The sequence below is a fragment of the Eubalaena glacialis genome, chromosome 12 (assembly GCF_028564815.1).
Source record: "Eubalaena glacialis isolate mEubGla1 chromosome 12, mEubGla1.1.hap2.+ XY, whole genome shotgun sequence".
Taxonomy (NCBI): domain Eukaryota; kingdom Metazoa; phylum Chordata; class Mammalia; order Artiodactyla; family Balaenidae; genus Eubalaena; species Eubalaena glacialis.
The window spans coordinates 42,981,121-43,268,300 of record NC_083727.1 but is presented as its reverse complement, the minus strand read 5'-3'; the positions used below and the strand labels follow the sequence as shown (position 1 = coordinate 43,268,300).

The window sequence follows — 287,180 nt, the reverse complement described above, 5'->3', positions numbered from 1 at the left end:
ATATAAGGATATGATATCACAATTGTAAATTATATCAGTAGATAATTATTATATCTAAGAAGATCAGCAAATAACTATTTCAACTGAGTAAAGAGTTCAGTAAAACAGCTAAATATAAAAAAATAGCTTTCCTTTATAATGGTAAAAATGAAATATTATATATATACATGGAAAAAAGACTCCATTCACAATAACTGTAACTAAAAAATACTAGAAATGCACCTTAATTATACATGTACAGGTCCTGTATGAAAAGAACTATAAAACATTTCACTATAAAACAAATCTATTCCCTACATGAAAAAATTTAAAGACAAATATGGCATAAAAAATTAGGGGAAAAAAGCTGAATTTTCCTTTATAAACAAAAACAAATAACCATCAGAGAAAGGAGTAATACAGTTTACTATATAAATGTTTTTAAACACCCAAAATGCCATAAACAAATATTAAATACAATAGCAAAAAAAGAAAACATTCGTAACTCATGTGATGGTTCATTGATATTTTCAGCAGAAATAGCTCTGATAAATCAAGCAATAACTGAAGAGAAAATTGGCAAACGACAAGAAAAAATATATACATGTACAAAAATATACGAAAAAAGATTAACCTTACTAAAACATAAAGAACTGAAAATTAGTATAGCAAAATGAATGCCATTTTCTTCTGTTAAATTGGCAAAATATTTGTTAATGAATGAAACAGTGAGTGAACCTTCATATACCTTCAGTGAGTGAAAATTTGCAAAAACTTTGTTGAAAGAAATTCAGCAATTTGATTTGAATCTTCAAATCAAATTCACTCCCTTTAACTAATAATTTTAGTACTAATACTATTTACTCAGGAAATTTGCTTTTTTTAAATAGACTCAACAATAATAAGCTAGACTCTAGCATGAGAGAAGAAAAATCAAGGGTAGTGTGAGGCGGCCACAAGAGTCAGTTGCTGGAGCAAAAGTTAGACACCTCCTGTGGAATTCAGGGACTATCTATGTAAGAAGAAGTGGAAGGGGAGGTGAAGGCCTGCTGAGGCCCAGACGTGGCTGGTGAGCCCCACCAGTGCCAAAGGAATGGACGGTTGGTGCCCAGGGGCACGGTCTCTGGGTATTCCACACTCCATGTCTTTATAAGCATTGCAGGCAGCTTACAAAGTAAAAGTTGTGAAAGTTTCTGCCTGGTATATATCTGTGTAAATTTGAACAGTAAACGTAACAAAATCTGAACTTTGAATAGTTGCTTATTAACAACTGGGAATTATCTGCAACAAGAAAGAAAGGCCAGTTGTCAGAATAGCATTGGATATAGACAAAGCCCTAAAGCCTTGAAAGGTTTGTTGACTTAGTCTAACGGAACTTTAAAAGTGATCTTTATTGGGCAATCATCCTATAATCTCTCTGCCTATGTTCCACTGGAATATCCAAAAGCATCTATCTGAGCCATCAAACCCTTGCTGCCATTCCTGATGACAAGCTGAGATTTTTTTAATTAAGCAAAAATAGAGTATAAGAAAAGAAACTTAACTATATATGGAAACCCCAGCTTAGACAATCTCTCACCGAGCCAGATAGAGAAATCTTAGATGAAAGTCAGTATACTATGTCACCCATTGCAAAAATTATTAATGTAAAGTTCTTAACACACTTGTGACAATTTTTTAACACACCTAAAATTGATAATCTCATGTGTAACAAACAAACACCCACTAAATGGCCTATAGATGCAGACCTCCAGTCTGGCTCTCGCTCAGCTTCATGCCTTTCTCATTTTTACTCATTATACGAGATCCACACTGGTCCCCTTTTAGTTCCTTGAATACATCAAGCTTATTCCTTCCTCAGGACTCGTGTGTGTGCTGATCCTACCTCCAGGAATGCTGTTCTCTGGAGGCCTTAGATACTTGTTAATCCTTCAGGTCTCAGACTAAATGAGGCCTTTCTTGACCTCTAAGTGAGTGGTCCCCAACATTTTTGGTAGCAGGGACTGGTTTCGTGGAAGACAATTTTTCCACAGACCAGGGTGGGTGGAGGGATGGTTTGGGATAATTCCAACGCATTACATTTATTGTGCACTTTATTTCTATTATTATTACATCAGCTCCACCTCAGATCATTAGGCATTAGATCCCGGGGGTTGGGGACCACTGTTTAGAGGACAGAGTTCAGGGCAATCACTGCCACTAAAATGTGAAGGGAGATAATGATAGAAAGTAGAGACCCAGAGGGGAAAAGCCACAAATTCTGTGTACAAACTTTTGTCCAAATCTCAGGCTAATCCCTGAACCAGGATGCATGGGTAGGACAGCCTGCAAGCAAACCAGCTAAAGATAAAAGGACTGAATGGAGATTTGAGTGGCTGCCAACAGTCAGAGTTTGAAGTTTAAGGCCAATATACTTAATTAGCAGTTAAAACAAAATTGTTAACATTCTTTAGAAGACTATGATAGAATCCAGAGTCTGCACAATATAACATTCACAATACCCAGGACGGAATCCAAAGTTACTCAGGCACAAAAGGACAAAAATTGTATGATTCTACTTACATGAGGTACCTGGAATAGGCAAATTCATAGAGATAGAAAATTGATTAGAGTTTACCAGGGGCTGGGGAGGAGGGGGTATGAAGAATTATTATTTAATGGGTACAAAATTTCTGTTGCAAAAATGAAAAATTCTGGAAATGTATAGTAGTGATGGTTGTACAACATTATGAATATACTAACGCCACTGTAATGCACACTTAAAAATGGTTAAAATGGTAAATTTTATGTTGTATTTTGCCACAAGGAAAAAAAAAAGAAACCTGATGTAACAAAAATGAAAAATGCCTTCTATGGGCTCATCAGTAGAGTGGAAATAACTGAGCAAAGAATCAGTGAGCTTGAAGATAAGTCATAGAAACTGAAAAACAAAGGGAAAAAAAGAATAAAAAAAAAAGAGAGAGAACAGAATATCCAAGAACTGTGGGACAATTACAAGCATGTAACATATATGTAATGGGAATACCAGAAAGAGAACAGAAGAAATGTCTGAAGTAACAATGGCTAAAAATTTTACAAAATTAATGACAGGCACCAAGGCATAGATCCAGGTAGCTCAGAGAACACCAAGCAGGAGAAATATGAAAAATCTACACCTAGGAATATTTTATTAAAAATGCAAAGAGAAAATTTTGAAAAAAATCCAGAGAATAAAAACAAGACTGTGGAGATTTTGGCCCAGCCTTTGAACACCTAAAATAGGGTATCAGGATGTCCTAAGGGCAGCTGATGTTTCCAGGGGGAACCTGAAGATATGAGATCTAGTTGGCCATATTTTTAAGAGGCTTCCCTAAAGAAGTCAAAACAAATCTGGTCATTTATGATGGAGTAAATAGACGGTGACCAGAGAGAAGGATTGCCAACGATCTTATTTGTAACATTCTTGCAGACGTAGCATTCTTCCTCAGATCCAAATGTGCTGAAAAAGGATTTCTTCAGAACACTGAGGGCATCTCACCACCAGAAAGTTTACCATTCAGGCAAGAACTTCTTCAAGCATCGGTTATAAATTTTGCTGTGCCATTTTGATACAAGATTTTTCTATCTTGTGTGTGTGTGTGCATGGTAAGAAAGTTTAACTTGAGATAGACTCCCTGCAAATTTTTCAGTGTATAATACAGTATTGTGACTATAGGCACTGAGTTGACAGCAGATCTCTAGAATTTATTCACCTCACATGACATCATATGCATTCACCTTACACCTGTTAGGATGACTATTACCTAAAAAAAAAAAAAAAAGATGTGTCGGTGAGGATTTGCAGAAATTGGAACCAATTGGTCCAATCACACATGGGACATTTGGAGTAGCTCTGCTAGGACCTAAAGCATGACTCTTGATGTTCTCAAAGAATCGTTGACTCTTGCAGCAGCCAATTTTGAGCAATACCTGGGAGTAATCTCCCTATAATCTTTAAATCCACATTTTCTTTTTATTTATATAGATCTGAAATGCTATAAGATCTGAAACGCTCAGATCTTAAGTGTACCACTGAAACAGTTATGACTAATCCATATGGAGACACAGAACATTTCTAGCACCCTAGAGAGTTCCTCTGTGCCCTTTCCCGGTCACCTCTCATTCCCACCACAAACAACTGCTGATATGATTTTTATTATCATGAGTTCATTTTGCCTAGAATTTCATTTAAATGGAATCACACTGCATGCACCCTTTTTGTGCATGCAGCATGCACAACACAACATAATAGTTCCTCTTTTACTCAGCATAATACTGGGGGGTGGGATTTGTCTATGTTTTTGCCTGTAAGAGTAGTTCATCTCTTTTTATTGCTAAGCTGTATTCCGTGGCATGAATGCACCACTATTTGCTTATCCATTTTTCTCTGGAAGGACATCTGGGCTGTTTCCAGGTTTTGTCTATTATAAATAAAGCTGCTAAGAACATTCCTATACAAGGATTTAAGTGGACATAAGTGTTCATTTTTCTTGGATAAATACCTAGGAGAGGAATTGTTGGGTAATAGGATAGATGTGAACTTAACTTTTTAAGAAACTTCCAAATAGTTTTTTAAAGTGATTATACTTTTTGAAATCCACTTTTAATTCCCTCAGACTGCACTGAGAACCTAATAGGCAGTCAAATATCTAGAGGTCATCCATAAGTGTGTATATAAATAATTGCTTATAGTATGAAGTGCAATAAGCCAGAGAGCTCCAAGGGAGGCTCCAATCCCCCGGGCCCCATAGAAGCCCTGCTCCATTGTCCCTTGGCACTTGGAGTAAGAGGGCACTATGGTCCACACCACCAGGGCAGAGGGAAGCCACTGTGCCCTTGGGTCAACTTAATCTTTTCCATCATGTGCTTCCTTAATGAGTAGAAAACTAGAACCCAACATTCTGTTTTGTGCTGAGTTTCCTGGCCCAGGGTCTTAAGCAGATAAAGAATGGCACATGCCCATGGCTATTTCAGGCTCTCAGAGAGATGTAGGAGGCTGTCCCTCAGAGAAAATGGGGCAACAACTCATGTATCATGCATATATTTGAGCTTCCAAGAGGAAGGTTTAATCTGAGGATGGATTTTCCCCTCATTAATAACCACTTTTTTAGACAGAGAGCTAAAGACAGTGTCATTTGTGTGGGGCGGGGGGTGGGGGGCACTCTTTAGGAACGTATTTCCCATCAAGATTGAATAGTTTTACCTGGTCAAGGCCTAAGAGGAAGTAAGCCTGATGTTCATAGACGTCTCTGGTCACCAACGTTCAGGCAGGGAACACTCTAACGTCTTCCAGAATCTACCCAGTTAGGCCTTTGGATGGCGTCAAACATTCTTTTTTTTTTTTTTTTTTTTCATGTTTTTCGTTGTTTTTTTTTTTTTTTTTAAACATCTTTATTGAAGTATAATTGCTTTACAATGGTGTGTTAGTTTCTGCTTTATAACAAAGTGAATCAGTTATACATATACATATGTTCCCATATCTCTTCCCTCTTGCATCTCCCTCCCCCCCGGCGTCAAACATTCTTGAAAGTATTCACCTTCTTGTGTGCTGGGAAGGGTCCAAGCACTGTGGCCCTCAATGACTAAGGTACAAGTCCCCCCAGAGGGAACAGCCAGGGAGACGGCGCCAGCATTACAGGCATCCAGTCCCCCCAGACCCGTGGAGTCCAATTCCCTTCTGGTCTTTCCAGGCATCTCTCATCCCCCAGCAGCCTTAAAACACACCCCCTGAAGTCATTTTGGGGAAGAGACTGAATTTCCCAAGAGCCAGAGGAGTCCTCAGAAACCAGAGAAGGCAGTGACCCCCTAGAACCTGCCTGATGCCGAAACAAGCCACCAGGATGACCGAAGGGCAGTCCCGTTTCTCACAGCATCCTCCAGCTTGGACCTGGGCTTCTCAACCTTCTCGGAGCTGGAGAAGACGCCAGGACTTTCCAACTCTGGGTCCTCATTTCCAGGGCTAGTGTATGTTCAAGGCAACCCAAAATAGGGATCATATTTGCTGGGAATGAGGTTTTCCTGTACAGTTGTGGTGAAATTTCCTGTCAGTGATGAATTTGTGGTTGAAGCCACCTGAAATCTTCTGACTGACTAGGTCTCTGGCCTCAGGTGCCTGAAGTATCAATTCCCACAGCTCTGGCCAGGAGTCAACTTGGTCTCTGAGGTCAGACGTAAGGGAATAATTGTATATCCCATTGTTCAGACCTAGGCCCAAGTACCCAACCAGGTTGTTAAACTGTTTTCACTCCCACCCTGGACTTTTCGTAACAAAGTTCACCTTAAAAACAGTGAACTACTGTATGTAAAACAGATAATCAACAAGGACCTACTGTCTAGCACAAGGAACTCTATTCAACATCCTGTAATAACCTATATTGGGAGAGAATCTGAAAAAGAATATATATATATATATATATATATATGTATAACTGATTCACTTTGCTGTGTACCGGAAACTAACACAACATTGTAAATCAACCATACTCCAACATAAAATAAAAATTAAACAAACAAAAAAAAAAACAGGTGAACTTGCTTTCTCAAGACACCTTTAAAAAGACTCTGAAAACAGGATAAATGTTATGTTTTCTTGATAAGACATTTATTCCGTCCTCTGAGTACCCACACTTTATAGGTCGGGAAAAAACCCAGATGCTGTTCTGGTTTGATATAAGTAGTTATCACATGCTATTTACAGAGTGTGTGGAAGGATTTCTTGGCTCCTACTGTCTTGGAATTCTGTTTCCAACAGGCTTTCAGCAGCCATAGCTCTGAGTCACCCACCTGGTGACCAGAAGCTGGGACCCTGCATCACGTGCTCCCCAGATACTGAGGTCAGATGTGCCAGACCCACTGGGAGCCTGCTAACTGACTATTAATGTCCCTAAGTGATAGGACTTTTGATTAAACCTCACATCACTGCCTGTTCCCCCTCTTGTCCCATCTAAAATTAGAGCTGGTATTTTGATAACCATGCACTTGCTTGAACTTTAGGATGGTTCAAGAATAGGGGAAAATCATGATGTCCCTAGACTATTACCTCCAAGGACAGGGTGTTTTCTGGGTCACAAAGCCTTAGACTTTAATTCAAGTCTTGCTGGACTTTTTCCCCTATGGAGTAAACTTAGATATATTTTTAAGCCAACAAGGTATAAAAGGAAGCATGAGATTTAGATTTAAGAAACTTGTGCTTGGCTTTTGAAATGCCAAGCTTCTGCTCCTAAACCAGATATGTAAACAAAGTCACTTTACTTCACTGTGTTTCATTTTTCATCTCTAAAAAGGAAAGAGTGCTACTTCCTGAACTATTCCTATTATCACATAGGATAATAGACAGGGATCCCTTTGTGAATAATAAAGGTAATATATGACTATGAGGTTTTAGTATCATGATTATTTTTCATGTTCCTAGGTTTTCTACTTTGTGGCTTTGAAAGCTGTAATCGCCAAAGTCAATTTGTCCCATTTTAATGTTGGAGTACAAGACGTAAAATATTATAAGAGAACTTGGAACTATCCTCTAAAGTACCCCTGGACCTAGGAAATGAAGATGTTCTAGAGACAACGGACAGCCCTAGATCTCCACGAAAGTGAGGAGAAGAAGGCCAAAGGCAGACTGATGTAAAACAGAGGACAATTGCAGTGAGACTGGATGGGGGGATGTCAGTACAATAGAGAGTGCCCTCAGTCATGTAGGAGAACAGGAAGATTTTCCTGCCGTAGGACAGAGTGTTCAAGGCATCCCGGGGGATTAGGTTAAAGTGAATGTGCAAAGAAAAAACTAGAAGTGGGGAGGTCCTTTCAGAGATACTGAAACAGTTCAGGTGGAAGGCGGGAGGATTTCGGACAAGGATTGGAGCACAGACTGAGGGAGGATAGAAAGTAAAGAATAAATCTGAACAAAGACTCATTAGACTGAGAGATAAAGTGAGGATGAGGCCGAGGTTCCAGACTCGTGTGAGGATCTCAATGAGGCTGCAAAGCAGGTGTGGTGGGCTTGAGGGAATGAGAGACCCGGGAGGAGAGTGAGATTTAGGAGCTGAAGATCTCGGAGGAGGGGGGGATTCTTACTGATGGGAATGGGTGTGCATGGGTGAGGGTGATGGAAATGGGAGGGGGGTGACAATCCCTGAAGTGGAGGAAGTCAAGCCTATAAAACCCCGTGTTCCCTGAGTCCCCACATTGTGAGGGGAGCCTCCCAGGATGAAGGTGGAACTTAAGGTTATGATGTGCACAGGAACCAAAACTTCCCGTCGATCTGGAGGACTGACCAAGACTTTAGAAGCTGAGAGTAACGAGGTCGAGAAGCGAATGGTTTAGCCCCATGACAGTGGCCCATACAGTGGAGAACACAAATAGTATTTGGAATGCCACCTCTCCTCTCACTTCTGATCTCTTCTTCCTCATTCCATTTTCAGACCCAAGCTCAGAAACAGGGAAGATGAAGATAGATGAGCAGCCTCCACGTGACCCTTGAAAAGACTACAGGTTTATGACTCTTGCTTCGCATAGTCAGGCATCAGTATGAAGGAAGTGGGAGGAATTGCTCTGTGAGGAGATGGAGGGACTCCTGATCCCCATCATCAGAGGACTCTGATGCCCATTCATCCGGTGCAAGAGGAGCCACGGAAAGAGCTGAGTGTGGGGACAGCCATGGAAGGAGGGAATGAGAGGCAGAGCATGAAGCCTGGGTGAACAGAGGGCTTGCATTGGGGGTTGCGTCTGAGTGACAAGGACGAGAAGCCTGGGTGGACTGAACTGACCCCGAGGTTCTGAGTGGACTCCAGGCAGGCGGAAACCTCAGGCCTTCTCAGAAACCCAGTGGCATCAGTCTTTTTATTATTATTATTATTATTATTATTATTATTATCGAGATACAGTTGATGTACATTATATAAGTTACTGGTGTACAACATAGTGATTCACTATTTTTAAAGGTTATACTCGATTTATAGTTATTACAAAGTATTGGCTGTATTCCTTGTGTTGTGCAATATATCCTTGTGGCTGATTTATTTTATACATAGTAGCTTATATCTCTTAATCCCCTTACCCTTCTTGCCCCTCCCCGCCTTCCCTCTCCCCACTGGTAACCACTAGTTTGCTCTCTATATCTCTCAGTCTGTTTGGCATCAGGATTCTTAACAAAACATCAGAGGGTATGCTGAGGTGGGAACTGGCCAAGGAGCCCTCCCACAGGTAAGCTCAGAAGTAGGGTCTTTTAGACGTTCTTCAGGGGACAATGAGTTTGAAGGTGCCACGGCTTCTTTTGCCTGCTTGAGTAGGACATAACTTCTGCACACCCATGGGGCAGTGACCTTCAGCCAGCTAGTGGGCCTGCCAGCATGACATCTAAAGTATAGTAGCCTGAGGTCAGCTCTCAGTTACCAAAGGTCTGACTGAACATGATCCTGTGTTTTGCCATTAGGTCTTAGATGATATAATGACGTGGACTGATTCTCTTCTTGCTCTTTACCCCTGCTTTCTTCTTCTCATATTTGCAACATTATTGGTAACCTTGAAAACTGGTGACAACCTAAATGCCCAACAATAGGAGAATGGTTAAATGAATTATAGTATATTTGTGCTTAGGAAGAGAAGAGAGTCAATTAAAGAAATGGGGCAAACTTGTACATGCTATTGTGCAAGGGTCTCTAAGATGACTGTTGGGTGAAAAAAAGGAAATGGCAGGATAATGACTAGTGTTAGATCAAATATTTGGAAAGAAAGTGAAGGAGGGAAGAGAGGGAGGGAGGGAGGAAAAGGAAGGAAGGAAGGAAGGGAGGGAGGGAGGAAAGAAGAATAGAAGGAAGGGAGGGAGGGAGGGAGGGAGGAAAAGGAAGGAAGGAAGGAAGGGAGAAAGGGAATTCATCTTTGTGTATACTGTGTGTGTATGAGTATGTGTTTTGGGGTGTTTGTGAATAGAGAAAAATTTCCCAAAGATCCTGAACTGATAACTGTAGTTACTCCAGACGTGAGCCTTGGGTTAGTGGGAAGGGGGAGAGGAAGAATTTTTACTACCTACACTATACATTTCTGCAGTTCTAGAATTTTTTGCGACTATTATTATGTATCACATCAGTAATTAAAAACATAAACAGTCTATAAGCCATTCTCTCTAGGTCTGGTCTTTACAAGCTCAAGTGCACACTCAAGTTATATTAACTTGGGGTTTGGGCGTGATAGAAGCAAGCAGTGAATGTTTACTCATGGAAGGCACGTTGTTTGGAGGGACTTGGAGCAGGGATGATGGCAGTAATTTGCAGAATCACTCAGCAGAAACTGGAGAGTGTTGTCAATGAGTTGGAAAATTGTTCTGAACAATTCGTGATGAGGGTTAGTGGCCGGGCTGAAGCTGAGAAACTTGAACTGCCTTGCTTTTGTATGCCATTTTCTATCTTCTGATTGCGAGTGAGAGCTGAAATTATTAAAGTTTAAAATTACATAAGCCGGCAATTTTCCCATTCTCAAATGATGAACTTAAGAGTCACACACAGGTAATTGCAGGTTATAAGGAGTTGCATCTGAAACCTACACAATACATATTTTGAAAAGTGAATTCAATTTAATTTTAAAATACTGAAAGGTGAAGTTTTTAAATAAACTTCCAATTTGATTTGTTTTCAGAATTTTACACCCAAAGGCTGGGTGAACCACCTTTACACCCAATCACTTAAAAACCTGTTAGAGTCGACAGCAATGACTTCATCTTATATTAGCTTCCTGTCTAAATATACCACTGAACAAATTACTGCAGACAACTTTGATGTTAAAACAGCTTTCGGTACAAACACAATCTCTCAAACAAGTGTGAATGAGCTGCACTTGAAATTTCATTCCTTGTCATTACTTTCCAAAGTCAAGGACACTTCACTAAGCCCCCTGTCCCAGATCTCAAGAGAGGAAAAGAGAACAGAGTGGCAGGGACAAGGTTTGTCCTCAGAATCAGTCTCTCACACTCTCTCCTCTGCCCCATTTGGCCCAGGAAGTTGGTTCCATCTCATTTGGGTCCACTCTCCCTCCCCACCCACCAGGCCTGAATTCTTCTCCCAGCATCTCTGAAGGTTTCTTCTGTGAAGTTAACTATAACATTTAAAAAATTTTTATTTTATATTGGAATATAGTTGATTAACAATGTTGTGTTAGTTTCAGGTGTACAGGAAAATGATTTAGTCATACATATACATGTATCTATTCTTTTTCAAGTTCTTTTCCCATTTAGGTTATTACAGAGTATTGAGCAGAGTTCCCTGTGCTATACAGTAGGTCCTTGTTGGTTATCTATTTTAAATATCGCAGTGTGTACATGTTGATCCCAAACTCCCAATCTGAAAGCCAGATCAAATAAAGAACTATCCAGGAAGAGCAAGTCTGTCCGTGTTTTGAGAAAGGGAAAGAGCTGAAGTTCACACAAAAATCATAGGCATTTTAAATTGCAAGAGATTATGAAAATCTTTGAATTCAGGGGCTTTCCTGTAGGTCCAGTGGTTAAGACTCTAGGCTTCCACTGCAGGGGGCACGGGTTTGATCCCTGGTTGGGAACTAAGATCCCGCATGCTGTGGAGCACGGCCAAAAAAAAAAAAAAATCTTTTAATTCAATTCCCTCCTTTAAAAGCTGAAAAAACCAACTCCTTGAGAGCTATGTGACTGACCACGACCACATGGCTATTTTGTAGGCAGGAAGAGATTATTTCGGTACCCAGATATTTCTGGAACATTTTGGTGATATTAAAAACATGAATATATCCAAAATGTGGTAAATTCATATTATATACCTTACTAGGTGATCAGACAGTAATAAATTGCAATGTCTTGGCATCTGTTTTTATACCAAGGTTTGAACATTAATTTATTCAATAGGCTAATATTTATTACCTACCTGTTCAGGTGCTGGGGGGAAAGCAGGGGACAAAAGGGCCATTGGAGAGTTTTGAGCAGACAAGGGATATGATACAATTTTGAAGGACCACTCTAGTCACTGTGTTGAAAATAGACTATGAGGCAGGGGTGGGATGTGGGCAAGGGTGAAGCATGAAAACCAGTTAGGAGGCTGTTGCAATGAAGGTGAGCATGCATGGTGGCTTGTACCAAGGTAGGAGTGGAATGACTGATGTTTTCAAGGAAGAGCCAACAGGATCAGCTAATGCAGTGATGTGAATGTAGAAGGAAGGAATGAGTCGGGGACAGCTCCAGAATATTTGGCTTCAGCAACTGAAAGAATGCAGTTGCCACTAACTAAAATGGGCAAAACCGCAAAGATGCGACTGAGGGATAAAATTTGTTTCGTTTGGGCATATTGTTTGAACACCCTAAAAGACAGTTAAGAGTGATATTAATAAGCAGGATTGGACCTAGGAATGTGGAGTTTAGAGGAAATACTGGGTTGGATATTTTCCAACTTTAATTTTGAAGTAAAGAGCTTAATTATAGCTCATTGTCACCCATAAAGGCTGTAAGAAAGCATTTCTCACTAGAGTGTTAGTAACTATTATATTTTATGGATTCGACCCATACTTACTTATTAAGCACCAGGCACCATTATAGGTTCTGGGGGATATAAAAATCATTATGGTCCTTACTCTAGGTAACTAAATCTAGAGAAGGAGACAAAAAAATAACAACAAAAACCTATGATACTAGAAATGCTGTAAGAGTTTGTTCACGGTGCTAATGAAAACACAGAAGCAGACATAATCAACTACAGCCAGGAAGGCCAGAGAGAGTGTTTGAGCTGAGTCCTTAGGGTTGAGTTTGAGTTTTGCAGACAGACAAGGGCATTTTAGGCAGAGGAAACATGCACAAATGCACAGGGGCAGGGAGGGCAGGGCTCATCCTGGGACCCACAGAGTCCAGGCCATGTAGGGGAAGGTGACTGTTAATAGCAGGATGAAGAGGAAATCGTGGGCGGAGTGTGTGGAAGGTATGATGTGCCAGTTGCTATGCTACCTCATAAAAGAAGAGAGAACAAACACAGGCAGCAGGAGTAAAGACACACACATCCGTGCCCCGTGGCCGCTGGGCTCTGCTGAGTTGCAGTTAATCTCCTGGCAGCAGAGGAAGTGACCCTGCTGGCAGGGAGGGACGGACAGGTGCCAGGAGCTGACCTGGGCTTGAAAGGGTGCCCTTCAGAGGGTTGTCTCCAGTTGCTCAGAACAGGACCAGCCGCTGCGGGGGCGGGCAGTGAAAGCCCAGGCACACCCGGGAAAGGACTTTGCCTCCATCTGAGAAGATGGAGAGCCACTAGCAAGGTTTCATTCAGAGAGGGGTCCATGGTGAGCTCTTCCTAGGGGGTTACTCCCCCCCAGGAGACTTGGACTGGGAATGATGCTTTAACTCAGAGAAATTCATCTCATTTGGTAGAAATGCATCAGGATCACAAGCCTGTGCAGAGCATTGGTCTGATCTCCTCCAGATCAGATCATGTGAAAGGCTAACTACTCCTTTTTTACTTAAGACCACCCTGAAAATGTGAGATTTCTGTCCAGGCTTAGCCTCCAAGAGTCACAAAAGAAATGCTTTTACTTTGGATATTTTAGAGCATCTGCAAATGTTTATTAAATTTTGTCAAAGTGTTAAGTTTTAAACAAACTGTATAAAGGATCATCTATTAAAACTTTGTTCATTGTGACGTGTGTGTGTGTGTGTGTGTATGTGTGTGTGTGTGTGTGTGTTGAAACTGAAGGGAAAGGGAAACACCTAGGGTTATCAAAGAGGATAATCTCCAGGAGGAGACCTTCAAGATGGCTGAAGAGTAAGACGTGGAGATCACCTTCCTCCCCACAAATATATCAAAAATACATCTACATGTGGAACAACTCCTACAGAACACCTACTGAACGCTGGCAGAAGACCTCAGACTTCCCAAAAGGCAAGAAACTCCCCATGTACCTGGGTAGGGCAAAAGAAAAAAGAAAAAACAGAGACAAAAGAATAGGGATGGGACCTGCACCAGTGGGAGGGAGCTGTGAAGGAGGAAAGGTTTCCACACACTAGGAAGCCCCTTCGCGGGCGGAGACTGTGGGTGGCGGAGGGGGGAAGCTTCGGAGCCACGGAGGAGAGCGCAGCCACAGGGGTGCGGAGGGCAAAGCGGAGAGACTCCCGCACAGAGGCTCGGCGCCGAGCAGCACTCACCAGCCCGAGAGGCTTGTCTGCTCACCCGCCGGGGCGGGCGGGGGCTGGGAGCTGAGACTCGGGCTTCAGAGGTCGGATCGCAGGGAGAGGACTGGGGTTGGCGGCGTGAACACAGCCTGAAGGGGGCTAGTGCGCCACGGCTAGCCGGGAGGGAGTCCGGGAAAAGGTCTGGAGCTGCTGAAGAGGCAAGAGACTTTTTCTTGCCTCTTTGTTTCCTGGTGCTCGAGGAGAGGGGATTCAGAGCACTGCTTAAAGGAGCTCCAGAGACGGGCGCGAGCCGCGGCTATCAGCGCGGACCCCAGAGGCGGGCATGAGACGCTAAGGCTGCTTTTGCCGCCACCAAGAAGCCTGTGTGCGAGCACAGGTCACTATCTACACCTCCCCTCCCGGGAGCCTGTGCAGCCCGCCACTGCCAGGGCCCCGTGATCCAGGGACAACTTCCCCGGGAGAACACACGGCGCGCCTCCGGCTGCTGCAACGTCACGCTGGCTTCTGCCGCCGCAGGCTCGCCCCGCACCCGTACCCCTCCCTCCCCGTGGCCTGAGTGAGCCAGAGCCCCCGAATCAGCTGCTCCTTTAACCCCGTCCTGTCTGAGTGAAGAACAGACGCCCTCAGGCGACCTACATGCAGAGGTGGGTCCAAATCCAAAGCTGAACCCCAGGAGCTGTGCGAACAAAGAAGAGAAAGGGAAGTCTCTCCCAGCAGCCTCAGAAGCAGCGGATTAAATCTCCACAATCAACTTGATGTACCCTGCATCTGTGGAATACCTGAATAGACAACGAATCATCCCAAATTGAGGAGGTGGACTTTGGGAGCAACTGTAGACTTGGGGTTTGCTGTATGCGATTGACTGGTTTCTGGTTTTATGTTTAACTTAGTTTAGTATTTAGAGTTTATTATCATTGGTAGATTTGTTTATTGATTTGGTTGCTCTCTTCCTTTTTTTTAATATATAGATGTATATATTTTTTTCCTTTTTCTCTTTTTGTGAGTGTGTATGTATATGCTTCTTTGTGTGATATTGTCTGTATAGTTTTGCTTTTACCATTTGTCCTAGGGTTCTGTCTGTTTTTTTTTTTTTTTTTTAGTATAGTTTTTAGCACTTCTTATCAAAGGTGGATTTGTTTTTTGATTGGTTGCTCTCTTCTTTCTTTCTTTCTTTTTTTTCTTTACGTTTTACATTTTTATTCTTAATATTCTTTTTATTTTAATAACTTTATTTTATTTTTTTTCTTTCTTTCTTTCTTTTTTTCTCCCTTTTCTTCTGAGCCATGTGGCTGACAGGGTCTTCATGCTCTGGCTGGGTGTCAAGCCTGTGTCTCTGATGTGGGAGAGCTGAGTTCAGGACATTGGACCACCAGAGACCTCCCAGCTCCAAGTAATATCAAATGGCAAAAGCCCTCCCAGAGATCACTAGCTCAACACTAAGACCCAGCTCCACTCAACGACCAGCAAGCTACAGTGCTGGACACCTTATGCCAAACAACTAGCAAGACAGGAATACAACCCCACTCATTAAAAGAGAGGCTGCCTAAAATCATAATAAGGTCACAGACACCCCAAAACACACCACTGGACGTAGTCCTGCCCACCAGAAAGACAAGATCCAGCCTCATCAACCAGAACACAGGCACCAGTCCACTCCAGAAGGAAGTGTACACAACCCACTGAACCAACCTTACCCACTGGGGACAGACACCAAAAACAACGGGAACTACGAACCTGCAGGCTGCGAAAAGGAGACCCCAAACACAGTAAGTTAAGCAAAATGAGAAGACAGAAAAACACACAGCAGATGAAGGAGCAATGTAAAAACCCACCAGACCAAACAAATGAAGAGGAAATAGGCAGTCTACCTGAAAAAGAATTCAGGGTAATCATAGTAAAGATGATCCAAAATCTTGGAAATAGAATGGGGAAAATACAAGAAACATTTAACAAGGACCTAGAAGAACTAAAGAGCAAACAAACAATGATGAACAACACAATAAGTGAAATTTAAAATTCTCTGAAAGGAATAAGTAGCAGAATAACTGAGGCAGAAGAACGGATAAGTGACCTGGAAGGTAAAGTAGTGGAAATAACTACTGCAGAGCAGAAGGAAAAAAAAAAGAATGAAAAGAATTGAGGACAGTCTCAGAGACTTTTGTGACAACATTAAATGCACCAACATTCAAATTATAGGGGTCCCAGAAGAAGAAGAGAAAAAGAAAGAAACTGAGAAAATATTTGAAGAGATTATACTTGAAAACTTCCCTAATATGGGAAAGGAAATAGTTAATCAAGTCCAGGAAGCACAGAGAGTCCCATAAAGGATAAATCCAAGGAGAAACACGCCAAGACACATATTAATCAAACTATCAAAAATTAAATACAAAGAAAAAATATTAAAAGCAGCAAGGGAAAAACAACAAATAACATACAAGGGAATTCCCATAAGGTTAACAGCTGATCTTTCAGCAGAAACTCTGCAAGCCAGAAGGAAGTGGCAGGACATATTTAAAGTGATGAAAGGGAAAAACCTACAACTAAGACTACTCTACCCAGCAAGGATCTCATTCAGATTCAACGGAGAAATTAAAACCTTTATTGACAAGCAAAAGCTAAGAGAATACAGCACCACCAAACCAGCTTTACAGCAAATGCTAAAGGAACTTCTCTAGGCAGGAAACACAAGAGAAGGAAAAGACCTACAATAACAAACCCAAAACAATTAAGAAAATGGTAATAGGAACAAACATATCGATAACTACCTTAAATGTAAATGGATTAAATGCTCCAACCAAAAGACATAGACTGGCTGAATGGATACAAAAACAAGATCCGTATATATGCTGTCTATAAGAGACCCACTTCAGACCTAGGGACACCTACAGACTGAAAGTGAGGGGATGGAAAAAGATAATCCATGCAAATGGAAATCAAAAGAAAGCTAGAGTAGCAATTCTCATATCAGACAAAATAGACTTTAAAATAAAGACTATTACAAGAGACAAAGAAGGACACTACATAATGATCAAGAGATCAATCTAAGAAGAAGACATAACGATTGTAAATATTTATGCACCCAACATAGGAGCACCTCAATACATAAGGCAAATGCTAACAGCTATAAAAGGGGAAAATGACAGTAGGAGATTTTAACACCCCACTTTCACCAATGGACAGATCATCCAAAATGAAAATAAATAAGGAAACACAAGCTTTAAATGACACATTAAACAAGATGGACTTAATTGATATTTATAGGACATTCCATCCAAAAACAACAGAATATAGTTTCTTCTCAAGTGCTCATGGAACGTTCTCCAGGATAGATCATACCTTGGGTCACAAATCAAGCCTTGGTAAATTTAAGAAAATTGAAATCGTATCAAGTATCTTTTCCGACCGCAACGCTATGAGACTAGATATCAATTACAGGAAAAAAAAATCTGTAAAAAATACAAACACATGGAGGCTAAACAATACACTAGTAAATAACCAAGAGATCACTGAAGAAATCAAAGAGGAAATCAAAAAATAGCTAGAAACAAATGACAATGAAAACATGATGACCCAAAACCTATGGGATGTAGCAGAAGCAGTTCTAAGATGGAAGTTTATAGCAATACAATCCTACCTCAAGAAACAAGAAACATCTCAAATAAACAACCTAACCTTACACCTAAAGCAATTAGAGAAAGAAGAACAAAAAATCCCCAAAGTTAGTAGAAGGAAAGAAATCATAAAGATTAGATCAGAAATAAATGAAAAAGAAATGAAGGAAACAATAGCAAAGATTAATAAAACTAAAAGCTGGTTCTTTGAGAAGATAAACAAAATTGATAAACCATTAGCCAGACTCATAAAGAAAAAAAAGGAGAAGACTCAAATCAATAGAATTAGAAATGAAAAAGGAGAAGTAACAACTGACACTGCAGAAATACAAAGGATCATGAGAGATTACTACAAGCAACTATATGCCAATAAAATGGACAACCTAGAAGAAATGAACAAATTTTTATTAAAGCACAACCTTCCGAGCCTGAACCAGGAAGAAATAGAAAATATAAACAGACCAATCACAAGCACTGAAATTGAGACTGTGATTAAAAATCTTCCAACAAACAAAAGCCCAGGACCAGATAGCTTCACAGGCGAATTCTATCAAACATTTAGAGAAGAGCTAACACCTATCCTTCTCAAACTCTTCCAAAATATAGCAGAGGGAGGAACACTCCCAAACTCATTCTACAAGACCACCATCACCCTGATACCAAAACCAGACAAAGATGTCACAAAGAAGGAAAACTACAGGCCAATATCACTGATGAACATAGATGCAAAATTCTTAACAAAATTCTAGCAAACAGAATCCAACAGCACATTAAAAAGATTATACACCATGATCAAGTGGGGTTTATTCCAGGAATGCAAGGATTCTTCAATATATGCAAATCAATCAATGTGATAAACCATATTAAAAAATTGAAGGAGAAAAACCATCTGATCATCTCAATAGATGCAGAAAAAGCTATTGACAAAATTCCACACCCATTTATGATAAAAACCCTCCAGAAAGTAGGCATAGGGGGAACTTACCTCAACATAATAAAGGCCATATATGACAAACTCACAGCCAACATTTTCCTCAATGGTGAAAAACTGAAACCATTTCCTCTAAGATCAGGAACAAGACAAGGTTGTCCACTCTCACCACTATTATTCAACATAGTTTTGGAAGTTTTAGCCACAGCAATCAGATGAGAAAAAGAAATAAAATGAATCCAAATTGGAAAAGAAGTAAAGCTGTCACTGTTTGCAGATGACATGATACTATACATAGAGAATCCTAAAGATGCTACCAGAAAACTACTAGAGCTAATCAATGAATTTGGTAAAGTAGCAGGATACAAAATTATTGCACAGAAATCTCTTGCATTCCTATACACTAATGATGAAAAATCTGAAAGAGAAATTAAGGAAACACTCCCATTTACCACTGCAACAGAAAGAATAAAATACCTAGGAATAAACCTACCTAAGGAGACAGAAGACCCGTATGCAGAAAACTATAAGACACTGGTGAAAGAAATTAAAGATGATGCAAACATATGGAGAGATATACCATGTTCTTGGATTGGAAGAATCAACATTGTGAAAATGACTGTACTACCCAAAGCAATCTACAGATTCATTGCAGTCCTTATCAAACTACCACTGGCATTTTTCACAGAACTAGAACAAAGAATTTCACAATTTGTGTGGAAACACAAAAGACCCCGAATAGCCAAAGCAATCTTGAGAAAGAAAAACAGAGCTAGAGGAATCAGGCTCCTGGACTTCAGACTATACTACAAAGCTACAGTAATCAAGATAGTATGGTACTGGCACAAAAACAGAAATATAGATCAATGGAACAGGATAGAAAGCCCAGAGATAAACCCATGCACATATGGTCACCTTATTTTTGATAAAGGAGGCAAAGATATACAATGGAGAAAAGATAGCCTCTTCCATAAGTGGTGCTGGGAAAACTGGGCAGCTACATGTAAAAGAATGAAATTAGAACACTCCCTAACACCATACACAAAAATAAACTCAAAATGGATTAAAGACCTAAATGTAAGGCCAGACACTATCAAACTCTTAGAGGAAAACATAGGAAGAACACTATGACATAAATCACAGCAAGATCCTTTTTGACCCACCTCCTAGAAAAATGGAAATAAAAACAAAAATAAACAAATGGGACCTAATGAAACTTAAAAGCTTTTGCACAGCAAAGGAAACCATAAAAAAGACGAAAAGACAACCCTCAGAATGGGAGAAAATATTTGCAAATGAAGCAACTGACAAAGGATTAATCTCCAAAATATACAAGCAGCTCATGCAGCCCAATATCAAAAAAACAAACAACCCAATCCAAAAATGGGCAGAAGACCTAAATAGACATTTCTCCAAAGAAGATATACAGATTGCCGACAAACACATGAAAGGATGCTCAACATCACTAATCATTAGAGAAATGCAAATCAAAACTACAATGAGGTATCACCTCACACCAGTCAGAATGGACATCATCAAAAAATCTACAAACAGTAAATGCTAGAGAGGGTGTGGAGAAAAGGGAACCCTCTTGCACTGTTGGTGAGAATGTAAATTGATTCAGCCACTATGGAGAACAGTATGGATGTTCCTTAAAAAAGTAAAAATAGAACTACCATACGACCCAGCAATCCCACTACTGGGCATATACCTTGAGAAAACCGTAATTCAAAAAGAGTCATGTACCACAATGTTCATTGCAGCTCTATTTACAATAGCCAGGACATGGAAGCAACCTAAGTGTCCATCGACAGATGAATGGATAAAAAAGACGTGGCATATATATACAATGGAATATTACTCAGCCATAAAAAGGAACAAAATTGAGTTATTTGTAGTGAGGTGCATGGACCTAGAGTTTGTCATACAGAGTGAAGTCAGTAAGAGAAAAACGAATACCATATGCTAACACATATATATGAAATCTAAAAAAAAAGGTTCTGAAGAATCTAGGGGCAGGACAGGAATAAAGACGCAGACGTAGAGAATGGACTTGAGGACATGGGGAGGGGGAAGGGTAAGCTGGGACGAAGTGACAGAGTGGCATGGACATATATACACTACCAAATGTTAAATAGATAGCTAGTGGGAAGCAGCCGCATAGCACAGGGAGATCAGCTCGGTGCTTTGTGACCACTTAGAGGGGTGGGATAGGGAGGGTGGGAGGGAGACAACAGAGGGAGGGGATATGGAGATATATGTATATGTATAGCTGATTCACTTTGTTATAAGGCAGAAACTAACACACCATTGTAAAGCAATTATACTCCAATAAAGATGTTTAAAAAAAAAAAGAGGATAATCTCCTCCATTTCCGATCATCAGGAACCCTTTTCATTGATAGATCGGGGCACCTGTGCCTCTCCATGAAGTGAGTTGCATGCTGTGGCTTACACTGTATATGACAGATACATACACTTGTAAGCATGGCAGGCCTTAAAAGAGTATCTTGGTTGATAATGTTGTGGTGATTTTCCAGGTAGAGAAAAGTCTTTTCCAGGGTGGCTTTCTGCTCCTGGCTTTTAGGGTGCGGGGCTGAATAAGGTAGCCTGTCATCACTCTTTCCTGTCTTTTCATTCCCACATCCTGTCCTCAAGAAAACAGCCAAACAACGTGTATTACTCTGGTACAAAGTTTCCAGAAATAACCAGCTGGAATTTTGACTTAGTTGTTTCATTATTTGGGGGGTAGGGTATCAAGAAACTAGTCTACATATAAAAAGCCTACATTACATACACAAACGCACACACTCTGGGGATGTGCATGTATTTTTAAAAAAAATATTTATTCTACATATGATGCTAGGCTCTTCTTGTGTTTGATCTACCCAATCAAATATCCTGACTCCATAATTTATGGAAAGTCCAATGCCCTTGTCAAGAGTGATCTGAATTTCTGAAGGTATTAGGTAAATACGGTCACTTCTTTATCTGATCTCCTGCTTCAGCTAGACTGTTTTGTTTACAGAGTCACTGCCCTGCATGTGAGGAATCTGGTCCACACCACGTGAAACCAGCCGTGGTTGCCTGCCACTTTCACAGAGTTGCCAAACAAACTACTCACCCAGAGTCTTTGGATGTGAAGGCAACTTTACTGAAGGTCTAGGGGAAATGATGGGAAGTTTCTATCACAGCAACTCATACAACTTTAAAGTTAAATAATCTTCATCTCTCTCCTTAGAAGTCCTTGGCCTCTCCATTTTATTGCTAAGCCATACTGTCTCTTTTCTTTCTCCTCTGTATCCTCCTTCCCACCCCTTTTTTTCTGATCAAAATAAGAGCCTTTATAGATGTCTCCAGAGAGATGGGGAGAGAAAAAAAGATAGGCTATAAATAACCATTATGTACAACTTCCAATGGAAAAATTCTCCCAGTCACCCCTTCCAGCTTGAACTCCAAACTCTCTGCAGCATTCACTCCATTTAATCATAGCTGCCTACCTTCCTTTTTATTTTTATTTTCTCAGGAAAGGGAAAATTGGACATTGAAAGGCAAATGGGAATTCCCTCTGAGAGTGCAAATGGGAGAAGTCAGGAGGAAGTTTTCAAAGTACATATTAGAGGCATATACTACTGAGGGACACCGCTGACAGCAAGAGTGGGTTTAACATGAGTTAAAAGGAATTTTCTACATAGGCCTGAAAATAGAAATTAAGTTGGAGCAGGAGAGGACTGGTTGTTGACAAGAGTGTGAAGGAGGGGGCAGATGTTAATTCAATCTGTTACCTGAGTGACCGAAAGGTGCAAAGTCCTGCAAAGAAAGAAACCTGCAGCCTCCGGGAGGTTTAATTCCCACATCTGGGAAGGCTTCCCTGCATCTATAGCTGTGATTTACAAGGAAGGAGACGGTACACCTGGGGACAAACTGATTTTCTGAAAGGGGATCAAATTCTGCATCCTTTTCTCACTGCCTGCTGACCTCTTGTTAGGACCCCGATGAAGACCAAGATATTATTGGAGATCTCACAAGGCAGGCAGGCGGAAGGAAGTCGATATCATCTTTGAAGATGACTTCAGACACAGCGGAGGCCAGTGACAACATTCTGCTTTCAATTACTGACCTTTTGAATAAAAACACTGGCTTGTATCAGCCCCAGGTTTTTGTTGGGAAACATATTCTAGCATTTCTTTCACATCTGTGTGTGTGTGTGTGTGTGTACACCCCGTGTACTTTCCAGTCACAAAGGGCCCTTTTGTTGTCACTAATGAAAACAGGAGAGACCATTACAGGACACGGACATCTCTGTGCCCAGGAAATTGCATCCTCATTTCAAGCCAGACAGTTCCAATGGACAGAGTGGCCTTAGCTACGCTCAACTGTTTATGTGTCCTTTGGAGCATCCGGACAAGGAAGTAACTTGTCAGTCAGAAGGAAAGCGCAAGTCAAAGCAGGATGAACAAGGCGAGTTTATGGGAATGGAAGATTGATGAAATTAAGCAAGAAGGCAGTCATTCTTCTCAGCCAATAGAGTCATAAGCCCTGTCCAATATTTTCAACTGCAGACATTGAACGGATAGTTTGGGGTGAGGTCAGCAGGGCAGTGAATCCAGTTCACTCTCTCCACTGTCTCACCTGTCCCCCCACCATCCTTCTCCATAAGGCGTCTCAGAGGTGTTTTGTGCTGACTACTCTCTATGTTAATATCCTATGTTTAAGTACCTCAGCACCTCATTGTACTTAGCAATCCTTTCAGGATAGGAATCAAGCAAGTGAGAACATCTCTGAGCTAACTGGGCCAGTCCGGGGACACATTTATATCAGATCACATTAAAGGTGTTTAAGTGAAGTGTTTAAAATTGGGAGACAACGAACAATTGGCTGAGTATTGGGCTGCCATGTTTCGGTGGGCACATCCCAGCTGTGGAGACGGGGGGCGAGGTGGGGGGTGATGTCCTGGTAAGGAGCTGCGTTTGCAAATTGATAGGGGAAAGGGCACCTGGCAGGTAAACAGGGTCCTGCTGAGGGTGGTGGGCTCCCCCTAGTGGTATTAGGGAAACAACGGAGCAGGGAAGTCATTGACTGCCTCCTTGGAAGGAGTGACTCTCTAGACCTTTCCAACCATTTGCTGCCTTTTCAACCCCTCACCACCTTCTCTCCTCACAGATCTCCGTGAAGCTTTCATTTCATACATGGGCACGCGGGGTCGTGTGCTCACCGTCCTTTACTCATTTCTTTCTCTCTTCAAGGGATCACCTGTAATATAAAGTCAGCTTCGATCCTGTGCTCCCCAAATACCTCCATTTCATCAGATTTTTCTGAGTCCGTTTAGACAGCAAGATTAAATCAGGGAGAGGACTGAACCAAAATTCTCTGAGGAGAATTTCTTGCATGGCTTTGCTCTCCCTGGCCTTAAAAGAAGCAGCAGAAGAAAAAAGTGATACTGAATGCCATACAATATAGCACATTTTAGGAGAGAGGTAGCTTTTAGTTTTAGTGATTATTTTGTGTTTACAAAACACAAACGCTTATATGCAAGCTCTGAAGAAGAGACCACTTGGTTGCCTTTAAGCTGTAGTCAAATATTGCAGGCTTGTTCTGAAGAAATGTACTGAAATTCTGCTTACTCCAAAGGAAAAAACTAGAAGAAATAGGAAAAAGATATTTTGACTCAACATAAAAAAAAGAGTTAACCTTTACTGCCTTGAAAAGTAGTGAACCTGCCAGCACTGAAAATCTTCGTGCAAAATGGTGATCTGGGTTGTATAAATTAGAGAAACCTAAGCTGAAATAACAAATACATCCAGAAGATTCAGTGACTTAAAGAACAACGTTTTGGGAATTCCCTGGTGGCCCAGTGATTAGGACTCCACGCTTCCACTGCAAGGGGGCACGGGTTCGATCCCTGGTCGGGCAACTAAGATCCTGCAAGCCACGCAGCACGGCCCAAAAGAAAAAAAAAAAGGTTTTTTCAGTGTGTTTTTTCTTTCCTCATGTAACAGTCCAGAGCAGGTATTCAGGGACTCAGGTTGATGACTATTCTAGTATTCCAGACTTGTCCTGAATGTCACCATCCAGTGTCCTGGAAAGGGGAAAGAGCATGAAGAACCACCCAGGGGAAGTCACCACTCTGCCCCCACTGCACTGGCCATAACTAACTGCAACGGAGGCTGAGAAGTATTCGCCCCAGATAGTTACAGGCTCACTTGGCACTTCTAATACCGTGAGTAGATAACAGGAGGAGTGGACTTGGGGTGAGTGCTGGGAAATCTCTGCCGTATGAATGGATGCGTTGCACTTGGACTCAGGCCAACAAAGTTTGAATCATGCGCAGCAATTCAATAGCTCTGGTACACTTAGGTGAATCATTTAACCTCTCTAAAGTGGTGTTTCCTCATCTGCAAAACAAGAGGAACCTTAGCAACATCGATCTTACTGATGTGAGAATAAAGGGAAAAGAAACAAGATATCCAAGAGCACTGGGGTTATTAGGCCAACTCTCCGTTGTTTCCATGGGCATCTTCAGTGTAGGCATACACAGTGGAGAGCATCCATAATGCACTCTACGTCTGGGAACAAATGACAAATGAAGCAGATTTCAAATGCAGAATGAGGGTTTTACGCTACAAGGGGAAACAGAACCACTTAAACGTGGCCATCAGAAATTAGACGTGAAGGAAGAATCTGGGGGGAAATGAGCTATTGAAGAGGACGATAGAGCTTCTTTGTCTAGATAACCTTAAAAGAAGGTGTGATTCTTATTTCCTGGGGGAGGGGGGTTGGAAAAAATTTTAGGACTAAAAAAATGTTTTTAGAGGACTGTACCAGGTGATTGTTTCTCCAAGTCCTTTCTAGAGCTGTTGCTCTTGGTCTGGCATCAGCCTGTACAGGCATCACCAAAAATAAGGCACAGTTGAGCATTTTTTCATAGAAAACTTAAGATTCCTCATTCTACTATAATATAATATACAGAGAAGGAAATAGATATTCTAAGCCGGAAAGCTGGAGACATTTGTAGACCATGCAAAACATTCATCTGCAATAACAAACCTATTGCATCAGTAGTACAGGAAAAGTACTTGAACAGAGCTGAAAGTTTGTGTTTGCTGCCTGCTCATTGCTATTTTTAACATGGCTTTCCAAAAAAAAATAATAATAATCAGAAGGCAGTAAATAAATGATTGACTTGCAAGTAGAAATTGAAGGAAATAGAAGTACAGAAATGTGTAGTTGCACATTCAATCATTTGTTTATTCCTTAAACAAATATGTCCCAGGAACTTGGAATACATCCATGAACTAAACACACAAAGAACTTATACTCCAGTTGGTGAGAAATACAATAAGCAATAAATGTAATAAGTAAATTATATAGGTTAGAGAATAGTAAGTGCTATGAAAACAAAACAGTGGCAGACAGGAAGACTGGGGGGCAGGGGTGTGAGCAGTTTGTGATTTTGCATAGGCTGGTCAGGTGGACCTTATGAGAAGACAATATTTGAGCAAAGAGCACTGAGGGTTGGGGAGTTGGATCCAGAATGTCTGGAGAAAGTGTGTTCCAGGCAGAGGAATCAGCAGGCAAGGACTTGAGATGAGGAAGGGCCTGCATCACACCCAGCGGGCTATTGGGAGGAGGGTCACTGGATGTGACACTCTTGGCAGTCTCCCAGTGGTCACCCTCCTCCCTTGGGGAAGAATGAGAACACGGTGGGAAAAGGAGCTAGCAGTTTTCCCCTGGAAACATAAAGAATGATGAATAAGATTTTTTTCCCTTAACAATCAAGATTATTAAACTGTACAAATAGGAATAGCTTTAATTTTAGACTAGAATAATTATTCATCACATATCTTTAAAAATCCCATTTTAGAGTGCATTGTATAACAGGAACTAGGTCATTATTATGCTCATAATATTCTTCCTTGCTTAGCCAATGTATTTCTCTGAGAGGCAACATAACGTTATAAAAGTAGCCTAGATTTGGGGGTCAGACTGAAATCAGTTCTAATCTTGACCCCTCCACCTACTAGCTGTGTGTTTAGGCTTCAGTTCCTGGCTGTAGGAGAGGAGCAGTGATATTGGATGAATGAGACAGCGTATGGAGGATAAATAGTATAGTATCCATCCCACAGACTGCGCCTAAAAAGGTTAGTGTCTCCTTAAAGCAGGAGACTCAGTGGCGATGTGGAATGCCTGCTTTCTGCTATACATGAGAAAAAAAAAGTTCTTCTCCCTGAAACACCAGCTCTTCTGTATGAAACGCAGTTTCTCAAAGTGGAAAGAGAAAAATGTGCTTTCCATTCAAACACCTTAGCTTCATTCTGGGGCTTCCTCTGATAGCATGGTGACCTCAAGCACCATACTTCTAATGAAGAACTGTCTGTGAGAATTCGGTACAATGATGAGAAGAATCGTCTTATGAAAGAAACTATTCTTGTGATGCCTTCAGCCCTAGCTCAAAGTCCTGTGGTTTCCAGTAGATCAAATAAAGCCGGGGGTAAAAATAAAACCTCTATGGAGATTTGTTCGTAGAAGCCAACTTGCTAGAAGGCAGCATTTCTCAATGATTTCGCAGTCTGGTATTTTCACTGATGATATTTCAGTTATATGCTGTCAATTGCAAATTTTTCTAACACCATAGTATTGGCTCAAAGCTCTTTCTAATTAAGAAAGATGCTGTGAAGAATCATGATAAGGGGATTTCAAATGCTTTGATTAAAATGACATTCACAGCACTGGCATTTAAATGACAAATCTGGTTCCTCTTCCATTCTATAAGTTCATCCTTACTTTTGTATTGTATATGGAAGGAGATCTGCAGAATTTCAGGAGCAAAGCCACCACCATCAGCAGCAGTCTCTTTATAAAACAAAATCTTTCCTGTTCAAAGAAAAAAATCCTGCTGCTATACAGACAGCTTTATTTTCAAAAGATATGAACATATTATTGGATTAAACTACTTCATAACATTCTTTGATATTCTTCAGCATTTCCCCACAGTAATTTATACCTTTGTCTAATGTAGGATAGCACAGAGAAGTGGATTTTGGAGTTTAAAATTTCTTTGTTTTATTCCCAGATCCACTGGTTGTTTGATCTTGGGCAAAAGAACCTCAGTTTTCTCAAATGTAATATAGGGATAGCTCGTAGGATTGTTCTGCAGATTTACCAAGAAAATTTTTTAGAAAACATCTAATATTGAGGTTGATGCCTACTAAGCAGTCAATAAGTGATAGCTATTATTTTCATGAACAGTCCTCATAGTACTTTTGTTCCTGTTTTTGAAACCTGGGTCAAATGACATACATTCTGGAGAGAGAGATTTATAGCTAGGAGAAAAATGAAGCAAAAGATAATAAAATAGCATTTTTTAAAACTACCTACCATTTTTGCATGGTTATTATGTGCCAGGCAATATAATGAGACATTTCTATAAGTTATCCCATTCAATACTCAAAATAACATTTTTTCTTTTTTAAAATTCACATGCCATAAACTCACCATTTTAAATTGTACAGTTCAGTTGTTTTTCGTATACTCACAGGTTATGCAACCATTATTTAATTCCAGAATTTTATCACCACAAAAAGAAACTCCACACCCATTAGCAGTCCTTCCCCATCCCTCTCTCCCCAGTCCCTGGTAACCACGAATCTACTTTCTGTCTCTATGGATTTGCCTACAAATGGAATCATACAATATGTGGCCTTTTGCGTCTGGCTTCTCTCTTTTTGCATAATGTTTTCAGGGTTCATCCATGTCATAGCATGTGTCAGTACTCCATTCATTTCTATGGCTGAATAATATTCCATTGTATGGATGCACCACATTGTGTTTATCCATTCATCAGTTGATGGCACAACAACATTTTACTGTTAAGGATACTGAGACTTAGAAAGTTTAAAGAAACTTGCCAGAGATTGTATAATTAATAAGTGCCAGGGCAAGGATTTGAACTCGGGCTTCTTTCTTTAAATCCAGAATTCATATTCTTAATCATTTTACCTTACTGTATCCAAATGTAAAAATAAGTTAGTATATAATGAGAAATAAAAGAAATATGCATCCACTTCTTTTGCTTATTTTTCTGTTTTTTATGTCCTTCTTAAAGGTCTACAGGTATTCTTAATATAAATATTATTTTGAGTTTAATCTTATATTGATGGTGTGTATTGTAAATACTTTCTTCCAGTTTGTAACTTGTCCTTTCACTGTCTTGAATGCGTCCTTCGATAAATAAAACTTCTCAACTTCAGTATGGTCAAATATATCAATATTCATATAGCTGTAATTTTTATGTCTTGCTTAGGAAGCCTTCCCCTACACCAAGGTCTAAAACATAATCACTTATATATTCTAACAAGAGCACAAAGTTTCCTTTTTTATATTTAAGTCCTTAATCAATCTGAAGTTGATTTTGTATATGAAATGTGGAAAGGTTCTAATTTCACCTTCTTCCAAACATCATTTCATCCATGCATTTCATAGAAGAGGAAACATGCATGGCAAATAAATACTTGAAATGATATTCAGCTGTATTAGTGACAGAGGAAACGCAAATTGAGAACAAGTTGTGATAGCATATTATATTCTTTCAAATAACAAAAAATGTTTAAAGTTTGACGATACCAAGTATTTTGGAGAATGTGATTCCACAAAATCTCTTATACATAGCTGAAGGGAATGAAAAGTGTTAAAACCATTTGGAAAACAGTTTCATATTATAAAGGTGAACACCGACACCCCCTGTGAACAGCAGTTCTAAGAGGAGAGATACTTAACACCATCGTTCATAATAACAAAACTTATGAACAACCCGAGAGCTCATGTCAGGAGATCAATGAATAAACATTGGTATGTTCACATCAAAGAGTATGATGCAGCAGCCAAAACGAATTACAGTCACACAATATTATGAGTGAATCTTAGCAATATGACATTAGGTGAAAAAAGTTAAGTCCTAGAAGATAACATACAATGTGATACTCATTTTGGTAAAGTTAAAAATAATTCTAATGAAAAAGAGAACAAGGGAAAAATGAACACTGATGCAGAATGGAGGTTACCTTATGCTGGGGGAGGCACAGCGGAGTGGTGGAGAAGGACCAATAAACATGCAGGTTATCATCTTAGTTGTAGGTTTCTTTGTTTTGTTTTGTTTTGTTTACTGAGTGGTATATTCATGAGTGACATTATTTTCTCCCAATTTTTTTGAGATGTAATTGACATACCATTGTATAAGTTTAAGGTGTACAGTGGAATGATTTGTTATATGCATATGTTGCAAAATGATCACCACTGTAAGTCTAGTTAACATCCATCACATTGCACAGTTACAATTTTTTCCTTGTGATGAGAACTTTTAAGATCTACTCTCTTAGCAACTTTCAAATGTACAACACAGTACTTTTAACTACAGTCACCATGCTGTACATTACTTCCCCAGGACTTACTTCTCTTATAACTAGAAATTTGTGTCTCTTGACCACCTTCACCCATTTCCCCCACCCCTACACCCTGCCCCTGGCAACCACCAATCGGTTCCTGGTCACTATAAATTTTTTCTTTTTTTAATTCCATATGTAAGTGAAATTATACAGTTTTTGTCATTCTCTGTATGACTTATTTCACTTAGCATAACGCCCTCAATGTCCTCCATGTTGTTGCAAATGGCAGGATGCTCTTCTTTCTCATGGCTGGGTAATATTTCATTATATATATAATGGCGCATTTAATTATACATATTATGGAATATATATATATATATATATATATGACATATTTTCTTTATCCATTCATCCATTGATGGATGTTTAGGTTGCTTCCATGTCTTGGCTATTGTAAATAATGTTGCAGTGAATATGAAGGTGCAGATATCTTTTGAAGTTAGTGTTTTCATTTTCCCAAGATAAATTCCCAGAAGTGGACTTGCTGGACCATGAGGTAGTTCCCTTTTTACTTTTCTGAGGAACCACCATGTTTTTTTCCGTAATGGCTGCACTGATTTACATTCCCACCGACACTGCACAGGGTTGCCTTTTCTCCACATCCTCACTAACATTTGTTATCTCTTGTCTTTTGCATAATAGACATTCTAACAGATGTGAGATGGTATCTCATTGTGGTTTTAATTTGTATTTCTCTGATTATTAGTGATGATAAGCACCTTTTCATATGCCTGTTGGCCATTTGAATGTCTTCTTTGGAAAAATGTCTATTTAGAAATTTGCCCGTATTTAAATTGGGTTTTTTGCTCTTGAGTTGTATGATATCTTTGTATAGTTTGGATATTAACCCCTTATCAGATATATGATTTACAAATATTTTCTTCCTTTCAGTAGGTTGCCTTTTCATTTCGTTGATCATTTCTTTTGCTGTGCAGAAGCTTTTAAATGTGATGATTATTAAATGTCACTTGCTGATGACATTATTAAAGGAATCCAACCAGCAAAGAAGTAAATAAAAGAGACCATTCATGGAGCAATGTTAAGAGTGTCATGAACCAAAAATGTGATTAATCCAATTCTGAGGAGCTATGGTCCAATACAAAAGAAAAAAAAAAGAAAAATAGCTAATAAATCCCTATTTTGAAAAGAAGTCCAGTAGCAGATCGATGAATTTTTATAATAAAGGAGAGGTTGCAAGTGACATGAGAAAGTGTCAGCTTTAGCTTGTTTGTGGAGACACTGTTCTAACTGCCTCATATAGCACTTGGCAGTTATTCGAGCAAGGATTCGGAGAACAGGTGGTGAAAGCAAAAGTGCCCAGGACATGGGCTCCCCTGAACACCCCAGCAGGAGAATGGTCCGCAGGAACAGGGTACTTATCATGGGCACCCAGGCCAGAGGTTGGACCATTGGACTATTCAGAGACATTCGTCTCTTCCCAGCTCCTGCACACACAAATTGTCTAACTAGGAGCATTTTTTCAAATTATCAAAATCCTATCACAGTCCTTCACTGGGCTGATAAGGTGTGAAGCACTGTACAGACAGAAATGCTCCTGAGCTGGCCTCAACCTGAGAAAGCTTGAGAGTGACCTCCAGAAGGGTCTGTGGTCACTTCAGTTTACTACCAGGCCAGCTATTTTATGTTTAGTATTCTCTTGCTCTTCTCGGTGGTTTTACCACAGGTACACGTATCCTTGAACAAAAAAATATTTTAATTGCTTACCTTTAAACTAGAATTATTTATTTTGTTTGTTGTCTCTCTCCCTCTGACAGATATAAGTTCTCAGAGGGCAGAGATTTCTGTCTGTTTTGTTTACTTCTGTATTTCTGGTGCCTGACACACAGCAGGTGTCACAAATATTTGTTAAATCTATGAATGAACTGATACAGGCGAGTGGGAGTGGTTCCTGATGTCACCCTCATCCCTCACTGAGGCCCACCTGTAGATCTGTATGAACTTCAGCATCTGTGGAGAAAGGACTTCATTAGGTCACAAGAGCCTAGCCCTTTTTGCTGCCAGTAGTCAAGGATTCACTCTATTAACTCATGAAAAATTCTTGCTGCATCATATGTATGCATTTTTGTTTCCCATTTATTGCTGTGTCATCAAGCCTATGGCAGGCATGACTAGAGTCAAAGCCCAATCCCATAGTGGTATCATACAGCACCCTTACTATGGTAATTTACAGTGTCTTAGTCCATCCATTCTAAAACCTCTACATATGGCCCCATCTTTGTGTCTTTTCTAAGTCAGAGGCAAACCCTAATCTTGTACAAATGGCCTCCGATATGCAGGGTCTCATTGCCCGATTCACGTGACCTAGAGGTCCAGGGGCCTCTGATAAGAGACTTCCCTAGACTGGCATCCTTAGCAAACCTGAGCAAGAAAGGAGAAGGAAGAAGGAAACCAGTCTACTTGACCACTGGTCTCTCTAACCTGGGGGAACAGAAAACAAGATTGCAGAGCTGAATTTGGGGATCTATCTTGGGTCACCTCCAAGCACTAATGCCTCTTCCCCAGCTTGACATCTCCCTACTTCCTCTACTCAGCTTAGATTTTCTTCCTTGCCCTTGAATTCATAGAGTATGAAGCTCCTCTATCAAATGACAGCCCTGCCCTCTTTCCTCATACGGCCCCACTTCATTCTTTGCTTTGTCCAGTCTGTACTCTTTTGATGCCCAGAAACTGCAAAGGCCAGTTCTGAGCTCATCAGAAAGTAAAACCCCTACTTAAAGTTGGCAAGAGGCATTCTTTCGGCAGCCTAGCAGTGTTTCCAGAACTGACATCTCACAGACTTCAGTGGAATTTTGTTCAGCAATACCTCACCCAGAGCCGAGAAATAAAAAATACCCCCTATTCAGATACACTCTTCTGAATGAGGATGCACTGGGATATACAAAGCTGATTTTTGGTCTCAGAAACAGTCTTTTTTTTTTCCTTTTTATAGAATTTAAATTTTTTACAGCGAACCATGGGGATTTTTAATATATATCGAGGGAGTTTACAGAGATGAGGTGTATTTATAACACATCATCTTGAATCAAATTCATTTGAACAAGGTAATTGTCCCCTTGTGATAAGGGGGCAGCTTGTTTATGGGGTTGCCATTGTTACCCATTTCTAAAAGGGCTTCTGCCTTTAAAAAGGACTTTCTAACTCATGAGCCACATATTCCTTTCCTCCTGTCTTGGGTGAAGTCACTGAGCTATCTTTATAATTTCATCATTATTTTCCGAGCAACACACTGAGCATCTATAAACGGAACATTAGGGAAATTCAAACCCACGCAACTGGTAGGGAAATTGGGTTAAACAATGGTCTACCATCATGGTCAAAAGTGACCACGGTGAAAATTAATTAAAGAGAAATATTTCTGTTGCCTTTGGCATCATTCTGCAGCTTAGAGAATAAATGTTCCAGATAACAACAACGACTCCCAAAGTGAGATGGTGATTTATACATTTTCTTCCTGAAGAAACTACTGGTTATGGACAGGGAGAAAAGCTCCCCACTTTCTAATTGGCCTGTGAAAATGATTTGGTGTAATTTGCAATTCATGTAGATGCAACTGGAATGTCAGAGGTGAGAATTCTCTTCTAGGACAGAGTTCTCTTTCACCTGGTGTCAGTTTCCCTGCCCACCCTTCATCCCAACACATGTTAGTCATAAATAACTCGCTTGGCAACACAGTCTCTTCTCTGAGTTCTGTCAGTGGCTCTCTGAGGGCTTCCAGCCTGTGCATTTGGGCCACAGCACCCGCAGAGCAAGTTATCTCAGAGCTGGTTCAAAACAAGAAATGAAATCTTCCTGACCTCTTTCTGGCCTCCTCCTTGGAAAAAGAATAGGAGTCGCTTGTTAGCAAGTCTTTGAACTTTTGAGTGATCTTTCCTTGAATTTCAAAGAGGAGTTCTGCAGCAACTGGCTTTGATTTTTCTTTAATTGACATTCTGATATCGAGTTCTTGGTTTTAACTGTTTTTTTTCCCTCTAAGACTGTATTTTATTCATTTAACGTGATGTAGTTTGTGTTTGATCTACTCTCGTGGAAATAGGTTTTGCGTGGATTTTTAAAGGTTTTTCTAAAAGAAGATAACTAAATGGTGAACAAATTTCTCTCCTACTTCAGTGTAACTAAGCTTACTGGTAGCCAAAGAAAATGAGTTGTTATGAGCTCAGAACACAGCTTTTACTTTGTATTTTAAAATAGAAAAGAGGGGGAAAGCACTTTGTTGTATCAAAAACCGAACTTGGAGAAGCAAGTTCTTGATGGGGGCCTTTTGAATCCAGACAGGTAAATACGTAAAATTTCCAAGGTAGGGTGTGACTGGTGAGTGTAGATTTGAAATCAGAAGAGTGAGGCAAAATGAGCGAGCAGATTAAAACCATTATAATATATATATATATAATATATATTATGTATAAATATAATATATATCTATGTATTACTGAATCACTTTGCTATACACCTGAAACTAACACAATATTGTAAATCAACTATACTTCAATAAAATAATTTTAAAACCTGTAAGATATAAACTTGCAATTAAATATATCAAAACCAAATGTAATAAATACTCAAACCCCATCACTTCCTACTTACATTACTACATTTGCTAGTATCTGTGGGCTTGAGGTAATTTACATGGATTGTATCTGTGTGGTAGAAATAGCACGTGATGGAGGCTTACTGCACATCTCTTCCCAGCTCCATGTGCAGTGATGTGAGATTGGTAGCTTGAAAAGAGCTTTGCTGGAGTATTTACACCATGACATTTGACAAATGGTACAAAGCAGGGCTTTTCACCAGACCTCCAGTTGTTTCAAACATTTACCAGCACTCTACTACCAAACAGCATAAGAATCTTGCTGCTTCAGAGCGTGAGTAGATCTGAAGGGCCTGTTCTGGACAGTTGATTGCTCTAAATGTGCTTTGTTTTTTACCATACAGCATTCTTTCCCTCTTCATCGTTTAGCATGATTCCTTTCTCCGTGGAGTTACCTCTTTCTTATTCCATGTAGTTGGGCCAAAGGGTGGAGACACAAAGACCCCAGCTCTCCCTGTCCTCAGGGGTGACTTGAGTCATAGTACTGCAAGGCACTGGCCACAGTGACTGGTTCAGGCATGAACACGTGAGCCAAACTGGAACAGAATCTTCCTTGAAATGTAATCGATGGATGCTGGCTGGGATTAAGAGCAGCATATGTAGGCTTGAAGCTACCATTAGCCATCTTTTCCACGTGTAATGATACACAAAGGGAAGCAGGACCCTGATGACATTATTTGAAATTTGTTTCAAGCCCGATGCCCCTTGGACTTCCCAGTTACCTGAGCCAATATATTCCCTTTCTTGCATGACCAATAGGCATTTTTTTATCTTGAGTAACTCTGATAAAATGCCATATAATACCGTACGGAGAACTCTCTTCTTGGGTTACAGGGACAGAGATGCATAGAGGGGATTGCAATTTGATCTATATTGTGACCAGATTTGTAGACCAATAAAATATTCTTTACACACAGTCTTTTTGTATTTATCAACCCGAATTTTGTGTAAATTTATGAGAGTCTATTTAAAATACTAAATATTGTATTTGCTTGATTCTTTGAAGTTGATGAAAGATAAGGACAATGCAAAGTCTATCATCACATCCCCAGGACTTATGCCAGCATCACATACAATATAATAAGAAATTACTCAGGAAATACTGGTTGAGAGAAAGCCTGTCTCCTGAAGACGCTGCATTCATCTGTACCATGATGCTGATTCAGCAGTTTTATGCAATACCCCACAGCTTTCTTTGCAGAAAGGCATATGGGCTACACTGTTTGATGTGAGGCAGAGTAAGCAGATTCTATAAATAAAGAAATTCGAGCTCATCAGTATGCTGTTTGACCTTGAGAGTTGAAGTTGTTTCTGTATAAGCCAGATTTCCCATTTCTGAGTCTCTGGGCTCAAGGGAACCAAGCAAGAGAAATACCCTACCCTGCTTTATAACAAGCAAGAAAAGGTTAATCCGTTGGCTATTCGCAAATTAGCAAATAGCTAATTTAAATTAAATTAGCTATTTTAAATTAAAAGTAATTTAAAGCTATAACTAAGCTTTCAAAATTTAAACATTTTTTCCTGGTATATCTCATACCCACCCACAGCAACATCCAACGAGAATGCTTTTGTCAGAATAGAACTCAGGTTGCCAAGGGGGAGGGAAGGATTGGAAGTTTGGGATTAGCATAGGCAAAATATAATATGTAGTATGGATAAATAACAAGGTCCTACTGTACAGCACAGGGAACTATATTCAATATCCTGTGACAAATCATAATGGAAAAGACTATGAAAAAATATATATATATAGCTAAGTCACTTTGTTGTAGAGAAGAAATTAACGCAACATTGTAAATCAACTATACTTCAATAAAATTTAAATAAATAAATACATGAAAAAGAATGCTCTTGTCAAAACAAGAGCAGTGTCTGCATCACAGTTAGAATCTTTTGGGGGAACACCTGCCTCCCCTTCTACGTTTCCACAGAGATGAAGGAGCAGTGTTGGAATGAATACTTCTGGATCTTCTCTTTGTCCCTTTACTCATTTTTCCTCATTAGAATAAAAACAGATCTGTCTGAAGAGACAGAGAATAATCTGGCACATATTTACCAAGCTGACCAGGGTGGGGATGAGGCACAGCATTGAAAGGCCAGCAGCACATCAGTCTCCCTTTCAGCTGGACCTCTGTTCTGCCAGACATCAGGTTATTAAACAGCCATGATTCTTTGTGGGGTTGGCTGGAGAAAATGTGGGCTCTGCAGAAACAGCTCTCCCTATAGGTAAGGAACAAGGCCCAGATTGGGAGGAAAGGAGGAAATTGTGGCCTCCACTTCAGCCTAAGCTCAACCATCTAACACTGTTTATCAGGGCTTGCCAAGCCAGCAGGGGATATGCTGATTTGCTCCAGCAGTGAAGCCATATCAGGAACAGCAACTATAATCTGAGTCAGCATCTGATTAAGTTTACAGTAAGCCACTATCATTCTCTATGATCCGTCTGTCTTCTTCAGCAGCCAAATAGCAAATGCAGATTTGGTAGAAATCACCACCTAAACCTTCCAAATCCTCGATGGTGGTGCTAATCTCTGCAGTACCTCTAAGACTGCAGCGTTACTCCTGGTTTACTAATTGGGTCAGCTTTAACAGCGTCCATTTGCTCCCCCTACTACAACAGCTCTCATTTCACAGAACCAGTCTGAGGCTTCTGCCAGCTGCTGAACACGTCTGTTCTAACAGAGCAATCTAGAATTGAAGGGTGGGTTCAGGAACTTACCAGACACACTGTTACATTAACACGAGCCAGAAGTTCTTCGATCACTTGACATCATTTAACCCTACTCTGACTGGTGGACCACAGTAGCATTTCGTGTCTCCAGGAGATAGTGTCAATTCAGAGCCAGAGTCACGACATCTGATCAGTCTCCTTTCCCCTCTGCACAGTCACCCTGGGAAATAGCCACAGGTCCCTTTCGGGAAGGCTATGAGGAATGTTACCGTATGAACTTTGCCTGTGTAGCAGGGTTTTCCCTCTAGAGAATTCAGTATTCAAGGATCCCTCCTTTATTTTTTTTATTTTTATTTCTTACAGGTTATAAAGAAAGTATATTTTCAGGGCAGTTATGACATTCCTGGTTCTTTAAATTAAAGAAGAAAAGTCCATTGAAACCTCACGTTTCATCACTTTAAAATATTTTTTTTAAATAGCCAAATAGCAGGTAAATAACTGCAATGAATTTTTGGACGCCAAAGAATGCACATGGACTACAGCCTTAGGAATATTCTTACGTATTTGAAATACAGGTATTAAGGATCCCTCCTTTAAGGCATCCTTCATCCAAGGGGCTCTATATTTGTCAAGAGGCTCAAGGCTGGTTGAGAGAATGTGACTCTATTATGGTGATTCAAGTCAGACCTCTGTTCATCAGACTTAGTGCTTTTCGATTTATACAAATCGAGTAAGACTTTAGTGGGATGTACACCTACTTTCATTCTAAGGACACCACAATCGATCACCAATGCCAAAGATTTCTGCGGATCAGACTATTCTTATGACGACTTCAGCTCAGCTGTTCACCATAGTAACCATGGCCACACTGTCTCTGGCAATTAAGTACATTCAAAGGGCAGATTTTGAATGCTGTCCTCTCAACCACTGTAAAGAGGACCATCTGCCATGGACCTTGGCCCCAACCAGGTGTGCTTACTGCTTGAGGACAGAAAGCAGAGGAGCACCCCCCATGCCTGGATCCAGAAGGCGAGAGGAGAAACCCCCTGCCCCTGAACAGAAGAGTGAAAAAAGACAAATGGATGGAGACTGAACCTGGCTTCAGGGGCCCAGTTACTCACCCACCAGCTGACTTGGCTCAAACTCAATAGATGTCAAGTCCGAGCCGCATTGTCACTCCTTCTCCCTTGGGGAAGGGCAGGATAAGAAGGTGGAGAGAGGCAACATTTCCAATCCTAGCACTTACCCTGGCAAGAAAAGGGGACAGATGCCCTCCTATGCGGAAACAAGACTCCTAATAAGAGTCTGGATGAAAGCATAGGATTTGGATTAGCTGAAATGACAGGCTTCAAGTGCTTGACATGGGGGGAAACAGTAGTCAGGAACACAAAGGCAGGAGAGGATGGCAAATCCAGGAGGGTTCTGGTCCTGACAAGTGACTTCCACTCTACTAAAGCTCCTGTCCCAGGAGGGAACTAGGTGTCAATCAGGAACCAAAGCCTGACTTGTGATACAAAATGTACAAACATGGAGGTCATTAGGAAAGGGAAGGTTCAAATGACACATGGATACATGGGGTGAGAACTTACAGTATTTAGGGCAAAAGAAGTAATTCCAAAGCCATCCCCAGTCCATAAGCAGAGATGTCCTAAAGTGTCTCCAACCTTTATTAGCTGAAAAATAGACAGCTATTCCCCAATCATCCCAACTCCCTAGAAATGTGAACCTTTAGGCAAGTTTGCCCTGAAGTTGAAGTTGTGCAAAAATATGTCATTTATGGAACGATGAGCCTTGGATAATTCTTGGTTAATGTTCATGTGGTTATTAAAAATCAACTAAGACTTTAACTTTCATTTGCATTTCATTTTTATACTTTCCAGAAAGAAAAAAATTACAGAAAATACATCTCCTGGGACCAAAGCACAAATTCCAGTTCAGTTCAAGAAGCTGAAAGAATAGGACCCTGCCTTCCAAGAGACGCAAAAACCAACAGGTGCTCCGCTTTGAAAAAGAGGCTAAGAATAAAGCAGGCACAGCAAATAGTTCTGGGCAGGAAAGAAACCAGTCAAACTCTTGCCAAAAATTATTGTATTAAATGCTAAATCCTACTTTAAGGTGGCAACCACAATTTAGTCTTTTCGAATCTCTCCCTTTATAAATAGAGCCTCCTGCTATTTTCTAAGAAGCAGAAGAACTTCTGTCTGCAAGATGATTGATTTTTTTTTTTTTTTTTTTTTTTTTGGACAAGAGCCGGAATTTAAAACTGGCATCAAAACCCAGCCAACTTGAGGCTAGGGAGAAGAAAGTAACACTGGTTATTTTATCTAAAGATGAGCCATTCAAATTTTTGGTACATCAATGCCACGTTTGCCTGAGAAAAAATTAAGGAAGTCTGGTTGCGTAAATACCTCCTATTCATGACTTTTCACCTGCCTCTGTGAGTGCAAGATTGGGTGATGGTATTGGCAATTATTTGGAACAGTCACCAGGGGCTGCTTCCCCCAAGAGCAGTCCAGTTAAGTGGCATGTCTATGGTGTTCCTTTTCATAGTGACAAGTGGACCTGAGGCTGATGAAATTACATGGAGCTCCACATGACAGGCCATGGTCAGGTAGAGACTCACCAGGATGATGTGGAAAAGTTCTTTTTTGAGGGGAGAAATTTAAAGGTGGAGATGGTAGGGGCAGGGGAGGTGGGATGTTGTGTTTTTAAAACATTCAGGAGATCAAAACAGGTATGCAGGCTCGGGAGATCCTTCAGGAAAAGCAGGAATGATGGCACCTAATTCATTGTGGAATGCTTTAAAATGACTAATGAAATGAAAGTTAACTATCTTCCCTTCGACATATTTTCAAAGCCTTCAGTAATGAAAACAGGTTCTTCTTTGTCAATTTCCTATGCTTAAAAGAAAATTTATAATGTTATTAGCCTGGGAATTGTGTGATCTAAGCCACCAAGCTTTAAAAACAGGTAAGAAGGGACTTCCCTGGTGGCACAGTGGCTAAGAATCCACTGCCTGCCAATGCAGGGGACACGGGTTGGAGCCCTGGTCAGGGAAGATCCCACATGCCGTGGAGCAACTAAGCCCATGCGCTGAGCCTTTGTGCCACAGCTACTGAAGCCCGTGCGCCTAGAGCCCGTGCTCCACACAAGAGAAGCCACTGCAATGAGAAGCCTGCGCACGGCAACAAAGAGCAGCCCCTGCTCTCTGCAACTGGAGAAAGCCCGCGCGCAGCAATGAAGACCCTACGTAGCCAAAAATAAATAAATAAATCTATAAAAAAAAAAAACCGGTAAGAATGACATTCAGTTTTAAGGCTTAACTTTGAACGGGTACTCAGTCTTCCTAAAATATAAGCTAATGAACAGACATCCTGATATGCTGATCATTTCTCTGTGAAGAAGTTTATAGCCTCGTAAGAATACACACCAGTTGTTTAAACTAAAGCATTTTAAAAGAAAAATTGATTATTAAGGGAAAAGGAGTTGAGGTTTTGGGTGGGAATCCAGAAAGAAATATCTACAACTGAAACAAAAGGGGAGAAATAAAACACATTCTGGAAAAAAACTTATAGCCATAGTACCTAGAATTTTCCATGAAGCCACTGTCTTTGTTTTCTATTTCTCCATAGTTATGTAACTCCATATGCCCTAATTATGCATCATACAGCTTATTTAATGTTCTACTCTAATACTTTTTTTTTTCATTTCTTCCTTTAGCAGAGACCATTGGGAAAAATATTTTTAAAAATAAAATATCTGCATTTACGCAAATGATACAATTTGTGCTTTCACTTTCCTCATCAAGATCATAAAAACAGCTTGTGGGTGATAAACTTCAGTAGTCTTTGTTCCTTATAGCCCAAGAGTCTAGAACAGTTCCTGGCACATAGTAAATGCTTGTCTTAACCTGGAGTCCCAAGAAAGCAGAGCCTGAGACAAAGGCTTTAAATTCAACCACTTTGCTGGTGGAAGAAATCCCAGAAGAGCAAAAGTGAGGGAAAGGGGTTCTGAGAGCAAATGTTTCATTTGATCTTTTAAGACCATCCTTTGCTAAGTGTAGAAACTGCATCTCAAAACAATCCTCTGGGAGAGGAAGAGAGAAGAATGCATCCCTTGGCCCCCATCTCCCACTGGTCTCCCTTACGTTTCTGAGTTGTGCATGTATGGGACCCCCCAGAGTTCCACACCTCGTGATCAACAGAAAAGCTGTGAGCAGGCCATGTGGGCTAGTTGCACCGGGGGGAAGTTGGTAAGAGCTCACGCAGAGGAAGAGAGGATGGGAAGTGGTACATAAGAGGAGTCTAACATAGTACTCAATAAGTATTTTCTGAAAGGGTAGAATTTTATTATAATAGTCTGAGTTATTGATTGAAGAGGAGTAAAAGGTCCCCAGCAATTCATTATCATAATCATCGGTAGTTTAGTGAAGAAAAGACACAGGTTCTGTTTTAAAAGATCTTGTTTCATGGAAGAATTTTAATATTTGCTGATTTTTGAAATATTTTTCCAACTATCAGCTCAGTCTAACTATAGCTGATTAACTAGGGGACCGGCAGCCATGCGACAAAAAGTCACAGATAACACAGCTGCCCCTCGACTAGATTAAAGAAAAATTGTTCCTAAAAGCATGGAGCAAATCACACATTTCCTCGAGCATCATCAACCACAAGTACCCGCTAAGTTAGCTTAAGTGATGTTTCAAATTCGCCACTGTCCCCTGAAGACTTCACCCAGACTCATCCTTCCCCATCACATCATCCTTTTCTGACTACGACTCATCCTTCAAAGCTAAACTGAGAAATCAGTTACCAAAAATCCTTCACATTCCCTCTATCTCCCCCTTCCCCCTTCCCTGCCTTTTCCCCTGTCTCCTTCCCTCCCACCCCTTGTCCCTCCCATTACTTTGTGCTAGGTGCTTTCACGTTACTCAGTTTTACTGCTATGGCTGCATCTATCATATTCCATTGTAGCAGTGAATATTTCCCCCACTAGATTGTCAGCTCTTCCAATGCTGGGATTGAGACACTTATCTTCTTAGGACCTGACACACAGCAGGAATCCAACAAATTTCAGCTGAATGAAAGAATGAGCCAGTTACTGTTTGAATAAGAGGGAAAATTGCAAAGGATTTTGGGAAGAGAGGGTAGCTGATGGTGATAGTGGGCTGAGTCAGGGGAATCTTAGAGGAGCTAGATGCAGAAGGAAAATGAGATTCATGGACCTAGAGAGAAGGGAAATGCTGTTCCAGCTGGAGCTGTGGCCATAAGGCAGAAATGCACTTAATTTACTGTAAAGCAGTGGATTCTCCAGCTTGGCAAGGGCAGGAAGCTCTAGAGCAGGTCACAGGAAATAAAACCAGAGAGGAAAGTGGGGGTCAGGTTGCAGGGAGCACCGAATGCCAGGCTTAGCAGCCTTACTTTGTCCCCTATTTTAAGTTCTCAAAATATTTTGAGCAGTAGGCAACACAGACAAGCGGCATTTAAAAACAGCTGGTAGACGTGTGCAAGAGCAATTGGGAGGGAGAAAACAACCATGCTTAGAAGCAGAAAGTGACTTTCCTTGTCAAGCTCTGAGCCAAAGATGAGAGTTTGGCTTTGGAAAAAACAATTGGGGAGGGGTTTAAAGATTATTTGCAAATTCAGTGCTTTCTGTCCCTAGCTTACAGCTGACATTCTCCAAGATGTGACCCCAACTCCACAGTCTAGTCTCCTCACCTCCTGCCAAACTGACCCTTTTGTGGTCTCCACACATGACCTCTATTGCCTCATCTCTGGGAAGATCTTGGTGCCTGGAATACTCTCCCTTGTACCCTTTTCCTCCTGTCAAAATGTGACCTGCACTTTATCCCTCTCTTTAAATGCCCTCTCATTCATGATAGAAGGTGAATGTAAGAAGTTCGTTACCAGGTGACACATGTCACTTTCTCTTGGGCCTTCTGGGGACAAGCTATCCCTACCTCAGAATGTGTAGGGGTCAAATCTAACCATATCTCTCTTGAGTTTTACATATTGAGGAAGAATAAAGTGTGATGTAATAAACAAAAACCTGGATTTTAGTCTTTTCTGTATGTCCTGGGTCACACACAACCTTGGTTTCCTTACAGGCAAAATAAAGGGGTTGGACGAGGTCTTCTCTGAGGTGCCTCACGGCTCGACACTCCAAGTGACTAATAGTGAGCATTTGTTAGTGACTAGTGAGAACTATTAGTCACTCCATGTGACTAATAGTATTTCAGGGAGACACACGGGAGCTAAAGGTGTGGCACCTAGAGTGACTGGCACCTTGGAGATGCCCAATAAACATTTCTTGATTGATGGACTAACTAGAGATCCACTCTAATCACTTAGATGTCTCTGTTTGCCTCTCTTTGGGGCTGGCTGGGTGCAGGGCCCAGGGATCAGAGCTGACTGCTGTTACGGCAGTGACTGCAGTATCTTTCCCCCAGTTTTATTGAGATACACTTGACTTACAACAATTGTGTATGTTCAAGATGTATGTGACAAGTTGATACATGTATATCTTGAAAAATGATTACCTCAATAAGGTTATTTACCACATCCATCATGGCACATAGATTGTGTGTGTGTGTGGTGAGAACACAAGATCTACTCTCTTAGTAACTTTCAAGTATACAATACAGTGTTGTTAACTATAGTCACCACACTGTACTGGCTGCAGTCCTTAAAGCAGTGCTTCTCAAACTCGAATACACATATGCATCACCTGGGAATCTTGTTAAAAAGTGGATTTGGGTTTAGTAGGTCCGAGCGGGGGCGCCTGAGATTCTGCATTTCTATCAAGCTCCCTGTGATGTGGATGTAGTTGCTTCCCCAGCCAGACTTAGAATAGCAAGAACTTAAAGCACAGTACAGTCCATCCTCCATATCCCTGGGTTCGGCATCTGTGGATTCAACCAAACGTGAGGATGTGGAACCCACTGCTCAGAAGCCAACTGTACATTACACCCTTTTATATAAGGGGCTTGAGCATCCAAGAATTTTGGTATCCATAGAGGTCTTGGAACCAATCCCATGGATACCGTGGGACAACTGTAGTAGGCCATAGAGTCTAGATTTGTGATTTTCAAAGTAGGGCTCACAGTCAGACATGAGTAGGGAGGCCCATAGTGGGCTGAGGGCTAACTTTATGGGGCAGATAAAGTATAATTCCATAGACTTTAATTTTTATATTCTAATAAGTGCTGCTTAGTGGTGGAGGTTCCTACTGGGAGATTTGGTTGTCATGCGGTGTGACTGTAATTATGTAAAGTGCATTCATTCGCTCAACAACTACTGGTGAGCGGTGCCCTGTGCCAGGCACTTGTCTAGGCACTGGGAGTACCTCTGAACAAAATAAACAACCGGAAACTCCCTGCTCTCATGAAGCTCATATTTTAATACAGAAAGTATTGTAAACAAAACAAGACACACACGTAGTTAGAATTCCTACACTTTAAAAAAAAACACACTTTTCATCACTTAGCAGTGTTTTCTTAAGCTGCTTATTGTTGTTTGCAATGCTGCTATTCTTGCCTTTTAATTGTAAATTGATATTAGCTTAGCTTAATTATCAACGTAATTGTGGCCTGTTGTGTGAATCCAAGGGTGGGTAGTTACAGATGTTTGTACCAGTGGTATTTTAGGCCTACACATTTCCATTAGCTAGACTCTCAGACATGCAGGCATTTGAGATTCAATTACGAATCATTCACATCCCATTTCCAGCTCTCAGTTTAATGTAGTTAGAACCGATTAACTGGTGACCAGCAGCAATGTGATGAAAAGTCACAGATGACAGACTTGTCCCTCCCTCAATTGGATTAAAGAAAAATTGTACATAAAAACTTGGAGCAAATCATATATTTCCATGAGCATCCTCAGCAACACTCCTAAAGTAGATTTACTGAATCTCATCAAATTCTGCTTGGCTGGTGACATTTATCTGTGATCACCACCAAGTCCTTTTTTCACAGAAGGAAGAAATGGATAGGGTAGATGGGCCATAATTCTTCATGTTCACTGAATCCTTATCAGGGAGAATCATGTGGAGGTTGAAATTTATAAGAATGCCTGCCATAATCAAAGATTTCTACCACCTGGAGTTTTACATTTATTATTGTATGCAAGAGTCATGACTTTTCTATTAGGTTGATGATTTCATTAGCCATGTGCTTCCTTAGTTTCTGCTTCTCTGTTCTCTCTCTTACCGTCAAGGGGGCTATTAAGGGCTTGATTTTCTCCTTGCAGATGAGAGCAGGGTTTCTTTCTAAGTTTGGACATTTTAAGATGTTGGATGCTTCCCCTACACGGGCTCAGTCCAAATAGAAAAGTGAGTGATGTTGTCCTGGTAAGTAGTTTGGAAGTCAGACTGACCAGTGTCACCTGGCTTTTTTCACTTTGAAATACATGATCTTTTTCAAATGTTCTACAATAAGCACATACTGTTTTCATATATTTAAAAGTACTTTTTAAATAAAATAAATGATTTGTAGACAATTGACTTAGTATAGTCACTGTTTATGAAATGAAGTGAGGTGAAATTTTCAAAACTGCTTCTTTTTTAGCTAAAGGAGGAGACAATCATTTTTATTTCAGAAAAGTGAGTTAGTACCCATTACCCTGGGAAAACTGTATAACTGGACCTTTTTACTTTATGTGACTTAGAAAATGTCGCCTCTCCCCTCAGAGCTCTGGGAAGTGTCATGATAATTTGTATACTCCTGGAAGGGAAAGCCCAACTCCAAACGCCCTTCCTAACACCCCCAGTTATTTTCTAGCTGACAGAGTGGACCAGAATGGCTCAGACCCAAGTCCGCTGGCCAGAGAGGACAGCCCGGACCCCAAAGGGGACTTCACCTGCAGCACAGGGACGATGGCCACAGGTGGGTGCACGAGAGAGCAGGGTCCAGCAGGGCACGTGCCCGCAGCTTCAAGTGCCCCTGCCTGGCCAAGCTGCCAGGGTCTCCTTTTTACAAAGGCAGAACTCACCCTCTCTGAACTGAAGTAGCCGCCACGTTTCTAGACCAATCAAAAGGGAGAGGAGAACTCAAATGGAAGATGCTATACTCTGCTAAAATTTAGCCATTAATAGGGAAAAGATAGCCATATTTGTACCCTAGGCTGGTGAAATAAGTTGATTTGTACTTATTTTGTGTGTTTACCACAGGCAAGTTAAGGAGGCAATATTCCCTCACCTGAGTTCTGCGCAAAGATCAGGAGCCTGGATGTTTGTTGAGAATATTCTGAGTAAAGCTTTAGCAGCAAGTTTTAGCTGTGTGGTCACTGCACTATACATCACAGCTGTGAGTCTGAAGGGCCTGTTTCCTGGGAGAAATACTCAGGAGACCCATGGGCAGCACAGGAAGTGATGACAAAGGAATGTAGCAAATGAGCAAATATCAGGATGCATCGGAGTATCAGGGACCCTCTGAGCTGAGAGGGACTTGTTTGGAAGCAGGAGGGGAACTGTGGCTCCTGTTTGTTTGAAAGCCCTTACCCTGGAGAGAAGGGGAGATAGTTCTGCCAAAGCTTCTGGGAAGATTCCACTTGCCCTGAAGGCCTTCCTAGCCCAGGTGCTGCAGCATCTGACACGACCTCAGAGTCTTTCATTCCTTTGAAACATGCCTTTCAAGGTGCCATTTAAAACATTGGAATGAAAACCCATTAAAGAATATGTAAGCAAGAGTGAGAAGGAGGGTTGCCAGGGACAAAGAAGCCAGTCGTGCCTCATCGCCATTTTGCTTAAGGGCACTGTATTATTTTCCTAGGGCTACCATAACAAAGTACCAAGAACTGGGTAGCTGAAAACAGCAAAATATATTCTCTCCCGGGTCTCACGAAACTGTGCCCCATGGGAGGGAGACGCAAGAGGGACGGAATATGGGGATATATGTATACGTTTAGCTGATTCACTTTGCAATAGAGCAGAAACTAACACACAACTGTAAAGCAATTATACTCCAATAAAGATGTTTAAAAAAAAAAAAAAGAGCCAGACCATGGTGGCACTCTAATCTTGGACTTCTGGTCTCTAGAACTGTAAAAAATAAATGTATGTTTTTTTTTAAGCCAAAAAAAAAAACCCCCCTGAAACCATGCCCCATAGGGTTAATAAAAACTGGTGACTAACAGAAGCTCTTGGGCTTATCTTACAGAACAGCAGATAAGGGAACAGCTTGTTAAAAAAAAAACCGCTCTGCCTGTAACACAACAAATCTGGCTGAAACCAGATGGAACCAACATGGCTGAGCCAAGTCTGCACAGAATAGACCTGCTTGTTTAGTAGATGACCTTTTGAAGTCACAGCCCCAAATTTCCCCACGTTTCACACTAATTCCCCCCGGATTTGCACATGCATCCCAGGAAGAAGCATGTAGCTCAGCAGCACCTGCACGGGAAGATGATTACGTCACCTTTTCCTGCCTCTGTCACTTTCCCTTGCACCTCCGACCACCCTATACTCTTAACTTGTCGCTATCTCAAGTTCCCCATCTTCAGGGAGGCAGATCTGAGATTTGTTTTCCTGTCTCCTCAGTTGGCTGCCTCATGAATAAACTTTTTCTCTGCTGCAAACCTTGGCGTCTCAGCATTTGGCTTGCTGCATGTTGGGCAAAGGAACCTGGTTCGGTAACACTGTGGCTAGAACTCCAAAGCCAAGGTGTTGACAAGGCCTCTCTGAGAATTTTAGGGAAAAATCCTTCCTTGCCTCTTCCTCGCCTCTGGTGGTCATCGGCAGTCCTTGGTACTCCTTGGCCTGGAGATGCACCAATCCAACATCTGTCCCTGTTTTACACGGTATTCTTCCCTCTCTGTCTGTGTTTCTGTTTTCTGTCTTTATAAGGACACCAGTCATTGGATTAGGGCGCATCCTAATCTAATATGATCTCATTTTAACTAATTACATCTGCAAAGACCCTACTTCCAAATAAGGTCTGAGGTTCCAGGTGGACATCAATTTGGGGGGAACCCTATTCAACCTATATATAGTATAGTATAGTACAGCAGCTATACCTCCTTTTGGCTTTATTTGTTTCTTCTAATATTCTAAATATGAAGAATTATCAAGGTGAAAAGAGGATTTCTTATGACTTGGATTAGTACACAGCTGACAGGAGATTTTTTATTTATTTTAAAAATAAGCTTTTTCACTAGATGGGGTCATTCAAGGTCAAAGATTACCTCGCATGGGGTTGGAATCCACTGATAATATCTTGCATGATCTTCAAACCAGCTGTTGCCAACATTCCTAATATAGGTAGAAAAATAATTATAAACAGAGCTCTCCCCCAAATCTGCCTTTGGATGTTCCTTTCAGCAAGTTCCCTCTAGAATACCATGTTGACATCCATCTCCATTGTGGTCCCCAACCGCAATCTCCTTCTTGTTGACAATAGTCTCTGGGACTCTGGGACATTGAAAGGAGAAAATTCACACAAAATTACTGCTGACCTCTTTCTGTGGGATTCTTTAGGAATACCCTTCCTAAACATCTAGACCTGTATGAAGAAAGAATCCAGAGGAAATAACAAATACTCATTAATACATTAATGGTAGAAAGTGTTATCTCCTCAAAGTGTAGAGATCAGGCAATCACACAGACACCCATTGCCTAAGTATCAGATATACAAGCTGAAACAAATGGGTCGTAAGCTACAAAACTATCCAGTCAATAATGAGAGAAAAATAAAGGTGTGCTTCCAAAAAATAGAAAATGAAAGCCAAGTGAAGATTTATTTTCTAAATAAACATATTTTACCAGAATATACTTATGGCTGTCTGTTTCAGTGCTGTGTTGCTTTGCCCAAGGTAGCCTGGTAAGGAAACACTGCACGTCTGGATTGGGTTCAGGAAGAATTTATAAACATCATCTATACCCACAAGCCTCAACAATCTTTGAAGTAATACAAATGTCCCATAATCTAAAGAAAAATAGAAACACAGAAAAATTTGTAAGGAAATTTGCAATAAGCAAAACTGGTTACTGAGTATCTTCAACAGAAAGCTAGGCATTATTTAGAGCACGGTCTTCCAGGTTATCTGATTTAAGCCTGTCATTGCCTTGAAGCTATTTTACAACTCTTATAAGTTGTAGATAACTGATAATAAGGTAAAATAACTGTCTACTGACAATTCTTGTTTATCAATATGCGATAAATTCTGACTAGCGGAGGTTCCGTTGACTTCCCTTCCCCACAAAGGAAAAGCATTTTGCAACCACTTGCAAATTCATTTCTGTATTCCTAATTTATAAATGTGTTTGTTCTTTGGATTCTCTTTTGAATTACTTGTAATAGCTTTTCCAGTTCCTGCAATTAATTAATGAGTTAAATAAAATCTTTGATGCATGTTCACTTTATATTCATATGAGTCATATTACTTAAAAAAGTTATCCTTTTACAGATTTATGGAACAAAACATGCCACCACTTTCAGATTGAAAAGAAGTCTTCAATTTTTACTGAAAATTAAATCTATCCATTCGATTAAATTTAAGTGAATTTATATATTCCTGTTACATGTTCCTGGAATAGCACTCTTGTATGAAAGCATTAATCCCTGCATAGATGGATTGACAGTTCAAGGTTATTAAATGTACTGTTTCTCCATAGTGTCCTCATTTTTTATCACTTCTGCCTGGAAAGTTTTCTAGACCAGCTCTGCTCCAGAGCTAAGGAAAAACTGGGATACAGCCATAGAAAATGTGAATTCATTTGGCTTGCTTTGTGAATTATCACATACATTAAAGCTGAGATTGACAGCAATGTAATTCTAAAAATAATTAATTGCTTGATAACAATGCAATAGCTACTACATTCAAACAACTTGACAATTTACATGTCACAGAGTAAGTGAAAAAGGAACAAGTAAGTGAGCTGCCCATCCTTTACCTAGAGGATGAGGACCCACAAGACTGACATTCTGACTTCAGGTAACCCCTCATCCCCACACACTCAGGCCCTAGACCAAGTTGAGAAGAAATTAGGGTATGTCTTTGGTACATTTTAGTTGCCAATTTCTGCCAACCTACTATGACCACCTCAACAGCCAGTATTCTCTAACCCAGTCTCTGCTGTCAAGAGAAGATTTTGAATAACTCTTTCACACTAAAATATTAATAACTTTCAACACCTTTCCTTTCCCAGGAGGAGCTTTATTTTAAAAGAGAATTGCAACTCCCACATATACAGTTAGCTGATCTTTGACAACGAGCAAAGGTAATTTAATGGAGAAAGGATAGTCTTTTCAGCAAATGGTACTGGAAAAACATGATATACACATGCAAAAAAAAGTGAATCTAGACACAAAACTTAGAGCTTTCACAAAAATTAACTCAAAATGGGTCAAGACCTAAATATAAAATGAAAACTACAAAACACCTAGAAGATAACATAGGAAAAAAAATCTATGTGACCTTGGGGTTTGGTCATGGCTTTTTAGATACCCCATCAAAAACATAATCCATCAAAGAAAAAATTTAAAAGTTGGACTTTGTTAAAAGTTAAAATTTCTGTTTTGAGAAAGACGCTTTTAAGAGAATGAACTATGAGCCATAGACTGGAAAATATAAACCATAGCCAACGCATACCTGATAAAGGACTTCTGTCCAAAATGTACAAAGAACTCTTAAAATTCAACAATAAGAAACCAAACAACTCAATTTAAAAAATGGGCAAAAGATCTGAACAGACACTTCACCAAAGAAGACATAGAAATGGCGAATAATAACATGAAAAGATGCTCAACATTGTATATCATCAGGGAAATGCAAATTAAAACACTAATGAGATGCCACTCCACACCTGTTAGAATAAAGTCCAAAACAGTGACAACATCAAATGCAGTAAGAAGTCTCATTCATTGCTGGTGAGAATGCAAAATGGTAAGTCATTTTGGAAGACTGCTTGGCAGTGTTTTATAAAGCTAAATATACCATATAACCCAGCAATTGCACTCCTAGGTATTTATTCCAAAACATTGAAAACATGTCCACACGAAAAACCAGCACACGGAAGTTTACAGAAGCTTTATTCATAATTGCCAAAATCTGGAAACAACCAAGTGTCCTTCAGTAAGTGAATGTATAAACTGTGGTATATCTATACAATGGAATATTCAATGATAAGAAGAACTAAGCCTTCAAGCCATGGAAATAAGCTATCAAGCCATATGGAAGAATCTTACATGCATACTGCTAAGTGGCTGAAGCCAATCTAAAAAGGTTACAATGCTATATAATCACAACTATATGACATTTTGGAAAAGGTAATACTATAGAGACAGCAAAAAAGATCAGTGGTTGCCAGGAGTTTGGGGAGAGGGAGGAATAAGTGGAGCACAGAGTATTTTTAAGGTGGTCAGACTATTCTGTTTAATACTGTACTGCAATGGTGTATACCTGACACGATGTATTCGCCAAAACGCATAGCACTGTTCAAACAACAGTGAACCCTATTATAAACTATAGGCTTTAGTAAAAATAATGCATCAATATTGGTTGGTCACTTATAAGAAATGTATCACACTAATGGAAGACGTTAACAATAGGAAAAATTGTGTGCGGCAGTGGAATGAGAGTGGGTATATTTTCAGTGCAATTTTTCTGTAAACCTAAAGTTTCTCTAAAAACAAAATCTATTAAAAGAGAAATTCAAGCTGAGTAAAATGTTTAACACAAAAGTGTAAATCACTAGTTGTGAGATATTGGCAGATGTTTTGGAATAAGCAATCCCCCCTACGTCGCTTCATTCACATAAAATAGAGGCAAGCATTCCTCCTATCTATCGATAATGTGGCCTCCCTGAGTACCAGAGAGGGATTTTACTTCGTTCTTTCTTAGTCAGATTCATTCTTTTTTTCTGCTTCTGCCCCAGATTCATTGATGGGAAAATATTAGCAACGAATCATAAATCCTTACACATTTGGCCACACTTGTTGCACATAAAAGTTACTATCACTTTCATTCTGAACTCAAAAGCCAGATAAAAGCACTTGCTATCACACCAAGCTTACCAATCCTTGGTGCCCTCATCAGAGTCGGTGTTCTGTTCCACCACCCTTCATTCTCCACTACAGTGTTTACTCTAGGCACCTCCTCTAGCTCTGACCTTATGGTTATTGCTCTGTTTACTACTTGCCACTTTCCAACACGACTTAGAGCTATAGAGGGCAATTGTTGAAAGATACAAATACAATATAAGTATTTTTTTTTATCACAGATTCAAATACTACACAAAGGTTATTTATGAAAAGGATTAACAAGATTACCCCACTTTACATACATTAGGAAATTGGACTTTTTAATCTAGCTCAAAAAATTTAAAACCCATATCCTTTCAAGCCAACCTTCCGTACATCTTCCTCTGGATTCTTAAATTAACTAACTTGAGTCTATTCTTGAAAATGCTCTCTTAGGAGAACTAATAAGGGGTCTAAATGTTTAAAATATTAGAATTCTTAGATACTGGTCACATGGTTTACATTGCTACTTGAATTAAAAAGGAAATTAGTGCATTAAAATTATTCAACTGTTATAAACAGTTTAAAACAGTTATAAGAAATCTGTCAATACCATATCTAACAGCCCTCATTTAATTATTATTATCTAGCCACTCCAATGCTAGATATAACTTCATTAATTTTAGCAATTACTTTATTAATGATTCAAACACTTATGGAAGAAATAATAAAAGACTGACAATACTTCAATGAAAAATAGCTTATCTTTGTTTCTATAACACAAATATTGATTGAGAAATTACTCAAAGCAAGTATTTCAGAACCCGACTCTTATTTCCAGTGAAAAACATGTTTATTGAATAAGCACCAGGCGCAAGCCACTATGAGGCATAAAAGGATAAGGAAGATATGGTTAGACATAATGCCATCTGAATTGAATTTCGAAAAGTAGAAATGGGAAGAAGTTCATTCTAAAGGAGAAAAAAGCATTAAGTTGACTAAGTAATTTGGTATTTTTTTAGCAGAGCTGAGTGTCCACTTTGATCAGTGTATGTGACCAATATATTTTGACCAGACTAGTGAAAGGGAAAAACTTGAAAAATAGGATGAGAAAAAAAAACAACAAAAAAAAACCCACAACATGAATGTCAAGTTAAGGATTTCTTCAGACAATGGGAATCATTGAAGGTTTTGAGAGCCTGATTAGGACTGCCATTTTGAAGATTATTCAGAAGCAGATATGCAGGATAGGTTAAAAGGGGAAGGAACTTAGTGAAGTAAATATATTATTGAAATAGTCTAGGAAGGAAGGAATTTTTGTGTAGTGATAGCAGTTCTTATAAGAACCAACTCTAGAATAACTGCACCCTACATCACTAGAGCAAGCAACTAGAAGAGATCAAAAGTAATAAAGGACAATATCCCTGGCAAACAATATTTTAACCAACAAGAGGGGATGGTGGAGTACCCATTGTCAAACTGAATTTGTTTAAAAACTGGTGGTTAAAATGTCTTATAAAAACTGTCTTATAAAGATTTCTGCTTCCAATAAAGGCAAAGTAAGAAGTTCAGATGAACCGCCCCACAGAGAACAACTAGAAAATGCTGGAAGAATAATCTACTTGAAGACATCAGAGAGCTAACGGTGCAGTAAAAAATATTACAGGATCAAGATCCAGTACAAGAAAGAAACAAAAAGGGGCTATTTTTCCTTTAGGGATATCTGCCATTTCTGGAAGAGATAGCTCAGAGGCAGAGAAGCTGGACAGAGCTTCCCTTATACTTAGGGACCCAGGACATGGGTCAGCAAAATTTTGCAAATAATAAATAATTTTGGCTTTGAGGGTCATATAGTCTCTAACAACTATTCAATTCTGCCATTTTAGCACAAAAGTAGCCTTAGGCAGTAGATAAATGAATGGGCATTACTGTATTCCAATAAAACTTTATTTACAAAAACCAAGTGGTAGGTTAGATTTGGCCTGTAGGTCATTGCTCACCTAATCTCTGGGCTAGGAGGTAAAAATTGGAATCCATAGCTCTCTTAGGAAGGGAAGCCCTGGCAAGTGCCCTTGACTTTGGGTTGGGATTCTGCTAGGTGAGCCAGATGTAGAGGGGCTCTCCCAAGGGCTCAAACTCTTGATCTAAATCAACTGAAGCCCTGAGTGGACTAGGGTGATTAGTGCCCCTAGCCCTACCAGAAGCAAATTTAAATCCTATCTGGAGTAATATAACATTATCTAGAGCCTCAAATATTTTCATACAAAATATTCAGCTCTCAATAAAAATATGATCAGGTATATGAGGAAAAAAGACTTTATTTTAAAAATGAAGTGAAACAACAGACAGTAGAAACAAACCAACTGCAGATACAGATAATGGGCTTTAAAATATTTATGCTTAATAAGCTCAAGAAATTAATGACAAAATTGATAATGTTGACAGAAAACTGAAAATTCTAAGGAAGAACCAAATCGAAATTTTAGAACTGAAAAACACAACATCTGATATTGAGAATGCAATGGTTGGATTTCACAGATAACTAAATATAGCAAAAAGGAGAAATAGTAAATTAGAAGATATATCAGAAGAGAATATTCAGAATGAAGAAAAGAGGAACAAAAGAGTAAAGAACATAAGACACATAGTGGATAAAAGAGAAGATACACATAACTGGAAGTACAGATGTGGGAAAAAAAAAGAGAGAAAGCAGGACAAAAATGATATGCAAAAGAATATGGCTGAGAATTTTCTGAAAGTCATGAAAGACATCAATTCACAGATTCAAAGAGCCCTATCAAACCTAAGCAGGGAAAATATAAACAAAAGCACTCCTAGGTGCATCACAGTAAATTTAACTAAAAAACACAGATGGGGCCACAACAAAATACTAGTCAACTTAATTCACCAGCATATTAAAAGCATTATACATCATGACTAAGTGGGATTTGTTCCTGGAAGGCAAAAACGGTTCAACATACAAAAATCAATGTAATACACTATATTAACAGAACAAAGGAAAAATCCCATGTGACCATATGAACCGATGCAGAAAAAGCATTTGACAAAATTCAACACCCTTTCATGATAAAAACCTTCAACAAACTATGAATAGAAGGAAACTGCCTCAACATAATAAAGACCAAAAAGTAAATATTTCTTTTATTGTTTTATACAGTGTTTTTTGTATCCCAGCTTTTTGTTCACTGTTCCTTCTTACTTCTCTATCCTCCTTTCTGAATTTAATGTTTCTTCCTGAAATTTACCCTCTGGGAATTCTTTTATTAAGGTCTATTGATTTGAAACTCTTTCCAAGTTTTGTTTTTATGAAAAATGTCTTTGCTTTGGTCTTACTTGTGAATAATTTATATGATTCTATGATGACAGCTATTTTGTTTCAGTCTTTGGAAGATATTCTACTGTCTTCTGTGTTTTATTATTGCTTATGAGAATTCTGCTGGTCTAATTGCTTCTTTGAAGTTATTCTACCTTTTATTCTCTACCTCTTTTAAAAACCTCCCTTTTCAATTTAAGATTCTGAGTTTTTCTACAATGTGTCCAGGTAGAATTTCTTTTTCATTTTTCTGGTTTCAGTTTAATTGAATTTCATGACTCTCTAAATTCATGTTTTTCTCTGTCCTTAAAAATGCACCAATCCTGTTAAATAAATATGATCTCTTTAAATATTTCCTATTCCCCCTTTTCTCAAATCTCTCCTTTTGAAAACTCCAATTAAAATTTGTATTAGACTGTCTCATTATATCTATCTTGTTTCTAAACCTTCTTATCTGGGTGACTTCTTCTTGACTATCTTCATGAATTCTTTTTTGTACCTAATATGCTACTTAATTGCTCCATTTAATTTTAAAATTTAAATTTTAAATTTAATTATATTTTTCACTTCTAAAAATTCTATTTTTCTCCCAAAGTTCCTTGTTTATTTTTTTAGTGTAAACTTTTAATTGAATTATACATACATATAGAAAAGTGCGTAAATTATAAGGGTACAACTTGATGAATTTTCATAAGGTGAAAACATCTGTGTAAACATCACCCAGATCAATATGTAAATGGAACATGGCCAGAACCCCAGAAGTTCCTTTGTGCCTCTTCTAGTCACCATCTGTTACATAACTTCTGCATAGTTTTAAATTTTATATAAATTTAATTACATAGTAATTTCTATATTATAATATACATCTGATAATTTCATTATCTGACACATTTAGGGCCTAACTCTGTTATTTGTTGGTTTGCGGACTTTATTTTTTCCTTCTGTTTTAAAATTTTAGATTTTGAGCTGATATTCACAGGGACAAATCCATGGGACTTCCATGAGGACTCAATTCAAAATGCTTCCCTCCAGGGAAGATATGTTTTGTTTTGTTTTGTCCAGGATTCCAAGGAGCTGCTAACCCAGAACTCTTAAAGTCAACTTCTAGCCTTAGGAGTTTTTGGCTCGCAAATGTAGCATAAATTCAAACCTCATTCCACATGAAGGTAGCGTTATGGTTGCAAATTCTCAAGGGGACATTTTTTATCCCCCTCAGCTGAGTCCTTGAAAACTAAATTTCCTTTTACCAGAGGGCATATTTTCCTCCATTTCTTCCTTTCATTGAATATGTGAATCTTTTGGAGATCCTGGCTTTATGTAAAGGTCTTACTTAGTTCCAACCTTCTACGTTATATGGACCAAGGCCTTGTTATCTGTCCTTCATTTGACAATTAATGTTAAAGGGGATCATTTAGCACAACCGCATGATCTAATTCAGCATCACTAATAATGTTACAAACCATTATCATAAACTTCCAAATGCGATGAATGAGAAACACACATTACTCATGTAGCATTTTCGCCAAAAATGTTTACCGTAAATCTAATAATCAGAAAGAATCAGACATCCAGATTTTGGCACATTCTATAAGACATTAACAAATAATGATGCCATAAAGATTCAGAAATTCTCAGAAAAAAAAACATTTTTTTTCTTTTGAGAAGTTTAATCAGGAGTCTTACATGTCTTTTCCTGAGTGAAGCAAATACCTGAATCATTAATGATATAGTTTTAAAGCTGACTTTGGAGGCTCCAATTTAATTTTTTTTTTTAAGCTCAAGTATCTGACATCTGTTTTACAGTAGTTTGGGCCTCAATTAGATGGAACAAAAGAAATGGAAACGAAGTACCCAAGACAAATGTGAAAGAATCAAAGAAGACAGAATCTGCAAGATTTGACAACTGATTCATTTATGAGATAGTATGGAAAGTAGAACAGTCCCCCAAAGATGACTACATCATAATCCTTGGGACTTCTGAATATATTTGATTACATGGCAAAGAGGAACTGAGATTGCTAATCAGCCAACCTTAAAATAGGGAGAATATCACATTATCTGGATGGGTCCAATGTGATTACATGGAGTTCTTAAAAGGGAAAGAGGGAGGCAGAAAAGAACCAAAGAGGTGGCAATGTGAGAGGGATTAGGGTCGGCATTGCTGGCTTTGAAGAGAGAATGGGGCCACGAGTCAAGGAATGTGTTAAACTCCAGAAGCTGGAAAGAGCAAGGAAACAGATCCTCTCTTAGAGCCTCCAGAAAGAAAACACAGTCCTGTCAACACCTTTTGAATTCATTAAGACCCATTTTGGACTTCTAATCTCTAGAATTGTAAGGTAACAAATTGTGTTGTTATAAACTAATACAAATGGGGATGTAGGGGAAAGAAAGAGCCAGAAAGGATTCCTGGAATGAAGGTGCAATGCACAGAATTGGAGAAGCCTAATGAGGAAGCAGGTTTGGGAAAGAGGAGGAGTTTAATTTTGAGCACAAAACTGAGACAGGAGGAACTCTAGTGAGTGGTTCAGTCAAGCTTTGGGGCCTAAGAGGCCTGGTTCTTACAAACTATTCCAACTTGGTCAAGATAGTAAACCTCTCTGTGCCTCAATCTTTTCACCTGAAATAGGAATAATAATAGCACCTACTTCATAGACGATTATACAGAGGAATAAATGGGATAATTTATGCAAGGCTCTTGTACTTGGTTTATGCTCAAATGTTGGTTGATGATGATAATGATGATGATGATATAGAAAACACACTTTCTGTGTATTGTTTTTAGTCATCACAGGCCACTACACAACTTTAACCGCTTGGTTTATGACCAGATATCAGTGTAGGAATAAAAAATGTAAATTAAACTACCTTGCTTCCTTGTTTAGAAGGGATGCCAGCTGTACTATTTCTGTTTCAATGATTATTCTCCGGATTTGTGCATATATATATACACACATATATATATATATGGATGAAACTGCATTCATTGTTCAAGTTGACATTTTGTTCCTCTTCTAAGACCTTGGATTTGCCCTTACAAAACCTACACAGCTGGCCTAAAGCCCGATGAGATTGCTATGCTCCAGGAACACTGGGGTTGGGAAATAGTTAACTGTGTCCAATCCTGTAGCCTGTAGGGCAGGCTTTCTGCTTCAGAAGGGCAGAAAGAGGACAGTCACAGGACAGATTAGCAAGAGGTCCAAGAGATGGAGGAAAATGGAACTTGCCTACATAGGGTTTATTATCACTTTACCTGTCCCATTAAAAGCACCACACCCTCCTAGGATGAATTATGCTTTAAAGATCACTTCTTTTCTTCTTGGAAATCGTTCTTCCTTCCTGGGGCTAAGGACAGGTATTTGCACATCTCTGGAGGTTAGTATTTCCTACTTGCTCATTAAACACAAAGTTTAATAAGACAGTGTGCCTGCTCTAAAAGAGCTCAAAGTCTGGTGAGTGACCAGCACCCAAACAATGGTATAAAAAATTTGTTTCAAGAAGGGTAAAACCAAGCGCTTCACATCAAGTGTGGAGACTCATGGAACACAGGTGGCAGCATAACAAAGGAAAATGCTCCAGAGGGAAGTGTAAACAAAAGTGCCTCTGGTAGAAAGGAGGTCTGTTTTCCAACTCTGATGCTCCATTGCCTTGTGGTCTATTAAATTTTACTCCATTTTCCCGAAGGATTGACATATAAGCGACAATCAATTAAAACCCGAGGTCGTGAAAGAATGCTGTTTTTCAACTCTAGGCCGAGAACTCTTACTGACAGATGCCTGTGCTATTTCCAGTTTTTGATTATTATGAATAAAACTGCTGTGAACATTCATTTACAAGTCTCTTTTTAGATGAATGTTTATATTTATCTCAAGTAAACACCTAGAGTGGAATTTCCGGGTCACAGGGTAGGTGTATGTTTAATTAAAACTTCTATTATAAGGGAATCAATAGAGATCGTGAAGCAAGACTGTGTTTAAGTAAAAACGGGTTGGCTAAAATGGAAAGGTTTTTTGTGTGTGTGTGTGTGATCGCACCGAATTCGTCAGGGACATCAGTTTTATTTAAACATTGAAGAAATCTTTTATCCCAATTTCAGTCCTCAAACTGGAATCTCCTCTAAATCAAGGAGACCATCGTAACTGACATAATGTTAGAGTGCTATTCATTTGTCAACAACGGTTTGCTCTACTGGATCCACACGCTGCCATTTTGCACCATCACTAACAGCATATTCTACCCGTTGTTTTAACTGAGTCCTCTGCATTTCTACACAGAATGACTCTGGTTGGTTGGGAAAGCTGGCATAAAGAGAAGCTCAAAGTACTGGCAAAATCACTGGGATGTACCCCATAAGTCCTCTGCTGACTCCATCAAAATACTTTTTTTAAACCAGATCAAAATAATCGTATCTTTCATTATAAAGGAGAAACCTCTTCATTAATCACCTTGGAAATACTCTAGGATTTTATCCATTCTGTTTTTATTTCCAAGTCATTTGCTTGCAACCTAAGGGGTCTGTAATGCATGATTCTTTTTCCTGTTAACTGAATTAGATGCCTCATTTAAAACTCTTGATAGCAATGCCAAGTTAGCTGGACTAGAAACAGATGCTGCTAATCCAAATATTAACCAGCTAGAGACATGAAGGCACATATGACTTAGAACAAGGACCGAGGGTGCCATCAAAGCTGAGATGTCAAGGCCTCTGCAGAGTAACCTTTTAACAAGGTCTTATTTGTATATGTTTCAGTTAAGGTTTTACTCTCTGATGAGAAGGGAGAAAATAAAAAAGATTTAACTTGCCAGCCCAAGCTTTCAGCAATATAAAAAACTGAAATCTGATTTGTCTGTTGGAAAAGTAGAAAGAAGACTTGATTCAAATAAGTATTTTAGAAATTCAAAGTACAGACACAGTGCTATGAGCTGAAATGCATAGACATGCCCTTGTAGTTACAGCACCTGCCATCAGAAAATCTCAGTGCCCTTCAGGGGAAGGACCTGAGAAAAAGCTTTACGATGACTGAAGAGAAACTGTAAGACAGACCTAGAAGGCAGAAGTGTCCCCGATCTAGTAAGATTTTCTCTTGCGTATTTAAAGAAAACTTTAAAAAGTCAAGTCAGCATATTCTTATTGAGAATTCAGAGAGTCTGAAATTTCAAATACATTTTTATATTAACATTAGGCACTTGGTAGACATAAATCTTTTATAAAAAAAATTTATTTCTCTGTTAATACAAATTCCAACATCAACAAACAATAGTCCAGTGGAAAAATACTTAGCCATTAACATTGAAAACTTTTTTTATTTAATAAATAGAACTTTGGCATTCAAAATTCTAGCTGTAAACCCTATTAAAAAGCAAAAACAAAAAAACAACCCCTTTACAAAAAAAGAGGCAAGGATGATAGATCAGAAGGCGTAAGCCAACCAGTGGCTTCACATTCTTTTTACAATAACTGTATTTCAATTAAGTCATGACCGTTGTATTTACACATGAGGTATTCTGGGTGGTTCAAAAACTGAACCTAGTTTACAAAAACCACCAGTCATAGTGACTGATTATACACTCTGCTGTGCTTTTAATGTAACCACCTAGCACCTTACTACTTCTTGTCATCACACCAATGTGATGCTGAATTTTATGTTTACGTATTTAAATAACTATTTATACATATATGTACACATATACACACAAATGACTATACTCCAAAGGAGTTTCCTGCTCACTAAACAGGGAAAAGGCTGGGCTCCAAAGACATATATCTGATACCTCCCCTCATGTTTACTAAGGTATCTACTTAGTAACGAAAAACTGCTCCTTGCTTTAAAAAAAAGGAAAAAAAAATCCTAATCAAGTCTATTTACAGAAGAACAAGGTGCAATAATCATCAACATTCTTACAGCTCATGTAAAATAGAAATGAATGCTTACTGCAGGCAAAAAGGCACAAAAGGTTCTCTCTGTATGCAGCTGTAATAGTGTTGTTAATGACTTATTGATTTGAAACTACATTCTTTATATACTCAATACTTCTTTTAAATAAGAAAAAATCCAAATATCCAAAACCTTTCCCTCTTCATGATTAAATGTAGAACATTATCATGCAGCAATTTCCACCATGACATTCTGGGGTGAAGCTAGAAATTTTATGTTTTGTGAACACTGGAAAAAAAATTGTCCAAAATGGAAACAAAATGAATTAACTTTGGCTCTCAGAGCTCTAGCTACTGGCAGTTTCAAATGACACAGTCTGAGTAAGCATGGTTACGAGAATTGCTTATTTCTGTAATTACATATCTACAGTGACAGAAAGCTGCATAAGAGAATGCCAATAATCCAAACTGAAGATGTGCCTGAGCTGAACTGTGTGATGTAAAAATATAGTCCAAGTTCTCAGCTACTGTATTATTCAATGAACTATTAGTGATACTGAAAGAACATTTTCCCAATAAAGTAGTTCCTTTAAAAATGCCCTCTAAGAGAATCCTATTAATAAGTCTTGAACTATGACAGAATTAATTTATAAGCTCATTAGTGAGTCAGAAATGTACAATATCCATTTTAGCAACACTTTCCAGCTCTTGAGATTGTCTCTAACAGGCTACTGGAAGAAGTCTAATTCAGTTTAATAAATTGTCATGACCAAAAAACAAATTTCACTAAAATAAAATACTGTTAACATTAAATACTGAATCCTATTTCAAATACAAAAAGGGGTCACACTTACTTTTTTTTTTTTTTTAATTCAGGCATGGCTTACCTAGTCAATACTTAAGCAAAATTTCAAATAGATTTACTTTAAAACTTAGGTTAATTTTCACCTCAGACATACAATCACTGTAATAACTTCCAAGAATATCCTAGTTCAAACTAGGACAAGATACTATAGTGTTTCTATTTGCCCATCATACCTAGTCTAACAGTAAAATCTTTGTTTTTAATGAGATACTGATATTCTTACTATTCTAACACAAAAAGTTGACTTGGGAAAGGGGAATTTTCTGAAAAATAAAAATCAATATTAAATACTGACAAATTAGACTACTACTAGTTTTAATTCCCCCCAAATTCCCTCCAAGTCTGTCTACTTATTATCTAGGCCCCTTTACAAAACCCAGACTCCAAGAGATTACATTCTGTGCTTCAAGGTTATACTTACACTATCACATCTTAAATCCCCTTTTTATGTGGAGTATACATTTTGGAAACTGAAATACATCAGCAGTAGTTAGTTAATTTTCTACTAGGTTAAATTTGTTTTAACCTCAAGATATGTGAACTAAGTCAAATTCTGTAAGTTTTAGAAAGCTAACTTATTTTTTAAAAATATAAATTACTTAATCCCAACTAAGCCAGAAAACAAAGTATCTACAGTGATCAAAACAAACGATCAAAAGTTTGTTTAAACAACCATACTAACCATAAAACCCCCAAACATATAAATTTAAGAACCTAGTGACCCAAATCAGTGATTATTTGCCCATTATCACTATCATTTTAGGGTACCTTTACTTTCAAAATTATGGAGGCTGGGGGTGTGGGGGAGGGGATTCTATTCAAAGAGGTTGTAAAAGTGTTGTGTGCTACACTTGTGGCTTATCTATTTCAGATGCTATTACCTACTTTACTGTAAAGGGCCATTTTTACAGATCTTAATTTTTATAAGGCAGAATTCTTTGCATCAGATTTTTGGTACAAATTTACTACTCCCTGATTGTCTTCAAACCACCAACATTCAAAAACAAAAGAACACATGAGAAAGCCAAATTCTTGCTAGTGACTAAGTCCTTCCTTATTAGGTTAGGGACCTTGGGATGCAGAATCACTACAATGCACTGATTTCTTAGTGCCCAGATCCTAAGACTTAAAAGGGCAGGGAGGACTCAGGCACTGAACGGAAGGAAAGTCTGACGTCCTTACAATGTATTATAACTGATTGTTGAAATATAACTATAAAATAACTATTGAGAGCTGTATATAAGCCCATTTCTGAACTGAATGTCTTCCTGGGTAGTTTCCTTGAAGGCCTTATCCCAAATATGTTTTCACTGCTGAAAACATTTAGGAGCGTATTTTTCTAGGAGCAGCCTTTATACCAGTATATAAGCCTGGCAAGAAGACAGACATGTGATCTGCTCTTGCCTCAAACAATATTCTCCTGCTTAACATCCCTCATTCCTTCTACCTGTTATTTAGTCTTGACCTAAATGAGACCTGGGGTTGCATCAAGAGATAAATCAAAACAACTTGTAAAGGACAATGATTGCCATAACTAAGTACATTAAAAAGAACGTACATTTAAATGCTCTGAGGGCAATGAAATATATAGTCCTTCCAAAATACCAATTAAAACAGGGAAATACTCATTTGGAAGTTTAAATGATTATATGTCTACAAAAAAGTCAGTTGCATTTCATAGTGATATCCTGTACCCCAGAAGAAGAACTAACCTGGCCAAATTTGTATTCTATGAAGAACCCTGTTTTTAATGTACTTTACCTAACAAAAGGAATTGCAATATCACCTGGGTTTAGATTTTGTTTTATGCTAGTGATAATTCAGATATAAAGAATACAGGTTGATTTTTTTCTTAAAGTAGTTTCAACTTTAAAACGGATACAAAACTGTTAAAATGTAAACATTTGAGATTTGGATAAATAAGCTATTATTCCAGAGTCACTTTGTTAATCTTTCTTTTACAATAATGATCTGAGGCCTTAGGTTTGCATTAATTATATATGGCTTTGTTAACATTGATATATATATATATAGATAGATATAATATATAAACAAAAAGTTGTAAATAGTAAGGGACATGTTAAAATTAGTTCAGATTATGTTAAATTGCCTTGTAATACATACAATACAATGCTAACAGGAAAACCATCACATCAATATTTCACATCTCTTAGGCAATTCACAAGCACTCTGGAAAAACAGCTGACCTATCTACAGTACTAAAATCAACCCAACCCTACAACCTCACCGTCTCAGCACAGGGATTGTTCAAACACAGATGGTTTCGCCTGCTGTACTACTATTTGAACACTTGCCTGCTGTGGGAACTCTTGTTCAGCCAGCCCTTGAAAACCCCAAGTACAACACAAGCTTCTCCATGAAAAAAAAAGCACAAGAATACAGTGTGTGCCTTTCTTAGAAGCTTTGCTTTGATCCTAGAAATCTTTATAATTTTGTGAACACACACACACATACACACACACACACAAAACCTACAGGATTAAAAGAAATCCTATCCCTTTATCTGAAGGGCACTCTTCACAGCTTGGTCCTACAATCAGTAGTTTGAGAATACAGAAATTTTTTTCTTATACATTTTATCATATTTTTCAAATGGTAATTTAATTTTTTTGCCTGATTAGATAAGCCCCTTCGATACTTCCTCACGTCCCAATTCCTCCCCAACAGAACAAATCCACAGAAAAAAAAAAACCTATGTGCAAGTCGTATGTCACTTGCAAGTTTCTATCATGGCTCCTGAAAAGAAATGTGAAGAACCTAGCACAGCAGCATGTAACAATGGGTCGTTATTGCTGTGGGACCAACACTGGTCACTGGGTTACACAGTTGTCTCCCATGTCCTGAGCATAGCGGTCTGATATCGTGGTCCGTAATTCATCTATGTCCCTCCGTAACTGGCATACATCTGACAGTTTTTTAGTGAGTGTTTCTGGGCTGTGGTCATTCTCAGTCTCTTCAGCTGAACAGTTCATTGCTGTGGAAATAAAACATGGAGAAAATCTCACATTTTTTGGGAACAAAGTCATTTTAGGATTTTCAACTTATTATCATTGTAAATATAATGCTGTATACTGAATACAAGTCAGGCTCAGGTTTAAATTATGCATCACTCAACAGTAAATGCATCTTATCTACTTGGTCCTTTTAAAATTTTGCTAACTAAAATGCATTAAATTCATACAGTGATACACACAAATTCAACAGGTTTAATGGATGACAATATTCCAAAAGTAAAAAGGAACATGCTCTAACAGCTCTCTTCAAACTCAGTTAAGAGACAAAAATCTGAAAATCACTGTGTGGTGAGGGGCATTATCTTATATTTTTACAGATTGCAAAGTATTAACAATCGAGTGTGTGTGTGTGTGTGTGTGTGTGTGTGTGTGTTGGCACCCTATGATTCTAAACTGAATCAGGCTGATAGCTAGTTGCCCAATGGCTGAATCACTGAGGGTAAGGCCCTGAGTTAGCTAGCTTTTAATTAATTGGAGGCATAAGAGTCAGATAACTTGTTATTTTAACAAACATTAATTGAACTGTTTTACTGTTCATGATTCATGATCTGGGCACTATGCTGAGTGCTGAGGTCAGCAAAATAATGCATAAAGTGGCTTATTCTTAATGATTTACATACAGTTTCATAAACAAGTAAATTCAGTCAGGTACCACAGGTGACCTACCACTACACAAAGGCTACATTAGCACAAAGAAGAGAAAAAAAAGGCCTAACTGGAGAGGGGACAGGTTCACTGAATGGGACAAGGAAGCAGAATGAACAAAGGTATACAGAAGCAGAAAACAAAACAGTCTGACAGAAATTGAGAAACATCAAGAAAACCAGCTCTAAAATGGCAGAGCACAAATTATGAGAGGGGAGGGCCAAGAAACAAGGCTGGAGAGGCAGGTGGGAGCCACCTTTATCTTTATTCTCAGGGAGGGTATTAGGAAATCAGAATCACAGGTTAGACAGATGGCTCTGGCAGCAATGTACAGAGGGACTGGGGTGGGGCGGGCACAAGGCTTGGCAGAGAAACCAGTCCAGACGAAGGACTACGAAAGCTTGAATTAAGGCAACAGTGCAGTGGAGGTGTGGCAGCAGGAATAAACGTCACAGGTAGGAAGGGACTCATAGACATGAAGAAGTTCGATTATCAATCAGCTTGGAAAGGGGCCAGGGACTGGACACGGGGCACAGATGGGGGAACGAGTAGGGTGGAGGATAAAATCTGGGTTGGGGTGATAGGTGGATAGTGGTTCTACTCATTGAGAGGAGGAACAGGTTTGGGGTAGGGAGGAAAGAAAAGTAGGTTCTGTTTCAAACACATTGAGTCTGCGATACCTATGAAACTGCTGGTTCTAATGTACAGGTGAGTACAATCAGGAGCCCAAACGGGACATTCTAGGCAGGGTGAGAGATGAATGTCTGTATGGGTCAAAGGTGTAGAGAAAACAGCAAACAAGTGGATATGTACAAGATTACTCAGAGAAAGTAAACAGAAACAAAAGACCAACAAGAAAAGTTTCCTGGGCGACCGCCAGTATTTAAGTGGTGGAGAATGTCACAGACTGAGGCTGAGCAGTCATAAAGGTAGAAGCAGAACCTAGAGAATGATGTCATGGAAACCAGGGTAGCCCAGATTTAAGAAGGGTGGGGTGAACAGTATCAACAGATAACTGATGGAGTGATGAGATAAGGGTTCAAAACACCTCCATTGTTTTTGAGAAATTAGCTGGCTGGTCAAATTTGCACAATGCCAGCCTGTAAGGTAAGGGTTCCGGGGTTAGACTTTGAAGACTGGAAGGGCTGTACACTGTGCGGGGGAGGTGCTGAGTCTCCCTTCTGTTCATATTAGGAGCGCGCTCTTATCCTGGTACTGAAAAAGTAATAAATGCTACACAGGACAGTGCAGATGTAGAAGGTTACAAAGTAACTGAAGGGGTGACCAGCTCTAAAATGGTGGAGAAAACCAGTCTGTTGTGTGTGAGCTTTTATTTCTTGCTCCAAGAGATCACTGCTAACTAAACACCCCATGTTCACCTGGCAAACCTCTCCTCCTTTAAGATTCAAGCCAAACACCAGCTACTCCATGGAGCCTTCACAGCCCTTCCCAGGTAGGTTTAGTTGGTTTATTCCCTTGTGCTCCCACTGCCCTCTGATCACATTTCAATGACAGTACTTACCACAATGCTGTAATATTTTGATTAATGTGTGAGCAAGGGCTGTATTCAACTTATCTGCATTATCAGCACTTTAGTGCCTGGACCATAGAAGGCATTTGATAAACGTTTACTGAGTGAGTGAATATACTTAAACATTAAAGTGTTTTTTAAAAAAGAAACAACCCAATCAAAAAATGGGCAGAAGACCTAAACAGACAATTCTCCAAAGAAGACATACAGACGGCCAACAGGCACAGGAAAAGATGCTCAACATCGCTAATTACCAGAGAAATGCAAATCAAAACTACAATGAGGTACCACCTCACGTGGTCAGAATGGCCATCATCAAAAAATCTACAAACAATAAATGCTGAAGAAGGTGTGGAGAAAAGGGAACCCTCTTGCACTGTTGGTGGGAATGTAAATTGGTACAGCCACTATGGAGAAACAGTATGGAGGTTCCTCAAAAAACCAAAAATAGAGCTGCCATAAAAAGAATGAAATAATGCCACTTGTGGCAACATGGATGGACCTAGAGATTATCATACTATGCGAAGTAAGTCAGACAGAGAAAGACAAATACCATATGATATCACTTATATGTGGAATCTAAAATACGACACAAATGAATGTATCTATGAAACAGAAACAGACTCACAGACATAGAAGACAGACCTTTCACTGCCAGAGAGGAAAGGGGGAGGTGGATAAACTAGGAGTCTGGGATTAGCAGATACAAACTACTATATATAAAGTAAACAACAAGGTCTTCCTCGGAACTATATCCAATGTCTTATAATAAGTTATAATGAAAAAGAATAAATATTTTATATGTATAACTGAATTGCTTTTCTGTACACCAGAAACTAAAACACAACACTGTAAATCAACTATACTTCAATTTTTTTAAAAAAGTGTTTTTTACATACCCACACTCATATATCTGTTCTCACATTTATGAAGTGGAGGGGAAAATTCTGCTGACATCTCTGAGTACAGTTACATGTTTCATTTAACAAGTGAGATACTTCGATCAGGAGTATTATTTGGTTTGCCAAAATAACTACTATGAGGCAAGACAGTAGAATCTTTTTGATGAAACTGGAAACAAAACTAGTCTCCACTCAGTCACATATTAACCATATTATTAGGCAACTACTCAATACAAACATGTTGGTACATAAACACTATGGTCTTACTCCCCTCATATCTCCTTACTGAAGTCCATTTCCTCCATATTTAAAAGAGACCAACATGTCAATATTATAATACTTCAGAGCCATGTAAGTTGAGTGTTCCAGCAAAATTAGCACAGACGGGAAGAGACACTAGGATATTCTTGTGGCGGTTCTCACCATTATGTGTTCAGGAAGGCAGAACTGAGGCAGAATGGGTGGGTGTCACATTGGAAGGGACAAAGCCAGCAGGTGTGCATCACAAGGGCAACAGATCTATGGGCCATGAAAACTGGCTCATGTGACAGCATTGGCACTTACATTAAACAGCTGCCATAGAACATACATAAGAAAGCTTATGAGTACCTTCTCTCAAATATTTTACCAGTGGACTGATGGCTGGGTCATTAATTTAATACAACTGCCACATGAAAGCAAAGAGAATCATTACTTTTAGAAGAGTAATCAGGAAATCACAGCTAACTACCATTCCAGTCACATAGTAACAGAATCAGCAGAGGAAACATCCCCTAGCAGGTGGATTTATAGGCATTCTTCCGAGTGGCAGTCCATATCAGCTATGATCCTGCTCATTTCTACAAGCATAATGAGGCAAGCTCTAGCAATGAAGCAGGAGCAGGTATTCAGACCCACAGACTGATTCAGAAATATATAAATCTAAGTAGGAAAGGAGATAAAAACAAATAGGGAAAAGGCAGTCAGAAGTTCCCGATTCATGAAGACATGTTTCTAATTGTTAAGCAATACAGTAAGAACAAGTCATTAGCCACTTACATCTGATTCCCAGTAATAATGAAAGATTAGGCTCTTTGCCCTGAGCACGCTGATTAAGAATACTACACAATGCTTTCAAGTCAAACAAACAATAGGACATTTCCTTGAACAGCTGATCAATCACACTCAAATCAAATAGTGGCCTTTTGGAAAGAACGGTCTGTGGCCTGGATTGGTCTGCTTCGTGGCCCTGATCCAATAAAGAGCAGGTCTCTTCTGTTTGTCTTTGGTTCTGCAGTGGATAAAGAAAACAAAAATCTGGTTGTTAGACAGAGGAAAGGTACTCAAAAGCCATAAAGGTTAACATTCCCCCATCCAATTCTATAAAGAAAACAGCGGAATCATATTACATGCACATTAACCAAATTTAACTGCATACATACAGCAGGAAAAATAAAAAGGGAGAGAAAAAGAATTTAAATAGTGGAAAGGGTGCCATCTGATGGCCTAGCGTAAACCTGAGAGAGGAAACATGAATTCGAACAGTCTCAGTTTCTAGGGGGTCTCTCACGGTCTCACATAAAAAGTACCTTGGTTGTGTATATATTTTGCTATGAGATGTATCCCAAGAACAAAAAGAACTGCAAAGAAAATTTAAACCTCATCCTACAGTTTTACTGTTAGTAGCAATAGTGATTTAGTTACTCTGAAACTGTTTTTTGTACATTGGGAAAAAAGTATATATGTTACTATGTTAATGTTGACAGGAACCAAACTTTTCAGTGTAAGAGAAAAAGAAATAAAAATATAAAATCAAAGGAAAAAAAACCCCAAACAACTCTGAATTGTTAAATTTGAATTGGAAGTATCAGTACAAACTCATGATTTATTATGCTCAGAAAAAGCTACACTCACCTCTTCCCCAAATTATCACCATTTACTCATCCTGAAAACTGCTAATTAAAGGTAAGTTTAACTAGCTTTCCAGTTGGAACTGTATTTCAGAAAAGCCAAATAGCCTGGGTTGATGAGGAAAATACAATTTTTTATAGACGAATGCCAGCTAATAAATGTAAGGGGAATGATATAATTAGAAAAAATTACTGTTGTTTTAATCATCTAATGATTCAGACAATGATCACTGGTGTATGCTAAAACCATCAAGGGAAAGGGTGCTGGCAAACTGCACATTCACACACTTGCCTAAGTATCAACAACCCCATTAACTGCTGACTGCAGAGGCTAAAATGTTACAATGGAAAGAATCAGTCTGTCACCACCTTAACCCAGTGAGATGGGTATTTGTGACACTTACAGTGGGATAAACAAACACGTATAATTTGATGATGTGAACAATACCTACAAAGTATTCGTGCCAAAAAATGTTTGCACTGAATCTACTATCTTTAGCTTTAACTTCTAGCTTACAAGAAATACAGGGGGTAGAGAACAAGATAAATGACACCATGAGGAAGCAATCACACAAATCTAGGTGTGACAAGTTTACAAGTTTGTAAGACAAAATGCCCAGTTTCTTCAGGGAGAAGAAAGAAACTTTAGCTTTATAAGACAAAATGAAACACAACACATGGTCCTTGTTTGAATGCTGGTTTCAACAGCCACTATAAAAAACACTTGGGGAGCAAGAGGGAGGGGATATGGGGACATATGTATACGTACAGCTGATTTACTTTGTTATACAGCAGAAACTAACACACCATTGTAAAGCAATTATACTCCAATAAAGATGTTTAAAAAAAAAAATTGGGGGAAGAAGGGGGGAAATTTTCATAAGACTAGGTATTATCAAATGTCAAGGAAAATTATTATTCTTATTGGGTGTGACAATGGTGAAATGGTTATATAGGAAACTGTCCCTAAGTTTTGGAGATGCATTCCTAAGTATTTAGAGGAAAATGTCATGATGACAACTCAAAAACTAAAATAAGCATTTTTTGTATAACATGTCCTTAAATGCAAGCCAAGTATTTCATCTCATAATTAAATGAAGAAAGTATGACCAGTTTCAGTGATGAAGTGTCTACATTGCACCTTCCTTAAGGATTTTCAAGGGTAATTTTGTTTATATTTTATATTCAACTTATGCATCATTTGATGACTTTAGGATCTAATCTCTATATACCATTTGACTTTGCTATAGTTAAGTTTGTGAAATTGTTTCTAAGACATTAGAAAAATAAAAGTTTGTCTTTTAGATTATAATTTTAGTAAGAAACCTAATGGATTTAATTAACTGGCACATCAAAATCAAGTCTTCAATTAAAAAATGATTTATGAATACGTACAAAATAGGCATTTGCTTTAACTGAAATAGGTACTGAATCATCCTTGAAAGCTATCTGAATTTCTTTTACTCACATCAAGCAATGTTCTTAATCTCTGAAGGTTTCTTTCTTTCTTTTCCAGCTCTTCCATCATCTTCTGAGTAGTCAATTTTTCTTTAGAAAGTTTCCCTTGCATAGACTAGAATAAAGAGAATTGCAAGCAAAGCATGTTAATGCTTAAAGCAAAATGCAATCAGGTAGGTAACCAGGAATACTGGCTCTGAATACTTTAGATGTTCTGACCTCCCCAACCCCTTGGAAGATGATGCCTTCACTTCTCAATCAACCCATATTACTTCTATAGTGGATAATTCCAAAGCAGGGGAGGAGGGAGGAAGAAGAAATATCATCTTTACCAAGAAAGTTTTTAATCTGGGTAAAACATGTTAAATCTAAAGTTGCTGTTTAACAACTATATTACAAACAGTTCTTATTTTATTGATTTTTGTTTATATACTGGGAGTGTATTAACAAATCTATACTTTAAAAAAACCCTTTTTCTTATGATTAATAAGGTACAAGATAATAAGATCATAAGACTGTACCTGTTTTCTATCATTTGAAACAGCTGAACACCCTCTCTCAGTGTATAGTATTCCAAGCTGTGAATATGATGTTCAATTCAGGGCAAAGGTCTATTATGGGACTTAGATAAACTAATCTCTCAACTCCATTATAAAATTATAAATTATTCAGACATGATACTACTGTGAGATAATCTTGAGTATACCAAAGCAGAATATAGGATATTTTAAGAGTGCTTGGGTCATTTCATCTTATAAATCTGATTTTCAGCTACACACCAAAGAAGAACTTGCCATAAACCTTGTACTTATCAGTGATTTTTTTTTCTATCAACTTTTCCCCTTTTAAACCACAAGATCAATAAACATGACTAAAGAAGAAATTTCATTATTTTTTGCTTCAGGTCTATATTTAGTCTCAACTCTGAAAATACTTGAGAATGCTGATGACCTAAATAGCACACAATCTACTGTGAAGGTTTTTTTTTCTTCCCTCACATTAGATCTGGATGGAATAAAGAGGATAGCTGTCACCATGGGTTGAGATAAGACTCTAAATATAAAACAGTTTTCTCAGTAACAGTATTCAACCTTGTTGCTTTTTAATTTCATTTGTCTGCTAAACTCTGTAAAAATACTATATTTAATTACTCAAAAGTTGGATACAAATGAATCAAGCTCTGTAACAAGTACATTTTCTTCCAGGGAAAACTTGTTTTATATTCCACAAAGATGAATTCCACAGTACAAAGTCACATGGGCTATCTGAAAATACATATTTTTGGATATTGAAATTCCTTTGTAACTGAATCAAAACCCATTTGATTGAATGATATGTTGGGATTTATTTACCTAGCTAAAAACTCATACTTACTGGCATGACAAGATTATTCGGCTAGAATCCAGAATTCATCCTAAATTTTCTTAAGATTTGTGACTGTTTATTAGAATTGTAGAAGAAAGGCACCACAAATAAACTACTCTAAATCTCATATTTTAACAGTGAAAACAGAACCCAAGAGAGGTATTTTCACAATGCTGTAATATAATTCTTTAGAAGATTATAGTGGTTTTTATTTTTATCATGTTGAATGTGACTAATAAGTAGCTAATAAATCTGACTAATACGTTACTGTGTAAGACTAAATTTAAATCAGTGAAGAAAAAGGTAATCTCCATCAGAATAAACCAGAAATGTCTGGCAGTAGTGCTGTTTGTCATAAGAAGGAAAATTGAATTTGGGAAATACATTAAGCTTAACATGTTATGTTGGTTAGGTTCAAAGGCACTAATCAAGAAGCCCTTTAATAGAAGAAAGAGTTCACAGACACATTCTAGTAAGACCAAATGCTGTACAACTTATAGGATAATACTAGGTGTGAGTGCTATAGCTGTCTGACAATAACATTTCACCTAAAAGATTAATTACTTCTCTATCCCAAATTGTATGAAAAAGCACATGTTTAAAGTTTAAGAAAAAAGCAAGGTGAGGGGAATCTCTACTAAGCTTAGAATGGGATTACTGAAGTTAAAAAGAATTCATTTTTAAATGTCTACAATTCCTCTTTAAATTTCCTGTTTAATAATGATTTTTTAAAGTCTCAGTTACTAATCCACAGGTATTGATCACAATCATTCTTGCAGTTGAAAGTGGTTTTAAATTCATTTCTTATTTTGATGTAAATATCCAGAAACGCTAACCATTTTTTGGCGCACATGCAAATAGCTCCGATGAAGGAAGGCCAAATGTGCCTGACTCAGCGTGTTCTATGTACTCCACAAACCCAGTTTAGGAGGAAGTGTTTTGAAAGCCGCTGACGTTAGCAGTTTTACCATAGAAACACAGCGAGCAACCAACCCCACCCTGCCCCGCACGCCATACAAGAGTTCCACAAACACATTCCTTCCTACAATCATTTAGCAGAAATTACAGCCAAGCACTATCTGTTCACTGGATGGTACACCAATGAACACAACAGTCAAAACACTTGGTCCTTGTGGAACTTGTACTAGGAGGGAAAAGACCAAAGAAAATAAACATAATAAATATGTAAGTTATGTAGCATCATACACTGGGACTTGCCTCGTGCTTTGTAGAATAAATAGGGCATGGTGAGGCAGGGGGGTTAAAATCTCAAATGGGGTAGAATAAGGGCTCATGGATAAAGGTGACAGCTGAGCAAAGTCTTGAAGGAGGTGAGAGACTGTGTCCCATAGGTATCTAGAGAGTATGTTTCAGTCCATGCAAAGGCTCTGAGGCGGATGGTGTCTCTTCTGTTTGAGAAAAAGCAAGAGAGCCAGGATGACGGAAAAGAGTAAGAGATCAAGTCAGAGAAGGAAGGCGAGGTGGGGAATTGACTGCATAAGCTCTTCTAAGCCAGTGTTACAAACTTTGATTTTTTACTCAGGAAAAAATGAGGAACCACTGAAGGGTACTACGAAGATATGATGTGATCTGATATTTGTTTAACAGCTCACTCAGGTTGCTGAGAAAACACTGTGGGCAAGCAAGGGTGGAAGCAGAAAGAAATAATCCAGATAAAGAATGAGGATGGCTTGAACCAGTGTGGCACAACAGTGGAGGTCGGGAGAAGGTGCCAGATGCTAGATATATTTTGAAGAAAACAGGATTTGCTCACAAAATGTTAGGCAGAAGAGAAGTCAAGAATAAGTCTTAAGGTTTCCGGACAAAGCAAACAGAAGGGCAGATCTGTCATTAATAGATATGGGAAATATGGAAGGTGTAGCAGGTTTATTATTTTTTGGCTTAGGGGAATAAGAAATTCAGTTTTGAACATGTTATGTCTAATACATCAAGTGATGACGTTGAGAAGGCAATTGGATATACAAGTTGTAAGACCAGGGGAGCACTCTGAGCTGGAGATAAAAATTAGGGAGCAGTGAGCACACACATTATATTTAAAGCCGTAAGACTGGGTAAGATTACCAAGAGAAGTATAAATAGAGAATCCTAGGAAAGAAACAAACCCCTTTTTTGAAATATGACACTGTGCATGTGTGTGTATTTTAGCAGTATAACTGACCTACACTATGTTAATTTGAGGTGCACAACATAGTGATCTGATATTTCTATACATGACAAAATCATCACCATGGTAAGTCTAGTTACCATCTGTCACCATACAAAGTTATTACAATATTATTGACTATATTCCCCCCACTGTACATTTCACTCCTGTGACTCATTTATTTTGTAACTGCAAGTTTGTACCTCTTAATCTTGCTCACTGGAATATGACACAATATTTTTGAAAGTAATTTACATGTCTTCAAAATAAACCTTAACATAAATATCACAAATGAAACTAAACTTATCCCTAGATTATAAACTGGAAAAGTTTCTAATAAGGTAATATGTCCAATTTTTATATACTAGTCTACTAACCTGCCTATACATTACAATAGGATTTATGCTACAGACCTTAAATTTATTGTGTCTAGTTAAATCAAACAACAAAAACAACCAAAAAATCTTAAAAAGCAGGTTCCTCTGAATTCTTTTGATTGTCATTTTATTGTACATATTTCAATTATCTAGAAACAAGGTATAAGTCAGTCACTTTAAGTTTATTGCTGAGAACAGTCGAAAGGCTTCATAGTAACTGTTATGATTTTATTAATACAAGCACACTATTTTTGCAATAGCATTTGTAACTACACATAAAAGGTAAGATAATAGTGCTACTATCATAAGAAATAGCAATTAATAAAGAGCATATATACTTAACAAGATAATGGCATTTATAAATCATTAATAAGAAGAATATATTCTTTTAATAAAATTTAATATTTTTCTCTCAACACCTTTTTAAAAACTAGTTAAGAAAAGTTCATCTCCTACACGAGGCCATCCATTCGTTCAAGACTGGGCGAGATAGCTGTTTATCTAATACATAGAAACCAACACAGAGAGTCAAGGAAAATGAATATGTTCCAAATTTAAGAATAAGATAAAACCACAGAAAAAGACCTTAATAAAAGAGAAAAGTGGTTTACCTGATAAACACTTCAAAATAATGGTCATAAAGATGCTCACCAAGGTAAGGAGAACAAAGCAAGAACAAAGTGACAATTTCAACACAGAGAGAAAAAGTATAAGATAGTACCAAATGGAAGTCACAGAGCTGAAGAATACAATAACTGAACTGAAAAATACAACAGGGGGTGTTTAATAGCAGACTAGATGAGGCAGAACAAAGGATCAGTACATCTGAAGACAGGGCAGTGAAACTCAGCCAATCAGAGCAGTAAAAAGAAAAAAAGAATGAAGATAGTCTGAGGGACTTATGGGACAACATTAGGCAGACCAACATTCACATTATAGGGGTTCCAGAAGGAGGAGCGAGAGAGAGAAAGGGACAGAAAACTTAAGTGAAGTAATGGCTGAAAACTTCCTAACCTGGGGAAGGAAACAGACATCCAGATCCAGGAAACTAAGAGTTCCAAAGAAGATGAATCCAAAGAGACCCACTGCAAGGCACATTATAATGAAACTGTCAAAAGTTAAAGAGGAGAGAATCTTACAAGCAGCAAGAGAAAAACAACTTATTACATGCAAGGGAAAGCCCATGATGCTATCAGAAGATTTTTTCAGCAGAAACTTTGCAGGCCAGAAGAATGTGGCACTATATATTCAAAGTGCTGGGGTGGAGGGGAGGGAAAGAACTGCCAACCAATAACATTCCACTTGGAAAGCTGTCCTTCAGTATTGAAGGAGAAATAAAGAGTTTTCCAGACAAGCAACAGCTGAAGGAGTTCATCACCACTAGACTGGCCTCACAAGAAATGTTAAAGGGACTCTTTAAGCTGAAACAAAAGAGTACTAATTAGTAACAGGATAAGTATAAATCTCACTAGTAAAGATAAATATACTGTAAAATTCAGAATAATCTAATGTTGTAAAGGTGGTAGGTTAATCACTTATAAAGCTACTATGAAGGTTAAAAGGCAAAAGTAGTAGAAATAACTATAACTACAATAATTTGTTAATGGATAGACAAGATAAATTGTGGCATCAAAAATATAAAAAGGGGAGGGTGCTATATCAAACGAAAAAGCTTCTGCACAGCAAAGGAAACCACCAACAAAATGAAAAGGCAACCTACAGAATCGTAGAAAATATTTGCAAATAATGTATCTGATAAGGGGTTAATATCCAAAATATATAAAGAATTTATACAACTCAAGAGCTTAAAAAAAAATCTAATTTAAAATGGGTAAAAGCTTAAATAGACATTTTTCCAAAGAAGATATTCAAATGGCCAACAGGCACATGAAAAGTTGCTCAACTTCACTAATCATCAGGGAAATGTACATCAAAGCCACAATGAGATCACCTCACACCTGTCAGGGTGGTTATTATCAAAAAGAGATAAGTGTTAGCTAGGATGTAGAGAAAAAGGGAACCCTTGTGCACTGTTGGTGGAAATGTAAATTGGTGCGGCCACTACGGAGAACAGCATGGAGGTTCCTCAGGAAACTAAAAATAGAGCTGCCATGTGATCCAGCAATTCCAGTTCTGGGAATTTATCCAACAGAAATGAAAACACTAACTTGAAAAGATATGTGCACCCCACTGTTCACTGCAGCATTATCTATAATAGCCAAGACATGAAAGCAACCTAAGTGTCCCTCAGTGGATGAATGGATGAGGAAAATGTGATTTTATATAATACACACACACACACACACACAATGGAATATTATTCAGCCATAAAAAGAATGAAATCTTGCCACTTGCAACAACATGGATGGAGCTTGTGCACATACTGCTAAGTGAAATAAGTCAGACAGAGAAAGACATACTGTATGATTTCACTTATATGTGAAATATGAAAAAAAAACAACCAAACTCAGAGATAACAGAGAACAGATGTGTGGTTGCCAGAGGGGAGGGAGTGGGAGTAGGGAGGGAATGAGCAAAGGGGGTCAAAAGGTATAAACTTCCAGTTTTAAAATAAGTCCTGGGGATGTAATGTACAGCATGGTGGCTATAGTTAACAATACTGTATTGTACATTTGAGTTGCTGAGAGTAGATCTTAAATGTTCTCATCACAAGAAAAAAAAATTTAACTGTGGTGATGGATGTTAATTATTAGACTTACTGTGGTGATCATTTCGCAACATATAAAAATATCAAATCACTATTTTGTACACCTGGAACTAATGTTATAGCAGTTTGAAAGAAAGAAAGTATAGAGTTAATGGTAACAAGATAAGATTTTGGAGTCAGACAAAATTAGGTTCTGGGTGCACAGCTTACGTGTTGTGTAATCATGGGTAAGTTATTCAACCTTTCTAGGCTCCAAATTCATCAGAAAGATTTTCCAACCTTGTAAAGTACTGTGAAAATTATGTGGTATATATGTAGACAATACCTTTGGATGCCTGCCTATTCACAAATCCCATGAATCATACATAAGTAAGTCATATTTGTACTGGGATTCTACATTCTTGGGTTATAGCTCACTGGGTCAGGCTGAATGAACACTTGACCAAACCTGAGGAAGTGAGACCCAGAGTCTATGAGTTAGTCTCTGCAGGTGGTGGGAAATGAACTATAGAACTTCAGGGCTGTGGGACAGCCATATTCTGCCATATGAGCTAAAGGAGGAAAGGAAGTCAGTCTGCAGAGAGAGAAAAGAGACTGAAACAGATGGAAATGCGAGCAGCAACAAAGCCTCTTCCTTCCTGAAGCCAGGCTTCATTCCTACCTATGGATTCCACAGATATCTCTGCATTCTTGTAATACAGTATATTCTACTATTTTTACTTAGGCTAAATTGAATTGGTTCTGTTGCTTACAATCAAAAAACCTAAATTACTTTTACTTAGTACAAAATATTTATGCAACTAACACTAATTCCTTTCTTCTTATACTAATATTTAAAAGCCCATTTCTTATTTCAAATCACCATGATATACACTTTAAATATCTTACAATTTTATTTGTCAACTATACTTCAATAAAGCTGGGGGAAAAAAAGAGCCCATTCCAGGGACTTCCCTGGCGGACCAGTGGACCAGTGCAGGTTCAATCTCTGGTCGGGGAACTAAGATCCCACATGATGCGTAGTGTGGCCCAAATTTAAAAACAACAACAACAACAAAAAAACCCCACAAAACAAAACAACAACAAAAGAGAGTCCGTTCCAAATTCAGCACTATGGGTGAATTTTCTTGTGGAAAAAGGTTTTTTTGTCTTTTTTCACTAGTTATCCCCTAGAAGAGTGCCTAGCCCATGGTAGAAACTCAGTTAACAATTACTAAATGAGCTGAATTGGTGAATAAACGACAAAATATGAAAAAGTAACTATTTAACACCTAGTTTTGTTTAAGTAAGAAGCTGTGTTTACTCATTCAAAACAGTTACTGAGCCTCTTTTATGCACAAGGCACTGTGCTAAGTGCTGAACTGGATAAGGAATGTTCAAAGACCTTAGTGTACCCATTATAAAGCTCTTGAAAAAAATGTATCAGAAAAAAAAGGCACTTTATTCATCTCAAGGAGCAAATAATGCCACCACACTGTAGAGTGTAATGTACTAAAAAATTTCACTTTGGAGACAAAATTTCCAAATTGTACTTCTAGGTAACTGAGCATAAGGTACTTTCCGCAGAAGACTAGTTTCCCAGTATGCTCCAGTTTAAATATCTTTCATTCCAGGAAAAGACCCTTAAAACAATTCTCTCCCCTAAGGCTTACACAAGGAAGAAATCAGACTAACATTTTTTTTTCTTTTTCTTGGGACTTTTCACTTTGAGACATCCAGGATTAATGCCCAAGGCACAAACTCTGAGGTCAGACAGACATGAATTAGAATCTCAGCTGAGACCCTGGGCACACCTTTTAAAATCTCAGCAACTTCATGTATAAAAATATGCTCTTTCTTACCTTGTAAGATTACTGTTAAGGCTTAGAGATAATAAACGTAAACAAGAACCGCTCCTGTAACATGTAATATCATCACTAGCATCATCACTGACACCTCTGCATTTGGCAACAGAGGTTCTATTTCTCACTTTGACTTAAGTGTGGACAAATATTAAACCCCTTTTCCTCATTCTTCCATACTGATAAAAGAGAATTTTCAAAATATTTGTAAAACTAAGGAATATCCAAGCACCATAAAAATTGCAATTTTTTAGGTTTCTGTTTAATAATAATTGAAGATAGTGTACAGCTCAAATTCCTTTCTTAACTATCATCTTGCTACCTGATATAATTTTAAAAACAATCTGCCTGAGGGCTCTGCTTTCAGCATGATGGCACGAGGAGCTCCTCAGACCTGCTCCCCAAGGAAACTGGTGAAAAACCATAAAATAACACATTTAAAGCTTCTGGAAATGGTTCATACAAGCAAATGAACAAACATATTCAAGAAAAGCTACTAAAACTCAGAAGAGCTGAAGTCTGTGGTATTTGAAACAAAATCCACTTGATTCCTACCCTCTCACAGCTAAGCAAGATGGAAACTCTAGACTGGAACAGTCAAGAACAGAGGGCTCCCTCCCTCCCCCCACTCCTAGTTGCACTGCTGTCTTCCTAGGAAGGGCAGGGCATCAGCACTTCTCATCTGTAGCTGAAGCTAAGTTCCAGGCAAGTGCAGCCAAAAGGTGGGGGCTCCGTTCTTCCGCCCAGGCTGCCTCAAGGGAGGAAGGCTTTACCTGGGGTGTAGCCACGAGAATACTGGGGCCCTGACTGCCCTTGCGTTGGCTTCCGGGGCAGGAGTATCCACTGAAAGAGGCAAGCCGAGAGACCTAGAGCTGCTGCCCACCCTCCCTCCACTAGCGCTCAGCTAGAGTCACTCAGAATCTTGACATTGTTCCCACCCACAATGACTAGGCTCAGAGATTCTGCCTGGGGAGAAACAGGCCACAGAACAGAGACCGCTGAAGGTCTCCCTAAAGGAACTGAATTCTTTTGCAACAGAGTATGAAGTTCAGTCCTAAGGGCACTCTCAAAACAGTGGGAGATTGTGGCAAAGGCAGTTGGGAGGACAGTGTTAGATTCATTGGAGCAACGGGCTCTACTGTAGGCTGGCTAGCTTGCAAGAGAGAAACAGTAAAACAGACAGCTGGGAAGGACACTCCTGGGAACAGTAAAAATCTCAAACATTAACCCAGGAAGCTAGTCCTTCAAAGGAGCCAGAATGGACCAGTCTATGAAGCAATTTATGCCACAGGGCATTGCTGAAAACAGCAGAGTGTTGAGCTGGCAATTAATGGAGCTCAACAACTGGTGTGGTCAGAGAAAGAGTCACAAAAGACCACATATTACATTTATATAAAATGTCTAAGAGCAGGCAAATCCATAAATACAGGAAGTAGATTAGTGATTGCTTATGCTGAGGAGGGCATGGGGTTTAAGAGAGTGACAGCTAAAGGTGTTACTTTTGGAGGTGACAAAAATGTTCTAAAATTGACTGTGGTCCTGGTTCCATACATCTGTGAGTATACTAAAAATTACTGAATTGTATATTTATTTTTGGCCACTTGGCCTGCGGGATCTTAGCTCCCCGACCAGGGATCAAACCTGCGCCCCCTGCGTTGGAAGCGCGGAGTCTTAACCACTGGACCACCAGGGAAGTCCCTCTGAATTGTATACTTTAAATGGGTGAACTATAGGGTGTGTGAACTATATATCGATAAAACTGTTATTAAAAAATCAGCACAATATAAAAAAAAACACCACTTGCCTGGGTTCCTTTTCTTCCAGGTCCTGATTTTCTCAGGCTTATAAAGCTAGAGCTACCAAAAGAGTTTAAACGTGCCATTACACACCTAAGGTTAGTGTCTCAGAATTAAACCCTTTTTTTTTTAACTTAAATCTCAGTCTCCCCAGTCAAGTCCCACTTGTGGTCCCATGAGCAAGCTGAGGACTGTACAATACTTCCTACAGGCTCTGGGACTAGGACTACTACTAGGCTATAAGGAAGCACTGCCTAGAGAACTTGTTAATAATACATTATTTCAAGCTTCACCCCAGAGATACTGACTCATCAGAGTCACAATGAGGCCCAGAAATCTGTATTTTAAAAAGCATCCCAAGTACTTTGAATATCCATATAGGTTTGGTGACCACTCATAGCACAGGCTCAAGAATACTCTTTCATGATTCAAGTGAGCTGACTCCCTTCCTGCAACTTCCCACCTCAGACACAAAGAACTGACTTTTCAAAAGTTAAATCCACCTTTTACATATCTTATTCTAAGATTTTAATTAACAACTATACTGTGCACACAAAAGGCCTGTACACTAAAGATTTTTTCTCTTTCTAAGTACAAAGACTAGAGAGAAAGCTTATTTTTTAAAAATCTACTTTTCCTTTGACAGAATACATATTTTTGGCTGTTAAGGATTTTCAAAAATTAGTGTTGATTTCTGATGAGAATATTTACAGTTTTTCATGCATTATATAAAGCATTTACACATAGGTAAAATTTTTAAAAATTAAAAAACTTTGGGAAGAAAGAACTTCATGTCAGGACACATTACAAAACTAGGATAACATAAAAAATAGGAGATAAAATCACACGATAATAATGAAAAACATTAAATCAATATTTATTTAGGTTAAAGAAAAATTATATTCTGCCTATATGACACTGCATTGGATTATGATCCATTTTCTCACCATACCTACTGAAAAAACCTGTTTGATGAAAGCCTCAATAAGAGAGATTGCTAAAAATTGGAATAAAATCTCCTGAGGCTGTGGAAACATCTTCTCTTGAAGCGTTATAAATAGGACAGACTGTCACAGTTTTGAGATTGGTGGTCCCAACCATGCCATTAAAAGTGAACAGTCTTAAAGACTTTTAAAAGTGTCATTCTTACTTTGTAATATTATAATCATTCATTGATAGCTGTCAATTCAGAAAGGCCATTTAAATGCGTAAGTCCTTTTAATGAGAAAACTTTTTAACATGTTAGAGAAAACAAGTAAACATAACAAACTTTTTTACTTTGTATCTCCTCTGCCAAAAGATTACAATGATAACATACAAAGATAGCAGCTCACTGGAAACAAGGTTATATGGGTGAAATGTCCTTTTGAGGGATAAATAGGAAGGAAGGTAATAATGCCCAGTGAAGAACTCATTCACGTTCTGACTGCAGCCATGTTTATGGAAATGATGGGAAACATTCTACTGCAAAATGTCTTTTTATAGTATATATATTGACAGAAGAAAAACCTGTAAGAGGAGAAGTCAGTTTAGCTACACTGGTTTCATGGATATAAGGAAAGGCAATATTTCTAAAGGATCAATTACTAATCAAGGTATTCATGCCAGTTAACAATATCATCTTGATGGCTGAACAAAATAGTAGATAAATCTGTGTTTTTATAACACTGAACTCAATTTCAAAATCAGCATATACTGTTACATGAAGTAAAACTTCTTCTATATTCAACAACAAATACAAAATAACTAGTAGAAGACTGATTTCTCCCCAAACCTCCAAAGTTGTGAATCAATAAACTTGCCACTGACCTAAACCAGGTAAGTATTTATTTGAGTTCTGGTGCAAGGTAGTAAACTACATATATTTTATTTTCTTTTTTTAAATTTATTTATTTTATTTATTTATTTTTGGCTGCATTGGGTTTTCGTTGCTGCGCGCGGGCTTTCTCTAGTTGCAGCGAGTTGGGGCTACTCTTTGTTGTGGTGCACGGGCTTCTCACTGCAGTGGCTTCTCTTGTTGCGGAGCACAGCCTCTAGGTGCGCAGGCTTCAGTAGCTGTGGCTCGCGGGCTTTAGCTCACAGGCTCAGTAGCTGTGGCGCACGGGCTTAGTTGCTCGGCGGCATGTGGATCTTCCTGGACCAGGGCTCGAACCTGCGTCCCCTGCATTGGCAGGCGGATTCTTAACCACTGAGTCACCAGGGAAGTTCAATAGTTGTATTTTAAATATAGCATTTTCATTCTATAACAATGCCTTATTTTTACCTCCTATAAACTGGACATAATAAACATGGCAAGGGATTTTATTTTTCACTTGTGTCATAAAATTTAAGCTATAAGAATAACCTGCATATACCCAAGGCAATGCAGTACTCCAAATCAGCCAAATGAACTTCTAACAAATTTGATCTTCTCAACAGTTTGCAGGGACATAAAGAAGCAGTGAAACATGAAACTTGAATAATACTAAGCTGGCTTTGTCTACTAAACACCCGAAAATGGAACAACTTCCCAGCACTATGGAGGAACAAAACACGCAAACTATAATGGCAGTGACATTTTATAATAAATTTAATACTATACTAATAGCTAAAATGCATAATTCATGTTAAAAATGGTTGGGAAGTTCTCTGTTGTTCTTAATTATAAAGTATTTTGTGTTATTTTGGCTATGCCAAGGAATTTGAAGTACTATAAAACAGAGCTATAGCATGTTGGAAGGACATCACCATCTACATAGGACTAAGGTTGGCCACTCTTGATGTAAGCAAAAGGAAAAGCTAGGAGCTTTAAATAATCAGTAATTGACAGGAATTGCTCTATTATGTGGTTCAACTTGATGACATGCCCATTGACTACAGTATAAAGCAACAAGAATACTTTTTCAACCCAGAGTGTTCTCTTTAGGATTCTGCAGTTTCCAATGCTAGGTAAATAATTAGTATTCATTTTTTCAGAAGAGGCAATATTCTGAAAATTTCAGGTTTTTACAGATTACGCACTTTTTATATCCATCACAAACCACCAAATAACAAATGAAAACAAAAAACCTAGCTTTCTCAACTGTGAGGGCCCCAAAATAACAAGTTTAAACAAGTAATGTTAAGCCAAAAATTTTCTCATTATCTGAGGCATATTTGTCTCAATCTGTAATTTTCAAGATATTTTCAAATAATATCTTGGTAAATACATGGAGCTTAGTTGGCCAGTTATCAACATTTGCTCTCTCTCTCTCTGTGAGCAAACTATATCCTAGACCTGTAAACCTAGATGGTCACAATGGCTAAGAACAAAAAACAAAACAAAACAAAACAAGATAGGCTTTGCTTCCAAAGGTAAGACAACAGAATTAATGACTATACTGTCTGGGCCCAAATATTTGGAAATAAATGTACCTCATTAATTTGACTTCCATTCTGTAATTAATTTGAAGAAATAAAAGAATGTTAACTCAAGCATTTTAAGATCAAAGAATGGAATGGGAAAAAAAAAAGAATGGAATGGCACATAATTACATATTCTTCTACATATTCATTTATATATAGTCATATCTAAATGTGACTGACTAAAGACTTGGTTAATGTGTAAGAGTAAATTGCATTACGATGCTTCCACAAATGGGGAAAATGCACATTTCAATTAATACAAATATACCTTAAACATCTATAATGTGAGAGAGAGTATGCAATAAATCCTACAAATAAACAAATTAAAAACAATAAATCCTATAGGTTTTATCCACCAAAATCTCAATGCCAAAGGGCAAAGTTGACCGTCCTTAATTTGGATCGAGATAACTTTTATTAGATTTACCTCCTGGATATTGTTACCAAATGAAATAGAAATTCCTTTCATTGTGGTCTATGATAAGAAGTCAGATAATAATGGCTGAGAGAATCTAACCATCTCGTAATTCGAATGGCTTGCAGAACAACTGAAGGAATACACACTAAAGAGTATAACCTCTGTGAATCGATCCAATAAGCGCACACACTTGTTGAATTGGACTAGAGTTTGATTAAATTGATAGATCACTTAATATGGCGAAAAGACAAAGCAGATTGTCCATAAATTCTGACACTCAAACCATTACGTTTTTCTTTTTTACTTCCAGTTTTGAGAATACTCAAATTAAGAGATATAAAAATAATTTATTCAGCAAAATTTGTCCAATGGTTTTCTATCACACAAAGAATAAAATACAAAGACATATACCTCTATGTGATCTGGCCCCAGGCTACTTTCTACCATCAGTCACCTCTCACTATATCTCACAATCACTGTACTCCAGACTAGCAGCCTTCTTGCTAGTCTTAGAGCACACCAGGCACATTCAGGGCACTGGTTGCTCTCTTTGCCTAGAATGTTCTTCCCCTGCTTATCTTCATTCAGAACTATGTTCAAATATTACTTCTTCAGGGAAAACTTCATGACCACTGCATATAATGCAGCACGATCTGTCATTGCCCTCTATCCTCCTTTTTTTTTTTTAAATAATAGTACATATCCCTACTTGACATTACATTTCCATTTTCTCCATCTCACCCCACTACAATGGCCAGGGACTTGCTTTGCTCACTGATGAATCTCCAGTGCTAAGAACAGTGCCTGGCATATATGTAGGGGCTTGGTAAATATTTGGCAAATCAATAAAAGAATGAAAATCCACTTAATCTACACATTTTGGTTTATATTTTGGGTCAGATACCCTAAGCTCTAGATACAGACACAAATATGCAAAGTGTTATACTTTGATGATACAGAAAAATAATACATAGAATTATTAGGAGGGAGTGCTCTTGCCGAGTTACAATGGACTAAAAACAGTCCATTGTCTTTAATTTTAGATCATTGATGACCTTAACCAAATGTGTTCTCAGTAGTAGAGGTAGACTGCATCCAATTGAAAAGAGGAGAGGTAAGGAATAGAGAAGAATAATTTTCACAGTTTTTGAAGAACTGATTTACCAAGTATCATTTTCATTCTAAAGAACTGAAAGATTAATATTAAAGAATTTGCAATGTCACCTCAAGTGTTATTAATATGTTCATACAAAAACATATATGCTTTGATATTTTTTAGATATGTAATTACTAAGAGTAAATCAGCATACAGCTAAATTAAAATAAGCACAAAATATTCCTTACCTGAATTTCTAGAATCATTTTGTCAATCTCATCTTGTTGGCTGTCTATTATCTACAACACAGGAAATATATCAGTCTGAATCAAATTGTTTTTTTCCATTGCTTTTTTGGAAGTACCAAATTTCAAGAAAACAAAAGCACAGGGAATTATGAATTTATTTTTTTTAAATCAAAGTGTGTGTTTTTTTTTTAACAAAAGTATTCATACAAAGTATCCTTTAAATAGCCGTATGATTTGGATCACACATATGTAAAACTGCAAACATCTTACTCTAGCTCTTGATAAAATTTTAATCTTTAAATTTATAAAAATAAGTTTGAGACAGATTTTGAATAATTTAGGAAGGAAAAAGATATCCTTTTGTTTTTGCTAAGAAATAATGTAACTTCTTTAGTTTGGCTTTTATTTAAATTTAAATTAAAGTTACTTAAATTGCTATTTTCTTTCCTAATAAAAACATTCAAACTAAAAATTCCATAAGCTATTAAATATTAGCAAAAATATAAATCAAATAAACTAGATAAATTATATATCTATGCATGTATCCATATAGTATAGATTTCACTATCAAAGTTCATTATTAAAGATATATACTGACCTTACTAGCATTCTCATTTTGTTCTCTCAGGTTATCATTTTCATTCTGAAGCTGTTTTGCATCTAACATGGGAAGGCGAATTCCATCTTCAAGGCATCTTTCTACTTTTTGCTGCAAACTGTTTTAGAAAGACATAATTATATGAAGAAAATAAGCTCTCTGTGCTGATTTTGGTAGATGAATGAAGTCTCTTCTTAGGATCTATAATATTTTTTAAGCAAGCAATAATCAAGACCTACAGACAACAGATGACTAAGTTTGAGTACCTATATTTCATACAAGTAAGAAATATAACGCAGGCAGATTATCTTTTCAGAAATAGCAAATACGAGACCAGAGTCAAGAGTTGCTTAGTATGTGACAACCTTAGGCCCTGGTGAAGTCCTTCATGACCCTAATCTGAGCTCTGCAATCTAAGCCGTGTTCTTTCCCTCTCCCCCAAAAGGAGAGTTCCTTGATTAAGATGATTATGGTAGGGAGCCTAAGAATATGGATACACGTCTTTTGCCCTTCATTTTTAGTTCAGCAAAAGTTTGTAAAGATAGTTGTTGACTAAATCAGCAGAATTACATTTTTCCTTCATTAATAAGAGGAACAATCTAGTTCCTTTTTACAGTAATCTGCATTTCTATCAATAACCTTTCTTATTTCCTTCACCATTTTTACTACCTCCTTTTTGAACTTGGGATCTAGTAGACGAGAGGTCAGTTTCATTGTTTATTCTTTCAGGGAATTCTCTTGATCCTTTCATTAGGAGTGGTTCCTCTGCTTCTTCATTTTACTTATATTTCTCTGACTGTATGAGTTTAGAAGAAACAGTTACCTAGTGTTCTTGAAGGGCTGTTTTTGTGGGAGCATCCCTGTGTAGCCTGCGTGAGTCTAACATTTTTGATGTGAGGGCTGTTTTTAGTATGGATGCCTGCCACGTCTTTCCTCAGTGTGTGCTGGCCTAACGGGTGTGATTGGTGTTGTGGTGACCAGAGTTTGCACTGGACGCTGAGTGGGGCCTCCTCTTTGAAAAGCAACAATCTAATATATTTATTCCCTGACCTAACAGTTTCTTATGCTATGCTTGGCAGAGAGTTGCATTTTAGAAGAGGAAACAACAAAAGGAAGCCCCTCTGGTATATTAAGAATAAAAGACGGGGAGCGGGGGTGGATGTTAGCTTTGAGAAAGGAAGAACAGTATTGTTTGGGTTAAAAGAAACTATGCTATTAAAAACAACGACCAAAACCAAAACATAACAGCAAAGACACCTAGGAATAGGTCTACTTTAGCCTGTAATCATACTCAAGAGTTGCAGCCTACTAAAAGAAACAGACTTGTTATAATGTGGATTTTGATATTTTCATTACTTTTCTTCTTTCAAGTATTATGGCTATCGTGTTTTCTCTCTCCCCGCCCACCGCCCAAAAAGAAAAACTGCCATATCTAGTCTGTGGACAAAGAATTGACAGTCCTAAATAGTACAATAAGGGCTTCAGATGTGTTCATAAATAATGGCACCAGAGAAGTTTTTACATATTATGAATGTACTGTACTGATTTGTAATATATTGTTACTTGTCATAAAAGTATTTGCTTTTTCAGTCTAAAAGTAAAAAAATACATTATTTCTATCTCAGAAAAAGTTTTTGTCTCAATTCAGTGTGAAGACACTACTTCTATGTATTTATAACATTTCAAGAAAAATGTTACATTAAAACTATTAAGGTGTCTCATATTAAAAAGAAAACAAAAGAGCCAGTGATGTGGAGGGAAAAATATACTCTGTCATGTAAAAATATCAAGTATTCTTTCATGTATATATTCTCGTTTTGTTTACATTATGAAGCATGCTCACTTAGAAAAGTAATAAATCTCTTTAACGGCAAAGGTACCAACTATTGCATTACTAGGAATCCCGTCCACATATTTTACTTAGATTTTCATTTCTAAATGGAAAAGTTTTCTTATCTCATTTTTAAATCCCAAAAGTTCTTATGTATTCACAAAGCAGGAAACTTGGAATATTATATAAAAACAGATCAATGTAATGATACAATTTATAGTCACATAATACATCTTAAGTTCTTCTGGAACTTAAGGAATACTACATCATATAGCTGAGGAAACTGAAATAACACTCCTACCCCCAAGTCAACTGACACTATAGCCATACAAGTACTGAAGAATTTTAGAAGGCCTTCTTCGGTCCTTTATATCTATTAGAAATCAAGAGAAATTTCCTGGGATAATGTCATCTCAGAGAGTATCAAGATAAAGTTTAGCATATGGAAAATGGATTCTCAAATGCACTATACTAAATCTTTCCAAATCACGAATACTAGGCTCAATGCTCTCCAAAAACCTAATAAAAGAGAAAATCAAAATAAAAGAGAAGGTATAAAATTATATTAAATATGTAAAAGCACACAATGGAACAAAACAAATTATTTTCAGGTGTTCCTAGTTCCACTCATAAAACACAGCTTGAGTTTATGATTGTAATGCCCTATAAAACAGAACAAACGCATTACCTCTTTTCATTTTGTCATAAGATTAAAGAAAAAGATATATGGTTGAATTAATGGAGGTCAGGAAGCTGTTTTGAGACTAGAGAATAGGATATAAGATGTGGAGTAATAAAAAGAAATTAAAGATCAAGAAAGCAGAAAACAGGAGAAAAATAAAGGTAGAGTCAAAGGTATATGGATTTTTTTTGGAGCTGAGATTAGAAACACAGAAGACTGAATTGTCCCAGAAATCAGAGGTTTTCTGCACTGAAATCTAAGGGAAAAAAAGTAGACCAGGCATATTTAAGACTTTGAAAATAGTAGTAAAGCAATATTAACATGGAATTATCAGAAGGATTTTGACTAAAAAAGTGAGTTACGTTGAGTTATATATAATTGATAGAAGCATAACGAGTGCCTTTATTAAATTTAGTTTTTTGCTGCTTTGTTGTCTTCTTCTTCAGGATAGTGTTATCTACTTATAGTTGATAATTTATTAAGGTTTTTTAAGTTCTACAAAACAGTGTACATGTAGATGCATATATAGCATAGTTTTCTAGGTTTTTCATGAATCCAACATTAATTTTCCAGCTTAAATACATTAACAAAATATACTAACAAATAATATTCACTGCAGTTCTAACTGTATTAAATTCAAAGAGACCTGTGAGGCAAGAGATATGTGAGTAAACTCGGAAGGTGCATGGCAAATGGCCACATCTGTTACTCTGCAGTCAGGTGAAATGGGAGCCAATTACTTCACTTTGACATGTCCCATTAAGGAGTGCAGTCCGGCTGCCCCTCTTTTTGTTACTTAGAATTTTTACTTACTCTTTGACAAAGCCATTAGATAAACGGTTTGTGTTAATGCTTCCAGTTTTCAATTGATGTTTTTTTTTTAAAAAACTATTCTCATCTAAAACCTACTCTTATCTAAAACCAAGATGTCAGTATGTTGCATCGAATTGTTAAATCACAACTGAGACAACCTGTTTCGATGACATAATACTTCTGGTTCTCAATAATACATCTTGAAGAGAAATCATGGAGTACTAATTATAAATTAACATATTTTAAGTGAAATGCTTTATGACAAATAAGGAATAACTTAAAAATAACATAAAAGAATTACTGAGGGTTTTCTTACCTCTGAACTGTAGTTACCAACTCCTTTTCTTTCTTTTTCTGGCATATTAGCTGTGCCTCATTTTCTTGACACTGTTTTTTGAACTCTTCAAGCCTTTTTTCCATTTCTACCAAAGTCTCTTGCAAATTCTTGTTTTTTTCTTCTAGAACTTGCAGCTAAAGAGAAATTTTTTAAAGTTCATGACACAAAGAATATTAAATATGTTCCTACTAGAAATTGATACTGGGTTCTCAAGAATTAATAGACTTATGGTTAAAGTTACACTATCTTCATTTCATGGATAGCACTTAACACTTTATCTCTTCCTTTGTGTAAAGGGAGCTGAGAGAAAGAGATTATGGAGAAGAGGAGAATAGGGTCAGAAATTTCTAGAAGACAGAGAAAAGTGAATGATCTCAATTTGGGGGTATTTTTAAAATTTTAATTGTGGCAAAATATACCTAACGTCAAATTCACCACCCTAACCATTTTTAAGTGTACAGTTCAGTAGAGTTAAGTACATTCACATTGTTGTAAACTAATCACCAGAACTCTTCTCATCTTTCAAGACAAACTCTCTACCCATCTACCTCTCTGTCCATCTACCTCTCCCCTCAACCCCTGGCAATCACCCTTTGACTTTCTGTCTCTATGAATTTGACTACTTTAGGTATCTCATACCTATTTTTATCTTTAATCTATTTATCTTTGTTTTTTTTTCTTTTTTTTAAATTAAATGTTGTCTCCTTTTCAATTCCTAGAATAATTACTGTAATCATTTTTTTAAAATTTAATTTTATTTATTTTTTTATACAGCAGGTTCTTATTAGTTACCCATTTTATACATATGTCAATCCCAATATTTATCTTTGTGATTGGCTTATTTCACTTAGCAAAACGTCCACAGGTTCACCCATGTTGTAGCATGCGTCAGAAAGTCCTTTCCTTTTTAAGGCTATATTGTGTGTATACATCACGGTTTGTTCATCCATTCATCCACTGATGGACACTTGAGGTACTGTTTGGCTATTGTAAATAATGCTGTTATGAACATGCATTGTGAATAAACACCTGTTTGAGACTCTGCTTTCAATTATTTTTAGCATATACCCAGAGGTGGAATTGGTGGAGCATATGGTAATTCTGTTTTCAATAGTTTTGAGGAACCGTCATATGGTTTTCAATAGTGGCTACACCATATTACATTCCCACCAACAGTGCCTGAGGGATTATAATTTCTCCACATCATCACCAATGCTTGTTACTTTCTGTTTTTTAGATATTAGCCATCCTAATGGGTGTACTATGGTATGAACACATGTTTTAAAATCTATAGTCCTCTCTGTTCCTGCTCAAACTCCTGTGGGTCCTTCTTTAGTTCCTTCATGACATCACCCTCTGTTAGTTTTACAATTTATAAATTAATGTAAACAGAGATTGTATTATAGGTCTAGAGTCTACAGAATAATGATACTCCATGGATTAGATCAATGATTCTCAACTGGGAGCGCTCTCCCTCCACTCACCCCAGGAGACATTTGGAAACGTCTGCTGACACTTTTGGTTTGGGGGAAGGGAAGGAGAAGCACTACTGGCATCCAGTAGGTAGAGGCCAGAAATGTTGCTAAGCATCCTCTAATGCACAGGACAGAATCCCACAACAAAAAATTACCTCACCTCAAATGTCAAGAGTGCTAAGATTGAAAATCCCATGATTCGTAAGATTTTGAGAAAAGACTGAAGAGTAGGTTTAATGGATTTACAAGTAAGGCTTCAAGAGGATAGGCCTCACCAGAGTTAGTAGAAAGACTTTGGATGAGGTACTGGTAAGAAAGGAAAATGGTCAGAAGAGAAGTCAGAGGAGTGAATGGAGGTCACAGATTAAAGTATAAGAAAGAATTTATAGAAAGATTAAGAAGAATGATGAAAACAAAACAAGTATCTGGAAAGATGGTCAAAAAAAGGTCTTGTTAAGCCTTGGTGGATCCCAGAGAATACTGGGAAAAGTCAGAACTGAGGTGCATGAGTGTGTGTGCATGCGGTGGGGTGTTACTGGTTTAGAAACTACCTTTTAGAGTAGAACAGTAAGTGAGAGAGTTAAGACAGATTCATTAGGAAGGAAACCGCATATTAATTAAGAACGAGAAAGATCTATTCATGCTCAGATGAACAAAGTTTCTAATTAAAGTTAATTCTAAAAACAGCAATTAAGCACACAGATTTAACTTACAATTAGCCAAATATACAACTAAAATTTTAAATTATAGAAATTTACAAAATGAATGAAAAATTATAAAAATGAAATGTCTAAAGAGTCAACTTAAAAAAGAATATGTTTCCCTCTCATTTAAAGATCAGCATTTTATTTCATGTTACCTGTAGACTCTGACTCTGTACATCATCAAGAGTTGGAAGATCAGCCAGATACTTTTCTAAGGTCTCAATTCTTCTCTGCTTTTCTTTATTCTGTTCAGATTCCTTCTGGCATTTCTTTTTCAGGCTACTGATGTATCTATCTCTGGTTTTAAGCTAAAGAAAAAGATTATGAATCTTCAGTGGTTTTGTCAAAAAACAGTAATATCAAAACCAACATTCTAATCTTAGGCATCACTGAATTCACCAACAGTTCCAGATATAGTTAACACCACTTCCAACTTAAGTATGATTTATCTTATTTCATAGATTCTAAGATTCACATTTTTTTCAAATTCTTGTATCACTGAAATCAAGAGTTTTGAAATTTTTATTTGATTTTACAATTGATGATATCCTATAAACTGCAGTCAGCCAGGCAGCAGTAATGATGTAGTTTTTATTGCCTGCACATGTGCAAATTTGGTCAAGGCTATTCATATCTTTGTCATTTCAACAGTATTATGTACATGTTGAAAGTGTGTTGAGTTTAAATCATATTTTAAATACCTTTGAAATGTTACATTATAATTTGGCATTGAAAAATGTTATTGCATACCCAGAAAGACAGTTTCAGGGAACAACTGAGAAATCAGTGAAGCAAGTATTCATCTCTGGAAGGATGACTTTAATTTCTTATTTATTGCAAAGTTATATGCAATGTTTTACGTGAATTAAGAAAGGAAGATATCTATAAGTAATTAAAGCTGTTTTGTAACTTACAGACTTACAAAGGAATCGCTTATCATGTACTAAAGCAAAGCAATCAAAGCCAGGGCACTTACCAAAATTACCAAATACTTAGGAACAAATAATGGGACTAGTGAGACTAATTCATACCTTACGCAAGACTATTGTTAAGGCATTGTGTCAAACTGAACTTGCATTATATTCTCTTACTATATGAAATAAAGATGTGCCTTACCATTAATGTCATCTTAGGACTGATGAAATATGCTAATTGAACACCTACTATGGAATATATACAATTCATGATCTTTAGTAAATCCCAATTTGTGTAGGTTGAACCTCAGACTTTTATGTACTATTTTTTTTCACCTTTCTACCTGAAACATACGATCTTTAAATTTTGTAGATATACTATCTCTAAAGCTCTTTCATAAGATCAATTAAAAACAATGTATACACAAATAGTTGCCTAAAAAGTAAAGTCCAGACTCACATTTACTTTAATTTACCAGTCTTCCAAACATTTAACATTCTTTCAGAAGCTTACAGGGTTCTAAAATATCTTTATAGCCTTTTCTCATATTCACCAGGGAAATAAGTACGAGTAATTAGTAGTATAATGGATTACTCTTTCAAATTTTATTAAAGCTAATGCTTGTCCACAATCTAGTTTCTTTCATGCCTTTTCTAACTTATTTCAGGTCCAATGTATAACAACTTTTATTAAAACAATTTCAATTGGAAAAACAAAACACAAAACAAATATACACTACCAAATGTAAAACCGATAGCTAGTGGGAAGCAGCCGCATAGCACAGGGAGATCAGCTCAGTGCTTTGTGACCACCTAGAGCGGTGGGATGGGGAGGGTGGGAGGGAGGGAGACGCAAGAGGGAAGAGATATGGAGATATATGTATATGTATAGCTGATTCACTTTGTTATAAAGCAGAAACTAACACACCATTGTAAAGCAATTATACTCCAATAAAGATGTTAAAAAAAAAAGAAAAAAAAACCCAATTTCAATTGGAAAAACAAATGACATCACATTTCATCTATTCATTACGTCAATAACGTTAGGATTCACTTAGTTCCTTGGGTAAGGAGCAACAATGGTAAAACACACAAAACCTTTTACTGGGGCTTTCTTAGGACTAAAAGCAAGTGTGCTGGTGTGACAATTTAACTTTTGATCTATCAGAACTCACAGACTGTTGGCCCTGGTCGTGACCTGAAAGACCATATAATCCTGCTCTTGCCTTAGCACATGACCCTGTAAATTACAGAAGTAAACATAACTAACCAGCCTATTTTTACTACATGCTCCCTAATTTACACTGAATTGTTTGTGTCTTAAATGTGACATAATTGTTTAAGTGACATAACTGTGTCCTCAAAAAGCAACCACTAGAATAAGTTAGTCATGCTGTCTTCTTCTATGCAAAGGTGTCCTAGGTTTCTTCTTTTTCTTTGGTCAATTCTCTTCTTTGCTATCATGTCAAGCTTGCTGCTCTTGATCACAAATCTCGGCCAACACTCTCCTATTGGATACCATCTCTGTTATTTGTGGCCACAAGCTGATCACACATAATTTCTGGATCTTGGTTTTTTGGGGTTTTTTTCCAGCTCTGTTCACTGATGAGAAGCTCTTTATTTTTTGTTTTTTGTTTTTTTAACTTCCAAGTTTTATGTTGTTGCAGATTAGCAGATTAACAGAGGTTACTGAATTCTGAACTCCAGTAATTACCTACAGGTAAATGAGGCATCACTAATAAATCTTTCCTATTCTAGTTATAAAAAGTTAAGTTTTTCTTTCAAGGAGGTATTATGCAATACTGAGATCATTCTTAGAAGGCAATTCCCCATTTTAGGAGAGGTTTACAAACAGGTTTATTTTTCTTCATTTTAAATACAATTATTAGAACAAAATAGATTAGGGAGAAAATGTTTTCCACTAAATTTTTATAAATTATTATTAGAACCAAGGCATCAGCTGGAGAGTTAAATTGTCTTGAATTTTACTTCCAGCTTTTCAACAACTTCTATCTACATGCAACTGGACAAATTACTTAACTTTTCTCAAAATTTCAGTAACCTCATTTTTAAAAAAATGGGGTATAGTATATACCTCATAGGGTTTCTGTGACACTAGGACTGAATAAGAAAATGCATTTAGTGTACATTAACATACTATCTGGCGCATAAAAGAAAGTGCTCAACAAAGAGTAACTTCCCTTGTTATTCTTACCACATTAAATGTTTTTCTGTCTTAGAATCAGTCTTGATCAGGGTTACTGAGAGTAAATGCAGAAGGAAAACAATGCAATCTAATCTCATGTGGGCCCAGGGTGCTGTTCAGTTGATGCATTATCAATAAGTCTAATTTTCTAGCTTCTACACTCCCTTCAAGAACTCAAGTCATCTCCATGTCCTCTGACACAAAGTCTACCCTCTACATTAACCCCACTCCTCAAGTTCCACTGGTATAGACACTTCCATTCTTAATTGTCTCACTTCACAGAGAGGCTATTTCTCTTCTTTTCCAAGAGGAACTCTTCTACCTTGGCATCTGTTATCAACATTCTCCTATTTCTCCATAGGAATTTGGTCCATCATGCACCCATTCTGACATCTTCGATATCTCTAATTATTCTTTCCCTAGTCCTTTGTTGGGGTTATCTCATTCCCTTCTCTCCCTTCGTGGCAAAAATCACCTGAAAGCATTTGTTCATTCATTCATTCATTATGCCAGGGACCATGGCTGGTGCTACATATGCTACAGTGACACATTCAGATACATCCCTGCCTTCACAAAACTTACAGAGGTATATAAAAAACACAGCAACATTCAAACTTGTGCTGAGAACAAAATGCTTTAAGCATGTATAAGATGGGGTTGGAGGGAAAATATGTTTAAGTTGAGACTTGACAAAATATTGATAAATAGGTAACTGGAGAGCAGGAAAAGAGAGCCAAGTGTGCATCAGGCAAAGAGGACACTTTATGTAAAGAACCTATACCAGAAACAAGGTCGAACCTGCTTAACAACTGTAAGACACTATACCAAGACACAGTGTACCAGGGGGAGACTGGTAGAGCCCAAGGCTATATAATTAGGCAGGCTCTTTCAGGTCATAGAAAATATTAAATTCTTATTTTAAAGACAATGAGATGGCATTAGTGGGTTTTAACCAAGTAAGAAAAATGACTGGATCTTCATTTTAAAAGGTTCATTCCTCCATACTATTAAGAATGGATCTGCAAGGCTGTGGAGCACCTGGAACTCACTCATTGGTAGTGGAAGTGTTAAATGGTACACACACTTGGGAGAACCTGGGTAGTTTCTTATAAGTTAAACATCTACACTATGAACCAAATGACCTAGAAATTCCACTATTAGGAATTTATCCAAGAGAAATGAAAACCTATGTATACAAAATAAAGTCTAGTACAAGAATGTTCACAGGAGCCTTATTCATAATTTTCCCAAACTGCAAACAATCCAAATATACACTAACAGGACAACAGATACATTGTGAGAGATCTATATAATGGAATGCAACTCAGGGATAGATAGGAACAAACTACTGATACATGCAACAACGTAAATAAATCTCAAAGACATTAAGGGAAAGAAAACACACACAAAAGAACATATATGGTAGGTATGACTCCATTTATACAAAGTCCAAGAAGACTCAGAACTAATCTATAGTGATAAAAAAGTGTTTCAGGGACCTCCCTGGTGGTGCAGTGGTTAGGAATCCGTCTGCCAGTGCAGGGGACACAGGTTTGAGCGCTGGTCCGGGAAGATCCCACATGCCACAGAGCAACTAAGCCCGTGTGCCACAACTACTGAGCCCGTGCTCTAGAGCCTGCAAGCCACGACTACTGAGCCCACGTGCCACAACTACTGAAGCCCGTGCGCCTGGAGCCCATGCTCCGCAACAAGAGAAACCTGTGCACCGCAACGAAGAGTAGCCCCCGCTCGCCGCAGCTAGAGAAAGCCTGCGTGCAGCAATGAAAACCCAATGCAGCCAAAAATAAATAAATAAATAAATAAATAAATAAATAAATAAATAAAATTTATTTAAAAAAAGTGTTTCAGGGAAGGGAAGAAGACTGACTAGAAAGAAGCACAAGGGAACTTCCTGGATAACTGAAATGTTTATGATCTCATTGTAGATAGTGGTTGTATGGGTATACAGTTGACCTTTGAACAACAAGGGGGTTGGGTTGCTGACCCCCCATGCAGTATATAACTTACAGTCGGCCCTCTGTATCTGCTTTTTCCTGCACATCCTCAGATCCTCAAATTGTGTAGTATTTACTACTGAATAAAATCTATGTCTAAGTGACCTGCACAGTTAACCCATGTTGTTAAAGGGTCGACTGTATACTATTAGCAATATTCATAAAAACTGAACACCCAAGATCTGCACATTTGACTGTATGCAAATTATGCTTCAATCTTTAAAAGTATAATAAATAAAAGACATAGAATTACAACAACAACAACAAAAGTGATTGGAGAGAACGGGAGAACAGGTAGACAGGGCAAGGGTGAATTCAGAGATACCAATGAAGAGGCCATTACAAAAGCTTTGCCAAGAGATAAGAACCTGGACTAGGCTGGTAGTGTTGGACAGGTCCTATATATTTAGAAGACAGGCTTGATTAACTTAGTAGAGTTTCTAGCATGAGTAACTGAATACACAGCAATGAACATTGAAGAAAATGTTGTTTTATGTCGTTTGAGAATAGGGCAGTCAGAAGGTAATATTAAGAACTGATTTTAGACATGAGAAGTCTGAAGTATTTTGAAGACATCCAATTAGGAGCTGTCTCATAGGTAGGTAACATATAAACTGAAACATTAAGCAATAGACACAAAAAATAATAAAAGATGAGAAAAATTTAGATAAAACATAAAAATATATTTTAAAAACCGCATCCACTGAATCTTCACAATTTTCACACAATCTTTTAATTAACAAGTCTCAGGTGAGAAAACATTTTAATCCCTCCCACTTATGTATGACCGATGGATATTTCCATAGCTCCCTCCAGATTGTGGTATTAGATAAAGCCCAAAAAATACACAAAAGAAACAAGAAACAGTACCTGTTTCAAGGTACTTTCAAGTTAGCCACAATAAAATACATCATATAGCTGAGAAAGAGAAACCATGTAAAATTTGTCAGTTTTTTGGAAGATAAAAATTTTAGCTTGTGTGTGTGTGTGTGTGTGTGTGTGTACTGACTCAAAAATGTCAATGAGTTCTCAATTAATAGCTCCAAACCTGCCTACAGAAATCATGGTGACCGCCTCAAGATCACTTGAAGGGAAGGTTAGTTAATAGAATAATAAGCTGGGTATAACAAGAGAAATCTAAAACCAGTTCTGCAACTAAGTAGTAGCTTAAGGATCTATGCCTCTTCAGTAAATCAGGGCTAGCATGTATCCTTATCTTACTTGATCTTTAATGATACGATAATGGAATGAGATGAAGTCTGTGAAAATACTTTAATAAAGGCAGAAAGGTCAAATAAATGGACAGATGTATTGTGTATATAGAGGTATCTGGCTTTCAGCTACTTATTCTGAAGCAAGGGCTTCAGCTTAAATAACGTGAAGTCATGTGCTTCTGAAAGAAGGACCACTTTCATTTACCAATCCTTCATATTCCACATTACAAAGATACAGGGCCCAAAAAGGAAAAGGAGAACAGTTATTGGTGTCACATCTCAGTGTAGACAACTAACTTAAAAAAAAGCTTTACTATTACTTAGAAAGACATAATATAATACACAGTGGTATTTTTATCTCTCAAAAAAAAATGCCTGGATTTTTGTAGATAGCACAGGGTTTCTCAAAAGTTACTGTAAAACTAATCACTTCAATGTAAATAAAACCTGGTATGACACCTGGCATAGAGTAGATGACAAAAAAATCATAGGTTGAAGGAATGCCCTTGACCCAATTCAACTTTACTAAAAATACCTACCTTTTCCTCCAGTTTCTTCTTCTCTTCACTAAATTGGCTTATTCTTTGTTTTAGAAACTGATTGAGCTGTAAAACCTCTTTCTCAGTAGATGCAAGCTTTTGCTCAAGTTCCTCTTGCTGGGAATGGGATGTTGACTGTTCTGAAAATGAAGTCTGGATGGAAGTATTCTCATATTGTGGCTATTCAGAAAGAAAAAAAAACATAGGTAAGACTTTAAAAGTTTACCTGTCTGAACAAATGGAAAGAAATTAGAAATGAGTTACAGTACAAAGAGCAAAAATAGCCTTTAATGACAGACCTTGGCATAAATCCCAGTTCTCCTGCTTCCTAGTTATGTGCCATGGTCAATTCAAATTCCTTACCATCAACAAGTTATGTAAAGTTCCTAGCACACAGCAGAAGCTTAATAAAAAGCAGTTATTATTTGGTTAAAAAGTATCATTAGAGTATAAAAAGTACATTACAAAGAAGTGAAATCTCAGGGGAAATAAATAAAAACTAAAGAAATACTTCCTCACAGGTGATCATTTTTTAGCTAATATTAAACTCAGTAAGTATTAATAGAGTGTTTCCCCTAACTAGAAAGTAAGGTCCATGAAATCAGGAATTTCTGTCCATCTTAGTTGCTCTTATATCCCTATTTCATAGAACAGTGACTGGCACAAAATAAATGTTAAAAAATAATCGCTTAATGAATAAGTGTATTATTCTTTTCATGAGCAAGGCTTTGAAGGAGAGTCAGACAAAATCTCTTCCCTCCCCTTCTCCCTGCAGCATTACAACCTGGAAGGGGAGGGCAGGAAATACAAATATTTCCTCAAACAAATTAGAATGTGATAAGAATGTGATACCAACAAAGTAATGTGAAAGTAAAGAAACAGATTATTTTTCTATTTACTAAGCACATATGTTAGGCATTGTGTACTGGGTAGTCAACAGTTAATAAAACAAGGTCCCACCAGTTTAATAAAGTGTCACACACAAAAAGACAACAAAAACTGCCTAAGTGCTAGGATAGTTGTATGTGTAGTAGCTATGGAAAGGCTTTACAGAAGTGAACTTGAACTAGGCCTTGAAGAACTCATACTTTTTCAAAAGGTAGAGATGCAATTCAAAAATTATATACACGGTATGGTACTGGCACAAAAACAGACACATAAATCAGTGGCACAGAATAGAGAGCCTAGAAAAGAACCCATACTTACATGGTCAATTAATCTACGACATAGGAGGCAAGAATATACAACGGGGGAAAAAACAGCTTCTTCAATAAATGGTGCTGGGAAAACTGGACAGCTACATGCAAAAGAATCAAACTGGATGCTTTCTCACACCATATAAAAAATAAACTCAAAATGGATTAAAGACTTAAAATGTAAGACCTGAAACCATAAAACTCCTAGAAGAAAACACAGGCAGTACACTCTGTGATATCAGTTTTGGCAATTTTTTTGGGATTATGTCTCCTCAGCAAGAGCAACAAAAGCAAAAATAAACAAATGGGACTAAATCAAACTAAAAAGCCTTTGCACTATGAAGGAAACTATCAACAACAAAAAGGCCACCTACTGAATGACAGAAGATAATGGCAAATGATTTATCTGATAAGGGGTTAATATCCAAAATATACGAAGGACTCATACAATTCAACATGAAAAAAAAAAAATTAAAAAATGGACAGAGGACCTGAAAAAACATTTTTTCAAAGAAGACATACAGATGGCCAACAGGCACATGAAAAGATGTTCAACATCACTAATCATAGGGGAAATGCAAATCAAAACCACAGTGAGATACAACCTCACACCTATCAGAATGGCTATCATCAGAAAGACAACAAATAACAATAAAGTGTTGGCCAGGATGCAGAGAAAAAGAACCCTCGTGCACTGTTGGTGGGAATGCAAATTGGTGCAGCCGCTATGGAAAAACAGTAGGTCAGTTTCTCAAAAAATTAGAAATAGAACTATCATATGATCAAGAAATTCCACTCCTGGGTATCTATCTGAAGAAAACAAAAACACTTAATTTGAAAAGATATATGCAACCCTGTGTTCACTGCAGCAGTGAACAACAGCCAAGATATGGAAGCAACCTAAGTGCCTATCAATAGATGAATGTATAAAGAAGAGGTGATATCCATATCTATCTGTCTATCCATCCAACAGAATATTACTCAGCTATAATATAAGATGAAATTTTGCTATTTGTGACAATATGGATGGACCTAGAGGGTAATATGCTAAGTGAAGTTAAGTCAGACAGACAAAGACAAATACCATATGATTTTGCTTATACATGGAATTTAAAAAACAAAACAAATGAACAAACATAACAAAACAGAAACAGTCATAGATACAGAGAACAAACAGGTGAGGGAGATGAAGAGGTACAAACTTCTAGTTACAAAATCAATGAGTCACAGGTATGAAATGTGCAGTGTGAGGAACACGGTCCGTAATAATGGAATGTCTTTGTATGGTGACAGGAGGTAACTAGACTTAGTGTGGTGATCATTCTGTCATGTATAGAAATACTGAATCAATATGTTGTGCACCAGGAACTAACATAATATTGTAGGTCAATTACACTTCAAAAACAAACAAACAAACTCATAGAAAAAAAGAGATCAGATCTGCGGTTACCAGAGGCAGGGGTGGGGGAAGGGGAAGTGGATGAAGGGGGTCAAAAGGTACAAACCTCCAGTTATAGGATAAATAAGTACTAGGGATGTAACGGACAACATGATAAACATAATTAACACTGCTGTATGTTATATATGAAAGTTGTTAAGAAAGTGAATCCTAAGAGTTCTCATCACAAGGAAAAAATATGTTTTTTTCTTTTTCTTCTATTCTGTATTTGTATGAGATGGTGGATGCTCACTAAACTTACTGTGGTCATCATTTCATGATGCATGAAGGTCAAATCATTATGCTGTACACCTTAAATTTATACAGTGCTGTATGTCAATTATATCTCCATAAAACTGGAAGGAAAAAAATTTTGATTATATAAACAGCATTTATCATGTGCATGGTATTTCAAAGATAACCGACTTAGGCACTGCCCTTTACAAACTCAAATTCTAATCAGAAGCATAAGAGAAACCCTTAGATAATTATATACAGGATACAATATAGTATGGCAGCCAAAGAAAAGCCATCTTCAGTACAAAGTGTTGGAAGGTGGGAGGATAAATGAAAAGGGCATGGGGAGAATGAGGGAAAAGGCTTTACTGGAAAGGTGGCTTTTGGGACAGACTTTGAAAATAAGGAGGATTCTGGCAGGAACAGAGAAAGGAAGAAAAGCATTCCAGAAAGAACATTTTAAAAAGGTAAAAGATGGACTATATGCACAGAGTACCCATAAAGTATAGGTTACAAGAGGGGTGAATATAAGAGAAAATTAAAACATCTACGTGAGACCATACTTTAGAATCACAAGGTTCAGAATTCAACCTTAATTCATAGGAAATGGGAATCCGGTGATGGTTCTAGAACAAGAAAGTGACATGTTTAAGAAGTCTGTGAACTCTGTTTTGTAAATCTCTGCATTCCCTAGCACTTACCGTAGTGTGTAAACTCTTAGTAACTTTAGATTAAAGGGAAAAGAAAAGAGGGAAAAGGACAAGAGAGAACTATAACAATTGGAAGTAATGAACAAGATGAATTAAAGGATATGGTGAATGGATATGAATATATCACTTTAAGAAATTATCCTAACCTATTTAGCTGAAAAGCCAAGGAGCTGAACAAGAACACTGAGAACAGAAGGAAGAAACTCTGGAAGCAGAAATGAGAGGATTTAGAGAAAATTATTTTTTAAGGTGTGAATGGACAAGAAATGTTAAAGATAACTAAAGGTTCGAAATTCTGAGTCTAAGTAACAGGGAAGATCATATTCTGAGCAGAGGTAAGGAGGTCATGTGGGAGAACAGGTTTAAGCAAACGTACTTAATTACAATTAGAGCCTACTGATATTAAGATGCCAGTTAATATCAATTTAATATTAAGATACAAATATATATGAACATCAGGCAAAGAGATGGGTCTAGAACCCAGAAAAATGGCCAGGATAGGCTAGGAAACTGTAAAAAAGTTAATACAGATTTACAATTTCCCATCAGGCGTATAATGAGCTCAGAAATTGCCAACCTGTTTTACCGACAAGTAAAAAGCTGAACAAACTGAAAAATCAACAACTCTTCTTATATCTGTCAGAGAAGTGAGGTTATCGGGCGAACTGCAACCCCCAAAAATGGAGAAACAGGCAAATAAAGAAAATCACACTTACTGGAACAGAATTATCCATGGGAACCAGTGCTGAAGTAGGAAAACCAGAACTGTAATTGATGAATTTGTTGGAGGCTCAGAGTGAAGGTCTGAGAGTCAAAAACTCCAGGGGTACCCAGTCATAGGGGACACCCAATATTCTTGAATTATACCACTAGAAGCTCTACCAGGTCCTCACCATGAATCCCTTTGTGCTTCCAGCAGAGGGAGGAGAAAAGAAACCATGCTGAAATGCCAAAGCTCTATGTTCTTCTTAACAAGGCCTGTCCTCAGGAGAAACTACTTTACCAGAGACTAACCTACCTAGAAGGGAACTAACATACCTAGAAGGAAAAAAATCCCAAACCAGCTCCCTCTAGCCTTCCACATGGGGGAAGGGTTAATATCCAATTCAGTTGCCTCTAGCCATCCTGTCCTACCTAAGGGTGGGAAAGAAAAAACTAAGAAGCACTGGTGAAGTTCACAGTCCAGGAGCACAGGCTCACGAAAAGACTAAGTCAGAGGGCCAGAGAATGCTTCCCCTTCCCCACACCCTACCATGACATTACTAAAGGCCTATTTACCACATTTCCTTTTATCAGTACATCTGGAGAGACTGAACAAGCATCAGAACTAGAGTCAGATATGTCACAAACGTTGGAATTATCAGAACAGACATTTTTTAAAACTATGATTAATATGCTTAAGGGCTTTACTGTTGAAGTAGACAACATTCAAGAACAGATGGATAATATAAGAACAGAGCCGGAAAGACTATAAAAGAAACTCTAGAGACAAAAAACACTGGAACAGAAACGAAGAATGTCTTTGATGTGGTTATTAGTAGACTGGACCTGGCGCAGGAAACAATCTGAGCTTGAGGATATGACAGCAGAAACTTCTAAAACTTAAGAGCAAAGAGGAAAAAGATTGGAAAAAATAGAACAGAATATCCAAGAGTCATGAGATAACTACAAAAGTTGTAATATACATCTTATGGGAACACCACAAGGAAAAGAGAGAAAGAAAACAGCAATATTTTAAACAATATGATTTGAGAATTTCCCCAAATGGTCACATACCACACCTCAGATCCAGGAAGCTCAGAGAACACCAAGCAGAATAAATGCCCCAAAACTACACTTAAGCATATTTAAATTTTTGAAAATCAAAGATTAAAAAAATTGTGAAAGAAACCAGAGGAGAAAATACCTTACCTATAGACAGGAAAAGATAAAAGCTTTATACAACTTCTCAGAAACCATGCAAGCAAAACCAGAGTGGAGTGAAATATATGAAAGTCAGGCACTTTCTTTCCTATATAACAGCAATGAACAAGTGTAATTTGAAACTAAAAACACATTACCATTTACGTTAGCACCCCCAAAAGCATAATAGTATAAATCTAACAAAATGTGTATATACAAGATCTATACAAGGAATACTACAAAACTCTGATCAAAGATATCAAAGAAGGACCAAATAAATGAAAAGATATTCCCTGTTCATGGACAGACTCAGTATTGTCAAGATGTCAAGTTCTTCCCAACTTGATCTATAGATTCGATGCAATTTCAATAAAAATCCCAGCAAGTTATTTTGTGGATAGTGACAAGCTGATTCTAAAGTTTATATGGAAAAATAAAAGCTCCAGAATGGCCAACATAATACTTAAGGAGATGAACCAACTAAGATAGAGGACTGACACCCTGACTTCAAGACTTACAGTAAAGCTACAGTAATCAAGAATGTGTGGTATTGGGGAAAGAACAAACAGGTCAATGGAACAGCATGCAGAGCCCAGAAACAGATCCACACAAATACAGTCAACCAATCTACTGACAAAAGGGCAAAGGCAGTACAGTGGAGCAAAAACAGTCTTTTCAACAAATGATACTAGAACAACTGAACATCCACATGCAAAAAAAAAAAAAGATTCTAGACACAGACCTTACACCCTCCACAAAAATGAACTAGAGACTGGTTCAAGATGGCAGAGTAGAAGGATGTGCTCTCACTCCCTCTTGTGAGAGCACCGGAATCACAACTAACTGCTGAACAATCATCGACAGGAGGACACTGGAACTCACCAAAAAAGATACCCCACATCCAAAGACAAAGGAGAAGCCACAATGAGAAGGTAGGAGGGGCACAATCACAATAAAATCAAATCCCGTAACTGCTGGGTGGGTGACTCACAAACTGGAGAACACTTATACCACAGAAGTCCACCCACTGGAGTGAAGGTTCTGAGTCCCACGTCAGGCTTCCCAACCTGGGGGTCCAGCAATGGAAGGAGGAATTCCTGGAGAATCAGACTTTGAAGCCTAGCGGGATTTGATTACAGGACTTCGACAAGACTGGGGGAAACAGAGACTCCACTCTTGGAGGGCACACACAAAGTAGTGTACGCATCGGGACCCAGGGGAAGGAGCAGTGACCCCATAGGAGACTGACCCAGACCTACGTGCTAGTGTTGGAGAGTCTCCTGCAGAGGCGGGGGGTGGCTGTGGCTCACCTTGGGGACAAGGACACTGGCAGCAGAAGTTCTGGGAAGTACTCCTTGGCGTGAGCCCTCCCAGAGTCTGCCACTAGCCCCACCAAAAAGTCAGGTAGGCTCCAGTGTTGGGTTGCCTCAGGCCAAACAACCAACAGAGAGGGAACCCAGCCCCACCCATCAGCAGACAAGCAGATTAAAGTTTTACTGAGCTCTGCCCACCAGAGCAACAGTCAGCTCTACCCACCACCAGTCCCTCCCATCAGGAAACTTGCTCAAGCCTCTTAGATAGCCTCATCCACCAGAGGGCAGAAGGCAGAAGCAAGAAGAACTACAATCCTGCAGCCTGTGGAACAAAAACCACATTCACAGAAAGACAGACAAGATGAAAAGGCAGAGGGCTATGTACCAGATGAAGGAACAAGATAAAACCCCAGAAAAACAACTAAATGAAGTGGAGATAGGCAACCTTCCAGAAAAAGAATTCAGAATAATGATAGTGAAGATGATCCAGGACCTCGGAATAAGAATGGAGGCAAAGATCGAGAAGATGCAAGAAATTTTTAACAAAGACCTAGAAGAATTAAAGAACAGAGATGAACAATACAATAACTGAAATGAAAACTACACTACAAGGAATCAATAGCAGAATAACTGAGGCAGAAGAACGGATAAGTGACCTGGAAGACAGAATGGTGGAATTCACTGCTGAGGAACAGAATAAAGAAAAAAGAATGAAAAGAAATGAAGACAGCCTAAGAGATCTCTGGGACAACATTAAATGCAACAACATTCACATTATAGGGGTCCCAGAGGAGAAGAGACAGAGAAAGGACCCGAGAAAATATTTGAAGAGATTACAGTTGAAAACTTCCCTAACATGAGAAAGGAAATAGCCACCCAAGTCCAGGAAGCACAGAGAGTCCCATACAGGATAAACCCAACGAGAAACACGCCGAGACACATAATAATCAAACTGGCAAAAATTAAAGACAAAGAAAAATTATTGAAAGCAGCACGGGAAAAATGACAAATAACATACAAGGGAACTCCCATAAGGTTAACAGCTGATTTCTCAGCAGAAACTCTACAAGCCATAAGGGAGTGGCATGATATACTTAAAGTGATGAAAGGGAAGAACCTACAACCAAGATTACTCTACCGGCAAGGATCTCATTTAGATTTGATGGAGAAATCAAAAGCTTTACAGACAAGCAAAAGCTAAGAGAATTCAGCACCACCAAACCAGCTCTACAGCAAATGTTAAAGGAACTTCTCTAAGTGGGAAACACAAGAGAAGAAAAGGACCTACAAAAACAAACCCAAGGGCTTCCCTGGTGGCGCAGTGGTTGAGAATCTGCCTGCCAATGTGGGGGACACAGGTTCAAGCCCTGGTCTGGGAAGATCCCACGTGCCGCGGAGCAACTAGGCCCGTGAGCCACAACTACTGAGCCTGCGCGTCTGGAGCCTGTGCTCCGCAACAAGAGAGGCCTCGACAGTGAGAGGCCCGCGCACCGCGATGAAGAGTGGCCCCCGCTTGCCGCAACTGAAGAAAGCCCTCGCACAGAAACGAAGACCCAACACAGCCAAAAATAAATAAATTAATTAATTAATTAAAAAAAAATGAAAACTTTAAAAAAAAAAAACAAAACCCAGAACAATTAAGAAAATGGTCATAGGAACATACATATAGATAATGACCTTAAATGTGAATGGATTAAATGCTCCAACCAAAAGACACAGGCTTGCTAAATGGATACAAAAACAAGACCCATATATATGCTGTCTACAAGAGACCCACTTCAGACCTAGGGACACCTACAGACTGAAAGTGAAGGGATGGAAAAAGATATTCCACGCAAATGGAAATCAGAAGAAAGCTGGAGTAGCAATACTCATATCAGATAAAATAGACTTTAAAATAAAGAATGTTACAAGAGACAAGGAAGGACACTACATAATGATCAAGGGACCAATCCAAGAGGAAGATATAACAATTATAAATATATATGCACCCAACATAGGAGCACCTCAATACATAAGGCAACTGCTAACAGCTATAAAAGAGGAAATCGACAGTAACACAATAATAGTGGGGGACTTTAACACCTCACTTACACCAATGGACAGATCATCCAAACAGAAAGTTAATAAGGAAACACAAGCTTTAAATGACACAAAAGACCAGACAGATTTAATTGATATTTATAGGACATTCCATCCAAAAACAGCAGATTACACTTTCTTCTCAAGTGTGCACAGAACATTCTCCAGGATAGATCACATCTTGGGTCACAAATCAAGTCTCAGTAAATTTAAGAAAATTGAAATCATATCAAGCATTTACAATAGCCAGGTCATGGAAGCAACCTAAGTGTCCATCAACAGATGAATGGATAAAGCAGATGTGGCACATATATACAATGGAATATTACTCAGCCATAAAAAGAAACAAAACTGAGTTATTTGTAGTGATGTAGTGGATGGACCTACAGTCTGTCATACAGAGTGAAGTAAGTCAGAAAGAGAAAACCAAATACTGTATGCTAACGCATATATATGGAATCTAAAAAAAAAAATGGTTCTGATGAACCTAGGGGCAGGACAGGAATAAAAACAGAGACGTAGAGAATGGACTTGAGGACACGGGGAGGGGGAAGGGTAAGCTGGGACGAAGTGAGACAGTAGCACTGACATATATACAGTACCAAATGTAAAACAGATAGCTAGTGGAAAGCAGCTCCATGGCACAGGGAGATCAGCTCGGTGCTTTGCGACCACCTAGAGCAGTGGGATAATAAGGAGGGTGGGAGGGAGATGCAAGAGGGAGGGGATATGGGGATATATGTATGCATATAGCTGATTCACTCTGTTATACAGCAGAAACTAACACAACACTGTAAAGCAATTATACTCCAATAAAGATGTTAAAAAAAAAAAAAAAAGATAACATAGGAGAAAACTCAGATGACCTTGGATATGGCAATGACTTTTAGATACACTGCCAAGAGGCATGATCCATAAAATAAACAACTGATAAGCTGGACTTCATTAAAATTTTCTGCTATGCAAAAGACAATATCAAGAGAATGAAAAGACAACCCACATACTGGAAGAAAATATTTGCAAAAGACACATCTGATAAAGAACTTGTAAAAAAAAATAAATTAATTAATTAATTAAAAAAAAATACAAAGCACTCAAATTAAATAATAAAAAAACATACACCACAATTTAAAAGGGGCAAAAGATCTGAACAAACACCTCAAAGAAAATATACAGATGGCAAATAAGCATATGAAAAGGTGTTTAACATCATACGTCTTTAGGGAATTGCAAATTAAAACAACAATGAGCTACCACTATACACCTGTTAGAATGGCCCAAATCCAAAACACTGACAATATCAAATGCTGGTGAAGATATGGAACTTTCATTCATTGCTGGTGGGAATGCAAAGTGGTATAGTCACTTTGGAACAGTTTGGCAGTTACTTAAAAACTAAACATACTTTTACCACATGATCCATAATCATATCCCTTGATATTTATCCAAAGGAAGTGAAAACTTATGCCTACACAAAAATCTGCACATGAATATTATTAGCAGCTTTATTCACAACTGCCAAAACTTGGTATCAACTAAAATCTCCTTCAGTAGGTGAATGGATAAATAAAGTGTGGTACATCCAGACAATGGAATATTATTCAGTGCTAAAAAGAAATGAGCCATCAATACATGAAAAGACATAGAGGGAACTTTAATGTGTATTACTAAGCAAAAGAAGCCAATCTGAAAGGCTATATTCCAACTATAGGACATTCTGGAAAAGACAAAACTAGAGACACTAAAAAGATTAGTTGTTGCCAGAGGTTAAGGGGGAGGGAGGCAGGACAGGCAGAGTACACAGATTTTTAGGGCAGTGAAACTATTCTGTATGATACTAGAATGGTGGAGATAGGTCATTATATATTTGCCCAAACCCACAGAATGTACAACACCAAGTGTGAACAAACCCCAATGTAAACTATGGCCTTTGGGTAATAAGGACATGTCAATATAGGTTCAACTGTAACAATGTACCCTGTGATACACGATGTCAATAGTGGAGGAGGCTGTGGGTGTATGGGGAACACAGCATGGGAATTCTCTGTACTTACTGCTCAATTTTGCTGTGAACCTAAAAGTTCCCTAAATTATATACTTTACTAATTTTACAAAAAAGTTAATAAAGGTGTTTTTATTATAATTAAATATACACATTAGTGGAAAACCACTAGAAAATTATGAACTAAAAATAATAGGGCTTATGGAAAAGTAAGAATATGAATAATCCACTCAAAACCTATCCAACTTTATAGCAGATCACTAATGAAGACAGTAACCAGGGAGTAAGTTGAACATTCTGGGCAGGCAGCCACGGTTGATATTAAATACAGCCAAAATGCTGGTGTCGCTTTGATCAGAGCAGGTCTGGTGGGTGTTGAGATGATGAAGGTAGAACTCTGTAATAGAGGGACAGCCATCCAGATGGGCAGGAGGCAATATAACCTGCCATGAATTGAAAACCACTAGCAGAGGAAGTGCATCTCTCAAGGAAGGACAGGCACTCATAATTTTCTTTAAATGAAGCTTGAAGAGGCTTCTGCTGCCAATGCAGTAGGTGAGCCTAGGTCTTTTTTACAGCCTGCCAAAAACTAATTTTACCCCCATTATTCTAACTCCCCTTGCCTAGAAAACAAAACAAAACAAAGCCACAGATGAACCAGTGAGACTTGAAAACTATGCTGACATCGTTCTCCTATTTATCATTTGTGTATGAGCACATTTGCACTACAGAAATGTGTTTTGCAGCAAGACGAGCTGTAGTTGAACCTCTAGATGAAATTAAGCAGACAGAGAAGACTGAAGCCAAAGAGCTTTAATTTCTACATTTAATAAGATGTTTTCAGCCTTTATACCTACTTTCTCTAGTTGACGTCAAACAACCACTCATTCTGGAGAAAGCCTTTCTTCCCTTCATTTCTATGACAATACCCCACACCACCTCCCATTCTCCTTCACAAGTTGTGCTCTTCTACTACCCTGTAGAACACTACTGTTCCTGTCTTTACTTCTGAATCCCATTTTCTTCACTCCCTGCAACACCAGATCATGCCCAAGGATCCAACAACTACCCAGGTAGACGGACAACTCCTAAATCTCTAATCTCTCCCTCAGACCTCTACCCAGGAATCCAACCTCATTCTTCATCTCAGTCCCAAATTTATAATACATAAGCTGAACTCATCATTTTTCTCTTCTAAACCTATTCCTAATGGAGTAGTCTCTATCCTGGTCATTGACAGTGTAAACCAATCAACTTCACCCATCTGAAACTAGGCAATTATCTCTCTCACCACATTAATGTCACTACATCTAGCCCATGCTTGGTCACACAGATGTTTAATAAGTAATCTTCCTTTCATCCTGACCAACATTGTTTTAAAATTCAGGTATTCACTTAACTTTTAGATTATTGAGATAGCCTCCAGACTGTTTCCCTGTCTCCAATACTATCCATCTTAAATCCAGTCTCTATTATGCCATTGGAATAACCAAACTAAGATATCTGGGTGAGTGAAAGAGGGTGCTATTAATAATTATGCTAATTCAACAGACATTGACTGGAATTGTCCCTAAATTGGAGACAAATGGAGCCCTTACTTCTCAAGCCTTTGATACAACTCGACCCCTGCTTACCTCTTCAACCACATCTCTTACCACTACTCTTCTCTCATTATATACTTCATCCTTACAGAATAATTTGTAGTTTCCAAATGATTACTTCCTTTCTTGCCTTTAAGCCTGTCTGCATGCAGTATACTATGCCTCAAACACTATTCTGCTACCTCCTTCTTCTGGCTATTTTCTTTTAATCCATCAGGTTCTTGGACTAGATATCCCTTCCTATGGGAAGCTTGACCTGACCTTTGGAAGACTGGTTTATATGTTCTTAGTACGGGTTCCCATAGCTCTTCAAATATATACCTCTTGGGCACATCCAACATACGGCAATTGTCTGATGTTTATCTGTGTTCCTCATTAGATTGTACACACACTGAGGGAAAGACCAACTTCATTCACGTATTACTAGAGCCTAAATGGTGCCTTATCCATAGTAAACATAATTTTTGAAGAAATGGATATACATGGTTTTTGATATAGTCTCCCTTTGTGAACTTCAAGTTCCACGAAGACAGAAACTGTTCTTCACTTCTGTGGGCCCAGTATTTAACACATTAGGTGTTTATGTTCTGTTCAATAAGTTCCTTTGCAAAGGTGGGACTCATTTATAAAATGTTCATTAGAACCAAAGGACTTGGTAGTAGAAAAAAATAGCTGAAGGAAAAAGGAATAGAAAAAAAATGATATAAATGGGAAGAAAAAAGGAATGATGCATCAATAAAGCTTAAAAAGAATAACCATTATTTAATAGGTCTTTCAAAAGAAGAATTCTCTTTCTTCTTCAGTTTTTAACAAAAGGAAAAAGGGTCTTTCACATTTGGGGTTTTTCCATGCAAGCCTGTTAACCACAGGTTAAAATTTTGGTTTAAGGCATTATAAGTACAAATTACTCCTTGGTTCTACCAATTCTACTACTGAAACAACCTAGGAAGTTTGGATTTTAGGATAAAGACCTGGTTCTCATTTTCTGCCTATGAGACTTAGCAATGTCTAGTTCATTTTGATTGTAAGGTTATTCAAAGTTTTTAATAGGCAAATAGAAGTTACTTCTCAATAATGTTTTTCATCTATAAATTAATTAAAAAGTCATTTTATTTCAAAAATATGCTTTTTAAACCTAGAATATACAGAATAGTAAAAGTATAATTCCCTTTTTAAAAAAAATTATTTATTTTATTTATTTATTTTTGGCTGAGTTGGGTCCTTATTGCTGCGTGTGGGCTTCCTCTAGTTGCAGTGAGCGGGGACTACTCTTCACTGCGGTGCATGGGCTTCTCATTGCGGTGGCTTCTCCCATTGCAGAGCACAGGCTCTAGGTGCACAGACTTCAGTAGCTGTGGCTCGCGGGCTCTGGAGCACAGGCTCAGCAGTTGTGGCACATGGGCTTAGCTGCTCCGCGGCATGTGGGATCTTCCCAGACCAGGGCTTGAACCCGTGTCCCCTGCATTGGCAGGTGGATTCTCAACCACTGCACCACCAGGGAAACCCCCCACTTTTTAAATATACTAGGGAATTAAGATGAACAAGTATGGACCCAAAAAATGTGCACATACAAAATGTTGTGCACAAAAAATAATGTTCATAAATCCAAGGAAAAAATTCCTTTGTTGCTCTTCACAGAAATAGAACAACCCTAAAAAGACCCTGGACAGCCAAAGCAATACTGAGAAAAAAGAACAAAACCAGAGGCATTACACTTCTAGATTCCAAACTACACTACAAAGCCATAGTAATAAAAACAGTTTGGTACTGGCACAAAAATAAACACATTGACCAATGAAACACAACAGAGAGCCCAGAATTAAACACCAGAATACAAGGTCAACTAATATTCAACAAGGAGCCAAGAATACTCAATGGGTATGGTGCTGGGAAAACTGGAGAAACACATGCAGAACAATGAAACTGGACCCCTATCTCATATCACTCACAAAAATTAACTCAAAATGGACCAAAGACTTAAACATAAGACCCGATACCATAAAACTGCTAGAAGAAAATATAGGGAAGAAGCTCATCAATATTTGTCTTGGCAATGATTTTGACATGATGCCAAAAGGACAAACAACAAAAGCAAAACTCAACAAATGAGACTAATCAAACTCAAAAGCTTCTGTACAGCAAAAGAAATAGTTAACAGAATGAAAAGACAACCTATAGAATGGGAGAACATTTTGCAAACCCTGTATCATATAAGGGGTTAATATCCAAAATATATAAAAAACTCATTCAACTCAAAAAACAATCTATTAAAAAACAGGCAGAAGAACTAAATAGACGTTTTTCCAAAGAGGACATCAAAATGGCCAACAGACACATGAAAAAATGCTCAACATCATTAATCATTAGGGAAATGCAAATCAAAACCAAAATGAGATCTTACCTCCCACCTATTAGAATGGCTATCACAAAGAAGACAAAAGACAACAAGTGCTGGTGAGGATGTGGTGGAAAGGGAACCCTTAAACTTGGTTGGTGGGAATGTAAATTGGCGTGGCCACTACAGAAAACAATATGAAGGCTCCTCAAAAAAATAAAAGACAAATCTACCATGTGATCCAGCAATTCCATCTCTGAGCATATACCCAAAGGAAATGAAAACAGGATTTCTACAAGATACACGCGCCCCTCATGGTTATCGCAGCATTATTCACAACAGCCAAGGTATGGAAACAGCCCAATGCCCATCAACAGATGAATCGACAAAAGATGTAACACACAATGGAATATTACTCAGCCATGAGAAAGGAGGATATCTTCCATTTGAGACAACATGGATAGACCTTGAGCACATTATGCTAAGTGAGATAAATCAGAGAAAGGCAAGTATTGTATGATACCATTTATATGTGGAATCTAAAAAAGTTAAACCTGTAAAAAACATAAGAGTACCTCCTTACCAGGGATGGGCGGGGGGGAGCTCCCACAGGGGATAAGAGTGATGGTGTTTAAGGGTAAAACTTTAACAAGTAGTAAATATGCCATAAAAACCTAATGCACAGTGTAATGAATACAGACAATTATATCGTACTATATATAGTTATGTAATGTAATACCACAATAGCAATCATATTACATACAAATGTATCAAAGTAACATGCCACACACCTTAAACTTACACCATATTACATGTCAAATCTGTTCAATGAAAAAGTGAAGAAAAATAGAAACACTATTCACATGCCAAAAAAATTCCTTCACTAAAGAAAATTTTATTATCTTATTAGTTGTTTCTCCTAAACTTTTGCTGTTTTATCCACTCTCTGTATCAATCTCCTGGAAAAAAGTTTATCTTATATATTTATCATATCCATTTAGTACTTAGGGTTTTCCTTGTATTTCCTTTTATTAATTGCACTTATCTTTTAAAATGAATTTCTCAACAATATTTTAATTCCCCACATAATTTAATATTCTTCTAATATTTTTAGCAGTCCATTTTCCTTACCTTTCCAGATATTTCTATCTGTCCTTTCAGACTGACTTAGAGAGCCCTCTTCTGGCCTGATGCTGTGTCAAAAAACATTTTCTTCAGCTTGCAGATAATGTAAGTTTTAAATGCTTTTGGTAATATAATAATAATTGTATAATTCAAGTAAAACCTTTATTCAGAATAATAAAGTTATAAGGAGAAACTGCATGGTTCTATTAAAATACCCTTATCAAAGCAACTTATACTACTTAAGTAGTATAGAAATACCACTTTCGAATAACTGTACACTATTAATCTCAGTATGACAGAGCCTTGTTATCATGTGATGGAACTTGAAGATGAAACCACATAATAACAAGGTATTTGATACATTAGTAACAGAAGTATGATAAACAAGCTGGAATCTCTGTTAAGTGCCTCTGCCTCAAATAAGTCTGATAGCTATTTGGTCTTTAATATGTCCCGATTTTAATATAACAATGCCTTTAATAAAACTACAAGTTTGTAAATATAATGGGGGAAAAAATTCCACTTAAGTTGATTTTTTTAAATTCTAGGAATAAAGATATTAATGAAAGTGACCAAACAGAAGTACATACCACCATTAAGTAATCTGCCAATGGTTTTTCTTCTTTTTGTAAATAAACAAGCCAATTATAAAGTTTACATAGAAATATATAAAAACAAATATTAAGGACAATTCTTAAAAACAGTAATAATTTGAGAAAGTAGTCCTTCTGGCCATATAAATTTTGTTATGAGGCGTCATAGACCCTATGTCTGTGTTCCCATTAGACTGTACTCTCAAGGACAAAACCAATCTCGTTCACATTTCTATTCCTAGTACCTAGACAATGCCTAATCTATAGGAATCATAATAAATTTTAAAGGATTGGGTAAATGTGTTTACCTATATGGTCTCTCCCTTTATAGTTTGAGATTCATGAAGGCAGGAACTATTTTTCACTTTTGTGACCTCAGAATTTAGCACAGTGGATGTTTAATAATTGTTTGTTAAATGGGTTCATTTCCAAAATGGTTTATTTATAAAATACTCATCAGAATTAGAGAGACTTCATGGTAGAAAACAATAGATAAAGGAAAAAAATGAGAAAATGATATAAATAGAATGAAAATATTACAACAATTCAGAAAATGCATTTTCAAATCAAATTATATGTAAAAGAAATTAACTTTTTTCCATTAAAGGGTTCATAAAATCCATAAGCAAAAAAACCAATACAGAAAAAATAAGCAAAAAATACGAAAAAACAATTCACAGAAAAAGAAACATGAATGGGTCTTAAATATAAAAAAGAAGTTCAACATCAGTCTTAGGAGAAATACATATTAAATCCATATGGAGAAAACAAGAAAAAGATCTCAAATCAACAATGTAACTTTACAACATAAGGAACTGGAAAAAGAACTAAATCCAAAGCTATCAGAAGGAAGAAAATAAAGATTAGAGCAGAGATAAATGAAATAAAGAATAGAAAAATAATAGAGAAAATAAATGAAACCAACAGTTGGTTCTTTGAAAAGAACAAAATTAACAAACCTTTTGCTAGATGGCCTAAGAAAAAAAGAAGACTCAAATTACTAAAATTAGAAATTTAAATGGAGACAATATCGATTCTATCAAAAAAAGGATTATAAAAGAGTAGTATAAAGAATTAACTGTTCAACAAATTGGAAAAACTAGATGAAATGGCGGATTCCTAGAAGCAAAACCTACTAACACTAAATCATGAAGAGGTAGAAAATCTGAGTAGACCTACAACTAGTAAGGAGATTGAATCAGTAATCAAAAATCTCCAAACAAAGAAAAGCCCTAGCCCTGAACCTGATGGCTTCACTGGCAAATTCTACCAAACATTTAAAGAAGAACTAATATCTATCTTTCTCAAACTTTTCTAAAAACTGGAAGAGGATGGAACACTTGCTAACCCATTCTGAGGTCAGCATTATTCTGATACCAAAGCCAGATGAAGACACTACACGAAAACTACAGACCAACGACCCTTTTGAACACTGATATAAAAATCCTCAACAAAATATTAGCAAACTGAATTTAGCAGTATATAAAAAGGATTATACTCCATGACTAAGTGGGATTTACTCCTGGAATGTAAGGATGGTTTAACATTCAAAAATCAATCAATGCTATTATACAGCACAAAAAGAGCATGAAAGAAAAAAGAAAAACAATCATCTCAACTGAGGCTGAAAAGAGCATGTAGCAAAATGTGACACCCTTTTATGATAAAAACACACAAAAAGCTAGGAAAAGAAGAAAACTACTCAACATAATAAAAGCTATATAGAAAAAACCCACAGCAAACATCATACTCAATGGTGAAAGACTGAGAGCATCTCCTCTAAGATCAGGAAAAAGGATTCCCACTTACAACACTTCTATTGAACAGAGTACTGGAAGTTCTAGCTAGAACAATTAGGCAAGAAAAAGAAATTAAAGGCATCCAAATTGAAAAGGAAGATGTAAAATTATCACTGTTCACAGATGATATGATCATACACATTCTTTAGCAATAAAGAATGGATTCAGGGACTTCCCTCGTGGCGCAGTGGGTAAGACCCCATGCTCCCAATGCAGGCACCCCGGGTTTGATCCCTGGTCAGGGAACTAGATCCCACGTGCATGCTGCAACTAAGAGTTTACATGTCACAACTAAGGAGCCCGCCTGCCATGTATCTCCACCCTCCTGGGTTTGAGCTGGAGAAATTAAAAAAAAAAAAAAAAAAAAAGAATGGATTCAGCAAAGTATCAGAATACAAAGTTAATACAGAAAATTTAATTGCATCTCTACACACACTAATAATAAATGATCTGAAAAGGAAATTGTGAAAACAATTCTATCTACAATAGTATCAAGAAGAATAAAATACTTAAGATGTAACTTAACCGAAGAAGTAAAAGAATTGTACAATGAAAACTAAAAAACACTGCTGAAAGAAACTGAAGATGACACAAATAAATGGAAATATATCCCATGCTCATGGACTGAAAAACTTAATATTGTTAAGATGTCAATATTACTCAAAGTGATCTACAGATTCAAATGTAATCCCTATCAAAATCCCAATAACATTTTTTTTGCATAAATAGAAAAACCCACCCTAAAATTCATATAGAATCTCAAGGGACTACAAATAACCAAAACAATCTTGAAAAAGGGGGACAGAGGAGGACTTACACTCTGTGATTTCAAAACTTTCTGCAAAGCTACAGTAATCAAAACAGTGTGGTACTGGTACAAAGAGAGACATATATAGACTGATGGAATAGAATAGAGAACCCAGAAATAAACCCTCACATATATGGTCAAATGACTTTTGACAAGACAATTCAATGGGGAAAAGATTGTCTTTTCAACAAATGATGCTGGGAAAACTGGATATCCACATGCAAAAAGAATGAAGTTGGACCCTTACCTAACACCATATACAAGAATTAACTTGTAAGGGATCTAAGACCTAAATGTAAGACCTAAAACTATAAAACTCGTAGAAGAAAACATGTGGCAAAAGCTTCATGACACTGGATTTGGTAATGATTTCTTGGTTTACGACACCAAAGACACAGGCAATAAAAGAAAAGTAGACAAATCAGACTTCGTGAAAATTTAAAAATCTTGTGCATGAAAAGACACAAAGGACTATCAACAGAATAAGAAGGCAACCCACAGAATGAGAAAAAATATTTGCAAATCATATATCTGACAAAGGATTAATATCCAGAATATATAGAGAATCTCTAAAACTCAATAAAGAAAAAAACAAAAAGTCCAATTTAAAAATGGGCAAAGGACTTGAATAGACCTTTCCCCAAAGAAGATACAGAAGTAGCCAATAAGCACATGAAGATGCTCAACATCGTTAATCATTAGGAAAATGCAAATCAAAATTACAATGAGATATCATCAGGATGGTTACTATCAAAAACCAGAAAATAACAAGTGTTGGTGACAATGTGGAGAAACTAGAACACTTGTACACTCTTGGTGGGAATGCAAAATGGTACCTCCACTGTGGTAAAACGGTGTGGCAGTTCCTCAAAAAATTAAACAGAATTACCATATGATCCAGCAATTCCATTTCTGGGTATATACTCAAAAGAAATGAAAGCAGGGTCTCAAAGAGATATTTGTACACCCATGTTCAAATAAATAATATAAAAAATGTTCATAGCAGCATTATTCACTATAGCTAAAATGTGGATTCAGCCCAAGTGTCCATTGAAAGATGAGGGGAAAAGCAAAATGTGGTATAAATAAAATGGGATATTATTCAGCCTTAAAAAGGAAGGAAATTCTGACACATGCTACAACACGGATGAACCTTGAGGATATTATGCGAAGTGAAATATGCTAGTCACAAAAAAGACAAATACTGTATAATTCCACTTAACATGAGATACCTGGAGTAATAAAAATTATAGAGACATGAAGTAGAATGGTAGTTGCCAGGGGTCAGGGAGTGAAATGGTGAGTTATTGTTTAATGAGTACAGCGTTTCACTTTTATAAGATTATGTATAATAGTCCCAAACTAGAAACAACCCAAATTTTGACAAGTAGAGACAGGTTGAATAAATTATGCTGTCTCCATAAAATGGGAAATCAAGCAGCTGTAAAAGCAAAGGAAAGGGATGCTGCCTATGTAATGATATGAAAATAATCACTGTATTTTATATAATTTTATATAATATTAAGGGAAAGAAGCAAGGTGTTGAATACTGTATTTATTTTGATACTTTTTGTGAAGGTAGGAGGATAAAATACATTTATATGTGTTTGTTGTGATATAAGTCAACTCTGGAAGGCTACACTAGAAACTGTTAATAGTAGCTCCCGTTTGTGTGGGGAAAGGGTGTGAACTGGACAGATGGAAAACAGCACTTGGACATCTTTCACTACACATATAAATACGAACCATGTGAACAGATTATTAATTCCAAAAAATGTCCTAATCTTACAAGCTTAGTATATAATTTACATGTTTTACTAATAAATCGACTACAAAATCCTTTATAATCTTACCTGCAAACTAGCCACATAAGAATCCTCACAATTTACGTAATGTCCTAACATGGCATGTTGTGCTCGTAATTCATTATCCCTTATTCTTTCATGCAGGTGGGTAATTTGTTGCTTCTGCCTGCAAAACATAAGTTGAGGTACCACATTACAAAAAATATACTTTTCTAAGTGATAATTAAAAGCAGAACTTTCAGTATTCTAATTTGGCATAAGAGTTAAAAGTATGATCAATCTTAAAATTCATAATAGGAAATCTTTTTAAACCACAGTACCATGAGATATGTTAAATACAGAAAAAGTTTATACTGTAGAGTACTTCTGACACTTTAAAGAACATAATCTTTTGTAGAATACTCTTCTTAGATTCTAACAAAGTCATGCTTTGCTCTCTTTCTTCTTGTTGCCTAACATAAAAACTGTTTCAATCTCAGTCTGGAATGTCTTTACCTTAATATTATTATTTCCATTCGTCCAAATTCTGTTCAACACTTAATACCAATTGAAGCTTCTGAAAATTTCATTGTCGGGGTGAGAGGTATTTTTATAAATATCATCTAGCTCAACTGCTGTACTATGCCTGCATCTTATCTACAACATCCAGGTTGCATGGTCTACACATAAACATCACCAACGATGGAGAACTCACATGGTGGCAGATTTGCATCTCTGGATAGCTCTGAAATTTCATTTTAATATAACCTCATGCTGGAACCAGACACACTGAAGTTCAAGTATTTCCTCAGTGGATCATAGCTTATTTTAATCAAATTATTTAACTTTTGTGAATATGTATCCTTAAACATTTGAAAACCATCATGTGCCAGGCAACATGCTAAGACCTTTATATGTATTATCATTAATCTTCAAAAATTTAATAACAAGTCTCATACTAAGGTTATGAGAGACAGAGTGAGAGCAAGAGAGAGCAAGAGCACGTGCTTTCAAGGAATAATAAGGATACATGTGGGTAAAACAAATAGCTTGATGTTTTCCAAAGTTACTTACAAAATAACTTTTGGAGCAAGTTCAGACTGCATCAAAGAGCTTATTCTATTCAGAGCTGTTTTTATTTGTTTTTCAGATATGTTATCCTTTAAGAACATCCACACAAAACATCAAACAGGAAACAGATAAGTTAGGAGAGATTAGTCACATGGTACTTTTCAAATAATGTAAAACTTTACAAAGAAAACTAAACTTCCTCTTCCAGCCAAGATGGAGTAACAGGAACCAGTTTTGCCCTTCCCCTTGACATAATTACAAAATGGAACAAAATACAGGCAAGAAAGACTCTCAAGACACTGGACAACAGGCAATTAGTCACCGTGACGTCTGGGAGGTGGACAACAAATTATGTGAGTCCTAAGATTGCCAGAGATTACCATTTTAAGCCTAAGCCTCTGAACAGGGAAAGTGACCTCTCTGAGTTGAAAAAACAAAGCTGGTAATCTGGAGAAACCAAGGCAGCTAGAGTTCACAGTGCAGAGCCACCCTTGAGTATTCAGTTGAGTGTTAACTAACGAATGCGTGAAGAAACTACTTTAAGTGGGGAGGGGGGGTTGTGGGGTGGGGGCGGGGGATATGTTAGCCAAAAAGATTAGAAGAAACAGTGCCTGAGGCTCACATGGGGCCCGGAATTGTGCCTGTTCCCAAATGCCAGAGTGGAAAACTTCATAATTTACAGGGTATCAGTTAGCAGCAATTTCCAACTGAGGGCAATTTGGGGCTCAGAACAAAGCGCAAGAATACAAAAATAACAGCTTCCCTGGTGGCGCTGTGGTTAAGAATCCACCTGCCAATGCAGGGGACACGGGTTCAAGCCCTGGTCCGGGAAGATCCCACATGCCGCGGAGCAACTAAGCCCGTGCGCCACAACTATGGAGCCTGCGCTCTAGAGCCCACACGCCACAACCACCGAGCCCGAGTGCCACAACTACTGAAGCCCGCACACCTAGAGCCCATGCTCCACAACAAGAGAAGCCACCACAATGAGAAGCCCGTGCACCGCAACAAAGAGTAGCCCCTGCTCACTGCAACTAGAGAAAGCCCGCGCACAGCAACAAGACCCAATGCAGCCAAAAATAAAAATAAACAAAATAAATAAATTAAAAAAAAAAAGAATACAAAAATATGTAACATCCACAACAAGTTAAAATTCATAATGCCTGGCACCTCAAAGAAGCAGGAAAATATGACCCACAATAAGGTGAACAGCCAATCAACTGAAAGTGAGCTAGAACTGACACAAATGACAGAATTAATAGTGAAGGACACTAAATCAATTATTGTAACTATTTTCATATGTTCAAGAAACTAGAAGAAAGACATAATATGTTAAGCAGAGACATGGAAGACATGAATATTATCCTGAATGGGATTAGGGCAGATTAGAATTTGCAGAAGAAAAGATTAGGGAATTTGAAGACATATCAATAGAAATTATCCAAAAAGAAACAGAAAAAAAAGACAAATAAATGAAACAAAACAAAAACTCAGAGAATCAATGAGTTGTGGATTTCTTTAAAAGGCCAAATATATGTGTAATTAGAATCCCTATAGGGGAGGTGAGGGGAGGAGGAATGAGTAAGAAAAAGTATTTGTAGAAAACTGGCCAAATTTTTTCCAAATCTGCTGAGAATGACACACCCACAGATCCAAGAAGACCAAAGAACCAAAGACCGAAGAACCCAAAGCACAAAAAGAAAACTAAACCAAGGAACATCCTAATCAAATGACTTAAAATCAGTGATAAAGAGAAAATCCTAAGAGTAGTCAGAGGAAGAACGGTAAATGCGTTTAGAGAGTATAGCCTGAAAATACTCCCAAAGTACATTAAAAGGATGCTTTTACATTTAAAGGCAGACCTTGGAGATATTGCACGTTAGGTTCCAGACCGCGGCAATAAACTGAATATTGCAAGAAAGCCAGTCACACGAATTTTTTGGTTTCCCAGTGCATATAAAAGTTATATTTACATTATACTGTAATCTATTGCGTAATAGTATGTCTAAAAAAAAATGTCCATACCTTAATTTAAAAATATTTTATTACTAAAAAATGCTATCATTTGAGCCTTCAGCAATGTATATGTCTCTCATTTAATTACATGTGGAAGTAAAATCACATTATAATTTTGCTAGGTAAACTTTTAAAATCAGTGGTGGATTCTTTGGTATAGTGTGGATTTTTTTTTAATGGAATTAATATTAAATGTCCTTCTAACTCATCTGCTTTAGAAGCCAGGACTTACCATATTTCTAAAGCAAGGCCTAAGTGTACATATCATGGTTATTAAAAGTTATTAAAATTCCAACTTCACAGATATGATCAATTAACATATGAGAGTTTGCTCATGGCAATTTGCAGAACATCTTTTACTTTGAGATGGACCCCATAATGCAAGAGTCATATTTATTCTCCATCACAAGTGTTTAAGTAAGATTTGGTTATTTTTATCAGCTTATCTGAGTATTTAAATACAGTTTCAATAGTTTGTTTCTATCTATTTTGGTTGTTTACACCTAGGTATATAGCTTTATAAAATCAATTTCTAAATCTATTTTGTTTCAAGGCCAACTGCTACACTGTGTGAAATTTGATTCTGACACTGAACACCTTAAGTTAGCATCAGACTTCACAGCTTTAAGGGTATGATCCCCAACAAGAAAGCCTCACTTCAGATGCCAGACTCAAGTGGGATCCCCAGGCCATCCACACTTCTAACCAAATGGCTACAAATCTGGGGAGTTCCCAGAGTTTTTATTATTGAATTTCATTGTGTGGGCAAGACTGATTAAATCACTGAACTCAATCTCCAGCCTCCTCCTCTCCCTGGAGGTTGGACTGGCTCAAAAGTCCCAACCCTCTGATCACAGGGTTGGTCTCTATGGTAAATAGCCCCCATCCTGAAGCTGCTATGCAGGGCCCAAGAATCACCTCATTAGCATAAATGCAGGTGTGTTCCACCGCTCATGAATAAAAAAGACATTCTAAAGATTTACAGTCTCCTTTCCAAGAACCAGAAACAATGGCTAGTCAGATTCTCTATTATTGGACAAGATCTTAAGAAGATTTGTAGATGCTATATTGTAAATTGCCAAGTAATGACAAAATGAGAATTCTCCTCTATACTGCCAGTATCATTTACTAATAGCATTAACTCAGCTGTCACCACAGAGGGTATAGGGTTTTCTCTCTGAATCAGGCTCCAGTGCACTGACTTACCCCTATATTTTATCTGTTCAATTCAGCGGCACAAGCTATGCAATTTCTAAGTGTAAACCATCCTAAGAACTACTAGTATCAGCAACAGCATAGGTTAACCCACAACCTTAACCTCTTTTTCATTAAAATGAGGCTATTTCCTCTGCATGAATATTTAGTGAGTACCTACTGTGAGTAATAAAATGTACATGAAACTGTCTCTTCTGTGAAGAGATCAAAGTCGACTGAGGAAAGACAAGCACGTAAACATAACTATTACATATACAAAACATGTATAATGTGGCTCCTATTTGCTGATGGCCACTATGCATCAGACAGTATTAGCGCTTTTTACATACATTTATTCATTTAATCCTCATGCTGTACAACTAGGTGGGAGAGGAGAGTTGCCTAGAAGAGTGATCTTCAAAAACCTCATTTTTTGCTTAAGTGGTGAAACTCCTTGTACCCAGGCAGATGAGAAAATCAATATGCAAAAGATCAAGTACCCTATTCAGAATTACCTAAATGGTTAGTGTCAAATATAAAGCATTAGAAACCAGGTTTCCTCCTTTTTTTTCTGAGTTGTTTTTGAAATTAACCTATTTGCTTTTTCTCACAAGATGGGGAACACTTAAGAACAGTTTCTTTTTTTTTTTAATTAAAAAAAAATTTTTACTTTATATTGGAGTATAGTTGATTAACAATATTATGTTAGTTTCAGGTGTACAGCAAAGCGATTCAGTTATACATATACATGTATCTATTCATTTTCAAATTCTTTTTCCATTTAGGTTATTACAGAATACTGAGCAGAGTTCCCTGTGCTATACAGTAGGTCCTTGTTGGTTATCTATTTTAAATACAGCAGTGTGTACATGTCAATCCCAAACTGCCAATCTATCCCTCCCCCCCAACCCTTCCCCACTGGTAACCATAAGAAGAACAGTTTCTATAGCAGTTATTTTTCCTTAACATTTGATCTGTTTTGACCTAATTATCCAAAATCTACGAAAGCTATATGCATTGTAAAAAAAAAAAAACCACATTTTTCTCATGTAATCATGAATAACTTGATATTTGCAGGAATAATATCCAGAATACAATTTTTAGTTAAGTGACTTAAAAGGTATCATCACCCACACTGTATTCCAAAGTAGAAAAGTTCAGCATCTTTACTCTCAGTTCCATCCAGGAAGAAACTAAATCCTGTCAATTCTGTCTCTGAAATAGTCTCTGCATGTGTTATCACCATTTTAAAGGCCATTAGTCTAATCTGGTTCCTGGAAAAAAGATATACTATAATTTTGTTCTAATTTTCATCACTATATGTGTTATAAAGATCTTTATATATGAACATTTTTACTTTTAAATTCTGGTCATGTTGCTTTAGAAACAGGAGTTGCTACTTTTTCTTCCTCTGTTTTATATAATATCAAATGCATTAATCATCAAAAACTTTATAATAAGCATGTAAAATATCAAAGATTATTTAAGACACTGGGTGTGGTAGATTGTTTACAAAAACATCCACAAGTATTCCCTTCCCTGTATTACTTATCCTCCTTTATGATGTGATTTTGCTGTTCCTACTGTCCACAGGTGAAGTCTCCTGGCCTTGTGACCAATAAGAACATAGTGTAAGTGATTTTTTTTTTTTTTAAGCAGACTTTATTTTTTAGAGAAGTTTTAGGTTCACAGAGAAATTAAGCTAAGGGTACAGAGATTCCCCATAGGGACTTTGTGCCAGTTCTGAGCCTAAGCTCCAAGAGAACGTATGTGCTTCATTTTCTCTTTGAACTTCACCCTATGAACAAACCCTGGTTAGCATACTGGAGGATGACAGACCCCCATGGACCATACAGACCATGCAGGTTAAGGCTAGCCTAGGCCAGCCAACTCCTACTTGACAATGTGGCTACCACAGATCCATAAATGAGACTAGATAAAGAATCGGCCAAAAATGGGCAGAAGACCTAAATAGACAATTCTCCAAAGAAGACATACAGATGGCCAAAAGGTACATGAAAAGATGCTCAACGCTGCTAATTATTAGAGAAATGCAAATCAAAACTACAATGAGATACCACCTCACACCAGTCAGAATGGCCATCATCAAAATGTCTACAAATAATAAATGCTAGAAAGTGTGTGGAGAAAAGGAAACCCTCCTACACTGTTGGTGGGAATGTAAATTGGTACAGCCACCATGGAGAACAGTATGAAGGTTCCTTAAAAAACTAAAAATAGGGAGCTACCATATGATCCTGCAATCCCACTCCTGGGTATATATCCGGAGAAAACGATAACCTGAAAAGACACATACACCCCGATGTTCACTGCAGCACTATTTACAACAGCCAAGACACGGAAACAACCTAAATGTCCATCGACAGATGAATGGATAAAGAAGGTGTGGTACATATATACCATGGAATATTACTCAGCCATAAAAAAAATGAAATAAAGACATCTGCAGCAACATGGATGGACCTAGAGATTATTATACGAAGTGAAGTAAGTCAGACAAAGACAAATATCATATGATATCACTTACATGTGGAATCTAAAAAAAATAATACAAATGAACTTATTTACAAAACAGAAACAGACTCACAGACATAGAAAACAAACTTATGGCTACCAAAGGGGAAAGATGGGGGAAAGGGATAAATTAGAAACTTGGGAGTAAATACACACACTACTATATATAAAATAGATAAACAACAAGAACCTACTGTATAGCACAGGGAACTATACTCAATATTTTATAATAACCTATATGGAAAAAGAATCTGAAAAAGTATATATATATAATATATAAAACTGAATCACTTTGCTGCATACCTGAAACTAACACAACATTGTAAATCAACTATACTTCCATAAAAAAATTTTTTTAATTAAAAAACAGAATTGGCCAACTGAGCAACTTGAATGATTTTGGATTATTTCCTTAGTATCCTTCTATATATACAAAATTGACAAATATAAATATATTTTAATAGATTACATCAATAATTATCTGCATTTCTTACTGCCATAGACTGAATGTTGTGACATACACCCCCCCCCCCCAAATTCACACATTAAATCCTAATGCCCAATGTGTGGTATAGGAGGTAGAGGGCCTTTGGGAGGTGACTAGGTCATGAGGACAGAATCCTCATGAATGCAATTAGTGCCATTACAAAAGAAGCTCCAGAGAGCTCCCTTGCCCCTTTCACCATGGGAGGTTACAGCAAGAAGACGGCCATCTATGAATCAGGAGGTTGGCTCTCACCAGACATTGAATCTGCCAGTGCCTTGGGACTTCCCAGCCTCCAGAAGTGGGAAAAATAAATATTTGTTGTCTATAAGCTACCCAGTCTATGGTATTTTATTATAGCAGCCCAAATGAACTAAGACACTTATTAACTTATACCCAATAGAATGGTATAATGGTGTTTAAAAAATAATAAAAGCCAAGTGATTCTGATTGAGGGCAAGTCTATTCATATTAATTAAAGTCTGAATTTTGGTGTGTTTAAAAATGGTATTAATTTCAAGTCTATACAATGAGTTAAATTATTTAAGTGTTCAAAATATATATCCAACAGGGTCTATAATTATTTATACATAAAATTCACTTGTACTAGAAGTATCTAATATTTTAAAATAGGCTTTTCATAAAATCAATTATAACTATCTCCTACAATCTTCATTCATTTATCAAGCATGGAAGTATCAAGCACTAAGTACATGTACTATGTGCCAGGCTCTGTTCAAGATGTTGAGAACATAGTGGAGAGTAAGGAAGCCCAGATGTCTATGCTCTAGTTTATATTCCAGCAGATCTTGCTTAACACTGCTAAGTTTCTAAGCAAAATCTTTTGAAATTTCAACTATTAAATATATTTAAAGGTTTGAATTAGGATTTAATTTTAAAGCTAAAATATCTACTACTTTATCCCATATAAGCACATGAAAATAAGTAGTAACTAGCACTGATTAAGAGAAAATGCCTCCTCAAACTATTTCCCAATTACCATGATATGCAACATGTTTAACTATCCCAAAAGTATACATAAATGATGTAGAACCAATATAGATCATAAATAATTAAGTAATAATTAAGTAATTTTTTGCTGAGAATAATCAGGAGACTATTAAGTTTAAAAAAATTTTTTTCAGAGCTTTGATACTGAAATAGGCAAAATTTTGGAAATGTCTCCCAAAATTTTCAAAATTCTTATCTGTAGGTCATTTAATTTTAAACATTCATGATTTTCATACTTTCTGTGCTATCAGATCTAACATACATTAGTTAAAGGAAACTACCACTTTAAAGTAGCTTTCCAATTTGATAGTTCCCAAGCATAAAACACAAAGACACTAGCTTTGATAGTTCATCAGCATTGCAGCTAACTTGTTACATGTACAAAAAAGATGGAGAGGAGTTTCCAAATAATGAGTTACCCTAATGTAAATGGGAGGATGGTAGAAAACAGACACAGATAGATAGATAGATAAATAGATAGATAGATAGATAGATAGATAGATAGATAGGCAGATAAACCAACTGACCCTCAGTTCTGATAGTGGTTCTTAAAAGTACTGGGATTGGGGATGGACAGACATGAGACATCAGCGTACTTGTAAGGTTCTATTTCTTAAACTCTAAGCAGTGGGTACAAAGATATTTGTTTTATTAAACTACATTTCTGCATGCCTGAAATATTTAGTAATTAAAAAAAAAAAAGACTCACCGATCAATTACAATTTCTTTCTGCCTTAGTAGTCCTTCTTTTATTTTCAGCACTGATTCCCACTTACTGAAATCTTGATAGCCAGGAGGTGAATAACTTTGACGAGATGATCCAGTCAAAACCTGCACAAACATGTTTACACTATTAGTATACTAAAAGTGGCTAAAGGGAATATTTATATGTCACCTTGTATTTTCCCAGTGATTTTCATTTAAAAAAAATAGAGAACTGTCCATTTGATTTTTTTAAAAAACCATCTTAAATCACACCTGTGAATACAACATAACTTGAAGAATTTCAAGGAAGTTCTAAAGTAAATGTACAAATCTAATGAAGAATTGGTGACAACAGAACATTATTATAATACTATATGTAAGATCCTGTTCTCATTATCTTGTGGAAGCTTTCTGGAAATAAGAAATTAATCATTGCCTAAGGAAGGAGTACAATAAAAGAACATACCAAGGCTAGACTGTACAAGCATTACCAGAAGGGTTTCCACAAGGGAATAAAAATAGTATCTGTAGCATTCAGACTTCAAATTGTCACTCATCACATCAACCTTTAATTACACTGAAATTTCAAAAGCTAAAATATTTTCACAAAGTAGTAAATATATCCATAGAAAATGACTATTAAGCAGATAATCTAGATGATTACTGGTCTCCAGTGTTTATTATATCATTTAGAAAAAAATCGATTTAGACTTTAAGAAAAATTTAAGATATTTAAAACAAATAATAACAAAACCCAATACAGCAGATATCCTCAAATTTCTATCATTGAAACAAAATCAAAATTTTAATACTGGTGGTACTGGTTGAACTGTGTCCCTTCAAAAAGATGTTGAAGTCCTAACCCCCAATACCTCAGATTGTAGCCTCATTTGGAAACAGGGACTTCACAGATATAGTCAAGATGAAGTCATTAGACTGATGCAAAAGGGGAAATCTGAATGCAGACATGCACACAGAAGACTATGTAAAGAGATACAGAGAGAACACCATGTGAAGATGAAAACCAGAGATTGGAGTGATACATCTACACGCAAAGGAACACAACAAGATTGCCAGAAAACCACTAGAAACAGGCCTGAAACAGATTTTTCTTCACAGCCCTCAGAAGGAACTAACTTTGCTGACACCTTGATTTTGGACTTCTAACCTCTAGCACTGTGAGACAATAAATATCTGTTGTTTAAGCTACCTTGTTTGTGTCCTTTGTTATGGTAGCTCTAGGAAATTGGTAAATTTCCAATACAATTGGTAAATCAAATAGGAAAATAAATTCCTTGGCAAGCTAAGAGATGCTATATAAACACCACAAAGCAACTTCAGGAGAATTCAAATGTGCAGCAATATTTTTTATCCTTTGTTTTCCAAAGATGCTACTGACAAGACCTACTTCTGAATAAACCACTAACTGGGTGACATCAACTAGTCCTAGATTAAACCTTTAAATTAAGATGATTGTCAAGTAATACTAGGACAGGATGTTTCAGGCAGCACAAAGACAGCACAAGGTGATCAGACTAAGAAGCGTAGAAACTGGATAACAGGGTACATAACTTTGTCAGATGGTCACATATTTGGAGTCTAAGTGACACATAGGGTTATAGAGACAGGTTAGTCAGAGATCTGGTCTTTGAATTTCACTCTTTCTCTTGCCCAATATACAGCTCAGGCTGATACTGGGCCAGTATGCACCAGTACAGATATATTAGTTGTAGCAGTACTGAAGTACTTTCACTGTGGTTGAACACTAGCTGCTGCCCAAACCCAATCCTCAGAACTTTCCATCGTCCAACAAATAAAGAGTTACTCCTGGCATAAAAAGGGGCCCTCTGGACGCTACTTACAGCATCCTTCCTGATTGGTTGGTTTCTACTAGTCAGCCCCTCAAACTTCCCCCGTCTCAACACTCCCTACCAGCTTATATTTAGTTGGCAGAGCTAGGATTCAAATATAGTTGGCAGCCCAACAAAAGAGCACCGCACTGTCTCACTCTTTCTACTATGGCCCAGTTGACCAAGAGGTATTTCAAATTTCATAGCATCACAGCAACTGGAATAAATGTTTGAAAGTAACTGCTCTTAAAAACCAAGAGAAGATTAAGCACTATAAACAATATTGTTGATATTAAGAGAAAGCCTCTGCTTATTGCAACTCCATGTTACTTAATGACTATCAGTTTAATAGGCACTCGTTTCATGAAATTTATTTTGTCAAACTGTAGCTCAAACAGGAATTCATTAAAACTGGTAAAAAAAAAAAGCAAGACAAAAGACCATATCAATAATTCCAAAACTCAGCATAAGATGTGGAAATTATCAGAATGATATGGTGAAACATTTGTGCTATAATTTATAATACTAAATATTTAATTTATTTGTAGAATAAAAGTGAATATATATTTTATTTATATATTGAGTTATATATTAATATCCTGATAACAGGTTACAGATATTTTAAATATTGGTTTTTGTATATTGTTACCATGCCTAACAAAAAACTTCTAAGATAGCTTGAGGATCTATGGTATCCTCTTCCAAAACTTTATAAAAGGTTCCTCCACTGCTGATTACCACAAATCAGGAATGACCTATACCATAGTATTTTAAGCTATGCTTTACCTTTTACATCTTGTACCTATTTCAATAAGACAAGTGCCTAGACAATAGATGATGATCTTTTCAAGAAGACATTAACTATTCTATTCTTCCACCAGTCATCTGCTAAAATTTTTCCCATGGCTGACAACTTAAGGAAAAGCCTTTTCTTGTTTTATAAAACTTCCTGGCATCAAGAAAGAGGGAGTAAAGAGAAGAAAAAAGTAGGTCTGCAAGACAAAAGCAAACAACAGTACTACTTGCTTTATAGCACCTGAGTCACTGACAGGATGGACTGCTGAAGTACTTGCCAGATACATCCAGTGAATATATGTAAAACAAAACATGAAACTTTATTCTTCTGATTTGTAGCTCCCTTAACCTAAACCCTTTAGAAAACAAAAATTGACCCATAAAATTGAGCAAACAGGAAGAAAGGAAAGGAAGTCTTTCTCTGTAATTAAGATGCAATAAACAATTACCAAATCAGCAGCATGGCAGTCTTCCTACGAAACTTTAATCCTGATTCATAGAAGTAGTTTAAAAAGGAGAAAGAATCCTGACACACAACCAAATGCTGCAGGTGGAGTTACACGTAATTTTAAAAACCTGTTTATATCTGCCTATCACCGAAAAAGACAATTATGGAAACATGTTACCTTTTAAGGCTTTTGTAACGAGGCCATAGGGCATGCTATACTAAATGAAGTTATAGAACACAATTTGAATTACCTAGCAAGAGTTATTAAAATCATATTGTGACTTCTCAAATAGCAAGGCAGCTACTGTACCTTTATGATTTTGCATACTATATAAACAATGCTGTACTACTAAAGATATACAGAAAAGAAACAACTGATGAAATTTTATTTTTATTATAATTTATAGCAAATTGAAAGTTTGTATCCTTTGACCAACATCTCCCCATTTCCCTACCCCCTACCCTCTGGTAACCACCATTCTAGTTTCTGTTTCTATGAGTTTGGCATTTTTAGATGCCACATATAAGTGACATCATACAGTATTTTTCTTTCTCTGACTTATTTCATTTGGTCAACTAACTTCCGAAGGGGCAAAGCTGATTAAATGGGGAACTGAATTTGGTATCTAGTCAAAAGAAGTGAAAACGTATGTGTACAAAAACCTGAAGGCAAATGTTTAATCACCCAAAACTGGAAACAAACCATTAACTGATAAATGGATAAACAAACTGTGCTACATCCACAAAATGCAATACTAACTCAACAAAAACAAAATATATACTAACCATGGGCCTAGACTTTATTTTTCTCTCTACCTCACAGTAGGACTGAGGGGAAATGAAGGCCTTGCCTGCTGGGGGAGAATATGTAAGTACTCAAAGATGCTCTGTAGATGATACAATGCACTATCTCGGCTATAATTTCCTATCTATTCCTCACTACGGTGCTATCCTACATAGGCAAATAATTGAGAGATAAATGACCAGATGAAGTAAATACCGTACACCAAGAATGCAAAAACAGAGTTGGAAATGAAGGGTAGCACAATATGCTACCCCAAAATATGACTGTAGGAGCTCAAGACATGCCACCATAATTAATGACATATTAATTATTTTGAGCTGTAGGCACTTGAAAATGAGCAAATGCAGGGAGAGGCTTTTTCTGAACTCCACTCTCTGCCTAAAGACAGATCCTCCCAAAGGAACTCAACTGTCATAAATCCCCTCCCTGGGAGTTTCATCAATCAGGGAGGATTGGCTCTTATCACAGGAAAGGAGACTAGAAGCAGACATTGCACCCAGACAAACTTTCCCACAGGTTATCATCTCTCCTATCTATTCTTCTAAGGGCCTATTCAACTCTCCAAAAATCGTCTATTCTCCCCTGAGAGGCCTGCATCCCTCCTCTGCTTTTCCTGAACTGAGTGGTATTTAATCATGAATTCTAAAGCCACCTCTCTGAGTTCCTCATTTTTCCCTGAGTATCTTCCATTTGCACACAAGGTATATAGGTTAATAAACTTCTATTTGTTTTTTTCTTGTAATCTACCTTTTATTACAGCGGTCTCAGCTAAGAACTAAGAATGGTAGAGGGAAAATTATTTGTCCTCCCCTATAACAATTACAAGCTGGTTCTTAAGAGTTGTCAATACTTAAGAAGAACAAAGAAGCCTTCTATTAAGATGGGACAATGCTGCTTCCAAATATGAAAAAGAAGAAAGTATTTCATATTCAAATAACCTCTCCCCTATAACCATTAGTAACACATTTTTATCCCAAGTAGTTAGAAAGCAATTAAGAATTTCTGTTCAATAAAATCATAACTGGTCATGAGAGGAATACCATTTTGTGGCAGAATTTCAAGTCATCAGTCATGTTTCTACTTGACCGTAACCAATATTAGTAATCAAGGAGAATATAATTTAAACATATGAATATATAATTTATATTTATAGCTTGTGAATAATAAAACTGTAACTAGACATGAACATGAAATCTAAAAGATAATTATAAAGGCATATAACTGTGAGCTAACTTCAAGCACAGAACAGAAAGGACATCATCAAAGTAATGAATATTTCAAAATCTGTACAGCAAAACAAGGGCAACTTTTACAAGTAAACATTTTTCATACATATTTGGTAGTTACCAAACTCAGGGAGGGAAGGGAACTCCTCATTTAGATGTTTTACCTAAAAATGCATAAGATACATTGTTGCAATGGTGGTTTAGAGGAGAAAACAGTAGACTAGCCAAATAGTCTAGCCAGTAGACTAGCATAACTCTTCTGCATCTAGAGCCCAACCACCCAGAGATATAACACATATATTGGCACCTCTTATTGTAAACAGCAAATTCCACTCTCATAACTGAATAGGGAAAACAAGCATCTACAACAATCCCAAATATATCTATTTAGATGAGACCCAGATGCTATGAAAAGTTGCCAAAATATGTCATGTAATGGTCAAACATGTTTCTCAAATAAGCTCACTATTTGCATCTGAAAATAGTTCCAAATTCTTTGGCTTCAGCCTGGACAAATACTGTTAAATTTAGATAATCTAGTGCTGCCACACTTAACTAGAATACAACCTCTGCAGTTCTTCAAGTTTGTTATCTCTCTTTCATTTGCTTTTGTTCCTTAGCTCATTCATCACTCACAACATGTCAAGTAACACAGCAGATCTTCCTCTCTTTCCTGGAATAGTCTATCTGAAGAGATACTCTATGAGTGCTTTTTGGTAAAAGGATCAGGACACCTCACCCAGAATTAAGTTCACAAAGCTCAATAATGAAGGTGAAAATAAATTACAAATTACACAGAGTTTAGAGTTTTTATTCAACGAGAAGGAAAAACACGGACTATATGATTACTGAAAGAACTGTCATTAAAATAAAATCTGTATCTTACATATTATATTATTACTAAAAGAATGTGCATTTAATAAAAATAATCTGTATCTTAACTAAGCCCATGTAATTATTTATGGAATGTATTACTACATATTTCTCTAAGAAAATAAAAACAAATCATATAAAAAAATTCTATCCATAACCTCTTCATCAGAGTGACTAACTATAAACAGAAGTATGCATCTTAAGTCTTGAAATTTAAATTAAAGAAGGAACTGAGTTTTTAATGATCTCATTAGTTCTTCAATTTGTTTTTATAACTAACTCTATAATGCTATTTTTGCCATCCTAATATGCTTTACTGAAATAACAATGCAAATATATCAAGTTACTTCAAGGGTAAAAGACCCTAAAAAAATGATAAAAAGAAACTGATGAGAGGAATATATACCTACATTTTATATCTTAAAAATACATGTACATGAAGATAAAGAGAACCCTAAACATATCAGTGATTTCCACCATGCTAAACAACTAAGTTACTATTAATGTAACTATTTTCTTTTGGAGGAAGGGACATTTTTCCTCTCAAAAATCAATCTGGTTTACGTCTAATCTGTGTTAGCATGAGCATGTTTTCTAAAAATGCCAACAAAGGAATGATCTATGCATGAAACATGATCTCATTACAGTTATAATGCAAAAGTGAAGCGGGTAGGGGCTTCCCTGGTGGCGCAGTGGTTGAGAATCTGCCTGCCAATGCAGGGGACATGCGTTCGAGTCCTGGTCTGGGAAGATCCCACATGCCGCGGAGCAACTAGGCCCGTGAGCCACAATTACTGAGCCTGCGCGTCTGGAGCCTGTGCTCTGCAACAAGAGAGGCCGCGATAGTGAGAGGCCCGCGCACCGCGATGAAGAGTGGCCCCCACTTGCCGCAACTTGAGAAAGCCCTCGCACAGAAACGGAGACCCAACACAGCCATAAATTTAAAAAAAAAAAAAAACAAATAAATAAAAAAATTAAAAAAAAAAAGTGAAGCGGGTAAAGGATATATCCAAGATTGAGGAACAAATCATTTTCCCTAAGAAATCAATTAGAAGATTGGGGGTGGGGGGGTGTGTGTTTAAGTTCTCAAATTTAATCATGGATTTTACTTATAAACTTACTTATAAACAAACAAACTTACTTATAAACAAACAGAACGTAGCATTTTCCAAAGGTTTTGTATAATTACTTAAGAATAACAAATGTACCAGACTACAGAACCAGATTCTACTAAAGCGCTAACATATTTCACTTATTTTTAAAAGCAGATTACCAAAATATGTTTTATCAAGTTTTTTATCATATTGTACTATTGAGAGATAAAAGAAAAATATATAATAATACATGTGTTTGGGGACCAAAGCACTGCCTACATTATTTTTAAAATGTATGAAAGGATTTTTCTCAAAGTATACAAAAGGAATTATTAATGATGGTTATTTTGTGAGCAGAGAGGGAGGAGACTTTTACTTTATATCAGTTGGGATTAACTGACTTTGCTTACCATACATGTACTACTTACTTCTTTTTGGACGGTGTAGTTATGGGCCATTAAATACTTTATTCTTCCATATGTTAAAATTACTGTTTTTTAAAAAAATATTTCAAGAGTCAACAATGGGTAATCTTCTCAGGGTAAAATTGTTGAGAGGAGTTTAGAGGGGCAACTTGATTGCTGTTCAATTTAAACATCCCTTCACATATTTTGCTAAAAAGTATAAGCACCAGAAATGTTAGAGATTTTTTTTTTGTAATGCCCACAGTCTAGTTCATCCCTAGCCCATAGCACACAATCAACAATCCCTCAAGTATATTTCTCAGCCTTCAAAAAAATCCAAAATTATTTTGAACAGCACAGACAGGTATTGTAATTAGAGTGACAGTACTTATGACAGTACTTACGGCAGTAGTTCCTTTCCCAGTTTAGTCTGCATCACGATAAGCTTGGCCTTATTCTTTTATAACTCCTGGTACTCAGCACAGAACCTGACAATATTTGCTAAATATTAAGCAATCTAAAAATTTACAATCTACAGAAGTCTACCATCCCTGAAATTACCATTACTTAAAAATCTCTACTATCATTTTTATAGCAATGATATACAAAATAAAAAGAAATGTATACACTCTAAAGATTAGAGTTCAAAGATCAATCCACAAAATTACATTTGAATAAAAATCATGCTTTCCAGCTCTTGAGATTCAGCCTCATTTCTTTCAGACCCAGGAAATCTCTGAGTAATCTACATAACTAATTTAATTTTAGTTTGCATTTTAGAGATACATTTGAAAGAAAGTCTTCAGTGACTATACTGTGTTTCTATTTTGTAGGTGTAAAGTCTCAAGAGCACTTTCTGATTCTCAAACATTCAGTACACAGATTCATAATGATCCAAATACTGAATTTTTAGATATTTTATGTTTTCAAGTTAGATTTAAAAAATCAACATATTAATGCTGGAGTCAACAATCAACTCTTCAGCTATCCATGGCCCTAACTAAGCAATAAACCTATAAAAATGAATACATTAACAGGGCAGCCTGATAAACTTTGCCAAAAGTATGCTCTTCATCTTAATGCTAAGGGCTGGTCCTGGAACCTACTCACCACCTTTGACCAACTCAAGGGCAAATGAAAACCCCAGATCATGACATGCTCACATCCTTTTGCTGTGCTATATAAGCTTTTAATTTGGAGATGGGTTAAGGAGGAAGTACAGATTACTGAGATATAGCAAAACAATGTACAACTCTCAGTACATTAAACTGATAAAAAGTTACAATGTCTGCATATTAGAAAGTTGGGCTTATTAATCTTTTCCACTGGGACATTGCTTGCTTTATAAGATAAACATGAATTTTACATATCAAAATCCATTTTACATATAACCTTTTCAAGAATGCATCTATGCTGAAAATTCAAGGGTCAGTTGGTCAGTTGCATTTCTATTCTATACCTTTAACTTATCCTTTTACAAGCTCACTTGTAATGGCAAAATAACATTCAAAATATCCATTAACCTTAACCTCCAAGGCATTAGCAGTGTGAGGAGTAAAGAAAAAATAAATCAGTCCCTATTCATGAAATTTATGGTAAAGAAAAAATAAGTACCTACAAAATGTATAAAGTCCCCCTCCAACTTCTGCTTTATCTGAGTTTCCTGAATTGCTAAGAGATATTCACTTATTACGTATGCAATTAAAAATTAAGAACAAACAAAACAGGCTTCTCCCTACATATTTTTGAATAATAAAGGCATTCCAAAGGAACAAGAAAGTAAGGAATAGATTCCAGATAGAAGAAATAACACACACAAATGGCAGAGTTGTCAAATATGGTGGGAATAGATGACAACACCAGATTAGGAAAAACCTCTGTATGCAGTGCTGTAAAATTTGGGTTTTTAATCTTGAGGGACATGGTGATAATAAAGAAAAGTTCTCAGCATGTGAGAACCAAATTTACCCTTGAGAAGGCAACTTGGATATCAGGGTAAAGAACAGGAGAGGCTCAAGACAGAAGGTATATATAAAAGTTCAGAGGAAAGCTGATGAGGCTATGGGAACACAGATTTCTAACTGGCAATCTGCATTTGATTTCTTAGTGGACCAGAGTCTGGGAGAAGACAGAAAGAAGGATGAGCCTCAAATTTCCATTTTGGATGACAAAATAAATAATGATGCCACCATAAAGATTGGGAATGCAAGGAGCTCAGTTGCTGGGATGCCAAGCACAAAGATAATGAATATAATGGACGGGGTGGGACTACAAATCATTGAACTGGATTAGAATCTTCCTAACAAAGGAACAGCATCATGGTCTACAGAGTTCTGAAGCAAGTATCTGGAGACCTGAGGGTTGTTTTTTGTTGTTAAATTGGTTGTGTGTGTGTGTGTGTGTGTGTGAGAGAGAGAGAGAGAGAGAGAGGGAGTGAGATTTTCCATTTCTTATTTTGGCTTCAGTTCTGCCAGCTTCTTTTGTATAAAATATGTAGTTCTCTTAGAAATCATATTGCTTCTTACTACATGTGCTAATTTGACTCTCGATCCTGAATTTTCTTGACCTCCTAGTGTTATCTTGCAATAGTGGTTAACTTCCAAATGTTAAATGTTTCACCTGTATATTACTTGTTTACTGATAGACAAGTTCCTTAAAAAGCCACAGAACATGCTATAGCATTTCTTTCCATCACTTAGAGTGTATTTTGTACATTTCCCCCAAATTGTGTAAACCTACATGACAAGCCCCTCCCTTAAACTAACTGGCTTCTCTTGATGTCAAACTCTTCCCCATTGCTAACTGGGATATTTAATAAGGAAAGAGAATCTGTCCAGAGTTCAGCATTTATGAAAAAAATAAAATGCTTGAGCCTTCAAGTATCTGACAAGTCAATTTTAAAAGCGAATCTACCTCCCCTAAATGATCTCAAGTTTTATAAGTTACTTTATTATTGGTCTTTTTTACCCCCGACTTGATGAATAACTCCTATTCTCTCTTCTCTATTACCTTAGGCACTTTCCCATCCCCTAAGTCTCAGACTAATAGTCTCATCATTTTTGCTCTTAGATGTTTTTTTCAACTAATCCTTCTTTAGGTAGCTTTAAATTTTAAGGCAGTAATTCTCAAACTTTTAATAGAACAGAACCTTTAAGAGTTAGGTAAAATCCTTGGGAGTCTAGGAGGTCTAACTTTAAAAAGCTCCCTATCTTTGAAGTATCACAAAAATTTATTCAAAGCTTGCATTTTACTGTATTATATATTTGTTTAAGTATTAAAATGCTTTAATTCTGTCACCACTTAAATTATCTTTTTGTCAAAAGTTTCCAGAAAAAAAAAAAGGTCTACCTTGAAGTTTCTTTTGCTTCTGACATACCACTACAACTTGAAGTTTAAATACTCAGTGTAAAAGATTTTTATACATCATAATTTCTTTTACATAGAGTTAAGTAAAATTACAAGAACTTTTAAGGAATACATAATTAAAAATGCCACAAAACTATAAAAACAAATGTAAAGAAATTAACCCAGGAATCAGAATAATCATTTACTTGGGTGGGGAAGATAGGGGGAACGTGGCAAGACCGTGTGGTTAGATATAAGTTATTAACATCCCAGCTTATGTTCAAGTGGTAATCTTAGAGGTGCTTTCTTTTTTTCACTATTAAAATAAAATAAAAACTAAATAATTACATAAATAAAAGCAGGTCTTGCAATATTAAGAGTATATATAGTACCATGAATTATTATGAATCCAATGAGCAAAGAAAACAAAAATTTTTTTTTAAATTTAGAGGTTCAATTCAGGAAGCATGGGCTTATGGTTCCACCTTCCTTCAGTCTTACTCTACAAATATATTTACATCATCTTTAAATGACAAGAAAGTTTATTTTCTCAGTTACTGTACTCTTATCCCCAATCTCTCCCAATTATTCTCCTCCTCCCCCATGATGAGCTTTAAAAGTGAGAAGTTTTTAACTGTCTATAACACTTACTTCTGCAGAATCACTCATTCACTACCACCTTGCAATCTTTCCTAGTTCCCCCTTTATTCACTCACTCATCCAATCATCCATTGAGCCAATATTTAAGAATTGCTATAAGCCAGGTTCTATACTATAAGGAATAAAGAGGGTATAAATATGAGTTATTGGATAGTTCCAAGTAGCTTGGAATCTAGTCTAGGCAGATATACTAATAAACACAATAAAATGAGACATAATAATAGGGGTACATGCAGAAGTATATATCATAAGAAAGAGAGGGCTGCACAGAAGACGTAAATTGAAACTAGCACTTTAATGGGAATAAAGGTTAGTAAGGAGGACATTCCTACAAAAAGTGAGGAGGCTTAAAATAGAACAACAGCCTGTTCAAAAAGCCGCAGGCAGCTGTACAGGGCCACAGCACAGGATACAAGGGAATGTGATACCAGACAAAGCTAGAAAAGCAGGGCCTAAAAAAGCAAACTAGGAGGTCTGGATTTTAGCCCGTTTGAGAACTCAGTCTTCTTTCCAAAAAGGACTGCCCCATACTATGACAGAAACAACTCCCAGCATAGGACTTCTTAATTTTTTGTGCCATGGACATTTTTTGGCAGACAGCTAAAGCCTACTGATCTGTTCTCAATGTTTTTATATCATAAAATACATAGGATGCCAAGTAATTTTTATAGACACTCCACTCTTAAGGTAGTGAAGCGTAAGGGTGGGCTGTGCATAGTAACTTTCTTCTGGAGAGTGCAGTAAGGAGGGAGAGGGAAAAGAGTAACTTTACCATGGAGAAACTTGACGAATACTTCACTTCAGCCAGGTGATCAAGGTTAACGACATCGGTAAGTCATGCTGATAGTATGTACACTTGATATGTGATGAAAATGGCACTTTACCTCTCTGATCTTCCTCTCAAAAACACATTAACCAGCCCTAACCATGAGAGAAACATCAGACGAATCCCAACTGTGGACATTCTGTAAGAAACCGTCACAACCAAGTGGACCAAAGGAGGCACGATTGCTAAATGTAATCTGGTGTCCTGGAAAGAATCCTGGAAAAGAAAAGGAACACCAGGGGAAACAGAAAATCTGAATAAAGTATGGGCTTTAGTATCAACACTGGTATAACCGCTGTGAGAAATGTACCATACTCATGTAGGATATGTTAACAACAGGGGACACTGGGTATCGGGTATACAGGAGCTCTCTATACTATATTTGCAATAAGTCTGTAAATTTAGAACTGTTCTAAAATAAAACTTTAGGGACTTCCCTGGCGGTCCAGTGGTTAAGATTTCATCTTCCAATGCAGGGGGTGCGGGTTTGATCCCTGGTCGGGGAGCTAAGATCCCACATGCCTCACGGCCAAAAAAACCAAAATGTAAAACAGAAGCAATACTGTAACAAATTCAATAAGGACTTTAAAAATGGTCCACATCAAAAAAATAAAACTTAAAAAAAATTAAGTGAGATACATAGGATTAGAAAGGAAATAAATTACATTGAAATAAATATTTTTAAAAAAAACAAACTTGTGTTGTAATATTTCTGCTTTTCTTTTATTTTCCTTTTCTGTTATGCTTCTTTATTAATGCATTAAATAACAATATATTTACAGGCAGGTCTAATTTTGTAATTTCAAGTGGTATGAATGTAAGCAGTATTTCAAGCTATCTGCAACAACTATACTATATGAAATTATCTAAGATTGCTAACGGTGACAGTCAAACATACTGCTAATACTTCTGCAGTTTGTGGCCTACAGTCAAAACTGAAGAAATGCTAAATCTCATTTAGAGCTTAGTAAAAATAAAGATGTCTAACATTTTTCCTATCCAAGTTCAAAGGGCACTGAACTCTACCCATGGATTGCAGATTAAGAATCATCTTCAAAAGGAAAATAAGTGCTAACACTAAATGGACACTGTGTTGCAAGATCTCTAATAGTCATTATACATACTTCTTCTCATTAAATCCTCACAACAAACCCATTCCACAGATAAGGCAGCTTAGACAAGTTTGTATAAGGTCATGCGACCAAAAATGGATTCAGACTACAGTCTGACTCTAAATGAAGATTCTGACAAAGCACCTCTAAAAACACTTTCCAGCCCCTCATTGTGGAATTTCTGAGGAACAATCTATTGACTATACTGTAGCTCACCAGTGCTCCTAGTAAGCAACTTTCTGTTTAGGCAATCAGCCTAAAACGAAGGTGTGACACTTCCTAGAGCTCCATTTGGAGTAGTAATAATGATCATCCTCCTCAGCAGCAGCAGCAGCTAACCAAAACGAAAAAGGTAAACACAGAAGCTCCCCGCCCTTGTACCAATCTGAAAAGTAAATTTTTATCTCCATTTTCCAACTCTAACACACAGTTTGTTAGTATCCTTCTAAGGGTGTGTGTGCCCAGCTATATATGCTTTTAAGCAAATCTGCCAACATGTGAAATATCTAGGCCATATTTTATTTGGTCTATGGCGGTTTCTTATACAACTTATACAACTAAGTATTACTAATTCTATTTTCTTAGAACTAGAGGTGCAACTACAATGATCTATCCCCTAAGCTTCACTTTCAAATGAATGTGTAGGTGAACTTAAAGCAGACTTTCTAAAAATAGTTTGAGTTTTCAGTAATTCAGCTATCTCCATCTTAAAATCCCTTAGTTGACGTATACTACTCTCTGAAATCCATGTCCAGATTATGGCTTTCCCCCCACACAACATGCCAACCTATCAGAGAACTATAACTAAACAGATCTGGATTTGAACCCTCAGTCTGTCCCTTAGCAGCTATGTCATCTTTGACAAATTACTGTAAACCACTTTAGGGTTATATTTCAAGGCCCTAGGTTTTGTATTTCATTAATCATTGGCAATTGGTAATAATAAGAGATCCTCATTATGTAATGATTGAAAGAAAAAATGCTTGAATAGCACTGAGCAAACTGTCAAACATTCATGCAATTTATTAATTTGGGGTTTTACTTTTAAGTTGTAAAATTTTCCCTTAGCAATGTTTACAGAGGGCCTTGCTGAATGTTATTTCTCTGATAGTTTTAGTTGATTCTTTAAATAACAAGAGATTTGTTCTAGCAAAGGATTTATCTTTCTTTGGAAGAAGCCAAAATCATCTCCATTTAAGGACACATAAGCAGCTGCTGCAAAAGATTTTAGTTACCCGTAAGAAAGTGAAGCAGACTGAGTTCACTCTGCTATAAGTATTTTAAAAATTAAAAATAACAAGTAGCTTCTCCAGAATTATAGTCGAGATTTAAGAATTAGAATCTGGAGGTGTGGTGATTTAAGTAAATCTAATATATAAACAAAAAAATCAGAAAAAACAGGAAAATGATGCCTGGCTTGTCAAAGGAATTCTTTTCTGTTCTCGGAAGTTCAAAACATCATTCCATTTACTAAAATTTCATTTACACAGTAATTTTCAGGAAAACAACTACTGCATTAAATGAGGCACACCCTTTCAGAAGTACTAAATTTCCAAACACATGCACACCTATTGTCAATAAAGTATCACTAACTAGGATGCCACTGATTAGTGATTTGTGATTATTTCTTTCTTGCTAGAAAGTTACTCTTGATACTGTCAGCTTATTGGAATTTTAGTAAGATTTTATGGTAATTTAATGTAGCTGTTAAAAAATCCTAAGTACTTAAATGTGTAAACAGCAACTTTTCTTGGGGTGAAATCTATCAGTTCAAATGAGAATTACTATTCATAAAAATGTTGTTAAAGCCCTAACTGAGAAAACACAAAATTTTTAAAACCAAAATCAGATTTCTCAGCCTGGCTTTCTCACACATACTCTCTCCCCCATACACATGTAGGTATGAGAAAAGAAGAAAATAAGTCAGGAAAAGGTATAAAATTTGATTCTGTGACAATGTTTAATTACTGTCTTGCTAGAAGCTAACATTATGAAGCTGCAGTATTAAAGCGACAGCAACAACAAACTCAATGAAAGTTGTTTGGCTTAAGCCAATATTATTATTCTCATTCTATTAAAATTCCTATTACTTTATTTTAGTTCTTCAACATTATCACCCTCAGTTTACAATCACTTCTAAGCCTGAAGATGCATGAACCTCTAAAAAAGAGCTTTCTACCACTCTGAACTTACTTTTTCACTTATCTCCCATATACTTTTTAAAATAAAGAACAACAGGCACAAAGTGTTAATGACCTTTCCATACCTAAGGTTAAGATAAATGACATTCTAAAAAGTTTGGTTGTGATAAGACTATGGCTAACCAATCATAACTTCAGAATTCCTGCGTGACATCATAAGACCTCCCTAGAACACTTTTTCTCCTCCACCTACTTCAATTGTTCCCATAACTCTGTTAACAGTCAGAAAACTTTCCAGCTAAACGCCGGATAATACTTCATACAACTTACAATATTCTATATTGTGATCATCACAACAGCCAAGGTAAGAAACAGATTTCACTGATTATGGCAATTCTTACTTTCTATAACTCAAACTTACTGAACTTTTTAAAAAGTTAATCATATTTTATAAACTTCAGTTCAAAGTTAGATAATAACATGTCTGATTGACATAAAGCTTAATTTCTAAATAAATGCTTATCCATTCAGTGATAGTAAGAATAAGACTTAACCTAGAAATGATAAAGATAGCATTCATCTTTGGTCCTGGTTGTTGGTTTGTCATTTTAATTTAACCTTCACTTTTATTTTGCTCTTCAAAAGTAAATTTCTGCCGATTAAAATATCTTTCAATAATGTTACCATGTTTGGTACTAGTGGTGATTTGATTTCTCCATGCAAAAATAATGGTTTCATTTTGTTATGTGTTACTCTGCTGAGAAGTAGGGTAGGACTGAGCTGTCTGCTTACATCCGGAATACTAAGAACAGTTTTGTTACTGGCATGACTACTCCAATATTATCATTATGATTCTTTACAGGGAATATTAATGAAGTGGAGTTTAAGAACATATAGCACGAACTAAGTCCAGTCAACTTCTATTAAAAAATCCAAGCTTTTAATAAATTGAGTTATTTATATTAAATTCAATATTATATCATAAATAACAAGTTTGGGCATTTCAAAACACTTGTCAAAAACATGTAAAATTCTTTCTAAGGTTACAGAACATTAATTTCTTTATTTTAAAAATAAAGAGACGTTATTTTGGTAGCACAAATATTCCTAAGTGTCTCATTTGAGTGAATTTGATCAAATGAATGTTTATTCTGCCTATTAATGAATATACTTTTATCAAGTTACTATCCTCCAGTGTTCCTCAGTTTCCTCTCTTGTATTTGGAAGGTGGGGATGAGGATGAAAAAATGCCCAGGAATGGAGATGCCACCATAAATTTTATAACTTCTGTTTAAATTCTACTCTACTCTTTATCCTCAATTTAATATATGAAATGTGTTTTCATTCTTAACTTTCAGTCAGGGCATAAAAGATACTACATTGATTTTATTTCATTATTTTTATTTTTATATATATGTCAAAATAAAATTTACCTCTAGAATTCTAAGTTCTTATGACAAATGTTAACTCTACTGCTTTTTATAGATAAGAACTTTGTATAATTCCTTAAGCAGCTTTCCTTGAGGCATGCAAAAGCATTTCTAATTTTTGTCTACCACTGAGGCACCCTAACTGCCTCTAAGTATCTTCATATTCATAAAATGTTTTTCCTTTGATATTACACAAGAGTCACTCAGTGCAGGTGTTTTATATGCAGATTTATGCATTTTTACTCAAATATCTATCAAATTACATTCTCACACTTCAAATGAGATGTTCATGAATTCTTTTATAGTACCAAAATTTCACATCACATACTGCTCCACGAAGTTGTTAATTTCTAGAAAGAGCAGAAATTCTGCTATTAAAGTTATCCTTCGTGTGTCCAGATTACCGGAAATTACATAGTTACAGTGACTGTTATTCAAATTTGAAACATAATGCCCTAGTGCCAGACATAATGTCCCAACTAGTTCATCTCTTTCATAAGGTGAAATTTAAGTACTGTCTTTGTTTCATGTGGTTTAAAACTAAGTGCTTAAAAGAAAAAAAAAGTGTCTGATGAAATAAAATGGAAGAAATGTGAAAGATGTTTAAATTATGAAAAATTGATTAAGTCTTAAAAACACATGAAAGAGCCAGAGTACTCTAAGAGGAGTCATGTCACTATCATTTCCTAAAACTCAAGTATCAAAATTATTTTAACAGTATTTCAGTGGACATAAAGGAAAATAATATTCCAGAAAAAATTGCATTGGGTTACTTATTGATATTATTTCTTAATCTCACTAATTAATTGGACATAGAATATTTACATAAACAAAATAGTTCCCCAGAAGAATTAAAATTTTAATGTATTAAATGTATTAGGTAAAATATTAACTGTGTCATGTATTAAAGTTTTAAGTAAAAATTAAATGTAAAAATTAGAGTACCTAAATTAGACTGTATATTTATTACCAATCCTAGAAATAAAGAGGGCAATTAAAACTTCCTTCTCTATTCTTGAACAATTTTCTAAATGCACCATATACAAATATTTCATTTGATCCTCTTAAATCCCTATATGTTTGACACTCCATCTCTATTTTACAGTTTAGGAACAGATGCAAAAAGGTGAACTGCCCAAGGTCACAGAGCTAGGAAATGGTGGAGGCTTGGCAAGAGCCAAGATTTCATGACTCTAAACCACACACACATCTCATCCACTGATCAACATGGCTTAAAAATAAATCATGACATTGGCAAAACAAAGTAAATTGAAAGTCCTCAAATGGCACTCTAAAAGGCAAAGTTAGAGGATACAAACTTCTATTTTAATTTAAAACCACTCCATTTCATTTAAAGTTAAATTTATGCATGAGGTATGATGTCCTTAATAGCCTTATAATATTCTCCTGATCACTTTCAAAGCCAGGGATATAAGAAAGTTATAGACGTCCTCAGTTATTAAGCAATTCACCCTGGAAGACAAAACTGAAACTAACTGCACAGATTTTAAAGAACAATAACATGCACAAATTAAAGTTTCTTTTTATTTAATTTGTTTCATTGCTAAAATACTCATGTCTTTAATCTTTAGCTTTGATACCTAAAATTCAGGTTAATTTCTCCTCAAAACTTTTCAAAAAATTACATTTTGTTATGTACTGTTTCTTAATCTCACTAATTAATTGGAGATAGGAGAATACTTGCATAAACAAAAACCACACTTTCGTATTTTATTCCAGTTCCATATTAAATCCTTGGCTTTCCTCAGTTTCATTTCTGACCTCCTCACATTCTACCATTTAAAATATTCAACCCCATTTGTTCTGAAGTGCTTGAATAGAGCAATCTTGCTTTATTTATGCTATGAAAATCACTAACTTTCATCTAAACTGTTAATTAACACAGTACTGATCACACCAGCAAAGAAGAAAACCTAAAGGTTAGAAATCAAGGAAGTGATGTTTCTAAATTGCAGTGACCTAAATCAGATAATATGTAGTCTCTTTGAACATTTCCAGAAATAGTACATCAATGTTCTTACCCTACATAATTCTGAAGCATGTATTACCAGAGAAACACAAGAAAATGAGGCCTGGGTGTACATCTCCACCCCAGTAAACTTGTAGTCAACTGAGGACCTCTAGTGCTTTTTAAAATGTATTTCACCTTCAGGTCTCTCCAAAACAGGGGGGGAGGGGAGGACCAACTTACCCACATTAGTGGGGATATATTTAACTGGCATTCATTTTCCTTAAAACATCCTCTACACTTCCTCCTCACATGCTTTTCCCCCCAAGAAGAATCTGAAGGTTAAAAAGAATATTTTAATTGCAAATAAATTAATCTTAGCATAATAAACAGACAATAAAGACAAGCCCACGGACTACCAACAGCAGTGTGCCAATTTCAAAGAGAAAATCTGTATGCTGCTGTTTAATGAATTTTCCTAAAGGCAGAGCTTTGAACTGAGGGAAACAATTCATTATGGGGTCAATTTAGGGGTTGAGAATATGTTGATTTTTATATGTTTACACAATTCTTTTCATAACCAGGCAGAAGCAGCTTGAAGATTCTTTCAAATAGCCAGTGTGGACCAACAAAGCTCTGGAAAGTTGCTGACACAAAATAACTTCCAAGTTTATTAGCATTAGGCAATCTCAAAAGGAAAATGATTCTACCAAAGTGAACTTTTGGATGCCAACAGACTGATGACAAATCTAATGATGAACTGTCCTGATTTAATTCAACAACCACAACAAAAAAGATGCATACACAATCGCTTCTGGATTATCTGCAAAAATGACAGCAAAGAGTAGGAAAAAATAACACCCCCCCAATAATCCTAATATAGACAAGTCCTGTAACTCAAATCTATAGAGAATTCTAATCTTCTGAACCAACCTAATGGGAAAAATTTTTCAAAGAATGATCTGTCAGACTGTAGTCTTAGATGTGTATTACTTGAATTTACTAGCAAAATATGTCCATGTTTATTTTACTAAAAGCATAAACAAGCAGATAAAAATTAAAGGGAAGCAAAATTCTGAATACCACAAATAAAGAATCTAAGGAATTTATGGTTTCAGCAGAGGGCGTACTGAAAAAAAACTGAAGTTCAGTAAATTCTGCAAAGCACTGAAAGTGCTTAAATTACACGTGGGGATTACTGCTCAGCGTATACAACATCGTTAAGGTATCAATTGTCCAGCAAGTCATAAAGCAGACACCAAAAGTTTGCAAAAGTCTACTTAGGTTCCTTTTGCACAAGAATGTGTCTGATGTTACCTTAAGAAATAGAAATCAATGCAGACAAAGTGAGAACTACTGCAGAAGCTGACAAGGTACCTTGCACCCAAAATGTTGCCTAACATGGCACATGATATCTGTTGAAGGATTAGAGTCGCCTGTAGTTTGGTCTCTCCTTCTTCCACTTCAAAAAAACACAATACTATCTTGAACTTGACTGTATTTACTTCCCAATTTCATCTTTTTGAGCAAAAGAGGAAAAGTGGACAAGCAAAGGCTTTATAAATCCTACAAAGAACAGTAAAGGGTTATTCTTCCCATCCTTCCAAAAATTAGAATAATCACAGTGCCCACAGACATACAAGATACTCTGTGGGTACTTTTCTGCCTCTTACATGTAACTCAAGAGACAGGGATCTGGCACATCTACAACCAAATTCCTATCAAAGCATCTTTCATATTTTCAATATTCTGATACTAGGGCCCGGATGGTGAATTAATGTTCAAAGTATCCTTACTCCTCTTGCCCTAAACACTTAATTTACATAACTGTCATCCTTTTAAAAAGCCCCCCCCCGGGGGGGTGTTGGGGGGCGGGTAGAGCTAATTTCAGTCTCCTTGGCTGTTTAGGCCAGATGTAAGTTCAGAATACCCCAACACAATCTATTTCTGACTATCCCAAAAGAATGCTCTAAAAGATTAAATTAAATGAAAATACAGTGAAACTAATTTTCTAGGCTCTCCACCAAATACTACTGCATTAACAGCTTGGCTCTAAGAAAGAGAAGAAAAAAGACTGCAGGAGTTTTAAACTCATAGGATGGTTGTGACCACAGAGGAGGAAAAAAGAAAAAGATAAACACCTGACAACCATGCTATAAATTGTGATGTAGTAAAGGTCACAGACAACTCTAAAAATAGGACTGTGCTGTTCCCACAGTTTTTCAATTCTCAACATATGACTGGAAGCCCCATCTTGTAGGGATGAATTTTGGCTTAATTATTATCATACAGACTTTGGAAGTTCAGCAGAATTAGGACTCAACACATTTCAAATTGTACCACTGTAAAATAAATTGGGCCCAATAAATTGCATGCATATAGCTAACATTTCAGCATGTAAAGTAGATTTGTTTTGGTTTTAGCACAAGGTTATAAAGGGACTACAAATCACTTTAGAATTATATTTCTAAGTTTGACAAGAAATAAGACAGTATCTTTGGTTGTCTCCTTTATAATCAATTTGTCTCCAGGAACAAACTATCCTTTTCCAACAATAGTTGGCTGAAGTATTATGAGATCATCTTTAAAATCTATTCATTAGATTGTATATTCATCATTAGATAGCTCATCTATTTAGGGCACACCTCTTTGTATTTCACAAACACCAAATACCCACTTGTACAAAGCCCAGTTCAGGCTAACAAAAAGAAAGAGACTTGAGAAGAATATTGGAGATTATGTGTTTAACTATCAAATTCTATTTTTTACATGGTTAATCTGTTAATCACAGCATTATCTTTGATCATTAATAATTTTCTAAAAATATTAAAGTAAATCATAAAAACCCTTGTTCAACTTCACTGACTTGTTCAAATGGTACTAATTTTGCACTAAGTACTAGAATACAAAATAAACACGTGATTTCTTATACCCACGAACTAGAATTCTAGTTGGGGGCACAGGCATGTAAATCAAAATTACAGCACAGCCCGATAGCCATATCTTGATACAGGTAATACCAGAGCCCTACTAAAACCCAACAGAGGTGATAACCAATTCTGCCTTAACGAGTAATGGAAGGTTTCATTAGGAAGTGATATTTAAACTGGGCCTTAAGGATTAACTGAAGTTTGCCTGGCAAAGAATCAAAGGTAGAGGCAGGGGGAGGGAAGACATTCCAGGCAGAGCCAGAACAACATGTGCAAAGGACAGAATCATAAAAGGGAATGAAGTATTTATGGAAAGGTGACATGTTTCATGTGACTCAAGTACCACTCACCAGTGTCAGGGTAGGGAGTGACTCTTGTATATGCTTCATGATGAATAACTGGCCTGCTCTTCCTTTTCCATGTTATATCTCACAATAATTTTAAAATTTAGACCTTTCATACCATTTAAGTCCTGAAACTTCACAAAAATTAAGTTTAAATAGGAATTATCAATGCTAATTCTTTACAACCTTCTTAGTTGTACTCTGTTATATAAAGAGATTAGTCAGATTTATATAATAAAGTAATAAAGAAAACCTTCTCCACAATTACCCAACAGTATAAATCCACTATATCTATAATAAACAAATATAAGCCGAAACAACTTAAAGGATGCTTCTTCTTAAGGAACAAAAGAAAATCCCTTTATTTCTGTAGTATTTTACCTGAGGAATTAAAAAAAAAGTAATTAAATTAAATTTATACCAAGCTTATGCTGTCATTTTATATTAGTAACAGCCACTTGTGTTGGAGAATGAAGAATATATGCTAAAGACATATATATATATATATATATGCGCTAGAGAAACACAGTTTGTTACCAACTCTTTGAAAGAATGAAGTTTGACTTAAGTTGGTTTTTTGGATCTCCTCACTATAGGCCAATACTATGAAGGAGACCAGAGTCTTCAGCCAAATGAAAGCCCATAATTCAAACATATATATATACTACCAAATGTAAAATAGACAGCTAGTGGGAAGCAGCTGCATAGCACAGGGAGATCAGCTCGGTGCTTTGTGACCACCTAGAGGGGTGGGATAGGGAGGGTGGGAGGGAGACACAAGAGGGAGGAGATATGGGGATATATGTATACATATAGCTGATTCACTGTTATACAGAAGAAACTAACACACCATTGTAAAGCAATTATACTCCAACAAAGATGTTAAAAAAAAAAAAAATAGAGCCAAGTTGAAGTGCTGAAATTATATAGAATCTAACCACCATATACCACATGGTTTCTTTGTAACAATAAATGAGGAGTTCTAACTGATCAGTCCTAATATATATCTTCCCCTTCCTCATTCTTTCAGTTCTTCCCTCTGCTGTCTTCAGCACTAGTCTCTCTCAGAAATACAGCTGAAGGTTGAGATGGGTTTTCATGAGATATATAGCCACTAGAGAGAAAATGAAATCAGGCAGCTGGGGTAAGGTAGTAATATCTTGATTAGCAGTGATATATCAACAAATGTTAACAGCTATTATCTTTGGCAGTTAATTACGGTTATTTTTTTAATTCCATTTCTAATTTTTCTTATTTCAAAATTTACATAGACGTATCCTGATTGACAACAAATATCACCAAATGTTAATAGCTATTATCTCTGGGCAGTTAACTCACAGCTAATTTTTAATCTATATCTAATTTTCTACAATGATCTGTTGTTTTAAGTTTTGTTTTGTTAATTAATTAGCACAGATAATTGATTAGGCAGCAACTAATTAATTAATTAGGCAGAATAGCTTGTGGGAGCTCTGAAAGAAAACAAATGGAAACGCTGTTCTTAAGTACAGGTCCTTTGCAAATAGCAACTGTCTGTGGTCGACAGTAAGATAATGATAATTTTATTACTATGCCTTCTGAGTCTTGACAGCCTTCAGTACTTAATATCATCTTGTTAAAAAGTTACTTAAAACAGCATATTCTACAAAGCTATAAAATCATAAAAAGGAATGAGAAACATTTGAATCTATAGTTCTGGTAAAACACTGCTCATTGAACTATTTTATTCTGGAGTGAAATCAACATCCAGAGAATAATTTAATGCATGCATTTCTTATTATAAGACTTGCTCTGGAGCTATTTATATACTAATGTTCACAACAATTATGCTCACAGAGAAACAGCCTTAATAAAACTATATGTAAGGACTTCCCTGGTGGTGCAGAGCTTAAGAACCTGCCTGTCAATGCAGGGGGCACGGGTTCGAGCCCTGGTCCAGGAAGATCCCACATGCCACGGAGCAACTAAGCCCGTGCACCACAACTACTGAGCCTGCAAGCCACAACTACTGAGACTGCGAGCCACAACTACTGAGCCCACGTGCCACAACTACTGCAGCACACAGGCCTAGAGCCCGTGCTCCGCAAAAAAGAGAAGACACTGCAATGAGAAGCCCGCACACCGCAACAAAGAGTAGCCCCCACTCGCCACAACTAAAAGAAAGCCCGCACACAGCGACAAAGACCCAACACAGCCAAAAATAAATAAATTTAAAAAAATAAACTATATGTAAGAACTTTTGCCCAAGGGAATAGCCCAAAACAAGCTGCACCCTAACCAAACTATACGTCCAGTCATTTTGAGAGGAGGAGGCAAAGACTAAAGTTATTACACCCCAAATACAAGACATCATGGTGACCATCACCAAAACAGACTGACAGAGACAGAGCAACACACACACAGACTATAGAGATATTTGATGTCATAAATACAAATAATGTTGAGGAAGAGGGATTAATGCAAAACTGCGTTTTACCTGTTCAGAGGATAGGTTACACATATCATGCTAATCCATTTTCTATTTTTACATTCCAGGCAACCTAAAAGAAGATAGTGATCTCACACTTGGCTGGCAGCTTTTTATCTTTCTCTTGACCGTTTAAAACTTCAGGCTTCCTGCCTTCCTGGTGTCATGGATAAAGTCCAATACCTCACTCGCTCTGCTATAAGAAGAGCTTCAACCATTGAAATGCCTCAACACGCACGTCAAAATCTCCAGAACCTATTTGTCAATTTCTGTCTCATCTTAATATGTCTCTTGCTGATTTGCATCATCGTGATGCTTCTCTGAAGTTCTGCTGCAATCTCCAGTGCTGCAACTTATCACCATCAGCTTAAAATCTATCATCCCATGAAGAAGGGAAAACAATACTACATAAGAGACCACTTCCTAAGTAGAAGAATTTCTTTGTGAAAAGGTCAAGATTTGGAACAAAACAAATTGTTAGCAAATGTATTCATCTGCTGGATGTTGTAAACATAAAAAGGGCTTTATTTTTAAAAATTAACTTTAAAATGACTATAATGTAAGTGTGCATAATGTAACTGCTAATTTTCTCAAAAGAGCTTATAAGTTTCTATCCCAAATCTTTCCTAAGGAGGAACTAGGGGTTTAGTTTTGAAGCTGCACTGCTAACAAGTTCACTTCCTATATAAAGCAGTAGCTTCACTCTTTGGGGGTAAATATAATTTATACTGTACTGTAAAAGCCTCTTTGATGTTTATGAAGTATTTTTCAGGTCTTCACCAAGTATATCAAAATAATCATTCAAATGAAATGTCATCATTTGAAACAGCCCTCACATCTGTTATCTTTACTATCATCATACAGAAGTCTTTGTAGTAATTCTATCAGAACCTACATTCTAAAATAGAAATTATGTTTTTTCTATACTACCCTAATATTTTAAGTTTATGAGAATCAAGTTAAAAAAAGCAAGACCATACCCTTACATAAGTAAAATTTAACTAATTTTTTCAAAGAATTACAGAATTTTAGCACGTGTAGGTAAACTGTAAATCTGTTCTCTCTAGGGCTTTATGATCAATAGACAAGAACTGCTGGTTAATTTAACATCTGACATTGTGATTAGCCATAAATACTAATACACTACTAGAACAGAATCAACCTTAATTTAAGGCACTATAGCTAATTATCTGAGTTAGAGCACATAACTGCCACACTGTATCTCTGGAATCATGAAATTTTAAGACATTAGAATGATTTCACAGGTTGTCTTCTGTTCTAATCTCACACTCAATGTAGGCAAGGAAAAGAATAAAAGAAAAAATATTATTTCAAGCATTAAAAAAATAAAATTTTTAACTATCTCTCCAAAATTAACAAATTCTTTGATTAAATTTTGAAATGAACTTTTTAATCCCACTATTGTTTATGATAGGGCTTAGCTGTTTTCCTTAATCTATCACCCAGATGGTAAATACATATTTGGTAGGCCATTCAACTACGCTAAATTATAGATCCAGCAATACTAATCTACAACGATTTTCTTGCTGAATACATTTCCAGTTTCCCCTCTAGTCATTTAAAAATATCAAATATCTTCCAACAAATTAAACAATAGAAGTAAAAACTGGTTTGGAAAATATATTCACCAAAATTTGGTAATTTAAATTGACTCAGTTTAAAATTAAGTCTAAAATGGTTTACAACTATATTGCACAATCCGTTAATTTTAACTTACGTTCAAGACATACTACTGATATAGTAACTATTAAAGGAGTAGAAAATATGTAATTTCCTATATGATTTGGCAAAATATGGTTACTAAAAGAATTGGAAAAGTCAGTGTTGACCTTGGTTTGTAACACAAGTGCTACTAAGAAAATAGTGAAGGAAATATTGCTTTTAAGTTTTTTCTGAATCCCTGAGGGGTACTGGAGATAGGAAGGGGGATAATTTTGGTTCACTGATATCTGAGAACAGAGGGAAAAGGGGTTTCTTACTAACAGAGGGATTTCTTCAGTGAAACCTCATCTATGGGTTGGATATCCCTAACATCAACTAGAAGAGCTTATAAACAAGAAGTAATGCATTCACTTCACTGGTGTCAATAATAACCCATGAAAAAAATAACCAAGTTCTGTAATTAGCTGCAATGATCTTAAAAAATAAGTGGAAATTTTGCAATAATAAATTCTATCCTTTTCATTATGTTGCTCATTACAACATCAACTGCAAACCATAAGCTGTGAGGTTATGGAGTTTTTCCTAAGTCAAACAGAAATAAAGAATTGTTTTGTTTTTCATTCTGCCTTTAACAGAAATTAAAACCTTATACTTGAGGATTACAGAATATTGTACCTTAGATTATACTGTAAAACAAAAACCCATTCTTTAAATGCAACTTATTTATTCTGTTTATCATGATGTGTAAAGAGTAAGATATAATGAACTATGTATTTAAACATTTTTAAATACCAAATGCTCAAATACTTTCTACTGTAGAATAAACTCTAATCTTACTTTACAGGGTACCAAAACTGAACTAATTCTTAAATGTTTAATGTTGTCTTTTTTATTTTATCTGGTCCAAAATGTTTATTTAATGCAAATCACCTAAATTAAAATGAACCTTCTTGAACTCAGTGAAATTGCTCATGATTGATATGACCATAAAACAATCTAATTATAAGCAGTTTTGATTCTGTAGGTTGTTTTCAGTGACTTTCCCCAAATAAAATAAGATCAAGATTTCCTAGTACAGACACAAGAGGGCAGACCTACATAAAACAATGAATTTCCTCCTGTCTAGAAGCTACTTATCCTTTGATTATTTGAGTCTTCTGGAAAAGTGAGAAAATGGTAAAATTTCAAAAAACATTTGCTCTTCTTCTAAGTAACAGCACACTTTAAAATGTCTAAAAATTATATGCCAATGCTATATAGAAAAGATGACAGATTGAAAAAAGCCAAACACATTAATAAGTTTATTCATTAAAACATGTATACAAAAATCAAGTATATGCATTTTAGTTACCTAGTGAATGTCATATCCTATCTATTGAGAGTGTCACAGTGTCCACATCTTTCAACGCAGTTGTGCTATATTATATTAAACAGTAAAAAGTTAAAAACAAAACAGGGTGCAAAAATAAGAATAAAAACACGAAAACTTTCTTTTCAGAGAATGTAATAGAATACACAAAATGCTCTCACATTAAAAATAAAACCTTTCATTCATATGTGATGTTAGACAAAAAGCAAGTCATTTAGCTTTAAGTCATTCTACCAAATATTTATATTTTTTATTTATATAGGAGAAATCTTCCAGTAAAATACGTTGAAATCATTAGGTGCCAATATCCTGGCTGATCAAGCCTCTCCTTGGTTAAAACAAGCACAAAATTTTATCTTCCTCCTCTTAAAGATTGCAACCCAGAACTCAGAAACATCCTACAGAATATAAGAGAAAAGAAGAACTACTTTGTCAATAAAGAGAACACTTCTTCACTTCTGTCTGGGGGGTCCACTGTGAGCTTATAGGGATCCAATGGACACTGCTGTGTGTAGAAATATGCATCCTCCAATCCCTTCTCATCCCACCCCAAAAGGGAAATGCAAAAGGGTCCTGGAATGGGAAAGTCTTTCCAAAGAGAAGATGATAAGACTTTGCTGTTTGTTTTTCTCTTATGTCATAGTCCGTGTAGGGTTAGACAGCTTTTGGGGAAGGTGGAAAGAGAGCAGCAAATGTAGAACAGAGGAACGAACCAAAGACTGTGGTGGACGTTGCACACGGAGGCTTATACTCTAATCAACTGAGGGCATTGATGGCTTCTCTTCATTCACAAGGGAAAACACGTCAGAGTTCCACACCACCTACATTCTAGCTGATTTAATAGGAAACCATGGGAATCAAAGAACACCATGCACATAAGACTGTGAGGCTGGCTCAGTAATTATTTAGAACTGAGTTCTAAGAGGAGTGACACTTCCATGTTACAATACTAAACTTTTGAGGGTGTAAAGGGAGAAAGGAGGTTCTGAGGATCAATTGAGATAAAACACTCTGACAGCTACAAAGTTCTAGATAAATTTATGGTGATGTTAGATTGTGACTCTCAGCCAAATTCCTTTTCTTTGTTGTAAATAGTTTTGTGGTTTTTTTTTTTCTTCACAGTGACAAACAGTTGTCCTTGAAAATCATACACATTCTCACAATTTATGAGATGGGATAATTATTATTAAGCCTCTTCCCTTTATGCAAAAATTAGACTAAAAGGAAATCACTGTTTTTAAAGAGACTTAAGAAAAGACAAAGATGAGAGCTTTTAAAATTAAGCCTCTTCCCTTTATGCAAAAATTAGACTAAAAGGAAATCACTGTTTTTAAAGAGACTTAAGAAAAGACAAAGATGAGAGCTTTTAAAATACAGTATTTAGAGGCTCCAAGGAGAAGGTATTTAAGAATTTTTTTTCTGTAGTAGTCCAAGAGAATTAGAAGAGAAGCGGTCATTTAAACACTGCAATTAAAGTGTCTAGGTTTTCCTTACCTGGTTTCACCTTTCTACTATGAAACTTAAAAGCACTATAAAGAGACCATCCCAAAGAAGGTTGATCAAAAAGTAGGGCTTTCCAAGCACAAGCAAATTTTGTCCCTTATAGCCTTCTTCCTGTACCACGCACCAAGAAGATTTAAAAATAAGTTTTCTCCACAAAGCACCTCCAAGCTCCCTACCCTCTCTGCACTGCTTCAAGGTCGGGGAAAACTTTGATTACAGAAGCGGGTCCTCCCACCAGAATGGAAGAAGAAATGAATTAGTACTTATTCCTTTAAATTCACTCAACTCTCGCAGTTACCTCCCTATCGCACCTACTGTTCTGCAGGTTGGAGCAGAACATTCAGCCCCTACCCTCACCACCCCAGGCCGCTCCACTTCTGTGTAAAGACACCAGCTGCAGAAACAACTACTTGAACCCTGCTCTCCTATAATCACAAGCACCTGAGAACTAAAATATGGTAGTATTTGATAAATTAGGTCTCCTATCTTTCAACTGCTTGAATAGATAAATCACAAATAAATCTGGTTAAATTGCTCTTTTCTGATTTGTAATTCACACATCATAATGATACTTCTGTTTGGTTATGCAATTTAAATATATATAATCAAGATGATAAGAACTATGTCCAAAACAAGAGTAAAGAAGGCACATGTGATGTGTTAAGGGTTCTCCTGTGAATGTAGCACATTAGGTTATGCGTATGTTTTGGAGCTGCACTCAGATTTGTGAGGTTCCTAGATAAGTGATTTCCTTATCCTTTCATAGAATATATTCCTTTAATCTTTGTTATTTTTTTATTAGTAATTGTAACGATTAGTAATTTTAAGTTTTTGCTCTAGGGAAATTTTACAGTTTTCGATGGAACTACTTTGTTTCAGAAAATTCTGGCAATAGAAAAAAAATTGGATGATAGAATTTATGAAAAATTCTACAGATAATTGGTTTCCCAGTTAAAATGAGCTGTAGAAAATTACCATGGAATAGAAAACATTTCCAGATCAAGAAATTTAAACATTTACATGTTACATTAGGGGGTACACACCATTTTTCTTTTATGTAATATTATCGCAAAGTGCTTTCCTTAAAATGATTAATAAATCCTGACATCCAATTTAATTTTAAAAAAAAAGCACATCTATTTTATAAACCTAAATACATACCAACCACTACCAAAGCTTTATAAATGACTTTAGTTACATCTTCTCATTTTATAGATGTAGAAACCAAGAAGAAACATATATATGGCAAACAGGTACATGAAAAGGTGCTCAACATCACTAATCATCAGGGAAATTCAAATCAAAATCACAATGAGATATCACCTCACACCTATCAGAATGGCTATTATCAAAAAGACAAGAAATACCAAGTGTTGACAAGAATGTAGGGAAAAAAGAAACCTGTACACGTTGGTGGGAATGTAAACTGGTGCAGCCACTATGGAAAACAGTATGGAGGTTCCTCAGAAATTAAAAAGAGAACTACCATATGATCCAGCAATTCCACTTCTGGGTATTCATCTGAAGAAAATGAAAACACAAACTCGAAAAGATATATATGCACCCCTATGTTCATTTCAGCTTTACTGACAATAGCCAAGACAAGGAAGCAACCTAATTACCCATCAGTAGATGAATGAATAAAGAAAATGTGCCATATATGTGTGTGTGTGTGTGTGTGTGTGTGTGTGTGTGTGTGTGTGTATGGAATATTACAATAAACAATGGAATGTTATTCATCCATAAAAAGGAAATCTTGCCATTTGTGACAACATGGATGGACCCTGAAAGCATTATGCTAAGTGAAATAAGTCAGACAGAGAAAGACAATTATGTTTTTAAAACAAGCAAACAAAAAATCACAATCATATATACAGAGAACAGATTGGTGGCTGCCAGAGGCTCGGGCTGGAGGGTGGGTAAATGGATGAAGGAGATCAAAAGGCACAAACTTTGTTATAAAATAAAAAAGTCACAGGGATACAATGTACAGCATAGTGATTATAGCGAATAATGCTGTATTGTATATCTGAAAGTTGCTAAGAGTAGATCTTAAAAGTTCTTATTACAAGGAAAAAAATTTTGTAACTACGTATGGTGTTGGATGTTAACTAGAGTTACTGTGGTGATCATTTTACAATATATACATATATTGAATCATTATGTTATATACCTGAAGCTAATATGTTATATGTCAATTATATCTCAATTTAGGAAAAAAAGAAAAAAAGGGAAGAAAGAAAAACTCAGGCCCAGAGATACTAAGTATTAAGTGACAGGTAGAGAATCATCCAGACTCTGAATCTGATAAAACAAAATCCAAGCCTTCATACACCCAAGTTAATGTTCTTTCTATTATACCATGCCAGCTCCTCTGTTTCTGTTTCAAGTATTGAAACAGAATTGAGTATTTTTTGCTTTGTTTATGTTTATGCCCATTTAACAAATGAGAAGGAAAATAAAGGCCAAGGCAGGTACAGGTTTCAAGTTTTCCGTGTTAATCTCAAATATTTTTTAAGCTTTGTTTACCAACGCAATACTTTTAGAGTTCATAACATTTATGCTTATTATCCTGCAGGGGAAAGGAAAAGCAAAACAATCTGTGCCTATGGACACACTGTCATATGCTTACTTCAAGTGCGCTTGTACTCATAACATCCACTGGAGGGAAGCAAACACTAGACTTTGAGCCTTACCTGCATTGGTGTTTCACTTTCTTGTCGAAACCCTTCAATTTGCTGCTGCTGCCAAGGAGCTACACTGTGAGAGTCCTCTGTAGTTCTACCTTCCAAAGGGTTTGTCCGCAACTGCTCAGTAAGCCACATCTGCGTCCTCACAGAAGGCTGAATGGGAACTCCACCTACTGCTTGTTGACCAAGCATTAAATATTTCGGCGGTTCAAAAGCCTCTGAGCTTGTCATAATGGGCTTGCTTTCAGGTAAGGCACTATATGTCATGTCTAAGGCCTGTCTCCTAGGAATGGAGGAAGAAGCTCTAAAGTCCTCTTTGCTGCAGCTCTCAAATTTATATTTGTTGTCCAGAGTTGATGGTCGTGTTTTATTTATTTCCTTGTCCTCTAGCTTAAGCATCTCCATACTGTCATGTAAACAGCTAGGTCCAATTGTCCTTAGTTGTGATGTTAAAGCCTTGTCTCTCCCTGTCTTTTCTAAACCTCTCCTTGACTGTTCTGTGTGCACAATGCCACCCTGGCTGCAGTTACCTGGGACAGTGAGTTTGGATAAAGATGACCATTTCCGGAGAGGCCGGAAGTCCTTCATGTCTAGTGAAGAGTCCTGCTCCCCCCTACTGTGGTTTCCCAATGTTTGCATAAGGCTTATACTCCATTTTGAGCCATCTGATGTCAATGATTCCCTATGTTTGGAAACTGAAGCGCTGGAGTTAGATGGCATGACATGGGCAGTAGGAAGAGTAACCAATGATCGACTAGGCTTAAAAGATAATGTGCCACTTGAAGTTGAATGATCTGGAAAGAAAAAAGAATGCCAAATTAGTTGTAATTAACAGAAAAAAAAAAAAAAAAAAAAAGAGGCAAAATGCAAAATGCCAAAACAAAAATCTGAACATGGTTTCCCAGCACAAGTTTTTCAGAGGCACTTTTATCAAAATGAGGGGCTTATTATTGTTACTATTATTATTATTATTCCTTTAAGTTTATCTGAAACAAATCAAACATACTTTCAAATATCATTTTCTAAAAATGGATACATAACAAAATATATGCTCATCTGCCATCTACTTACAGATGAAAAATGACTGGAAAACAGGTTTATATTCATGATATTTAATCTAAGTATTGTGCCTTAAAAGAAAAATCCATCTCCCCATTGAAAGGTCTTTTTCATGATCTATCACTGAAGCCTCAGACACAACTTTATTAAAAAATCGTATCTCTTAGTGTCTTTCCTCAACTGTGGAAATATAGGCCCAATATGAACATTTTAGCACCTCTCAAACTACAATTCAAATTAGAATATGGGTAAAGGTGCTCCTGCAATAATGGAAAATAATCCGAAAGTGTTCTAGCAATATATTTGCAGATACAGAGTAGTTCCTACACTCCCAATCTCCCTTAATGGCATCATCAATAATATATTTCCCAAGCTAGAACACTTGGAGTCTACTTTGATTCCTATCTTTCTCTGCACATTTACTAAATCCCCACGTTGTACATTTTTACTTCCAAAATGATTACATAGTTACTGCTGTAGGTCAGGCCTTCACATAATACTATCCTACACACAGGAACAGCTGTAGTAGGCTCTACGGAAGCCCAAAGGATAAATAAGGGCCTCTATACTCAATGGACTTACTATCAAGTGCCAAATTATCATCAAATATACGAAATTAAAATCAAAGATTATCATTTTTATCACATGATATCTAGAAAGGGGATAGCGATTTGAAATGTAGGGGGAGAGGAGGTGGGTGGTGAAAGGCAACTTTTACAGTTTTTTCTGTATCTTTCCATATTGTTTTACTCATAACAGAATATATTTAAATATTAGTTGTGAGCTTTGATATTGTTTTAAAGAAATAAAGTAATGGAAAAAGAAATGTTGAGAAAGTCATAAGAAAATTCAGATGAGAAAAACCCAGGCAAACTAATTCAAAAATGGAATTCCAATAGGTCTTTGCACAGAATTTATTCACCTGGAGATGAAAGCGGAAAAACATTATACATGAAAGAATACATGAAAAAGTAATATAGTAGACATTTACCATATAACAGTTTCCCATCAGCTTCTCCAGAACCTTTTCATACTCAAGAAAATTCCCACATTATAAGCCCAACTCCCAAAATAAATTTTAGACCTTAAATTCCCAACATACCCTGCAACTATGATACAGACATTCAGAAGGACCTGCACAAGATTTCAGTTTGGAAGTGAGTCACATGAGAAAACAGGCTCAGTGTGGAGCTACCACGTTTGGCAACAGCAGAGGCATTAGCCCCCAACAATGACAGCAGCAGAGGTGGCCAAACCAAGTTCTGTCCCAGAAGTGGCAGCAGTTGGGCAGCACTGGTGGTTTCCTCCAGTGGGGCCAGAGAGTGCCAGTTCTCAGAGGTGACTGAGGCATATTACCTGGAAGCTTAACCTTAAGCCTGGCTCTCCAGCCCTCCTCAAAAATTCTGAGTTAACCAAATGCCCTTAAATAAATTCCTCATCTGCTCAATCATCCAGTCAGCTTCTTCTACTGATTCAGAACACTAACTGATCCAAGTATGAAGCCAGGAGAATATGGCCTCAAAAGAAGAAAAACAGGGGCTTCCCTGGTGGCGCAGTGGTTGAGAATCTGCCTGCTAATGCAGGGGACACGGGTTCAAGCCCTGGTCTGGGAAGATCCCACATGCCGCAGAGCAACTAAGCCCATGAGCCACAATTACTGAGCCTGCGCGTCTGGAGCCTGTGCTCCACAACAAGAGAGGCCGCGATAGTGAGAGGCCCGCACACCGCGATGAAGAGTGGCCCCCGCTTGCCACAACTAGAGAAAGCCCTCGCACAGAAACGAAGACCCAGCACAGCCATAAATAAATAAATAAAAATTTTTTTTAAAAAAAGAAAAACAAATTATCCCATTTATCTGCAGTATGCAGTAAGTATCAAGAAAAGCTGCTCAAGATAATTCTTGAAAGGTAAATGTAAAGCAGAGCTGTGCAAATCTTCAAATGCCCTGCTACAGAAACAGCCTACCCTTCATTCAGCAAGAAATGTGACATACCAAAGGTTTCCAAACAAAGGAGCAAGTGATATGACCAAAACTGTACTTAAGATGATTATTCCAGTAACTGCTGAGGACAAATTAATGCAAAATGATTGGCAGCAGGAAGATTAATGGATTATTATGGTAATCAGTAGAAGAAGGAAATAGAGAGGAATATGCTACTGAAGGTCAGTTCTAAATAGAAATAGGACAAATGACCCCAAAATTCTATGGAATATTTGTATTAATATATTACAGCACTATATCTACATCTATATATGTGTGTTTGTGTTAATATTCCTAAAGGAATATTTGTATTAAAATCATCATAGCCTCTTAAAAATATCTTCAATTCTTGAATAAACAAAAAACGAGTTTTATATCAAATTTAAAATTATCAGACTTTTACATTTTTAAAAAGGTGTAAGTAAAGATAGTGTAAACCCTAAGTGTAATATTTTTGAAATCAGCATTTTTAGATTCAAATCCTGGCTCTACCACTTAGTAGTCACATGCTCAAACAAGTTATTTAACCTTCTTGCATCACAGTTACCTCATCCATAAAGTAAAGAGGACAACAGTGAAGATTAAATGAAATAATACATGTAAAGGACTCAGAAGAATTCCAGGCACAAAAGCAAAATGTTCGCTATTATTACACCATTGAAATAGCTACGGGGGACCTTCAAGATGGCAGAGGAGTAAGACATGGAGATCACCTTCCTCCCCGCAAATACATCAAAAATACATCTACGTGTGGAAGAACTCCTACAAAACACCTACTGAATGCTGGCAGAAGACCTCAGACTTCCCAAAAGGCAAGAAACTCCCCAAATACCTGGGTAGGGAAAAAGAAAAAAGAAAAAATGGAGACAAGAATAGGGACAAGACCTGCACCTCTGGGAGGGAGCTGTGAAGGAGGAAAAGTTTCCACACACTAGGAAGCCCCTTCACTGGCAGAGACGGGCAGATGGCGGGGGGGAAGCTTCAGAGCCACAGAGGAGAGCACAGCAACAAGGGTGCAGAGGGCAAAGCGGAGAGATTCCCACACAGAGGATCGGTGCCGACCAGCACTCACCAGCCTGAGAGGCTTGTCTGCTTACCTGCCGGGGCAGGCGGGGTCTGGGAGCTCAGGCTCGGGCTTTGGAGGTCAGATCCCAGGGAGAGGACTGGGACTGGCTGTGTGAACGCAGCCTGAAGTGGGCTAGTGCGCCACAGCTAGCCGGGAGGGAGTCTGGGAAAAGGTCTGGAGCTGCCTAAGAGGCAAGAGACCACTGCCTAAAATCATAATAAGTTCACCGACACCCCAAAACACACCACTGGACGTGGCCCTGCCCACCAGAAAGAGACAAGATCCAGCGTCATCCACCAGAACACAGGCACCAGTCCACTCCACCAGGAAGCCTACACAACCCACTGAACCAACCTTACCCACTGGAGGCAGACACCAAAAACAATGGGAACTACAAAACTGCAGCCTGCGAAAGGAGACCCAAACACAGTAAGTTAAGCAAAAGGAGAAGACAGAGAAACACACAGCAGATGAAGAAGCAAGGCAAAAATCCACCAGACCAAACAAATGAAGAGGACATAGGCAGTCTACCTGAAAAAGAATTCAGAGTAATGATAGTAAAGATAATCCAAAATCTTGGAAATAGAATGGAGAAAATACAAGAAACGTTTAACAAGGACCTAGAAGAACTAAAGAGCAAACAAACAATGATGAACAACACAATAAGTGAAATTAAAAATTCTCTAGAGAGAATCAATAGCAGAATAACTGAGGCAGAAGAAGAGATAAGTGACCTGGAAGATAAAATAGTGGCAATAACTACCGCAGAGCAGAATAAAGAAAAAAGAATGAAAAGAATTGAGGACAGTCTCAGAGACCTCTGGGACAACATTAAACACACCAACATTCGAATTATAGGGGTCCCAGAAGAAGAAGAGAAAAAGAAAGGGACTGAGATAATACTTGAAGAGATTATAGTTGAAAACTTCCCTAACATGGGAAAGGAAATATCCATCAAGTCCAGGAAGCGCAGAGAGTCCCATACAGGATAAATCCAAGGAGAAACATGCCAAGACACATATTAATCAAACTATCAAAAATTAAATACAAAGAAAAAATATTAAAAGCAGCAAGGGAAAAGCAACAAATAACATACAAGGGAATCCCCATAAGGTTAACAGCTGATCTTTCAGGAGAAACTCTGCAAGCCAGAAGGGAGTGGCAGGAGATATTTAAAGTGATGAAAGGGAAAAACCTACAACCAAGATTACTCTACTCAGCAAGGATGTCATTCAGATTCGATGGAGAAATTAAAAGCTTTACAGACAAGCAAAAGCTAAGAGAATTCAGCACCACCAAACCAGCTTTACAACAAATGCTAAAGGAACTTTTCTAGGCAGGAAACACAAGAGAAGGAAAAGACCTACAATAACAAACCCAAAACAATTAAGAAAATGGTAATAGGAACATACATATCGATAACTACCTTAAATGTAAATGGATTAAATGCTCCAACCAAAAGACATAGACTGGCTGAATGGATACAAAAACAAGACCCGTATATATGCTGCCTACAAGAGACCCACTTCAGACCTAGGGACACATACAGACTGAAAGTGAGGGGATGGAAAAAGATATTCTATGCAAATAGAAATCAAAAGAAAGCTGGAGTGGCAATTCTCATATTAAACAAAATAGACTTCAAAATAAAGACTATTACAAGAGACAAAGAAGGACACTACATAGTGATCAAGGGATCAATCCAAGAAGAAGATATAACTATTGTAAATATTTATGTACCCAGCATAGGAGCACCTCAATACATAAGGCAAATGCTAACAGCTATAAAAGGGGAAATCGACAGTAACACAATCATAGTAGGGGACTTTAACACCCCACTTTCACCAATGGACAGATCATCCAAAATGAAAATAAATAAGGAAACACAAGCTATAAATAACACATTAGACAAAATGGACTTAACTGATATTTATAGGACACTCCATCCAAAAACAACAGAATACACTTTCTTCTCAAGTGCTCGTGGAACATTCTCCAGGATAGATCATATCGTGGGTCCCAAATCAAGCCTTGGTAAATTTAAGAAAATTGAAATCGTATCAAGTATCTTTTCCGACCACAATGCTATGAGACTAGATATCAATTACAGGAAAAACTCTGTAAAAAATACAAACACGTGGAGGCTAAACAATACACTACTAAATAACCAAGAGATCACTGGAGAAATCAAAGAGGAAATCAGAAAATACCTAGAAACAAATGACAATGAAATCACAAAGACCCAAAACCTATGGGATGCAGCAAAAGCAGTTCTAAGAGGGAAGTTTATAGCAATACAATCCTACCTCAAGAAACAAGAAACATCTCAAATAAACAACCTAACCTTACACCTAAAGCAATTAGAGAAAGAAGAATCAAAAAAACCCCCAAAGTTAGCAGAAGGAAAGAAATCATAAAGACCAGATCAGAAATAAATATAACCCATTAGCCAGACTCATCAAGAAAAAAAGGGAGAAGACTCAAATCAATAGAATTAGAAATGAAAAAGGAGAAGTAACAACTGACACTGCAGAAATACAAAGGATCATGACAGATTATTACAAGCAACTATATGCCAATAAAATGGACAACTTGGAAGAAATGGACAAATTCTTAGAAAAGCACAACCTTCCAAGACTGAACCAGGAAGAAATAGAGAATATAAACAGACTAATCGTAAGCACTGAAATTGAAACTGTGATTAAAAATCTTGCAACAAACAAAAGCCCAGGAGTAGATGGATTGACAGATGAATTCTATCAAACTTTTAGAGAAGAGCTAACACCTATCCTTCTCAAACTCTTCCAAAATATAGCAGAGGGAGGAACAGTCCCAAACTCATTCTACGAGGCCACCATCATCCTGATACCAAAACCAGACAAAGATGTCACAAAAAAAGAAAACTACAGGCCAATATCACTGATGAACACAGATGCAAAAATCCTCAACAAAATACTAGCAAACAGAATCCAACAGCACATTAAAAGGATCATACACCATGATCAAGTGGGGTTTATCCCAAGAATACAAGGATTCTTCAATATACGCAAATCAATCAATGTGATACACCATATTAACAAACTGAAGAAGAAAAATCATATGATCATCTCAATAGATGCAGAAAAAGCTTTGGACAAAATTCAACACCCACTTATGATAAAAACCCTCCAGAAATTAGGCACAGAGGGCTCTTACCTCAACATGATAAAGGCCATATATGACAAACCCACAGCCAGCATCTTTCTCAATGGTGAGAAACTGAAACCATTTCCACTAAGACCAGGAACAAGATAAGGTTGTCCACTCTCACCACTATTATTCAACATAGTTTTCAAAGTTTTAGCCACAGCAATCAGAGAAGAAAAAGAAATAAAAAGAACCCAAATCGGAAAAGAAGTAAAACTGTCACTGTTTGCAGATGGCATGATACTATACATAGCGAATCCCAAAGATGCTACCAGAAAACTACTAGAGGTAATCAATGAATTTGGTAAAGCAGCAGGATACAAAATTAGTGCACAGAAATCTCTTGTATTTCTATACACTAATGATGAAAAACCTGAAAGAGAAATTAAGGAAACACTCCTGTTTACCATTGCAACAAAAAGAATAAAATACCTAGGAATAAACCAACCTAAGGAGACAAAAGACCTGTCTGCAGAAAACTACAAGACACTGATGAAAGAAATTAAAGATGATACAAATAGATGGAGAGATATACCATGTTCTTGGATTGAATACTGTGAATCAATACTGTGAACACGACTATACTACCCAAAGCAATCTACAGATTCAGTGCAATCCCTATCAAACTACCAATGGCATTTTTCACAGAACTAGAACAAAAAATTTCACAATCTGCATGGAAACACAAAAGACCCCGAACAGCCAAAGCAATCTTGAGAAAGAAAAATGGAGCTGGAGGAATCAGGCTCCCTGACCTCAGACTATACTACAAAGCTACAGTCATCAAGACAGTATGGTACTGGCACAAAAAGAGAAGTACAGATCAACGAAACAGGACAGAAAGCCCAGAGGTAAACCCATGCACATATGGTCACCTTATCTTTGATAAAGGAGGCAAGAATATGCAATGAGGAAAAGACAGCCTCTTCAATAAGTGGTGCTGGGAAAACTGGACAGCTACATGTAAAAGAATGAAATTAGAACACTTCCTAACACCAAACTCAAAAGTAAACTCAAAATGGATTAAAGACCTAAATGTAAGGCCAGACACTATAAAACTCTTAGAGGAAAACAAAGGAAGAACACTCTATGACATAAATCACAGCAAGATCCTTTTTGACCCACTTCCTAGAGAAATGGAAATAAAAACAAAAATAAACAAATGCGACCTAATGAAACTTAAAAGCTTTGGCACAGCAAAGGAAACCATAAATAAGACGAAAAGACAACCCTCAGAATGGGAGAAAATATTTGCAAACGAAGCTACTGACAAAGGATTAATCTCCAAAATATACAAGGAGCTCATGCAGCTCAATATCAAAAAAAAAACAACCCAATCCAAAAATGGGCAGAAGACCTAAATCAACATTTCTCCAAAGAAGATATATAGATTGCCAACAAACACAGGAAAGGATGCTCAACATCATTAATCATTAGAGAAATGCAAATCAAAACTACAATGAGGTATCACCTCACACCAGTCAGAATGGCCATCATCAAAAAACTCTACAAACAATAAATGCTGGAAAGGGTGTGGAGAAAAGGGAACCCTCTTGCACTGTTGGGGGAATGTAAATTGATACAGCCACTATGGAGAACAGTATGGAGGTTCCTTTAAAAACTAAAAATAGAACTACTATATGACCCAGCAATCCCACTCCTGGGCATATACCCTGAGAAAACCATAATTCAAAAAGATTCATGTACCACAATGTTCACTGCAGCTCTATTTACAATAGCCAGGACATGGAAGCCACCTAAGTGTTCATCGACAGATGAATGGATAAAGAAGATGTGGCACATATATACAATGGAATATTACTCAGCCATAAAAAGAAACGAAACTAAGTTATTTGTAGTGAGGTGGATGGACATAGAGACTGTCATACAGAGTGAAGTAAGTCAGAAAGTGAAAAACAAATACTGTATGCTAACACATATATATGGAATCTAAAAAAAAAAAAAAAAGGTTCTGAAGAACCTAGGGGCAGGACAGGAATAGAGATGCCGATGTAGAGAATGGACTTGAGGACACGGGGAGGGGGAAGGGTAAGCTGGGACGAAGTGACAGAGTGGTATGGACATATATACACTAACAAATGTAAAATAGAGAGCTAGTGGGAAGCAGCTGCATAGCACAGGAAGATCAGCTGGGTGCTTTGTGACCGCCTAGAGGGGTGGGATAGAGAGGGTGGGAGGGAGACGCAAGGGGGAGGGGATATGGGGATATATGTACACATACAGCTGATTCACTTTTTTATAAAACAGAAACTAACATACCATTGTAAAGCAATTATACTCCAATAAAGATGTTAAAAAAAAAAGAAATAGCTATAATAAGTGATATGTTCAGTATAACAGGCAAAAGGCTAAATATCCATACTGCACAAAGAACTCCAAAAAAAAAAAAAAAACCCAAAAACAAAAACCTAACAACCTAATTTTAAAATAGGCAAAAGAAATCAATAAGCAAACCACAAAACAAAACAAAACAAAAGCAAATAAAGAATACATGTTTAACGGAGGCAGCCTAGGTGTCCGTTGACAGATGAATAGATAAAGAAGATGTGGTACATATGTACAATGGAATACTACTCAGCCATAAGAAATAATGAAATCATGCCACTTGCAGCAACATGGATGGACTTATAGATTATCATATTAAGCGAACTAAGTCAGAAAGAGAAAGATGAATATATGATATCACTTGTATGTGGAATCTAAAATATGATACAAATGAACTTATCTACAAAACAGAAACAGACTTGCAGACTGTGGTTGCCAAGGTGGGTGGGGAGTAGGGGGTGGGAGAGGGATGGATTGGGAGTTGGGGATTAGCAGATGCAAACTAGTATATATAGAATGGATAAACAAGGTCCTACTGTACAGCACAGGGAACTATATTCAATATCCTGTGATAAACTGTAATGGAAAAGAATATGAAAAAGAATGTATAAATGTATAACTGAATCACTTTGCTGTAGAGCAGAAATTAACACAATATTGTAAATCAACTATACTTCAATAAAATAAATTTTTTTAAAAAGTTTGTTGTTCAAAAAAAGATGTTTCAACTCACTAAATAGTAGAAGTACATTCCCTATCATATTCATAAAATTATTAAAGGCTGCTAAGATCCTACGATGGTAAGAACATAAATTGTTATAGCCTTTGGAAGAAGAGGGGCAATCTGTCTGTATACATCAATATTTAAAATATGCAAACATATAAGGAAATATATGTATACATGTGCATATGTGTATGTAAATACATATATATTCACGGGCAGAGAAATGATCTAGAGGAATATACCCCAAATTTAATAAACAAAGGTAGAAAGAGGAGAAAAGGAGAAAGATGCTTTCACATTTTACTTTACACAACGTCTTATTTTAATTACCATTTGGCCAAACTTCTGCAAAGGTGTTTTATTTTGTGACCTCAGAGAGTTTGAAATATCTCAAAGAACACTGTTACTAAAGTATGAATTATGTATCAGGTGACTGTCTCACTTTCCATGTCACAGCTGAAACTTCTGAGACCAGAGATCACTAGTCCTGGGTGCTACTTTTATCTGATAACGTGCTAACTTCCTGTCTACCTTGGTAGCTCAATATTTCCCAACTGCAGAGAAAATCAACAATTGGTGATAAAAACCAATTCCACATCAGACTAGTATTTACTCCTACAAATCTGAAAGCTACTGATAATACATGCTGTTCATAGAACATTACATTGAGAATAGAATTTACTCCAAAAGTCACTTATACCTGAAGTTCTCAAACTTTAAAATACAACAAACTTACCTGGTATCTGGAGCCCTACTCTGAGAGATTCTCATTCAGTTAGAGTAGAGAGGGTCCAGGAAACAACACTTTTTAATAAGTGATTCTGCTGTTCTATTCACCACGTCATTCCACCTAGGACTGATTCCAGTTCTGAAGCCTTCAAGTTTAAATATCTTAAGTTCAATCATCACCAGTATCTGAGTTTCACTGTAAAAACTGATTTACTGTGACATTCAGAATTCATTACTGTGAAAACTAAGGATTAAAGTTCAGTCTACCCACATACATATGCACATACATACTCATGCACATATACACCATGAATTAATGAACAAAGTATTAAATAGTTGACAGTTTAAGTATCTGAAAAAAAGGACCATTCTATCTAAGAGATGAATCAAAAAATAATTTATTTTGCCTAACAAAACACAATCAATTACAGGTAGATGCAATGTGATTCCTAATGTGCTTTATTATACTACCTAATTGTAGCCACAAATCCCAAATGCAAGTTATTATCATGGTATCCAGCCCATATCTAAGTTAGAACCAGTGAAATCTAAAACCGGCAGAAGGCCGTCCTTTTAAAAACCAGAGGACATGGAACTTCCCGGGTGGCGCAGTAGTTAAGAATCTGCCTGCCAATGCAGGGGACACGGGTTTGAGCCCTAGTCCAGGAAGATCCCACATGCCGCAGAGCAACTAAACCCGTGCGCCACAACTACTGAGCCTGCGCTCTAGAGCCCGCGAGCCACAACTACTGAAGCCTGAACACCTAGAGCCCGTGCTCCGCAACAAGAGAAGCCACCACAATGAGAAGCCACAACAATGAGAAGCTCATGCACCACAACGAACAGTAGCCCCCACTCGCTGCAACTAGAGAAAGCCCGCGCGCAGCGATGAAGACCCAATGCGGCCAAAATAAATAAATTCATTTTTAAAATTTAAAAATTAAAAAAAAAACAAAAAACCAGAGGACAGGGTTTATAAAGAGCACAGAAGAGCTAATGGTTTCAGACAGATTTCAGCTTATAGGGGAAAAATATAAGAGGACATTGCTGTAATCTGATAATGCAAGTGAATTATATTTAAGATAACAAAGTCCTGAATTCTGAACAAAATCCCAACATTCTGTTTCACTGTCATATTATTCTTATCTGGCAATAGATGCGAGATTGATTCTATCTTCTCTTGTATATAGAGACAGTCTCTCTCTGCTCTTTCTTATAGTATAAAGGAATTAAATTTTTAAAAAACCACACCTTCCAGATACATATTATAACAATAAATCATGAGTCTTTACAAAGAAAAAAATAATCAGGAAACTATAACCCTATATCAAAATATTCTGATTTAAAATGTAACAGCTTAATATATTTTCAGTCAATATAAAATATAAATATTTTATATTTTAAATAAAAATATTAAGTCTATCCCAAAGGCAATAATTAAGTTTTATAGAACACCGTGACTTTTTCCCCTTCCTGCTAATGTCATGATCATGTATCATATGAGAAAAAAATTTTTTAAGCCACATTTAACTCTTTTTTTAAACAAATGAACGTTTCTAAGTATTCCCTATATTTTCAGGTAAATATTTTAAAAATATTCTAAACTACACTCTGGTAGGAAAAGAGACCTATATAAAGAAATTCAGTAGTAGTTCAACCAAACAATCTTCTAACAACCAGACCAGGTTCGAGCCCTGGTCTGGGAAGATCCCACATGCCGCGGAGCAAGTAGGCCCGTGAGCCACAACTACTGAGCCTGCACATCTGGAGCCTGTGCTCCACAACAAGAGAGGCCGTGATAGTGAGAGGCCCGCGCACCGCGATGAAGAGTGGCCCCCGCTTGCCGCAACTGGAGAAAGCGCTCGCACAGAAACGAAGACCCAACACAGCCAAAAAAATAAAATTAAATTAAATTAAATTAAAATTAAATTAAAAAAAAAAGAAGTGAGCCAGAGAGAAAAGGCAGACTATTCATAAAAGAACTCTCAGAATGATAGCCAACTTCTCAACAGCAATAATGGAATCCAGAGCACAGTGAAATAATATCTCCAAAGGGTTAAGAGTAAATAATTGGCACCCAAGAATTGTTTGGAACGCTAAGCTATCTTTCAAGATGAAGGCAAAATATATTTTCTGCTAAACAGAAACAGAGCTTATCACCAACCGACTCATTAAAAGAACTACTAACATTCCTTAAGTTTCTTTCACTAAAGAAGAAAAATGAGTCATGAGTTGTAAAAAGGAATGAGGTTTTTTTTAAAAAACAGCAAAGCTGTGATTAAATCTAAAAACACCAATAATTGCATAACACTATCTAACTTCTGGGTTAAAAAAAGAGAGGGGGAGAGATAAAACCAAAATATCAACTATGACAAATACAACAGGGGTGGAGCAGCATACTACCATTACAGTCAAGTTAGGGATGCACATTATAATCTCTACGTTAACAACTAAAAGAATAGGTAGAGCTCACAACTATATAGCCACAAGCAAAAGAATACAAAGCTGTACCCCTACCTTATACCTTCAACAAGTATTAACTCAAAATGAATCATAGGCCTAAATGTAACAGCTAAAACTATAAAACTCTTAGAAGAAACCATAGGTGTAAATCTTCATGATCTTAAGTCAGGAAGTGATTTCTTAGATACAACACCAAAAGCCCAAGCAACAAAAGAAAATAAACTGGACTTCAATAAAATTTAAAAAATTTTTGCTGCAAATGACACCATCAAGAGAGTAAAAGGACAGCCCAAAGAAAGGGAGAAAATTTTTGCAATTACACATCTGACAGGGACTTTCATCTAGATTATATAAGAAACACAACTCAATAATAAAAACACAAATAATCCAATTTAAAAATGGATGTGGAATTTGAATAGTCGTTTCTCCAGAGAAGATATACAGATGGTCCTATTAAAGCATACGAAAAGGACATTTTTGTTTGTCATTTTTAGGGAAATGCAAATCAAAACCACAATGAGACACCACTTTACACCCATTAGGATGGCTATCATCCGAATGACAGATAGTAAGTGTCAAGTGTCCGCAAGGATGTGGAGAAATTGGAACCCTCATACAATGCTGATGGGAATGTAAAATGGTGCCGCTGCTTAGGAAACAGTGTGGCAGTTCCTCAAAAGGTTAAACAGAGTTACCATATGATCCAGCAATTCCACTCCTAGGTATACACCCAAAAGAAATGGAAACATATTCACAGAAGCATTATTCTTAACAGCCAAAAAGTCAGAATAATGCAATGTCCATCAAGTGATCAATGGATAAATGAAAAGTGGTACAATGGAATATTATCTTTTATTATGGTAATAAAAAGAAATGAAGTACTGATACATGCTACAACATGATGAGTCTTGAAAACATTATGCTAAGTGAAAGTCAGTCACAAAGGACGATATATTAGAGGATTCCATTTATATGAAGTGTCCAGAAAAAAGTTTATACAGATTAGTGGTTGCTTAGGGATGGGAGGGAAGATGGGGAGTGACAGCTAACAGACTTCTTTTGGGGAGGAGGGGGGTGGGCTAAAAAATGTTCTAAACTTAGACTGTGGTAATAGTTGAACAATTCTGAGAATATATTAAAAAGGATTAAATTGTATACTTTAAATGGGTGAATTGTATAGTATATGAATTATAGCTCATAAGAGATACGTGTGTATAACTTCTAATAAACTAGAAGGAAAATGTCATGAAGAGAAAGTGAAACAAAAGAAGGCAAGAAGGAAAAAACTTGAGAAAAGCAGACTAGAAAGTATACAATATGATTTAAAATGCATCAAAATTTAACAATCACAGTAGGTGAATATCCACTCAAAAGACAAGAATTGTCCACATAATTTTTTTAATCTAGCTAAATGTTTACAAAAGATACACCTAAAATATGAAGTCCTATTTTGGCATTATGGTATCTGCATAGAGACTGAAAATGATTACATAAAAGAATTACACAGAAATAACTATCAAGAACATTAGGAGAACTGTATGTCAGGTATCAAGATCATGAAAAGCATAGTTCCATGAACTGCTTGCTTTTATTCATTATATCTTAAGGATAGAGAGAAGCTTCTGTTTCCCTACTTTCAAACCTATGACCTATTCTTTTTTTTTTTTTTTTTTTTCTTTCATAATTGAGATTTTATTGGTTGTTTTGAGGATCAGTACACAGACATTTCAATTTGTACACAATTCTCAACATACGTACCAAAAACCTAAAAAATCATGTAGTTGTGATTCTTTTCTGAACAGTTATTCCAGTGACTTTCCAGCTTAAAATTTGGGGGCAAATTTTCCTTCGCAGGATATCAAGTACCAACATCTTCAAATATTGATATGCTGTTACATCGTAAGTCCCACTAATTCACAATTTAATATCATGTACACTACATACTCAAATTGTCAATCGTTCACAGCACATTAACAGTTACTAGAAGAACTGGACTACCACGACCAAAGTTGTTACATACAGAGTGCACAAAATTCTGCCCAGGTGAGCCAAGATCAAGGGGTGAGTGGTTTGCTTTAGGAAACAATTCTACCAAAAACAACGTGGGAAGAGAAGTAATTTAAAGTGTTTAAGACATTAAATGCACAACTGACTCCAAACTGCCATTTAGTATGCTTTGTATTATAGGATAGAAAAGCTACCCCCCATCTGTGGAATGTTCAGCTGACACCCAAGACAATCAAAGCCTCCCATATTCAATATCCCACTATTTTCTGGTTGTACCAAAAAATAAACAACCAGCAAATGATTTCACCTCTTAAAAAAAAGCATTTACACTTAAAAAATGGGATGAGGTGGGATTCCTTCCTTTTTAAAAATGTTTCTAGAGCTACTAAAAAACTTGCATTTACAAAATAGTTGATAAAAATATTCCTCTGGATTGTACAAGAAGGGAAACAGGGACCACTGATAGGACCAGGTGTGTGATATTAATCAGACTTGGCTTCTTTCTCTCCTGCTTCATCAGAAGCTGGGCTCTCCTCATTTTTAGTTTCTCCATTTTCTGCAGGTAAGTCTTCTTTAGTCTCTTGGTTAGCCACTTCAGCCTGTTTTCCCTTTGCTCCCCTTTTCCCTTTTGTTTGCACTTTTTTGTCGGAAGATTTATCCTTTCCTGCCGCCTTTTTTGGCTTCGTTTCCACTTTTGCAGGAGCTGGTTTAGCTGACAACCTCGCCGATCTCCTCTTGCGCTCCTCCTTCGCCGCCCCCTCGCCGGAGCTGACCTTCCTCTTGGGCCTCGTGGCGGCGGGGCGGGCGCGTGCCGGGTGCCTGCGGGCCGCGGCGCGCCGAGAGCCTTCGCGAAGCTGGGCTGCCTGGCCGCTGCCGCTCCTCCCGCCGCCCGAGCTGCCTGACCTATTCTTTTAGCAACTGTACTTGATAGCAATAGTACACAATTCTGTGCAAATCTTGGTTCTCATTTTGTTATTGTCTAATCATTATTACCGATCACCTTTTTTTCTTGAATATTTTATATTTTTTCTCAATTGTATTTTGTGAAGTCACTTCAAATCCTATTGAAGCAGAAAACGAGTGAGAAGTTCTAAAATAACTTGTTTAAAATAAGTACAGAAGTCTACACTGTTCACAAATTAGTTCTCAAGCTCTTTTTGTACACTGTCTCTTAGCAACCATTCACAACAAACTAAGAAACTTCATTCTATAAGTTTATATAAAACAAGATGAAAAGCTGGTTTTTAAAAAAGGGGGGGCGGCGTTTCTGATCTCCAACCAGACTACTGGCAACTTAATTAAAGGACAATCTGAAGTACAGTTTAAAGAGGTCAACAATTCAAAGCAAAACTAATTTTAAGGACTTCCCTGGTGGCGCAGTGGTTAAGAATCCACCTGCCAATGCAGGGGACACGGGTTCGATCCCTGGTCTGGGAAGATCCCACATGCCACGGAGAAACTAAGCCCGTGCACCACAACTACTGAGCCTGTGCTCTAGAGCCCACGAGCCACAACTACTGAGCCCACATGCCACAGCTGCTGAAGCTCACGCGCCTAGAGCCCGTGCTCCACAACAAGAGAAGCAATCTCAATGAGAAGTCCGTGCACCACAACGAAGAGTGGCCCCCGCTCACCGCACCTAGAGAAAGCCTGCAAGTAGCAATGGAGACCAAATGCAGCCAAAAATATAAATTAATTAATTAATTAATTTTTTTTTAAAAAAACTAATTTTAAAAGCTAGTCAGTAAAAAAGCTCCTTTTTGTGTTTACACAAAAATTTTAGTTATTTTTTTCTTGAATGGCTTTTAAAATTTCATTCAACTGTACCATTTTCTAGATATCTCCTACTAGTTTCAATTTAGATTAAGTCTCATCAGGCAGTTTACTTGCAAAGAGCTAAAAGTGTTATTTCTCTCCTATAAAAATGGTTATAAATCAAATTGTAATGATCTCAAATTATGGGATGTGATTTTCAAAAATTCAAATTTTCTCAGGAAAAGAACTGTTACTTTATGACAGAACTGACAAGAAATTATCATTTGGTCCTCTAACCACTTGCATGTCTGGGGAAATGTGAAGTCATTAACCTCTTCCCTAAACCCATGGCTGTGCGACTGAAGGGCCTTTCCAGGGCAGAAGTACATGGGTTCATCACAGTTCTCAAAAATGGACTAAATTCAGCTCAGCTTGGTCAGGTTCATATTCTACCAGATCAAGAAGCAAAATGATAGGAAAAAATGAGTAAATGAATAGACAAATGGATGGATGAACAACAATGAAGGTAAAAATGAGGGCCATAAAGATACAAAATATACCTCCAACAAACAATTTTAATTTCTGCAAATTTACTACAGCTGTAATGTTCTTATATGCCATGTTTAAAATTTTAAATTGAAATATTTTAAACAGTAAAGTAGATTAACAAGAAAATTAAGTAGAGATGGGGAGCAAAGGAAAAGGGTTATTTGGTTTGCAAAAGAATATAAATCATAATTGTTTTGAATACTGCCTTGAAATTATTTGATTTCACAAGCAAAAAAGTATTCTGTATATAACCCTTCACCTCTTTCCATATGCAAATGAAGAACTAAGTCCATAAAGGTTAAATTACTTGACCAAGTACAGATCTCAAAAGAGAATCCTGGTCTCCTGTTTCTCAGCCTAGTATTACCTATACTATCCTACACTACACCTCTCAGTTCTTCTTTCTCTCTAGTTTCTCCCTTCAAGAACAGATATCTAACAGTGCGGTTAAGTGCAGGGCTTTAGAGTTAGACTTGAAGAATCTCAGCTCCACCACATGAACCGCTGTATAAACCCAAATGTAATGTCCTCTAAGTTTTATTTTTCATCAGTAAAGAGAAAATAATTATATTTGAACTCAGAAGGATTCTATAATGAAAAAAAATTTTTAATCACATATAGAAGTATAAAACCTCACACTGAAAAAATCTATGGTACATACTCTTATTAACGTTAAGGTCAACAGACCAACTAACCCACTGTAATATCTGGAGGTCATGTTATGGAAGTACTCATCATCAGAGTCCTGAAAGTTCCAAAGCTATGAAGTTGCAGCAACATAAGATTATTCACCAATGAAATGAACCTTAATACAGCAAGGAAACAGGTTAGAGAACAGTCTAAATAAATATCATTTACTTTGCCTATAAAATGGGTATAGAATTGTACCCAACAAGTTATTTTTGAATTAACTGAAACAATCATGTAAACCTCTTATCATGATGCCTTATACACAGTAAATGCTCAATAAATATTATTACTATTGTAATTAACAAGTTATGGGGGAACTCTTGATTTGCTTGAAAATATCACCTAAGGTATGGGGGTGAGCACAGAATATCTGAAATAAGATTGCCATGTGTTATAAATTTACAATTGTATAAGTTTGGTGTTGTGTACATGTGGGTTTTACCATTTTGCCTTCTTTTTACTTTAGTATATGTTTGAAATTTTCTGTAAAAAAGAAAAAAAAACAAGAGTAAGAACAAGAGGATATTTTACATTAAGATGAGGTGTTTTAAAGAAACCATTTAGCAAAGTAAACTAATGAAACCTAATCACTGTAATAAAATACACAAGCAAAGAAAACAGAGCCTTGGGAAATTTTTATGACGTCTTCCAAAATTAGTGGTTGCCTATGGTAGGGGGCATAGGGTTGTTGGAGGAGGGGGTGATGGCTAAGGCGGAGTGGGGTTTCTCTTTGGGGTAATGAAAATGCCCTAAAATTCATTCGGGTGATACAACTCTGTGAATATAATACTAAAAGCCACTGAGTTGTACATTTTAAATGGGTAAATTATATGGTATATAAATTATATCTCAATAAAGTTGTATAAAAGAATGTATGATTTTCATTGCCTAATTATCTCCTGAATCATCTAATTTTCTCCTTTCCTACTGTCTCCTTTTATGAACAAGTCATCATTGGCTCCCACCTGCAATGCCAGTGGTCTCCTGGCATCCCGTTTTGCTCTCCTCTTGATTCATCCTCAGAATGTTCTCTCACCTCCCAGTTTTGACCATGCTGTCCTCTCAGCCTAGACTACTCTCCTGCCTTGTTTTGCCCTGTCAGTTCTTACTCACCTTTTTGGTCCTCAGCTTAAACATCACTTCTGCCAGGGGTCCTTCCCCAAATCCAGTGGATTTAGGAATGTCCTCCTACCCTGTGTACTTTGCCTATCATACTGCTCATATTTTATGATAATTATTTCCTGTCTTGTCTTCTCCACTAGATTTTATGTATACAATGAACAAAGAAAATGTCTGTTTAATTCTAACCACTAGCACAGGACTTGACACACAGTAGACGATAAATATTGGTTACATGAATAAATGACTAAACAAGTCCTTACATTACAAGGCCTTCGTTTCTTCATAAAATAAGGACAAGGCACCAAATGTTAACTTTTCTTATTTTTCTTCCTTTCTGACACATACTCACAGGATGACCTCAAAATTTATACTATTCAACAGTCCTATTATTTCTTAGTAAAAACAACTAACTAATGAAGATATGATTAAATTGAAGTCCATTTTTATCAGTCCCTCCTACTTGAAATAAATGAGGTTAATTAGATAAGAAAATTATCTCTGATACAAATTAGCAGTTGGAAATTATCAAAGAAAAAATATTTAACTCTATCTGTACCTTTTTTTAGTAAAATATATAAATATGCTTGAAAATTAGCCCCAAATAGACTATTAGAAGCTACACTTAAGAGCTCAGATTTAAAAAAATAAAAGAACTGCAATGTGAGCCTGCCTCTCAGGCACCATGTGATTCGGGAGAGGAAGACTGTCCTGTGGAAGGTTACAGAGCCAAGTCTAAGCAAAAATTAAGTTCTTTTCTAGCCTCAGGGTCCTATACTCCCAGTCCTATACTCCTCTTGCTTCTTCCTTAATTACTCAACTCTAGGACCACATCTAGGTTATGCCCTACACAACAAATGCTGTATACTTCAAGAACAACTCTTCTTTCTGTGCCAGTGGCAGCTATTTATACATGGCCTCCAGGTCTCAGCAAAGAAAACCAAGAAAGAAATTGGTGATCTGCTGATGTGGCTTATGTTACAATTTGGTAGTTCTGCAGGCACATCTATCCTTATGTCACAGATCTACTTCCTCCCACCCTGGAATCTGACTCCCCATGAACAAATTACCACAGCTAAAAGGTGGTGCCGCTAATGTTAGTGTTCCAACTTGTTAAATATAAAAATCTCACACTCTTATTTAGCATTATTTGAAATCTCAAAATACCATGGCTAAAAGCAAATCACTCAATGGTAATTTTAGAATATTTTTCTATACTAGAGTTCCTTCCCTGCTGAGATTTTGATGTAATCCTCTCCATGTTGATCTCTGCAGTTCTGCAGTTTTTGAAACAAAGTACTCAATAAATATTTATTAAGTGAATAAATGAACCAACTTCTAAAAGCTGCATGTTAGCAAAGAATAGAAAGGTACCTTTATTTGTGTCGTATCATTTACAAAGCTGGATATTTATCATTCCTGGAGCATTTACTGTCTGTGTGATAAATATATATTCTACACTTATGTATGAATTTTAAATTTTTAAATAATTAAAATAAAACACAACATTAAAATTAAAAATAATGTTATTTTTCCAGATGATTCACAGAATACCTTGAGGATTTAGCAATGGCCAAAGAGCATCAACTGGAACATCAGTTATAAGCATACAGTACTATAGGGCAAAGAAGGGGGAGTGAGAGTGAAGGTCTAACTAGACAGTACCTTTTAGTTTGTTTAAGGTTTGATGACTTACTTCACAGCTGTACTGTTTACTTAATGTATCATGGAATTTAAGTAAAATTTATTCATGTACTTTTATCTATACCCCCAAAATTAAATTTACATTTAGTTTATAGAGGTATACCATTTAACCACAATTGTCTTTTAAACAAAGATAATCATTAAGATAAATAAGAACTCAAAATTTACTATTACAGGTTAAATATTTGAATTATATAACATGAACATAATGTTATTTGCAAAGAACAAATTTCAGAGGCTTGTGGCAAGATAGGCTTTTTCCTTCTAAACACTCAAATTGCATCCAAATTTTACATATGAAAAACTGGTGCAATCACACTCTTTACCTGCTCACTTTCATGTGGGTACCCACTGGTCTAGCAGTCAGCTATGTGAGACTCCAGGATAATGTTCCCTCTTCCTCCTAATTAAGTCTGAGGGCCTATACCTCACACCTGATGGGAGAATTCCAGCAGGGATTACTGACATTATTCCTTTTCCCCATTCCTTAACTGAGCAACAGAACTCTTCAGAATTTCAGGGATTTGCCAATCTAAAATCTTCCCTAACCCAAACATTTATATCTCACCACAGAAACCTTAACTTTCTCTTTGCCAAAGGAACCAGGGCAATCCCACTGCAGTGAAGCTTTTACCACCGTCAAAATAATAAAAGGAGTATGCTTTTAGTAGCCCCAGACTGACAGTAGAATATAATTTATCACAGACATAATGCTAAGGATATAAATTTCTATTATATTAAATATTAAGTGGGGTGACAGTAGCTATTTTGAGAAGCCAATATTGTTTCTACTGGGAAATATATAAACATATATACATACTCGTAAAATCTTTGAAAGTAAACCCTTTACAAATGATACTGTCAATACCAATATGTACAATAAAAATATAATGTAAGTGGGACTTCCCTGGTGGCGCAGTGGTTAAGAATCCACCTGCCAATGCAGGGGACACAGGTTTGGTCCGTGGTCCGGGAAGATCCCACATGACACGGAGCAACTAAGCCTGTGCACCACAACTACTGAGCCTGTGCTCTAGACTCCGCAAGCCACAACTACTGAGCCCTCGTGCCACAACTACTGAAGCCCACGCACCTAGAATCCATGCTCCGCAACAAGAGAAGCCACTGCAATAAGAAGCACGCGTGCCACAACCAGAGAAAGCCTGTGTGCAGCAATGAAGACCCAACAGAGCCAAAAATAAATAAATTTATTTTAAAAAATAACAATGCAAGCTACATTTGTAATTTTAAGTTTTATAGTAACTACATAAAAAAAAAAGGTAAAACTAACTTCAATAATATCTTTTATTGGGATTTCCCTGGTGGCGCAGTGGTTAAGAATCTGCCTGCCAACGCAGGGGACACGGGTTCAAGCCCTGGTCCGGGAAGATCCCACATGCCGCAGAGCAACTAAGCCCATGCGCCACAACTACTGAGCCTGCGCGCTAGAGCCCACAAGCCACAACTACTGAGCCCATGTGCCACACTACTGAAGCCCGCGCACCTAGAGCCTATGCTCCACGACAAGAGAAGCCACCGCAATGAGAAGCCCGCGCACCGCAACGAAGAGTAGCCCCTGCTCACCGCAACTAGAGAAAGCCCACGCACAGCAACGAAGACCCAACGCAGCCATAAATAAATAAATTTATTTTAAAAATCATAATAATATCTTTTATTTAACCCACTATATCTAAAATAGTACATCATTATGTAATCAATATTAAAACGTATTAATGAGATATTTTATATTCTTTTAATACAAAATATGCAAATCCAGTGTGCAGCTTACATCTCAATTTGGACCAGGCATAGTTCAAGCACTCAATACCCCCATGTTACTAGTGGCTACCACATTGAATCACACAGCTCTACACTATTGTTTTCCATAAACTACCCTGAATATCTTCAGAAAGAAAATGACAGTAATTTACAATAGATGTAAGTGCATATATTGTATCAAGTATAGTATGTAAATTGTGATAAGTTACATTAAGAGTTTTTGTTAATAAACCCATGTAGTATGTAAATCATGCAGTTATTTGCTACATATATTGAGGTTTTTACAATAATCAGTCTTTTAAGAATTCAAATGCATTCACACATTTCAGCTAAAAATCGTCACAGCAAACCAAAATAATATAGCACTTCATGCCACAGCCTCAGAAATCAAGTAGGAATATATACCCTCCTCCAAGACAAATATTAACAGTAACAGAGTTAAAGGCAGTTAACTAAAATATTCTGCAGATACATTCTAAAACAAACTCAAATTATATTTGGTAACAGGTCCAAATTTCATGTATATTATTTAAAATTAATATAATTTTACACCACCGTAATTCTCAACTGGGGGTTTAGTACAAAGGAGATGAACACTTTTTAGGTTATTCTATTATGTTTGGAATTTAATAAGGATAGATTTGTTTAATTTTATAAATGAGAAAAATAAATACTTTATAGACCTATGATTAGTGGATGACAAAAAGATTTATGTAATCAAAGACCAAAGTATATAAAGCATATATAAGTGTGTATATAGATATATGTATAAAGTATCCACATGACACTGATATGAAATAATCTAATACACAGCATGTTTTAATGCTGACATTATGTTATAAATATCAACCTATTAGTTATATTCTAATGCAAGGCTATTTTCAATATTCAATAATCCTCCACAATGGTTATTTCCCTGAGCCCTTTACATTAAACAGATATGGCATGTAGCAAATCCAACAAGGAAAAACAAAGATTACAAATTAGATGACTCAGGAAACTTACCAAAGAACAGAGACGGTAAATAGCTCCCATGAAGCAGAAATCATGAGAACTTCAGAAAGACATAAATTCAGGAAAGAAAACTACACTAACTGGAATCAAGTGTTGTATCAGCAAACACCCTAAGCTTTTGTTCTAAATAATCTTTAATATGCTTGCTAAAATTATTCCCTATTTTTAGATAACATTCTTAAATAATTGATTTTTTTTTTAAACAGGAGTACCCTTCACCTCTCCTGACAGTCAATAAATAAATGTAATCAAAGTCATTCATTACCAGCACTGTCATTCAAACCATAATTCTGATTCATTTTCCACAGGAGCCCCAAGTTTCTGTTATTTATTGTCAGTCTCCCAGAGTCCTACGACTCCATCTTATTTTCATGCACCATTGTTATACTCATCATCCTTTCCTAGAACTCTTTCCCTACTTGCCCTTTGTCTTCAAATTCTGACACTGCTTTATCCACATAGAATAGCCTCTAAATAACATTACCTACTATGATCATGCCTTGAACTCAATGGATTCTTTGTCCATTAGAATATTTTGTATAGTGTTCTGTAACATACCAGTAAAATCACTCATTGTTTTATGTATTAATTAAAAAACTAGCAGGGAAAGGAGTTGGGAGTTCAACTTGGAGGTAATGGCAAGATCTAATGGAAGGCCAAAAATAAATAAATAAATAAAAATAACATCTTCACATCAGCCCAATTCAAGAAGAAAGTGAGAATCATGCTCTTCATCCCTAAAAAATTATAGGGACTTGGGCTTCTCTGGTGGTGCAGTGGTTGAGAATCTGTCTGCCAGTGCAGGGGACACGGGTTCGAGCCCTGGTTCAGGAAGATCCCACATGCCGCGGAGACACTAAGCCCGCGAGCCACAATTACTGAGCCTGCGCGTCTGGAACCTGTGCTCCGCAACAAGAGAGGCTGCGATAGTGAGAGGCCCGCGCACCACGATGAAGAGTGGCCCCCACTTGCTGCAACTAGAGAAAGCCCTCGCACAGAAACGAAGACCCAACACAGCCATAAATAAATAAATAAATAAATAAATATTTAAAAAAAAAAAATTATAGGGACTTGCATTTAACACCTGATGAATTATTCAGTGAGAAAAGCAGTGATATTTGCTGTTAACACAAATAGTTTTAAATTAACTCAAAGAATAAAAAGAAGCAGTTTTCTAAACAGCAATAGGAAAGGTGAGTAATTATATATAATAATACACAGCAGAATCAAAGAGTTTCTGGAGATTATAAAAAAGACACCATTATAGTCATATTCTCAATGAGGTATTCTCAGTTCTTCAGCCAGTCATTACGAAAATGCAGCATCCCAGCCCTGACACTGTGTGGCCTAGTCTGGGGGGAGAGAGGGGAATTTTTTTTTAAGCTCTCCCTGGCTGAACTGAGGAAAGAAAATTCCCAGCTGGACCCAGATTAATACCATAATATTCTATGGAGGTTGAAATAACTGACTATAAAAAGATTATTAGTACTGAGTTTCTAAGACAAAGCTTCAAAAAGCCAAAGAATTTATCTCTGAACCTCAAGTAAATTTTTGAGAAGTCATAACACAGGAACAAAGTTAACAGAGAGTATGATTTGCTTAAAGCAAACAGCTTTGTAATAGCACTAAAAAAATCCCCAGAGCATCCATTCTACAACTTTTAAATCTCCAGATCTGTATCCTTCCCACATCATTCTATCCTCAAAAAAAGTTAATTTTTATAGTTCAGTGACAAGACCAAATAGCTAATAATACATTTTTTAAGCCTTCAAAGTAGTTTTCTGCTTTATTTTCAACTCTACTTAGATCAAATTACTCTCCAAAAATTTTATGGCTCTCCATTTAACCACATAGATGTAATAGAGTGTTGTGGATTGAACTGTGTGCCCCACACAGATACATTGAAATCTTAACCCCCCAATACCTGTGAAGGTGATCTTATTTTGAAGTAGGGTCTTTGCAGATGTAATCAAGTTAAGATGAGGTCATACTGGATATGGGTGGGCCCTAAATCCAATGACCAGTGTCCTTACAAGGAAAGAGAGAAAGAGATATCTGAAGACACAGAGGAGACCTAGAGAAGGCGGCCATGTAAAGGAGGCAGACATGAAAACTATCATGCCACAAACCAAAGAATGCCAAGGATTGCCAGTAACCACCAGAAGCTAGAAGCGGCAATTAAGGAAGACTTGTCCCTAGAGCCTTTGAAGGAAACATATCCCTGTCGATACCTTGATTTTGAACCTGCAGTCTCCAAAACTGTGAGAAAATATATTTCTGCTGTTTTAAGCCACCCAGTTTGTGGTAATTTGTTATGGCAGCCCTAGGAAACTAACAGAGGGGAATATGGGTTAATAGTTCCGAACCTGCTTTACTTGTATACTGAGGGCTGAATAAATATGTAAATAGATGGTAGATGGTGGAGGTATCTCACTGTTGGAAAGGGAAATTATAGACAAGTAAGGGGAAAAAGCTAAAATGAGCTCTGCTATACTGGATTAGAGTCAGAGACATCAGTATGAACTCATTTAGGTTAATATGGATACTTATGAATAGACACAGAAATAATTATAGATATGCATATATACACAGGCGAGTATACATACCATATAACCTAGTTCTGCCTCCGTGACAGTGTAGAAGCAATAAAACCCCAGCAGTAACAAGCACTCCCAGCACCCAGATCTTGGTTTCTAAATACTATTCTCCAATAAAAAGAACCAGGGATCTTTGGAGAAATGGCTGATCCTAGGGCTACAGTAGGGAAGATATAAGATGACCATGGAACACCTTACACTACCCAAAAGGAAGTGCTCAAAAAACAAAAGGATGGGGATGGAGCACAGAGTGTCACAGGAGTGACACACACACACAAAAGGTCTCAGCAAAGAAAATAGAAGATATAAATGAGAACCAAAATTAAAAATTTATAACTGAAAAATGCAATAGAAATAAAAATCTCAGTGGATAGGCTCAACAGCAGAATGGAGTGGACAAAAGAAAAATATTAGTGAAGTGGAAAACAGAACAATAAAAATTACCTAACCTGAACAACAAATGAAAAGCAGAAGGAAAAACAAACAAAAAGGACACAGCATCAGGACAATAACAAAAGATTTACAATTTGTGCCATCAGAGTCCTAGAATAAAAGAGGAAGTGGAGGGCTTCCCTGGTGGTGCAGTGGTTGAGAATCTGCCTGCCGATTCAGGGGACACGGGTTTGAGCCCTGGTCTGGGAAAATTCCACATGCCGCGGAGCAACTAGGCCCGTGAGCCACAACTACTGAGCCTGCGCGTCTGGAGCCTGTGCTCCACAACAAGAGAGGCCACGATAGTGAGAGGCCCGCACACCGCGATGAAGAGTGGCCCCCACTTGCAGCAACTGGAGAAAGCCCTCGCACAGAAACGAAGACCCAACACAGCCAAAAATAAATAAATAAATAAATAAATAATTTAAATAAAAAAAAAAAAAAGAGGAAGAGGCTAAAAAAGTACTCAAAGACAATAATGGCTGAAAACTTCCAATGTTTGGCAAGAGACATAAACTTGCAGATTCAAGATGCTGAATCCCAAAAACATGTACAAATCCCAAAAAGGATAAACCCAAAGAAATCCACCTAAAGACATGTGATATTAAATTTCTGAAAACTGAAGACAAAAAAATCTTGAAAGTAGCCAGGGAAAAATGAGAGCAGATTTGTCATCAGAAACCATGGAGGCCAGAAGGAAGTGACAATACTTTTCAAGTACTGAAAGAAAAGAACTGTCAAACTAGAATTATATACCTACTGAAATTATCCTTCAGGAATCTAGGGGAAATCAAGACATTCTCAGTTGGGGAAAAACTAAGATAATTTGTCACCAGCACATGCATCTTAAAAGAAGGACTAAAGGAAATTCTCTGAACCAAATGGAAACAATAAAAAGGAACCTTGGAACAACACAAAGGAAGAGCACAGGAAGCAAAAATGTGAGTAAATACAACAGGCTGTCTGTCTCCTCTTGAGTTTCCCAAATTATGTTTGATAGTTGAAGTAAAAATTATAACACTGTCTGATATGGTTATAAATATATGCAAAGGAAAAAGCTAAAACAATTTTATTATAAATGGGGTAGGTAAAAGGATATAAAGGGAGATAATGTTTCTACACTCCACTCAAACTGTTAAAATGGTAAGCTATGTATATGTAAGTTATCTGTATTATATATCTACATTATATATGACAAAACACATAAAGTAAAACCTAAACCAACCACTAGGAGAGATACACTTAAAAATACTATGGTTAAATCCAAGTAGAATTCTAAAATTGTTGAAGTAACCGTAACCCACAGGAAGGCAGGAAAATGAAAATAGAAACAAAGAGAACAAACAGAACACCTGAATATTAATACATCAATAATTACATTACATGTAAATGGTCTAAATATATCAATTAAAAGACAGAGACTAGCAAATCCAACTGTATGCTGTTACAAGCAACTTAACTTTGAATATAATGTTACAGACAGGTTAAAAGTAAAAGAACAGAAAACATACCATTTAAACATTAATCAAAAGAAAGCTGGAGGAAAAAAAAAAAAAAAAAGAAAGCTGGAGAGGCTATATTAAATCAGATAAAGTAGACTTCAGCACAAAAAAAATTACCAGAGATAGAAAGACATCATATAATAATAAAAGGGCCAATCCACCAAGAATACATAGCAATCCTAATTGCATATGCATCAAACTACAGAGCTGCAATATGTGCAGCAAAAATTTATAAAACTAAAAAAAGAAATGCACAGATCCACAATCATAGTTAAGACTTTTAATACTTCCTTTCTCAACAGTTGAACAACTAAACAGAAAATCATCAAGGATATAGAAAAAAATCAACAACACCATCAACCAACAGGATCTAATTGACATTTACAGAACATATACCAAATAGACCATATGCTGAGACCTAAAAGAAATCTTGACAAATTTAAAAGAAACAAAATCATAAAGTATGTTTTTGACCACAATGGAGTTAAACTAGAAATTAATAACAGAAAGATAGCAGAAAAATCTCTAAACACTTCAAAACTAAACAACATGCTACTAAATAACCCTGGGGTCAAGAGGAAGTCTCAAGGTAAATTAAGAAAATGCAATGAACTGAATGAAAACACAAAATATCAGAATTTGAGAATCACAGCTAAACCTTGTCTGAGAGACAAATTTATAGCACTAAGTGCATACATCTTAAGAGGAAAGTTTCAAATCAATATCTAAGCTCCCACCTTAAGAACTTAGAAAAAGAGCAAAATAAACCCAAAGCAGTAATAAGGAAATAATAAACAGCAGAAACCACTGAAATTGAACACAGAAAACAAAAGAGAAAATTAATGAAACAAAGAGCTGATTCTTTAAAAAGATCAATAAAATTGACAAATTGCTACCAAGACTGAAAAATAAAAAAGGAAAGATGACACAAATAACCAATACCAGAAATGGAAGAGGAAATACCACTACAGAGGTTGCAGAAATCAGAGGTAAGAGAATGCTATGAACAACTCTACATTCACAAATTTGACAACAGACAAAATGGACTACTTCCTCAAAAAAAAAAAAAACTACCACAACTCATCCAACATGAAAAATAATTTGAATAGTTCTATGACTATTAAGGAAATTTACTTCATGATTTTAAACTATAAAAAAAGAAATTCTAGGCTCAGATGAAGAACTCTAATAAACATTTAAAGAAGAATTAACACCATTCTACACAATCTCTTCCAGAAAATAGGAGGGAACACTTCCCATTTCATTTTATAAAGCTAGTATCAGCCTGATATCAAAAGGAAAAACATTCCTACTTACAGATGACATAACTGTCTACAGAGAAAACTCCAAGAAATATACCCAAAAACGCCTCCTAGAACCAAAGAGTTCAGCAATGTCACAAGATACAATTAACATATTGATACCAAAATTGGAAAATTAAATGCCATTTACAATCACTCCTCCAAAAATGAAATACTTAGCTATAAATCTAACAAAATATGTACTGGACATGTATGTTGAAAACTATACAACACTGGTGAATGAAATTAAGATCTAAATAAATGGAGAAACATACCATGTTCACGGATTAGAAGACTCAACAGAGTAAAGACGGCAATTCTCCCCAAACTGACATATGGACAACACAATTCCTATTAAATTCCCAGAAAGACTTTTTATAGATATAGACAGAATTATTCTAAACCTTATACAGAAAAGCAAAGCAACCAGAATAGCTAAAACAAGTTTGAAAAAAGAATAAAGTGGGAATTATTCTGGTTTCAAGATTTATTAGGCAAAGAAAACGAACCTTAATCTAAAAATCTCACATTGTGCAAAAAGGATCACCATGTCTGAGTTTTCCACAGTCTGCGCATTCCAAGAAAGGTTTTGCCCTTGTCTGGCTCCTAAGATGCAACCACTAAACCCTTGAAATATCCTGCCTAATGAGAGTGTCTTTGTTTACCTGGGGACCTTGAGTGACTCCATATAGTCCATGCTAAAAATGTGATATATGTTTGGAGCCTTGAACCATGTAATATTAGCTTGACTTCTCAAGGGCTGGAGTCTAAGGTCATCCACAAAGGCAGTCAACCATACCAACACAACCTACCCACAATAAAAATCCTGGACACCAAGGCTTGGATGACCTCGCCTGGTGAGCAATACTCTGTATGTGGTATCACACACCACTGCTGAGAGAATTAATCACTGTCCACACAACTCCACTGGGAGAGGACAACTGGAAGTTTGGACCTGCTGTCTCCTGGACCTTGTCCTTTGCTTCTTTTTCTACTACTAATTTAAATCTGTAATCTTTCACTGTAAAAAAAAAAACCATAACCATTAGTATAACAGCTTTTCTGAGTTCTAGCAAATAATTGAGCCTAAGAGTGGCCTCAGGGACACCCAAACATACACACATTATACAAAATTAACTTAAAATGGATCACAGACTTAAATGGAAAACATAAAATGATTAAAATTTTAGAAAAAAGAAAAAAAAGAAGAATATTCAAGATCTGGGACTAGGCAAAGAGTTCTTACTTAGCCTTGACCCCAAAAGCACAATCCATATAGGCAAAAACTGATACACTGGACTCACAAGCTTAAAAACTTTTGCTCTGCAAAAGACACTGTTAGAGGATGAAAAGACAAGCCAGACTGGAAGAAAACGTTTGCAAACAGAATAGCCAACAAAGGATTAGTATCTGAAATATATAAAGAACTCTTAAAACTCAACAGAAAAAAAGGAAAAAAATCCAACTAGAACATGGGCAAAAGACATGAAGAACATTTCAACAAAGAGAACATACGGACGGCAAATAAGCATGTGAAAAAATGTTCAACATTATTAATCTTTAAGAAAATGAGAATTAAAACCACAATGAGATATCACTACATTCCTATCAGAAAGGCTAAAATTTAAAAACCACCAAAGAAAAAATTAATTAATTAATTAAATAAAATAAAAACCACCAAGGGCTAGCAAGGATGAAGAGAAAGTTAGATCACCCATACTGATCCACTTCCGCTGCTGATGGAAATGGAATAGTCACTTTGGAAAACAGTGTGACAGTTTCTTTAAAAACTAAACATGCAACTGCCATACAACCAGCTACTGTGCTCCTGGACATTTACCACAGAGAAATGAAGACATGTGTTCACACCAAAACCTGTACGTGAATGTTTATATTTATAGCAGCTTTATTTCTAATAGCCAAAAACTGGAAACAACCCAGATGTCTTTCAGTGGGTTAATGGTTATGCAAAGTGTGGTCTATCCAATACCACCATTGCTAACTATTACTCAGCAATAAAAAGAAATGAACTATTGATACACACAACAACCTGGATCAATCTCCAGAGAAAAAAGCCAATTCCAAAGGGTTACATACTGTATGATTCCATTTATAGGGCACACCTGAAATGACAAAATTACAGAAATGGAGACTAGATTAGTGGTTTCCAAGAGTTAAGAAGGCGGCGGGGGTGGGGGGAGCTTCCCTGGTGGCACAGTGGTTGAGAATCTGCCTGCCAATGCAGGGGACACGGGTTCGAGCCCTGGTCTGGGAAGATCCCACATGCCGCAGAGCAACTAAGCCCGTGAGCCACAACTACTGAGCCTGTGCATCTGGAGCCTGTGCTCCGCAACGGGAGAGGCCGCGACAGTGAGAGGCCCGCGCACCGCGATGAAGAGTGGCCCCCGCTCGCTGCAACTGGAGAAAGCCCTCGCACAGAAACGAAGACCCAACACAGCCAAATAAATAAATTAATTAATTAATTAATTAATTAATTAATTAAAAAGATGGGGGAGGGGAAGTGGGTGTGAGCAGAATAAGGTATACTGTGGTGATAGAAATGTTCTGTATTTTGACTATATCAATGTCAATATCCTGGTTGTGATACTGAAGTGTAGTTTTGCAAGATACTAAGTGGGGGGTGAGATAAAGGGTATATAGAATCTCTGTGCTATTTCTTTAAATCACATGTGAATCTACAATTATTTCAAAATAAAAAGTTTAGTTAAAAAATGAAGGAAAAATTAATACGATCAGAAGAACAATTTCATTTGATATATAACAACACTGAACATTATTAAATATTCAAACACTACTTTATAATTTCTTAGTTTAGAACAATAAAACATATCCCTTGAATTTTCTCAATCACAGCCATTCTACAAAGATTCACGTCTAACCAGTAAGAATTCAGCTCACCTTCCACACTGTCAGAACAGGAAGTTCCAATGCCAGTGTCACCACTGTCAGAAGCTATACTATGCCTCCTGATATGGTTATTTCGCTGGTTAGATGGAACAGCTGTGGCCTGCCACAATGATTCATTACCAGGTAACCATGCTGATGAAGAATAATCTGGGCCTACAAAAGAAAATATGCAGAAGTTAACACATTTATAATGTCTGTGAGTAGATAGAAGACATCTTTTGACCTTGTAAAAAATGCAAATAAGGTAAAATAAGCTTATTTTCTGCCGAAAATAATTTAAATAGATCGGTGATATCTAAGATTCACCAAATAAACTTACGTATCACACATACACAAATTCAATGCTGATTTAGCAGCTTCCTCTGGCTGAAGAGCTCTGATTTCTGCTTATAGACATTGAACTTTTAAACATGGAACTACTGTCTGATTTAAAATATCAACTCTATCATCAATCCATCTGGAAATGTCAGCACTCTGCTTTGTAATATTTGATAGGTAGGCATCTGTGATCCCAGACACAGGCATTAGCTGAGAATTGGGACTCAAGGAAAATCTAATCAAATCATATTGCATGACAATGTAAGTAGAATGTGCTCATGGAAGGTCAAAAAAAATCTATTTTTTTCCACTATAACCTAACCACTTAAAATTTTAAATTCTTTTGCATTATTTTAATTGATTTTATTTCTTTAGCTATCTTTTGATAAAAGTTTAACACCAGAGCATCTTCCTGGCTCTTTGCTTAATTTTCCCTTTTGAGTTACGTTCAATCTTCATTGTTTAGCTAATGTATCACTTTTCAGTGTTCTCTTATAATCTTTATTTTCACTTACGTTGTCCATTTTTATTTAACTTACATTTGCCTTTTTCTGATTTATCCATCATTTTACGTTTTTGCTCATTTCATTCTTTTACTGTCTACAATGCCACTCAAAATATACCCATGGACCAATGTCACTCTGTGAACTATTAATTACAAGTTCATAAAAATTAGGTGCAGAAATAAAGGACAAGCACTGAAAAATGTTTATAATAATTTGAAAGAGCAATTTTAAATCTTGAATTTTATACAAAGCTATAGTAGCACATGTCTTTATCAACGGTTAACACAGTGACTCTAGAATTGAAGCCTGTAGACTTATTTGTGGGAGTTAACAAGCTCTGTAAAAGAATTTTGAGCATTCAATTCAATTATACCCTTGAAAATTAATAAGCATATTATAGATGACGTGAATAGCTACCTTAAAGCAGACATTATCACATAATTATAATACTCCCATTTGGGTTTTATGTTTGCAATTGCAGTTGCTTCTAAGTAAAGCGGAAATGACTGGGCACTTATCATCATGATGTGAAACAAAACATCATTACAGAATTATCATGTTACATGCTACTGAAATTGGCATGCAAGGAGAGCTTTCTAGCAGTTTAATAAACATAAGAATCACAAAATGACAAACATATCCACAAAATTAATTACATCACTTTTACCACACTTAGGAACAGTCATTCTCTTTATTAATATCAAAATATATAAAGAGATTAATAATAAAACCAGGGACTTCCCTGATGGTGCAGTGGTTAAGATTCCCCGTTCCCAATGCTGGGCGCCGGGGTTTGGTCCCTGGTCAGGGAAAGAGATGCCACATGCACGCTGCAACTAAGAGTTAGCATGCCACAACTAAGGAGCCCACCTGCCACAACTAAGACCCGGTGCAACCAAATAAATAAATAAATATTAAATTGTTTAAAAAAAATAATAAAACAGACCTGAAGGTATTTTCTACCATATTAACCCCAACATTAAAGTTCTAGTTCTAATAAAACATTATGCCAAATTATTATTAACTTTAATTTCTATTTATAATATAATTTATAAATTAAGTTTGAGTTTTATAGATCTATCTATGAAGTATACAAGCAGCCTTAAAAGTCATATACATTTAAATTAACTCAAGCTTAAAAAATAGTGGCCAAAGAAACACTTCTACCAGCTTTGAGGTCCAGAACAACCACTTAAAACTTTGTAGATTCTAGACCTATCTCAGAATGGGACTTATCTTAATTCATCTGACTAAGCACTCACACATTAAAGCACCAGGTGAAGGCATTCTGTCACCAGATCTGCTCTAACTCTGATTTGTCTATAATCTGCACCAAAGATATTTTCTTTAAACAGCTCCTCAGGTAATATTCCTTTTAAATGAACTCAAAGTCCTATCTAAACCATTATCAAAAAGGGTAACCAGCCCACTACTTTCTCTCCCAAGTGCAAACCTATTAATTGGAGAAATTTCTTTAGGAATACTCAGAAAACAACATAAATAGGCTGGTAGTACATGGAAATGGCAAATAAAGATATGAAAAGATGTCCAACCTTACTAATAGTGAGAGAAATGAAAAAGACAACAATGTTTTTATTTTTAGATTTTTAAATTATCTATAACATTAAATACCACTGGCAAATATTTGAAATACCAATGTCAAACAAAGTGCAGGGAAAGTTCACATACTTTTGTGGGTATATAAACTGATAGAACCTTTCTAAGTTAGGGCATCTGGAAACAGGTATCTAAATTTCAACATGTACGTAAATTTCAACATAAGACCTCCCACTAGGAATTTTTATAAAGAAGTAATAGAGAAGTATAAAAATATATAAGCACAAGGACAGTACTTCTTTAATAATAAAAATAAATGCCTAGAAACAAAATATGTATCTGTAAGTTAGTTGATAATATTCAAGTGCTAAAAATAATTTTACTGACCTTTTTTTTTAACATGTAGTGACATCCAAAAAATTAAGTATGTGTGGGAGCAAAGCATTTGTATCGCTACATATATAGTATGATTCCATGGTTAGAGAAGAGACTGTACATTTACATATATGGAAAAAGGAGCTTTCAGGGAGCTCTATGTCTAAATGTCAACATTGACTACAATGTTTTACTAAAGGAACAAATACGTTACAGAACGTTTACTCTATCACTAGGGATGATGATGATGATGATGATTATACACTATCATCTTCCGGGGAAAAATGCTGAAAATTACTTATACTGATTTGCAGATTACATCAACATTTGATTCTGAAAGGAACCAGCTATAGAGCAAGATATGTAAATTCAACAGATTCCTGGTTAACAATTTTACAAAAGCTGCATAAGACCACTGAAATAAAGTAAAAACTCTTGCTTTTAGACAATATAACCATCTTGAGCAGTATAAAGTAGTATTACATGTTTAGGCCACAACACCTCCACCCCATTTATTGTTAACAAATCTTGGCCCGAGGAAACCATTTGTAGATAAAAGGATATAATCCCCCCCACCCCACCCCCCAGCCCCCCCCCCCCACACACACCAGTAATGGGAGTAAAAAAAGAAAGAAAGAAAAAAAACACTGATAATGATATGGTGTTATTACCAGAAGCTAGGAAGATTTTCAATAATTAGTCTTAAATCATTAACTATTACCAGGAAGAATGGCTCAACAAAACTTTTTCTGAAGTTTTCTGAAGGTCAGACAGTAAATATTTTCACCTTTGCAAGCCATTTGATCTCTATGAAAACTATCCAACTCTGTCACCATTGTGGTAAAGGCAGCAATAGACAACAGAATGGGTATGACTGTGTTGCAATAAAACTTTATTTATAAAAACGGATGACAAGCTAGATTTGATCCATGGGCCCTAGTTTGCAGACCCCTGATCAAGAGTAAAAAATTATTCTAATAGATAAATATTCTCTAAAATCCAGCTGATTCAAAATGAGTAACTCCGGCCAGCATGTTAATTCATTCCTTTATTCAGAAGAAATTCTAGTTCATCCTAGAGCACATACCAGCAAGTCCTGCTGCTCTAAATCTGAAAATTCATGGGAGCATTACTGAAGTTATCTGAGGACTACCAACACCAACAACTTTTTTGGATTTCTTTTTCCAGAATAAACAGTCTCAGTTTGTAATAAGGAAGAAACTTTTGCATTCTATTACAAGTTACTCACTAAAGGGATGTTTCCTATAAGCTTAAATTATACATAATGGCCCATCTCTGGGAAACCTGCCTCCCAGGTAGTGAGCATTAAGCTGAAATACCTCTGTTTAGCTCACAGGAAACATCCTGACCAGGCCCACCTGTGAATGACTACAGGGAGGAAGAAATTAACACATCCCCTCCAGAGGCTGACTGGAACCAGGAAATGTTTGACTTTACTCCCTCCCCTTTTAGTATAAAAGAAGCCAGGCAAGATGTTTCTTTGATGCATGAGCCCACCATCTTCTCAGTTTGCTGGCTTTCCAAATACAGTCACTACTCCTTGCCCCAACAACTCATCTCTCGATTTAACAGCCTGTTGTGCAGTGAGCAGTACAAGCTTGAACTCGATAACAAGTTGACCTGTATGGTTTATTTTTTTTTTTTTTGGCCGTGCCGTGTGGCTTGTGAGATCTTAGTTCCCCAACCAGGGATTGAACCCAGGCCCTCGGCAGTGAGAGCACAGAGTCCTAACCACTGGATTGCCAGGGAATTCCCCTGTATGGTTCAAAACTCTTAGACAACATCAAACATATATTCATATGTATGATGGTTAATTTTATGTGTCAACATAACTGGATCATGGGGTGGCCAGATACTGGGTCAAACATTATTCTGCATGTTTCTGTGAGGCTATTTTTAGGTGAGATTAGTATTTAAATTGGTAGACTGAGTAAAGCAGATTGCCCTCCATATGTGGATGGGCCTCATCAAACCAGCTGAAGGTCTGAATGGAACAAAAGGTTGACCCACCCCCAATAAAGAGGGAATTCTTCCTGCCTAAAGGCCTTCAAAATAGAACATTGGCTTTTCCCTGTCTTTGGACTGGAAGTGAAACATCAGCTCTTCCTGGGTCTCAGGCCTGTCAGCCTTCAGAATAAAACTCCAACATCAGCTCTCCTGGTTCTCAGGCCTTCAAATTCAATTTGAAACTAAACCATTGACACCCCTGGGTCTCCAGCTTGCTGACTCACACAGCAGATCTTGGGTCTTACCAGCCTCCATAATCACATGAACAAATTCTTTATAATAAATCTCTTCCTACAGATATATAGAAACAGAAAAAGAATATAAATACACATTTTTTTTCTCAAGTGCACATGAAACATTCTCCAAGACAGATCATGTCTTATGCCACAAAATAAGTCTTACTACATTTAAGAAGATTTACACCATATCAAGCCATCTTTTCCAATAACAATGGTATGAAATAAATCAATTAAAAGAAGAAAACAGAAAATTCGCAAATATGTGGTGCTTAAACAACATGCTCCTAAACCACCAATGGGTCAAAAAAGAAATCAAAAGGGAAATCAAAAAATATCTTGAGACAAATGATGGAAACACAACATAACAAAACTTACGGAATGCAAAAGCAGTTCTAAGAGGGAAGTTTATAGTGACAACTGCCAACATTAAGAAAGCTCAAATGAACATCTAACTTTACACCTTAAGGAACTAGAAAAAGAACAAACTAACCCCAAAGTTAGTAGAAGGAAGGAACTAATTTAGGATTCCGGCCTTTCACTGCCGTGGCCCGGGTTCAGCCTCTGGTCAGGGAATTGAGATCCTGCAAGCTGCGTGGTGATGTTAAAAAAAAAAAAAGTTTAAAGAAGGAAGGAAATAATAAGAATCAAAGTGGAAATAAATGAAATATAGACTAAAAAGACAACTGAAAAGATCAATGAAACTAAAGCTATTTTGAAAAGATAAACAAAACTGACAAGCCTGAATGACTACGGGAAAAAAAAGTCTCAAATAAAATAAAAAATGAAAAAGGTGACATTACAACTGCTCACACAGAAATACAAAGGATCATAAGAAACTGCTATGAACAATCATAAGCCAACAAATTGGCCAACCTAGAAGAAATGAATAAATTCCTAGAAACATACAACCTACCAAGACTAAATCATGAAGACAAAGAAAATGTGAACAGACCAATTACTAGTACAGATATTGAATCAATAATCAAAAACCTTTCAACAAAGATATGTCCAGGACTAAATGGTTTCACTAGGGAATGAATCCTACCAAACATTTAAAGAACTAATACCAATCCTTCTCAAACTCTTCCAAAAAATGGAAAGGGAGAGAATAATTCCAAACTCTTTTTAAGAAGCCATCATTACCCTATACTGGACACTACATTACCCAGACAAGGACACTACAAGAAAATCACAGGCTAATATCCCTAATAACATAGATACAAAAATCCTCAAAAAAATATTAGCAAACCTAATTCAACAGCACATCAAAAGGACCATACACCATAATCAAATGGGATTTATTCCAGGGATGCAAGGATGGTTCAACATATGCAAATCAATAAATGTGATATACCACATTAACAACATAAAGCATAGAAATCATATAAACTCAAAAGATGTAGGAAAAGTATTTGACAAAATTCAACATCCTTTCAAGATAAAACTCTCAACAAACTGGGTATAGAGGGAACATAACACAACAAAGGCCATATATGACTAGCCCACAGTTAACATCATACTCAACAGCGAAAAAGCTGAGGAACAAGATCAGGAACAAGACAAGGATACCGATTCTCACCAGTTTTACTTAATGAAGTACTGGAAGTCCTAGCCAGAGCAATTAGATAAGAAAAAGAAATAAAAGGTATCCAAATCGGAAAGGAAGCAGTAAAACTGTCTCTATTTGCATATAACATACTATATATGGAAAACCACCAAAAAACTGTTAGAACTAATCAGCAAGTTCAGTAAAGTTACAGAATACAAAAATCAATACATAAAAATCAGTTATGTTTCTATATACTAACAATAAACTATTGAAAAGACAGATTAAGAAAATAATCCCATTTACAACTGCATTGAAAAGAACACTAAGAAGTAAATTAAACCAAGGAAGTAAAATATCCACACATCAAAAACTATAATACCTTGAGATGAAAGAAACTGAAGAAGACACAAATAAATGGAAAGATATTTCATGCTCACAAATTGGAAGAATATTGTTAAAATGTCCATATTACCCAAAGTAAGCCACAGATTCAATGCAATCCCTATAAAAATTTCAATGGTATTTTTCACAGAAATAGAAAAAACAATCCTAAAATTTGTATAGAACCACAAAAGACCTTGAATGGCCAAACCAATTCTGAAAAAGAACAAAGCTGGAAGCGTCAAACATCCTGATTTCAAACTATACTATAAAGCTATAGTAATTAAAACAGTATTGTCATTAAATAAAGACTCACAGATCAATGGAATGGAATAGAGAGCCCAGAAATAAACCCATGCATACACAGCGAGTTAATTTACTATCAGGGATCCAAGAATATACAAAGGGGAAAGGATAAATGGTGTTAGGAAAACGGGACAGCCACAGGCAAAAGAATGAAACTGCTCCCCTATCTTACACCATACACAAAAGTGAACTCAAAATGGATTAAAGACTTGAACATAAGACCTCAAACCATAAAACTCCTAGAAGAAAACATACAGGTATGCTCCTTAACATTGGTCTTGCAATGATTTTTTTGGATTTTGACACCAACAGCAAAAATAAATAAATGGTACTATATCAAACTAAAAAGCTTTTGAATAGCAAGGAAAATCATCATAAAAAGAAAGAAAGAAAGAGAAAGAAAGAAAGAAAGAAAGAAAGAAATTAAGAAGGAAAGAAAGAAAGGAAGGAAGGAAGGAAGGGAGGAAAGAAAGAAAGGAAAGAAAAGAAAAAAGAAAAGAAAAGGCAACCTATAGAATGGGAGAAAATATTTGCAAACCATATATCCAATAAGGGATTAATATACAAAATATATAAAGGACAACTCAACAGCAAAAAAACACCCAAATAAAAATGGCCAAAGGGCCTGAATAGACATTTTTCCAAAGACACACACACACACAAACACACACACACAATAGAATATTATGCTAAGTCTTAGCATCTAATGTAGAATATGATGACTATAGTTAACAACAGTTTTGTATACTTGAAATTTGCTAAGAGAATAAAACTTAAGTGTTCTCAACTAAAAAAAAAAGTAATTATGTGAGGTGATGGATGTGTTAATCAACTCTAATGAGAATCCTTTCTCAATGTATACATATATCAAAACATCACATTTACACTTTAATACATTACAATTTTATTTATCAATTATACCTCAATAAAGCTAAATTAAAAATAAAAGAATCCAACATTTGGGACAATGGGGCTATAGAATGTTCCTAAAGTGTTATTTCTAATAAGGAACTGTTACAAATAAACCAAAAGGGAGAAGGGAACACAATTTTGGCCATTAAAACAGTGAAGACCTAAAAGTATAAAATGCTTATACTGTCAATCTATGTAAGACATAAAATTTAATAAATGGGAAATTCACAAATAACCTCAGATTTCATATTGTTTAGGAATTCTATGAATTCTTTTTTTGCCCGTTTCTAGCTTAGCACTCACCATATCAAACTGAAGTTATCTGTGCCTGTATCTGTCCTCCTTCTAGACTGTAGTAATAGTCATTGAGGGCAAGGACCATGTGTTCCAGATCTTACTCAGTGCTGCAGCCAGCATATAGTAAACATTCAAACAAACAAAACAAACTGCATAAAGCAACTGGAAAGAAATACATCAAAATACTACCTGTGGTTTTCTCTGGATGGTAAGATTACTGGTAATTTCTTCGACTTTTATGCTTTGTATTATTACTTTAATAATCAGAAAAATAAGCTTTATTTTTTTAATCCTTAACCCCCACCACTAATAAACCAAATAATTTACTTATTAAGTACCTCTTAGTTATTCTATACCTGTGCTAAGTAACTATTAATGAAAGTCTTTGGAGATATGTTTTCCGGGAAATGGGTATACAACTTACTTGGCCTAATTTGGAACAAAATGCGTACATTCTAACACATAAATCAAACTACCATAACTTTTTTTAAATGTTCAAAAATTCAAAACTACAAATTAATGTTTACAAAATGAATTATATTATACACTTAAAAGGAAAAAAATTTCTTCAAAGTAAAGAACTTAGAACAGACTGGTTCTTTGTTTTGGTTGATAGCTACAAGTCTGTTTCAATATCACAATTAATTTAGTCCAGTAGAAGAAAAAAATTTTTAAAGCTGTAGGAGAGTCTACCGGGGAAACACAGCAACTCATATACTTTGACAAAAGACCAGTGCAGTCTTTTTTCTAGGAAGGTATCCTCATCAAAAGAACTCTAGAAGAAGGAAGCATATAATAAGTCCAATCACATCAGACAAATCATTCGATCAATCAATGGGGAAAACATGTCCTATTCAGAACAGCATCTTATTCTTTTAAATCAGTAAGACATTTTAATTTGCTTATGATGGTATCACAATGATCTTATTTTTGCTAAACTTTTCCTTTTAAAGGAACAGGCAATTCATTCAGGTTTCCCAAAATGATGAAATTAGCTATAGAGGGTGATCTCCTCTAGCCTGAATTCACATTTGTCTTAACCTTTAAATATAACTACTACTTTCTTAAAAAGATCCAGTATTTTATGTGCCTAGAACACTGAAGATAATTAACAAAATGTCATGATTGAAATAACATTCTAATCTTTCATTTAGATTGAATGAATTCAATCTGAGAAGAATGACATGGCGTGTCTCTATTCAACATAATCCAGAATCACAAAGCAGTCAGAATTAGACACGAATATGCTTACCAGGTGATACAAGGAAAATTTTCTCACACAATAGTTATAAGACTACACTACTAAAAGGGAATTACTCAATTTCTAGATATGTGCTATGCACTTAAAAAAAACAAACTTTAAGGCTCAGTGATCTCTGAAATAAGGTATTACCTAGGTCCTATCATATTAGAGCAACTGAATGACTGTGTAGAATCAGCTCTCTCTAGAACAAAGACACATTTCTGCAAGAACAGCAAAGATTCCCAAGACACCATACATTGGGACTTCTCTTTGGAAGACAATATGTTACATTTTTTTTTTTTTTTTTTTTTTTTTATTTATTTATGGCTGTGTTCGGTCCTCGCCTCTGTGCGAGGGCCTTCTCCAGCTGCGGCAAGCGGGGGCCACTCTCCATCGCGGTGCGCGGGCTCCCACCATCGCGGCCTCTCCCGTTGCGGAGCACAGGCTCCAGACGCGCAGGCTCAGTAATTGTGGCTCACGGGCCTAGTTGCTCCGCGGCATGTGGGATCCTCCCAGACCAGGGCTCGAACCCGTGTGCCCTGCATTGGCAGGCAGATTCTCAACCACTGCGCCACCAGGGAAACCCCTGTTACATTTTTTTAATACCAATTTCAATAATTTTAAATAGAATACTGAATGCCCAGGGATAACTTATTTAATAATTACTAATATTTCTCACATTGGAAAAACAGGAAGATTAGCATCAAATGAATAAGTAACCTATTATATTTTATTTTCTTTCTGAAGCTTTTTTTCTAAATTGGAAGCAAAAATGCATACAACATCAAGTCTTCCACAATATGCTAACATAATTGTAACTGCACTTAGAAGAACTAATCTTATTGAATTTTTAAAATGACAATGCTAAGCTAAAAGAATAAACAACACCATTGACAAAGCAGATTTATAGTTGTAAATAAAAAGCTGAATATACAATACAAACTATGAATACAAATTACAGTGTTTTTTAAAATGCAGGTTATCACCCATTCAGTGCACTGAGACCAACCTTTTTTAATAAAATAAAACAGAAAAAAACAGAAAATATCAAATCATATTTACCCTTATTTGACATAAGATACACAAATCTCGCAATATAACATCTCTGAAATGTTAACAAGTACTTCTCCTCAAAGTTCAGAACAGTAGCCTTCAAGCTGCCCCAATTCTATCAATAGAAACAAAGTTAAAAAGAAATAAATGCAGGGAATACAACAACAAAAATCTCTTTTCCTTAACTCATACACCTAATCCATTTCTGAAACTCTTCAGTCCATTTCAGAAGTATTCACTGAATTAGTTCTCTCCTCTTCTTCCCACTGTCACAGATCATGTCTTTTGGCTGAACTGCTGCACAGATGTCCTGCTGGAGTAACTCTGCCCAAGCCAGCCTCTACCCTACTATCAGAAAATATATTTACGTCATTCTTTTGCTTAAAACTCAAATTCCTTAACTTTGGCAAAGTTCTTCACCAACTGGCAACCTCATTTTCTAAGACTTTACAACTCCTACCTCTCCCACTTCAGCTCCCCTACACTCTGTAGCCGCACATACCTAACCACTGCCTCCAAACAGATCAGGTTCTTTGGTGACTCCAAGCTATTTCTCTTCTCTCTCTTCTTTAAGAGTCCTGATTCAGAATTAACTTGCTCTAAATGTTTTCTCTGATTTCTCCAGGTGGTATTAAAATAACTACTACTTTGTGCTCCCACAATATATCACTCAAAATACCATAACAGCATTTACTAAATTATATTAACCCATATGTATATGACTTTCTTCTTCCTCACCAAAAGGCAACTTTTTTTAGTCTCTAGCACAGAGCTGCACAGTTAAGACAGGGTCTCAATAAATGTAGTCATTATAACTACTGGGTACCCAATAAATGTTCCTGGCATAAAATTAAAACTTCGGAAGTTTTATAATTAGATCTTAAAAATAGTCTTTGTTTTAGAAGGATTAAAACAGGGTGTTTTTTTGTTTTGTTTTGTTTTTGGTTGTTGTCTGTTTGTTTTAAAATCCAGGAGATTTTAAACTATCCCTTGACCCAGTTTGCATTTAAGTAACTATTTAAAGATCAGTAAATATTTTCCAACACAGATAAAAACAAACAAAACAAAAAAACACTAATAATTATAAGTGATTTGAAAGGCTGTTGGCCAAAATTCCTAATAAATGTGGGAAAACAATTTTCAATAGCATCAAAAGGCACAAAAAAGTCACCAAAAAATTAAATAGAACATTAAAACACAGAAAAATATTCACATTAATAGTAATCAGGAAAACAAAAACAGAAAATCTTGTACTACACTGGAAAATACCTAGCTAAAGTGAAAGAAACTTAATATAGAGATATTTATGTTATTCATCCTACTCGTCTACTTCATTTCAGTACTGTTTATCTCTAGGGTAAGCGACTCCAATAGTTTTAATTTTTCTTTAATTACAGAATTAATAGTATAGCTTAGTGGAAAAGAATATGGACTATGAAACTAGACTGCCTGGGTTCAAGTTCTGTACCACTCTTATAAGCAGTGAGATCTTGAGTAAGTCACTTAGCCAATCTGTGCCTCAGTTTCTTCATATGTAAGAAGAGAAAAAAAAATTATAGTATCTATCCTATAGGGCTGTTGTGATAATTAAATGAATTAATATGTAAAGATATTTTTTAAAGTGCCAGGCATAAAAGCAGACACAATAGATCAATGGAACAGAATAAACGGCCCAGAAATAGTCTCTTCAATAAATGGTACTGAGAAAACTGGACAACCACATGCAAAAGAATGAAACTGGACCTTATCTTACACCATACATGAAAATCAACTCAATGGGTTAAAAATGTAAGACTTGAAACCGTAAAACTCCTAGAAGAAAACACAGGGGGTAAGCTCCTTGACATCAGTCTTGGCAATGATTTTTTTTGGATTTGACACCAAAAGCAAAGGCAACAAAAAGTAAAAATAAAGAGCTTCCCTGGTGGTGCAGTGGTTGAGAATCTGCCTGCCAATGCAGGGGACACCGGTTCGAGCCCTGGTCTGGGAAGATCCCACATGCCGCGGAGCGATTAGGCCCGTGAGCCACAATTGCTGAGCCTGCGCGTCTGGAGCCTGTGCTCTGCAACAAGAGAGGCCGCGATAGTGAGAGGCCCGCGCACCGCGATGAAGAGTGGCCCCCACTTGCCGCAACTAGAGAAAGCCCTCGCACAGAAACTAAGACCCAACACAGCCATAAATAAATAAATAAATAAATAATTTTTAAAAAGTATACTACATCAAACTAAAAAACTTCTGCACAGCAAAGGAAACCATCAACAAAATAAAAACGCAATCTGCTGAATAGGAGAAAATATCTGCAAGTCATCTATCTTATAAGGGGTTAATATCCAAAATATAGAAGTAAATGATACAACTCAATAGAAAAAAAACAATCTGATTAAAAAATGGGGAGAGGAACTGAATAAACATTTCTCCAAAGAAGACATACAAATGGCAACAGGTACATGAAAAGGTGCTCCACATCACTAATTAGCAGCGAAACACAAATCAAAACCACTGAGATAGCACTTCATACCTGTTAGAATGGCTATTATTAAAAAGACAAGAAATAACAAGTGTTTGCAAGAATGTGGAGAAAAGAGAAAACTTGTACACTATTGGTGGGCATGTAAATTGGTGCAGCCACCATAAAACAGTATGGAGGTTACTCAAGAAACTAAAAATAGAACTATCATACGATCCAGCAATCCCACTTCTATGTAGAATCTAAAACCAAACAAACTCATAGAGACAGGGAACTGACTGGTGGCTTCCAGGGGCAGGTGGTGGGAGGGTGGGGGAAATGGGTGAAAGTGGTCAAAAAGTACAAACTTCCAGGTATAAGACAAATAAGTTTCGGGATATAATGTACAGCATGGCGACTATAGTTAACAATACTATACTGTATATCCAAAAGTTACTAAAATTAGTAAATCTTTAAAGTTCTCATCACAAGAAAAAAAACCATACCTACGTGTGGTGATGGACGTTAACTAAACTTATTATGGTAATCATTTTGCAATATATACATACAGCAAGTCATTATATTGTACACCTTAAACTAATACAATGTTATATATCAATTACACCTCAATCAAACTGGAAAAAAATCTACCGCAATCTAAGTTAACTGGCTTTCTTGCATTTAAGGATTTAAATCGAACTTTAAGTAATCAACACCTAGTATTCTTTGCTTTCTAAATATAAAAAAAGAAATCTGGAAGTTCATTAACTATTACTATTAAAACTACTTATTAGTACTATTATTACTAAAATTAATGAAAATAATTTTAAAAAACATTACCACAAAAGGTATAAGACTATAGTCTTCAGATGTGATTCTAAATTTCCTTACTTTCAATTTGAGTATAACAAGGAAGAGTTTTAAACTAGGTTGGTTCAGGTGGAGGTTAAAATTAACTCAATTAAGAACAATGATCAGATGGATAAATAAGTGGTTCACCTTTCACATAAAAAGTATGAACTCAAACCAGTAATATTCATTCATGATATAAAACAAGGAACTCAAGAGCGTCAGGGTAGCAACCAACAAAGGTAAGACTATCTCCTTCTATGAAAAAAATCATGTGCCTGTTGATTTCAATATGTGGACAGGCCAAAGATTCCTATCTTATACTCTGGTTACATGAAATGCTGTATTCAAAAGAGTATTTTGGTAGCTATTTGGAATGAGGGCCACATATTTAATTTAGTCTCTCATAAGCCTTTGTTTCTGTTTATAAACTGGAAAAAAATGAGGTATGATAAAAACTAATAAGAGGTTTTTTTAATAAAACCACTACAAACGTGAGGGAGTATAACAAGTCGTATTCCAGAGGGGTTTACCTTTGTCTTTGAATATAACTATTTCATAATATCAATTAATAGAGAAAATATTCTACATGGTAGCAAATTATGTCCAAACTTAAGAAGGATCATCAGTCCAGGAGGAAATAAAAGCCCCAATAAAAATAAACATTCCTAAATAAAGTTGTTAGACCTAATGCTGCTAGACCTAATGAAAATTCACATAGCCACTGACTTCCAAAGAAAGCAGAGTAAGCTCATTATTTCTCAATTAGCCTTTTGTTTTCTGATACTTAGGAGCCTAAGTGCTTTACATAATACATTTAAATGCCAAAACGAAAACAAAAGTTTAGTTTTAAAACACTCGAAAATAAAGTTTTGAGAAAATTTATAAATAACACCCCCAAATTTAAAAACTTAACTTCTAGTTAAACTTTTCAGTACATTATTCCTAAAATGAGATGGGATGCTCAGAATTAATGAAAAAGCTTCAGTAATGTCATGACAAAGCAATGTATATAGATTATGATCAATAAACACACGATATCTGCCTCTACAAGACAGTGTAAGCACCTCATAGAAAACTTTAAACTTTACATGAAATGTAGTCCAAATTTTTCATCCCATTCTCTTTCAGAAGGTTAACTAAAAGCTAGAGTTCACTTCAGAACTCTGAACTTCTAGTATTAAAACAGCATCAATAAAGCAATGAAGACATCTACTATGTAAAGAGGGCATAAAACAAAGTTCCTGATCTTGAATCTACTATCTTTAAAGTAATTTAAAATCTCTTTAAAGTAATTTAAAACCTTACACCAGTTCAGATGCCCTAGGCAGAATCCTATAGTCAAGACTCAGTGACTGTCAATGTAAGGCATCCCAGGAGACACTACCGCTAGTTTTAAAACTGAATGTCCCAGGCAAACCCAGATAGTTGGTCACCCTAGCTTGAGAAGTGGTAAGGGCAAAGAAAGCAACCCAAACACTCACTGAGAACTTATGTACCAATTCTATGTAATAAAATGTGCAGACTCGATTAGAGAATCTTTAATCCCTACTAGTTTTAAATTTTTAAGTCTCTCACTGGAAGTATGCAGTGGCACTGGTCCATTCTCTTCTGTCTCATTTACATGGCCTCTTGGAAGCATGCGGCTCTGGTGGTGAAGACTCGTTCCTTCAGTCTCCTCTCCTCTGGGAACACCACACTCTGCTGGCTGTACTCCTACTTCACTGACTGCTCCTTCTCAGTCTCTTTGGATGGCTCCTCCCTCCTCTATCTGACCAGAAAACGGTAACCTCTGCCGTCTTCTCGATACTCTCTGTGATCACATTTAAACACCATTTAGACACAGGTAACTCTCAAAATCCCTATCTCCACCTTCCCATCTCCCCACTGAGAAGCAGACTTGTATACCCAACATCTCACCTGAACCTCTCAAATGCATCTCAAACGCCACACGGCTAAAACAGGACTCTTAATTCCACTTATCTTCCTCACATTCTTCCACACCTCAGAAAATGGCGCCACCATCCATTATAATTACTGAAGCGCCAACTAAGACATCATCTTTGATTCCTCTTTCCTTCATTTACCACCCCCAAACCATCAGTAAATCCTGTCAGCTTTATTTCTCGAGTATATTCCAGACCCGTTCTGTTCTCTCCTATCCAATCTTACCACTCTGATCCAAGCCATCATCTCTCACCCAATCACCGCAATGACCTATTAACCGGCTTCCCGACTGCCAATCTTTCCCCCACTGCGCCACAATTTCTTCCCCCACAAAACAGCCAGGAGTGATCTATAAACACCAAGGACAGGGATATCTGCTTCATCTCCCCAGGACACAGAACACAGAACGAGGTCTGCCTCACAGTAGCGCCCAGTGTGCTGAGTGAAAGAATGAACAGTCATCTCCCCTACCCACCCACAGCTGCCTTCCCCTCACACAGAAAAGAACCCAAAATTCTTACCAATTCTTACAATGCCTTACATCAGGCCTCCCTCACCTCATATCCCTACTCACTGCGCTCCAGACTCACTGACCTCTGATATTGCTCAAGCTCCCCAAATTCATTTCTACCTTGGAGCTGTTTCTATACCCTCTGCCTGAACACTCCTGCTGTCATGTCTGGCTCCTTCTCATCACTCAGGTCTCAGAGCAATGTTACCTCCTCAGAGAGGCCTTCTCTACCCAGATCTACCCATACTACACCATCTCACCTAGCTCCCTTTTCTTCATAGTACTTAACATTAGCTGAACTATCTTGTTCGTTTACTTACAGACTGTTTCCTCCCTACTAGAACGTAAGTTCCCTTAGAGCTGGGACCCTATCTTTCTTGTTCAATGATGTATCCCCAGAGCCTAGTACAATGCCTACCACACAATATTTACTGAAAGAATGACTCATATTTACCAAGTACTTATGTACGTGCCAAGCACTATGCTAGGTAACAACAATGAATTTTTTTTAATTAAAGAAAAATAGAAAGTGCAAGTAAAATATTAGTATGAAGAGCAATTTGATGTTCTTTTATGTTGATCAGTCCCGTTCTTAAAATGACCTTATACAATAAATTCCACTTGGTAGAATATTATTTTGCCAGTGTAAAAAATATATATCCTTAAGTAGTAACAATAATTAGTATTTCATTGTAGCTTTAGAAGTTATCTAAATGATCACATTGTTCATTTTTTAATATACAATTTGAAGGAGCTAATTAAGCTATAACTCAGTAAAATCTGAGAGCCTTCATTTCTTCATCTTTTTCTCAGAGTACGAATATACACATTTCATCCAGTCAGAAAACTCAAGACTGTGTAAAAGCTTTCCATTCTCAACATACAGAAACATTCACAACAGAGGCTGAACTCACCATTTACTGTCTGGCCTCAGATTAATTTACCAGCTTCATTCAAGCCAAGAAGCTATCAGTAATAATCAGGTTCATTTCACAAAAGTCATCACTAAAGTTGAGATTCACCCCTCATCCCCCAAAGCCTATTATAAAAGAACATGTCCAAATGAGTTTAGGCAGAAGAGTTATGTTTCATTGTTATCAGAGTACTTTTGGGTCCATTTAATTCAGAACCACAGAAAAACTTTGTATTTGACATAATCATACCAGTTACTACCACCATCATTATGACATCACTAAACACCTTATGGCCAGGAATCAACTAGGAAAAGGCAGATTTAACGCTTGAGGCACTGAACAAATGACACTTCTTCAGATCATGTAAGTATTTTCTATAACATTTTCTTTTCAGCACACTTGAAAACTATCATATCCTACCTCCAAATGTTTTAAGGGTTAAATGTATTAATATTTTGAAAGTATGATTTATAAAAAGGAACAAATTCAGTATACCTAAGTACTCAAAATATCCCCATATCATACTAGATTTTTAAAACCTAAGGGAAATACAACTATCTTTCATCCAAATGTGAAACTATTATACATTTTGAATAACAGGATCTTCTCAAATGCACTCAACCAAATGCATAAAAGACATAACACTTGTTCTATTTAAAATTAGCTTTCTAACCACACTTGCCAATTGAAAAAAAAAGGAGGGGGAGGGTGGCCTTTTGTTTGATCTTTGTATGGAAATATAAGAAAATACTCATTTTATTTTCATTTATAACAATAATATCTGTAAAGCTGAAAAACTGTGGGTAAAGCCAAAACAAAATTAAATCCTAAAGAAAAGGTCAAAAGTTCAGTATTTTCCAAACCACGCTAATTAGTCCCACTTGTTTTAACTGCCATTACCTTAAAAAGAAAGTTTTCTACAATTTTTTAGAACACTGGTTCTACATTACCTTTGGTTTTCCCTTTAGTTACATAACTGTATAAACAAACCAGTTTTAGGACACCTAGAATTAACCCACATACTGAGACAAACTCATTTAAATACCAGAAATAATTTACATATCTCTGTCTTCACACCGGCCATCAAAACCAAAATGATTGCTGATAAATTCAATCAGAAGACTGGTTCCTTCTGCTTTCAGAAAAGCTCGAAAATCGCTCAAGGTAGTCAAAAGATAATACTGGACAGTGTTTCAAATATATAAATTTCCTTTAAATTCTAAGAAAAAAATGCCTACATGAACCAAGTCAGAGGTCATTATCTTGACCTTCACCGTCTGCTCATTTGCTAAAGAAACCACACAAGTTTTTCATCTAAGGTATAAATTTTTAAACTAAAAAAATTTTAAAGATTTGCTTGGCTCAAGAAGAGAATAAACATAATTATATCACTATTCTGTAAAAGTAATCTATTCTCAGCATATAGCTGAAAAAAAAATTTTATTGGAAAGGCATGTCCTGACTTACCAAAGGTTTATCACTGTCAAAGGTTAGATAAAATTATTTGTTGTAAAGATATACTGTCCAAATTTATTAAAATTGGGTAGTATTTATAAAGTATCTTCTTCCACTATATTCTTTGTCACAGCAAAGGTTTAGAGGGTGCAATATAACCTCAAAGTCCTTCCTTCAGTTAATTAAAAATTTCTAAGCACTATGATGTTTTCTTCTTCATAGAAAACAATGGAAAAATGGATACAATGCTTGGGGGATATTAAGCCTTCAAACATGTTATTATTACAAATAAATTTTAAGAGGTTAGGTTACAAAGACATTACAGATGGCTTCTGACATGTACAGATAAACTGAAACCATTCCCTCCAGCCTCTAGGGATAATGAAGTACCTTCTCACTCACTGAAGTTACTTTGACTGCAGAGTTTGTAAGCACCCAGTGAGCATCAGAAACCTCTCAAGTGCTGTCTCCTCTTCTTAGGACAAATGGTATACATTTCAGAGAAAATAATTTCCTACTTATATGATTTTTTTTACTAAACTCATGCCTACATTCAATTCTATTATTTCTAAGTGTTGCAGGACCAAATTTAAGAGAATGATTTCAAATCTAACTCTGGATTTAAAAAATTTTATGTCTAGATCTAACGTACAGTATGCTACTACAGTTAACAATACTGTATTGTATGCTTGAAATGCGTTAAGAGGGTAGACCTTAAAGTTTTCTCACCAAACACATGACACAAAAAAATGGTCACTATGAGGTGATGGATATGTCAACTAGTTTGATTGTGGAGATCACTTCACAATGTGTGTGTGTGTGTGTGTGTGTGTGTATATCAAAACCAAGTTGCACATATTAAATTTATCTATCAATACAATTTCTATTTGTCAATTACACCCTAAATAGAGATGACAAAATTATATATGTCTAAAAAAAACCCCACATCACAAATTTCTAAACTATCACAGAACTGCATTATTTGAAATTTTAATAGAAATCTGAGTTTGTGCCTGATATTTTTTAAATAGCAAAAATACTACCAACAAAAAACCACTTCCAAATGCTTCTGCTTTTTTGTTTCTTAAACAGTTTTGAAAATGTATACCAAAATGTCAGTTACACAAGTAGAGCTCATTTTGTGTAACAAGGTTACTTAATAGGAGTCCTAGAAGCACCTAAAGTTGTAGGAAAATTTTTGTGTAAGTACATATGGCGGTTTTTTCTGGATAAATGGTCCATATAACTTGCAGCTTCTCATGGGGGGTTCAAAATTCAATTAAGATTAAACTGCGTGAAAGAACCGTCAACGTCAGATAACTTGTCACAGGCAACCCAAGCCTTATTTTTTATATCACAAATTAGGGGACGATTTATCCTAATTTGGCGGCTCCTACACAACTTTTAAGTGATGTAGGCATGAAATGGCTGTGCGTTACAAACAGCTCTCTTCACACACCCAACGCGGCAAACCCCCAATTTTCCTTGAAAGGGCCAGGGACAGGCAAACGGATTAACACCCCTATTGCTCAAAGATCGACTGGCTTTGGCAGGACATGTCCTCCAGAGAGGGCTGCTGGGCGGTGACCAGGTCTCAGTGAGGGGCTGGACCCCTCGGCGGGCACTTGCAGCCAAGGCATCACCAGCAGTCTCCTTCCGCCCCAAAACGCGCCCTAAAGTAGGGTGTGAGGACGCGGCTGCAGCAGATCCCGGTCCCCCTGGCGCGCGCCGCGCCGCCGCCGATGCAGCACGGTCGCAGCGACCTTCCCGCCCGGGGCTCCGTGAGCCCCGTTACCCACGTCGGCCACACACCCAACGAGAAAAAGGGAGGAGGACGCACAACAAAGCCTAACCCGAGGAGGCCCAAGCGAGCTGTAAGTTGGGGCGCCCGGGCTGCGGCCCCAGAAGGAGCGGCCCGGACACCGAGCCGCGCCGAGCCGGGGCGCCGCGACGCAGGACGGACAGGGCCGGGGACGCGGGGCGCCAGAAGTCAGCCCGCGGGGCCGGGCGTCAGCAGCCGGGAGGAAGCCGGGCTGGCGGGCCGGCGCGCGGCGTCGGGGGCGGGCGGCCAGGGGGAAGCCAGGCCTGAGGAGGGAGGGGAGCGGCGGCGGGGTCCCGAGGCGCCGCGGTCGGCCGCGACCCCCACCCCAGCCGGGGGCCTGTCCCGTTACTTACACGCCGGGAAGCTGCGGGCTCCGCCGGGGCTGTCCCGGCCGCCGGCCTCCGGGGCCAGGAAGCGCCCCCACATCTCGGGCGGGAGCGCCGAGTGGGCCGGGGGCGCCCGACTCCCCACGTCCGTCCTCCCTGCCTTCGCCTCCGGCGGCGGAAACTTGTCCGGAGCCTGGGCCGCGGCGGCACCGGCGGGGGAACCAGCGGGCGGGCTGGTTAACGGCCGCTCAGCGACGGGCGGGGAGCGCAGGGGCCTGATTCGCCGCGGCGGCGGCTGCCATGGTCGAGCCGGCTCGGTTGAGGCCCGGGCCGGGGAAGCGGCGGCTCCGCGATGTCGGCGACTCGGTCCCCGGCTGCGCCCAGCCTCAAAGGCTCCAGGCGAAGTTGCAGCTGCGGCTTCTCTCCGCCCCCCTCCGCCGGGGGAGCCCGAGCCCGAGCCGGGGAGGGGCGGGGCCTGGTGGGGGCGGGGCCTCGGGCGCTTACAAAAGGCGTGCGCGGCGCCGGGCGGGGCTGCGGACGGGTCCCAGTGGGTACCTTTATTCCCCTGTTCTCCGCAGGTGGCGAATAGTCGCTCGGACACACCAGCTGCATCCCTCCTTCCCCATCCCCGCGCCCTGCGAGATGAGGAGAGGGAGGAAACTTGGCCCCGGGCCTCGTCTTTTGGTTCCCCTCCCCCCCCCCCACCTTGGGTAATCCCTCAGGGCCTTCAGGGCATATCTCAGAAAAGGGCGTGGAAGACCTGCCCTCCCTTCACGACTGCTTATGATAAAAGAGGTTTCCTTGGGAGGGGCTGAGGGACTCCCAGTCTCATTTGGGATTGGGATTAAAGTTGTCATCATGCATTCCATAAGCATCGTTTATAGATCACTGTGGAGGATAGAGAAGTGGTCATTTTCCTCATCCTGCAAATTCAATGCCTGGGGGTGGGGTGGGGGGGAGAGAACAGGTACCAAAATATCTACGACACGGAGACCTGCGAAGAAAAAAGCAGGAGAAAAGCCCCAAGGTACTCAGTACCAGAAGGTTCAGGGAGGGGCTGTAAATTTTAATCTAGTAGCCCAATGTTTCAGATAAGCAATCAGAAAGGAGTGAAAATGGCACAAAAGTGTGTAATGGGAGTGTAACTGCCTTACACCCTAAACCTTCATGTTCCTCCTCTGCCTGGTCAGTTCCCACCCTTCACCTGAACCCAGAGTGCAGGAGCAGGTATCCTGAGAAGGAAAAAAGGGTGCAGCAATCTCTTTTTAAATCTTACTTCTCATGGGCAATATTTATAATCCTTCCAATATTTAGATCTAAAATAGTGCATTTAATAAATATTGGTCGGGCACTGTAGAAGGAGGCGAGCTCTGCGCATGGCCGATGAATCAGGTAAACCAGAAAGCAGGTCCCTAACCCTCAACAGGCTTTGAGTCCAGTGATGCTTTTTCCTGTTTTGGATGTTTGCTAACAAAGGCCTCTTATTTGTATTTAAGCACCCTGTAATTGAGAAATACTGCTTAAAACTTTTAGAGGTTAAATTACATCTAGGTGTATAATCTATCACTTACCACAGCTGTCTTGTAATTTATCAGATTGCAGTTTTACATTTAGGGTCCCCTGGGTAGAGTTCCACTTATTTCTCCAAATCATGAGCAATTGGCCAAGGGTCAACTGTTTCTAAGGATAGAAAGTGACAGAAACATGAAAAAAAAATGTGACTGGTTCCTTTCTGTGATTTAAATGTACATTAGTTCATGTAATATGACGCATGCATAGTATAGGTTCAAAAAGAAACCTAAAAAAGTAAATTCTAAAATGAATTATCAGAAGCTATAGAACCAGATGAAAGTATCCTTTTTTTTTCATGATTTATACTTACCATACTCTCATATTAGGTATAGCATTTATTAAATACCAAACTTTTTTTATACAGTTCCAAGAAATGTATGAACTATTGCAGATATATCTCAATCCTTTGTGAGTTTAATATATACTTATTGTTATTCCAAAACTCTGCCAACTTCCACTCAATTCTAAGCAGTGTTTTTAAAAAATCATTTACTCAGGTTTTCTACGTGTTTTTATCAAACTGAAGGGCATGCCACTATATACACCAAAAAAGTATGTGTGAAGCTGAGACTATGTAAAATATTTCAATACTTATTGAAATAAGAGTAAAAGCAAAGAGAAAAACATGTTGCTATTTTGGAAGTTGGCACCAAAGATAAAATGTTTTGTGTTCCTACTAATTAAACTTGAGAGGATAGAGATCTACTGCAATTAAAATGACTGAAATACTAAGAATATTATGTATATGAGGTAAACTATAACCATCCTTTTTTTTAATCATATGAATTCTGAATATATATACAGTTGATCCTTGAACAACACAGGGGTTAGGGGGTGCCGACCCTCTGTGTGGTAGGCATTTTCGAGTATAATTTATAGTCACTCCGAATCCCGGGTTCTTCAGTATCCACGGTTTGACATCCGAGGATTCAACCAACCAGGGATCCTGTAGTACTGCAGTATTTACTATTGAAAAAAATCTGCATATAAGTCAACCCACACAGTTCAAACCTGATTGTTCAAAAGTCAACTGTATACTGAGCTGAGATTTCCCTCCACATCTATGACACACCCAGTATCCACGGTTCTCAGAATGAGTAAAATCAGTCATAGCACAAAACTGAGAGACAGGACTACCTAACCATTACTAAGCCCAATGTTGTAAACCAACATGTTTTTGTTTCATTGTAACAGTAGGTAAAGACCATAAGGAGGATCTTACAAGCTAAGACATTTATTACAGAACTTCAATATTTTAGTAATTTTTCATAAGTAGAGACAATACAAGTAACTAATGAAAACAGTGATTGTGTATGCTTCTGTCTGTGTAAATATGTGTGTGTGTATATATATGTATATATATACATAGTTGCTTAGGTCACATTTACATACTTAATGTTTTGGGAGAGGGCTTTAAAAGAGGAAAATAGTACTAAAAACACCATAGTTAACATCAAACCATATTAAACTCTTCATTTGAAATACTGCATTAAAAATATACATCATTTGGGGGGCTTCCCTGGTGGCGCAGCGGTTGAGAATCTGCCTGCCAATGCAGGGAACATGGGTTCAAGCCCTGGTCTGGGAAGATCCCACATGCCGCGGAGCAGCTGGGCCCGTGAGCCACAATTACTGAGCCTGCGCATCCGGAGCCTGTGCTCCGCAACAAGAGAGGCCGCGATAGTGAGAGGCCTGCACACCGCGATGAAGAGTGGCCCCTGCTTGCCACAACTAGAGAAAGCTCTCGCACAGACACGAAGACCCAACACAGCCATAAATAAATAAATTAATTAATTAATTAATTAAAATATATATATATATATACATTATTTGAAAATTAAAAATAAATGTTGCATTCATAAATCTTAAATTCTTTGGATATGAATCTCTGAACTGATTGAGCTGAACTATCTTACATGTATTTTTCTTATGTAAATTTATCATATTGGCAAACGACAACCAGAGGACTGAAGAGTGATATAATGATGGATAAAAGTGATATTTTAACATTAGAGGAGATTGGTTCAAGATGGTGGAGTACAAGCACGTGTGCTCCCTCCCTCTTGTGAGGGCACCGGAATCACAACTAACTGCTGAACAATCATCGACAGGAAGACACTGGAACTCACCAAAAAGAGATACCCCACATCCAAAGACAAAGGAGAAGCCACAGTGAGATGGTAGGAGAGACGCAATCACAATAAAATCAAATCCCATAACCATTGGGTGTGTGACTCACTAACTGTAGAACAACTATACCACAGATATCCACCCACTGGAGTGAAGGTTCTGAGCCCCACGTCAGGCTTCCCAACCTGGGGGTCCAGCAACGGGAGGAGGAATTCCCAGAGAATCAAACTTTGAAGTTTAGCGGGATTTGATTGCAGGACTGGGTGAAACAGAGACTCCACTCTTGGAGGGCACATGCAAAGTAGTGTGCATATCAGGGCCCAGGGAGAAGGAGCAGTGACCCCATAGGAGACTGAACCAGACTTACCTGCTAGTGTTCGAGGGTCTCCTGCAGAGGCGGGGGGTGGCTGTGGCTCATGCGGGAACAAGGACACTGGCAGCAGAAGTTCTGGGAAGTACTCCTTGGTGTGAGCCCTCCCACGTTCCGCCATTAGCCCCACCAAAGAGCCTGTATGGTCCAGTGCTGGGTCGCCTCAGACCAAACAACCAACAAGGAGGGAACGCACCCATCAGCAGACAAGTGGATGAAAATTTGACCAAGCTCTGCCCACCAGAGCAACACCCAGCTCTACCTACCACCAGTCCTTCCCATCAGGAAGCATCCACAAGCCTCTTAGATAGCCTCACCCACCAGAGGGCAGACAGCAGAAGCAAGAAGAACTACAGTCCTGCAGCCTGTGGAACAAAAACCACATTCACAGATAGACAAAATGAAAAGGCAGAGGACTATGTACCAGATGAAGAAACAAGATAAAACCCCAGAAAAACAACTAAATGAAGTGGAAATAGGCAACCTTCTGAAAAAGAATTCAGAATAATGATAGTGAAGATGATCCAGGACCTTGGAAAAAGAATGGAGGCAAAGATCGAGAAGATGCAAGAAATGTTTAACAAAGACCTAGAAGAATTAAAGAACAAACAAACAGAGATGAACAATACAATAACTGAAATAAAAAATACACTAGAAGGAATCAATAGCAGAATAACTGAGGCAGAAGAATGGATAAGTGACCTGGAAGACAGAATGGTGGAAATCACTGTCACAGAACAGAATAAAGAAAAAAGAATGAAAAGAAATGAAGACAGCCTAAGAGACCTCTGGGACAACATTAAATGCACCTACATTCGCATTATAGCGGTCCCAGAAGGAGAAGAGAAAGAGAAAGAACCAAAAAAATATTTGAAGAGATTATAGTCGAAAACTTCCCTAACATGGGAAAGGAAATAGCCACCCAAGTCCAGGAAGCGCTGAGAGTCCCAAGCAGGATAAATCCAAGGAGAAACACACCGAGACATATAGTAATCAAATTGACAAAAATTAAAGACACAGAAAAATTATTAAAAGCAACAAGGGAAAAATGACAAATAACCTACAAGGGAACTCCCATAAGGTTAACAGCTGATTTCTCATCAGAAGCTCTACAAGCCAGAAGGGAGTGGCACGATATATTTAAAGTGATGAAAGGGAAGAACCTACAACCAAGATTACTCTACCCAGCAAGGATCTCATTCAGATTCGAGGGAGAAATCAAAAGCTTTACAGAAAAGCAAAAGCTAAGAGAATTCAGCACCACCAAACCAGCTCTACAACAAATGCTAAAGGAACTTCTTTAAGTGGGAAACACAAGGGAAGAAAAGGACCTACAAAAACAAACCCAAAACAATTAAGAAAATGGTAATAGGAACATACATATCAATAATGACCTTAAATGTGAATGGATTAAATGCTCCAACCAAAAGACAGAGGCTTGCTAAATGGATACAAAAACAAGACCCATATATATGCTGTCTACAAGAGACCCACTTCAGACCTAGGGACACATACAGACTGAAAGTGAAGGGATGGAAAAGATATTCCATGCAAATGGAAATCAAAAGAAAGCTGGAGTAGCAATACTCATATCAGATAAAATAGACTTTAAAATAAAGAATGTTCCAAGAGACAAGGAAGGACACTATATAATGATCAAGGGATCAATCCAAGAAGAAGATATAACAATTATAAATATATATGCACCCAACGTAGAAGCACCTCAATACATAAGGCAACTGCTAACAGCTATAAAAGAGGAAATCGGCAGTAACACAATAATAGTGGGGGACTTTAATACCTCACTTACACCAATGGACAGATCATCCAGACAGAAAATTAATAAGGAAACCCAAGCTTTAAATGACACAATAGACCAGATAGATTTAATTGATATTTATAGGACATTCCATCTGAAAACAGCAGATTACACTTCTGAAGTGCACATGGAACATTCTCCAGGACAGATCACATCTTGGGTCACAAATCAAGCCTTGGTAAATTTAAGAAAATTGAAATCATATCAAGCATCTTTTCCGACCACAACGCTATAAGCTTAGAAATAAATTACAGGGGAAAAAACGTAAAAAACACAAACATATGGAGGCTAAACAATACGTTACTAAATAACCAAGAGATCACTGAAGAAATCAAAGAGGAAATCAAAGAATACCTAGAGACAAATGACAACGATAACACAACAATCCAAAACCCTTGGGATGCAGCAAAAGCAGTTCTAAGAGGGAAGTTTATAGCAATAAAATCCTACCTCAAGAAACAAGAAAAATCTCAAATAAACAATCTACCCTTACACCTAAAGGAACTAGAGAAAAAACAAACAAAACCCAAAGTTAGCAGAAGGAAAGAAATCATAAAGAGCAGAGCATAAATAAATGAAATAGAAACAAAGAAAACAATAGCAAAGATCAATAAAACTAAAAGCTGGTTCTTTGAGAAGATAAAAAAATTGATAAACCATTAGCCAGACTCATTGAGAAAAAGAGGGAGGGGACTCAAATCAATAAAATTAGAAATGAAAAAGGAGAAGTTACAACAAACACCACAGAACTACAAAACATTATAAGAGACTACTACAAGCAACTCTATGCCAATAAAATGGACAATCTGGAAGAAATGGACAAATTCTTAGAAAGGTATAACCTTTCAAGGCTGAACCAGGAAGAAATAGAAAATATGAACAGAGCAATCACAAGCAATGAAATTGAAACTGTGATTAAAAATCTTCCAACAAACAAAAGTCCAGGACCAGATGGCTTCACAGGTGAATTCTATCAAACATTTAGAGAAGAGCTAACACCATCCTTCTCAAACTCTTCCAAAAAATTGCAGAGGAGGGAACACTCCCAAACTCATTCTATGAGGCCACCATCACCCTCATGCCAAAACCAGACAAAGATTCTACGAAAAAAGAAAATTACAGACCAATATCACTGATGAATATAGATGCAAAAATCCTCAACAAAATACTAGCAAACAGAATCCAACAACACATTAAAAGGATCATACACCATGATCAAGTGAGATTTATCCCAGGGATGCAAGGGTTCTTCAATACACGCAAATCAATCAATCTGATACACTGTATTAACAAATTGAAGAATAAAAACCATATGATCATCTCAATTGATGCAGAAAAAGCTTTTGACAAAATTCAACACCCATTTATGATAAAAACTCTCCAGAAAGTGGGCATAGAGGGAACCTACATCAACATAATAAAGGCCATATATGACAAACCCACAGCAAACATCATTCTCAATGGTGAAAAACTGAAAGCATTTCCTCTAAGATCAGGAACAAGACAAGGATGTCCACTCTCGCCACTGTTATTCAACATAGTTTTGGAAGTCCTAGCCACAGCAATCAGAGAAGAAAAAGGAATACAAATTGGAAAAGTAGAAGTAAAACTGTCACTATTTGCAGATGACATGATACTGTACATAGAGAATCCTAAAGATGCCACTAGAAAACTACTAGAGCTAATCAATGAATTTGATAAAGTTGCAGGATACAAAATACACAGAAATGTCTTGCACTTCTATACACTAACAATGAAAGATCAGAAAGAGAAATTAAGGAAACAATCCCATTCACCATTGCAACAAAAAGAATAAAATATCTAGGGACAAAACTACTTAAGGAGGTAAAAGACCTGTACTCAGAAAACTATAAGACATTGATGAAAGAAATCAAAGATGACACAAACAGATGGAGAGATATACCATGTTCTAGGATTGGAAGAATCAATATTGTGAAAATGACTCTACTACCCAAAGCAATCTACAGATTCGATGCAACCCCTTTCAAATTACCAATGGCATTTTTTACAGAACTAGAACAAAAAATCTTAAAATTTGTATGGAGACACAAAACACCTCGAATACCCAAAGCAATCTTGAGGGGAAAAAACAGAGCTGGAGGAAGCAGACTCCCTGACTTCAGACTATACTACAAAGCTACAGTAATCAAGACAATATGGTACTGGCACAAAAACAGAAATATAGATCAATGGGACAGGATAGAAAGCCCAGAGATAAACCCACGCACATATGGTCAACTAATCTATGACAAAGGAGGCAAGGATATACAATGGAGAAAAGACAGTCTCTTCAATAAGTAGTGCTGGGAAAACTGGACAGCTTCATGTAAAAGAGTGAAATTAGAACACCCCCTAACACGATACACAAAAATAAACTCAAAATGGATTAGAGACCTAAATGTAAGACCGGACGCTATAAAACTCTTAGAGGAAAACATAGGAAGAACACTCTTTGACATAAATCACAGCAAGATCTTTTTTGATCCACCTCCTAGAGAAATGGAAATATAAACAAAAATAAACAAATGGGACCTAATGAAACTTAAAAGCTTTGGCACAGCAAAGGAAACTGTAAACAAGACGAAAAGCCAACCCTCAGAATGGGAGAAAATATTTGCAAAAGAATCAACGGACAAAGGATTAATCTCCAAAATATATAAACAGCTCATGCAGCTCAATATTAAAAAAACAACAACCCAATTTAAAAAATGGGCAGAAGACCTAAATAGACATTTCTCCAAAGAGGACATACAGATGACCAAGAGGCACATGAAAAGCTGCTCAACATCACTAATTATTAGAGAAATGCAAATCAAAACTACAATGAGTTATCACCTCACACCAGTTAGGATGGGTATCATCAGAAAATCTACAAACAACAAATGCTGGAGAGGGTGTGGAGAAAAGGGAATCCTCTTGCACTGTTGGTGGGAATGTAAATTGATATAGCCACTATGGAGAACAGTATGGAGGTTCCTTAAAAAACTAAAAATAGAATTACTATATGACCCAGTAATGCCACTACTGGGCATTTACCCAGAGAAAACCATAATTCAAAAAGACACATGAACACCAATGTTCATTGCAGCACTATTTACAATAGCCAGGTCATGGAAGCAACCTAAATGCCCATCGACAGACAAATGGATAAAGAAGATGTGGTACATATACCCAATGGAATATTACTCAGCCATAAAAAGGAACGAAATTGGGTCATTTGTAGAGAGGTGGAGGGTGAGGATACCTCATCTCAAGTCCCTGATTCCTGGGAGATACAGAAAATGAATCCCACCTATACCTTTGGCTCCAGAGTTGGGTTGCAATGGCTAATGAGAAAGTAGGTAAGATATGGATCACTGAATAATGGAGCAGTCCTATGGGTGGGCGGTGAGGCTGTGAAGGATGAAATTAAACCAAAAGATAAAGTTTAGTCTTCCAGGGACCATTAATGTTTACTGGAACTGCTGAGGACTGACATCTTTGTCAGTGGAACTTATTATGGTCACCACCTGGTCATACTGAGCCTCAGAAAAGATTCAAGGTCATTTACAATGAAAGGGGACAGCAATCTTGACAAACTATAAAGAAACAAATTCTTCCCTACCTGTCTTCCTTTTCAAACACCAAATGGATATGTGGAAGGAGGGAAGTGTGGAGTTCAAGAAAGCTGATCATGCCTTCACTAAAGACACACACACAGAGTTTCCTATCTAACCTGCACTAGTGGAGAAGAGGACTGGTTTAATAACAAGATGTCCAGAATGTTATGAAATTGGATTGGGATGTACTCAGTGGAAAGAGGAGTTTTCAATAGAGTTCACTTGGTAGCAGTTAGTGGGGAAAAAGCTGAAGGTATATATTCTCAATGGTTTGAGAATTTTCACTAAACTGATTAAATATTTTATGTAATCCTGAAAACAATCTGCCATCAACTGTTAATATTAGCTCCATTTTAAAGATTGAGAAGGGACTTCCCCAGTGGCACAGTGGATAAGAATCCGCCTGCCAACGCAGGGGACACAGGTTCGATCCCTGGTCCGGGAAGATCCCACATGCGGTGGAGCAACTAAGCCCGTGCACCACAACTACTGAGCCTGCGCTCTAGAGCGCGCGAGCCACAACTACTGAGCCCATGCGCCACAACTACTGAAGCCTGTGCACCTAGAGCCCATACTCCGCAACAAGAGAAGCCGCCGCAATGAGAAGCCCACGCACCACAACGAAGAGTAGCCCCCGCTCGCCGCAATTAGAGAAAGCCTGCGTGCAGCAACGAAGACCCAATGCAGCCAAAAATAAATAAAATTAAATCTTTAGAAAAAAAAAGACTGGGGAAAAAAGACCTAGAAGTTAAATAAGGCCACATAGGCAGTAAAGAGCCACAATTCAAATCTAATCTAAGGAGCTTTCCCCATCATGCTCTTTAACATGTTGCAAAACAAATATTATAAGATTTTTCTTCCGGTGCCATGTGAGAAGGAAGTACCTAATTATAGGATTTCTGTGTAGTGTTTAGGCTTCAGCTAAGACTGGAAACCATGTGACATTAATCTGTAGTATTGTATGATTTTCTTTAGCTGAGGCCATCATTTTGAGTATAGGAATAAAGAAGGCAGATGGATAAACACGATTTTGCATTGTGGGCACTTAGGGAAAAGGGGCAAAGAATTTAAGGATACCGTCTGGAGCATGGATGAAGTGATGGGGAACTGGGTCTAGCCTATCTGGAGAAAGCAGTGATGTCAAGAAAGGGTGAAATGTTGAGAGAAGGTTCAGGGAGTAAGGGAGTGGAAGTTTCACATGAAATCAAACAGCAGATATAATGAGAGTAAGGGAGCAAATGGTGGAAAGATAGGGCATTAGGGTGAACGGGTAGCATGTTGGAGTTTCAGATTTCAGAGGTGGGGCAGTGGAGGAATTCAATCTATGAGGTAGCACTGGAGTTGCTTCTCTCTGATTTCCCTTCAAGAAAGACCCTGATGTTCATCCACAAGGACATTCAGTCCACAAGCTGTTAGCACCTGTGAGATCTGCCTTACCTTTGGAGGCCTCTCTTTTCTTGGAGAGCCCCAGCCAATGGCTGAGCACGGCAGAGATACTGGGGCCTGCCAGTCTTTCCAGTGCAGAACCCTTCTATCATCAGTCTTTGTCCTCTAGCTCCCCATTGGATTGACTGAGACCTCATCTAATATGCATTGTGGTCTGAGCCTTCCTTTCCAATCCTATTTCCTGCCCCTTTTATCTTTCACAGGTGTTACCCTCCAATAAACGTCTTAACACTCCTAACTCCATTTTAGCATCTGCTTCCCAGAGAACCCAACTGAAACAATACGTGAAGATAAAGATCTAAAAGAGTTAGATTTTCATCTATGTATCTGTTTGTTGTAAATAGTAAAATGGGGAACACTTAGAGCATGGGGGATACTTAGAGCATGATGAAAATGTTTCTGAGCACTGTCAACCGAGGATGAGTTACCAGAAAGGCAGCACAGAGCAGCACGGACTGACACCGGACAATGGTATAGATAAATAAGCACCTTACATTTTGAACAGCAGAGGAAGGCAGGATTGAGAGAAACAACAGGTTTGAGTGGACTCAGAATGCCACTTGGGCACACATGAAACTCATGGGACAAAGTCCTCAATAGTCCTGCCTGGGGTGGTCCTGGCGGCTGCTGCCCCAGTTGGACAAGTTTGCCGCTATCCAAAGTGCTTCCAGAAGCAGACTACAAACTTGTGCAACTTGTTGAGTTCATTGAGGTCCACAGGATTTAATTAGCTAATTAAGAGTAATTAATTTGTTACAACTTCACTACTCAAATAATTTTAAAACATTAAGACAGTTTTCACAGTAGCTTTGTTACTTCTAGGTAGTAGGTAGTATTCAATTCAATAGCTCTGTTAACTTTGGTAAGTTTTCATTCCAAAGAATTTTCCCCGTATTGCTTACACAATGGAAGAATGTGTAGGGATCTCTGGAACTGTAAATAGAGCTAATATCACTAAAACAATCCCTAGAGTGACCTGGGCTGATTTAAAGAGTGGACATTTTAGCTAAAATTTCAATGGAATTTTAACAAGTATTATAATATATTCAGAAAATAAAAGACAAGTCTAGCTATAAATTCCGGATTTATGGGGGAACTAATTTCTTATCTTTGTTATTTTTTTCTGATTGTAAAAATAATACATGCTAAAAAACCGAAAGAAGATAGTATATAAATGTTCATTACTTACTCATTTAGTAAATATTTGTTGAGTACCTAAGTAGAGCAGGAAAAAGTAGGGACAGGTATGAAAGTTTGGCTTACTTCACTATGACCCATTATAGCTTTTGAATTTTCTGTTTTGTAAACATACATAGATATCTATAAGGTGTGGGTTGTTTGGGGGTTTTAACCCAAATTAGCTCTCAGAAAAGATGGAGTCACGTTGTGCTCCAGTCCTTACAAGTCTCTAATATTATGGATCACTTTCTTACTTTATTTTGATCAACAACAGACTGATTGGAGAAGTCATCTAGCTTGATGTAAATTCAATCTATAAAATCGGGAATCTGTATTTTTTTAAAAAAGATAAATTTAAAACATAAAATGTACTACAATAATTACTACATTGTAGTGATTAAAAATACATATTAAATGTGAAAGTGGAAAAAAGGAACATATCTTGTGTTATTGTTAAGCAACAATATTGTGTTGACATTTAACCATTTCACTAATGTCTCAAAATTTTAACATGTCAAGTTGTCCCAAACTTGGGACACATTTTTGAAAATGTGTCTTAAAAAAAAATGGGGATCACCTTATATTTGGACATATCTAGACTAACTTAATTAAAATTAATTCATTAAAATTGGTCTACTTTTTTCTCTACTTTGAGCCATAGTCAAGATATTTCTTAAACATTTCTAATTTCTTATAATGTTATATTTGGGGCATCTATTTTAACATACTACCTAAAACTGAATTCAGAAGGAATAACTTCTTATAGACTTTTCTTACAACCCAGTAAGACTTAAAAGTTTTGAAAAACCGAGAATAACCAATTTGTACTTTTATTATAGTGACTGAGACTTTTTAAAAATGTTCTCTGCACCTTTAATCGCCAATTACCGAACTGCAAAATTGCAAATGAAAGCACAGAAAAGCCACCTGAACATCAAATATTCATTATCATAAGTACTCACAGAGAATCTGAGATGAATTAACAATGAACAAAGCGTCTAAAATTAAATTCACACTCCTCATACATATATTATGAATGATGACAAAATAAATTACAAAAGATATATATATGATATACATAAATTTATATGACATTTTCCTAATTGGGATATTATATAAATCTTTATATCAAATAATTAGGTACTTTTTTCTTCCATTACAGATAATCTCCTAATGAAGTTATGAACAAACTTTAGCCTTAGTAAAATTGGGCAAGTTATCTACACTGTGACAATCACTGAAAGATAACTGTTTTCAACCGAGATCAAAAGATAGAGATAGCGGTAGGATTTATTTTCATTGTCTTAAAAAGGTGTATGATTTCAGCAGGAGGCACCTGTAGTGACACTAAGGAGGCAGGGGATGGATTGGGGGCATTTGACCAGCGTTGGGGAGAACAGAGCCAAAGGCATTATCCAGCGAATTCTGCACAGCAGTTGCCTGAAGGCTGCTGCCTTCTTTGCTCACCCTTGAATGTCAGCCTGGTTCTGGCCCAGGCCCAAGAGCTAAGTTTCAGATCACGGCAGGCTTAGGAGAACGGTGCAGACTGGAACATCTAATCCCACCCAGCTTGCCCTAAAATGGCCCCTGAATTCACCCAGCTCCTGAGCCTGTTGCCTGAAGCTGTTTCTAGAAAATCGAAGCATAGAAGAGCAATGCAACTTTGGCTCTGGGTTTGAGTTTGGGTTTTACCATATCATTTTTTTAAAGGAATTTTCATCTTCCTCCATACCATCTCTTAGGACAGATTGCTTAACATTTCTTAGAGGAAGTGAGACTCAGTTAGCAGGTGAGTGTGTATATCTCCGTGTTTCCAGGGCGTAGGTAGTTATCACCCTGTAAGTACCTACCGGCTACACGGGAAGCCGATACCAGGCACTGTAGTTTTTCTGTTGTATTTTCATCTAGGGGCTTATAATGAATTCCCTTAGAATGTTTTGGTATGTATGGGCATTCTCCTGCTAATACAGTCTCCAGTAAGAGGTGAACTTTCTCGGCTGCAAGGTGGCTTTCTGCTGAGGTGACTGCCGGCTCCTGGAGAAGTTCTGCTGAAGGAGACTTACAGTGAGAGCCACAGTGAAGCGCGTGTGCCTTGATCCCTTTTCACATACTGGCAAAAGGCCAGACCCAGAGCATTGCTCCAGTGAGTAGCTGGGAGAATTGTCAGATTGCCAGGTGAGGGGTAGACTGTCATTTATAAAGGGATGGTTTTTATAGACTCCCAGTAACCCATACTTCAGCCACTTACCTGAAGCCTGTGGTTTCTGGGAGAAAAAAAGAGCCAGATTATTCCCATATTGGAATAAAACCAAAACAAACACTGTATTTAGGTTGGCGGGATCTATATCTTTTCAAAATACTTTAGTATTTAGTTCAGTAAATAGCCTTTGCGTGATCGTGTCCGTAACTCACACTTTTCCTGAGTCTTGAGATGCTCTCTGCTCCTCTAGTTGCCATTAAGGGTCCCTCAGTCTACCGTGCCCCGGGGGCTTTGTCATGTTGCCTGTAACTGCCTCATTAACTCCCTCCCCTCTTGGGTTATCTGAATCTGGTTTTCTTTTTTTTTTTTTTTTTTCAATAAATTTATTTATTTACTTTTTAAATTTTTTGGTTGCATTGGGTCTTCATTGCTGCACCCGGGCTTTCTCTCGTTGCAGTGAGGGGGAGCTACTCTTTGTTGCAGTGCTCGGGCTTCTCATTGCAGTGGCTTCTCCTGTTGCAGAGCATGGGCTCTAGGCGCGCGGGCTTCAGGTGCACGGGCTTCAGTAGTTGCAGCATGCGGGCTCAGTAGTTGTGGCTCGGGGGCTCTAGAGCGCAGGCTCAGCAGTTGTGGCACACGGGCTTAGTTGCTTCGCAGCATGTGGGATCTTCCCGGACCAGGAATCGAACCCGTGTCCCCTGCATTGGCAGGCGGATTCTTAACTACTGCACCACCAGGGAAGTCCCAGGTTTTCTTTTTTTTTTTTTTTTTTCCCCCCTGGTTTTCTTAAATATGATAAGAAGAATGTCACTCAATGTGAGAGATCAGAATGTTCAGAGAAAAAAATGAGCGAAATATGAGAACTGATAAAAATGTGATTACCATAAAATGTCATCTTAAAAAATGTTCTTGTAGTTTAAGAGTTATATAAACAGAACTGATATTTATTAATGTGTTCTATTAATGCATGCCAGAGTAGATTATAATCTATACCCAGGGCACTTTTTACTGTTCCTTGGGAAAAAAATAAAAAATAAGGTTTCATGAAATGTAGTTTATAAATACATTTTAATAAGACATTATTTTTCCTTTAAAATTAAATTTTTATAAGTCATAAAATTTTAATCTTACTGCAGCTAACTGTTAAACACTCAGGATCATTATGGGGTTATTTTAGTTAGAAGGCTTAGGATTAATGCATTCATGGACTGAAATTTGGACGCAGAAATTGCATAAGATCTTTACTTTGTCTTATTAAAAAAAAAAATCAGAGAAAAGTAATACCAAACTTGGAGATCTTAAATCTCTAACAATGTAAATATAATTATATAACTGGTAACGTTTTTTTGTTGCACTTAAAAGTATATCTAGTTTTATAGAAGCAATAAATATTTCTTATAGACTATTTAGAGAATATAGAAAAAGAAAACAATTATAAATAGAGAAAGAAACTGGGATCTATCTATAATGATTATCTTAAAGAACAGTGCTAAAACTACCTCATAGGCCAGTAATATTATATCATGAAACGGCTTGTTAACTTTCAGAGGTGATGGTACTGCAGCACAGAAGTGCACAATGTAAGGTGCCAGCTACCAGAGATGCGAGTACAGACACAGCTCTGTTCCCTGCTGGCCCTGGACCTTTCTAGCTCAGTTTCCTCATTTATCGAATGGGATCACTGCAGTACTACCTCATAAAGCTGTCATGCGGAGTAAACAGGATCATGTTTGATAAAGTGTTTCACAAGTTGTAGGTAAGCTAATCTTTTTAAGAAGGACAAGGAGCAAGCAATCCAAAAGAGAAACTAGAGCAATAATGAAAGGTAGTATTGAGTGCTGAGCACTGTGCCAAGAATTTTGCCTGAACTGTAGCATTTAATCTTCATGACAACATAGACAATAGTAGGAATGATTATATCTCCATTTTCTAGATGAGTAAACCGTGGCACGGAGAGGTCCAAAGAGACATGGAGAGCGAGAAGCAGAGCAGAAATTCAAAGCCAGTTCTACCTGACTCTAGGACCTGAGTACTTTCCTATGAGCTATGCCATAGGAAAGAGTTTAACTTCATTAGTAATCAAAGATTTAACAGTTAAAAGATATGGAAATGGAAATGCAAAGGAATGATAAACATCCAATTCCATTTGTCTCTGTAGAGGGGGGATAGGGAGTAAAATTGGGAAGGGGGTACACAAAGACTTCAACCATATATGTAATATTTTATTTTTATAAAACTAGTAAAAATATGAAAATGTGTTAAGATTTGATAAACCAGGGCTATGGATTAATATTTTTCTCCATACTTTTCTGTATGTTTTAAATAATTCATAGTAAAAAATTAAAAGTGAACTAACATCATTTTATTTTGTTTATATGAAGATTAAATAATTAAGAAAATAATTCTGGGGAAAATCTGGAGAAACTGATATTCTCATATGTTTCTGGTGATATAAATTGGTCCAACTCTAGAAACCAATTTGGCAATATGTTTCTAAAACCATAAAAATAATCATACTCTTTGTTTCAGTAATCTTCCTTTGGGATACTATCCTAAGAAAAAAATATCAAAATACGCATGCACGTACACAATGAATACACACGCTGAAAAAACTATATGCATAAATATGTCAACTGCAGTATCATTTATAATAGTGGACTATAATTAACAATCTAAAATTTTAACAATAGTCAATATTATGCAGGCTTTAAAGTAATATTTATAAAGGCTTATAGCAATTAGCATAATGGTGGTGATGTAACATTAGTTGAAAAAAGTCAAAATATGAAATTGCATCACCACTGGAATTAAATCAGTGAAAAAAATAAGCAGAGAAAAAAGTTTAGGAAAAAACACCCTAAAATGATGAGTACAGAATTAGTGTTAAGATGATGAGATTATGAATATTTTTCTTTCCTCTCTCTTCCAAATTTTTGATAATATTGATCTCTGACATATTGTTTTTGTAATGCAAAATTGTTACATAGTAAAAACCTAGCTTTGGAAATAATGAGATGTATTTGAAAATGAACTAAAATTCAAGGGAGAGAATGAGGAGTTCTAAGGAAGGTTGTAGACCATCCACAATCAGTGCAGTAGTTCAGAGCAAGGGGTGCTCATCAGGCTGGGGTCTTTAGGAATGCTTCCTGAAGGAGGGGCTGTCTGGGGGTTCAATAATTGGTAGAGCAGGGTAAGAACTGAGAACTAGGAAAGGGCCTAAGGGAGGAGGGTGTGCAAGCTTCGAAAGTAGAAAGATGTGAGATAATCGTAGGAAACAGCACTTCTTGTCATGGAATATTTTATTTTCAGTTTTTATCTGCAGGGTTTTTTTTTGGCAAGTATGGTGACCTTAAAGTTGTCATGGTTGAATTAATTCCACAAAACAACTGGTTATAGAATCACAGCAACATAATTATGAGTTGTGCTTCTGGCTTCAAATCTTTCATCTAAAAATAATCACAATGACTACATCTTGGGAAAACAAAGCCATTACCTACTCTTGTGTTCCAACTATCTTGGTAGTCATTTAGTGGAAAATGGATCATAGATAAAATAACTCCCATGTTTTTAAAACCCTGCTTGTCCCTCTTACCTTAGCTGAGTTGATTAATGAAAAAAGTTTTAAACTTTCATTGTATAAGCATTCTCTTACATGAACATGACAGAGGAAAAATCTTTTGTAATCACACAAGCCTGCCTATGCTCCCGGAGGGGCACAGCCCTGGCCCTCCTGAAGGCTCAGGGAGTGTATTTTCTTTTGCGGAAAGACAGAGGCCACGGGTAGAGGTGTGGGGAGTAGGAGGAGGGGTGTTAGGTAAAATGAATGAACCTGTATGCTCCACTGCCCCCAACATATACCAGCAGCTCTTTGCCCAGCTTCCTGGGCAAAGAGTCACCGAATAGTGTATGAATTAACAGGGTGAATGGATGATAGTTATCATTTATAGAATGATTACTTTGTGCTAGGAGTTTACATCCATTAACACTAATTGTCATAAGAATCCTGGTGAGTGTGTAGCACAAATGCCAGGGTACTTAGTTTCTTTAACTGACTCTTGGGTTTTTTGTTTGTTTGTTTGTTTTCATTTTTTAAATCTTTTAAGATCAGTGTAAAATAAAAGTACTTGATTGCTGTCTCACACTGGTGAGAAATCTGCTGGTTTTCCCCGCTTTTCCAGGTTTCTCTTCCTTACCTCACATTCTGTTTTCCTACCCAGGCCAAATTTCTTCATCTCACCTCTACATCCCTCTTGTGTTTTCATTCCCTTCTACTGTACTGCCTTCCCCAATATCACAAACACATCATCCCAATTTCTTCACTTCCCAAAGTATCACCCACACATGATTGCTTGTGCAACAAACATCTATTTATATTCTGGTGAAAAGGTAAGGAATGGTCCACTGCGGTGCCAAGTAACAAGTCAACGTTGAATATTAAGACTCTTGCCCCAAATAGAGCCCCAGGTTTTTGGCTCTTTTGCTGGACTTCTCTCCTTCCTGGGGTTGGTGCTTTCATCTCAAATTCTGGAATGCTCAAAATTCTTACTTTATCAGGCAAAGCAATTTAGTTCTCTGCCTGGGGCTTCCTCCTTCATATACAAAGTAGGCTCATCAAGGTGTTTCCCTAAATTTAGAGTCTTAGGAATCTGAAGACTGTTGTCTGCTGTGGTTTTAAATAGCATTTTCCCCCCACCACTATGTTATTATTCACATTTTACACAAGATGAAACAAGTTTAGTGAGATTAAATGATTACACAAGAAAAACAGCCAGAGTATGAATTATAAGCCTGTCTTGACTAACTCAAAGCTAATGCTCCTTCCACTAAACCAGGATGAATATATGAAAGTCAGTACTTACTGCATGTTTACAACATGCCTGGCTCTGTTCCAAGAGTTTTAGGTGCATCAACTCATGAAATCCTCACATTAACTAATATCCATGTCATAGATACAGAGATAGTAAGTAACTTAGCAAAGTCACATAGCAAACAAAGGCCGGGATTAGAACCCAGGTAGTCTCTTTGGTTCCCTCATCAGCAGCCAGCCTCATGCTCTAGCTCCCTGCAGTTCTTTCAGTGGCTGGAGATAGGGGCAGATACTGGATGACAGTTCAATCTGCACCCTGAAAATGGCATCAGTGTGGTTTAGAAACTCAAGTTTTCTGGGAAATTCCCTAGCAGTCCAGTGGTTAGGACTCCACGCTTTCCCTGCCAAGGGTGCAGGTTCGATCCCTGGTCGGGGAACTAAGATCCCGTAAGCCATGGGGCGCGGCCAAAAAAAAAAAAAAGAAAGAAAGAAACTCAAGGTTTCTGAAGCTGTGACAATGCAGGGGCATTGTTGGGGTCTGAAGGTACAAACTAGATTTGCTCAGTGACAAACTGAGTTATAAACTTTATAATTGCTGCTTTTGAAAATAATAAAGTAATTCAGTCTTTTCTTGCTTAACGAGTTGCCACAAATTCACTTAATTCATTTAGTCAGTCATTCAAGATTTATCGAGTGTCCTTAGTACCTCAGGTCCTGTTAGGCGCTGAGCAAACAGAAACATATCCTGCAGTAGCTCAGAATCTTATGGGGAACTTGTAGTCTAGAGCATGCTGTAATATGACTCATTCATCAAACAGTTACACATTTGATGATGTTTGAATCTATAGAGAGTCGTATTTCAGATCAATGTATAAACGGATTGTCTAAGAATTACTCCTTGGAGGAAAGAGAAATGACTCTATCTCCAATGGTAGCAAACCCTCAAACATAGGAAATGCACAAGGCAGAGCCTGGCTCAGGTGTGTTCAAACATACGATGACCTGAAAAGTTCTCATCCTGGAGTCTACGATGCATATTTTGAATGTTAGGAGGACAGTCATGTCAGGAGTATGGAGATCTACATGGAGACATAAAAAGGCAAGTTAAAGGGTAAGGTTTCTTCCAACACTGATCTATGGGGAATGGTGCTGAGATTCTAGATTTCCCTGCCCAGTTCTTTAGAGAAAAAAAAAAACTATTAGCATGAAGAAGGGCATTAAGCTAGGTCAACCACTGCTTGATAGAACTATTCCTCAAGAATAGAGAACTTGTGGCGAATTCCATAGCGGTCCAGTGGTTAGGACTCAGCTCTTTCACTGCCAAGGGCCCGGGGTTCAATCCCTGGTCAGGGAACTAAAATCCCACAAGCCACACAGCCTGGCCAAAAAAAAAAAAAAAAAATAGAGAACTTGCTTTGATTTATTTTATGCTCAAAGTTTTCTGATCTAAGGTTTGATTTCCTGAGTGGACATGACCATCAGGGCTAGACGTCTCATGGAGATGACCACTAGCAATTCTTTGGGAAGGAACATCTCTCACTTTAATAAGTGGGCATCTTCATTTAGAGCTGGATCTTAAATGTGAACTAAATCGGTGGTTGTCAAGGTGTACTCCTAGGGCCTCAATGGCAAACAGTGAAAGTTTTAAACTGCATGTGAAAATTGTGTGTTGTTTTGTGTCTGGTTTATACATTGGAGTTTTGCAATTAGATTTCATTTAGGAAAAAAAAAGAGCCCCACTGCAAAAAGTGAATACCTTTGAGATTTTGGTCCATTTCTCTATTCATAAGGAACTGAGGCCCAGAGATTAAACGATTCACTGAAAAGGCCACGGTGAATCTTAAACCTAAGTCACCGCTCTCAGCCCAGTCCACTGTGCAGACCTTCTGCTGTCTGTCCACAAGCCACTGTGAGTCTGGGGAGCATGGCAGTCACCCAGGCCAGTGTAACTCTGGATGAACTATGCATTCCTAGTACTGCAACAGCTAAGAATTAGGTTCTAAACGGGAAGATTCTACTCAAATACTGGCTGGCCAGCTACCATTGATTGTTTATATAATTAGGTGCTACATAATCTAACTTGAACCTCACAGTATCTGTTGAGTTGGGCAGAGCAAGTATCTCCCCAGCCCCCATCCTTAATTTTGCAAAAGGTAAAAGATATATCAATATCTCAAAGATACTGATTTCCTCAAGGAAACATATAGTAGATTGAAAAAAAAAAAAAAAAAGGTCCTAAACTCCAGTCTTCTTTTAGAAAGACAAGGCTCAGTTCATTTTCTTATGTCCTGATTAATCCAACTAGTAAGAATACGCAGTGCCTGTGTAGACGGGAGACCAATGATGTCATTAAATAGGACAGCTTCCAAAACTGACAGGCATAAAAATGGAGAACAAAGTTTAGATGCCAAACTATGAGCCATGGACATCAGCCAATCTTTATAATTACTACAGGGAGACCCACATACTTCCATGAAGTACGCTTATATCTGTACCCTGAATAAGTTGGCTTGCATTGATATGTATGCCTATTCGTCAAATGAATGTAGATGCTCTTTTGTTCAATAAAGGATGATTTTAATTAAAAGCATTACTGAATTCATAGCAATGTGCTTTGTCTTAATGTACTATCTCAATCAAATTCTACTAAAACTACAATTTTACTTTTATGTGGGGCTCTGTGAAATTTTTTCATCTTAAAAATGGGATCCTACTTGAAAACTTGGGGACCATCTGTTCGAGGGTAAAATAAAGGGAACAGAACAATATTAGGATAGGAAATAATTATTTTAAAGCATATTTTGTATCTTTTCCTGTGCCTCTTTTTTAATGTTGTATAGCTAAATTATCACTGTTTTTCATGTTGAATGGCTGTTTCTTATCTGGCTTTGTTTCTTATGTGTGGTCAGATCACTGATTCTCAGAAAAACTACTCTCTAGCCTAGCCCTACATTCCTCCAAGATAATATCATCTACAGGGGTCAAGTTTCTTGCTAGAAGTGTCAATTCACAGAAGTAAGCAAACTAGAAGTACAACCATGAAATGTTAAAGAAACTTTCAAACTTGGGCAGGACATTAATAACAAATACTATATTAACTATTAAGTATCTCTTTTAAAAAAAAAAGTAATATCCGGTCACACTGACCAACAAAATTGGCACAGTAAACAGAACACAGAAAGGGCTGTAAGCAATGCATGTAGGAACACTGAGGTAATGGATAGGCTCCACGTCTGCTGAGGACCCCGGAGGAACAGCTGTTCCCTTCTCTCAAAACAAACCCGACTCCAGTGCATTTCAGCGTGCTTACCAGCTCAGATCTGCTTTTGAGGAGTAAGCCAAGCACATGCCCACTGGTGATTTACCTTACGGGAGGACATTAGGGAAACTTAAAAAACAAAAGTCAGTTTGAACATGACCTGTTTAATAGCTTTCCTCCATCTCTGACAATCTTCCATTCAGTCCACCTCCCCTCCCCCTTGCCCTTACTTACATTTGATTCTTTGTCAGATAAAACATGGAGACAATGGAAAGCAACTGGGAAAGAAACTAAACATTTCCTTCTGGAAACATTACCTATTTTTAAATAACAACTCAGACTCTGTAAATATTTTCATTAGAAAAACCCTATGAGAAACCAATTTTTTAAAGTCAGAACCTAGAATTTAAGGTCTCCCTTCAGTGTACTACCAAAACTCTTTACATCTGCAGCCAGTCTAGGCTTTTATCTCTGGAGACTGAAGTTTAGGTCCTTAATCCTAGATTTAATCTCATGAACTAAACTCATTTAATTCCACGTAGAGCTGGGGTTTGGAAGTGGAATGTAGAGAGGAAAGTCAGCGGTACAACATTTAGTTTCACATAGCAGAGCTTTGAACTGACTTATAGGCAAGTCTTATAGTCTCTCTGTGCCCCAGATAATTCATATTTAAAACAAAAAGGATCATACTAGACAACCTTTAAATTTCCTTACTAATCCAATGTTGTATGATCCTTAGAGGTCTGAAATGGGAAGTGAAATGTGAAGGGGTATAGCAAACAGAATTATGGTGATGGTAATTGGATTGTCCCTCCCTGATGTGGAATTACACGGCATCTGTCAAGTGGCTCTGCAGCACCTCCCACCAGAGTAGGCAGAGTATATTTCCCCATTGACCATATTGGGCTTGACCATGTGACTTGCTTTGGCAACTGAAGTTAGCAGATGTGATGCAAGCAGAGGCTTTACACATGCCTGTCTTTGGCTTTAGCACTTACTTGCTTCTGTAATCTACTGGCTAGCCACTGACTCAAAAATGAGGAGATGTGGAGCTGACCAAACCTTGAGCAAGAAAAACAGGAGATTGGGATTGACATATATACACTAATATGTATAAAATGGATAACTAATAAGAACCTGCTGTATAAAAAAATAAATAAAGTAAAATTCAAAAAAAAAAAAGAAAAATGTGAAAGTGAAATACTAAAAAAACAAAAAACAAAAAAAACCTCCCAAGCATCTGCTGTTTTAAGCCTCTAAAATTTGTGGCTGGCTGTTATGCAGCACTACTGCAGCAGAAATCTGACTAATACCACAGACCTCTTGCTCTTTCGACTTTTTTGGCGTATTTTATCCAACAATATGCCCACTGATCTGAAAATTTCTTCAAGGCTATTGAGCTGCATTAGAGGCATCATGCCATTTAAACTTGACCATGGAAATGTTCTCCTCATTAGGACAACCAGCAGGGTTACTGTCAGCACTAAAAACACTGCACAACTTAAATTTAGTCTACTGAACCTTGTGTGTGAAGAACTCTGTGTTCCTAGCCTATATTGAGAAATGACTTCTACAAAAGTGTGCTGTGTTGACTGTAAGGATGGTGATCATTATAACTTACAGTGTTGTCTTTGTGACAACCTTATGGAGAAATTTCTTTCTGGTTTCAGTAACTGGAGAAATTGTATTTATCCCAAGCAATTTGTTTGAATCCATGGACACTAGTTCTGTAACTGGTTGTGAGCCCTCTTGATACTGCTTGCAAAAGTCAGAACCAAATATGTAGCCTTCCACAAGCAAGTACATGTAGGTGACCTTGCAGCATACATTTTGTTTACTAACCTCTCTCCTGGTTTTATCTTTTCTTCCTACACCCATTTTCTCTCTCTTTGCTTTCCTTATAACTTACTATTGTTATTACATTAGGTATTGTTATACTGTATATGTTTATGTCAACTACCTTAAATCCTTTTCGGAACTGAATTGAGAATATATATATTTTTTAAACTACTATTAATAATAAAAGTACTAATTTCAATTAGTACAATGGAGATAAAAGTATAATTACACCACTGATCTGTCAACTCTTTCATTGTTAAAACTTATTGAGACTATGGTATTTCTCTACTCTAAACTATCTCTAGGAAGGTATTGTTTAAAAAGTACTGATATCCATTTGTACCATTTCAAACCCACCATCAAAATAAACGTAAGGATGAAAAACTATCTTCAGGGGCTTCCCTGGTGGCGCAGTGGTTGGGAATCCGCCTGCCAATGCAGGGGGCACGGGTTCAAGCCCTGGTCCGGGAAGATCCCACATGCCGTGGAGCAACTAAGCCCGTGCGCCACAACTACTGAGCCTGCGCTCTAGAGCCCACGAGCCACAACTACTGAGCCCACATGCCACAATTACTGAAGCCCGTGTGCCTAGAGCCCATGCTCCGCAACAAGGGAAGCCACCGCAATGAGAGGCCCACGCACCGCAACCAAGAGTAGCCCCTGCTCACTGCAACTACAGAAAGCCCACACGCAGCAATGAAGACCCAACGCAGCCAAAAATAAATAAATAAATAAAATTTTTAAAAAAACTATCTTCAAGCTGTTAGAATTAGAGAAGTTTTTTATTTACTAAGAAATTGACATGTTATTCTATTAATTATTCAAGTGAATGTTTAAATATTTGTTGAGCACCTACTGTGTACATACGTGATGCTAAGTGCCATTGGCAATATAAAGATGAATAAGGTACTTCAAAATCTTTCAGAAGCTCCTATGTGTGTTAGGCACTTATACATTACAAGGACTTGGTTACCTCAGGTGTAACTGGGGTTCACTCTAAGAATGAAGAAAGGTGAGGCAACGTGGAAATACTTGGGACCTCCGGCAGAAGCACGATCTGATCTCTAATTGTAGTTTATTGCTCTAAAACATCAAGAAATAAATCAGTCACCAAGGTCAGGGGGCTGGTGGCTAGGGCAGGACAAGTATAGGAAACGCCAGCAAAAAACAGAAAATAACCATTCAGGGTGATGAGAGTAGGAAGCTGAACCAATGTGGGTCAGTAGATGGAAGCCAAGAATAATCAGTAATGAGCAGAGCCAAATCAGAAGCTGAAAGAAGGGTTCTGATGCAAGACACTGATCTAAGTTTACATGTTTTAACTACTATTGAATATCCAAAGGGGTATAAAAAGGGGGAAATAAGAATTGGCACCTGCTATAAACCTTAAGGGCTCGCTATTAAAGTGTTCTGTGTCTAGAGGTAAATGTGAGATATAGGGCAGTTAGGGAGGGACAAATACCAATCCTACCAACATCTATAGGAAGAACATTCAATGCTAGAGTCCACAAAGAGCAATATCCCAGGACATCCCAGCTTACCCTTCATATACTGAGGTGAGCCATAAGAAAACAAGAATTCTGTGACATGGTGGTAGTCTCTGACCCTGCCCCCTCTTGCTGTAACTCTTCCCCTACTCCAGCAGATACCTGGAATCCAACTTATTAAAGTAGAACTGTGAAAAATCTTAATTTTTCCCTTCTCCCATTGTCTGCACCTAATATTTGAATAGGACCCTCAAACAATTCTGAAAATTGTGAACTTCATCCATGGAGATGAACACAGTCATAAAAATGAACAAGCAGAAAGAACCACCTTCTAGATTAAAAGCATCAGTTTTAATCTATAAAAGGAGATTAACCAGAGGTGTAAACATAAATGACCCCATCCACGAACAGTTAATAATACAAATAAAACAAACAAAAAACTTTAGCAAACTCTAAAACCCAGGAAAAGATGCTGGGCTATCAACAAGATGCAAAAAAAATCACACCATATACACGTTATATGCAAAATTTGGCACAAAATAAATCATAGACCTAATTGTAAAAGCTAAAAGTATAGGGACTTCCCTGATGGCGCAGTGGTTAAGAATCCACCTGCCATTGCAGGCGACACGGGTTCGAGAGCCCTGGTCTGGGAAGGTCCCACATGCCGCAGATCAACTAAGCCCATGTGCCACAACTACTGAGCCCGTGTGCCACAACTACTGAAGCCTACGTGCCTAGAGCCCGCGCTCCATAACGAGGAGTAGCCACCGCTCGCCGCAACTAGAGAAAGCCTGCGTGCAGCAAAGAAGACCCAACACAGCCAAAAGATAAATAAATTAATTTTTTTAAAAAAGCTAAAAGTATAAAATTCTTAAAACATGGGCACAAATATTTGTGACCTTGAATTAGGCAATGGTTCTTAGATCTGATGCCAAAAGCACAAACAAAAAAGACAAAAACAGATAAATTGGACTTCATCAAAAGTAAAAACTTTGTGCTTCAAAAGAAACCTGGAGAAAGTGAAGGGGCAACCCAGGGAATGTGAGAAAGTATTAGCAAACCATATAACTGGTAAGGAATTTGTATCCAGAACTCTTACAACTAAACAATAAAAAGACAAAGAATTAATTTTTAAATCACCTGAATAGACATTTCTCCAGATAAGATAGACAAATGGTCAATAAGTATCTGAAAAGATGCTCAACAATATTAGTTATTAGGAAAATGAAACCATGATGAGATACCACTTCACACCCAGTAGGATGGCTGTAATAAAAAAGACAAACAGTAAAAAGTATTGGTGAGGATGTGGAGTAAGTAGAATTTTCATACATTGCTGGTTGGAGTGTAAAATGGTACTGCCATCTTGGAAAACAGTTTGCCAGTACCTCAAAAAATTGAACATTGAGCTATCATATTACCCAGAAATTCCACTCCTAGAGAAATGAAATATACCCAAGAGAAATAAAAACATATGTTTGCACAATACCCTAAACAGAAATGTTCAGACCAGCATTATTCATAATAGCCAAAAAATGGAAATAACACAAATGTCCATCACCTGATGAATGGATAAACAAAATTATACACACACACGGAAATATTATTCAGCAATAAAAAGAATGGAGTACTGATACATGCCACAACATTGATGAACCTTGAGAACATGCTAAGTGAAAAAAATCAGACACAAAAGACCACATATTTTATGCTTCTATTTATGTAAAATGTCCCAGCATAGACAAATCCATAAAAACAGCAGATCAGTGGTTGCCAGGGGCTGGGTGGCAGGTAGGGGAAATAGGAAGTGATTTTTAGTAAGTAAATAGGGTTTCTTTGGGGAATGATGAAAATGTTCTGAAATTAGACAGTGGGAAAGATTGCACAACTCTATGAATATCGTAAAGCCCACTAGATTGTACACTTTAAAAGAGTGAATTTTATGATATGTGAATTTCATCTCAATAAAGCTGTCACTTTAACAAATATTACATATTTAAAATGGGAACTATTTGAAATTAGGAGCGATTGCTTTAGAAATAAGAATAGGACTGTAAAAGTAAAAAAAAAAAAAAAAAAAGCAATGAAAGCAGCAAAGAGCAAAATAGGAAAATGCCACAAATCAAATCAATGAATTTGAAGACGAACTCAAAAAACCTTCCAGAAATAGGAACAAATAAAATGAGAGAAGAGATGATGTACTGAGAACAGATCTAAGATATCCACTAACCAGGAATGTGGTTTTAAGCAAACTGTTTAGCCTCTTTGGGCCTCAGGTTGTCATCTGATAGAAACAAAAGCTTGAACAAGATGACTTAAGCATATAATATGGGCCAGGGCAGTGGTAGGAAGTAAAGAGAGAAAGCTAGGCTGGGAAAGATAATTAAGTCCTGATCTTACAGAACTAAAATATTGGGGGTGGGGTGAGGAGGGGGCAGGGAAGGGCACTCAGTCCTGCCACTGTCCGTAGTGCTGAACCATCACAGTTTTGTCTGAATGCCGTTTGGAGGAGTTAGGAATTGCTTTGGTAAGCAACATGGAGAGCTCACCATTTTAGAAATGAACAGTGATACTCTGAGCTAATGTACATTTATGTTTTTAATTACCACATGTGTGCTAATGGTCACCAAACCCATATGTCTAGCACTGACCTCTCTCCATCTCTCAATGTATATTTTCAATTATATGTACCTTGGAGATATTGCGGGTTCAGTTTCAGGCCACCACAATAAAGCGAATACCACCATAAAGCAAGTCACATGAATTTTTTGGTTTTCCAGTGCATATGAAAGTTATGTTTTTACTATACTGTAGTCTATTAAGTGTGCAATAGCATTATGTCTAAAAATACAATGTACATACCTTCATTTAAAAATACTTAATTGCAGGCTTCTCTGGTGGCACAGTGGTTAAGAATCTGCCTGCCAATGCAGGGGACACGGATTCGAGCCCTGGTCCGGGAAGATCCCACATGCCGCAGAGCAACTAAGCCCGTGCACCACAACTACTGAGCCTGCGCTCTAGAGCCCGCGAGCCACAACTACTGAGCCCACACGCCTAGAGCCCGTGCTCCGCAACAAGAGAAGCCACCACAATGAGAAGCCCGCACACCGCAGTGAAGAGTAACCGTCGCTCACCACAACTAGAGAAAGCCCGCGCGCAGCAATGAAGACACAATGCAGCCAAAAATAAATAAATAAAAAATAAAAATAAAGCTTATTAAAAAAAAACTACTTAATTGCTCAAAGATTCTAACCATCACCGGAGCCTTCGGTGAGTTGTATCCTTTTTGCTGGTGGGGGTCCTGCCTCGATGTTGACGGCCGCTGGTCAGGGTGGTGGTTGCTGAAGGCTGGGATGGCCGCGGCCCTTTTTAAAAATAAGACACCAGGGAAGCCGATTTACTTTATCACAGCACCTAATACACTCTATTTACTCTTGATACACTCTTCTCTATTTCTCATTAGACTGTGATCCTTGTGCAACAATTGATTTGACTATATAAATCACTATTGTATCCTCAATGTTTGGCACAGAGCATGTCATTAAACAATTTATCAAATGAATCATTAAATGGATGAATAATGAGAATCTGTTTTCTTTCCATTCCTTACTCCCTGGTGATTCAGTCAAACCAAACTAATTGCAGTTTCTTGACTCTCCCAAGCCTTCCCTTGAACCCAGGCTTTGGCTTGCCCTCCTTTGGCTCGGAGTAACCCTATCTGACTTGATTATCAGCTGAATGTCTCCTTCTCAGAGTCAGCTCAGTTGTCGCCTTTGGAACACTTTCCCAGGCAGTCACAGCCTTCATCCTCTGTGTTTCCGTAGCCCTCAGTTCCTACCAACTATCACAATCCTGTTACTTTTAATGTTCACATCTGATCCCCTTCAGGGGATATTAGACTGTGAGCTTCATATCCATTTTTGTTTCCTTAGCGCCTAAAAGGGGTCTTTCACCCAGTAAAGAAAGAATGACTGAATAAACAATACATACATGAGTACAGTTAGGCTCTAGGAATATTAGCAGGCAGTGTGTGCAGAATGAACTAAGTAGGAAGGAAGACAATACAGGGGAGAAGATTATAGAAGGTTATGTAAGAGCCATGCATTTGTAGATACTGAATTAACTGTAATTCCTTACTTCCAAAATTAGTTTTTCCCGTGTGCAAAATGAAAAGCAGAATGGTGATATCAGCACAATTGTTGCTTTGCCTAACATGTCTTAGTCACACCATCTCTCAGTCCATTGTTTACTAACTGCTAGCCTTTAGGTGTCAACTTCAAATAACCTCAGGTGCCAGGCAGGTTACCTAAAGGTGTGATGGGCCTGTGAGGAACTAAATGTCCATGCGAGGGGCATCAGTTTCAATTTTTAAATCATGTGGTCACCAAACAGAACAGTATTTTGGGCCTGATGTGGTCTGCAAGGCACTGGTTTACCTTCCCTTCTACACATTTTGAAATCAAAACATCTTCTCAACTACAATGGAACTGAATAGGGAGAGATGTGGACAATCTTTTCAACATTGTAGAAAAAGAGGCTGTTTCTATAATTCTGGCAAGAAGTAAAATTCTTTCTGAAGTGGTTTCATAGTCTGCCAGAATATTAGATCAGAAATTTCACTGGCAGTCCAAAACAGAATCTTTTCCTTTTATGTAAAATATCTTGATATCTACCATTGGCACTGCTTCTGCTTTTTTCTAAACATAGTTTATTTGCTTCTTGATTACAAAACTAACACAAACTCTTTGTAAAAATATTTGGAAAATAGAGGGAAAAAAAGTTAAAAAACAATTCCTCAAAATTAGTCCACCAGTGATCAACATCTACCAACCAGCATTTTAGTTTATGCATCAGATATGAGGTAGAACTGTGGAACTGACATGCATGCTCAGAGCTAGGTAGCAGGTAAGCAGGAAAACACTTGAGTTCTAAACAGCTGGTTATCTGTAAGAACTTATGATCCAGCCGAACTATTAAAGACATTCTGAGGTGACGCTGGAGTGCCTGACTGAAACCACATGTCTGCAGAACAGGGCCTGATGAGGAGTTTACTATTGTTGAAATGGAACTTGGTTCTGAATCCACAACAGAACCATTGTGCATATGACATTTGCTTTGAGAACTGAATTCGGGATTAACAGTAAACAAGAGCTTTTGAGTCCTGCCCATAAAGAACCTTCCCTTGCTTGCCAAGTAATTCAACGTAGAAAATGTACTCACCTGTACATTCAACATAGAAAAGTACAGTTTTTGACCTTAAAACACTGAATGCAGTCTGAAACTTTAAAGATGTGGATTATACAAGTCAAATGAGAGAAGACAGTTACAAAAAACAGAACATTATTTTTAAACAAGGAACTGTGCTGTGTTTTTATGTAGAGTGTATTGTGTCCATGTATTCTTGGGTTCATCTGTAGAACCATAAGAGGGAGAAGCATTGGAAAGCAAGGAAATGGACAAGTCTGAACACGAATTATCAGGGATCTGGGGTGAAAAAAACCCAATATGTCCATTATTAACAGTAAAGAGACTGAATGTTAATATTTTCAGAGAAACTTTAAAGATTTCTGAATATCTGAAGTTGTTCTTTTTTTTCCCACTTAATTTTAAAAATTTTTGCAGTTTTCCTTTTATTTTGTCTTTTTTTTTTTTTTAGTTTTTAATTCTGGGGCCATACAGCATGTGGGATTTTAGTTCCCTAACCAGGGATGGAACCGCAGCTCCCTGCTTTGGAAGCACGAAGTCTTAACCACTGGACCACCAGGGAAGTCCCTGCAGTTTTCGTTTTGACAGTATGTGAACCCCATGAAATTTTCCTGCAAAGCCACTGGTATATCAGGGGACAGAGTTTTAAGAATATCTCAGATGGGGACTTCCCTGGTGGTGCAGTGGTTAAGAATCCGCCTGCCAACGCAGGGGACACGGGTTTGAGCCCTGATCCGGGAAGATCCCACATGCCGCGGAGCAACTAGGCCCGTGCACCACAACTACTGAGCCTGCGCTCTAGAGCCTGCAAGCCACAACTACTGAGCCCACGTGCCAAAACTACTGAAGCCCACGCGCCACAACTACTGAAGCCCACGCGCCTAGAGCCCGTGCTCCGTAACAAGAGAAGCCACCGCAATGAGAAGCCCGCGCACCACAACAAAGAGTAGCCCCCGCTTGCCACAACTAGAGAAAGCCCATGTGCAGCGACAAAGACCCAATGCAGCCAAAAATAAATAAATAAAATAAATAAATTAAGAATATCTCAGATGAGGGACTAGGAAAATGTAATCTATTAGAGGTACTTTTGAAATCCAGATCTATTTATTATTTTACTATAATTAAACCTGTGATGCACTTACATATCATCAAACAGTTTTAACAATGCTTTCACCTACCTTAATATTCATTTCAAAATTATTAATCTCAGGAAAACAAAAAACAATCAAGGAAAAATAAAAAGTGGGTGGCTTTCAAAAACAAAGCAGCTGTTCATTCAACCTAAATATCATAAGCTGATTTTATTAAGTAAAGCCTTACATTTCACAGTCACAGCAGTTTATAAATACATGTTTACTCATTCATTGATTCCTTTTATTCATCAATCATATTTTTAGTACTTTATGTAGTAGGGTTATATTGTACTAGGTGCTGGGATTTAGAAACACAGGCTTTCTGGGTGTGAAATGTGGTCTTCACCTCCAGGACCCCATGGTTTAATTCCATAAAGAAGTTTTAAAGAAGGGGTGCCTTCGCCATGTATTAAGGGAACAGAAGTGATTTGGCAGACAAACCGCACAAGGAACGTGCCCCCTCCGCTGCTCAACTGTTCACATGTCCTAAGTTTGTGCTTCAGGCAGAGGTGAGTGAAGCTTCACATAATATTATGCCCTAAAGTTAAGTCCTCCTACTCCTGAAATACACACACACACGGACTTTCACCTTGCTCTAAATTTTTCCTCTTGAATATCAAGGACTGAGTGCTAAAAAGTTATTTTTAGAGTTCTCAGCTCCAATATGGAAATGTTTCTAGAGCTTGGATCTAGAAGTTTATGCCTTTCTTGAACTTCCAGAGTTGTAATAATCCACTGAGGACAAAGGACACAAAGCACTGCCACAGGGGAGATATGGCCCAAATTTGAAAAAGTACACGTTTTTACAGGCATGAAGATTAAGGCAGCTGGAATCCTGTAGTTTCCATGAAGAGAAGTTGTGGAGTTCCCGGAGGCCTCCTAGGAGTGATCCATCCTACATCACAAAGCTTATGTGTTTTTCTGAAGAGTCCAGACAAGATGATTTTGAGGGTTCTCATACTCTGATTAGAAAAATCTGACAGCTACATTTAAATATAGTGCATTGTTTTTACCACTTAAGGTTGCAGCAGTTTGATCAGACAGCTTTCTTTTGGGAAGATTTCCAAATCAATGTTTGGGACAGAATCTAATCTTTTTCGTGCCAAGCTGGAGACTTTTGTTTTTTGTTTTTTTTCTCCCTTGAAATGTTTATATGGGAGAATATGAACTATAAACATTTTTATATGAAAACTTAACTTTTTAACGTTTTATTGACTGCATTGCAAGGAGTCATTTGGCCCAGGCAGGGCAGAGAGAGTAACATCTCCCAGGGTCGCCTGCAACCACTCCTCCGTCTCCTTTCCCAACTCCAGCAGTGATGCCGGAAAATCAGTGCTGCCTCTGGGTGTGTACATGCAACATGGTCTGACAAAGATCATAACGTTCTCATCAACATGTAGTGACAGACCAATGTCCATTCATAAATTCCAGTGTTTTTTCCTGTTGAAATAAGTGATTAACACGTGGGTATAACTGTCTACTACAGCTACCTGGTTTTGTAAAGCATATTGTTAATTAAAGGGCAGGATTCAAAAGCTTAGCCAACTCTGTAAAAGCTCTAAACTTAATCATCTGTTTCTTGCAAACTTCAGCCTGTGGGGTAAAGAGACATTTGTTGGATCATGGCCTGCTCGTCTTTGGGGAGGATCTTTCCACAGACTGGACTCTTTTATCAGGGAGCCTAGATAAAGGTCTCAGGGCCACCTATTTTGCCAAAGTCTTTCACCCTGTCAAACTAATTTTCCTTTCAAAAAAAAAAACTATGTGGAAAGTTAATGTTTAATTTTTCATAATAATATTTTCTCTTTACCTGTTTTTTTCCAATGGTTTCATATCTCAGCTTAACATCCATCCCAAAGGACTCACACAGGAAATGGAGACCAAAGCTAAAACAAACTCACACCCTTTTCTCTAGCAGCCAACTTTAAAATTAGCACTTAAAAATCAAAACATAGGGCTTCCCTGGTGGTGCAGTGGTTGGGGGTCCGCCTGCCAATGCCGGGAACACGGGTTCGAGCCCTGGTCCGGGAGGATCCCACATGCCGCGGAGCAACTAAGCCCGTGAGCCACAATTAATGAGCCTGCGCTCTAGAGCCCACGTGCCACAACTACTGAAGCCCGCGCGCCTGGGGCCCATGCTCTGCAACAGGAGAGGCCACCGCAATGAGAAGCCCGCACACCGCAACGAGGAGTGGCCCCCGCTCGCCGCAACTGGAGAAAGCCCTCATGCAGCAACGAAGACCCAAAATTAAAAAAAAAAAAAATCAAAACATAAAACTCTCACTGCTGAGAGGCTTTCCCTCTAGGTTACATTAGAAAAATCTATCCTGCATCTAAATGGAGTTTTTGCTGTTTATGATCTCAGCTTTCATTATTGTGGCTTAACTAGTATATATAAGGTTTAAAGATAGTTGAAGCTGTAAAGAAATCTCGTAAATTATGAGCAACCTACAGGAAATGAAAGGTCAGCATTTTTTCTTCCTATCCTTCTCCCAACAGGGCTGGAGAGTTTCTTTACAGCCTTGAATGCAGTCTGCTGTGGCATGTCTGTATTTATCCATCTCCCTTAAGGCAAGACATAACAGTAACCTCTATTTTCATAATCTCACATAATAAGTAATTATGAGCTACAGTCCTGATTGTTTCCCTTCAGCTGAATTTTAAAGAATTTAGAAACTCATTCTTTTACATATTTATAACCAAGAAATGAATTCTGATAGTAGAGACTATTAATATGCTAATCTTTCCCAGCATTATATATTTCACGTGAAAGGAAAATCCAAAGATGATGACGAATCCGTCATCTGTTCTACTGACAGGGAAATTTAATTTTGCTTAGTTATATCTACAATTTCCCTTTTGCTTTTAAGAATATATCAGGAAAAAAATTGCAATAAAACAAGATAGAAGGTCGGCCAGTGGAACAATTATGTATAGCACTTAAGACGTAAAGGTGCTTAAAACCAGTTAAATAATGGCAGTCTCCAGTTAATAAACCAAAAATAAACTTGGGCTTCAGACATCATTTTTTTTTTCTATAGAAATAATATGATAAGTAGTGTGTGCTTTACTGGGTCAGCCTACAAAAGTATTTACATTGATATCAATACAATACTATTTTTGCTATTATTCTTGTTCATAATGAAAAATAATTTTAAAATAAAGTTATATACAAGTAAGCAAAAGTTTAAAAACATGATTTAATAACTTTATTTCCCATGAATGTAGTAGAGAGAGAAGCAGGTTTGATTGTACAATAGTGAGGTAGAGGGAAATTTTGAGATATTTTTGAGAAGGATTTTTTGGTACTTTCAAGTTTAGAGGTTGATTTGGCAAAGTACCGCTTCGTCTCTCCTTTTTCTTGGTACTAATAAAGTGTCTGTCCCCAGTACTGTTCTCCCATGTAAGGGCCATGATTTTTACAGTCGTTTTGTGGGATCACAAGTGGAGCAAATACAGAGAAAGAGTGATGGGTGACAGCAAAGAAAATAAAGGTAGAAAAGGGAGGAAGAGAGGAGAAAAAAGAGAAAAGAAAGTAGTAAAGAAAAAAAATTTTTTTAAAAAAACACAGTTGACAAAAGCTAGAAAAGTGAGAGAAAACAGTGGATGGGCTAAAGATGATAAAGCGATTTCTTACGGAGGAACCAACCAACCGGAGAGTTCTGAAAATAGGAGGCATGGGGAGAGCTTGGAATGTCTGTGATCTCCTGAGAGGGAAGAAAGTTGGGAGAGGAAGAAGGCTTAACTCAACCAGTTCCAAAGCAGGACACTGGTGAGTGGAAAGCCCGGCCAGCTTGGTGATGCCTAGAGCAAGGGGCCTGCAGGGGGGGACCTGAGGTCAGGCCAAGGTCTGTGCAGACCGAGGGTCCACGGGATCTGAGGACATATGTCCTCAGTTTAGAAATATCTGTGTGTGTTTAGAGACAACTTTACTGAGGTATAATGTACATGCCTTAAAGTTCACCTGTTGCAAGTATGCAATTCAATGATCTTCAGCAGGTTTACCATTTTGTGCAACCACCACAGCCATAGGGTTTAGAACGCTTCCATCATTCCAGTGAGACCTTCCTGCTCCTTTACAGTTAAGCTCTGTTCCCACTCCCGGCCCCAGGCAATCACTTGTCTGCTTACTCTACATATAGAGCTGCCTTTTCTGGACGTTTCATATAAATAGAATCATGCAATATGTGGTCTTCTGTGTCTGGATTCTTTCACTTAGCACGGTGATTTTGATGTTCATGTTGCAGCGTGTATCAAGATCTCCTTTTATTGTTAAATAGTTTTCCATTGTATAAACACATTTTGTTTTCCACTCACCAGTTGACAGACATTTGGGTCGTTTCCACTTTTTGGCTATTATGAATAATGCTGCTTAGAACATATTGTGTGCAAGTCTTTGTGTGGATACCTATTGTGTTTTAAGCGAACGAGAGGGAGAGATTAACTTGTTTATGGAAAATACAAATTCTCAGGTCTGTCGTGTTCCAGGGAACACACTGCCTGGAAACAGTCTCCACGCAGCAACTCGAGCAGACTTTTTAAAACAGAAAATCAGATCACATCCCTCCTCGGATTACCATTTTCCAGTGACTTCCCATCTCACTAAGAGTGAAGCCTGACCTTGCCGTAGCCCACAGGGCCCTGCCTCACCTGCCCCCAGCTGACATGTCTCACATCTTCACTTGCTACTTCTCTCTCACTTTCAGTTTCACCAAACAAGCGCTTATGCCGCCCTCAGGGCTCCTACGTAAACTATCCCCTTTGCCTAGCATGTTCTTGCCTGACCTTCATTTGGCTCATTCCTTCTCATTCAGGTCTCTTCTCAGATGTCATTCACGTAGAGAAGCCTTCCACAGCTTTTTAGGGTGCTACCTAAAATAGCAGCCATGCTTCTCTCGCTATTAGCTTACCCTGGCTCATTTTCTATGAGCCCCTATAACTGCATAATCAGAAATTACCTTACTCATTGCTTGTTGGCTGCCTCCCAACCAGAATGCAAGGTCAACGTAGCAGGTACTTTGTTTATCTTGTTCTTTGATGTATCTCCAGCACCTAGCATGTGGTAAATGTTCATTAAATTTGTTGAATTAATGCATAAATAAAAAGCAGAATTTGGTCGTCTTTTTTTTTTTTACAAGTCTATACTTTATCCCTAGAATCTCTAAGTCAGTTAAACGATGCTGTGAATTCAGTTTGTGAATTTCTAAGCCAACAGGCCAAAGGTCAAATACTGGCAAACCATGTACCATATCTGGCCTTCACATATGTTTGTTTTATGCAACAGATACCTTGGAGCCCCATTCTCATTTCTTTGGCCCACCTCTGTTTCATCTGCTGAGAGTTCAGGTTCATCTCCTGTTGACAAGGTCCCACCTCAAGCAGGTACAGAAGTATTCTGCCTTCTGCCCTGGGTCTCTCCCGTGCCCTGGAGCAACTGGGCTTATGTATAAAAACACAGCCCTAAGGTGAGCTATGTTAGTGCTCCCCAGGGTAACGTCAGCCATAAACAAATGTGGGAGCCATGCTTCATCCTCACTTCCCTCAGATGGAAAATTCTGGAAAACATTCACACTTTCCAGAAGTCCCAGCCAAACTGAGTCCCTGTGCCTTCAGCAAAGACTTGGATAACACGCCCTTGTATTGACTTTACCACTTCTCTTGTCCCACTCTCCCTGCTCCTTTACTCCTGTTTCCTGGAATCACCTCCTTCACATGTGACCTGCAGCCAAGTCTTTGTCTCACCCCCTGCTTTCAGTGGGAGCCAAATTTGGTCTATAACTTACATAGCTTTTTCTTTTAAATTATAAATTGTCCAAATTTAAAGCTCAAAATATCTCATGTTAAATTCTGGGTTTTCAACTTTGTACGCTGCATATAGCTTAGTATGCTGCATGTAACATCACAAACAATGCTTTTTATGGTTTTTGTTTGGTAAAAAAAATTATAGTTCATATGGACATTAGCTTATTTTCAAATCTTCAAACTTTCAGTTGTGAATAGGTCATTTCAGCTGTTCCATGAGGAAAATGGTCTCAGAGCTGTGATTCCATTAGGAATGAGAGGAGGTAGGGAATTCTTTCTATTATAGAATGTGGCAGAAAAATTTTAAGGAGTTCTTGGCTGCATTAGATTTCCTGTGGGTTGGGAAATCAAGAAATTAATGGCTACAGTACTAAAATAGACAGTGATCAGTGCTTGTGAATAGAACTGCTTCATTACTAAACCAACTCAGCCTTACTGTTTGTAGGTTAAGACAACTGTAACATGTGACTACCAAAAGAATCTTTCTTTTTGATTTGATTTTGAAGCCTCATAAATACAACTCATTCATTCAAGCATGTAGTAATAAAAAAAGATTAATTGCAATAACGTTACATTCTTCTTGTCCTGCACACCATGCTTTGCTTGTAAGAGTACATCCTTTATCTTTCCACCTTCAACAGAGTCAATTATTGGGGGAATTCCCTGGCAGTCCAGTGTTAGGACTCAGCACCTTTCACTGCCTGTGGCCCGGGTTCAATCCCTGGTCAGGGAACTAAGATCCCGCAAACCGTGCGATGCGGCCAAAAAAAAAAAAAAAAGTCAATTATTTGTGGTTCTTGCCTCAGGTTAAGTTTTGCATCCTGGTCCCTCCCTTCTGATTTGCCCAGTTCACTTAAAAGTAACTTGTATGTCTGAATCAATCCTGGCATTTGATCCTATATGGGATTTAGGCTTGTCTAATACTTTAGAGACTTTTTCCACACCTTTGGTGATACAGTGTCTCAGATTGCTTATGACTGAACCAGTTTTATAATTAATTATTCCTAATTCTTCTGTGTCTGACTTGTAGACCATATCAAATTTATCATGTGTAACCATAACTCTAATAATCTGCTCTTGTATACCTATATCTCTAGAATGAATATTAGGAATACCATATTTTATCCAGACCTGTTACTTCGTGAATGCCCTAAAGCATTTCTTTCCAGGAAATACCTCTCTGCCCCCTGGTAGGACTGTCAATCACAGGGCACCATCTTTCCTTTCATAGGAATGGGTATGTTATCCAGGCTGACCAATCAGAACACTCCATCTGTCAGTCGCAGGATTTGTTCGGGGAGCCATACTGGGCCAATCATAGCTCTCTCTTGAAATTTTGCTGGAACCATTCAGAAAGAGGTCACATCTTTTTCTTTTCATCGGGATTGCTGTAGTTTAACGTAAATCCAAAGCTGCTAGTGGCCATTTTTGCCAAAATGGGAATTTTCCTTGAAGGTAGACTCAATAGAAAGGAGAACAAAGACAGATAGACAGAAAGAGGGAAGAACAGTGTAAAAAAGAGAAAGACTGGGAGAAACAAAAAGAGAAAGAGAGCAAAAGCCTCTGTCAAATGACAGAAGATAGATGACATTATTTGAAACTCCACGTCCAGCCATGCCTGAAGCAAGCAAGATCTGTCTTTTCAGTTTTCTTAGCCAAAGATATAAATATTTTTCTTAAGCAAATTGCAGATAAATTTTTGCCACCTATACTTGGAACAGGCCCGACTTATGCTTCGTACAGCTACTCAGAGGGTAGGATTGGTGGGTCAGGCTACACCACTGTAGATGTCTTTTTTTCTTCCATGAAGCTTGTGGTTCTTACCAGGATCGATTATCTGGGGAGGAAGGAGGCCCTCAGGTAGAAACTCAGAGCTGAGAGGATGGTCCTGAGATAGATGGAAGCTCCCATTCTTCTTTGGGTCTTAATGATGACAAAGCCAGATATCTGGGGAAATGTACTTGCAGAAACAGAACTCAAGAGAAAAAGTAAAGAGCCCTGTAATGGGTTAAAAACTGAAGATGAGTAAGTTATGCAATGTCTGTTAGATGGGTTACTTTTATGGTTTCACTCTTATCCAGTTTGCCATTTTGTTAGCCTTTAGTAAAACTTAATTTGGGCATTAAATCTGTCTCAGCTGAGCTAAATGATATACGAGAAAAAGTCATGTGCCCATATATGGGACAAAGCATTGGAAGCAGGGTATCAGTCTTTGCCTCCCAAGGCCAGCGGGTGACACAGTCATTAAAATAATCCCCAAGGAGAATGCTCAGAGCTAAGAGCTGAGACTGTAGAGTACAACCTCCTCTACTAAGAAAAGCCTCACCCTCGTTGACTGCTTCCAAACATCTGGGTTTTATTTCATTACGGAAGGCATCAATGTACTACACCAATTACATGAAAGCATAAAATTATACATCTGAAGTAAATGAAAATATTAATCTTCTAAGTAGACAAAGCAACATGCCCACTTCTTTTAATCTAACAGATCTATTAAGACTTCCCGCTTCATTTCCAGATTTGGGGCACAGACAGCAGTACAGAGGAAATGAAACAACGTGCAGATATATTGATAGAAGGGGGAATCTGGGATTTTTGCTGGTGGGCAGGGAAAGAAATCATTGGAAAGGAAGTGTCACTAAATCTTGAACTTTGTCTCTTTTGGAGACTGGGGTACCCTCAGTGCCAAGAAGCACGCCCAGCACGTAGTAGGCCAAAATGTGAGACTCAGGCTATTTAGTTTGTCTTACTTCTGATTGGAATTGGGCCTAAGAAATAGGCATGCACAGATTGTGAAGGGGGAAATCTTGTGGCCCCAGCTGTTGGGAAGAGACAGAAGGAGAACAGAGACCTGTAGCCCCGCTAGTTGGGAAAAAATAGCTGAAATTACAACATTCAGTACGTGACCGAGGACAGTCCCAGGATAAAATTTAAAAGTCTCTGTGAGAGTGAAACATCTGCCTATTTGCTCCTCTGGAGCAGTAACAAGTAAGGGCTAGCACCACAGAGTATATGGAAGGCACCGCCTTTATTTTCCAATTCCAAACTGCATATTTACTGATAGTTTCCACTGAGTCCATTATTAATGCATTTTTAAAAAATTCCCATCCTTTCAAAGAAAGATGTTTTCCTCCTTAATTATTTTTACCAGCTGGAGATTGACCCAGGCAATACTGCTGGTAGGTGGATGAACATTTGTCTTTCCTAACTTTTAATAACATCAAAAAGTAAAACTTACAAAGAAACACTCAATTCTGAAAGCAATATTAGTGTTGCAAAAATACATTTTTTTCTTTTGGACCAACATCTCACAGACAATTTTATTCAGAAGACCTATATCAGCCAGGGAGCCTCATTGCAAACAACAGAAATGGACTTTGCCTGGTTTGGGCAGAAAAGGGATTATTGAAAGGATATTGGTTAGTTCAAAGATTGTCCAGGTTCAGAAGCCATGCAGCCAGGGATACAATGAAAATCATATCACAAAACTATTCCTGTGAGGACACAGCTGCTGCTGCCACTTAGTGTCAGAAATCACAGCTTGCACAGTTGACACTGTTGGCACTATATCAATACATTGGATGCTACTACAGAGGCAGCTGGCCTTAGAAACCAGATGTTGTTCCTACAACCACTACAAGCAGAAATGCTCCCCTCTCTCTTCTTATTTGTAAGACTAGCTCCCAATTCAAAGTGAGGCAGAAGAAGAGACCACCTCTTATTTTTCTTTTTAATAGGTAAAGAAACTCTCACAGAACTAACCCCATAGCAGACTTCCTTCAATGTCTCATTGGCCAAAATTGGGTCACATGGCCCTTTTTAAGCCAACCATTCATATGGAAAATAGAATAACCATGATGGGCTAGATGAATTGATTCACCTGTTGGGATGGAGATGTAACCAGCCTTCCTTGGAGTGTAAAGTCACATGGAGGAGCATGGGGACCTATACAAAACTGAAGTTTTGTTCTCAAGAAAGTAGAATGGCTACTGGGTTCACAACCAATGTGGTGGACATTTCTATGGAACCGTAATGTCTTTACAATATGGCCCATTTTATGAGACCCGTCCACATGCTTCTTCCCAAGCTTCTTTGTCACCAATTCTCGTCTTATTCTTTTCATGTCTATGACAATCTGACCAAAATATTTGTTACTGTCCATCAACTTATCTCTCTTTCCAGGATAAAACAAAGATGCTATACCACTTAAAGTTCTACCTACTGGGAGAATTTTGCACCTTCAATTAAGTGGGACTGAGCGGTACTCAGCAATCCATTTGAGGCTGGTGTCAGCTTATTATGCAAAGCCATCTGTAAACTACACTTTCCTTTTCTTCAGTTACCTGATACTAGAGAAGTGTTCATGGTGTTGTAAGTGTTGGTGGGTGGAGAGGTGGCCTGTGGCATGAGTTGGCATAGGAGGAAGACATCAGCCTGTGAAACTTGAGCTTTCAGGACCTGCTCAGATGCACTCACCTATATACTATTTCCACTTGGATACGTTTGACATTATAGCTGGGTAGATCAGATAACACTCAGTTCATGATGGGCAGCTTATATTTCATAGTCACCTGGTTTCTGTCAGGGCCCAGAAGCAAGCTAAGTACTATTCCTCCAAAGAGGAATGGACCTCGCTGAGGAAGGCATAGCTTTGTTCTAAAACCTTGATGTTTCTGTTGTGAATCTTGTATTCAGTCTTTCCACACCACAGACTTCATTTGATTTTTGAGCACCACTGATCTTATTGGGTCCTAATAGGCCATATGGAAAAGTTGCAGCCTGGACCAGCTGGAGAGTCTTCCTCTGGACCCTACTCAAAGCTGTCAGCCTTTTGGGTCACTCAGGAAAGAGCTGACGGGCACACAAAATGTTATATCTATTGCTTCTAAAATCCAAAGAGCACCAGAAATCATAGTACTTTTTTCTAGAGGTAGGAAACAAATTGTCCTTGACGTTAGAGAGGATAAACTCACATGCCACATAGCACAGATCCCAAGAAACGTCACTGCAGTAGCATAGGATTTATTTCCTACCTTCTGGCATGTATGGTTTCAATCTAAAATACCAGCCACTTCCTGCTCTTTGGAGCTCATCAGTATGTTATTGCCGATTTAGCTGGGGATGGTGAGACAACCTAGTTCTTATAGACTAATTTATGGCACGGAGAATAGAGAGTTAAAATAACCTGCAGTTGAAAATATGTTTCTGTCATTTGAGGTGAAATCAAACTACTTCTTGTGTTCTCTGTTGGAATGGAGAAAAAGGAGTGTCCACATACAAGCTGCAGTCATACAGTGTATGTAGATTTGCTGCAAAAAAAGCAACTACATTTGGAAGATCATGTATGCTTGGAATTCCCACTTGACTTCGCCTACAGTAATCCTCTGTGATTCTCAAGACTCCTCTATCTTTTGCACTGGCCAAAAGTGGGGATGGGTAGGAAACACCATGGCCTCATTCTCTGTGATTTCCCCAGAGATGAAGTTTAAAAAATATTATAGCAATTTTTTATTCAACATGTCAGTGTAGGAAGTCTGCCACTTTCTGAGGTCATCTATCTCAATAATATACCCAGAAACTGGGGAAATAATCATGGCAAGGGCTCAGGGTCCTATTGGGATGCATCAGTGTTCAGGGCACAGGACTACTCTAGGTACTTTAAGTAGAAAGAGTTTTAAGACAGGGAATTAGGTGCTTACAAAAATCACTGGAAAGGCTGGAAAGGTAGGTGTCAGAAGGCCACCACCAGAACTACCATGTTCAAGAACACAACACCAGAGCTACAACCATTAATCCTGGAGTATTTTCCATTATACAAATGAATTAGAACTCTAGTAGGCTGCCATCTATTTTGATGTCTGTAACTCTACTGAATATAAAAGACTTGCAGAGATTTTTGAGAGTTGTTTCATTTTGAAAACCATGCCAATCCTACTGCTGTTATTATGGTCAGCATACCCACCTTGACTTTAGCAGTTAAGTACCACAACTTGCCCTCTTCCATCTTATCATCCCTATTGAAATCAGGAGCCCTTTCCAACCACAGAGTATTCTCTTCTTACCCCAGCATATGAAGAAGAACCACAAAGTGCTTTTTACACCTATGCAATTCTCAAGCCTCTGGTCTAGGACATATTTTCTGGCCATTTCTTCCTTTTCCTAAGAGGAAGGAGACAGTTGGGAATAGGTGAGTGGTTCACATGTGAAGATCTACCCCAATATTTATATCTCCATAAACTTTTGGATTTCTTCCTCTATATTAAAATAAGAAATTTCTAGTATCTCTGGTTAATTTAGAATGGACTGCTGTTGAGCACAGCTCAAAAGATAATTTAGCAAATAATTTAGACAACTTCCAACTGTTTGAGCTAGCACATTAAATCCAGAATTTCTGATAAATACATCTCTATTGATAAATTCTATCTGATCTATAATTTTGTTCTTCCTTCCTTGGTCTAGTACTCTCAGAATCCATTTCCACATATATCCTCCATATTTTTCCAACATAAATTAGCAGTCTTTCTATTCTTTTGGCGAGTACATCTTCTGATCCTGGATTTGGCTTTATAATGAATCTCCCGAGGCATACGGAGATCTGAATCTGCTTAAAGGTTTGGTTATGTTGAGGAGCAGTGGGAGTGATGTGTGAGGAGAATGACTTGCCCTGTAAAACCATTCCATAGACTCTCTTATGTGAGATCATCAAGGACACCTCAGGCGAGACAAAAACAGCATCATTAGACAGGAAGGACTCTTTTGGCTACCCGTGTGAAACTGGCCTAAAGAGTCAGATGTTTATTACATATATAATAATATTTCTAGAGGAAAGGTGAGTTTCAGGAGCCTCTGTGTTTACTTTGTCCTGAGGTGGGCATCCTTTGTGGTTATTAAGGTGGCCGTCAGACTCTAATACTTCCTTGTTTATATTCAGTAGGGGAGAGGACATTTCAGAGTCATGGAATATAAGTTCTCCCATTTAGAGTGATTTTCAATCTCTGTATCAATGATAGTCACCATGGAGATGGCATGTACAGAACAGCTTTCAAGATTGGGTTCTTGAACCAGTCATTAGGTAGGGGAAAGGAACTAACATGATGGCTCAACCTAATAAGTTACCCCTGTACATGAGGATAGGTTGAATACCTGAATAAAATTGAAGTTTCCATTAGGAAGGAGGAAGGGGAAAGGTCCACATGGTGTAACATCTACTGATATGGTTCAACAGCTACTGAAAATTAGAAATGTTTTCTCTTACCCAGTGGTCAGAGAAGAATAAATGTAATAGAGTATATAATTCTAATGTTCAATCTTGGAAATAAATGTGGTTTTTTTCTTTATATTTACTCTCTATAGATAGCTCTGCTTTGGCATAACAGAGCTTTCACTTTCTAATGAAAATTTTATGCCTTTAATATCATTTTCTAGTTCCTAATTAGACATATGCCTACTAAATGACTACCTCTTACTTACCTAAGTAAAAAAATGTAAATGCAATTTCCGTTATAAAGTGGTTTAAGTGAAATAAGTATGTGTGAAGGAGGTGGGAGTATTTTGTGCATTTCTTTAAGTATACCTCTTGATACACCTACACTTTCTAAAACAAGCTGACATTTTCCAAGTGTGGTGGGTTAAAAATGGTCACAAAATTGTTTACAGCTCCTTTCGTCAAGAGGTGGTCGATTTTCCACCCCTTAAATCTGAGCTGACCTTGTGTATTAGTCTGCTAAGGCTGCCATAACAAAATACCATAGACTGGATGGCTTAACCAACAGAAATTTATTTTCTCACAGTTCTGGAGGCTGGAAGTCCAAGATCAAGGTGTTAGCAGGGTTGGTTTCTGGCCACCCTTTCACTGTGACCTTTTCTCTGTATATGCACGTCCCTGGTGTCTTCCTCCTCTTATAAGGGCACTGGTCCTATTGGATGTGGGCCCCACCCTTATGATATCATTTGACCTTAATTTAAAGGCCCCATCTGCCTTTAAATTACATTAAGTCACATTCAGAGTTAGGGCTTCAACATATGAATTTTGGGGAAGTGCAATTCAATCCATAACACCTTGCAACTTGTTTGACAATAGAATGCTGCAGAAGCAATGATTTGTGGCTTCTAACAAGGCCTCAAGAAGCCTTTGCAGCTTCCTCTTGCCTTCTTTGGAACCTCAATAATATGTGAAGAAGCCTGAACTAGCCCGCTGGAGAGGTTCTGTGGAGAACTGAGGCACCCTGATCGTTAACCCCAGCTAACTGCCCACTGACTGCAATTGCAAGTAATCTCAGTCAGTGCCATGTGGAGCAGAGATGAGCTGCTGCAACTGAACCCTGAACAAATTGCTGCCCCAAGAATTGTGAACTAATAAATGGTGTTATATTAAGCCACTAAGTTTTGAGGTAGTTTTTATTCAATGATAAATAACTGATACACCAAGCCTTGTCTAATTTTCATTGGTTCTTCATGTTGTATCCTTTCACTGTCATTTTAGTGAGATGTGGGAAAGAAGTAGACCCAGAAGTATATTATCATTCAACATGCTTACTTAGAAATCAATAAATTATATGTTATAGATAAGAAAAGTTTTTTTAAAGAGGAATAACTTAAAAACTTAGTCCTATTTTATATGTAGAAAAACAGAAATAACATATCAACCAATATGGTTGTTGATAATGTAAGTAATTCCATGCAGCCCTGTAAAACATGGTGTGAGAACCCTGAGCAGGGACTGAGAAAATGCCATTCCACTTCTGTCTCCTGCCAATACCTAATGAGCCCCTACTATGTGCCATTGCATTATGCCCTGTGGTAGGTAGGTGAGCTTCGGGATGGGTGGGGGAATGAAGGTGAAGGTGGGGAGGAGAAGGTTCCATTCATAAACAAGACTGTTAATTAAATAGAATTTAAAATATATATTTAATTTTATCTTTATCTCATCTTTCTTAATATGGATCTCATAATCTAATGGCCCATGTATCATTAGATAATACATGCATAGAGTTTATGAATAAAAATGCACATATACTGGGAGGAAATGCTCACAATATTTTTACTTACACATGTAAATGATCAAAAAATGTGAAGGATGAGCTAGGAAGCACAGCTGCCCTTTTTAAGAGACAAACGTAGGTGAGAACTGTACCTGTCATGTAATATAAATAAACACACCCATGCGTACAAGATGTCATCTAACTGCCATGACAAAGGCCTTGGGAAAACATCAAGGCATATCTACCCATGGAAAATATCACAGTAAAGACCTACTCTGTGCTGACACTGTAATAACCTGTTTGGAGGAATCAAAGATGGAATTGGGAGTTTTCTAGCCTGATTTAAAGTACATCCAATTCTCTAGGGGTTTTCCTTTTGGGTCAGGCCTGATGTAGTGGTCCCAAAACCTGAAAGTTCTTTTCGGATCATTCTAAGGGTTCATACCTATTATAAAATATTACAAAAAACATCCTTGGAACCCCTGTACCTCCCGGCTCATCTTCCAAGTGGCCTAATCAGACTCAGGTGGTTTGGACTCTGTTCCAGGAACCTTGCATCAAGTCCAACTCTGATGTGACCTCAAACACCAGGAAAGAGCCATGTTCTAAGCTGAGAGTTCACTACATTGGGGAATATTCTCCCACCAGTTGCCTGGCTTCCACTGAAGATGTTTTCTTATCCTTCTGGCTATTTTCACCTTTCTTTCAGTTACTTTTTTTCCCAGAAGATTTTTATTCACAGTCTTCTGGTTTTTAAGTACCTACCACATCCATTTTCATGCTTTTCCTTTACTGTTTTATTTTTCATTCTCCTCTTAGCCCTCCCTCACCGCCACATCTGCTTTCCTCCTTTTCATTTTTTCCACATTCATTTATTCCATGCTGTCCCAGCTGCTTTCCTTTGTTCAGTTCAGAATATCAGCCAGAAGCTTCCCTGTTGCTAAGTAACAACATCACCCACACACACCCTTTTCCACTCTCTGCGCATTTCTTCTGCTGCTTTTATAAGTGCATGGGTCAAACGGGCTCTCAAAGAACACGAAGGGTGGTGCTTCGATCTTCTCCTCATAACCAGGGGATGCACACCCTTCTGCACCCTGCCTCTTATTAGATTTTGGCTTCTTGTTTTACCTGATAATTTGCCCCAGGCTGTCAGATAACACTAAAACAGCACAAAACATCCCTTTGAGCTTAGACAATTTATAGACGGGAGGAAGGGATATAATTTCTGCTAAGGGAACAACAAAAGAGAAAATGTTTAAAGTTTAGTTACATGGCATGGCCTGGGCTCATCAAATCCAGGTTTTAAGAGCTTTCCATTAGGGATCAAGATAGCCAGCAAGTCCCTCTTACAGACCTTTATCTTGTTGAGTTTTGAGGGAGCTACTATTGGCATGTGGAGTATGGTGTGCACAAAATAAAGGATAAAAACAACACAAGAACTCATTATGCAGTTTTTCAAATCTCGGTCCTTTTCCAGACATCAATCTGACATGACAATTGTACCAAAAGCATAATTGGAGTTGTGTCATCAGCCCTTCTCAACATGCTATTAAGAGATTCCAAGTCTTCTGGCACATTTTAATACTTTAACGGCAATGGGTACTCCATATGTCCAAACACTAGGACAGAGTAATAGAGATACCAGGACCTTGAAAAAAATCTTCTTTTCACCCTTGCAATGCCATAAATAATTTTCCTCCCTGGTGTGAATTCTTTCTCTCTCTCTCCTTGTGCATTGATGCAATGCCTGGGAAGCCTGCCCTGATAACCCTGCCCCACATTGTTGGTCTCAGCTCTTTGCTACAGTCAACACTGAGCTAACTGGGGGGCATTGGGGCTGCTTTGTCTGTAGGTACCAGAGCCTTTCACTAGCTGTGTGTTCCTGATCCTCGGGTACTGCTCTCTGTGAGGGAAGGACTCAGATCTTTTTTGTTTGTTTGTTTGCTTATTTATTTATTTTTGGCTGTGTTGGGTCTTCGTTTCTGTGCGAGGGCTTTCTCTAGTTGCAGCGAGCGGGGGCCACTCTTTATCGCGGTGCGCGGGCCTCTCACTATCGCGGCCTCTCTTGTTGCGGAGCACAGGCTCCAGATGCGCAGGCTCAGTAGTTGTGGCTCGCGGGCCTAGTTGCTCCGCGGCATGTGGGATCTTCCCAGACCAGGGCTCGAACCCGTGTCCTCTGCACTAGCAGGCAGATTCTCAACCACTGCGCCACCAGGGAAGCCCCAAGGACTCAGATCTTGCATGTAATGTATACTTGATCCATCACCTTAAATTTAGGCATAGAACACAGGTACTCTGATAAGGGAGTTGGTTTTAGTTTCATTTTCTAGAGAGGAGAAGGAACAGTAGTTTTCTTTGTATTAAAGACCAAGTTCATCAGCACTCAAAGTGCCAGAAATGAAGCTTATGTATTTCCATCACTATCCAGGTTTGCAGACTGAGCATTTCAGTAGAGAAAATTTTCAAGAGCCTTATTTTGGCCCTTTGGTTGATATTCTGAAAGTAGAATCCCTCTGAGACTAAAATCCACTCCAAGGTATTCTAAGAATGCCTGACCAGAACTGGAATTGGCAAGCTACTATGATTTTCCTTCTAGAATTGAGCCTCTTTGGGATGTTATATCTTCTGAAAGGTTCAGGAAATTTTAATAGGATTTTAGTTTTTAGCTTAGGGTAATCTCAACTAATGAAACATATATTTGAACTTCCTGGAATTTTTGATTTATGTACTGCTTACTTTAAGCAACTGAAAATTATACAGAATTTTTACTACCCTTCAATATTTGCTTCTCTTTTAACTCTCTTTTCTCCAACTTGAGGTACTGGTCAACAGCACTTATGTCATATTGATTTCTTTTCCTCACATCTCCACATGTTTAATTCCTTTGTCCCCTTTCATCCCACCTCCTCAATGTGACCTATAGCCCCACAGTCCCTCCTGTGACTGAAAACTGGCACTCTTCCCAGTAAACAATCTTACCCTCCACCCAGAACATCTACGTGGTAATACATCCAGAGCTCTGGAGGACTCTCATATTTCCTGACCTCTCAAAGCTAATGACTCCTCTATTCATTCAGCCACCTATAACCTTGGCTACACCCTCAACATCATCACCTGGGACGGCTTCCCCTCTGAAACATTTAGGTAAAAATTTTTCTCTCTAACCATAATCTCCTTCTCTTCCAGCCTCATTTAGCTACTTTTCACACACTCCACCAGAACTTTCACTTCACAAGCCCAGCCCAATTCTTCACCTAGTAGTCTCCTTTTTTCACTCCTTTCCTACCTGCAGAGATCTCACGATCCATCACTTTAACTATGTTCTCTAGTATCGCGACTCCATTGCTCCTCGTTAGCAAATCCCCAACCTCGAATGAGTTCATCTTCATGGTTTCCCTGTCCGTCTGCACCCACGCTACTGAGGTGTCCTTGAGAAATAACACAACTCTGCCACGGGTGCTATTCCAACCCCCTGTCATCAAGCGCTGGTCCCACAGCAATCCTCATCATCTATCTGTTATAAACCATCATCCATTCATTCATTCATTTACTTATTCCTTAAGTATTTATTGAATACCCGCTCTAGCAGTATGCTGGGTCCTGAAAAATAACTGTGAGAGAGACAGACAAGGTCTCAGTCCTCAAAGAGCTTAAAATCTAGCCTGGAAGACTGAAACCAAAACCGTTCCAGAGAACTGAATTATTTGGAGGCTAATGTTTAAAAAGAATGGTGAATGGATGAAATAGTTACTATGGTGAGTGGGAGAGAAGATGGCTAGGGAAACAAAGGAGGAGAGCTAGCAGCTTTGAGGGACCAGTGCTTAATGACACAGAGTTGGAATAGTACCAATGGCCGACTCGTGCTATTTCTCCAGAATGACTCAATAGTGTGTGTACAGACAGGGAAAACATGAAGATAAACACTTCCAAGGTTGGGGCTTTACCATGCTGATGACAGGCAAGGGAGTTGAGAGACTAGAGAGAAACGTTATGGAAAAGATAATTCAGATTTAAAAGTATTAATGGATTTGAAGTGCCTTTTGATAATTATTTCTTTTCTAAACGGATACTAAAAGTACAACTGCTATCATATGATTGTCCGGAAAATTATTAACAATTAAAGGGCATCCTCATACTCCAAAAAGTTGTAATCTCCTTGTATATTGTTCTAAGAGATATATAAAATCTTACTTTTTGCTAATTCCTAGTGATCTTCTCTTTTCATTTTTTAACATTATACAAGTACAAAAGAATGAAAATATTCTCATTTTTAAAATATTCAGACGTTACAGAAGTACTCAGAATAAAAGCGAACTCTCCCAACATCCTTCTTCCCCTTTCCCATTCCCTGTCCCTGCACATAGGCCCTGTTAAGAGCTTGATATGTCCAGACAGGTCTCGTTTTAATGGGTTTACATACAAAAAGATGTTTGCGGGCGTATGCACGACACACCTAAGTTGTAGAAACTGCATAGTTAAATCATCTTTTTGAGAGGGGAAAATGTAAACATTAGAAAGACATGTCTTCCTTTAAATAGGAATAAACTTCATTGCAAATCACTTGGATCTAAACTTAAGCTGCTTTCTATAAGCTGATAAGAAAGCTCAATGACAGAGAATATTAATGATCCAGGGAACAAAACAATAAAGCCACTTGCTGACTCATCAGGTTGAGACGTGATCTTAAGTAAAATTACACTTTGTTATACACTTTTATCACAAATAAAGTTAGGAAACAACAGAGAAGATCTGTAAAGATAGATAAGGACTCTATTAAATGTTTTCACTACAAACACAGCATTTACCCATCTGAAGTGTAAGCTAACTTTAGCTATCAATATCAGGGTTTGTGAAACATGTTCTAAATAAAATATAGAAAGTCATAATATATGGCAATATAGTGATTGATAGATAAGAAATCATACCTCTTGTTAGTCACTTCAGAACTAATTGAACCCCCAGGGAACTGACTCACTGGGTTTTATTTCTTTTTTTCTTTTTCTTTTTTTTTTTTTAATTCAATTTTTATTTTATATTGGAGTATAGTTGATTTACATCTTTTTTTTCTTTTTTTCCCACATTGGACTAGTCATATATTTCCCACACTATAAAAACTCAATGCATCTTTTGGAATGTGACCTAGCTTTTACAATTGCTATTTGCTTGCTGCAGTGTGACTCAAATATATAGTTTCCGATAGTTCCTAAGATTAAGGACAAATAGTTTCTTCCACAATGTGCATATGTACATATATAATTTTGGATAGAACTATGCAATACATCTTCTACAACTTGCTTTTTTCATTTAACAATATGCTGAATTCCTTTTATGCAGTACATGTAGATTTACCTCATTCTTTTTAATTCCTCATTCTCTGTCATAATAAGGAAACACCATAATTCATTAAACTACTTTCTTTTCACTACACTTAATTTTTTATTACTACAAATAATACTCTAATGGGATGCTTTGCATATATTTTTGTTTACGTATCTAAGTGTTTCCATAGTATACATACCTAGAATTGGAATTTTAAAGGGGCTTTATATTTTTTGTTTTTATATATCTTGAAATAAATGCAAACTTTTGCGTGTCAGGATGGACAAAGTATATAAAAAGTTAATTCACAGAACAGCAAATCTAAATGACCAACAAACACATATAAAGATACTCAAACTGATTAATAGCAGGAAAATAAAAATTAAACAATGGGATATCACTTTATAGCTATTAAACTGGCAAACATTTAAAAGACCAATAAAACCTATTACTGGTAGAAATATGGGAGAAAATTGCCTTAGCTTTTCTTGGAAAGCAATCTAGCAACATCTATTAAAACTAAAAATATATATAGACTTTGACCAACAAACTCACTCTTAGAATCCAATCCATAAAAAGGCCAAAAGGTCAGAATATAGAAACAAAGATGCTCTGGGCAACATTCATTTTTTTCTACAAATACTTGTTAAGTGCTGACTATGTTGCCATCCCTTCAGAAATGAATAAGACACAGGCCCTGCCCTCAAGGTACTCACAGCCTCTCGGGGGAGAGAGTTAAGTGCCCAAGCAACTGGAGTTCATGAGAGAGATGCAGAGGAAGCAATTCAGGCATGAGATGGAGGGCTGCAAATACTTCACAGAAAAGCACACTCACATGACTTGGTAAGATACAGCATGTTCCTAAGGCCTTGGATTAAGTTGTATGGTCCACGAGAGCTAAACAGAGTAAAGATAACTGGACATGGGGAAACATAACCCTAAACTGGCCATGAAACAAAAATCACAGGTAATCTAATTTTTCTAATGGCAGGGGTGATAGAATATGAGGTGCACGATGGAAAAAGGATTTATTATACTTTTTGGGAATAAAATCCAAAGAGTCTATGATTAAGTGGTAGCCAAAAATGCTGTATTGTTCTATGCCTAGTACAGAGTACACTCTTGAAACGTATTTGTTGAACCAACAAAGAGAATTGGGAAGAGCATGTAAAAAGGTTTAGCTCTGTGGTGATCATTTTGGAATGTATAGAAATACCGAATCACTATGTTGTGTACCAGAAACTAAGATTATGTTGTGGGTCAGTTATACTTCAAAACCAAGCAAACAAACTCACAGAAAAAGAGATCAGATTGGTGGTTACCAGAGGTGGGGAGGAGGGGGTTGTGAGGGTATGGGAAATTGGATGAAGGTGGTCAAAGGGTACAAACTGCCAGTTAAAAGATAAATAAGTACTAGGGATGTGATGTGCCACATGATAAATATAATGAACACTGCTGTGTGATATATACAAAAGTAGTTAAGGGAGTAAATCCTAAGAGTTGTCATCATAAGGAAAAAAAATTTTTTTCTTTTATTGTCTCTATAGGAGATGAAGGATGTTCACTAAACTTATTGTGATAATCACTTCATGATGTAGGTAGGTCAAATCATCATGTTGTACACCTTAAACTTATACAGTGCTGTATGTCAATTATATCTCAATAATACTGGAAGAAAAAATGTGGTAGAATAAGTGTTTAGAAATGTGAATGTAATTATTTACCTTCTTTAATTTAAAAAAATATGTATTAAAAAATGTTTAGCTCAGATAAACTTAGAGTTAGTCAATAATCTCACCTATTCAAGAGTTTTCCTTGAATAGACTCTCCTCCTTCTCACTCTCCCTACCTCCTCTCTTTCCTTCCATCCCTCCATTCTTTTCTTTCACCATTTTTCAGAAGGAAAGACTCCAGTCAAATTGAAATTCTAAATCCCATTAACCTCACTTTGACCCTGTTATTTCACCATTTAACCATGAGACAAAATGATCAGCTCTTAAAACATAAGCTTTAAATGCCAAAACAGTGTTGAGCAATTTTTAAAGGATGAACATTCCATAGGAAAAGAATGCCTAACATTAAAAACAAACAAACAGTTCATTAGAATCATAGTAATCTATGACAACCAAGATAATATCAGTAACAGACTTCAGGAAGGGGTTATCAGACTGTGGAGAAATAAAAGCAGCACATCTAGAAAGAAGGTACATTTTCTCCCTAACGATTGTCATTAAAGGAAAAGACATTGGCGTGGGTTCGAATGAAAAGGCTGGGACCTCCATGGACTAAGGCAAATGTTCCCAGGGTCTAAGTGCTGCTTGGCAAGACTCCCATATAAACAGCAAAACAACTGCATAGCAACCTACATATGCCCATTTCTCACCCTTTACTGTTTGTCCAGAGAAAAGACCCCTACTACTCCCTGTCTGCTTCGTAAATTTTGTCAAACAGGAGTTGCGTCTGTATGCCAAGTTGAGGAGTGCCACAGGCTGGCATTGCCCAGCACATGCTGTTCATCACGTGGGTTCCTGGAGCGCTGCCTCTTGGCGTCAGAGGCGCTGGAGCCCCCCTTCCCCTCCCCCATTTCCTCTCACAAAGAAAACACACAATAACCGTTAGCAAGTGCGTGTGTGTGTGTGTGTGTGTGTGTGTGCGCGCGCGCGAGCGCGCACGCGTATCCCAAGTATCTTTCGATCTGGTGACCTGTTTTTGGAATATTAGGAAAGAGTTTCCAGCTTGTTTTTTGCATTCTCAGGAGTACACAGAGTTCGCAGTGAGAGCAGAATAATAGACACTTCTGAAACAAAGAAAACCCACTCTAAATGCTGCTTCCCTGGGACCATTCGCCATCTGTTTATTTCCTCATGGCAGTGCTGCTTATCGGGGACTCCAGCAAAGGCACCAATGTGCAAATCCAGACCGGAGGGCTTTTCCTCTTTCCAAGAGGGTGTTTCCTTGAACTTTCCCATCTGCCTCTGAGTAAGATGTAGAAAATATTATTTATAAAATAAGACGAGCAAATGACTCACAGTGAATAAAAATAAATCAGGGTGCAGTTTGTCATCTTGAAGAGAAAGAAAGGAAAATGCTCCACAATTGGAGTTACAACTCACTTTTTCACACCTCCTCAAGGAACATCTTCAAATGATAGGCAGGAAGTGGGTTTGTGGGAGTTAAGTTAAGCTCAAGAGCACTGAAGTGGCCAGAGCGGGATCCAGCCTCATCATGCATATTCATGAGAGGCAACCTGAGCTCCGGTGTGAAACCACAGTGTGACTGTGTTTCCTGTACACACTTTGCAGCCCACACTGCCAGGAAAGGCTGTAACGCTGAAGAGCCCCGGAGCCTCAGTTTATAACACGGTTCAGAATGATGACTGTTCACTGCCGACTTAACCCACACATTTAACTGGATTTTCTTCATCGTCTTATGACAGCTCAAGAAGTATCCATCTGCCAGGATGCATTTTAGAGCCATCACTGTGCAAATGTGAATTGCAAGGCTTTGGCTAATAAGAAGCAAAAAGGAATAAGGTTATTTATTTTCAGTAGAGCCTTGGGCATTTATTATTAATACTCTAATGGAGAAATAGGTCAGTAGAGCATATACACAGGAAGATAATTTTCCTCTACACACTGCTTCTCTTCTCAACAGACTTTCTACAACAAAATACCCAGAGTGAGTTTCACCTGCCAGAAAACATAAACCAAGGGCCTTGTTCCAGTGGGATTTAGGGAGGCATGTACTGGATTTTTCATTCCTTCAGTCAACAAATAATAACTGAGTGTAAATGCGTACTGTTCTAGGCACTTCGAAAACTGCAATGAACAAGAGATAAAAGTCCCTCCATCATGAAGCTTATGACAGTTTATTGCCATGTTCTTCTAGGGAGAAAGAACACCTTACTGTGTACCTGTCACAGAAGATTCTGGAACTTTTAGTTCAATATCTTTCAAATGCCCTTGATGACTCTGTGGATGAAAAAGTCAGTATGTGTGTCCATGCATGCTGTGTGAAAGAGAGAAAAAAAAGAGAGAAAGAGGAAAAGAAAGCAACACTGAAACACAGAATAAACCAAGAGGAAGACTATTAAAAAAATAATGGGTTTACCTTTATGATCTAATGAAAACACAAAAGACTCTAGTACAGGGAAATGAAAAAGAGACACAAAGGAACACTGGAACAGATGGGAAAACCTGATATGTTTTGTGTTGGGAAGACACAAAATATTATCGAGATATCAACTCTCCTGACTTAATCTACAAATCTGACATAAGACCCCAAAAAACTTCATAATGATATTCTCAACTAGATAAGCTGATTCTCAAGCAAGAAGAAAAATCTCCAGGGAAAAATGTAATGAGGGGTAGCCCTATCAGATACTGAAATATAAAGCTTCAGACTAATCCATAAGTAAACAGACAGAACAATGGAACTGAAATAATGCCCAGAAGTAGTTCCAAATGCATATGGGAATGTAATATCTAATCAACATGGCACATTCCCCATGGCTCTGTTTGCCTCACTACCATTGTCAACCATGCTGCATGGTCCTTTGCCTCTTTCTCGTTAAGGGGCTCAGTGCTAACCCTAGGCCCTTGGCACAGAACAGCTCGGCATTAGGAAAGAGGGCAGGGTTTAGATGGTAAGAAACAGAAGGAACAATTCTACTCCACCACTTGTAGTTTGGTGAGCTTGAACTTGGAACTTTACTGCACTGAGCTTTGGTTTCATTGTCGATGATGTGAGAATAATAAATCTACCTCAAAGAATTGTTGTGAGGGTAAAATAAGTTGATATATGTGAATCTACCTAACAAATTCTGGTACTGAAAAAATAAACATATCCTATTTGAATAGCTTAGTAGGCATCTTAACCCTGGGTTGATTGTTTAACAACTTGTCTGCAGACAGAAACTCCTTTCTAAAAAATTCTTAAATCTTCCTTTTCTACACAATATTAACGTAAATAAGTTTTGGAATAAAGAAAGAATTATTTTTAAACTCAGCTTTTAGACTCAATGATTTCCTTACACAGAAAATTCTTTACAAAGGAGATAAATTTTTCAGTGGGTTGATTAAATCCAGCAGAAGAAGTTTGGTTGCATAGCACGGAAGGACCTCCCGACTTCAAAGTTTGTCAGGAAAATGTGGAATTTTTAAAGATGATCCTGGACTGAGATGGGACTAATGGAAGCCCATCTTGTGTGTAGGGACTGCCCAACGCCCAGGTGCAACGTCAAAAATGGAGACTGACTCTTGCACAAAAGAAGCTTGAACAATTTATGGAGCAGGTAGGAATACAAACACAATGGCATGTAAATTTTTAATTTCAACCTTTCGTTGTATTGTATATCAGTGCCTAAGGGATAAGAGGATATTGAAGAAAGTTGTGGGGATGAAAACATGGAAACCACGTATTCTCTGGGAAAACATGACAAAGAACAATCTTGAACACTGTTGGAAAGGGATGAAGTGGCATCACTTGGTGGGAAGTGCCAGGCTGAATGGTCTATGGATACATCAGAGGTGGAAGGCGGTTGAAGGAAGAGGCAGTCAAGGGTCTGATGGGCATAGTAAAGGCCTGCAAGACAATGAGTTGAGTAGTAAGGTGATAGAATACTTGCTGAATAACTCTAATTTAATTTTGTCAGGCAAATGATAAAAAGAGTGCTTGCTGCTGGATAAGATGGTTTGTATAAGGAAGGAACTAAAGGTGGGAGATTAAAAACTATTCCCCATGTCTAGATGCAATGCTTCGGTCCAATGCAGCCTGTCCCCGTGGGAATGGAGAGAGCATGTGACTTCAAGAAGCCCCACAGAGCAAGGATCCTTAGAACTGGTGATTTCCTGGACAAAATTATAGAAGGGAAAGATCTGACCGAGTTAGGAACATAGGAGGCTGGCAGGAGAATGGAGCTGTTGACAACAACGGGGAACTTCAGATGTGACAAGGGTTCGTAAGGAGAACAGGAAAGGAAATAAGCCCAAGTTTGGCTAAATTTAGCTGTAGGTGGCAAACAACCAAGATATGACCCAAACTCTCAGAAAAAAATATCAAAACTCTAAATATAATAATTTCAGAATTCTTAGCAAAAGAATATTGTGCTGTTTTTTCATCATGAGGCTAAATTTTTTTCCCTATTATAATATGCACAAAAAGTGTTTATAAAGGTCATGCCTATCACTGACCTACATCTTGTTTAAGGAAAATGTATCTGTTACAGACACCAATAAAAGAGTCTTTCCTCCCACCCCCTCCTCAACAGAAAAAATAGCAGAGGAGCACATTTTTGGCAATCTCGCTGAGAGGGGAAACATTTCACACAAATCATCACCTCCACCATCTGTCTTGCTCCAAAGTTCACCAGCTGCTAGATTAATGCATTTCATGTAAGTCATCATTTTGGTCCTCTCTTGGACATTGGTCAATGAATAGGTGAGATGTTTCTAGGTCACTGTGTTGACTCTGAGATGGATGTCAGTGTTGGGGCCACAGTTGGTTGCGATGGAAATACAGGGCATACACCGTCAGTATACATGTCACAATATCACATAAGAAAATTGACATCATGATTTTATCATTCATACCTTGTTTTTTATAACTGGATTGATTATTCTCCCAACTCACCAGGTTTGGTTTTGAATAATCCTCAGGTGTTCCCCCCACCCAAGACAAGTTCTCAATGGATTTTCAAAAAATGTTGAGAATTTTCAAAAGAGTGTATTATATTTGCAAACTTTTTTAGCAGAAGAACTTTTATTATCCTAATGAGAACCCCTACATATGAAATAGGTGATTGTCATGAAGGTCTTTCTCATCCCATCTAAGATTTCAGGGATTGATGGGAACTATGTCATTCTCTGTGAACCTCTGAGGTGTCTGTGGAGATGAAGGCAAGTCCAAAAGAGAACCCAGCCTCTGTTGAGCACCAATAGAAGAGCATGGCTGCCCAATGGGACTGCATGTAAGAGCCAACACTGTATGTGATCTGATGTGCTTCTAGATACATTAGCCACACCTTGTAATACATGAAAGCACAGGCTTTAGAGTCAGACAGACCTGGGTCTGAATCCTGCTGGGTGATCAACAGCTTATTAGCCTCAAAACTCAGTTTAAACATCTATGAAATGGATATAATAATACTCATCTTAAAATATTTGTTATAAGAGGAAGATGAAGTCATGTATATAAAGAGCTAGCACAGTGCCTAGTATATAGTGAGTGCTCAAAAATGGTAGGTAATAATAATAATTATTATTATTATAGTAGTAACAACAATAATAATAGTTGCCTTACTTTATGGAGTATAATCACCATACTTTATAGAGTAATTAAGAAAGCATCGTGTTGGTAATAAGTTCATACCTGGCTAGTCTGACCTGAAATGGAATTTCTAACTCTCCTAACAGGAATAGCATCAGCAAGCAAGGTGTTAAGGAATCAAAATGCCACCTGTGTATAAGAGCCCTCAATGGTTACCTTGAGTAGAGTACCTATGATTTTATTTAGAAGACCTTGCCAGCCAAACTAAGCTCTCTACCTTCTGTCAGGATCGTGGAACCTTCTATAGAATAGACATTGTTTTAATAACCTCCAGGGAAACAGATTCCACAACTTCCCTTATAACCTATTTCAGTGTTTAGCAACTGTCTCTCTTGGTAAATCTTCAGAGCTCATCTAAATCCTCTGTGCTCTAGTTTTAGGCTGATCATCTCACATTTAATTCAGACCGTATTGATACTCGTATTGGTATTGAACCAAATTACAGCTAGAAATACAAACACACATGTTAACACAAGCTTTCAGTGTCAGCATAATCAACTACGATGAGTTAACATGCTGGAGAGCGAGGCACCGTTAATGTAATCAGAAACATCAGCAGTGTTTGCTTAATGTCACAGCCCAAGTTCCTCAACAGTTGTCACACACGGACTTGCGTGACATGAAACAGAGTGAGCAGCATTTTAAAAGCCAGCAGAATGAAAGGAACTGTCCTCTGAGCTGTTTCTGCCTCCCCTGGTGTTGGCTCATTCTCTTAGAAGCCGTCGCTTCCTACCCACCTTCTGGGAGGTCTCGGCCTTTTGCATAGTGTCCAGGATTAATCTAACAGCCACAAAAACAACAAATTCCCTGAAGCCACCTTTATGGTACGGGTGACTTTCCTTTCTTTATCATTGTGTGTCAGAGAAGCTCCAGCCCAGAGGCCACTGCTTTGTTCAGTGGATTAGAAAAGCGGTGCTAAAGGGGGACTCAAGCTGGACGGCAGCATCTGCCCAGATACCTTCCTTGCAGAGCCAGGCTAGCTGCCCAAGACCCTGGACACTTTACATTTAGACTCAGAGTTCTGGAAGACTGTTTCTTTGAAACATGGTGTGCCCCCCCCCCCAAAAAAAATGTTCAGAAAATATGGATTGACCGTGAGCTAAGGAAGCCTAAGCTTTGTTTGCGTGGGTCCCATCAAAGCTGTAGCTACACCTAACTTATATTCATGATTTTGTGTTGCATGGACCACAATTCCCTGGACTGCTCGGAGACCCACTTCCCTCTTCTGTGTAACAAGATTAATAATATCTCACCCACACCTAGTGGTTCCTCTTCTGCAAGGAGGCTGCCAGAAAGAGCTTCAGGACCCCGCTCCTGACTTCACACCATACTCTTCTTTGGGAGACTCATAACACCTGTTGGTTTATTAAACTCACCAAATCCTGAAGGAAAGACTTCTGCTTAATTTGACTTAATCTAATGTTTCCTCAAGTGGGAGCAGGATGACGCCTTCTCTTACCTAGTGACCAGCCTGCCACACGGGAGGGAGATGACAGGTGAGAGAGTTCACAGCAGTCCCCGTGTCACCTGGACCCCTCTGGAGGTCTGCAGGCCCCATCTCAGCCCCCAACTCTCCAGACATTCTTTCCTTAAAGGGGTAGGTGAGCAGGACTCCAGTGTCCCTATTTCAGCTCCCCAGATGTTCACTGGAAATGGCTGTCTTTTCCAGAGCTTTCCTGTCAGGTCCATTGCCACTCTCAATTAGAATCTTCTGGGTGCTGCCTGAGCTCACAGGCAGGACTGGGTGCTTGAGGAAGAAGCAGTGGAAAAGATAACCAGGAAGAAGAGTGACTGGCAGACTGACCTTGTGCTTACATCAGGGGACCATAAAACAGACGCGAATATAATCCTTAACCAGGCATTTGTAAGTTTGTGTATAAGAATGAATTGACAATAGTATTTTACTTTCCTTTTAAGGATTTGATTTTTAGGCGACCCTAAACTCCATTTTAAACTTGGGAAGAGAGGGCTACTTTCATCCGTCCACCATGCCTGTTCAGGAGCCCTGATGAGAGAAGAAGACATGCTCTAGGGTTTCCCACTCTCCCACCAGAAGTACCCTACCCACCCCACCCCCAAAGGTCCACTGGTCCAAAATTCAGAGTAGGGACCTGGTGGGGGGTGAGGGCATGGAGGTCTGAGACTAAAATGGCTAGCGCAGTTTGCAGGTATGATAGCCAGGGGCAGCCTCCTTGAAAAGTTTGTCCTTGAGGGGCAGTTGTGTTGGAAAGAGCCCTGTGCAGAGGTCAGAGGGTGGCTGGAGTCAGTGGGTAGCTCTCCCACTTACTGATCCTGTGCAATATCTTGAATCCCTCTGAGACCCAGTTTCCTCTCTATGTAACAGGATTCATGGTACCTGGTCTGCATTTAATAGTGCTCGATAGCTAGTGCCCTGAGTCTGTGATGAGGCAATAGTCAAGGACACTGGGTCCTCAGCAAGCGTTAAACAGAAACCACCCTTGGGGCTGCACGCTGACTGCAGCAGTGCTGTCATTCCACCTCCTTGCCCATCACTCAGACCAGGTCCCCTGCCATTTTCACTTTCTCCCGCTAGGATTTGCACCTAAGGGACAGCTGGAGGTCACAGCGCCAGGCAGACACCAGCAAGCCCAGATGGCCAGCCTCGGGCACCAGCGCCCACCACAAGTGCCTGCGATGGAGAGAGGGCTGCTGGAGGTTCGGCTGAGCAGCTGCAAAACGAGGGAACGCTGAGCGCAGGGTGGTTTTGGTTTTGGTTTTGATTTGGGGGTTTTCTCTCCTTTGCACTTTCCCGGGAAAGCATTTGAATCCACACTTATCTTCCTGGCTGATTTCTTGTCTGAGTCTACTCTTTTTGTTCTTAATCCAACAGGATTAATGTTCTTAATTTCATTTCGCTTTCTCTTTCTCCCTTTGAACTCCCATCTCTACCTCTTCTGTTCTGATCTCCTTTCTTCACATCCCCATCCTTTTTGCCTCCTTGGTCCCCTAATGTCCTTTTGAAGCTTCTGCACAGATAAGCAGATGCACTTTTCTCAGTAGGGATTGGGAGAAACCTCTCCCTGCAAACACCTGCAGCTGCCTGGGAGCCCCTAGGTTCAGACTGCTGCACCCACCATGAAATGCACTCACACAGCAAGCCAGTGCCTACGTCCAGATGAGACTGAAATAATTTTTATCCTTAGAACACGTGAGGCACCCCAATATTTTCTATACCAGTCTATTTAATCTTTGTCTTCATTTTCCCTTTCCTTCCTTCCTTCTTTACTCCCTCTCTCCATCCCTTCTTCTCCCTCTCCCTCCCTCGCTCTCCCCTACCCCCGCACTGTTCCTCACCCCCGACACTGATCTCAGGACTCATTACTGTCATTACTGTCATTCTTGGATTGAGACCTAGGAGCCCTGGCCACTGGCCCTGGGGAAGAGACCCTCTCCTTCATCTTCTGAAACACATAGTATTTGTATGTAATGAGAAATCCATTCCTCCCCAAACAGATGAAGTTTAAAAAATTCTCCTAAAGTAAACAGGGAGACAGGACAGAAGGACAACAGGTTTTTAAGGTATATTGTGGAGCCATCTCGGGGTTTAGGAAATGGGGATAATTGTTCTGATGCTTTGAGGTTCCCTGGCTCTTCTCTTCATGATGCCCCAGTGTTTTCTGCCCCCCGGCCTCCTCCCCCAAAAAAGTTCTGAGGAAGGATCTAGTGGTGGGCAGAATAATGGCCCCTCAAAGATGCCCATGTCCTATCCCTGGCACCTGTGCATATGTTGGTTCTGTTATGTGGCAAGGGGAAATTAAAATTGCAGATGAAATTAAGGTTGCTAATCAGCCGATCTTGTAATGGGAAGAATAGGCTGGGCTGTCTGGCTGGGACCACTGTAATCACAAGGGTCCTTATGAGTGGAAGAGGGAAGCAGGAGCCTCAGAGTTAGCTGGATGCCATATAGAAAGATTCCATGACTCTGGTTTCCGGGTCTGCTGCAAGGAACTTGGAAGTTGTCTCTCCATCTTAACAAGAAGTAAAAAGCTAAACAGCCTGAAAAATCAACAACTCTTCTCGGACTCATAAGAGAGAGGAGGACACAGGGCAAGCCACTGCCCACAAGACTAGACAGACAGACAGGCGAATACAGGGCGTTTCTGCCTCCCTAACAGAGGCTCGAGAGGGGAAAGCGCCACAGGAACCCGTGCCAGGGTTATAGTGAATTATAACTGATGAGTTGCTGGAGGCTCAGTGCAGACAGCACTGAGAGTTAAAACTCCAGGGGGCCCCAGTCATAGGAGGTCCCCACAATATTGTGAGATTTCTCTCCAGGAGCTTAACCAAGTTCCCACAGTAAATACTGGAGAAAAAAAACCCTCTCATACGTCCAGCAAGGTCAGAGCATTCTCCTCTTAGCAAGGCCTGCCCTCTAGAGAAACTCGTTAACGGAGCCTAACCTGCTGGGGTATTCTCTAAGCCTAACTGACAGTGGGAAAGGAAATATGCAACTCCAGCCCACTTAGCCATCGTGTTCCACCAAGGGGGGAGGCGAAAAACCCGAGAAACACTTATGAGTTCCCAGCCCAGAGGCACAGGCTCACTAAAAGACTGGACACCTAATTGCAGACACCCCCTCCCCCCAACCTCACCACCACCTACTGTTCACAGCAGCTCCTTCTACCAGGTACATCATGTCCGGCTATCAAGAAAAAATGACAAGGCATACTAAAAGACAAAAGACACAATTTGAAGAGACAGAGCAGTCGTCAGAACCAGACATGGCTGGGATGTTGGCATTATCAGACTGAAAATTTAAAACAACTTTGATTAACATGCTCTAATGGATAAAGTAAACAACTAGCAAGAAAGACTCCACTAGCCATTGTTGGCTTAGAAGGTGGAAAGGAGTCACAAGCCAAAGAATTCAGATAGTCTCTAGAAGCTGGAAAAAGCAAGAAAACGGATTCTCTCCTAGATGCTCCAGAAAGGAAATGAATCCTTACAGCACCTTGATTTTATCTCAGTGAGACCCATTTCAGACTTCTGACCTCCAGAACTATAAGATAATAGATGTATGTTATTTTCAGCCACTAAGTTTGTGGTAATATATTACAGCAGCAATAAGAAATGAATACTGATGTATTTTTGGTCAATTACAACACACTATGAGTTGAAGCATTTCTGAGTCCAGGGTTTATTTTAAATACCCACTTTCTTATTTCAAGGCTGGCCCTGGCACTTGGCATTGTCCCCAGTCTGGGAAAGGAAGTAAGAACAGAGGTCTGGCCTGCAGGCCTGCGGAGCCACTGAGGTCAGGGTAGCTGGAGGAGAGGGTGGGTAACTGTGGTGCTGAGGAGGGGGGGTTCCCTGGAGGGCTGGTTCTTCCTCCTACTTCTCAGCAAAGATCACAAAACTCTATCACCCTGCAAATTGTAATTTTTACCTGATTGTTTTTTTTTTTTTTTTGGCCGCGCTGCGCGGCTAGCTGTATCTCAGTTCCCCAACCAGGGATCGAACTCACGCCCTTAGCAGTGAAAGCACAGAGTCCTAACCACTGGACCCCCATGGAATTCCCTACCTGGATTTTTTTTTCTTTTTTTTTTTTTTTTTAAGTTTTCTTTATTGATTGATTGATTGATTGATTGCTATGTTGGGTCTTCGTTTCTGTGCGAGGGCTTTCTCTACTTGCGGCAAGCGGGGGCCACTCTTCATCGCGGTGCGCGGGCCTCTCACTATCGCGGCCTCTCTTGTTGCGGAGCACAGGCTCCAGACGCGCAGGCTCAGTAGTTGTGGCTCACAGGTCTAGTTGCTCCGCGGCACGTGGGATCTTCCCAGACCAGGGTGCGAACCCATGTCCCCTGCATTGGCAGGCAGATTATCAACCACTGCGCCACCAGGGAAGCCCCCTACCTGGATTTTTTGAAGGCTAAAGGCAGTCACTCAGCCTTAAGGTCTAAGCTGGCTAAGCAGGGGGACCCCCTAACTGCACTTCCAAACCAGAGATTTCCTAGAGCAGACGGTGGTGAGGAGGGCTTCTTATGACACAGTGATGAGTGCTGTTGTGAGCTCCTATCCAGCTGGACCCAACCTTCTAATTCTCCTTCACCCTCTTCACTGTTAGACTCTATCTCAGGGCTGCCGTTGCCTGGACAAGAGGTCTTGAGAAAATAAGTTAAGCTCCCAGACTTAGTTTCCTCCTCAATAGAATACCAGCACTTACCCCGTTCAGAAAGTCTGACTACACAGCAGGCACTTTACCAAAGCTCTGGAAGGACAACATGAGGATTTCTTCGCTGGTTTATAGCAGCTTTCTCTCTGCTGTGAAGCCCAAGGTTTTGTGTACATTTCCATCTGGACTTGAAATAGATTGTGTGTGTGTGTGTGTGTGTGTGTGTGTTTATAATAATATGTTAAATATACAGAATTCTGTTTCTGATTGTGGGTCTGCTCACTAGGCTCAACACTTACTCTCCTCTCAGGATCCTTGTCTCTATGAGGTCAGTGAAGAGCATATGGCATTCGCTGATTACACCAGAGAAATATTAGGAATGGATATTTCGCCAAGATTTTTCCTCTTTTCCTTCCAGCCAAGACACAAAGCTTAGACTGCTTCTAGCTCAAAATGTTTTTTGTGCCATAGATTTATAAATTCTGACATGCATTGTGATTTTCAGAAAGCTAGATTCTTCACTGATAGTCTCCTTACATTAGAGAAGCAGCCTAGAATGCTAACAACTCCCAAAGCTGCATGGCTTTAGAATGGATGATTCAACTCTATTTTATCATGAGTCATGGGTGACTAGTTAGCTAGTCCATGGTGCTCCTGGCTGTAAGCTATGCCCGGCTCAGCCTCTGCCAATCCTGACTTTAGGCAAGGGGCTGCGGGTGCATAAACTTTAGCTCCACAGTCTAGAAGTTAGGTCCAGTCACCCTTTCTGGACCATCTCTGTTCAAGATCTGGTAACTAGGATTCTGAGTGCTGAGAATGTTGCCTTTTCGACCTGCCAGAATTTCAACCTTCTAGAATTCTCTAGCCGTTTGAGGCTTGAGGCTCTGCCATGCTCTTATCAATCTCCCTTCTTGGAATAATCCTAACCATGAGCTGCTGACAACCTTCCCCAGTATCTTCTGCCACCTAAGACCTTGTTGTATCCCAGAAGGTCACGACGTGCCAGAATTCCACTGGGACTCCCTGCAGCCTTGTGATGATGGGCCATCCCTATACTCATTCCTGCCCTGCTACCTACTCTGCCGACTGCATTTTTTTCTTGGCACCTGTTCCATGGTGCTTGTTTCTCCAGCCCCTCCCAGGCTGCCTGTCCCACTGCAGTTAACTGGGTTATGCCTGGCCATATCCCAAGGTATGTCAACAATTGATAGATCACACTTTAGGAGCCAGAAAATCTTATTAGACTGAAATGTTAATTAGGACAGGAACTCTTGGAATGTAGCAGCAGGCAGAGCGATCAAGGTTTGGACAGTGGGAATGTGTAAGCATCACATTAGGGAATTACTCTCTGAGCAAAACACAAACGAGATGCCTAAGACTGAAGGGAAAATAAATGGCTGCTGATTTTACAAAGCCCAGAAGTTTTAAAATTTCTTCTTGTTGTTCGTTTGTTTTTATATATTTTAAAATTATGTTTAACTGTGGTAAAATACACATAACATAAAGTCCACCGTCTTAACCATTTTGAAGTGTACAGTTCAGTGGCATCAAGCACATTCACACTGTTGTCCAACCATCCATCTCCAGAACTGTTTTCATCTTGCAAAACTGAAACTCTGTTCACATTAAACAATAAACTCTTCTTCCTCCACTCTCCCTCCAGGCTCTGGAAACCACCCTTCTACTTTCTGTCTCTGTGTATTTGACTACTCTAGGTACCTCATATAAGTGGCTATTATGAATAATGCTGCTAAGAACATGGGTGTACAAATAGTTTTGAGTCCCTATTTTCCATTATTTTGGGTATATACCCCAAAATGGAATTGCTGGATCATGTGGTAATTCTATTTTTAATTTTTTTGAGAAACTGTCACACCATCTTCCATAGTGGCTGCACCACTTTACATTCCCACCAACAGAGCATAAGAGTTCCAATTTCTCCAATACTTGTTATTTTTCTGTCTTTATGATAGTAGCCGTCCTAAAAAATTTGAGGTAGTACCTTTATGTTTTTTCATAAATCATCTGTAAGTTTTCAACCTCTGAAAATATTTACATCCCCTTCCCCACAGATGAATATTGTTCAAGTTAAGTGATGTCATCTCTTGGTTCTCACTAATCTGTTGCCTGGTTGTATTTTCAACAACATTTTTCATCTGCCTAAGTTTAGAGTTTAGCGAGGGCCTCATCAACAACTCTTAGGTAAAAAATGAACTAAGGATCTCAATATGAGTATTTGATTTTATTTGTTTTTATGAATTTATGTATATAAGAGTAGCTGTAAGTTTGTTTTTACTTTGCCCTCTTTCAGAATCCTAGTAAATTTATTTTCAAAGGTGATGACATATTCTGTAGGTATGCAAAAAATAAAGTTTTAAGGTTTCTGAGGGTCTTTAAGGAATAACTAGGCCCTTAGAAATGTGGGAGTGGTCATAATTATTCACAATAGTCATTACTCAAATTATCCCACTACCAAACGTTTCAAGGAATAAAGACATGTTAAAAAGCAAATTACCAGTGAAACATATCTAAATCATTATATCTTACATATAAAATATACTAAGAATATAGAATGATTAAAAATTATATTCTATTTAATTAATTTTAATTACTAATTAAAAGCATCCATATTAATTCCATGTTATCCAAACTATTTTTTTAACTATGTGATCATGGTTTTTATCAATGGCCCTTAGGTACACGGAAGTGGAGTAAGTTATATTCATTAAGTGATTCTGACATTCTTTTATGCCTGATACTGTTCTGGTTTCATGTGAAACAAACTCTATTCCCTGTGCTTAAAACGCTTTTCCTTGTATACCTGTCTAAATTCTACTCATCCTGCAAGGCCTAGCTCAAGTCTTCCCCTACTAAAAGGTAATCTTCAGGAGGGCAGGGATTTTTGTCAGGATTGTTTAATGCTGTAGCACCATTATGTAGGAGAGTACCTAGTGCCAGAAAATGCTCTATAAATGTACCCTGAATAAATGATGAATGAATAAGTGAATGCATAAATTAAAATCTTAGATTTTATTGCTCGCTCACTCCTCTAAATGTCTACAGCATGTGGACACAGTCCATATAATGTATTTGACCCTTAACATGTACATTTTGTAGTGATCATTTATGTTGTCCACCAAATATGTATAGTTCCCCTCCTAGCATATGGTAGAATCACACTCTCCCACCCCCCCTGAAGTTAGGTGTGGACATGTACCTGCTTTAGACAATGACATATGAGCAGACGTGACGAGTATAACATCTAGGAGGAAGCATTAAGAACCACTGAGTGATTCATCACCTTCCTTTTCTCCTGCTGCAGTGATCATAAAAGTAAGTCGGTGTGGAGCCCTCATTAGCCTGGGTTCCTGAGTGACTCGAAAGAGCAAAACCCCCATGCCAACCTGATGACCATGTTGAAGGAATGAGAAATAATCTCTGTTGTTATAATCCTCCAAAATGTGGAGGTTATTTGTTTCTGCAGCATAGCCTAGCTGCTTCTGACTGGTACACACTTTGTACCTGTATTTATCTATTAATTTGTATCTTCTCTCTGTAACTGGATCTTAAGCTCTTTGAAAAAAGTAATTATGTTTTATAGTCTTTTGATTTCCCTTTTCCAGTTCAGTACCTTAAACACTGTAGACACTTTACAAATGTTTACTGATGGTGGGCGGTGGGGATGATCGTGTTGGTGGTGAAGATGACAGGGAGTCAATATCAGGTGTACTTATATTTTGAAGCAACCATTTTGGCCTCTGTATTCTTGATTTCAAGAAAAGCCCAGTTAAAAACAGACTGGAGTTTGCCATGGTTTTTGAACTTATAAGATATGTACATTTTGATTATATTTCAAATCGATCAAAATTGATATGTAGACTCCAGACAGACTGGAGTTTGCCATGGTTTTTGAACTTATAAGATATGTATAATTTGATTATATTTCCTATGCACCCTAGAAGCCTGGTCACACAAAAACATATGTAAACAATGCTGAGATTCTAGTCATATTAATTTTCATGTTAAATTTGATTGTTAGCTATAAATCATAATGGGAGATCATAATTAAGAAGGTATCTCTTGCATAAACATGCTTTCAACCTGTCACTCACCGGTTTAAACCATATTTCCCTCCATGTTTGCTTCATAATGCCTAGTATAGTGCTGGATATTTTGCAATCTCCAAAGTGGCTTTAAGGGTATCCTGTTCCAGTTTCAATGACTGCCCATTCTGTAAACATCCTCTTAGCAAATGAAAAAACAAAGCCATCCCTGGAGCTTGACTTTGGGTGTCCCTAGATGTATTGAAATTGCCATGGATAACTTTCCCCTGGAAATGAACAAGGGCTTCCCACCTTAAGTCATTTGTACAGACTTGGACAGAGGATTATGGTAACATTTGCCATGCTTTCCTATAAGAACAACTGAGCTCGAATCTAATTTATAATCAGATCTTGAAAAGTGTGACAATTCTCTTGGGGCCACTTCCTCAAGATTGCTTAATCCCATCAATTTATGGGGCACCTGAAGACTGCACCACTTATGAATGAAGGAGAAGCGAGGTCAATCCTTCTGCTTGCTCATTCCCAGCATGGACTGTCATTATTTCCCCCCTCACCTCTGGCTCACGTCATGGTCATGGAGACCACTGACACCTGCTCTTTGTCTCCCACTGCTTGACTCTCACTTGTTCTCACAGTCCCAGGCTTGGATTCCTCCTCCCTCCTGACCTTCATCGTTATTTTAACCTCCCATCGTTTCTCCAGTGACAGTGCGTATCTTCAACATTGATTCCATATCCCTGTTCTCATTTCTCTTTCCCTAAGTGCTTCTGAGTGAGAAAATAATTGAGGTATGTCACTCAGAGATCACTATCTTCTGCTGACACTGAACATCTCCCCAAAGGGATGAATGGGCTAAATAATGCTTAGGCTAAAGACAGGAAGATGTGACAGAAGGTCAAATAGAGGAGAGAGAGAGGGTGGAGTTCGATCTGCAAAGTCTGATTGGTGGAGGCTGAGATAAAATTAATTATAATTATGCAAAAAGAAGGTGGTCATATGACGCTCATGAGCAAAGAAAATATAAGTCCCACTGCCTGCTCCAACCCTAGACCTCCTCATGTGA

The 287,180-nt window shown here is 37.7% G+C and overlaps 3 protein-coding genes across 4 annotated transcripts; 1 reads left to right on the top strand and 2 right to left on the bottom strand.

The window, feature by feature from the left end:
* Window positions 1-64,480: 64,480 nt before the first annotated feature.
* On the bottom strand, window positions 64,481-218,070 carry CEP85L (centrosomal protein 85 like). 2 transcript variants are annotated; one of them, XM_061207074.1, is made up of 13 exons: window positions 217,989-218,070; window positions 195,375-195,536; window positions 162,459-163,246; window positions 130,493-130,614; window positions 121,542-121,659; window positions 100,548-100,727; window positions 93,815-93,967; window positions 91,460-91,614; window positions 87,818-87,935; window positions 87,220-87,270; window positions 71,873-71,977; window positions 69,554-69,785; window positions 64,481-65,397 (listed from the first exon to the last, which is right to left on the bottom strand). In XM_061207074.1, exons 1-13 carry the CDS (start codon window positions 218,068-218,070, stop codon window positions 65,234-65,236), a joined length of 2,430 nt encoding a protein of 809 aa, XP_061063057.1. In that variant the 3' UTR covers window positions 64,481-65,233. The 2 variants fall into 2 exon arrangements, with proteins under 2 accessions (XP_061063057.1, XP_061063056.1); XM_061207073.1 differs by lacking the exon at window positions 217,989-218,070 and adding an exon at window positions 216,445-216,815.
* Window positions 146,395-155,531, top strand: PLN (phospholamban). Its single transcript, XM_061207500.1, has 2 exons — window positions 146,395-146,431; window positions 155,276-155,531. The coding sequence occupies exon 2, from the start codon at window positions 155,373-155,375 to the stop codon at window positions 155,529-155,531; it is 159 nt and encodes a 52-aa protein (XP_061063483.1). The 5' UTR covers window positions 146,395-146,431; window positions 155,276-155,372.
* Window positions 178,408-182,060, bottom strand: LOC133102625 (non-histone chromosomal protein HMG-14-like). The gene is made up of 2 exons (XM_061207661.1): window positions 182,044-182,060; window positions 178,408-178,916 (listed from the first exon to the last, which is right to left on the bottom strand). Exons 1-2 carry the CDS (start codon window positions 182,058-182,060, stop codon window positions 178,496-178,498), a joined length of 438 nt encoding a protein of 145 aa, XP_061063644.1. The 3' UTR covers window positions 178,408-178,495.
* Window positions 218,071-287,180: the final 69,110 nt, after the last annotated feature.

Bases quoted from the DNA above. Each gene is read 5' to 3' on its own strand.
- PLN (XM_061207500.1), top strand. From the start codon at position 155,373: ATGGATAAAGTCCAATACCTCACTCGCTCTGCTATAAGAAGAGCTTCA.
- CEP85L (XM_061207074.1), bottom strand. From the start codon at position 218,070: ATGATTTGGAGAAATAAGTGGAACTCTACCCAGGGGACCCTAAATGTA. The intron at 69,786-71,872 runs GTGAGTAAAAGA...TATCCACTGCAG, and splicing joins GATTAAGAACATTGCTTGAT to AACCAAAGACAAACAGAAGA. The intron at 65,398-69,553 runs GTAAGTGGCTAA...TTATTTCCACAG, and splicing joins ATTATTACTGGGAATCAGAT to CAATGAACTGTTCAGCTGAA.